Source organism: Neovison vison, chromosome 1 (assembly GCF_020171115.1).
Source record: "Neovison vison isolate M4711 chromosome 1, ASM_NN_V1, whole genome shotgun sequence".
Lineage (NCBI taxonomy): Eukaryota > Metazoa > Chordata > Mammalia > Carnivora > Mustelidae > Neogale > Neogale vison.
Genome location: NC_058091.1, coordinates 82,159,250 through 82,403,042, shown reverse-complemented (window position 1 = coordinate 82,403,042; position 243,793 = coordinate 82,159,250). Strand labels below are relative to the sequence as shown.

At 39.8% G+C, this 243,793-nt stretch overlaps 4 protein-coding genes and 3 pseudogenes across 7 annotated transcripts; 5 read left to right on the top strand and 2 right to left on the bottom strand.

Moving 5' to 3' along the window:
• The first annotated feature begins 4,716 nt into the window (after nucleotides 1–4,716).
• Nucleotides 4,717–72,296, top strand: DCBLD1 (discoidin, CUB and LCCL domain containing 1). Its single transcript, XM_044250029.1, is given in 16 exon segments — nucleotides 4,717–5,114; nucleotides 5,116–5,393; nucleotides 27,515–27,727; nucleotides 43,571–43,705; nucleotides 45,337–45,388; nucleotides 48,768–48,840; nucleotides 55,389–55,522; nucleotides 61,073–61,113; nucleotides 62,529–62,738; nucleotides 63,313–63,437; nucleotides 63,692–63,839; nucleotides 63,928–64,035; nucleotides 65,946–66,027; nucleotides 66,333–66,382; nucleotides 67,275–67,394; nucleotides 70,301–72,296. Coding segments are annotated over 16 exon segments (2,670 nt in total). The 3' UTR covers nucleotides 70,804–72,296.
• Nucleotides 72,297–83,098: 10,802 nt separating this feature from the next.
• Nucleotides 83,099–125,259, bottom strand: GOPC (golgi associated PDZ and coiled-coil motif containing). Of its 3 annotated transcripts, none has more exons than XM_044250004.1 (9): nucleotides 124,782–125,259; nucleotides 105,264–105,428; nucleotides 103,696–103,719; nucleotides 100,368–100,543; nucleotides 99,174–99,339; nucleotides 96,089–96,184; nucleotides 94,375–94,539; nucleotides 91,538–91,718; nucleotides 83,099–83,478 (listed from the first exon to the last, which is right to left on the bottom strand). In XM_044250004.1, the coding sequence occupies exons 1-9, from the start codon at nucleotides 125,067–125,069 to the stop codon at nucleotides 83,468–83,470; spliced, it is 1,272 nt and encodes a 423-aa protein (XP_044105939.1). In that variant the 5' UTR covers nucleotides 125,070–125,259; the 3' UTR covers nucleotides 83,099–83,467. The 3 variants fall into 3 exon arrangements, with proteins under 3 accessions (XP_044105939.1, XP_044105919.1, XP_044105929.1); XM_044249984.1 differs by lacking the exon at nucleotides 83,099–83,478 and adding an exon at nucleotides 85,086–88,116 and having other exon boundaries at nucleotides 124,782–125,257; XM_044249994.1 differs by lacking the exons at nucleotides 83,099–83,478; nucleotides 103,696–103,719 and adding an exon at nucleotides 85,086–88,116 and having other exon boundaries at nucleotides 124,782–125,256.
• On the top strand, nucleotides 111,023–111,983 carry LOC122907206 (annotated as a pseudogene).
• Nucleotides 125,260–134,860: 9,601 nt separating the features above from the next.
• On the top strand, nucleotides 134,861–155,524 carry LOC122899330 (nephrocan). Of its 2 annotated transcripts, none has more exons than XM_044236903.1 (3): nucleotides 134,861–135,101; nucleotides 144,421–145,322; nucleotides 154,660–155,524. In XM_044236903.1, exons 1-3 carry the CDS (start codon nucleotides 134,913–134,915, stop codon nucleotides 155,105–155,107), a joined length of 1,539 nt encoding a protein of 512 aa, XP_044092838.1. In that variant the 5' UTR covers nucleotides 134,861–134,912; the 3' UTR covers nucleotides 155,108–155,524. The 2 variants fall into 2 exon arrangements, with proteins under 2 accessions (XP_044092838.1, XP_044092847.1); XM_044236912.1 differs by lacking the exon at nucleotides 134,861–135,101 and adding an exon at nucleotides 142,147–142,226.
• Nucleotides 148,009–148,099, top strand: LOC122897669 (annotated as a pseudogene).
• A 9,364-nt stretch (nucleotides 155,525–164,888) lies between the features above and the next one.
• Nucleotides 164,889–193,816, top strand: NUS1 (NUS1 dehydrodolichyl diphosphate synthase subunit). The gene is made up of 5 exons (XM_044249971.1): nucleotides 164,889–165,394; nucleotides 179,440–179,565; nucleotides 180,506–180,655; nucleotides 187,043–187,142; nucleotides 190,998–193,816. Exons 1-5 carry the CDS (start codon nucleotides 164,980–164,982, stop codon nucleotides 191,086–191,088), a joined length of 882 nt encoding a protein of 293 aa, XP_044105906.1. The 5' UTR covers nucleotides 164,889–164,979; the 3' UTR covers nucleotides 191,089–193,816.
• A 37,054-nt stretch (nucleotides 193,817–230,870) lies between these two features.
• LOC122899322 lies at nucleotides 230,871–231,628 on the bottom strand (annotated as a pseudogene).
• Between the last annotated feature and the right edge of the window lie 12,165 nt (nucleotides 231,629–243,793).

The window sequence follows — 243,793 nt, the reverse complement described above, 5'->3', positions numbered from 1 at the left end:
TGTCCTAAAGCTGTCTTAAGAACTGATTCGAGGAAGTATGCAAACGTTCTTCAAGGACTACTTTTTTAAAACTATGCATGTGTATTGCAGGCAACTAGAACTTGAAAATAAGGTTGCCCCTTGAAACTTACACTATATCAATAAATAGGGAATTAGAAGCAGAATTAGGGAACATGGAGAAGGTCTGATTAAAACATTGGCATATCTAAAGAAGAAATGGAAATAAGAGCAAGGCCAATTTAGCAGGTAAGTGTGACCATAATCACACTTTATGTGGGATTATGACTAATAATATCTGCCACTGGAGGAGGGTGTTGCCTGCATAGTCCAGTTGTATGGTGCTGGTGGCAGAAATACCCACACGCAGGTGACAAAGTCTCTCTCCTTGACCCAACCGAAGTCAGGTCCTCCTTTTCCAAGGAGGTCTCATCCTCGGGCTCTCTACTGCCTGCTAAGTCAGTTTAGAGAGAACCCTATACCATATTGGAACATCATTTGATATGTGATCAAGTTTCTCATCCTCCACCTTTGATGTACAAGTCTTGACCTGTATTTAGCAGGAATCCTGTGGAGTGAACTTAGCAAGAATCCCCCTATCCTTGATGTCTCCTCTTAACAATTTTCCATCTGTTTGTTGACTGGAAATCCCCAGCTATCTTTGCTGTATTCAGAGTGAAGCCCGATCTCTCTCCCCAGTTACCATAGTCTTAACCCCTGTCGCAATATTCCCAAATAAAGTCTTCCTTACTGTTCAAATAAGTGTCAGAATATTTTGTTTTGTTTTGTTTTTACTTTAACAGGGGTGAAGGATGGGAAGGATCCAGTACTCCTACTTGCTGCCTTCAAACATTAGAACCAGTAAAAGGATCAATCAGCCTTGTTTTTCTTTTATGCTTGTCTAACTACCTCGGGTGGTCCCTACCTTCCAAAGTTGCTCTCAGGATGAAGAAAATTCCCATCACCATTTTATAGTTCTTGGTATTAATAAATGGGCATTGATGCTGGTTTATATATTTCTGTGATTAAGTTAAGCACAGAGCGGTATTTCCAAGTTCAAACACATTGACAAAAGTCAAGTTTCTAGGGCTGCAAAAGAGACAACCAGAAGGTGAGATCTGGCCACAGTGAGCTACAGCAGGAATCCATGCTAGAGCTGAGATGGCACAGCTACCTAATGAACACCAGCCACCAGAAGTCAATAGGGAGTTAGACAGGAAATAATGTGGATGATACCAACTATTTGGGCTGCTGCACTCAGAATTGAATCCTCCTTCTCACTCACCGCCTACATGCCAAGACTCCATTATATCTTGTGTTTCTAACCTCTATCTCTCAGATCTACCAATGGCTTTATCCTGACTTGGAAATCTTACTAAAATGCAGATTCTGTTCAGAGGTCCAAGCAGGGTTGGGGACAGGAGTCTGCATTTCTAGCAAGTTCGCAGGTGTTTTGATGCTGCTGGTCCACTGATTCCCCCGCCCCTTTGAGCACAAGAGGCAGGTGCCATCATCTTTAGTCTTGGAGTATTGCCACAAACTGCTAATTGGTTTTTCTGCCTCTTTCTAATCCATTCCCCACCCCACAGCCAGTGTGGTCTTCCAAAAATCAAATCTGAACAAGTTCCTCCACTTTTCCTTGTTTCCCATTGCCCTGGGCGCCCTCAGATCCTGCTTTCGCCTCCCACTGTTCCTTCAGGCTCCCACTCCTATCTCACGCTCACTGTTCCAACCCTGGTGAATTAGGCTCAGTTTCTGTGAGCACCGTGTGATCTGTGTTTCTGAACTTTCTCAGAAGTTCTTCTCATTTTACAAACATCATTTTCCTTCTAACTCCCATCTTCTTCCCTCCCAACCCCTCCAGGCTTTTGCAATCCAGTTATATACCCTTCTGTTGTGATTCTATAATACCCTGGACTTTCATCATTGTACTTATGAACCTATATAATTAAAGTTTCTATCATTAGATTATGAATGGAGGAAAGAAGTACCTGTATTTTTCCATTGTGTCTCCACCCCATTGTTTTGCAGTATAGACATGTTTAAAATATATTTGTTAATTTGAATTTATTGAATTGAACTGGGAAAAGGAGAGCATTCAGGAAATAGAAGCCTCCCTGGGTTTCACACCTATATCCCATTTGGTCTTCTTCATAGTCAGATCAAAGTTACTGCATGCTAAGGATCAAATTGATTAGGTTATCAAATTGAGCCACAGTCTAAAGCTTTCTAACTACTTTAGAATAAAACCAGTCTTGCGGTTCTGTTACCGCAAGCAATACAGAGTACATATTTTATATATAAAACAGGGCAGCTCTGACCAGCTGTTCTTTACTTTTACAGAGGAGATAGCAAATGTAAACAAAAATGCAGTAAGATAGGCAAAGTAAGGAAAGACTGGATGGCAAGTGGGGAGACAGGTTAAATGTGAGGTTGCTCTGTGAGGGGCCCTTCCAGAGAGGTTTCACATGATAGCTAAGCAGTTCTTTAATCTTAGTATCTGAGATGCTGTAAATGAGTCTTTCCTCATTTAATTATAATTTTTAACAAAATCTCCAAACTTTACATTATGTTCTGAAATCTCATAATGTATCATTTTAAAAATCATAATGGGGGGTGCCTGGGGACTCAGTCTTTAAGTGTCTGCCTTTGGCTCAAGTCATGATCTTAGGGTCCTGGGATAGAGCCCCGCATCGGGCTCCCTGCTCCATGGGAAGCCTGCTTCTCCCTTTCCCACTCCTCCTGCTTGTGTTCCCTCTCTCGCTGTGACTCTCTCTGTCAAATAAATAAATAAAATCTTTTTAAAAATTTTTTAAAATAAAAATTCATAATGGAATCTTCTCAAGAGTAAAACAGTAGCTCAATTGGTTAAGCATCTGCCTTCTGCTCGGGTCATGATCCCACGGTCATGGGATCTAACCCCCTGTCCGGCTCCCTGCTCATGGGGAGTCTGCTTCTCCCTCTTCTCCCTGCTCCTGCTCTCTCTCTCTCACTATCTCTGCCTCTCTCTCCAATAAATAAATAAAATTTTTTTTAAAAAGAGTAAAACAGATACACATGCTTACCATAAAAGTCTATGTTGTTGGAGTATAGCAATGCAATGAGGTTGATTTATATCATTATATACAAAAATGTAATTAGCAATCTGTTGTATTTTCATATTTTTTTTCACTATGCTTTGCTTTTATTTTTTAAAGGAAGGAATAGCATAATGAAAGCACTAGGATATAGCTTGCCTTCTTGTTTTCTCATTGTTACCAGATCCTAAATCTCGCCTCTGATATGGCTCGGGACTTTGGTGTAGAATATATTACTTCATTCCCACGAAGGTATTACCTGACATGGAAAAGGTCACCTCTGGGAGCCCACCTGGCTCACTGGGTGAATTCCTCACTAGTAAACAATACGCTCATTGTCTTTCCTTGGTCCTTGTTCCAGAGCCATGCCTACTGGAGGCCAGCAGCAGCTGCCCAAACTTACCTTCTTGGAAGGAATGAAAAGAAAGAAGAAACAGAGAAAGCCGGAGTTAGGGAGTAATTCAATGTATCAAAGTATCTTTCATGTTTTCTGTGTGAGAATATTGAACACTTTCACGGGTGTGAATTTACTTTTAACACAAATATGATAAACCTATTTATTGAGTACCTCGGACATGCCGAAATTTTAAATATGTATATTATTTTGTCTCTGTGACAGTCGGGACGATTAGGTATTATACGGCCCAACAAAACTGAGGCCCAGAGAGAATCAGTCATAGTCAGTGGCTGATCCGGGCAGGATTCAGCCTTGGATCAGCCTCATTTCTAAAGCCCTAGCTCTTTCCTCTAAGCTCTGCTGCCTTTGAGAAAGCAAATCACCAAAGACAAACGCATAGTTAAAAAATAAAGACAGAGCTAAACACGAATACGCAGGCATAAACAGAGTCTATCCGAGTATCCAAAGAGAACGTGAACCCCGGGCACTGGACCCCTGCAGGATTGCTGTCCTCACCCCCGGAGAGCTCCTCTCCGCACCTGCTGCTGTAACTGTGGCTGCGCGTTACTTACGAAAACTGCAGAGCGCCGAGCGGAGGGAGCGCGAGAGAACTGCAACCGGATTTAAGATGTCAGAGTCTGTAAAATATGTATTTAGTTTGTCCAGTTCATTTCCACTGCCACTTCCCCCGTTGTAACTCTCCACTCTTCCAGCTTGCCCTCCCCGCAGCCCTTCTCTACACCCCCAGGAAATCAGATCCTTCCTCCCAATCTTCTGTGGCTGCTCGCTGGCTCAAGGTTAAGCATCCTTGAACCTGGCGTCTCGGGCCCTCCACGTTCAGGCCCCTGCTCTGAGCACAGGCTTCCACTTCTTGCCATATAACCACCTGTGCTGCGCGCTCTGGACGCCCGGCCACTGGCCACTTCCTCCTTCTGCGTCTTCGCACACCGAGGTTGTTCTCCTGTCCCCCGCCTTTAGCTTTCCCAAGTCCCACTCACTCTCCCAGTCTCGGCTTAGAAGCCACTTTTTAAGGAAAGCCTTTCCTGGCCGATTCCTCCCCCGTGGTCTCCTCCCCCGCCATCTAATTAGATCTTCCAGACTGCTCCACCGGTACTTTTCATGTCACCAACCGCAGTACGCATTATACACTTGCCTGATTATTTTTAACGTCTGCAAGTGTCACAAGGGCTTAGCACGGTGCTTGGCTGCCACATTGCTGGACCTTAGTAACTTTTGAATGAATGAATGAATGAATGGAGAGACTTGAACTGGATTTTTATTGTCACCATCATCAACCTATCAGGCAATATTTCGCGTCCCCCGCTGCTGCTATCACTGGCATGCCTGCCCCTGTAGGGTTGGCAAAGCCCTGGTGGAGAGCAGCCCCCCCTCCCCCACCTCGCGCTCAGGAGCTCGGGGGAGGACCTGGACACAGCGGGGCTCGGGGTAGGTCTCAAGGCCAGGTGTCCTCCTGGCTTCCAGGTTCACATGCACTGGGGGAGGAGCGGCGGAAGAAAAAAGAGAGACCGAAATAGGGAACGCCCAGTACCTAGAGGGGACCGCGGGCGGCGCTTAATGCGCCTCGGGCCTCAAGGCCAGCAGCCGCCGGGGACCTCGACTTCCTCCTTTGGGGGCCGGCGCGCGGGGCTGGGCTGGGCGGGGCGGGCGACGCCTCCGCCGGGCTGGGCTCCCGGCCGCCCCAATGGGATTCTGTGCGGGGCCGCGGCTGCGCCCAGTCCCGGCGGCGCGCTCGGCCGCGGAGGAGGCTGCCCGGCCGGGGCAGCGGAGGCGCTGCGCTCCGCGAGGGGAGGCCGAGTGTGCCAAGCTGGCGCCCGGCGGGGCCATGGTGGCCGGCTCCCGAGGCCTCCTGGCCCTCCTGTTTGTGGTCTCCGCCCCGCGCCGGCTGCAGGCGGGCGAGCTGGGTGAGTGGAGGGCGGGCGGCGGGGCCGGGCGGGCTGGGCCTGGAGGGACCCGGCGCGGGAGGAAATGGGTCACCGCCTGCTCCCCGCGGGGTCCTGCTCTTTCTGGCGGACGGCGGCTCGAGTATAAAATAAGTTACAAAATTCTGATCGTTCCCCCATCCAACTCCTTCCTTCCCCGCTCGACCAGAGAAGCAACTTGACACCTCCCGCGTCCCCTCTGCTTTCCCCGCAGCCGGGCTCACTCTGCTTCCAGACTTCCTGACTCCGCCGGCCCCTCGAGAAGTGACATGGCCCGGGGGTCGCGCGCTGACGACCCCGGCCGCCTTAGGGGAGAGTCGTGAGCGGGGACGGTGATCGCAAGCCTCCTTTGACGGGGCTGCTCAGCAGCTGGGCGTCTGGGCCCTCCCGGTTCCCTGTCCTCCCTGCGCGGCTGCGACCCGAGGGTGTGTGTTTGCCGCTCGTAGGAATGGGGGGCGGGGGGGGGAGAGGTTCCCCCGAAGTTGGGGAGGAGGGCCGCCTCACCTGTGTGCTGCTTGCGCTCCAAGTTGTCATGTGGCTCGGCTCTTTCCTGCGTGTTTGAGCGAGTCGATTCCCGACCAGGCTGGTCTCTGTGGACCTGGTCCTTGGTTTCAGGTGGGACGTGATTAGCCCACGACCGACTTTACTTCTGCATAGCCACCTGATTAAAGCAATAAACCGTTTTACCACCCCAGCAAATCCTTGTTAATTAGTTCTTTACTGATAGGGCAGCTTTCTGCAATTTTTCAGTTCTTGTTTTTTTCCTTCCCTGCTTGTGCCCCTATACAACGGAGGGTATTGAATGGCACTATCCAGAGTATTTTGACAGCTCCCCCCACCCCTACCTTGTGTTTTCTAATGAATCCAAATGCTGGCATTTTCTTCACTGAACCAAGTACCCATTCCCAGTCCGAAACATGAATACTCAAGATGTCAGTAGTGGTTCTAAGTTTGCTTACATACCAATTTGTTTGTTTGGTTGGTTGGGGTTTTTTGTTTGTTTGTTTGTTTGTTTTTACGCTCAAGTTTAGGCAGAATATGTCTTGGCACTAACAATGCTACGCATATCGTAAAATTTTAATAAATAATGTGTATTTTTTATTAAATGTAGGATTTTGATCATAGGTGTTTTAAACATTTAAAAAATGTTTCTCACCTCACTGTTAGAAGATGGGACCTCTAAGAATGTGTCCAACAATGTGCCCCTGTCCTCGTCTTGCCACAACTGTCTTCTATTTTTCCAAACGAAGTTTGAGATGTTGGACCTTCATCTAGGCTGTTGAGTGGGTGCTTTGTGGAGAGAGCAGTTCTCTGGGAGCAAGGGTGATTGCTTAGATCTTACTGAGTTTCAAATCTGAGACTTGGTAGCAGCTGACTGGCAGAAGTAGATGTCATTTGAGTTTCTACAAAACATCCTATGTGTTTAGGATGTAAAAAGAGCCAATGAAGTCATAAGTATTCAATCACACAAAAAAGCAAATCTTAGATTTGGGACATTTTACTGAAAAAAAAAATTCTAGGAACTCTGATCTGAAACCTCTGGAGTGATAGTGATTTTTTTTTTTTTTAACTATTTCTCACATCTGTGGTTTTCTCAATCAGCCCTTGGTCACTTGTTTTGCAAGTTTCCATAAATTTAAACAGGCACTCCCATTTTAGGTCTTGAGATAGGCTACTGGCTACATAGTCGAAGGGTGGTCAGAAGTAATATCAGCAATCTTGATGCTTAGAAGAGGACAGCTCTAGAATAACTTTGGTGAGAAGTTGACCCCATTTATTACATTTTACCTTCATCATTCTCAGACTCAGCTTATTCTGTTCTTGTGTCCCAACCTGCCTCATCACCCTATCTCCGGAAGCTTTGTAAAGCCCCAACCCCATGCTATGAATCAGAATTGCAAGTGGGTTGGGCCTGGGAATAGGCACTTAAAAAAAAAAAGTTCTCCCAGGTAATTCTGATTCTAATCAGCCTTGAAATGGTGGAAACATTTTATAATTTTAGGATTATAAAATGCTACCATCAATGTCATAGACAATTTAATATTACACTTTTATTCACTGGACTATGTTTCAGGAAACAAATGTGATAATTTAATCTAAGTATTTATAAGCCTAGTCAATGAAATTATTCCAGTTTTTTATGTCAGGGTCTGGGGAAGCTATACTGGTTCCTTTGTAGGGCTACTGTTTACCTGAAGGTGCTTTTGCTCAGTTTATTTTTTAAAAAGGGGCCACCTCTTCTAGTATTTATTGCATGCCAGGCCCCAGGCCCCAGGACTAGATGAGCAAAATTTGGTCTGATTTCTGCTCCTTCTTATGCCCTTCCTCTGGACTGACTTAACTAAATTTAGATATGGTTTCACATGGTTTTTCATCTTATGTAACATTATGTATAAATTGATCTTTAGTATTAATGCAATTAGTATAAATTCATAGGTTTGGACTTAGATCTTCATACCTTGATTCTAAGTTTTGAGGACAAAATATCCTAATTTGTGTGATGAATTTGTGCTAACTAAAAATCCCTGATTCTCTCCTCAGGAAAATATTCGTAGATGTATATTAAAGATTTCCTCCATGTGATTTAAGTTTTAGTGAAGAATAAAAATAAACATTCAGTCTCTAAGGAAACTTTAAGCATAGAATTGGATACTTTAAAATTGCCTTAAAAATTCTGCCCAACTCTCATTTGTTACTATCAGAAGGTCTGATATATAAGATAGATATAAGATAGATAAGATCTCTCCTACATATTTGGTTAGATGTGGACAGTGGATGTCTGACGTTCTGGGTGAGTGACTTCTTAAAAAGTAAGCCCAAGCTTATTCTGGTACCTTCTGTATCAGTGTGTATACTTGCCCCAGCCTTTCCATCATCACCAGGGTCTGGGATTCTGTCTACCCTGTTGGACTGCCAGTTCCTGAGGGAGTGACTGGGATTGTCCTTCTCCTAGCGCCTGACAAATGTGCTTAATAAATGTTTCTTGGGTTAAACTGAACAATCTTTTCATGTTTAGGTGATATCTTCAAGTTATTTCCTAATTACTAGAAACTAAGTAATAGGGGTGCCTGGGTGGCTCAGTCACTTAAGTGTCTGCCTTCAGTTCAGGTCATGATCCTGGGGTCCTGGCATCGAGTCCTGCATCAGGCTCCCTGCTCAGCAGAGTCTGCTTCTACCTCTTCCTCTGCCTCTCTATCACTTGTGCTCTCTCTGTCTCTCTCTCAAATGAATAAATAAAATCTTAAAAAAAAAAAAAAAGAAACTAAGTAACAAAGAGTCTATTGAAGGTCTTTATGAAGTTTTCTCTGGTGCTTCCCTTAATTAATTGTGTTTAGTAAGCCTGCTCTCTTGGCATACTTATTTCTACATGTCTATATATATTTCAGATAAAAGAACAGCAAAAAGAAGGTAACGTGCCAGCAGACCAGAATATACCATATCTTTTGGCTGTAGTAGATGTAACACTCAGAAACACTAAGTTGTATCATATAGTTCAGGAAAAAAAGATGTTAAAATGCTAAAGGCTTCATTAAACAAACCAAAGGATGCATTAGGATTCGAACTCTGACTAGTGTCTGAACTGAAGTTATTAACTTTTTACTTTATAAGTTGAACTCTTTAACCTTGTGGCATTAAAATAGACATGAACAATCACATAGAAAACATAACTTGGAAATAACTTAGACATCTGACATTTACAAGGAATTATGGCTTTATTTTTAAGATGCATGGAGAGGTAAAACTAATTGCAGCATTTAACAAAGGTTTTAGTCATGTTAAGGCAGAAAAACAAAACAAAACAAAACTTGTTCAGGGAAATATTTCGTATTGAGTTCTGGGTTACTGCTCTGTGTCCTGAAGCACAGAGTCAGCACTCTACATGTTAGAGTAACCAGTTGTTTTGCATTTTTTAAGGAAATAATACACATAACCTATCTGGAATTGCACCTAACCCGTAGGAAAACCTCAATAAATGCCAGTCATCTTCCTGTTCATTACTGTTTATTACGACTTATTTGACAAGTTTGGGGACCCCTTGTTTCTGCCTTCCCCACTTCCTCTAGGACCTTGTTTTCTACCATGCTTCCCCATACTCCCAGCCATTCTGGCTTTCTTACTCTTTTTCAAAGATACCAGACACTCTTTTTACCTCAGAGCCTTTGCATGTGTTGTTCCCTCTGCCTGGAATATGCTTGTCTCAAATATCTACATGACTCCCTCCCCCTTCAATCTTCTTGGGGAAAATGGCCCTAACCACCTGTAACCCTCCTGCTATCCCTCAGGACTCCTTAATCCCCCTTCCCTGCCTTCGCTTTTCTCTGGAGCACTACCATCTTCCACCAGAGTGTATCAGTTACACTTTTATTTCATATGTCTGTCTTCCCCCTACAAGAATGTAAGGTCCAGGAGGAGCTTTGTGCTTTGAACAGTGGCCAGCCCATGGTGGGTGCTCAGTCGGGAATGTGTGCTCAGTGAGGATGGGTGAGAAGGCAGTGGAGACCTAGTTCCTGCCCTGTTGAAGACTCAGAGCTGACTCGAGCTGAGACTCAAAACCAGAGCAAGACAAAGTAATAAAATAGTATGTCTAGTCCGACTGTAATTTATAGACAAAAAGTCTGAAAAGATGGATTTAAACTAGAGCTATTCATTCTGATAAAGCTTGGTTTTGAAGATAAATGCAAAAATATTGCCAGACTCTCAAGTTTTTATTTTTCATTAGATTATGGTGTAATTTTGCCTTTTTGCAACTGGAAAGTCATGTTGGTGTCATTTTCCAGATGTTTATTCTCTGCTTTGTATATAGTTGTTTGCCTGGAAGGTGGGGGTGTGGGAGAGACTTAACTGATGGAAAAAAAAAAAAAACCCACATGGTGATTTCTAGCCCAGTGTAGAAATAAGTTCTCTCTGTGAGCCCCTGCATGCTGAATGCAGACCAGCTGTCAAACTTGACTTCCGGTGACAGCGAAGAAGAGAGGGTTTTGTTTTGTTTTCATTCTTGTTTTTGTTTTTTGCGGGGGAAGGGGAAGAAAATGAGGGAGACTAGAGATGAAATGAAGCCTTTTAGAGTCTACACCAGCACCTGGTACAGTGTCTGGAAGAGAAAGAGCTCCAGATAACTCTTTCCTGTGTCCGTACATGAGTGGTGTGGCTGAGGTTTGAGAGAATGAGGTGAAGGGTAATGTTCACTAAGTTGTTTTAAACAGAATTGCGTGCATGACTACCATGATGCCTTAGGAAACATTCTCCGTGTGTTTAAGAAAATAGCTAAATCCAGCTCTGAGAAGTTTGGGAATTTCTGAGACTCCTTTGCAGGCAACACCAGGAAAGCTGCCAGGAGTCAGGAGCTGGCAGTCTGGGGAATAATAGAGCAAGTAGTATCCTGATTTGGATCAGGTGAGTCAGTGTCCCCCAAGATCTCCAGCTGCTTGTACATTGAGTGTGTCAGGGACCCCAAAATCACTGGGGATAGTGTCCATCCATTTGTGACATTAACATGGCTTAATAGCCATATTGTCATCTATGCCTTGACTGTTCACTGACATTTCAATTTGATCTATCAGTCTGGTTTTTATGAACTGTCTTTCTGGGAGTTTTATGTTATATGAAATTATACCCAATACTTACAGAAATGTCTTATGTCTTCTCTGTGGTAATTTTAGCTTAGGTGGATTTTTTTTTTTTTTTTTTTTTGGTAGGAAAAGCTGCAAAGAAGAACATTGAAACAAGGTAATAGCTAAGTGATTTTGTTTCATCCATTTTTCCCTAATTTTTTATAAAGTTATACTGGAGTTTTTTGTTTTTTCTTTTTTTGTTTGTTTGTTTTTTTAAAGCTAAATTTCACTTAGGGCTTTCTTTTCTGACTGCTTTCACAAACATATTTCCTAATGCTTACAAGGCAGAACAGTTGTGGAACAAAGCAGAATATTGATAAATAATGTTGTACTGACATAGCATAATCCTGAAAGGAAGATGTTACATGGAGAACCACTAAGGACAAGCTTATGACACTCACACACACACACACACACACAAATACAAGTATATATCCCTACAGCACATACACTAATATACTGTCTACTGTTCGCTTTTACTAAGTATCAAGTAGACAAAATTACATATATAAAATATGTATAAAGGAGTAAAGAACAATAAAACTGATACCTGGATACTCCCTCTATGACCTAATCTCTATATGCTTTGATAATCCTCTTTTTTTCAACTTAACATTTTATTAAAAGCTTTCACCACACTAATTGGGGAAAAATTCTAAGTTTATATTTATTTTTAGGATTAGCCTTCAGATTTTAAACTGAAAACGCATTTTCTAGTCATTTATTGCTGCTGAGGAATATTGAGTCTTGTCGAGATTTTTGTCTTCTGTGTGATTCAGATAACCCTTCTTTGCTTTTGGAGTCAGAAGTAAGTTGCTTGTCCATACCGTATTTAAATGTACTAAGTGTCAGATGGTAAGGTAATTCCCTCTTACAAGGATGGTAAGTACATCTTACAAAGATAAAATGTATTTCTTGGTCCTTCTTGGATGAGATTCTTTTTTTTTCTTTTAAGGTTTTATTTATTTTTTATTTCTTTGACAGACAGAGATCTGAAGGCAGAGAGGCAGGCAGAGAGGGGCAGGGTAGTGGCGGTGAGCCAAGCAGAGAGCCCGATGTAGGGCTCGATCCCAGGACCCTGGGATCATGACCTGAGCCGAAGGCGGAGGCTTTAACTCAATGAGCCACTCAGGTGCCCCTTTGGATGAGATTCTTAATTTATACATATAGGTGTCTGCCTTGTCCATGATTAGACTACTTGGAGTTTATGTTTATTGGTAACTGCATTTGTTTTATATGGTTTTATAGTCATCATTTTCCAACTCAAATCATTGTAGCCTTTTAATGCAATGTCCAAAATATTTACATTTTACCAGAAGGGAAAAGAACAGTCTCTCTTTTGTTACAAAATTAAAATCCTTGGAAATTAGAACGAATCTGGCTCCATTTCATTATTGAGTGTGTTTAGTGGATGCGCCCAAAAGTTGTATATAAATGATTCTTCTTCTTCTTCTTCTTCTTCTTCTTTTTAGAGAGGGAGGGAGGAGGGGGAGTGGCAGAAGGAGAGGGAGAGAGACTCTAGCAGGATTCCCCACCCCCCCGCCCCTCCCTCCTCACCCAAGCACAGAGTCCAACTCAGGACTCTTCTCACAACCTTGAGATCATGACCAGAGCTGAAATCAGGAGTTGGACACTCAACTGACTGAGCCACTCAGGTGCTCCCAAATGATTGTTTATAGAACACTGTATTCTTGAAAAAAGGGAAAAAAACCTAAAACTTTATTTCACTATTATATCTGACAAAGAACAAGGCCAATGGGTATTAAAAGTTAAGAAGTTCAGTAAGTTTGAATTACCAGTGCGTAAAACTTCCCACAGGGAATATAGGTAAACATCTCTGTGGGTCTCACTTAATTTTTTAAATGGCTAAGTGGATTTAATTCAGCCTTTTTACAGCTTTTCACAAAAGCAAGTTTACCTCATATTGAAATGTAGTTGATTAAAGTCTAAAGGAGGAAACTTTTGAGACTAGCTAGTCCATAGGACCACTGAAACATGAAATCTGCTTATTGAATTGCTCCCACCCTGAAGAGTTTAGAACAGAAGCTCCTTATTCTGAGAATTACATGTACCGTGACTTGCCTTTTTCCCCCCTCAAAAAGCCCCTGCTTTACCAACAGATTAAAATTGAATAGAGTCCACAGATAGAGAAATGGGCCTGTACTGGCTGTTTCTGTGAGCTCCAAAAGGCCTAAAAATTTTGAAATCCTCTTGCCTTGTATGTAGGAAACTCTTTTTTCTTTCTGTTTTTCATCGTCTTTTTTCTTTTCCCTTTTTATCCTTTTTGCTACAGTTGCTGTGCTATGTGACCAAGATCTTTTTATTTATTTATGTATTTATTTTATTATGTTATGTTAGTCATCATACAGTACATCATTAGTTTTTGATGTCGTGTTCCATGATTCATTGTTTGCGTGTAACACCCAGTGCTCCGTGCAGTACATACCCTCCTTAATGCCCATCACCGAGCTAACCCATCCCCCACCCCTCCCTTCTAAAACCCTCAGATTGTTTCCCAGAGTCCATAGTCTCTCATGGTTTGTATCCCCCTCCGATTTCCTCCCCTTCATTTTTCCCTTCCTTCTCCTAATGTCCTCCATGCTATTCCTTACATTCCACAAATAAGTGAAACCATATGATGATTGACTTGCTCTGCTTGACTTATTTCTCTAAGTGTAATCTCCTGCAGTCCCATCCATGTTGATACAAAACCTGGGTATTCATCCTTTCTGTTGGCTGAATAATATTCCATTGTATATATGGGCCACATCTTCTTCATCCATTCGACCAAGATCTTCACAGAAACACTGTTTTCCCCCTGAGGTATTTAAAAATCTATTAAAGACTTAATGGCATTTCTCTCCTAAATATTTCATTTGTGTCTCTAAATATTCTCTTGCATTACCATGCCATGAGCACACCTGAAAATATTACTAGAACCATCTTAATATCATCTAATACTCAATTCAAAATTTAAATTTCCCCAGTTGACCTAAACGTATCTTTTTACTGCTGCTTTGTACAAAGAAAGATCCAAACAAGGTCCACATATTACAATTTGTTATTCTGTCTCTTAAGTCACCTGCAATGTACCATTAAGCCCTGCCCACATGGTTTTTATTTTTCCTGGAGGACATTAGTTATAGTGTGACACAGCTCACCCTTAAATTCGACTAAATGACCTCTCCATTTCTTATCTTTTCCTTGGGGCACTATCCACTGTATTTCTCTATAAACTTGAACTTAGACCTAAAGACTTGATTAGATTCAAGCTGAATTTTTTTTTTTTTCAAGTACCACAAAGGAGTCATATGCTGCTAACCGGATCTCAAGATGCATATATTATTGTTGCTATTTTTGGCCCACTTTTCACCACACTGAAAATGCTCAGTGAATTCAAGAAGTAACAACTCTACCTCTTCATTTTGAAGTTGCCTTTTTCCCTTATGACTTGAAAATAACCTATGAAATAGTAGCCGCTTACTCGGTAAAGCTACTCTTCCCCATCAAGTTTTCATTCAGTGGTTTAAGCATCCATGGAGTGTTGCTTGTCCACCCAGGTTTTTTTTTTATGTAAATAAAAATGGAAAACCCTACCCCTCATATGCTCATATGTATTTTGATTTAGCAAGTGTTTTTGCATCTAATTCAATCCCAAGAGTTCTGAGTGCTCTGAATAGAACTGAGATTCAGAAAGATTGAATCATTTACCCCAGGCGCACTCACCTTGAGTGTCCAGAGTCAAATACAGGCACATGCATGTCTTAAAATCCTAGATGCCTTCTAGGATGGTCTCCTGCCCTTCATCTTAGACAGGTGCTTGTGTCCAGGGGAGATCAAGTTAAAGAAAAAGAAGCCTTGGAGAAACATAATTTCAGGAGGTTATTTATGCAGTAAATTTTTAAATTAATAGTCTGATTTCTCTTAGAGGTCTTTTTCTCTTGGAGGTTTTTCTCTTTTTCTCTTAGAGGTTTCTTTTTCAAATCCCAATTAGTAGATAACCATGTGCTTTTGTCGCACTGTGATAAACTCAGTGATACCCGATGTGCCATGTGCCAAGGCAGTGTAATTTGGGGGACTATGCAGTGTGATAGGAGTTTTATAAGGTTTATTTCTTCCTCCATCAGCTCTTCTGTTTCATCCTTCAGTAAAAGCATGTTAAGATGCCATCTCTTTCCTAACTGAGATTTGCTTTTTTTCTGGTCAGTAAACATTGATTGCTTTTTCCTTGTATATGGGACATACATGTATGCTCCCAGAAACTTTCTCCTCCTATTTCTTCATATATTTTCCACTATATGCTCAAATAATTCCTAAATTGATACTTTTTTCCAAAGGTCAGAAATGTCACTGTGGCTTTAATGTAGGTCCTAAAATTTATTATTGCCTGTCCTAGACTTCTAAATGAACTGTAGATGAAAATCAGTGTCAAAGATTTGAGAATATAGACTTGTTCTAGTTTTAGGATTAGATATTAAAATAAAACCATATAAAAGTGGTATCTCAAAGGTTTGTCTTTTTTTAATTTTTTAAAAATTATTTATTTAAGTTCAATTTAGTTAACATGTGATGTATTGTTAGTTACCAGGGTAGAGCTTAGTGATTCATCAGTTGTATCTAACACCCAGCGCTCATTACATCAAGTGCCCTCCTTAATGCCCATCACCCATCTAGCTCATTGCCCTCTCCTCTCTTCTTTCTCGCAACCCTCAGTTTGTTGCTTAGAGTTCAGCATCTCTTACGGTTTTTCTCCCTCTGTATTTTCATCTTATTTTATTTTCCTTTCCTTCCCTTCTGTTCATCTGTTTTGTTTCTTAAATTCCACATATGAGTGAAATCATATGGTATTTGTCTTTCTCTGACTGACTTTGTTCAGCATAATGCCCTCTAGTTCCATCCACATCATTGCAAATGGCAATATTTCATTCTTTTTGATGGCTGAGTAATATTCTATATATAGCTGTCTGTGTGTGTGTGTGTGTGTGTGCGCACACCACATCTTTCTTACCCATTCATCTGTCAGTGGATATCTGGGCTCTTTCTATATTTTGGCTATTGTGGATGTGCTGTTATAAACATTTGGGTGCATGTACCCCCTCAAATCACTATGTTTATATCCTTTTTGATAAATACCTAGAGTGTAATTCCTGGGTCCTAGGGGAGCTCTATTTTTAACTTTTTGAAGAACCTCCATACTGTTTCCCAGAGTGGCTGCACCAGCTTGCATTCCCACCAACAATGTAAGAGAGTTCCCCTTTCTCTACATCTTCAACATCTATTGTTTCCTGAGTTGTTAATTTTAGGTATTCTGACTGGTGTAAGGTGGTATCTCCTTGCAGTTTGATTTGAATTTCCCTGATGGCAAGTGACGTTGAGCATTCGTCAGAATTTTAAAAAAGGATCTAATATTATCTGCCGAATATGATCATCTTAAGAAGATTAAATAAGAACATAAAATATGTTTTAATTTCTGAAACTCAGGTTAACTTTGTGTAAACTTGGTGATACTGGATTTTTTTTTTAATCCAGAGGGAAAAGTCAACATCCAGTTACACTTTATCTGAATATTGGCAATATGTTTATTTACTATGGAGCCGAGGTTAGACAGTATAGCACATTGTAGAGACAGGAAAGATTTCTTGCATTTGTCTTCACCTGTAGCAATGGCAGCCTGGACATTACATCAACATCCTGACATTATTAGTAAAGGTCAATGGCTGCTTTTCTCTGACTTCCTTATCCTGAGCATCTATTTGACAGAGATAAAATAGTCATCTTAGACGAGTTTTGCTGCACAAACACGTTTTCCCCCCTTTCATCTGTGAAATTAAGAAACTTCTCTGAAACAATGCATCTGATTTGTTGCCAGTTCCCCCAAAGCACTTGTAACCAAACAACAGTGGGAAGAGTCTTCCTTCTGAATATCAGATTCACATAGTATAATTTCAGTATTGTTCTTAGAACTCTCAAGGCCAATATCCACTTCTTTGCATCTGAGCCTTAGTCCCAGAAGCCCCATCACGGGATCTCCCTAGCCTGGGAGTTGGCTGGCCCAGAACCCTATACCCAGGAGACACCCACTGAGGAAGGGGTTCCCTAGGAATATGTGTCTCCTGTGAGAGCTTCACTGTGCACTGCAAGGGCTTCGAGATGTCCAACAGTAAAGAAGGTGAGATTCTGCGAGCTCATTTGGAGATGAGAGCTTGACTTCCTTTTAAGTCTCCCCAACACTCAAAAACACACAGTGCCCGCTTTGGGAGATGCTGACTCAGCTGTTAGTGGGCCCTAGATACATACTGGGGGCCAGGGACATGCTAGTTAGAGTTTCTGACAGTTTAGACTTTCTAGCGCTTAACACTGCCTCATTTGTCTTTACCATATCCAGTTGTAGTTGAGATTCTTAAAGATGAGGAAAACTGATACACATAAAATGGGTAATTTCTTATGATCATAGAGCCAGTGAGTGGGGGAATTTGGACAAGGTCAGCAAATCCAAAACAATATTCTTGGTGCTTTAATATATATAATAGTTTTAAGTAAAAATATGGCAGTTAAAATATTTTTTTAATTTATTTTTATTTTTATTTATTTATTTGACAGAGAGAGAGACCACAAGTAGGCAGAGAGGCAGGCAGAGAGAGAGAGAAGGAAGCAGGCTCACTGCTGAGCAGAGAGCCCGATGTGGGGCTCGATCCCGGGACCCTGAGACCATGACCTGAGCCAAAGGCAGAGGCCTAACCCACTGAACCACCCAGGTGACCCAGTTAAAATATTTTTAATTCTTACTGGATACTAGTCTCTATGCTTAATACTTTCCTAGCATTATCTCACTTAGTGCTCATGATAACACGTGAGTTGGGCACTACCGTTGTCTCTACATTATAGATGATGAATCGTAGCTTGGAGAGGTAAAGGGACTCACTCAAGGCTACACAGCCAGTTCTGGGCAAGAACTCAGTGTCATACCAGTGTGCTTTGTCACCTCCCAAGTATGTGGAAATAATTTATGAAATTAGAAAAGCAGTAAGTGTGCAAAGCCTCCTGTCAGTGATCTTTAACCCAGCCTCATACCCCTGTCAGTGATCTTTAACTTTACCTTAGGAGTCACAGGACTGGAGAGTGACCAAGAACCAAGAACCATGGTTTTACCTACAGCAGATTAAAGGGTAGCATTAAATTAGGCTTCAAGATTTTTTTTTTCTATTAGGTGTAAATGATGCTTCTTATGTGGACATTATAATTTTTTTATGTCTTTTTAAAGATTTATGTTTATTTGAGAGTGAGAGAGCACAAGCAAGGGAGGAGGGGCAGAGGGAGAGGGAGACGCAGACTCCCCGTTGAGCAGGGAGCCAACACAGGGCTTGATCCCAGGGTCTGAGCCAAAGGTACATGCCTAACCGACCGAGGTATTCAGGCGGCTGATTTTTGACATCTTTAAACCCTTATGGATACAGTCTCACATTACCTAAAAAGTCTTGGATAGGACCTCTTGAAATGACTTGTTTCGTTTTCATGCATTCAAATGGATTTATTTTAAGTGAATCTTTTAGTTGATAGGAAACACTATGTTGAGAGTTTACATGGAGAAACTTTTGACAATAAGTACCTTGTGTTTCCTTTTATTTTACTGCCAAATATCTTTCATCAGCTGTGCCAAAGGTATCATTTTCATTAGATTGTTAGTAATGTCATTAGCATCTATTTTATGCGTGGTGACAGGGTTTAAAGAGATTCTACGACAGTTTTGCCGAAAAATTGGTCCATGTGTTTTGAGGTTATCACTGTAATTTCTCTCAGCATAATATTATCCGTTTTCCTTTTGAGAATACTAAAGATTTTGAATAATTGGAGTTTCATCATTGTAACTTCCATTTTACTGGTTTTATTCTCACGTAACCACATAGACCCTACTGTCCTGGTTCTTCCATTCCTTTTCAGGCAACATACAGCATAAAAAAAATTAAGCACAATGGGAGAAAAGCAAAGTTTATGGGAGAGTATGACAGACAGTGAAATTAGTAATACCTTGAGAAATCTGTTCACATGAAACAGATTCATCAGACAAAGAAGTCTGTAATAATTGCAGGCTCTTCTTTGTGGCTGAAAAGATTGTAGTCATCAAGAGCTCACTTGATCTTAGACATGGGAATAAATTTTCTCACACCCACACGTGGATGATTGTATATGCGTTGAGACCTGTTGTAACTTGAATATTAGAAGAGCAAGGATCCAACTGTAATGAAATCATTCTTCAAGAAATGGTTTCACTCATGAGACATTTCAGAACACTCTTTCTCAAATTGCAGGTTGTGACCCATCAGTAGGCAGTAAAATCAATTCAGGTGACAAAACCAGCACGCTTTCAATTAAAAAGAAAAATGTAGTGGAATAGAAAATATCACAGCACATTACATACGATAGAATTTTAACATTAGACTTTTTTTTTCTGTACTGCATGTGTGTGCACGTGTGCTTACTTAGACTGCAATGAGAAACCTATGTTCTAACTATGGGCCATAATTTTTAAAAAAGTTTCCCATCTGTTGTTTTATTGTATGGATTAGTTAATAACTGAAGGAATTTTTGCATTATTTATTTCATGTCATCCAAACAATTTTCCACAAGTACAGTTCAGTTGGAAGTGTTCTTTGGAAGCCTCAGTCATGCTTTGTAGTGTTACAGAACCTAGTTCCTCCCAGGTGTATCTTGATTTCACTTTTCTATTAGTGGAACATGATTTCTTATCAAAAGGGAAATAGTCTTTTAAGGAAGTTATTGTTTTCCTTTCGAAGTGGGTGGAATTAGAGTAGACTAAATAAATGGTTGATGTGTGTAAAAAGCATCTAGGATTTGTTTTAAGTTTATTTAGAAAATACTGTGGATATCCATACTTCCGGAACAGCTGACATTAAAAGCATCAAGACATATGCTTTCAGGCATTTGGAGAACAGAGACTGAGCCCATAGTCTGTTTTGGACCTGTCACTTTAGTCTCAAGAATTCCCTGTTAACATACCCCTCTCCTCTTCCCTGTGAGCTTCTTTAAGTGGGAACTACACTGTACTTAGTTTCCAGCTGTTTGTTGAGTGAGTTTTTAATGACAGTTTGTGTTTACTGGCTCAAAGGGACTTTTTCCAGTCTATACCTTAAGGTTAATACTGAAAGTAAACTATGTTACCAAAACTATTAGGTAAATATGGTATTTTTAATTATATTGTTTTTCTGATTTATACATAATATTTTCATATTATAGAGAATTTAGAAAATAAATGTATAAATAAAATGAAAATCCCTTGTAATCCTGCATCATAGCACTTCAGACACTTTCCCTTTATATCTGTATGTGTACATCATTTCTGTTTTTAAATTAAATAGAACTCTAAAACATGACTTTAACTTTTCCTTAATAGCACATTGCTTAGAGATACTGTAGTTGGACCAGGCTTTTCTAATGTGGAGTGCTGGCAAATGTTCAGAGTTAAAATACTTAAATTTTGAGTAGAGATCACTTCAGGTGTAGTACCAAGTACCAAGTACCTATAGCTTTTTCCAAATTGTAACCTTCATCCAGTTTTGTTTGTGCAAGTTCTCTTGAGAAGGGTTCGGTCAATCTCACAAACCAGTTGGGGTTCCAAGAAGAGACCAGGATTTACGCCCATCATGGAGTGACACCCTTCACATACTCTGCTGAGGAGAGGAGCTTTCAGCCTAAGGAGAGAGGAAATGACGCATAGTTTAGTCATCACGTGCTTTGATGCTTTGGCTATTAAATTACTGTTCAAAGGAAGAAAAAGATAAACATTGCACTGTAGCCACTTTTGAGGAGTAGACAGGTTCCTTGTGGCAAAGCTTCCTCCTTCCCCCTTATATCCACGACCTCCGTAGGTAGGTGGCCATTGAAACTCACTGTCTCATGCCGCACCACTGTATCAGTGTGGCTCACTGCCCATCAGGGCTCCCAACACCATGTGGAGCTTAATCCTCCAAACCAAGGTTTTATTGTTTGCCCTAAAGACTGACCTTCGTTTCTTTTCATTTTGGTTTAAAAAATAAAAACAAAAACAAAAAAAAAAAACAAAACCTGTATGCCCTCGGGTAGCTCAATGGGTTAAGCGTCTCCCTTTGGCTCAGGTCCCCATCCCAGGGTCCTGGAATGGAGCCCCTCCTAGGGCTTCCTTCTCAGCTGGGAGTCTGCTTCTTCCTCTCCCTCTACTGCTCCCTCTGCTTGTGCTCTCTCTCTCCCTCTCTTCCTCTGTCAGTAAATAAATAAAATCTTTAAAAAATATATAAATAAAATAAAAATTTAAAAATGTGTACAGCCTCTTCAATCATAGTTTCAGTAACCATCAACCTCTCCCTGTCTCTTTTTTCTTATCTTGCTTCCTTCCTTTTCTTGCTCTCATATCTTAAGGCAAATCCCACACCTCATGTCATGTCATTTCAGCCCAAATATGTCATTAGGCCTCCCTAAAAAAAGACATTTCTTACATAACCTCAATACCATTATCATACCTAATAAAATGAATTAATACTTCCCTGATAGCAATAGCTCACTCACCTTCTTTAAGTTTTGTAAGGTTGGTTTTTCAAATCAGGATCCAAACAAAATTTACTTGGTTGCTGTTTATTTAACTTTCCTTTAATCTGACACAAATACTTTCTTTTATGCCTCTATACAGTTCATTGTTGAAGAATGTCCCAGCTTGGATGCGGCTAATGTCTTCCTTGTGGTGTCAGTAAACTTGCACATTTCCTATAGTGTCAGTAAACTTGTGCATTTCCTATAGCTCGGAAGTTAGACCTAAAGGCTTGATGAGATTTGGAGTTAATTATTGATTCACAGTTTGCTCTTTGGCAAGAGCGTTCATGGGTGTTGGTGCCTAGAGCACATTTTATCCTACCTGGAGACACATAGTATCTGACTACCTTACTCTTTGTCTTGCTAGGATCCATTAGTGAGTTTAGCTGGTAATACACCTGGTTCTTCGACTTTGACGTTCTTCCTCAACCTTCTACCCAGTGGTTTTCCATCTGTTTATGACCATTTCAGGAGTCACTTACCTTTCATCAGGGAACTGTTCATTTTAATAGGAGAATGTCGTGAAGATATCCAAAGGAATGTCTGATAGGGCAGCAGTTCAGATGTTTTTTGTTTGTTTTTAAGATTAAATACAAATATTTGTCATGAAATCGAATAAAGAGAGACAAAAATGTTTTTAAAATCCTAGAGCCATTTCTAAATCCCCACCATCAGTAAAGTAACCTAAAGGAAAGCCAATATAAATTGTATTTTCTCATCTGTAAACTGGACCATGTATGAGAGCCCCCCTCAGACATGCTACCCCATGCTCCTCAGACACATATGAGAAATTTGGGTAATGATTTTGGTGCAGAGAGATTTTTAGAATAAAAGTGGCCTCCTTTATTGATTGTCATTCAATATATACCTTTTCAATGCAAATGTGGATAATGTTTTATTTAAGCATAGTTTAAATAGTTTATACAGAATAACAAAATCCAGATAGTATAGCAAAGTATAAAACAGAATGAAAGCTTCTTCATTTTCACCCCCTGTCAGCCAAACTTAACCAGACTAACACTTTTTTAAATTAATCTTTTTCTGAGACAACTGTAGAATATATACAGTTGCAAGAAATAATAGAGAGGAAAGTTGTATACCCTTTACTTGGTTACCCTCAATGATAACATCTTGCTAGTCATAACCAGGAAATTGACATTGATATTCAAGAAATGGAACAGGAAGTGATAGATTTTTAAGCAACTTCTGTTGCCTTCCTTGTCAGTGATTCTTCACTAGAGCTAGGTGATGAGAGTAAGCTATCTAAGTGTTAGGGTAAGGTCCTGGGAATATTGCTTCCCTACTGTTGATCATTTGCATGCATCTGCCTTATCCAGTCCATGGTATGGTAGGCATTATCTCTGCTTCCCAGTTCTTCATTTTCCCCTCTGGCATATTTCTAGTCCTTTTTTTCCTCCAGCTTTATTGAGGTATAACTGACATATGATGTGTTAGTTTGTCTACAGTGTATTGATCTGATACACTTACATATTACATATTACATTATTACCTCCATGATGGTAGCTAACCTCCCGTAATCCCTGTTTCTTTTTTGTGGTGAGAACATTTGAGATCTACTCTCTTTAGCAACTTTCAAGAATCTATTACAGTATTATTAGTATATCTAGTTTTTTTAATTCATCAAGACCATGGAAGGACAAGAGGATGAAAATTCCTAATGTAGTTAATACCATGGAATCAATGTATTATATTAGTGCTTGCCACAGAAAACTCCCTAAATAGTCTCCTTGCACAGACAGGGGTGAAATTACAAACTTCTGATGACCGCTTGCTTTTTAATAAATTAGGACTCAGCAGTTCCTTTCAGGCTTTTTGGAATAACAAAGACTCCTAGAGTATCATTCTGATAGTTAATGGAAAAGAGAAATTTTTCCAAGGACGCACTGATCACCCAGGCAAAGTAATGATGGGAGAGTTGAAGCCAGACCTGCTTCCCTTCTGCTGGTATCACTGGGTGAAATTAGTTTCCTCTAGGGCTTTAGGGTAAAAGAAGTATAATTACAGGATTGAATAAATGTGATATCCAGGGATTTTCCTTTGTCATGACATGTCACTTAAGAATATAGTGATCAAATGAAAGTTGATTCACATATAATTACGCCTCATTTAATATTTAGCTGTGCTTTCCAGAAGGAGTTCACTTTTTCTTCTCTTATTAAAGGAGAGAATTTCCCCATAAGAAGAAAGGTGTTTAAATGTTTAAATGTTTGACCAGGTGATATCTTGGTGGGTTAGAGAGGGTAATGTGTGTATTAACACTCACGATTGTTTGTACACTAGTTACCCTAGTGTTGCCCTGTAGGTTGCTCAAAATCATAACCTCCCAAGTTGGGGCACGTCCTTGAATAGCTAGGATGGGGTGGGGACCTAGGACACTTTTCTCCTTTAAAAGGGCAGTGTCACTAGCTGGGTGAGATCACCTGCTGCCATTGTTTCCACATCTTCCAGTCTTCAAGAGAAACTATAAATTGGACTTTTTAATGAAAGACTTTATAAACAGGCAAATGATTCAAATTTTAAATCAAAGCCTTGTGCACTATGTACTTCTGCACCGTATGCTTCCCTCTGGTATAATTTTCATTTAACTTTCAACAGTTTTGTACTTACTGCCAAAGATGTCAGGAAAGATAGCTGTCACCTCAGCCTTAACCAGACTTACAACCTTTGCCCCCAAACCTGCTCTCTCTCTGGGCTTCTAATTCTGTCTATATTAGCCTTAGTGTTGCAATCATTTCTGGACTCAGAATCTCAGTGGGGTTTTGGTTTTTTTTTTCTTCTCTCATCTTCCCCATTAAACCAAAACCTAAGTCTGTTGATTTTTTTTTTTTTTAGATTTTCTTTAAATTCGAGTTAGTTAACATAGAGTATATTATTAGTTTCAGGGGGTAGAATTTAGTGATTCTTCAGTTGCATACACCACCCGGTGTTCATTACATCAAGTATCCTCTTTAATGCCCATCACCCAGTTACCCCATCCCCCCACCTGCCTCTCCTCCAGCAACCCTCAGTTTGTTTCCTAGAGCTGAGTCTCTTATGGTTTGCCCACCTTTCTGTTTTTACCTTACTTTATTTTTCCTTCCCTTCCCCTATGTTCATCTGTTTTGTTTCTTAAACTCCACATATGAATGAAATGATATGATATTTGTCTTTGACTGACTTATTTTGCTTAGCATAATACCCTCTAGTTCCATCCATGTCATTGAAAATGGCAAGGCTTCATTCTTTTTGATGGCTGAGTAATATTCCATTGTATATACATCTTTATCCATTTGTCAGTCGATGGACATCTGGGTTCTTTCTCTATTTTGGCTGTGGTAGTCACTTCTGCTATAAACATTGGGGTTCATGTACCCCTTCGAATCACTGTTTGTATCCTTCAGATAAATACCTATTAGTGCAATTATTAGGTCATTGGATAGTTTCTGGGTTTTTTGTTTGTTTTTTGTTTAAGGGTTATCTATTTATTCAAGAGAGAAGGAAGTAGAGAGTGAGAGTGCAAGCTGGGAGATGGGCAGAGGGAGAGAGAGAATCCTAAGCAAGTGCCATGCCCATTGTGGAGCCCAACTTGGGGCTCAGTCCCAGGACACCATGATTATGACCCCTGCTGAAATGAAGAGTCAGAGGCTACCCAAGCACCCTAGGGTAGCTCTATTTTTAACTTTTTGAGAAACTTTTTGAGAAACTTTAACTTTTTGAGAAACTTTCATACCATTTTCCAGAGTGGCTGCACCAGCTTGCATTCCCACCAACAGTGTAAGAGGGTTCTCTTTCTCCGCATCCTCACCAACACCTGTTGTTTTCTGAGCCTTTGATTTTTTTTTCTTGTGAATTTCCCTGTTTTTTTTTTTTTTTTTCCTTCCCCTTTCTAGCTGCTCCATTCCTAGCCCTTGTATGGCTCTTCTGATCCAGATTCTCCCCACATTCTAGGTCCTGTAGCATTGCCCTACCCGGTTGATCATCCTTTTTAAAACATTTCTTTCATTATCTCCCTTCTCAAAAATGTCTGTGGGTCTCTATAGTCTTCCATGTAAATTCCAAAGCTTCTCCCAGATGTGCAGGTGTCCAGTGGTTTTATCTTAATATCATCTACATTTCTGCTTGTGTTCTTGGTAAGTTAACTCTTATCCCCCATCCATCCATCTGGCCGGAAGGGTTGGGAATCTTGTGGCAGTTTCTGGATTATGGGTAGATTCTTCTTCTTAGACTTGTCTGCTGAGATAGGGTATTTCTGGAGTTCTGTGCCCTGCCTACCCGCCCCCCCCACCGCCAGGTTTTTTGTTTTTTTTTTTTAAGCCTCCATTATCATTTGGGCTATAAACCTCAGGGCCAGAGAAGAGTGGGATAAAGGAAAGCCCCCGGCCAATCCTTCTCCAGCTCAGGAAGAGGTTGGAGGAGGAAGAAGGCTGCCTTGGGCTTTAGATTCCCACTATGCCCAAATTGGGGCTTCTTTGTGGGAGACTTTGGGATGCAGAGGCCTTGTTTTATTACTGAGAGAATTCTTTCTCTAACCAATTTCTGCTTTGTCTCCCTCCAGTTAAGGACAGAAATTCTTGCTTTTATGTGAAGCCATACTGGCCACAAGAATTTTGTCATTTGAACGCAGTGCATGCTCATTTACCTTGCAACCCACCCAGCTATGCATGCCATTAGATATTTAAGTGAGGGACCAGTCACTTTAATCTACTGGGACAATGTGTCGGTCAATTGATGAACTTCTCTATTCAGAAAAGTCTTAAGGAAATGTCTTATTTTAGTGAAGTAGTGATAATTCACTGAAATAGTTCTTTTCCTGCCTTCCTCTGTGCTTTAAGCTCCCGGGATGACACACAGCACCCAGTATTAGTTAGCTGAGCATATGACTGTCTCCCATTTCACTGAGTTCTGCGAAGCTGCCATTGCTGCTTTTTTGTGTATCCATCTCTACCAGTTCTGGTATGCACCGAGCTCTCCATGCACTAGACCCTTGACACTCCCTAATGACACATCCTGGGGCTATCAGGATCCTTCCAGTCTGTGACTGTCGTTAACTGCGACATGAATGTCGAACAGTTGGAAACCTCCAGCTGTAAGGGGCTCTACCCTCCTCTCAGCCTACATCTCAAATTCTGCCAGCAGCACGAGGCCCACGCTGACTTGTTTGACTAAATGGTGACCCTCTGGAAGTTAGACGATTCTTTTCTCCACCACAAATTATGGCATGGCATTGCCTTGCTAATAGATGAAACCACAAATGGCAAATCTGTGAATGCCAAGGGCCTACTGTGTAAGTTTCCATGGTAGATAAATAGATGATTAGAAAAAGTGGTATGATCAAATGATGTGTTGGCTGAGGGCTTTCCATTCTAATATGTGAAACACTTTGGTCCAAAATAGTCAGAAGATTAAACTGGGAGACAAGATGAAATAACACAAAATTTAACCTCCTCGTTCTGCTGCTTCTTTTCTCCTCCTCCTCCTTCTTCTTCCTCTTCTTCCTTTCCCCTCTTCCTTCTTTCCTTTCCTCCTTCCTCTTCCTCCCTCTGCTCCTCCTCCCCTTCCTGCTCCTTCCCTTCCTCCTCCTTCTTCTTCTTCACATTTCCCTCTATGAAGGAATAACATACATGACTTGGAGATTGTACTAGACTCTCTCAATCCTCAGTAAGATTTTTTTTAAAGATTTTTATTTATTTATTTGATAGACAGAGAGAGATCACAAGTAGGCAGAAGGCAGGCAGAGAGAGGGGGGGAAGCAGGCTCACCGCTGAGCAGAGAGCCCGATGTGGGGCTCGATCCCAGGACCTCGAGATCATGACCTGAGCCGAAGGCAGAGGCTTTAACCCACTGAGCCACCCAGGCGCCCCAATCCTCAGTAAGAATTAAAGTCACTCCTCTCATTCTCTTTTTCTTTATCAGGTGATGGCTGTGGGCACATAGTGACCTATCAGGACAGTGGCACCATGACGTCCAAGAATTACCCAGGGACTTACCCCAATCACACGGTTTGTGAAAAGACCATCAGAGTACCAAAAGGGAAGAAACTGATCCTGAGGATAGGAGATTTGGATATTGAATCCCAGACCTGTGCTTCTGACTACCTTCTCTTCACCACCAATTCTGATCAGTATGGTAAGAAAAGAGGTCTAGGTTTCTGTGAGCATGAAGTAATTTGAAGCTTGGGAGGGAGGGCAAGTCTTGTGTTGATGAGTGTTATAGCCTGGGAAGATTCGAAGAGAAGCTTGCCTTTTGTCAACTCTTAGGGTAGCTCCCATGGATACACTTGCTTCCTAAGCTGTGGTAAAGACATCTGAGAGGATTCAGCATTGGCCTCGTGTGTGCCCCAGAAGCACTGTTTGAGTGTGTATCTCGCTGGGAAGAGAACTGGAGATGTATGGCACTTGACTAAAACATCTACAAGTCATTCATTCGTGTTACAGATGTTTATTGAATGGCAAGTGTGTATTCAGGAACTCTGTGGGATACAGCAGTGAAAAGAACTAAGTTCCTCCTTCATGGAGCTTGCTTTGGTGGGGAGGGGAAATGGGAAATCAAATGTATCTATCCTAGGAGAAGCAGTGAGAAAGAAGAATAAGAATAAGAAAAATAGGGCATCTGAAGGTTGTATAGAGCCTGTTTTTGAGTGGGTTTCTACTGCTTCAACTTGGATGGTCAGGAAGACTTCTCCAGTATGGGAGCATTTGAGCAAGAGACCTGAATGACTCGAGGGAATGGGCTGTGTACATATGTCTGACGTCGGAATTTTCTGGATAAGGGAACAGCAGGTGTAGAGGACAGTTTCCAAAATAATCTTTTGAAATCAAGCTTTTTTGTGCTTTGGGGTGTGCAGTTAGCACACCGGAGTCTGAAATCACTGCAACAGTGACCCCTTGATCCTGGGTCCAGGGAAAGAGCTTAGGTTTAGACAATCCAAAAATAAAGACAAAATCTTATATATAGGTTCTTTTGAGGTTAGAGGTTTATGGAAATACTCTATACATACAGCTCCAAAAATGATATAGGTTTTATCTGCCTACTAGCTCTGCAGGCAGCTTCTCAAACACAAATACTTTTCAATGTTGTCTTTAGCTTTGCATGCAGACATGTTTCCTCTCTCCTGGTGCCTCCCAGCATGGAGCCCCAGACTAGCCCGCAGACCATTCAGAGGTCTGTGCTTATCCAGCCCCCATGGGAAAAAAAAATCTAGAATTTTTTATCCCTGGGATTTTATGTCGTTTTAATGATGGCTGAATTACTCTGACAGACTGAAGACAGTTTATTTCATATAATTGGTTGCAACTTTTAAACTTGATTCAGATGGGAAAAATGAGCAGTGCCTGGGTGGCTCAGTTGATCAAGCATCTCACTTTGGTTCAGGTCGTGATCTTGGGGTCCTGGGATCAGCCCCGAGTGGGGCTCTGTGCTCAGTGGGGAGCCTGCTTCCCCCCCACACTCCCTCTGACCCTATTCCCACTCATGCTCTCTCTTTCTCAAGTAAATAAAATCGTTATAAAAAAAAAATGAGAAACATGAAAATTCGAGGGATGCTGGAAGCCCTGGGAATACTTACTGGTGATCACATGTATATTAATTTGTGGAAGCACTCTTCAGGGAATCACTCATCAGCCAGAAAATGTCATTCACATTCAGAAGGGAGGACTGTGGATCAGAGAGAGCCCTCCTGTAAGATGGGAGGAAAAACACTGAGGGGCCAGAAACAGCTTTCCCACACTGGTGTCTCCCAGGGACCATCACCTTTCCTGGAAGGGGAGCAGTTAATTCCGTCTGCTGACAGAGAAGCTGAATAGTCGGCTCTGTTGCCGTCAGCCTCTCTCAAATCAGAGGTGAGGTGAGAAGAACAAGAAAGGGGAGCAAATCATCCCAAAGCAGGACTGGAGAATGGATGTTGCCTTCCCACACCGTGAATTTACTTCCTCGTCTCCCATGTATATTCACAAATGTACAGAAAAGAGGAAACACATAGGATTAGTGACATGGTAGGAGCTAGGTTCTGAGGTGATTGTGTTTGGCTTCAGGGCACTGACCTCTCTATGTCTAGATTTCTCGAATTTTCAAGGCTTAGAACCTTCACTGGGAAATGGGTAATGAATTACAATTCACCTGTAGAAGTAAAGCCAAGTAAATTAATTTTTCTTTTTATAATTTTTTCTATATACCAGTTAGCTTTATCTTTTAAAAACAGAGTTTGTGCCCATTGTAGAAATAAACATGTTCAGTGTCTGTTTTTATGCCAGGCACATGGTTGACCCTTACATAGATTTTCTGGATCCTTATATCCACCTTGAAGGTAAATGTTATTAATTCCTTTCTACAAGCAGGAAAACTAGAGCACAATAAGTTGTTTTTTTTTTTTGTTTTTGAGTAATACGCCAAAGATCACACAACTAGTTAAGATATGAAAGGAGAATTTGTATCCATATCTTTGTGGCTCAGATACCTGTTTCCAGATGTCCGCTCCTCTGTCCCAGTCCCACAACTCAAAGAAAACCACAACACATTCTTAGCCCAGTATTATATTATACAGCAATTTTGTCTAAAATGTAGGCAGAACTAATAATACTTTTGGCTAGGGATGTTCTTAAGATAAAATATTTAATGATGCTCAGAATTTTTCTTTTGTGGCTACTTTAAAGATTTCCATGCCTAGACAAACCCAGCAGACAAGTGTAAGAGAAATAGCAATAAAAGAAATATCTGGAAGGAAAATTAGGGTATTTTAGTCCCATAAGAATATTTTTAAAAAATTAAATGCTGGGCGCCTGGGTGGCTCAGTGGGTTAAGCCTCTGCCTTCGGCTCAGGTCATGATCTCAGGATCCTGGGATCGAGTCCTGCATCGGGCTCTCTGCTCAGCAGGAAGCCTGCTTCCTCCTCTCTCTCTCTCTGCCTGCCTCTCTGCCTACTTGTGATCTCTCTCTGTCAAATAAATAAATAAAACCTTAAAAAAAATAAAATAAAAAATAAAAAAATAAAAATTAAATGCTTATTTTAAAAAATTAATTAAATAGTTCTTAAAATTAAAAATTAATTAAAAATTTAAAAGATTAAATTAAATTAATTTTTTAAAAATTAAATGCTTAAATATTTTTTTAAAAATTAAATACAAGGTATAGAGTGTATACTGTGTATGTTGTATGTGTTGCATATATATGTTTGTGTCTTTTGTTATTTTGAAGAGCATTCTGAAAGGACCCACTTACTCATATACATGTACTTATAATATTTAATCCAGTGGGGGTTTTTGTGTTTTTGTTTTTTTTAAAGATTTTATTTATTGATCTGACAGAGAGAGAGAGAGAGATCACAAGTAGGCAGAGAGGCAGGGGGAAGCAGGCTCGCTGAGCAGAGAGCCGGATGCGGGGCTCGATTCCAGGACCCTGAGATCACGACCAGAGCCGAAGGCAGTGGCCCAACCCACCGAGCCATTCAGGTGCCCCTGGTCCAGTGCTTTGAATGTCGTAGATCTACTCAGTGAATAAATGATTTTTTAATAAAGTGAATCAACAAGTTCAGTGACAAACCAGTTAACTAAAACATGTTACAATTACTTGGCATATGAAACATGTATTAGTTTAAAAGATTATTAAGATGGGAAGCTGCTTATGATATAGTGTTAGGTAAAATATGAATATATGCTAATGTTCTGACAATAGGAAAAAACCTTCCAATAAAATAAGACAATGTAGGGATGCCTGGGTGGCTCAGTTGGTTGGATGAATGCCTTCGGCTAAGGTCGTGATCCCGGAGTCCCAGGATCGAATCCCACATTGGGCTCCCAGCTCCATGGGGAGTCTGCTTCTCCCTCTGACCTTCTCCTCGCTCATGCTCTCTCTCATGTCTCTCTCTCTCAAATAAATAAGTAAAATCTTTAAAAAAAAAATAATAAGACAATGTAACTTCAGCAGAATCTTATAGTGAGGCTTTAGAAGTTTTAACTACTGGTATTGTTATGTCTTCTCTCTATTTTCTATTTTTTCCCTCACAAACATAAGTTGATATGTTGTTAATACAGGATGCCTGGGTGGCTCAGTCATTTAAGCATCTGCCTAGGGCTGGGGTCGTGATCCCCAGGGTCCTGGGATCCAGTCCCACATCAGGCTCCCTGCTCAGCAGGGAGTCTGATTCTCCCCCTGCTCCTAGGCTCTGCTCATGCTCGCTCTCTCGCTCTTTCGCTCTCTCTCCCTCTCTTGCAAAATCAAAGAAATAATAACTTTTTTAAAAACTTGAAAAAAGAAATGTTAATGCAGAATAGATTTCCTTTGTTAACTTAGTTAAAATAGTCCCCTGGTCAGTTTGAATTTCCCTAAGGAGCATGGGGGAGGTAGGAGTGTTTTGCCATCCTGTGCCCCAGCTCAGGGTGGGCGTTGCTGTGGGGCCGTTGCCCAGTTCCCGGGACAGTGGGAGGCCATTCTGCAGCCAGTGTAGCCACAGGACCCGGCTTGCCTGCGGAGGGGGAGCCCTAGTGTTCGTCCGAGGTCCCAGGGATCCACAACACTAGTCTGGGCTGGTGGGGGTGGCGGAAAATGCCCACAGCGGTGGGGAAAGAATGTTGTGGAATACCTCTCTGAAATTCCCATCTGTGATGGTTCTAATGATTACATGTGTGGCTGAAATAGCCGAATAGTTTTAGTTTATCCAACTCAATTTTTTTTATTAACCACTTAATCATTAAAACCCATGCCAAGAGATTTTAAGGCTCAATGCTATCACAATTTTGAATATGGAGTTAATGTTTTGAAAAAGAGTAATGTTTTTTGGCATTAGTGTTTGTAAGCTCTGCCAAGAATGGAAGTACTTGGAATGTGATTGCATTAACAATTGTGAATATGCTGGAGTTGTATGCTTTTAATCATCGTGCAGTTTGTGTATAATGGTTCATCCCGCCTGCCAGTTTTCTTTTAAATGTTTGGTTCGTATACTTTTGGGCACTATTCTAATCCACACTCTGGGTAGTAAAATGCACTGTAAACAAGTGTAAGCCATACCAGCTTTCCCAGTAATCAGGCAAAATATACACTTGATCTCATTGCTTTTAAAAGGCCTGATACAGACAAGGTGGGATTATTATTCTGTTTGTCAGGTATTATAATAATAGTTGATATTTCAGATTCAACATCAGGTAGAAGGATTACATATATATTTACTACTGAGTGAAGACATAGACTCTTCCTTTCAAAATACCCTTGAAACAGCCAGGAAGCAGCAAAGTTGACAAACAATATCAACCTTACTTTGGAAAATGGGGGGGGGGGGTTGTTTTTTGTTTTTTGTTTTTTAAGAACAAAATGAGTTTTAGGGGCACCTGGGTGGTCCAGTCAGTTAAGCGTCTGCCTTCGGCTGGGATCTTGATCTCAGGGTCTTGGGATCGAGCCCAGCATTGGGCTCCCTGCTCAACAGGGAGGCTGCTTCTCTCTCTCCCCCTGTCCCCTGCCACCCCTGCTTATGTTCTCTCTCACTCATTCTCTTTCAAATAAATAAATAAATAATATCTTGAAAAAAAAAAAAAAAGAACAAAATAAATTTTTAAAGATATTCTTAAACACAAATTTTACTTTTAACAAAACATTTTGAATCTAAAACACAGGTACCAACGTGTGTGCTTATATCCTGGCTAAAAAAAAGTCTGTAAGAAGTATCATAGTTTGCTTAGTAGAGGTTGTTTTTACTATAACTGAGGGAATTCTGGGCTTTTGTTTGTTTAGGAGACCAAAGAAGCTGAGACTACCTTCCAAAGAAACATTCATGTCTCTTTTATGTTCTAGGATTCAAGCTAGGGTCACAAGCATTTTGCTGTCATGACTCCTCATTCTGCTTTAACCTGGGAGAGTTCCTCCTCTTACTTTGTCTCTTTACATAGTTTTGAAGAGTTTCAACTGTTTCTTTTGTAGGATGCCTGTTCCTTTGGGTTAGTTCAGTGTTTCCTCATGATTAAATTCAGATTATGCATTTTTGGAAAATAGAACATGATCCCTTTTTAAAGTGATCTTTGAAAGGCTTGTTTGCAAAAATGTCCGGCATTAAAAATTGTGAGGTCCCTTGTCTCCTGAGGAATGCGAAGTAAGTCTGCATTGTTTTCTTTGGTTCCCTTTTCACGGCTTTCCTCAGGTGGACTTTTTTTGGCTTTCGAAACTACATTCATTCAAGTTACGTCGGGTGTCTTCCCCATACAGTTCTGCCTTGTTCAAAGAGGTCAGTGTAATATGAGACTGTGCAAAAATGTAAATTTAAGGTGCTAACTTCTTTACAGAGTTCATCTTATATTTGGACGCATGAGGCCAAAGAGACTTGACTGAGGATAGCCAACGCTATCCTGGATTGAACAAATTCATTTTAAGCCTGAATCTGAAGATTAAAACAAAGAATCTATTTACATGATATATCTTAAGATTTAAAATTGTTGTATAATACAATTCAGATAGCTGCTTTGGTACTGGTTCTTGATTTCTAGCCTTTTATAGTCATGATCTAAAATAATAATGGGTTAATTATATAAACGTTAAAATAACATTAAAATACCTTAAACTTGGGGGAAAAGCAGATGCTAATTTAGACACTGTGTCGTACCAAAATACTTACATTTCAAGTATAAAATATCTAACTTTTATTTATGACACTGAAGAGGGAGGGCTGTGAATTCATACTGAAGGTCATTATTCTCAACTCTAAAACTCTTATGACTCATCCTACAGTTAAGTTTCATTTCCAGTCATGCTAACCAGAAAGGGCCTGCTCTCAGGGACCCCAGAGGAATTGTCATTTCTGTTTTCCTGATATTTCAAGAAGATTGACTGGATTCCAGTTTCCCCTGAAAGTTGGCCTTCCCTTGATGTGTGGAGTTCAGGGTCGTCCCTGGGCCCCCTGAAGGACTTGCTGGAAGAATGTGGGTGGAACTAAATACTGGCTTCTCAGACTCCCCTACCTGGGTCACTGAGGATCCGTGAAAACAGGCTGGCCTTCAGCATGCATTGAGATTGGCACTGTCATTTCTGCCGGGATTCTTCACTTGTGCTGAAGAGTGCAGCCTCTGGAATTAGACTGCTTGCCTTCAGGTTGCTGCTGTGTGCTCAGTTATTAATTTCTTAACTGTGAGCAAATCATGTTATCTTTCCATATCTCCATTCCCCTATCTTTAAAATGGGCAAAATGGGGTGCTTGGGTGGCTCAGTCGGCTAAGCGTGTGCCTTCAGCTTGGGTCATGGTCCCAGAGTCCTGGGGTCAAGTCCTGCATTGGGCTCCCTGCTCAGCAGGCAGCCTGCTGCTCCCTCTCCCCTTGCTCCTCCCTGCTGCTCGTGCTCTCTCTCTCTGTGTCAAATAAATAAATAAATAATCTTTAAAAAATAATAAAATGGGCAAACTAGGACTCTCTACCATCTTTGGGTGATGGAGGCACATATGTGTAACTTAAAAGAATGATGCTGATGCCTGGCACAAAATAAGCACTCAGCAAATGTTGGCCATCATCACCCTCCCTCCTCTCCACCTCTCCTTCCTCCCGCTTTCCTTCCCTCTTCCATCCTCCCCCTGCCCCCCTGCTCCTCAGTGGCCTTGCACTCAGCTTATTCTTGGTCTAAGAGGTCTAAGAGTGTAGAAACACATTGGTCCCCTCAGTACCCTGAACACTTCCCTGCCACCGAGTAGAGGCTGAGCTGCAGCAGCACACCCTGCCCTCCCTGTGCATTCCTGGTCACCTGAGTTTGCCTGAATCATTCCAAGCACATGGCAGGGGTTCCCTGAGCTGGAAATAGCTCCCTGTACAGATCTTCTCCATCCAGCTTCGTGAGATGAGCAGAAAACACATCCTCTCCAAGCCCACAGGTCATTTTGCTCAGTTTGGCTTTTTTATTTCACTGCCAGCCCATGTCTTTGTATCTATTTCTTATGGAAAGAGCCTCCTGATGTTTCCCTCTCTTTTTTTGCCAGTCTGTGGTCCTGCCAGGCTGGCCAAGGTTATCTCGTTGAATATAATTATAATTTCTTTCTTTCCTTATTTCAAAAATTATTAATTGTACCCTCCTATCTGCAGAAACTTGTCAGCGTGGCATTCAAGGCTCCCTGACTCTTCTCCCCACCCCCATTTCCAGCCTCATTGCTGAGTCTCCCTGTATCTGTGCCTTTTCCTGGACATATTATACATACAGCTTCCTGCAATGGTATTTTTATTGACAGTGTTCCTCCCATAGGTCTCTTTTCCTTCCCCTGCATTTCCTGCCCCTTCTAACACAGACACACATACATACACACAAACCAGATCCATTGCTACTTACCCTGGAGCCCCAGAGCCTTCTTGGACGTCCAGCAGCATCAGTTACTCCCTCTCTGGCGCTTGTGTTGATTCTCTAAGCCTTTGCTACTGGAGACCAATCTCAGTTTGAGATCATTATGTTAGCTTCTCTACCAGATATAGGGTTCCCTGAGCAAGGAATTGCATTTTAGTCATTTTTTCACTATCTGGAGTATGCTTAGTATACTCTTGCATTTGTACATGCTCACTGAATTAATTCATTAATTCATACAATTCATTAATGAGTCTGATTGCATGTAGCTTGATTTTGGCAAACATATATTTTTAAAAATCTGCCTTTTGGGGGCGTGTGGATGGCTCAGTTAAGTGACTCTTGATTTTGCTCAGGTCATGATCTCAGGGTCATGAGATGGAACCTCATTTGGGGCTCCCTGCTGGGCATGGAGCCTGCTTAAGATTCTCTCTCCCCCTCTCCCTCTGCCCACCCTACCTCCACACCGGCATACACATTCTCTCTCTCTCTCTTAAAAAAAAAAATCTGGATTTTCACAAAAGATAAAGTATCGTTATTCACACTGTATTCCTTGATCTGTAAGTATCTCCTCTGATAGATTTGATAAAAGATTTGATTTACATAAAATTTTAGGATTCTACTTGTTCTGTAGAAAAGACCATGAAGAGCTGTAGAAGGCTCTTACACTTGAGCATTCAGTATATGCTCTACACTGGGTTTAGTTCTTGAGACTAACTAACCCATTCGACTGTCCTGATAGCCCTGAGGTTGGGCCTGTTTTAACATCCACAGCTAAGAACACCGAAGCTCAAATAGGTCAAGTAACTTGCTTATCACTTTCCTAGACCTGGGATGTGAGTGTGGGCATTTGATTCCAGCGACTCCGCTCTTGAACCCAGTAATGTCCTTGAAACCATCTGACCCAGCAGCTTGTGTATAAGAAGACCTCAGCTGTAGTTTTGTCTGTCATTTGCTGGAAGAGATGGAAACTTCTCCAGGCCTCCCCACGGGGGTATCCTGAGAATAAGATGGAGTTCTGAGAAATCACTTACATGACAAGTACTAGTATAAATATAAGCTTTCAAAGAAATGCTTTGTAGCCAAAATGCTTTAAGAGGTATTGTGGTCAGGGATAGGAAGAAACCAGCTTGCCACGGGAACCAAATGGTGAATTGGTTGAATTGGTTGAATTGATCTGCCGCATGATTTGAGATATAGAAAAAACCAGGAAGTTCAAGAATTGTTCTCTTCCACTTCCTGTCCTTCCACTTCCACTCCCAGTATTCTTTTAACCATTGTCAGTGATCTAGAAATAGAGCAGTGTGAAGCCAGCCATTACATTACATTATGCTGGGAACAAGAGAAATGGGGAAACGAGGGTAAGTGTTTTGATTACAACAAGTTTTCTGTGATAATTTTTGGAATGATACATATCGGGCACACTGCATTAATATCTAATCATTATGCCTTGTCTGTTGATTTTTAGAAAAATCCTAAATAGGGAAAAAACACAAGATCGGTAGCGTCTATTTTCTAAGTGGTTTATGTCTCCCAGACATATTATGAAGAATGCAAAATTTTCACAACTTTTAAAAATAATACTAAAAAACAGCCTTCAAAGAAATTCCTAGCTTGTGCAAAGTTGTTTTGGGCCTCAGAAGTACATTCATTCTCCTCCAATTGGGTCTACTTGAGAAGGACTGCTTTTTGTTTATTTGTTTTTGTTTTATTTTGTTTTGTCTTTTATGCCATGATAGAAGTCAGAAAGCATCCTAAACTTCTATCGGCCAGACCCTTCCACACAAGGTGTCTCATTGACATAATCATAAGCCTCAAGGAGAAAAAGCTATGGGCCTCCTCTCCCTCCTCCTTTCTGCCAGACCCTTCCCAGGAGACACTGTCATTTAGTGTCAGTTGCCATCTTTTGTTGGGAGAGGAGTAATGGCCTAGGTGGGTTCTGAGCTCTAGCCTTTTTTTGTTTTGTTTTTAAATATTAATTTATTTATTTGTCAGACAGAGATCACAGGTAGGCAGAGAGGCAGGCGGAGAGAGAGGAAGGGAAGCAGCCTCCCCGCAGAGCAGAGAGCCCAATGTGGGACTCGATCCTAGGACCCTGGGATCATGACCTGAGCCGAAGGCAGAGGCTTTAACCCACTGAGCCACCCAGGAGCCCCTCTGAGCTCCAGCTTTAAGGCATTTCTTGACCTGAGCCCCAGAGCCTCAAGGAAAGCCACACCTTTGTCTTGGAATCTGTCTGATTCATTTATCATCTGTCGCTGATTTTTGTCTGGGAACCAGAGACCAGAACTCTCCAGGGATGCCACTTACATTCTTACGTGACTATGGTTTTAATAGCACCATCCAGGAATATCCTTTTTTCATGCTAATTCCCCTCCTTTTCAAAGAAAATGGCCCTGAAAATTCTGTAATTTTGTATGATGACCCTATTTCAGTCTGCGAGCAAGGACAAACTGTGCCGTTTGACTGCAATGAAAAAGCAAGTGGGAAACGGATGCCAGTGTAAAGGCGTTTGCAGCTTCAGCATTTCTAGAGATTGCCTCATCAGCACGCCTCCCAGCACAAACGTGGGCCGTGACAGCGGCCACTTTCCTGGCCGCCGGTTGTGTGCTGTGTGGCTGGGACACTCATGGGACGGGTCACTTGGGTTCATCAGCAGGTTCTTATCTCTTGTGAGAAATTACATGTGTGCTGCAGAGGGTGTTCGTAAGGTTGATGAAAGTTTTTAGGACGTTTTCTTCTGGTTGTTTAATTTGATTTATGACATCTCTCAAGAGTCAGGTCTCTTGTTTCTCGCCACTGAGAGTATGCATCAGGATGGGGAGGCGGTCCCTGGGTTTGTGTTTATTTTTGCTTCTAAATGGCATGTACCCCAGTTTTTAAGCACATCCTTCTCGCAGACGAAACAATAACTTAGTGTCATCCGTTTCAAGATGAAAAGCACACAGCCGCCTGACATGGCTTGGAGCAGTCATTAACCAAACTGTTATTGCCTTGTAATGTGGCGTCTGCGACAGTCCACAGAGAATGTTGTTGTGGCATAAATTGTGGTATGGAATGGACTGTCAAGACTGCCAGAAGAACAAGAGGATTTGGGCTTGGCTCGGGGCAGACAGTTCATTCTTCCTTGTAGGACAGTTTTCTTTTATTCACACTTAGAAAGATGAAAGGTTTCCCCCACAGCTGCTCATGGAACAGTAGCTCCAAACAAGGGATGTGTTGAGAGGAACTGGCCTACTGTGCTCAGTGAAGGCAGCTCCTACGGTTCCTGGCCCTTTCTTCCTTTGTGCATGGAATCAGTGCATTGTCTGCTAGGTCTTGGTCTCACGTGCGGTGCCAAATGCCACAACACTATTCCATTCGGCATCACTGAGGGCTCTTCCCACAATCCAGGGCTACCAATTTTATTTCACAAAAGGTAGAGGTATTTATTTTTCCTGATTTGTCTGCCTGCTTGATGAACTGCCTTTCCCCAGTGCCCCAGTCTGATGGGAACTGGGGACAGCAGAGTGAGATGGAACCCACCTCCCTGACTGGGACCGAGGGGAGGGAAGATGGAAGTTAGCAAGTCCAAGTGCTGCAGAACACACAGCATGGCCAGGTGTGAAGCACACATGCATCCAGAACTGGGAGTCCTCTGCTCAGATCTGCTACTGTTCTTAAGACCCCTTCCAGAAAGACGGGGGCTTGGGACTAAGACCACAACCATGATCATCTTAGAAGTCACCAAGCCAATATTGGGTTTCCTCTGGAGTTGTCTTTGGGAATGTAGAAATACAAGCTAGCCCCTTTTTAAAAGCCTCGATGGAGAATACTAACAGAGAAATACATTGTATGGCCAGGCATGGGCGGAGGATGGCTTTGTCATAAGAAAAGCTATAATTCTCCATAGAGTTTGGCTGAAAAACTGAAAATGTTGATTGGGACAGACTGGTCGGTTCCTTCAGTGCCTTCCCATTCATTATTTTTCTCTCTTACCATCAGTTAGTCTCTTTTCCCTTGTAACTCGAAGAATGCAGTTATTAACTTCCATTCTGTGAGAAGGAATCTGTCTATCTGTCAGGCCTTCAGACAGGAAATAATGGATGTTTTGCCACAGGCAATACAACAGGCAGGATTGGACTTGGACTTTGAGCCTCCCTGCTAGCGTAATGCTGCCTCTGCCCCTCGTGATGGTTGAGCGGTGAGGACCCTAACAGAGTAGCTTATAATCTTGCGTTCATATGGAGAGGGTATATCCCATCCCATCTAGGGTTTACTTATAGTGGGAGAGAGATCGGTGCCTGAGGGGGTAAAAGTGATTGAAGGAGTGTGTGTGTTTACATTTTATCTTTGAACTTCTTCCAGGAATATTTACATTCCTATCATGACTGTGGGAGGATACAACCAAATTAGAGTTTTACTATAGTTTTGTGTTTTGGGTGGGTAGGAAGTTATATGTATTGTGTAACAACCTAGCATGATGACATGCACTCTTGTCTCTTTGTGGAAGATATATGCAGTGTTGCAAGCTTTCCTTTCAAATGTTCCATAAAAATCTAAAAAAGAAAAAAAATTCCAGTTATTTAGCCATGAGAAAGAAGGACATCCTGCCATTTACAACAATAGAAATGGACCTTGAGGGCACTATGCTAAGTGAGATAAGTCAGACAGAGAAAGATAAGTACTGCATGATATCAGTTATATGTGGAATCTTAAACAGCCAAGCTCATAAAAACAGAATAAAAGGGCGTAGTTACCGGGGGACCATGGTGTGCTGGGGTGGGCAGATTGATGTTATTTAAGGGTACGGGCTTGCAATGAGGAGTAAATATGCCTCAATCTAATTCACAGTATAGTGAAAATAGACCGCAGTATTGAAATTGACTGTTGAACAATGCAGGTTTGAATTATGTAGGTCACTTACACATGAATTTTTCTAATACAGTACTGTAAGTGTGTTTTCTCTACCTTATGATTTTCTTAATGCTTTCTTTTCTCTAGCTTACTTTATTATAAGAATGCAGTATATAATATATATCATATACAAAATATGTGTTAATTGACTGCGTCTCTTACTGGTAAGGCTTCTGGTCAACAGTAGGCTGTTAGTGGTAAGTTTTTGGAGAATCAAGAGGGACACCTGGGTGGCTCAGTCAGTGGGGTGAACAACTCTTGATTTTCTGTCAGGTCATGACTTTGGGGTCCTGGGATTGAAACCCCCATCCCCCACCCGCCATTGAGCCCCATCCTTGGGAGTCTGCCTGAGAGTTTCTCTTTCCTCTGCCCCTCCCCCACCTTCCTAATCCCTGCCCCCCCCCCACGTGGGCCTGTGCTCTCTCTAAAATGAATAAATTTCTTTAAGAAAAAAAAAAAGTTTTGGAAAGTCAAATGTTATCCATGGGTTTTCAGCTACACGGTCAGCTACGCGGGGGTTGGCATCCCTAACCACCACATTGTTTGAGGGTCAATTGTATGATTGCCAAACTTACTAAGAGACTAGACCTAATTATTCCAACTACAAAAAGAAATAATTATGTAACATGATGGACGTGCTAATTATCCTTATAATGACAATCATATTAAAGTATACCAGTGTATCAAATGAATATACAGTACACCTTAAAATTACATATATAATTTAGTACAAAATGTATTTGAACTAGAAAAATCCAAACAAGTTCTCACTGATCATCAGTTTAGATTTGCTTCCCTCACTGTTTATTAGGACTCATTGGAATGCTACAGAAACTGGAGGAGGGATTTGTATCATTATCACGGTTTGGAGAGGAGTATATACACTATTATTTCCTCCTGGGAAAGGAGGAAATTTGCTAAATTTGCCAAATCTGATTTACCGATAGCAACACGTTGCTTGTTATTTCATTTTTATTCTTAGATTTGCACTGATCTCTGCAGAGAACAAAGGAATTTCAAACATATGTAAAACAAAGTTGCAAAAGTCGAGTATAGTAACCTGACTCACTTTAATTGTGAAAAATGTTTATTTTACATAACTCTACCAAAAAATGGATTTAATATAAATTGCTTCTCTACCATGCTGCAAGCACTGTTCAAGTTTACAAACGGCCATATATTTATTACACTAATGGTTTTCTTTCCTTTCTTGCTTTTCCACATTTCTCTTCCTGACTTCTTCATGATTTTTTATAATGCCAGGATTAAATCTTTCATGCATCTTTATAATCAGGTTTGGCTTTTCAAAACTGTTACAAACAGAAGAACATTTAACTTTATTCCAATTCTAACAATATTTGAAAGGCCACCACATACCAGGTCTTGTATAAGCTGCCGGTGATAAAGTGATGGATAGAAAAGTTTCTCACCCCACGGAACACAGTCTAAAAGGAAAATAGAAATTATTTATTTGTCTCTCTTAATGTATTCATTCATTCATTTATTTATTTAACTACTTATACTAATTACTAAGTACGTCTGCAGCTCTCATTATATGCTAGGTGCTATTCTAAGCAGTTTGCTACTATTTCATGTAAACAATTGTATATGATGAGTAATCTCTAAAGAGGTAAGTCATCATTTTTAATTTGGATTTCACTATAACTTAATAATAGGGAACAACAGAGAGTTGAGGCATGAAGATAAACACATAACATTTCTCTTTTATTCAATTACATCTTCCAAATGTGAGACCTGGACAGGACAAAAGAGAAGTCCAGTCCCATATAGCAGGAGAGAGATGCTTAGTGGGGGGGTTCCTCATCCTCTTCCAAACCTTTTTCTTTCCCTCCTCCTTCCTTAACCTGTTGTCAACACTGCTGTCACTGTGGACTGGTAACCCGGTGTTGCTGTTGACTCCTTCCATACTGTTTTATTTGGGGAGAAGTTAATGAAGAACCCCTGTCTTCAAACTTCGCTTGTTAATCCCTATTTTCTTAGAATTACTATGTCCTACATACATGATTTTCAAGAGGACAGTTTACAAACTAAACTTAAACTTGAGTAGTTTGAGGAAGGTCTTTTTTTCTTTTTTAGTTCCAAATCTAATTTTGACTTTTAAAAGTTCATGGAGCTTCCTATTGCTTTTCAACTAACTTATTCTAGAAATGATGTACTGTACTCTTAATTGCATAATTTATACTACAGTATTTCAAAAGCCTTTAGAAATTTCTTCTGGTTTTTTTATAAACTTCATTTTGCAAATCAAAATAAATTATATGGGTTAACCAAAAGGTACTGTAAGAGAGAAATAAATGTGTAAACTGCATGAGAATAAGATTGTTACCTTGCATTGAACTGTCTTTTAATTCTGGAAAACTCCTTGAAAAAATATTTGTGAGTTTCTCCTAGCAAATTCAGGGGACCCCTAGAATATCGCCTCTGTGAAAACATTTTATTGACTACCTAATGTATTTGACCTTTGTTAGTCTTCTTTTACAAAAACTGAAACCTATCTCTTGGGTCGTTCACAATTAGCTAGTTCAGCCTATTGCTTATCTAGATTTAGCTACACCCCCACCCCTTGGCTTGTCAGTATCATCAAGTCCACATTTAGGCCCTAATTACAAGTTCTAATAATAAGCAAAATTTCAGTTGGGTAACAACTGCAATCTTAAATATGCATTGTCTTCTAAAATTCACCTTTAAGGGAAAAATAAATACCATATACCAATTCTTTGTGCTGGTCTAAGTTTTGAATGTGCCAAAAGTGTGCTTTGTTTTTAGGACCATATTGTGGAAGTTCGCCTGTCCCCAAAGAACTCCTATTGAACACGAACGAAGTCACTGTTCGCTTTGAGAGTGGATCCCACATTTCGGGGCGGGGATTTTTGCTGACCTATGCCAGCAGTGACCATCCAGGTATAGCAGAAGATCTGGTGGTACAGATCTAGGTGGCCAGATCTGTCAACTTGTGTCTGTCTAAGAATTCCTCTTGCTCCTTTTATCACCATCACGGGACAGAACTGTGACCCAATATAGAATATGTGAAGAAAGAGAAGGATGCAGTGCCTTTGTAAGCAGTTAGGTCTGAACTTGGAATGCTTTTATCAAGCATGTTAGATTGATCAGTTGACCTATGTGAGAGAGGTTGATCTCATTTTCTTAGAAACCTTGGGTGATGCATCTTTGGGACTTTAAGGACTGGTTATTCTCTGGAGCCCTCCCCAACATTTCTTAGCCTAGGGAACAAGCCTTTTAACCAGTGGCACCTCTACCCTCCATGCCCTGTGTCCGCTCACATACACCAGTGCACCAGCATGGAGGAAGCATGGGAGTGTGAGTCACATGTGAAGTCACTGTCACAGTGTGCCTTAACCTTGGAGCTGACACTTGAGCACGAGAGAAGGGAAGCATAAAAACTGATGAGGAAGGAAAGCATGACCTCTTGTCCAGACTGCTCCAGGGTGATTTCTGTATCCACACTCCATGGCTGCCCAGGGTCACAGACGTACCCAGAGTTTCTACTCTTGGTCCCTGCTGGCAGAAATGTCCTAGAAAGGGGGTGCACCTTCATTTCCCTCTAAGTCAATCAAATCTGGCCAATCCCAACAGACCCCAGCAGGTTGAGCGTTCACCATATGTTGCTCCTAAGAACTACTGAATATGTTAAGGAAAGAAAGAATTTTTGCAGCAAGTGTGGAATATTTTGGAAACTATCCTAGGTTGATCTAAATGCATTAAAATCCATTGCATTTTAACATGCCCATTGCTGGGTGTTTATTTAGTTCTGTTTTCCAAAGAGCATTCTCTTTTTTTAAGTCCTTGGTCCTGACTGATCAGAGTGGAAAGGTTGTATTCTCAATAAGCATGTGGCTCCATGGTCATTCAGATGCCTCTAGCTAAACTGCTGAGTTAAAATGTTCCCAACCTTCTCTATGAACTACATCAGGCTTTTGAAATTGTTTTCCTCTTGCCAAGGGAGGTTATTATACACATGATCTTTGTAGGCATGTGGTGGACAGTAATGAACCAGTGTTGGTTTTTCTGTTTGAAATAGTTCCTGTTACCATTCACTGGGAAATTGCTGAAAAACCATGGTTGGTGGTAGAAATGAGAAATGGAGGAAATCGGTTAAATCCTGAAGACAGTATTCTCAGTTTTAATTTATTTTTAAATGGACAAATTCAGATAATAAGTGGATAGTGAATAAATGCTTTTTAAAAATCCATATTTAAGGGTGCCTGAGTGGCTCAGTCAGTTAAGCTTCTGCCTTCTGCTCAGGTCATGATCTCAGGGTGCTGGGATCAAGTCCCACATTGGGTTCCCTGTTCAACAGGGAGTCTGCATCTCCCTCTCCCTCCACTTCTCCCCCGCCACCCCCACCTTGTGCTCTCTTACACCTCACTCTCTCTCAAATAAATAAAATCTTTAAAAAAAATTTTTTAAATCCTTTTTTTATTTAAAATTACTTAAAATTCTTTTTTTTTTTTTTTGAGCATGAGTATCCTTCCATTCAGTTTCCTTATTGCAATTATCTTTTTTTATGACAGATTTGATAACATGCTTGGAACGCGCTAACCATTACTTGAAGACAGAATACAGGTAAATACAGTGTCCAGGCTGTGCTGCAGGCGTATGTTGCTGGACATTATGTTTTCCTTCACATTAAACCAGATAAAGTAACTTATTTGTATTTAATGTTTTTAAAGTCATTTATTTTGTAAGTAATGAATACTTGAAATGCTTTCCTGTATAGCAGAGATCAGCAAACTTTATGTCCAGGGCCAGATAGTAAATATTTTCAATTTTGCAGGCAATGTTGTCTCTTTTGTATCTATTCATAGTTTCTGTTGCTGCTGTGATATGAAAGCAGTCATAGATAGTATGTATGTGTGGCAATGTTCCAATAAAACTTTATTTACAAAAACAAACAGCAGTGTGGATTTGGCCATGAGCTACAATTTGCTGACCCCTGAGTTCTACTATGAGTACCAATGAACCATAGTGGAGTCTAGAATGTGTTTTTTTTTTTTACTTGGCCAACATTTGGAAGTGACTTTTGGTAATTCCTTCATGTTCAGAAGGAGTTCATTTTGTCTTTCTCACAAAAGCAAAACTTACTGAGAAAAGGAGATGAAATTTTTGATTCCAGCTTTACTTTAAGTGGAAAAATTACTGAATCTTTTTGATGTACCTTTCCTGGTCTATAAAGTTAAGAGCAGTCTGGAGCAGAATTTCTCAGCCTTGCCACCATTGTTATTTTGGGTCAGATGATTCTTTGTTATGAAGAGCTGTGCTGTGCCTTGTTGGATATTCACCGTCACCAGTATCCCTGGCCTCTACCCTCTGTGTGCTGGTCTTGATAACCAAAAATGTCTCCAAATGTTGCCACATGTCTTCCAGGGCAGGCAAAATTCATACCCTGTTGAGAATCACTGGTCTAGAGGGCACTGTCAGTAACACCACTAACAACAGCTAGAGCTCCTTAGAGTGCTTTCTTCATGCCAGTCTCAGCTCCCTAGGCTTTGCGTGTAAATAACTCAAGTGAATGTTCCAGTGGGCCTGAAGGTAGGTTCTGTCAGACCCTGAAAACAGAAGCACAAAGCAGTTAAGTAGCTTTTCCAGGGATACACACTTCATGAGTATGCCCAGACAGTCAGGCACGAGAGTCCATGGTCCTGACCATCTCGGATATGCTAGTAAATGAGATTATTTTATATGCAGAATCAAGTCAAGTGTTAACTAATATTAAGTCTAGCAGATTAAAAAGAAAGTGGCCAATAATATAAATAATTAGACAATAATTAAAATGACCAATAATTTACATTTACCCTATAAACTTGCTGTTCATTCATCATGGACAAATGCCAGCCTTCTCTGAGATCTTTCCAGCCGTACCTATAGAGTCCCAATGGCAATACGGCCTCTGGACATCAGTGGTCCTTTCCTGTCCTACAGAAAAGAATATACTCAGGTCTGCGGGCTTATGCTGCCAGAACATATAGGCTACAGCCCAGCTGTTTTGTAATGTTTAGGTAAGATGAGGTGTGTGACTAGTATAGGTCCACATTCCCTCATCTGTGATTGTGAAATGTAGAAAGCTTTAAAAGTCAAAAGATTTTGGGGCACCTGGATGGTGCAGTCGGTTAAGCACCCAACTCTTGGTTTTTGCTCAGGTTATCATCGCCGGGTCATGAGATCAAGCTCTGCCCGGGTTCTGTGCTCAGTGTGAAGTCTGCTTGAGAGCCTCCCTCTCCTCTGCCCCTCCCACTCATGTTCTCTCGCTCTCTCAAATAAATAAATAAATCTTAAAAAAAAAAAAAATAAGTCCAGAGGTTTTTGTAACTCATTTGATGGCAATACCTGATTAGTGCAAACCTAAATTCATTTGACAGCAAAATTGAACTTAATTGAGTCTATATAGTCTTTATGCATTGGCCCTGATATGACTGGTCAAGTATCTGATACAGAGATATAAATATATGCAGCCATCAAGTGAATAAGGTCTGAAAATCTAATGTGCACCATGACTGTAGCAGATAACAATGATTTCTATACCTGAAATTTGCTGAGAGTAGAATTTAAATGTTCTTGCCAAAAATATATATGTTATGTGTGTGTGTATATTTAAATATATACATTTATATATTAATATATGTGAGGTGATGGATATATTAATTTACTAGTTGGGTAACATATACCAAATCATCATGATATACATTTAAAATATCTTACGGTTTGCAATTATATCACAGTAAACCTGAAAAATATATGTATACCTTTTATTCTGATTACACAAGTAATTTATACCTAATGTAGACCATCACTAGCCATGTGTGGCTATAAAAGACTTATAAACTGTGACTAGTCCAAATTCAGATATGTTATGGGTATAAAATAAACTACAGATTTTGTAGACTTAATACAGAATGAAAAGGCTGGAAATATCTTGTTGAAAAACTTTTGTTCATTACATGGAGAAATGGTAAAATTTGAATATATTGGGTTAGCTAGGATATTTTATTAGTTCTGCCTTTTTTCTTTACCTGATTAATGTGGCTACTACAATATTTAAATTCTCATATGTGGTTTCCATTAAGTTATTATTGGGGAGTGAGTGCTAGTAGACTGAATCAAGATATTACAGAGTCAAATGGCATAGAAAGTGAAAGTTTCTCAAAATACTGTTCTTGGAGAGAATCCAGAGATAATCTTCCTTGTCTTCTTTATATTCATGAAAAACACAAGTTGTTATTTTATATATTTTAAGCATATCTTTTTATAAAAACAAGATCATGCTATGTATAGTGTTTAGAATTTTCTTTTTAAAAATTATATCTTGGAGGGGTGCTTGGCTGGCTCAGTCCAAAGGGCATGCAACTCTGGATCTCTAGGTCATGAGTTCAAGCCCCATGTTGGGTGTGGAGATTACTAAAATAAATAAATAAATAAATAAATAAACTTTTAAAAAGTAAATAAATAAAAATAAAAAATATATCTTAGACACCTTTGAATCAGTTAAGATACATTAGGGAAGCTCGTTGTTTAATAGAATTAATAATGCAAACTTGTATAAAACAAATAGTTATTGTGTAAAACTTGCCTTCAGGTTTACATTTTAGATTAATCTGTGTTTTCACAAGTCAGTTTCTGATTTTTTATTAAAACAAAATATGCCTGAGGTGTCTGGGTGGCTCAGTTGGTTAAGGGGCTGACTCTTGATTTTGGCTCAGGTCATGATCTCAGGGTCCTGGAATCAAACCCATGTCAGGCTCTGCGCCCAGAGTCTGGGGAGTCTGCTTGAGGATTCTCTCTCTCTCAAATGAATGAATCTTTTAAAAAAAGTAAAAACTTAAAAAAAAAAAAACATATTTCCTCCTGCATATTCTATGGAGGAGAGAAAATACATTTAAGTATAATTTATACTTTTTAGTTTAAGTGTAATTTAATAAAATATCAATTCTTTATTTCCTTTTTCCAGCAAATTCTGCCCAGCTGGTTGTCGAGACATTGCAGGAGACATTTCAGGGAATCTGGTGGATGGATACAGAGATGTGAGTAATTGAGGGTAATTTTAGGGCAGGAAGGAAATTTTTAAAAAGTGTTTATTGCTCTGCCTAAATTCATCATAAAGTTATGTCAAATAAGATCTAAAACTCTGTAGGTAAATGCACAATTCTCTTTTTTTCTGAGAATAAATGAAATAATAAGTATAAAAAACAAGATTTATTAATGCATGCCTTCCTGTTTTTAGCATTTCCACTTAAGCATGGTAAGTGAAATGGTAAATAAAACCCTTTTCAAAACCTATGAGTATAATTCCATCTATTTTTTTATAAGAGGTCATCTGGGTTTTTTTGTAATTTATTTCTTTATTTTAATGCTTCCGTTGGTTCATGTAACAGCCAAGGACATGCCCGTTCACATCACAGAGTAACAACATCACGTCTGGGACCAGGAAAGCCAGCAGCCCTGCACTTCTGTATTAGTCCTTCCTTTCTCACACCCCCAGTTTCTTCTACAGAACAAGACTCTCCATTGTATATGTTATTCCAGAAAAAAATACATTCTTAAGAAGTCGTTTGTCTAAAGTATATATCCTGTCTCCAGATCATTTCTTACTATTTACAGATCTTAATCCTGGAAATTTGGTATCCAGTTTTTGAATATTAACATTGCTACTTAAACTAGTTGAGTTTCTAGCATAAGAGAATTGGCTTGAGTTATTAGAAATGTGAAAATCTGTGTAGTGATGGAATTTTTCTAAGAATTATTGACGTGTCTTCATGCATCGAAGAAAACATACATATTCCAGAAGATGGATAATTTCATCTCCAGTAGGCGGGAAACAGACCTGGCTTTAATTTTTGCTTTTAATAGATCCTGATTCTGGAAGTAGCGTACTTTGCTATTTTGCTCTGTTTTCTTTTTTATGTATTGTCTTTATTTGCAAGACTGACATAGGATATGCATTTGGCCTATAAATTGTTTGACTCTTAAAATGATTTCTCATACCTCAATTTGAGATATACTTGACAGAGGCTATTTCTAAATGACTTCAGAAAATTAAGGGAAATAAACAGTTGAAGTGTAGTATTCTCCTCAGCAACAGAAAGTCTCTTTGTTATTTTTGCATCCACACAAGAAACTTCAAAATTATGTGCAATATTCTTGCTTTAGTTGTTTATCTCGCTTGCTCTTGACAGAGCTCAGTGTTTGAGTACAGCGGGGAAATAAACGGCCTCCTGCATGGTAGACCTGAGTACATGATCCTTAAGTGCTAGCAAACAGGTTTCCTATTTGACTCTAGTTGGTTTTTCATATCATTTGCTTTCGGAATGACTTTACCTGGAGGGAAAATTTGTATTTTGAAAACCAATCTTTTCTAAGAAGCCTTATTGGTGCCTTTTCATATATGTTGATATTGTGGCTGTATGAGTTATCTGTTGCTACATGAAGTATGACTCCAGACTTCAATTAAAACAACCCATGTGTTATCTCTTATGTTCCATGGGTCAGGAGTTTGGGTACAGCTTAGCTGTGTTCTCTGTTTCAGGATCTCAAAAGGGTGCATCCAAGTTGTCAGCTGGGGCTGCATTTTATCTGAGGCTCCGCTTTGCCTCTCAGCTCACGTGGTGTGGGCAGCACTCCGTTACTAATGGATTGTCGAACAGAAGACCCCAGTTTCTTCCTGGATTTTGACTGGAGGCTATCCTTAGCTTCTTGCCATTTGGGCCTTCCTGACGTCCCTTCTTGCTTCTCACCCAGGGATACTCTCCTAACAAGGGAGCCTTCTAGTAAGACAGGTTATAGCCTTAGGTAATGTGATCCTGGGAGTGGCATCCCATCACCTTTGCTATGTGCAATTAGTAGAAGAAGGCAGCAGGACATGGATAGGGATTTCAACATGGACAGGGATTTCACGGTGGGAGAATGCCAGGAGGCGGGCATCCTGGAGGGTATCTTAGAGTCTGTCCTTCATGGTGCCTTCATCTTCGGAAATGTGTTCAGTGGTGGCATGTCCTTCCTGGAATCATCTTTGCAAAACCAAAGCATATTCTGTAGGTCAGGGTGACAGAATCTGTAAAACAAGTTACTAGAGAAGCTGTTAATGAAACAGGTGCTCCGTCTCAGGAAAGAAATACGTTGTCTTAAAGAACAATGACAGAAAAGGGATTGGTTCATTCTATGTTGTTCCAAAAGGTAGGACTAGGAACAGAGGATGAGAGTTATAGAGAAGCCAGATTCAGTTGCATACGAGGAAGAACTGAGCAGTGTAAGGTGGGATGAGATGTCTTGAGAAATGGTGAGCTCTAGTCCCTTGAAGTGTCAAGTGTGGGTGTTATAACCATTTGTCCGATATGGCCCGTATATGTCTGGGAAAGTGCTGTGGGGCGGAGAAATTAACTGTCAGGAATATCAGTAGAGAACTTTAACGGTCTTTTTGAATTCTTGAGGTTATGTGACTCTGCCTCCCTGACTTCTATATTAGTATGTGCTTCCCATGCCAATTACATAAAATGGGCTTCTCTTTGAGACCTGCCTCACCTGGAGACCAGAAATAACAAACCCCCAGGACAGTTTCTCTCTTGGCACCTTCTCCCAAGCCTGCTGACTATACCTGGTTTTAAGTGGAAGACATCCCTTAATAAGTGTTTTAGTAAATTCTCCATTCACCCCAAACATTCAAGAAGTACTTTAAAATAAAGGAAGACAGTGCACGGTGTGCTCCTGGCTTAGGAGGAGAAGAGGAGAAGCCAGGCCTGTTGTACACCCACAGAAAGCCAGAGGGAAATGTTATAATCGCACATGACTGTCTCCAGGTGAAGACCGTATGAGTGACTTTTTAAAAAAATATTTTCCAACATTTCTACAGTAAATGCATGTTACTTTTGTAAGAAAATGTTGCCAATATGGTAATTACAAAGACTATAGCAACATAGGAACAATTCATATGATAGAATGTGGAATTACGTTTTTATAATTTAACTTTTTTTTTTTAAAGATTTTATTTATTTATCTGTCAGAGAGAAAAAGAGAGAAAGCGCAAGCAGGGGGAGCAGCAGGCAAGGGAGAAGCAGACTCCCCGCTGAGCAAGGAGCCCAGTGCAGAACTTGATCTCAGGACCCTAGGATCATGACCTGAGCAGAAAGCAGATCCTTAAACGACAGAGCCATCTAGGTGTCCTATAATTTAACATTTTACCATCATTTTAAGATATGTGCCTTATTCATGTTTTATTAAATGCAAGCTAAATTATTTAGTCTTACATTAAACTTTATTTTAATACTGTGTTAATACTTTTTAGTATAAGCTGAGTTTCCTAAAGGAAGATAAGAAAATGCTCCAGTTTTGGGATGATTTGAAAACTTTTTTGAAAGTTGATGAGTCTTATTTCATGCTGATCTATTTGGCCATCTTTTATGGCTTAGTGAACTTCAGAAGTCATTCATACCATCAACCTGCAATTTCACGAGCCAGACAGGTATTCTTCTCAGTGTCTGTTGCGTTTCTTTTCCTACAGAATTACACTTAAATTATTTCATTTGAGCCCAATGCAGTTCACTAATTAAAACAGGCCAGTGATGTGGCTTTCCTATATTTACATATCAGCAAGGCTTAGACCTCGAAAATAGCCAGAAAATCAAAGTATAAATTCTGCCGTTCTTCAAAAGGGAATTTTTAAGGGTCAAGTTCAGTGAAAGTAAATTTTTAAGATTAATAACAAAAATCTCCAATTTAAGTGAACATCTATTTTATTTAAGTTGGTTGACTAAGAGAGGGATTTTTTTTTTTTTTAAAGGAAACAATCCCGGAAAGGGCTAATAATTTTATCATAATACTGTAAAAGCCAGATCTGGTGGTTAGTCTCTTGGAGTTGTATCCTATGGCCCACGTTTGATATTATGGAAAACATGAGCTGCAATTCAATAAATTCCATTAAAAGGGTATATACATATCATTGAGGTCGCTCAATAGTGGTCACTATGGAGAATGGGAATGTATGTTGGCCCATGATGCTTGTATTAGGTCCTATTGCTTAATGACCTGTAAACCTGACCTTTTGTAACCAAGGAGGCCGTGGACATGCCAAGTCCAGTGAGAGCTACCCACTAGGCAGGGCTCCTGGGATAAAGACCATCCCATCCTCAGAACAAATTCCAAGGAAGATAGATGATCCCAGGGACAGTGGGATTATCTGCCCAGTAACTGGACCAATTTGTTTTTCATTTTGGGGCTGAGAGAGCTGGGCAGGTGTGTGTGGACCTTATAGTCGGTATATAGGGGGCCCATTAGAATCACAAGATGACACCCACTAGAAAAGATACCAGACATCATGCAGTCCAGCCTTTTTATTATACAGAGGAATTGGGAAGCCAGGTCCAGAGTAGTGACATGACTTAGTCACACTTGGTAGAGTTAGAGGCAAAGCCAGGATAATGAGCTAAATTACCAAATTTAAATTCAGAGCTTTTCCATTACAATTGGCAGCTGCATTTTGTATCCCAAGAATCTAAAACAATGATAACAAACCTATTTAAGAAAAGAACATTCCAGATTGTTTTTCAGAGTCCATAGTCTCTCGTGGTTCACCTCCCCTTCCAATTTACCCAAATTCCCTACTCCTCTCTAACGCCCCTTGTCCTCCATGCTATTTGTTATGCTCCACAAATAAGTGAAACCATATGATAATTGACTCTCTCTGCTTGACTTAACAATCTGAGGGGTTTGAAGTGGCGGGGAGGGGGGGGAGTGGTGGGAGGTTGGGGTACCAGGTGATGGGTATTATAGAGGGCACGGCTTGCATGGAGCACTGGGTGTGGTGAAAAAATAATGAATAATGTTTTTCTGAAAATAAATAAATTGGAAAAAAAAAAAAAGAAAAGAACATTCCAGAAAAAAAACAAAAAACACCCACAAGCTGCCTATTTAGTTTAAAGATCATTATCTTTTTTGCATCTTCTAATTCTTTCTTTCTCCAAAATCAAGGAGGGTAGTGTCTGCATCTGTTTTTTAGCATTTTCATATTTCTTTTCTGTCAGGAACTCTTCCCCTCTTTTGGCTGTGATAGTCATTATTGCAAACCTGACTCGTTTTCCAGATTTAATCTAGTTTGGCAAATATATGCTCTCTCAGTCGAAGATCACAGAAATTTTCGATTTCATTGCAACCACGTTATTACAAAATACGGTTGGTCTCCTTCGTGCCCCAGATATTATAACCTTAATCCAAGAGAATTGTTCTGTGGCAAATTAAGTCAACAGTGTTATTGTTAACACAAAGAGAAATTCCCAAGTCCACTTAAAATTTCATGAGCTGCTTTTCTCAGTTTGGCATTAGCCATCATGGAGAAGTGAGACATTGCTAAAATTTATTTAGAAAATGCTGTTCCTCAGCTCCTCAGTCCTGGGCTGACTGCCTAATCACCTCCCCACACAGGTCTGTGCCCACAGGGACCTCGGGGCCTGGGCACCTCATGAACGAGTTTCAGTCCTACCCCAGCCCCACTGCCAGTGGGCCAGTTCCAGTCCCAGAGCCACCTGCTAACCGGCCAGTCAGGTGCTCCCGCTTGCTTGGTCACTCCAGGCAGCAGTGTTGGAGGACTGAGCAGATGCCAGCTGTTTGACCCTTCCAGAAGAGACTCAGGAAATGAGATGGAGGCTGTGGGCTTTGGGTTGCTCATTCTTATAGCTGTAAGACCTTTGTGAAGTTTTTGGTTCCATTTAATATTCTGTGGTTGACATCACTGTTTTGTTTTTTGGTGCCTTATTCAATCTCTGAATTAATTATAAAAGGAAACTGATATGGAAGGTTCACATTCTCAAATAATCTTGGTGTATCTGGGAAAGCAGATATAAGAAACTGATGAGTTATCTGTTCGTGCTTATCCAGCCACCCCAAAATTTCGTGGCTTAAAATTGTAGCCATGGGGGTGCCTAGATGGCTCAGTTGGTTGGATGCCTGCCCTTGGCTCAGGTCATGATCCCAGGGTCCTGGGATGGAGCCCAGCATGGGGCTCCCTGCTCGATGGGGAGCTGCTTCTCCCTCTCCCTCTCCCTCTGCTATTCTTTCCTTAGCCATGTTATTTGCTGATGAGTTTGTGGGTCAGCAATTTGGACTGGTCAGTTCTTAATCTCCCCTTGTTTACAAGAGCTCCTACAGTCATGTGGCACATCAGGTGGGACCAGAGGGTCAAAACTGGCCACGATGACGTGTGTGGCATTTGGTTGGGCTGTGTCATCTGCAGCAGAACCAAGCAAGTTATGAGGTCCATGCCATCAATTGGAGTACCTACACGGGGGCGTGATGGTTGGGAGGCGTTATTCCCTGGGGGGTCACCACGACTATAAATTAGCTACTTCCCTCTCTAGTGGATGTGTGCCCAAGCTGGTGTAAATGTGGGAACTCTGAAGTCACTTTGAGCTGGCTATACAATAATTTTTCCCCTCCTCTTTTACTTTTTATTTAAATGAATTATAATGTAGCAATGTCGTGGGTCAAATAAGGATCCTGACCACATGTTATAAGAAGATGAAAACCTCCCACCATATTTTAAATGTGTTCTTGAGTAGCCATGAGTGATGACGTTGCTGTATTTCAGACCTCATTATTGTGCAAAGCAGCCATCCATGCAGGAATCATTGCAGATGAGTTGGGCGGTCAAATCAGCGTGCTTCAGCGCAAAGGGCTAAGTCGATATGAAGGAATCCTGGCCAACGGTGTGCTCTCAAAAGAGTAAGTACTTTGTCTTTTGTTCTGAGTAGAAGGGGACCCCAAAGGCATAATTTATCAGCTCACAAGTTGGAAGGGACAGTGGGCTTATGATACCAAGGGTTTGTCAGCTGCAAAGAATGTGTGTGAGTGCTTCAAGCAGCATTTACGGTGTCTTTGTGGAAGATCAGCCCAACTGTAAAGACGCTCACTGGTTATGCAGACAAGTGAGTTGAAATGACACATCTCTGAAGGTCTGGGGCAAAGGAGTGTTTCTACTCTCAGGTTCTTTGGGAGGAGAAAATAAAGGCAATCCATTTTCAGTTTTCCCAGTTTTAATAAATTACTGATTATCTGCAATATTGCCAAAGGTACTGAAGGAGACGGGGAACTAAAATAAGCCTCCATAGAACTGCCAAGCTCCCCAGAAGATTCCCTGGAGACAAGCTCCTAGTGATGAGTAATAGTTGGGAAGTGAAAAAAAAGAGAGGACTTTTGTTAACATACACCTCTCTGCTTGCTGGTATTCTCTGCTCTTTCAGCTTCATGAGAAAAAAATATGTCAGTTGTTCAATTGTTCAGTTTTTCAACCTGAGCTTTTAATGCTTTTAGGTTTCCTCAGCTTCTGGAGTAAAAAACAAGAGCTGTTAGAACTAAATACAAGCCTACCTTGTAGTCCAGGTTGTCTGCCCATAGAAACAGGCAGCTTGGAATGGGCTAGAGGGAGGCTGTCCCTGGGAGCCTGGGAGAGAGGCTTGATCCTCAAGCCACGATGTTTCTCTCTCGCCCCCTCCCTGTCGGCCCCAGAAATGTCTTCCTGCTACCATGACCCTGTGTTTTTTGGACAGGTTGTCACATAGTGTTGGTCCCAAAAATATGGCACAAGAGAGACTACAGGCATTTCAGGATCCAGAATTAAGAAAAAGGAGGTCAGGGCCTGTATTCTCTACCACTCCCTAGACTATGTGCAGATCACCAACCATCCCCACTCTAAACCCCCACCCTGCCATTTTGCTGTGGTCCCTGCTTGTGTGCAGAAAGAACACATTCATGTTTCTCTGCTCTGTTCTCCAAGTGGGTGTGGACCATCTCAACTGGTGAAAAGAAATTATATAAGGGGGTTGATAGCTTCCCTGGTTAGGATAAATAGTGACTCTGATGTCATTTTGAGAAAGTTATACAGTAGGTTTTTTTTTCCTTTCCCTTCTGCCTTTTATTTAAATATATTACAGCTTAGTTTAGCAATATTGTAGTTCAAAGGGGATTCAGACTCTGAGTTATAATACCGTTTTTTGGGAAAATGTATCTTAAGTTCCAAAGAACCAGTTGATGAACTCATAAGTGAACTTAGGGACCAACACCCACTTCTGGATTGAGGTGTTGTCTTAAGTTCACAAGAGAGAGGATTTGGAAGTCATGGCTGAAGTTGGGGGAGAAACTGGTTAGGTCACCTTCACGAAAGAGGCAAGTCTTGGATTTGGCGGGAGGCAGGAACGGAGGCATATGGGGACACGAGAGCAGAGTCAAAGCCCAGAGAGGGACACAAAGGAGTTGTGGCAGTGAGTGCGCCAAGTGTGCGTCCAGGGCCCTGGCTGGCGGGTGGCTGAAGGAAAAGGCAGAGCTCCCATGGGCATTCCTGAGTCGGGGCTGCAGGTGGGGTAACGGGACAGGGTTTTCCAGTCCATGTCTTTCACAAGCTACGCAAGTGATGCTGTATATAATCTATAGAAGGCAGCCATCCACTAAGGACTGGGTACATGCGGTCTGCCCTCTGATGGGGAGGCTCACCGCTCTGTCTTTGTGTTCCTTGCTTACAATGGATAGGACTCCCCTCTCCTTCCCCCCTGGATTAGACTTTTAGCTTTGAGAGGTCCCAAAGTGTTCTTTTCCTATTGTGTGATCATTCAAAGACAAATCAGTCCCAAATTTAAGATCTAAAAGCTTAGTAACAGAGTACCTTTAGAAAGTAAAATTCTTACTCAAATAAATAAAATGTATATATGTGTGTATTATATTTAATTTTATGTATGCACACATGTATTTATACATACATGTATGCATGTACATGTATGTACTATATATAAATACATGCGTGTGTGTATTGTATACATATGTGCCACATATGTGCATACATATATTTTTTCACTTATGTATTTGCCTCGAGGTTTTTGGAACATAAATATTATATTCCGATTTATAATAAAAGTGATGACTTATACACACTAAGCTGTGTCAGCTTCATCTTGACTTTTGAGGATCTGTTTCTGTTTACATTTTTTATGGTCTGATATATTGACACCAGGACACTATTTCAGGAAGATGCCATGCTGTGGCCTGAATTTGTTGGGAACTGCATCTCCGGATAGGAGCAAAGAATTGCTCTGGTTTTAAAACTGTTTTTTGGGGACACCTGGGTGGCTCAGTTGGTTAAGCAGCTGCCTTCGGCTCAGGTCATGATCCCAGCGTCCTGGGATCGAGTCCCACATCGGGCTCCTTGCTCGGCAGGGAGCCTGCTTCTCCCTCTGCTTCTGCCTGCCTCTCTGTCTGCCTGTGCTCGCTCTCTCTCCCTCTCTCTCTGACAAATAAATAAATAAAATCTTTAAAAAAAAAATAAATAAAAAAAATAAAAAAAAAAAAATAAAACTGTTTTTTGTTTTTTTTTTTAATCTCTTGCCTATGTTTGTATACATTTCGATGCTTCCTTTGTAGAAAAATAGGATCATAAAAAGTTGAGCTTGTACTACTAGGATTTTATTTTACTTTTGAAAAAGCAATTATTTAAATCGTCAAAGAGAAGTTGACCTGTTCTTAATTACTTCTGGGCTTGATATAGATGAAGTCACTTTATGTAATTGGAAATTAAACGTTGGTGCAAAGAGAAGAGTCCAGAAGTGTCCACCTGGAATGAATGAGGAAGAGTATTACTTCACACTGCATGTGGTTTTTTTTTATTATAATTTTTTTTTTTAAAGATTTTATTTATTTATTTGACAGAGAGAGATCACAAGTAGGCAGAGAGGCAGGCAGAGAGAGAGAGGAGGAAGCAGGCTCCCTGCTGAGCAGAGAGCCCGATGTGGGACTCGATCCCAGGACCCTGAGATCATGACCTGAGCCGAAGGCAGCGGCTTAACCCACTGAGCCACCCAGGCGCCCATGCATGTGGTTTTTTTGAACAAATTGTTGGATTTTTGTTTTGGTGAGAAGAGAAAGTCCAGAATTATTTCAAGGTCCCTTCTTCCTTCTAGCTCCGATTTTGCTCTGGCTCTTTGTCCTGAGCAGAGAAGAGTAAATGACACATGAGCACATCTCTTGCTCTCATCCCAACTCCCAGGCTTTTGGGGGGGCAGCTGTTTTGATCTGTGCTGGTTCGCTGCCGGGGAAGCAGTGCTCCTGCGGTCATTGAACTTCTGTTCCCACACATGATTGTTTGGTGTTCAGGAAAAAACACAGAAGGAAGCGCTGCCGCTGAGGAAGAAGGAGTCCCTAAAGTAAATATCTAGGGTTCTTCTGGGATTCATCCGGGTCGGGTCACTTCCTTGATTTGAGGAGACCAGAATGGAATCAGGAAGAGAGTCTGACCTCAGCCCGAGGGTGAAGGCCCACACCACCAGCAGGGAAGGCCTTTCTTTTGGTTTACATCAGCCTCCTCCTGATTGCTTCTGGAGAGCCCTTGGGGAAGGCTGGCAACTCCAATAATCAGACTGAATTCATTCACCCTGATATGTGACTGTCTCAGGACCCCTTCGTTTCTAAAAGAGGAGGCTCATTTACCGATAGAATTCTCTCTGGGGTTGTATTTAGCTTACTAGAGGGCAATGGAAAAAACATATTCCAGCTGATCACAGAGAAGAGCCAGGCAGAGAGTTGTTCCGAGCAGAGCCTTCCTTGGCAGTGTCTTCCCAGGGCTAACTCCACAGTTATCCTTCTTTCCCTAACTTCTCTTTTTCAACAACAGCCAAATAAATATTTTAGTGTCCTGTGGCAGTGGGAGCAAGTTGAGGCCCTCCGAGTTACCCCAATATCAGGTGGCTTTATTTGGGCAAAATTTTAAGTGTAATACTTTGTGCAGGAACATGAGAAAAAAATGGAAAAAGCAGTCACATAGAGGCTCTAAATAAATTAATGAAACTTCGAATGTGAACAAGGTGCGCCTTTCTTTAAAACAGGAGAGCTGGATCTTCTCCCTGGCTTTGGTGCTATCGTGAATGGTGGCAAGTGCCGGGCCTCCCGTGGGTCCGCCTTTTCCTGGGAGAAGTGATGGGTGGCTGTGCTGTAGTCAGTGCAGAGGTTAGAAAAGAACCTTATTCGGAATGGCAGGGCTGTGGAGTCTCCACTGGAGAGTGGACAAGGAAGATGGACGAAAACATCCATTCCAGGGAGTTAGATTGCCTGGTACTTTGAAATGACAACAGCCACAAGAGCTTTGATGGGAAGGTTCTTAGACTCTTGTCTAGATGCTTTCTCGATTCTCCAAGGATTTTAACGTTCAGGACTCTTTCTGTCCATGGTTGCTGGATATAACTCAGAGTTAAACATTTAAAGAACAAGGAGCACTCTCAGATTGTAAAGTAATTGAGCACAGCAGTGACATCTACCTCTTGGGCTTTCTCTAGTATCAATATAGTGAGTACTATGCACGCAAGATTCATCTTGAGAACTCCGGATTTTCTACGTATTTTTATGCTGTTGAGTTGGTAAGGGATTTACAAAAAGGTAGATATGGTCTTGGGCCTTAGAATCTCTTCCCCACGGAAGGAGACAGTGGCAGAACAAGGCCAATAGGATGTTTGCCTGTGAGAGTACCACACACTGTAGAAATCTTAGAGTCCACAGGCCCAGGAATTAATGCCAGCTCAGCCATGGGACTGTCCCCCAGCGGCGAGGCCCAGCTCAGGCCAGGTCCGTGAGATGCTGTGCGTTTTCTCCCGTCGCACCTGTCATCCAGTATCGGGATGGCTCACGGCTGTGTGTCGCTTGCCACAGTAGGGAGCAGCGTGACTGGAGGGAGACGGGGCTGAGGCTGCCCCAGAGTGGCACCACTGGGGAAGGAGCAAAGTTTGTGGAGAAGGCAGCTAGCAAATGACATGGTCATTCTTCTAAAAATGGCCGGTCTTCTTCATTTCTCTCCGTGGTCCTTGACCATAGACCGCAGCTGGGGTGCGCCAGGGCGGCTACTGAAGCAAATGGGAGCATTCAGGGCTGTCATTCTTTCTGCCTCCATTGCCAGGGATTAATTAACTGGGTCTTAAGGTTGTTCCCGAGACTGTATGTATGCACTTCCCTTCCCCACACAATGTGGCAATGATGGAAACCACGCAAGATGTTGACTCTACAGCTGTGACTCACAGTCCTGGCCACTTGCCACCTGGGTGGCTTGAGGAACATTGCTTCCCTTCAGTGGTGCTGAGTTTCTCTCTAGAAGGCCAGGGACGAAGAAGCTAAGAGCCTTGCCAGAGTGTGGCGAGGATCCCATGAGGTGCGGGAAGGTTCTGTAGTGCCTGGGCTGTGGTGCTGTGTCCGTCATTGCGACCCAGCTGAGCACTCACCTCCTCCTGTTTGTGTTTATTGTTGCAGTGGTTCCCTGTCCGACAAGCGATTTCTCTTCACCTCCAATGGTAAGGATCCTGTTTCTCTTAAGAATTTGATATTTTAAAGTCTTCAGTGGTAGCATTTCCTCCAAGGCCACTCCGATGATAAAGTTTAAAGGATTTTATTTCTTTCCCACCACCCCCCACAGGTCACACAGCACCAAGTATGCTGTAACTTAAAAACACTGAGACAGGGGCACCTGGGTGGCTCAGTGGGTTAAAGCCTCTGCCTTTGGCTCAGGTCATGATCCCAGGGTCCTGGGATGGAGCCCCGCATCGGGCTCTCTGCTCAGTGGGGAGCCTACTTCCCCCTGCCTCTCTGCCTGCCTCTCTGCCTCCTTGTGATCTCTGTCAAATAAATAAATAAAATCTTTAAGAGAAAAAAAAAACCGACCGAGACAGTAACTCAATTAGCATGAAGTAGAACATATTTTTCTTTATAATCTAAGCTCTATCAAACTTTATGCCAAAAAAGTAAAAATTCAAAATGCCATTTATGTTAAGATAAATGCCTTTCTGTTAGATTTTAACAGGAAAAGCTTTTATTTATTTTTTTAAAAGATTTTATTTATTTATTTGACAGACGGAGATTACAAGCAGGCAGAGAGGCAGGCAGAGAGGAGGAAGCAGGCTCCCCAATGAGCAGAAAGCCCAATGCGGGGCTCAATCCCAGGACCCTGGGATCATGACCCGAGCCGAAGGCAGAGGCTTTAACCCACTGAGCCACCCAGGCACCCCAGGAAAAGTTTTTAAATATTACAGTTTGATTTATGTTTATCTTGAATAAAGTGATTGAACATGAGTGTGCAAAATAAAGGCTTTTTAGCCCCACCGTCACAAAATACATTCTGTGGAAATATTCTTTCAACATAAAGTAAAATGTTTCCAGGAGAACAATATGAATATGTCTTCTTTGTCCAGGAGAGGAGTGTTGCCTTTATTTGCTAACCTTCGCATTGTCTTGGACATGGTAAAAGTTAAGTCCTAAGGACAATGCTGAGTACGATTTACTGATCTTCAGAGCACCCGGATGTCCTTTCTCTTCAAGAACACAGACAATATGTCCCCTTTAATCAAATGAGAAGAAACTTGGTATTTTAAACCTTTAAGACACATTGTACTTTGCTGAAATGAGGGTGAATGTAGAGATCTCAAAAGGAAAATCTATAGTAGGAACAAAGAGATGTCATTTATAGGAGATGTGACTTCAGTGAGATCCATTAAAAAGAAAAGCAGCAAGTGGAAGGGACCACAGTACAAATGAGTCAGATGAAAAGTATAGGTTATTAAAAACTCGTAATTAAACAGTTGATTTGATACCAGAATGGAAATAAATCAACTAAATGATTCTTGATGAGTTGGAGTACTTTTTTTTTTTCTTTCATTTTGTGTTTATATCTGAAATACTTTCTTGGCTTTTTTTTTTTTTTTTTTTTTTTTAGGTTGCAGCAGATCATTGAGTTTGGAACCTGAAACACAGATCAGAGCTTCTTGGCAGTGGGTCAGTGAGATGGGAGAAGAGGTTCACTGGTCTCCTGGCCATGCCCAAGTTCAGGGCCAAGACCTGTCATGGGCTTCGAGGGACAGTGGCAAGAACCGCAAACAGCGCGAGTGGCTGGAGACTGATTTGGGAGAGAAAAAGAAAATAACAGGTACAGTTTCGCAAATGCAAAATGACGGGCAGTTGAAATTATATTTCTGAGCTACATAGGTAGGTACCTCTTTAGTTACATCAAAGTATTCTGTGTCTTTTCTAAAAGTAACAGGCCTTTACATTGTCTTGATGGGAAGAGCCTGTGTGCAGATTATTAAGTGTGGATATATGGATTAGATTAAGCTTTTTTTTTTTAAGATTTTATTTATTCATTTGACACAGAGAGGGAGAGCACAGGGGGAGCAGCAGAGGGAGAGGGAGAAGCAAGCTCCCTAATGCAGGGCTTGATCCCAGGATCCAGGGGTCATGACCTGAGCCAAAGGCAGATGCTTAACCAACTGAGCCACCCAGGTGCCCCTAGATGAAACCTTTTTATGGCATGTTGTCAATGTTGAAACACTCAGCTGTGGTCAGGTTTTAAAATGCAAATAAGAATAATTGGTCTGTAAAATGATTTAAGATTTCAAGGAGGAAACAAGAAAAAAAAAAAAAAGAGAAAAGAAACCTGGAATTGTACTACATGCTATATATATATTGTAAAATCTAACCTATCAGTAATATTTTCTTACAAGGAATTATGACCACAGGATCCACACAGTCAAATTTCAACTTTTACGTTAAGAGTTTCGTGATGAAGTTCAAAAACAACAACTCCAAGTGGAGGACCTATAAAGGAATTGCGAGTAATAAAGAAAAGGTAAGAGAAACTTTGGAGGAAAGAACTGAGTGGGAGAGCAGGTTGCCAAATGTTTTATCAGTGTTTCCAGAAAACAGATCTGCAGCACTGCCTTAGTTAGGTAACTCAGCCTTTGTTGGCAAAGCCTTGTAGCTCCACTACCAAGCGTGTCTGCGGAACTACAGCAGACCTGGGTTCCTGGCTAAGGTGTCGGGTGGGAAAGACAGAGGAGCTAACTACCAGCCTCTTCAGGTCAAAGTTATTTGATTCTACAGGTGTTTCAGGGCAACTCTAATTTTCGGGATCCAGTGAGGAATAATTTCATCCCTCCCATCGTGGCTAGATACGTGCGGGTTGTCCCCCAGACGTGGCACCAGAGGATAGCCTTGAAAGTGGAACTCTTTGGCTGCCAGATCACACAAGGCAAGTCAGCGAGTTACTTGGCTCTGCTCGTGCCCTCTCACAGATGGTTGTTACTCATGGGGTTCTTCCAACATCTCCTCTGCCTTAGGAAATGATTCATTGGTGTTGCACGAAGCAAGTCCAAACACTGTCAGTGCCACTGAAAGAGAAGATGAGATGATCACAAAATCCGTCCCGTCTCCAGAAGTACCCACAGGTAGAGCACTAACTGTTTTGTGGTTTCCTCAGGAGGATAACCGGACTCTATGTGATGATTACAGTAGCTTCAACAAAAACTTTTTTCTCTGTCGTATGAATGTCTGGAGTCAGAGGGTCCACAGGTAGCTGGGTATGTGTAAAGTGATGTATAACCACAACTCTTCCATGCAATACTGTAAGTAGAAAAAGTAGTATTTGCCCTTCAAACACCGGGTAAAGATTTTATGGAAAAATCATATCACCTCCATACAATGAAATACTCTGCTGTCATGAAAAATAAATGTTTAGTAATAGGGGAAGCTCTGGGGTAGAGACAAACTTAAGGAAATCTGCAAAGGAAAGAATAATCCATGTAGCACTCTACCAAGTATGCAAAATAGGAGATGAAGAGGGGTGCCTGGGTGGCTCCATCTGTTAAGTGTCTGCCTTCAGCTCAGGTCATGATCGCAGGATCCTGGGATTGAGCCCCACCCACACTGGGCTCTCTGCTCCACAGTGAGTCTGTTTCTCCCTCTTCCTCTGACCCTCTGTCTGCTTGTGCTCACTCTCTCTCTCTCAAATAAATAATTTTTTTAAAAAAAGGGAATAAAGAATGAATATATATACAGATAATCATTCCAATATCTCTGGAAGAATGTCAAGAAACATAATCTGGCTTCCTGTAAAGGAGAAACAGAAGTAGGAGGGAGACTTTCGTAAACTTTTTGAAGTTTAAATATGTAAACATATAACCTATTCAAGTAGTAAACATTAAAAGTACATTAATTTTTTTCAGAATATAAGATGATTTGTGTAATTTTATAAAATTTAGAAAGATTAGAGATCTAAATATGAGAGTAAAAATAAGCCATAAATTAACATCCACAGATAATCACCATATTCCACTGTATCCACTTCACCATATTTATCTATAACTTTGAGAAAAAATGGTAGCATACCACATATTTTGTCCTGTAGCATAGATTTTTTTGCTTAACCTTGTATCATGAGCATCTGCCAGTGTTATTAAGTAGTTAAAAAACACAGTTGCTAATACATATTATAGTATTTTTTCCTATGGACATACCATCACTTAGTTAACCATTCCCCTATTGTTGGAAGTTTAAGTTCTTAGATTTCTCCCAAATTTCCACTCTGGTAAATAATAACCCAGTTATTTATGACTTTTGTTCCTTTTGAAGGTCCTTATAACCCTCCTCCATCCCCACCTCCCCCCCACACATCATGAACCACACATTTCCACTCCTGATCATCCCTTTGTTGATGATCCCTTCTCAAAATCACAGATAAAGGGTGAAGAACAAATATTCCTCCTTTAGTTTGCATAGTGTGTACAAGGTTGGGGCCTGCTTTAGTAGCTGTTAAAGTGACTTCCTTTTTTAAAGTAGGAAGACATGGTGTTCTGTGAGCAGAGTGGAAATGCTCTATGAGGTCATCGGGCTGCATTTCCTCTTAGCCCCCTGCTCCAGAGTCCTGGTAACAGGAAGCCCAGGGCTCTACTCCCCTTTCCCCCAGCTACTGTTAGTGCACACGTGCAAAGCCTCCCACCATCTGGGGGAACTGGTTTCTTGAGCTGATAACCTCCCGACCAGCGGGGTGGGCCAGCGTGAAACCTTCCCCCTCAATTCTGATTGTGAAGCCTAATGTCGTCCCAACAAGTTCAGAGTAAATGTTAATCCACGAAGACCACCAAAAATTGCCGTTTGGAGAAAAAAAAATTATTTTCCTAAACTTGAGCCAGAATTTTGTATCCCCTGTTTGCTTTCTGATATCAGGAAATGCCTAGCACATATTCATTTACCCCGTATTAAACCGTTGAAGACCTTTCAAATCAATGTTGAGTTTTAGACTGTGAACTTGGGCTGCAGCTCATTTCTGTTGTAATATGGCGGCTTTCCCTCTTCCTAGGAATTAACATCACAGCTGTTACAATTCTGCCGGTGCTCCTTGCCCTGCTGCTTGGAATAGGAATCTTTGCAGCCTTTAGAAAGTATGTGCCTTGGCATTTTTAAGTTTCTTCTCTAATTATTCAATTAATCACAAAACCAAACTGTTTGCTTTTCTGATGTTCATGTGTAAAGAAGCAGCATTACTTTGGCCAAGATAAAATGTTAATACATGTTTTAAAAACAAGTTGGGTAGGGGTAGAAAGTATTCTTCTACTAAAGAATTTTTCTTCTAAAATTCTAAAAGAATTCTTCTACTAAATTATTCTTCTGAAGAATTCACGTATTCTTCTATAATAACACTTAACACTTAGGAAGCTTTTCAAATAAGATTCTTTTGTCTCTATAGGAAGAAGAAGAAAGGAAATCCATATGGATCAGCTAAGGCCCAGAAAACAGGTTGGTTTACAGAAAACTCTATCTATGGTTTTATTTTGTCTTAGAGAAGGGACAGGGTCTGCAAATTAAAAGCATGATTAGGTCTGTGGCCCACACTTAACATGGTTAAAAAAATAAGCTCTATAGTCTTTAAGTTAGCAAGCCTAAAAGGGATGGAATATCACATCATATCTCTTTATTTCAACTGGAAGTTTTCATGGCCAGTTACTTTTACTTTTTTTCAGCATTATCCCATCATTGATCAACATTCATTTTTTTTGGAGGGAAGATATTGGAGTTTAGGCCACCCCATTGCCTGTCACCCAGGAGAAGTTATAAAAGCCCCATTTTCACAAAGTACGTTGTCGGGCCCACATCTCCAGGCTTCCACGGTATTTCCCATCCTGGGAAAGCAAAGGAAGAACCAGGCAGGGTTCTGGTTCAGTTGCAGAGAATCCTTAATACTACAGGAAGCCCATGCAATGAGCCATCTACTAGAGTCCAGAAAGACAGCAACAGGGCAGGACACCTCGGAATCTTAGGAGCCCTTTGGGACACCACCTCTGCAGAGTCTCAAGAGCCAGAAGTGTTAGTTCCTGAGACACGAGTGTAACGTCTGTGCAGATCATGGGAAGCCATGCCACCATGTGTAACATAGGGATAATCTGGGACATGAGGGGTACACAAATACATCGTGAAGGCAGGTGGAAAGTGTGGTTGGAATGGTGTTTGCTGTTGTAATGACCGCAGTATGCTGTGTCTGCTACATATATCTGAGGAGCCATGGCCACTCTCTACATGTAAGGTCAGCCTGCAGGAGGTGGCCTGACCCCAACTCATCGAGAAACACATCATGGACAATGTGCATTATGCTTCTGAGATATTAGTTCGTTTCGTGTTATCTTTATTCCAGACTGTTGGAAGCAGATCAAATATCCCTTTGCCAGACATCAGTCCACTGAGTTCACCATCAGCTATGATAATGAAAAGGAAATGACGCAAAAGTTAGATCTCATCACAAGTGATATGGCAGGTAAGCAGCAACCCCTTGGGACGGTGCTCTCGGGTGGGAAGTGCTACTTCTGGGAGAAGGGAGACCAGGAGGGAAATAAGCCCATTCAGACGAGGCCGGTACACTGACAGGGGCTAGAAAAGACCTATAGCAGTGGCCCCAAGGTACCACGAAAATCTGGAAGCCCTGAATTAATCTATTGCTAAGGTTTTGGTGAAGACACTAAGAAAGAGGGACTGGAAAGATGAATTAAAGCACAGCTCCTGCCCTTATAGAAGATGAGCTGGGAGATGAAAGAAGCTGTCCAGTGTTAGAATGGCCTCTGTGTTGTGATAAGTCATCCCTGAAAGTCAAGCTTCTCAAACTTTCTTGGGGAAAGGATCCTTTTTTTTCTTCTTTTGCCTTTAAAAAAAATTATTTCTAATTCATCGAGAACTAATACTTTTGTAAAATACAATACAGTTGGCCCTTGAACAACAAGGGGGTTAGGGATGCTGGCCCCCCTGCACAGTCAAAAATCCATGTATAACTTCTGACTTCCCCAAAACTTAACTACTCATAGCTTATTGCAGACAAGAACAACCTGCTGTTGAATCCATCCTTAGAAATAACATAAACAGTCAGTTAACATATGTTTCATGCATTAGAGAATATTTTTTTTTAAAGATTTTATTTATTTATTTATTTGAAAGAGAGAGAGCATCAGCAGGGGGAGGGGCAGAAGGAGAGGGAGAAGCAGACTCCCCACTGAGCAGGAAGCCCAATGCGGGGCTCAACCCTAGGACCCTGGGATCATGACCCGAGCCAAAGGCAGCCGCTTAACTGACAGAGCCATCCAGGTACCTGTATATATTATATTCTTAGAAGAAAGTAAGTTAGAGAAAATAAAATGTTATTAAGAAAATCATAAAAACGAGGAAAACACACTTCCAGTACTATGCTGTATTGAAAAAAATATCTGCCTATAACTGCACATACATAGTTTAAACCCTTGTTGTTTGGGGTCAACTGTATAAATTAGGAGAAAACATTTTTTAAAAGACATACAAAATACAAAGCTCTAATTCTTTTATTAGAGCAATGGACGTAAAGTTAGTCTTGAATTGCTGTGAGTTCCTAAACACTTGCTCTCAATTTGTGTACTCTTTCTGCAGACCTGTCTTGGTTCTCAGATACGTAGGTATCACCAACAGCACTCTAGGAGCACTGCTTAGCTTCTCACCCCCCAAAGTTCATTCTGAGGGCCAGCTTGCTAGAAATGAGGGCCTTCAGGCCATACCCGGGCCCACTGGCCCAGAAGTTCCCAGGTGGTGCATGTGTGTATCAGTCAGAAGACTACCAGTGGAAAGGTTGCTTGAGCTGCTTCAGGGCAAAGAGAGCATCTCTCCACCCAAAATCCATCTTCTTATTTCTTACCCCTTGACCCCCACCAATTCTAGTACTATGTTGTAGATAAAACAAGAGAGGGAAGACCGCCTTGTCTGTCTTCTTCTTCCTTTCATTGTTCTTTAGCTTCTGGTGCAGCCTGTCCTCCTCCCCCACTGTGTGGTCCTTCTTGGGCACCTTGACTGTGAGAGCCCCCGGGTCCCACTCTTCCCCCCCACTTAGCCACAGTCTCTCTCCTCAACAGCTGCACCCCCCTGCTCCAGAGCTCCCAATAGAGAGCCCTTCCTTGTATTTTTGTCTGCTCAGCTGCTAAGCCCCTACTTCCCTCCCTGTCCCCCAAAAGTCAGTAATCTCACCTGCTAGACTACCTGCAAATGTCACCAGTTCCTCAGTGGGTCCAAAATTGAACCCATTGTTCCTAACTCTCCCCATGACTGCTGCTCCATTCATTCTCTTCTGAGTGGCTTCCCAACTGTCTGGGCTTAACATCGGGGAAGGGGCCTTGGCTCCCCTCTTTCCTCACTCCCCACATTGTTGGTAATACATATTGCCTGAGTCATGTCTCCAAGGGATAGCCTTCCCTAGACTGCTGCCAGACCTCTTGCGTGTGACTTACACTTTTTCCTTTTTTCTCATTTTTTTTTTTCTTTCCCTCTTTAGTCAGCTTCCTGGTTACATTTAACGCTGCCAGTCTCTTCTTTAGAATCCTCAGCAGGTTTCTTTTATGGAACTAAACCAAACTTGCTAGTAAGGCACTCAGTGTTCTTTATGTGGGAGTCTACCTTAACAGTGTGCACTTGGAATCTGAGCTCGACCTCTGGCTCCATTGGGTGCTTAACTTTGTGATCTTGGAGAAGTTACTTCATCTCAGCCTGCTTCTGTTTTCCGTTTGTCAGAGGGAGTAACAGTCAGTACTTCATTGTAATTTTTTTTTGAAGACTTCATTAATTGATACCTTAGTATCTTAGAATAGTGCCTGGCACAGAGTAAGGACTCAATAAATGGGAGCTTCATTGGTATCATCGCCATTGTCATTAGACCCCAACCTGTTCTTTTGGTCTTGGTTTTCCATTAAAGTACCCCATGTCCCTCATACTCTGACCACATCAAACTCTCTTTCCATGGTTTTTAATAGGTTGTTTAATCACTGGTCCCGTTCCTCATAGTATTTACTGCCTCCACCTCCAAAATCTGGCATCTCGAGAGCCATTTTGAGAGCTCCATGAGGTATTTCCCTCCCCTCCCCCAGGTGTGGGAAAGCGTCCTCTCTGCCTTTTCCAGGTTCCCACGACCCGCTGAGGCTTCCTATTTTAGTATATGTGCTGCCGAAGCGAGCACCCGCTGAGGCTTCCTAAAGCACGAGTTCGGTTGTGTAAGCCCGTGTGTGTGGCACCTCCGCCTTTTACACCTCAGGCTTTCTCATCCTGCCTGCTATGTGGTAGGCACTCAGGCGAGCTGGCTCCCCAGGGCGCCGCCTTCGCAAACAACCGGCTCGTCCGGGCGGCGCACACACGGTGTGTCTCCTGCGCTTCTAATTGCAGATTACCAGCCGCCGCTCCTGATCGGCACGGGGACCGTGACCAGGAAGGGCTCCACCTTCCGCCCGATGGACACCGAGGCAGACGAAGCCGCGCCGGGCGCCGAGGCCGGCAGCCACTACCACTGCCCCCTGTCGGCCGGCCGCCACGAGTACGCCCTGCCCTTGACCCACCCCGAGCCCGAGTACGCCACGCCCATCGTGGAGCGGCCGGCGGCGCGGGGGCTTACCTTCTCGGCGCAGGGCGGCTACCACGTGCCGGGCCCGGGACCGGCGCTCACGCCCTCGCCCTCAGCCGGCGGCGCGCCCTACCAGACGCCGCCCCACCCCGCGCCCTCCGCCGAGCGCCGGGGCTACGATCAGCCCACCACCGGCGGCCCGACGGCGGAGCGCGCCCACCCGGACTACCAGGAGCCGCGGGCGAAGCCGGCCGCCAGCGCCGCCTATGCGGCCCCCAGAGACTGCCTCCAACCCCAGAGCCCCACGGCCATGACCGCTCTCCTGTGAGCACACTGTGACAGCACCCTGCTGCGGTACAGACCGGCGGGCTGTGTGCGGCCCTGGCAGACAGGAGAGGGGGGCCAGGTGTGCGTGGGTGTGCGCGCGCGTGTGCCTGAGATTTCATAGGATCCTGCGGTGGAGTCCTAGGGCCCACCTCCTACTGTTTACAAAGTAGTGCGTCTGGTTTTGTTCTGACCCTTCAGGCAAGAGCCTGTTGGGTTCTGTTGGGCTAGGAAAATGACAATTTTCAGATGGCATTTTCATTTCTCTGTGACACTGAGCTGCTTTCCTATAAAATGTGCAATCTGTACAGAGTTGTATTTAACATGAATTAAAGTAACTTAAGTTCGCTCGATCAGCTTTTCTGCACAAAGGCTAAGTGGGAGAATGAAGCTGTTGCAGAAACGTGTGTAATAGTATGTTCGCCCGAAGTCTGTTTTATCTGATAGTGTGTTCGCAGCAGGTCTGTTTAAACTTAATCTTGTTGTTATTGTGGCTCATTTCCTTTCCTTTGATAACCAGAACTAAAAGCATTGCTAACATTCTTTTGGAAGGAATGAAATTACTTGAAGCAGGAGAAACACACCAGGGTGGTTGTTAGCAATTATGATTGTAGATTAAAACACAATAGCACACAACCACCTCAGCAGCTGCCTGTTCCTTGGACGCCACTTGGGATAGGTTCCTGCGGGCCGCCGGCGGCTTCCCTGCCTGACAGACCGGGGTCTCCGAGGTACCGGCCTTCATCCCACTTGGCTTTCCTCCTCACCTCCGCGGGCAGAGGCAGTCTGGCTTTCACATGCAAATCCACCTTTCCAAACTGTCTGCAAAGCCAAGTGCAGAGACCGCAGGGGCCACCAAAACTGCTCTCCCAACAAACTGAATGAAGGTGACGCAGTGATGACAGCCGAATTACTGTGACAGATGCTTTTGTACCTCAGATTAAAAATATTGCTGAGGTCAGACGCCCACACTTTATGTGACTTTCTTCAGAAATAACACATTGTCACTATGAAACAAAGTTATTTGAGGTGTGTTCTTGCAAAAGGGACAGCGGCCAAATCCACATCTAGCTTTTCTACTGAGATGGTGGGGAACTGAACTGATTTTGTTTCTTACAAAATCAGCGTTCTCTCTGAGTCCAGATTAGCCCAGACCTCAGCCGTACCTCGTGTTCAGTGCTTTTTATCTGTTTGCGTTGAATTCACTGTGCAGAATTTGCCCTCTTGCCAAAGAGGAAAATGTGTGTTTGTTTAACAAAATGTGGACCAAAAACAAACAAAAAAAAATCCTTTACCTAAAAAATATATTGTGATTCTATTTGTATAACTATGACTTTGTGTGAAACTATAAATCTTAAAATAGGGTGCTGGAAGTTCACAGCAGACTTTTTGGTTATTTTAGGGTATAAACTGTTTACTTTGTGGAGTTTACATGGTTTTATATGCATACTAATTGTAATAATAAACTATGCCAAATGGCAGTTCCCCTGCCTCTCACTGGTGTCTGCTAGCCAAGCTGTTGAAGGCGTCTGCGGCTCAGTCTTCCTCAAAGGGCAGGCAGTTACAGTGGAAAGAGCTGGGTTTGGAGTCAGGCAGGTCTTGGTTCCAGACCCTGATCAGCTGCACGACAGCTGAGGGATCTTGAGCCAGTTAGTCTGGAAATAAATGAAGACCCGCCAAGCAAGTAAAGTCTGCTCAAGCTTACTATAGCATGGGAGTCTGCCACCATCGCTTGCATTTTGGCAGAGAAGCCGAAGGGCAGCAGAGGGATGGAAAGCTTCATGTTGGAAAAAGAAGGGAGGGCTGCAGGTGTGCCTTGCTTGGAGGCTGTTGGCATGGGGAAGCTGTGGGATGGATTGATCAGATAATGGGTTAGGGATGTGTATTTGGCCTTCTCTGCTTGACCCTAGGTTGGAAATAAGTACAGAAAATGAGAGAGGCTATCAGTTAGTAATCACCATAGCAAACATTCTTGCTTTGCTTCCTGGTCTGACTGGCAAGCCTGACTTCTAGCGGGATCGCCTTCTGGGCTGGCTTCTGTGGATAATGGGTGGCTTTCCTGTGCTTATTGCTGTGGGGTGTAAATCAGAGTTCTGTTTTTAGGCATGGCCTGTGCGTTATCCATTTGTATATTCGGTCTGTCATATCTAACCCTTTGCCTCCGTTTCTTCTTGTATAAAAATGGCGTTAATGTGCCTTCCTTCTAGCCTTACAAGTAAGAATTAGTTGAAACAACATTTTTCAAAGTTTTTGTTCTGGAATTAGCTGTTTTTCTAATCCAGGCCCTCAGTGGGCTGCATGTAGCCTTCTAACATTAAAATATTAGTCCACAGGAATAGACTTGTTTACAGTGAATTAAAGTTATTTTCATCCACATTTCTTGCCCATACTCATGATCTAATCATGACAGAGAGAATAGGACTTGGTTTTGTAACAGCACTTCCCCAGGTGGACTTGCTGTGCAGATGGGGTGGTTGAGTGGAAAGGTCTGGTAAAACCCTACACTGCCTAAAGTAGAGGATAAGAGTGGAAATTGCTATGTCCTTTTTAGTGTTTTGCACCATCAGCAACTGTGATAAGGTGAGAATGAGATCATTCTAACTGTCTGGTGTCTTCCGTTATCAAATCCCATTGGGAGGCCAAGATGGCATTCTGTCACTTCTTACAGTTGTGACTGCAACATATCTTTCCTGACAAACAAAACTGCACTGACCACAGAAGCTGCTGAAATGGCACTGGGTTTTGTTCCTATTTAAAGTTTCCTTAATATTTCTAATCAGCCTAGAAAACATCTAGGAAGGATGCGATCTGTTTATTATGCTGGTTTTTGAATCTTAGCAGAAAATGAAATCACAGTTATGGACACAACTAGAGTCACCATGAATAGCCTTCCAAAAATATTTCCTGCATGGCCTTTTAGAAATACATCAGCTCAGTGGTCCCAGTGCAAGTACCAGGTTGGTCTCACTTTTCTCAAAATGCCCCTCTCTCTCTCTCTTTTTAAGCATTTCTTCTTCTTTTTTTTACATTTTTTATTTTTTATTAACATATAATGTATTATTAGCCCCAGGGGTACAGGTCTGTGAATCGCAGGTTTGCACACTTCACAACACTCACCATAGCACATACCCTCCCCAATGTCCATAACCCCACCCCCTCTCCCAAACCCTCTCCTCTCCTCTCCTCTCACCTTCTCCCTACCCGCCCCCCTCCAACCCTCAGTTTGTTTTGTGAGATTAAGAGTCTCTTATGGTTTGTCTCCCTCCGACCCCATCTTCTTTCATTTTTCAAAATACCTCTCTTTCATTCGCACACCAAATAGTTGCTCAAGTTCTGAGAGCAACGTGCACACTGTACTTACTTGAGAGAGCATGCCTAAGCCCGTTGGGATCTTGGAACAGCTGAGTCTTCGAAGAGAGGCTAGGGCTGAGGTACAGTCGTGCTAGTGGTCCTCCCCGCAAACAGTGCAGCCCAGCCCTGCCCAGCCTCTCTCCTGTGCTCTCCATGCAGCTAGCCCCACCACCGTGTGCACCGCCCAGAACTCTCCTCTCCCACCACGGGTCTTCCTCCCAGCTCTCCCTCTTCTAGGAATAAATTCACCTAGAGGTTTTGAAAGATGCCTGCTCTGCCTTTGGTGCGCTGCTGTTTCACTACTGTGTTGGACTATGAATTCTGTGAATTTATTTGTATTCATGTTACTTGGGACTCCTGCATCTTGAATCCTAGGATTCCCCTCTCTCCACCATGACAGATTCTCAGCCATCCGGTTTTACACTACTTGCCTCTGCTGTTTTTGTTACTTCCTCCTGGAATTTCTATTGGATGTTCTTTAGACCTCATTCCATTTCCATCCCCGTCTCTTGGTCCCTCTTACTTATCATCTCTTTATCTTCCTGTGCTGAGTTCTCTCCTGAGTGTCTCTCCCGAGAGACAATATGGCACAGTGGTTGGGTACACAGACTTGAGATTGCCTGGGGGAGAAGGCGTCACCTCTCTGCACCTGTTTCCTTGCTTGTTCTGTGGGGAGAAACAATACCATCCACCTGCCTACGCCTGATGTGAAGATGAGTGAAGCTTCTTGAGCATTGCCTAGCCCACATGAAATACCCCAGTTTACTAATTCCGTCTTCTATCTCATCTGCTTAATCGAGCCACTGAGGTTCTAATTTGTTTTTAAAAAATGTCTACGTCTGTGGTTTCTTTTTCAGATCTGCCCTTTTTTACACTGTCTTGGTATCTTCTAGGGCTTTGATGCCTTCTTTTAATCATTTGAAACATATTCTTTTTTTTAAAATTTTCTTAAAGATTTTATTTATTCATTTGACAGAGAACACAAGCAGGGGGAGCAGCAGACAGAGGGAGAAGAAGAAGCAGGCTCCCCACTGAGCAGGGAGCCCAATGCAGGGCTTAATCCCAGGACCCCAGCATCATAACCTGAGCCGAGGGCAGATGCTTAACGACTGAGCCACGCAAGCGCCCGAAACATATTCATTTTATATTCTCTTTCTGATTGTTCTGTTCATCTCACTTAGAGTAGGATCCGCGATGCAGTGATTTAGAAGGCTTTGGCCGCACTGTTCAGTCAAACTCTTGCAACAAGAGCCATTCTCGGAGTTGCACAGCATGGTACTCATTAATTACACGTGGCTGTCGAGCACTGGAATGTGGCTGGACTGACTGAGGAATTCTTTTTTATTTTACTGAAGGTCACTTATTTAAAAGTAACCAGCCACCTGTGGCTGCTGGCTCCTGTACCGGACTGGGCAAATCTGTGCTTTGTGCCCTCCATCACTATGTCACCCCTCAGACCTTTGTTCACCTGAATCCAGCCACATGAGCCTCTGCGCTGTCCCTTGAACCTGCTGGGGATACACCCCTCCTGAAACCTTTGGGCTTGCTGATCTCTCTTCCTGGAAAGTTCTTGCCCCAGATAATCTGTACAGCTCGTGCTCTCACTTACGCTCAGAATCTCCAGGAGGTCTTCCTCCCTTTCCCTGTCTGAAAACCAGCATTCTTCTTGACACATTTTCTCTCTCCTTTCCTGCTTTGCTTTTCTTCATAATGCTGATCACCATCTGACACGGCGCCTGTACTGCTATTTCTGGCTCTCCTGCTAGACCCCATCCCGTGAGGGAAAAGAGCTTTGTGTGTTTTGTTCCCTGCAGATCCCCAGCACCTTAAGCACTGCTCCATAAATATTTGCTCAGTGAATGAATGGGCAGAGTTCTTGAGGCTCCGTCCTGTGTGTTGTTTCTCCTGACTCTTGTTCAAGATGGTTTGTGTCTTTAGATGGTTTCCTATGTTAATCGTGAGCCCTTCTACTTAGCACGGCTTTTCCCTCCTTGTGAAGAACCTCATGATAATGGCCTTCCTGAGTGGTTTTAGCATTTGTATCTGTCATGTACATCAGGCGGGGTTGCCAGACAAAATACCGGATATCCAGTTAAGTTTGAATTACAGAGAAACAACAAATAATTTTTTTTAGTTTAAGTGTGTTCTATACAATATTTGGGACATATGCATTCATGTCCTGTATTTTTATTTGCTGGATCTGGCAGCACTAACACTAGGAATTGGTCAGCCCTGTACAAGTTTTGGTTTTTTTTTTTTTTAAAGATTTTATTTATTTATTTGACAGAGAGAAATCACAAGTAGATGGAGAGGCAGGCAGAGAGTGAGAGAGGGAAGCAGGCTCCCTGCCAAGCAGAGAGCCCGATGCGGGACTCGATCCCAGGACCCTGAGATCATGACCTGAACCGAAGGCAGCAGCTTAACCCACTGAGCCACCCAGGCGCCCCAGCCCTGTACAAGTTTTTGGTGTAACTTTTGAGTCAGTGGTTCCTAGACCCAGAGCTGTGTGAGGCAGAGCCCCTGGTTTTCATTTGTCAGGGGAGCCTTGGCTGATCATTCAGGGCCATTCATCTTTTGTTGTCTGTTTTATTAGGCAGATCTTTTTCTAGGGTCACCCTTTCACTGTTCTAACTCCCCCTCATGCTAAACCCCAAATCTCGTCTCCTGTCCTTTCCAGGAGGTTACATACCCAGCGTCTGAGTAGCCCAGCCCCCCCCCACCCCCAGGATGCTCAAGCTCCTGCTCCAGTGCTCGTCACTCTGCTTTAAAGTGCCGTCTTTAATTCCGATACCTCGGTATTTCCCTGTATTTGAGATTAGTGAGGCCTTTTAAAGAATTCTGATTTTATTTTACCTAACATCCCTAGGAACTTACAGACAGGTCTGCACCTCATCTTGCTGGAATGATGCCATCCCAGCAGGCAGGAGACAGCATATTTCTTACAAATAGCATAGGATTTAGAACCGTATAGAACTCGCATTTAACCTGGAATTTAATCTAACTACATGATTTCAAACGTATTATTGGCCTTCAGTCAATTTTTTTTTTTAAGATTCTATTTATTTATTTGACAGAGATCACAAGTAGGCAGAGAGGCAGGCAGAGAGAGAGAGAGGGAAGCAGGCCCCCCCACAAAGCGGTGAGCCAGATGCAGGGCTTGATCCCAGGATCCTAGGATCATGACCTGAGTTGAAGGCAGAGGCTTTAACCCACTGAGCCACCCAGGCACCCTGGTTTCAGTCAATTAAATAAGAACCACTAGCCTGAGGGGGTTCTAATGCCCAGACGGCCTGTGTAAGCAAACTAGAGTCTACCCCTCAAAGTGCCTCAAGATTTCAAAACTGAATGCTAAGGACAGCCAGTGACCAACAGTCAACTAGGATTTAAGCTGTAGCCAGTCAGATAATTTCCTTTCTTTGTTCCCACATGTTCTCGAAGTCTTTCTCCTGGCCTCCTTTGGTGGAGTGCTCCTAACCACTCCTGGTTTGGCACCCACGGATTAGAATCTATAGACACTCACATAAATTTAACATTTTTTATTTTATTTTGTTTTTTTAAAGACTTTATTTATTTGACAGGCAGAGATCACAAGTAGAGGCAGGTGGAGAGAGAGGAAGGGAAGCAGGCTCCCCACTGAGCATAGAGCCTGATGCGAGTCTCGATCCCAGGACCCCACGATCATGACCTGAGCTGAAGGCAGAGGCTTTAACCCACTGAGCCACTCAGGCGCCCCAAATTTTAACATTTTTTAAATGCCTCAGTTTATCTTTCAACATTGGTGATTCCGAAACCTATTTCTTAATCCCTAATATTAAGGATTATACAAGGGCTGCTTATAATAATTTCTGTCTTTTGCATACAGCAGGTGATCAATAAATATTAACTCTTCCCTTTCAGGCCAATCTGAAGTCTAAAACTGTCGTCCAGCACCACTTGCCTTCCTTTTCAAGTGGAGGTGGCCTTTTCTTTAACAGTTGCGCTGGCTGTGGCCAGCGGGCAAGGCACACCTTTCTCCCGACACCCACTTCTCACCCATTCTCTCTCTCCCTCTTGCAAAATCCTCTCCCTCTGTGATACTCCTGCCCTCCAGCTCTGCCCCCTTTTCTTCTCGCTGTGCACCTGATGTCCCCCAAGCCATGTTCCCCATTCACTGAGGACTTCTGCCTGGCTCAAGGTCTTCTCCATTCTTTCCCTGTGATCACACTGGAGAATTTGGTTTCCAGCATGGTTTTTTGACGCCTCCTCCAGGAACCTCCACTCTGCCGAAGCTACCTCCACAGATGTCCACAAGAACTATGTCCACAAGAACTTCAGCTCAGAGATCTTACTATTCTGTCTGCTCCAAACCTCCTGTTCTTCAGATTCTTCACCTTTCATCCTCCTTATACATTGACTTCATGAAGGTATTTGATGCCCAGATAGCCATTTTCCTCTGGTTGGTGAACTTCTTTAGTTGCGTTTCCTTTGCACCCAGCACGTGAACTGTTTTGCCTCAGCATTTCATGCTGCTGTCTTTCCAGGACCGCCAAACCTGGAGGGAAGGCCCCCCTCGGCAAACCACCTGCACCTGTCCACCATGGCAGCAGAACATGGTGTAACTATGTTCTCGCACTGGGGCTCTTACCAACTCCCAGTTTCCCCACTGACCAGGGGCCCATTATTCCTACTTTATCAAGCTGATCTTTGCCAACTGCCCCTCAGCAAAGTTCCAAAGCACCCTTCCTGTACTCGGAGGCCTTGCCTGTACCTGCCTGTTCATCCCTCTTCCCACAGAAAACCGCACCCATGCCCGTCCTTTCCTTCTCCCCTCCTGTGTCAACGGGAAAGGGGCTCAAAGCCTTCACTGGGGACCTAATCCCCGTGGGCTTCTCCTTCATCTCAGATTCTGCTCCAGAGATTCCCTTTTCCCTTGCCTTCACCTTCTCTCCCTCTAAGTGGTATCTACCTCCCTTTTGGCTTATAACCTTGTTTAAATCTCTCTCAAGTGCAAAGAATTCTCCGTTAATACCACAAGTCCATCTGCTTATGTGTCCCCTTTCTTCCCAGAGTGATCTAACCTGGCATGTTCATTTGCCTTGGCTCCCACCATCTGATGTAATCTTTGGTTACACGTGGTTATACACTGGCTATACACACAATGTAGTAACCTTTCCATTTGTTTGAGCCTTCTTTTGCATCCCGTTACAACATTTTATACAGTTGTCGTGCAAGTACTGCACATTTTTTGTTTAATTTATGCTTAGGTGTTTTCTTGTTGTTGCTGCCATTGGAAATGGTACCGCCCCTCTCCTCTTAATAGATCAAGAACTGGTATGGCCTTCTTGGAAAAAAGTATACATCCTGCAACTGTACTGCCTCTGTTCAAATTCTATCCCTGTATAAACAAGAAAGTATTAGTTTACCTCTCACTGACTCCATTTCCTTATTTCTAAGTGGAATTGTAGTAGACTATACTTCATGGGGTTGCAGTGAAGATTACAAGGGTTAATACATGTAAAATCCTTACAGCAGAGCCTGACCCATGGTGGGCATCATGTTGGTATTAGCTATTATAGACCTTTTTAATTTAAAAAAGTTTTAAATACTAAAACATATTTTTTCTTCCTCTTTGACTTCTGTTTATATTTTATTCCTTTACTAAGTTTCCCTGTTTCTAGTAGTTTCTAGTTGATTCTTCTAGTTTTTCTGGGAATGTGATCATGTCTGCCAATAGTGCTGTTGCAACCTCCTTTACAATATTTGTACGTACATTTAATTCCATTGGCAATACCTCCCCTACCAGATTAAATGCTTCTAGTATCTCCCTACCCAACATGATGCTGGCTTAGAGGTAGCAACAGATTATGTTTAGGTGTGTATTATTAAGAAAACATCCATTCATTCCTTTTTTTCCTCACCAAGAATTAGTGTTGGATTTTCACCAATGACTTTTCATCATCTATGGAACTAGAAGGAAATGATTTTTGGGGTCCCTGGGTGGCACAGTCACTTAACTAAGTGTCCAACTCTTGGTTTCAGCTCAGGTTGTAATCTCAGGGTCACAGGATCGAGCCCTGAACTGGGCTCCAGGCTCAGTATAGAGTCTCTTAAGTTTCTCTCTCCCACTGTCCCCCTTTCTGTACTCCATGTGTTCCTGCATGCACTCTCTCTCTCTCAAATAAGTAAGTCTTTAAAAAAAAAGGAAAGCAAATGGTTTTCTTGCCTAGGACCCACCCCTTTCTAGACCCAGCCATACGATTAATTATATCACTGTATGTCCTAATATTAAACATTTAGTTATAGTATGTGAGTCCATTAAACTGCTGAGCTCACATCGGTAACATTTTATTTAGGGTTTTTGCAATAATGTTTTTTCATGAGACAGGTCTTTTCATTTTTTTCTGTGTCAGTCTTCATCAGGTTTATTAGCTTGACAAAAACAATTTCATATTCTCCTTTGTTTTTTTCCATGGAAATATGTTTAGATTTTAAAACTTCATTCAGTTGTTTTTTTTGTTTTGTTTAATTTTATTTGAGAGTGAGCACACAAGCAGGAGTGGCAGAGGGAGAGGGAGAAGCAGACTACTCGCTGAGCAGGGAACCCAATGCTGGACTTGATCCCAGGACCATGGGACCATGACCTGAGCCAAAGGCGGACACTTAACCGACTGAGCCACCTAGGCACCCCAGCTTCATCCAGTTTGGGTAAATTACATTACCATAGAAAAGTTTTCAAATTTATTCATATAGAATTGAACAATAGTTTTTTTTTTAACATTGAGTTCCCTATTTTTATGATTATTTCTCCCTTCTTTTGTACATTTGTCCTTGCTTTTTTTTTTTTATTAGTTTAGCCAGTAGTTCATCTATTGTTTTTCCCTGTAGCCCTCAGCAGAGTTGTAAAAATGCCCTTACCAATAGTGAGACTGATACCTTCCCAAATGTCACAAATATCCTGCTGCAAGCTGGCTCCCTGAAGACTGTGAGAACTCTGTGCATGCGAAGAGCAAGGGAGGGAATGCTCCCATCTCAAGGGTCTGCATCTCTGCCATAGAATGTGAGGAGTTCCCACAATGCAACAGTCACCCAACTGCAGGAAATTTCTAGTGAAATTCAAATCCAGCTCAACTATCATTTTTAAAAATAAAAACTGAATCTATCCTAGGTTTCACAAAACCTTGCACCATTAAAAAAACAGAAATAATTATTGGGGGAGAAAGACTGAAAAGCTGAGTTTCATCTGTATTTCCCTTTCCCCTCCTTGTGACCCATAAAAGTAGAATCAAGAGAGGGTTTTAGTCCTGTCTGACACCTACTAGCTGTGTGACCCTGGACAAGGAATATAACTTTCTAGTTCTCAGTTTACTCAACATCCCAATAAGAAGTATTTTATTTGACAATCTTCATAAAACCGAGCTCTAGTAAGCGGAAGTAGAATACCATAGTTGGGAATCTGCTGCCCCCTGCTGGCATTTTGACAAATTGCAAATTTTACCATTCCCAAGCATAGACTCTTAGTTAAGTCTGTATATTTTACATTTTGTGGATCTAGTTTTCTTGCAAATAGTTCCATTCATCTATCTTCCTATTTGTAAGCCAGAAGTCTTTTACAATCAAATACCACCTTGACTTGAACTTTAAAACAAGATTGTTACTTTTGCTTTCGAATCTTCCTTCCTTCTCAAATTCTTTGAAAGTTTTGTTGCAACCTCCCAAACCTATGATGGTTTTTTTATAATTTTCTTGTGGTTCTGTTAATTTTTGCTTTATATAATTTGAGGCTATTTCAAATTAGTAAATAAAAGGTTAGAATTATTTTAATTTTGTAGTGAGCTGACTCTTTAAGGACTGAAGTAGCTTTCTCTATCCCTGGTAATGCTTTTTTTTTTTTTTTTTTTTGAAGCTTAGTTTCTCTGATACAAATAATTATCTCAGCTGGCCTTTAATATATGCCCAGTGTATCTTCTTTATCATGTCACTTTCCAATTTTCTTTGTCCTTATGTTTTAGGTATGAATTATTTTTTCCAATCTGAATATTGTTTTAATGAGAGAGTTTAGTTCTTGATCAAGCCCTCTCAAAATCCAATCCTAGTAGCACATTCTTGGCACCTGCCAGTATATGCTAGCTAATTCTTACACTTTTGAGGTCTCATCTCTTTTCTCCCTTGCCAAGCCTAACACATCCATACCCAGGCTGTGCTAGGATTTGAGCCTAGTTATTGGCCTGGCAACCAATAGAGGACCAAGGGGACAGTTATTGTCTGAGGCGGCGGGGGTGCTAGCGGGACCCACAGAACTAAGCACAGAGCTGCACTCACAACTCTGATATTACAGAGAAAGAACACCAAGCAAAATCAGCAAAGGGAAAAGGCATGTGAACGAAGTCCAGAGGAAACCATGCACAAGCTCCAAGAGTCTTCTAATTAAGTCACAGAAGATGAGCTGCATTCCTTCAGCCATGATGTGTGACATAAAAATACTGTCCACCAGGGAAGCCTGCCCGACCCTGGGCAAGCCTGGAGTCCAGGGTTTTTACTGGGTACAGTCATGGAGGCACTCTCTGCCTAGCATGTATCAAAATTCCAGATTCCCAGAAGGAAGGCAGGTGTTCCAACATAAATCTTACTGTTTGTACAAAGCCTTCAGGAGGCACAATAAACCACTCTTATCAGTAAGGGAATGGGAGGGGCGGGATACTCCTAAACTCCAAACTGCTACATTACTAGCCACAGGTGAACTTTGCAGGTAGGCCTTTCTAAGGGCCACAGTTCAGGCACACCATCTATGAAATATTTAATAAACTGAGCCATGACTTCATGCCACTCACCTAACCGATCAGATCATCCTCTTCAGCCTCTGGGTGGGAGATAAGCCAGTTCCTCATCTATTAACCTATCTCCTCACATCTCCTGGTCCACTTGTGTTAGCCTGGGTCTTCCAAGAAGCAGACACCAAGACCAAGAAGGGATCTGCTGTGTAACAGATTTATTGAGAGCAATGCTGGTGAGGAAATAGAGAGGAAGCTGGGTTTAGTGGGAAGCCAGAAGCACCCAGACCCCGATGCAGTATGAGCTCAGCTAAAGGAGGGAAGGTGGGGAGGAAGCCACTCAGATCAGAACATAATCCTGTGGGAGTCTGGCCAGACCGTCAGGAAGTCCTCAAGCCCAAGGCAAGGGGTCCTAGTACTCCCGTCATGATCAGTCACTGCGGGCAGCGGCTGGAGAAGCTGGGATAGATTTCAGAGTGCAGCAGCTGGGCGAGCCTGGAGTCAGTGTGCTCCTCCTGCTGGAGATCTGGGAGAGCATTCTCCTGGCCACCACCACAGGGGCTCCAGTGCTCAATATACATCTGAAAAAGATTCAGTATCAAACAAATATTTAGCACCAACAGCACAACGTAACTTGCAATATTTTTAGTTAAAAAAGATACAAAACCACCTAAACTAGAACACTGATTGCCTGGGTGGCTCAGTGGGTTAAGCCGCTGCCTTCGGCTCAGGTCATGATCTCAGGGTCCTGGGATCGAGTCCCGCATCGGGCTCTCTGCTCAGCGGGGAGCCTGCTTCCCTCTCTCTCTCTCTCTCTGCCTGCCTCTCCGTCTACTTGTGATTTCTCTCTGTCAAATAAATAAATAAAATCTTAAAAAAGAAAAGAAAATGTAGGGGCACCTGGGTGGCTCAATGGGTTAAGCCGCTGCCTTCGGCTCAGGTCATGATCTCAGGGTCCTGGGATCGAGTCCCACTCAGCAGGGAGCCTGCTTCCTCCTCTCTCTCTCTGCCTGCATCTCTGCCTGCTTGTCATCTCTCTCTGTCAAATAAATAAATAAAATCTTAAAAAAAAAAAAAACCCGAAAATGTAAAACACACACACACACACAAAACCCAAAATGTAAATAATCTTTTACATTTCATAGACTGAACAACATCCATGCAAATGAATTCTGGGAATTCATTCTTTGGAAAAGAAAAAGTCTTTTCCAAACTGCTTGGTGGGGTGGAAGCTTAAACTGCCATACAGACAGCATATTCTATGAGGTCTAAATCAAGGTTAATCAACGACAAAAAGTATTTCTGAATGTTGGTAACTCAAGTAATTTTCTGAAATGTGATTTGTATTCATCAATACTAAGAGTAAAATATCATTTGTAACTTTATCTTGATTGACCTCAAATACCCTAACAAAGCAAAGGCATTCCTACATATGTTACACCTAGTCCTTTGACATAAGTGACCATATCTAAAACTTCTGAAGCAATTAAACAGAATAATGTTTACATATGTTTCTAAAAATTATTTTACACCTATTTTGGAAACTTCTCAACTATATGGGCTCAGATGATAAAATGGAAGAATGTCTTCTTACATGGTATCTAACAGGATGTTTTTTAATTTGCTTCAGTTATCCTCTTAGAGAACACGGATATCAAAATCTGTAACACAAAACTAACCCAAGGAGACTAGTCTGCTAAGTTCTAACAAAACACTGGCCCCACAGTCGCTCTGACAGCTCCTTCCAACCACCATGTTTTTAACTGACCCAGAGTAAACAGTTCCTATGATCACACAGTTAATTCCTACCAAAAAAAAAAAAAAATTGTTCAACTATAGTAATTAGGTTTCAGCCTTTTCATGAACGTGATGGCCTGTTAGTACAAATGATAGGGGCTACCAGAAATAAACCAAAATATTTAATGGGAAACTTAAAATGTTTATTTTTTTAAAAAATGAGATCAATACAGGGGTGCCTGGGTGGCTCAGTTGTTAAGTATCTACCTTTGGCTCGGGTCATGATCCCAGGGTCCTGGGATCGAGTTCCGCATCGGGTTCCCTGCTCAGTGGGAGTCTGCTTCTCCCTCTCCCACTCCCCCAGCTTTTGTTCCCTCTCTCTCACTATCTCTTTCAAATAAGTATAATCTTAAAAAAAAAAAAAAAAAGAAAGAAAATGAGCTCAATACCATTTTAATGTAGAAGATGCCATCTTTATTTACAGGCTAATAAAAAAATATTAAACTCAACTTAACTAGATATAATACATTTGTCATAAATCCTATATATTTGAGGCCAACCCTATGTGGAAGACTGAGTAAGTATAACGGTGGAATACATAATAAAGATATCAGATAATGTGTGACTTACACATGAATCAATGCATTTTGTTTCTTAACATGAAAACAAAGTAAGTCCACTGTGTGGGGAGTAAAACCAGCACCAAGCACAAGCCGTGTTACCTTTTGACAGCTGTTGAGTTATAATTACCAAGACTCACAACCTTTCATTTCTCTTAAACCTGTTTTAACAAGCCTCATAAACCCAAATATTGTTGCTCCATCAGACTCCTAACAGATACTGCAGAAGAGAATTTTAGAGGCTAAAATGTAAATATACACACATACACATAACCCTCACATTGTTGAACATGTTCCCTCAGCTCTTCTGTTGTTTACTTGCAGATTTTTCTTTTACCTTTTTAACTGTGATGGTTAACTTTGCAACAGTTCTCTTCTTTGCTGTTTATTTGACTTTGTCTGAGAAACCTGAGTGTTAGGAATTTCTTCCCTATAAATGTGAAAATATAAAAACTGCTTCTCATTCCATCTGTTATCCTTAGCTCATCCCCTAGAGACCATTCTAAAATGAACTTCTAACTGGGTACTTTCTGACCTGCCAGGAAGCTACATCTGAACAACGGGGTTCTCATACAGACTTTGCAAACCAGGGTGAAGCAGGAATGAAAACAGAACTGACTTAGGCAATCTTAAACTACCTGTGAAATTCTTCCTTCTGCTCTTCAGCCCTTGAAAGGAGTTTATATCATAACCATCCCATATGATCCATGTTACACTGCGTCTCCACAGAAATGCTAATTCAAGGCTCTTAAAATACTCTTCATGGGCTTTTAGATTGTTCTCGAAAATCAAAAGGTCTAGCTAGTATCTCCTAAGGATTCTGTCTAGTAGATTAAGGATATTCTCTGAAAAAAACAAAAACAAAAATTGCCATGGTCATTCCATCCCAGGCTGTGTTTTAAAAAAAACAAGAACATGGTTTCAAGTCACAACAAAAGTGTTTTCAGATACACTGCAATGGAAATTTTTTTGGCTAAATGAATAAACTTGCTCATCTCCAGCTTGCAGTTCTCATGTCATGCCTGGGGTATGTGTTTGGTGTAGGGGGAATGCATAAAAAATTCTTTTTTCTTGTAAGAGGCCTAGCCTGTCAGGAGCAAACAATAACATGGAGCTTGCTAATTTGGTTGTACAATTAAATACTAGCTTTTGCTGGGAGGCAACATTACTCTAACAATGTATTTAATATCAGTAACAATATACACTATGAAGTGCATTTCTATTAAAAACTAATATGGTGATATACAGATGAACTGAACCACCCAAAACAAACCATAAATGAGCAACAGTTAAAACATAAAATTTATAAATAGCAAAACCACCAAAGAAAGTATATACATTGTACAGATTTACCTATGAACAAATATATAGTGCATCTAGGATAAACAACAACAAAAAAGTGTTATATATCACATAACATCTGAATATTAGACATGAAGATACTGGTAATACTCTAAAAGCCTTTGTAGGCTTGTCCCCCACTTAATATCCCCTTAAATGTATAGCCTTTAAAAAAATCAGTGATATTGGCAAAACTATCACCTCTTTAAATGCAATGTTTTCACTTTACCCAGCAGGGTACAGTAGCCTGCAAAGCAGTAAAAGCAGGCTCCCTCCCGGGCTTAATCCCAGGATAAGATAATTAACAGATCTGTAGTTTGTGAATGACAGCACTTTCCTCAAGCAAACACTGAGATGAAAAGCCAACCCGAACAATTACTGTATCAAAACGTTCTCGGCTTTTTAAATGATTGGCAAATAAGTTACTTTGAGAGAAAACTGCTGTGTAGACGCAATGTAATTTCACTGACAAATCTAAGTTTTTACTGCCAGGAGAATGTATCGTTAAGTACCAAGACTATCACAAGACAAACTTTATGAACAACTCAAAATGTATAAAACTGTCTTTTGTGGATCCCAGAAAAAAAAAAAAAAACCACTGGAGTCCAAACATTAATAATGTAATGCTCCAATACCATGCACACAGATAACATAATTGAGGACAGATATTTTACACTCATCTGCATTTCTTTCAAAAACCAGGAAAGTACAACGTACAATAACTTTTGAGAAAGTATTTCTAGTGCAGCATTGATTGATAAAGGATTCCTTAAAGAAAACTATTTTCTACTGCATTGAATAAAGCTGAAAGGCAAACTCATTACAATAAATGATCATTAAGAACTGATTTAGGTATCAGGATGCACAATAAATTAAATTAAAAAACTAAAACCATTCTTTTAATTGAAAAAAAATTAAGTCAAGCTTACATTTCTGCAATTCATTGAGTTAAGTTCTGTCTCTGAAATACCACACTTAACATTCTGGTATATATAATATGAATTCATTTATTCTCTTGTATTTAAAGGCTATTTCTTATAAAATTCTGGTTAGCACAGTCCTTCTACTAAATGGAAAAGGAGCCAAATAAAACAGTAGTGCTTCATTTGGTACTTAAGAGCCTAGTAATATCCCTTTGGGAAACACATGCTTTGGTGCTTTACAATTTTAAGAAAATCAAAGTCGCTTTACATGCAATAGCTAATTATGGTATACCACAGAAAACCGGGAGTTTTACGCATTTAGAATTGTTCACATGAAGCCCTGAGGTACCCGCCTGTCATTTAGGCTACAAGCCTCCCTTGATCTTGTATAGTCTTTGTCACCGTTTCCCTAGTGCCCCAAACTCAGAGGAGTCTGATCAACAATCTTGTCCGGAGATACAGTCAATTTAGTATGATTTTTTGTGATACAGACTGTGCAGATCGTCTAGTTTAGAAGCACTGTCTTCTACGGGAGTTTCACTTGAAGTTCCTAGGTCTCCATTTTCATGTCCATCAGCTACTGCCTTCTTATTAAACCCTGAAGGAAGGAGAAAAAAAGCAGATACTTTCTAGTCCAAAAAAAATCTTGTAGCTTTATTGAGCAAAGACAAAGGAATGCCCACTATAATTATTAATAGTAATGTGGCAAATAATGGGGCCCTAAATTAATCAAGTTAGTAATTTCTGACAAAGGGATTCTTCCTTCTTCTGGCAGACAGCAAACACTGTACATATTTTTTCATATTCTCTGTTGGACCTATCAAAAGATTATATGTAATTTCCTATCAGACTTTCCATGAAACTTTGAATATACACAATTATAAAATTCAGTTAAGTTCTACTTACACAAATATATAATAACCAACTACATGTTTCTTTTACATTTTGCTTTCAGATTACTTAACTGCAGTGCACTGAGGCAAAGACTAGCTTATTGCTAAAAATCAGAGTTGCTGGCAAGACAATGTCCAGATACAATCTAAAACAAATTTTGGTTAATCTAAAAAATAGACACTGGGCTTACAATAGATTAGAGTTGATTATGTCATCTATTTAGTAAGCTATGAAGTACAGACACGTATTCAACAGTAACCAATGGATACATTTTTTGTGATTTGAGTCCATTAATAGTAACAAATCATAAAAGCATACATTGTGGTTATATGAGTCATATTTTAAGTGGTCTGTAGTTTACATAGGTGACAGAGAAGTCTTTTAGCCTCAGCTGCAAAAAAAAAAAAAAAAAAAGAAAGAAAGGAAGGAAGAAGCCTTCTGATCCAGACAGAAAATAGCAGAAAGGCTGAAGGACAATGAAATCGTACGGAAAGCAGCCCAAGAGTGTACAGTTTTGACATACTGCCACAATAGTTGTGTTCAAGATGTATGGGGAGAACACAATTGCTATTGCTGTCTACGTGTAGATAATTAATAAACTCCAGGTTTACCACAAAAACATTAGTTCATCAGTTCACTATATAACTCTATGCCAGAAATTCTCATTTTTGGTTTTCAGGATGCCCTCACATTCTTAGTTAGTACTGTGGATTCCAAAGAGTTTTGTTCATGTGGTTTATTAATGTTGTGTGAGTTACTGATGTTTACCATATTAGTAATTAGAATTTCTGAGAGAGCTAAAAAAAAATATGACTTATTTTCAATTTTGCAAATATCCTTAAAGTCTGGCTTTAGGGCCACCTGGGTAGCTCAGCTGGTTAGGCATCTGCCTTCGGCTCAGGTCATGGTCCTAGGGTTCTGGGATTGAGCCCTGCATCAGGCACCCTGCTCGGCGGGGAGTCTGCTTCTCCCTTTCCTGCTCTCCCTGCTTATGCTCTCCCTCCCTCTGTGTCAAGAAAATAAACAAAATCTTTTAAAAAAATAAAGTCTGGTTTTTATCAAAGATAGCTGTTTGGTTTTTTTGTTTTTGTTTTTTTGCCTCTGCTCAATCTATTACAAGTATACAAAAAGCTCACCCTCATAAAGATACACAGTTGGAAGAGGGAAGAGTAGTTTTAATAGGCTTTTCAGCTAACTGTCAATTTTCTTCTTTGATATTATACCAAAATTGCTCGCCACAGAATTGAGCGGTTCACACTGTTATATTAAAATCCACTTGTCTATATTGCTATTTGAATGACTCTTAGCCATGCAGGATTTTGTAACATATTACACTGGTCTTTTGAATAATATTAGATCACTGAGTTATATAGCAATTCCAAAAGTTGAGATGTTTCATTTTTACTATATCAAAAAAAAAAATCACATTTATTAACATCACCACCAATCTTATTATATAAGTGTAGTGTTGGAAAGCTGTCAAGCTCATGGTGACTGATAAGTGTCTTACAAAATTCTCAATGTAACTTGAAAGCTGAAATTCAGTCATTGGCAATAAACACTATCAGTTGTTTCCCTGAAATGATAGACTCATCTTATTCCTTTCATTTTTATTATTTATTTATTTATTTTTAAAAAGATTTTATTTATTTATTTGACAGAGATCACAAGTAGGCAGAGAGGCAGGCAGGGCGGGGGGTGGGGGGAAGCAGGCTCCTGCTGTGCACAGAGCCCAATGTAGGGCTCAATCCCAGGACCTGAGATCATGACCTGAGCTGAAGGCAGAGGCCCAACCCACTGAATCACCCAGGTGCCCCATCTTGTTCCTTTTGAAGAGAATGGCTGCCAAAGAGTCTGAACAACATAATTTGTCAGTCATTCTTCAAGTCAGAATTGTCTTCCATGAAAAAAAATGGCCAGTTTAGCTAGCTACTTAACTACTTGAATGCTTTTCTTTGAGACCAGCATCTTGGTTCAGCTTGCAGACTCAGTGCTTTACGTATACTTCTCATCTCATAACACACAATACAAAAAAGATATGCATTCAAGGGTCAAGATTTAATAAAATGAACCGTTTTACTATTTCATGAAACTGGCATTTTATTCTTCTTTCTTTTTGTTTTTTACTCTGAGAAGATGGCAAGAAAGAAACAATGATTACTTTAAGAGTAGCACCACTGCCTTGATTCATACTAAGGAAAACAGGAATTTACCCCACAGCTTTTGCACCATCAGTGCAAATATCAACTCAGGAAAAAAAAAAAAAAAACCAGAAATAAGATTTTAGCATTATTATGAACAGTTTTGCAGAGGGAGTTATTTATCCATTTGAGAGAGAGCACGTGCACATGAGTCAGGGGGCAGGGGGAAGGGCAGAGGGAGAAGCAGAATCCTTGCTGAGCAGGGAGCTCAGAGAAGAAAGAAGGTCTCAGTCCCAGGATACTGAGATTATGACCTGAGCTGAAGGCAGAGGCTTATCGGAATAAGCCACCCAGATGCCCCTATTATAAAGTTTTTATCTCATGAATTCCCTTGAAGAGTCTTCAGGGACCTCCAGAGATTCACAGATCACAATTTAAGAACCACTGCTCTATGTAAAAGAAAGGACTAGAATTTCTCTGAACAATATGTGTAAATAATAGCAAAGGAACTAAACCAAAAATCCTCAAGATCACATATCCTGATTCTCATAATAATCCTAAGACAATGGTCTAATAACATATTCATATTAGTCTACAAATCATTGTATTATGAAAGAAGAATCTGCATTAACACAGCAAGATGACAGTAAGATATGTATCTACTCTAAAAGGCATATATATCAGTCTTTATTCCAGAATCCAGAACACTTGAATTTTTCTTTTTTTATTTTTCAAGGATCATTTGGAGTTCAGTTAACTGGTAATACACTTATCTTAAAGTCCAAGATGAACCAAGAAACTTCTATGTAAGTAACATTTTGGCACAGTGACCAGTATGCAATAAAACTATAAGCAAAGGAGAGCTTCAATTTGTTAATGATGATTTCCCATCATTAAAAGATTATTACTGAAGAAATCTAAAATTTTGTATTTTAAAAGTTTGCTAATGATAAATACATTAATAACTTCTAGAGTAATTCTTACCTTGCAACACTTTGATTTCCCCGCTTGTGTCTTTGCAGCTAGCACCGGGATTACTCCCTCCCTCTAACTCATCAAGGTATAAACGGTAGCGATGTCCACTCTCATCTTCATACTCCACATTTTCATCATCAGAATCCACTTCGGGAGCCACATAAACTACTTCAAATTCAATCTCTCCTCTCTAAAGTTAAGAAAGAAAATGAGGAAATCAAGTTACTATAATTATACTCAGAAAATGGTTTCCAAATTCTTTGGGATGTGTAACAGGCATGAGAAGTAGTACTTAAGACTTCAAATGTAGCTCCTTTCAAGATAACAAATAATTAAATTCTAGACTCTCAAAAGATAGAAAAATACACAAAGGCCATCACGTCCAGACCAACCCCATGAATCCTAACTTCCTTTTAATAATACAGTAGCTCTTTGTACCAGTCACAGTATTTTTGCTAACAGACCACTAAAAATAAATGCTTAACTACTCAACTTATAAAATTTTAGAACAAATGTTCAGTTTAGAAGTTATTCTGCCATTTTGTACTTGACATAGTGAGTCCACCCAAGTGGTCCTATTAAAGTTGCACTTAAGGGCATCACACAAACTTTTCCTTGACTAATTCAAGAAACCTCTACAAAATGATTTCTTGTTTCTTACTGAATAGGTCTTGAGCCTTTACTTAACTTTTACTGAGTAACATAATGTTAACAGCAATTATTATAATAGTTATTTTATTTATTGTGCGAAACTATATCCTTAAATCCTCAGAATAACCCTACTATAGTACAGTCTCTTTTACATGAATGAGAAACCTGAATGAGCTTTGGAAAGAGCAGATAATTTTTCCAACATAATGAGCAAGTAAACCAGAAAAACAAAAATTTGACTCTAAAATCCTTGTTCTTTCTACTGGACTACATGTATCATATTTGGGGGCGCCTGGCTGGCTCAGTCAGAAGAGGCACATGAAGCTTGATCTCAGGGTTGCAAGTACATGATGAGGATAGAGATTACTTAAATAAATAAATGTAGTATTTGTACTGCTATTCTTTCTTTCTTTTTTTTTTTTTAAGATTTATTTATTTTAGAGACAGAGAAAGTGCAGGCAAGGGGAAGTACAGAGGGAGAGGGAGAAAGAGAATCTCAAGCAGACTCCCCGCTGAGTGCAGAGCCTGATGTGGGGCGGGATCTCAGGACCCTGAAGATCATGACCTGAGCTGAAGCCAAGAGTCAGACTTTTAACTGACTGAGCCACCCAGGCGCCCCTGAACTGCTATTCTTTAAAAAAAAAACTTAGATTCAAGTAAAAAGTTACAGATTATTTTATGTTTAAAAAACATTCCAGGGAAGCCTGGGTGCCTCAGTGGGTTAAGCCTCTGCCTTCAGCTCAAGTCATAATCTCCGGGTCCTGGGATCCAGTCCCGCCTCAGGCTCTCTGCTCGGCGGGGAGCCTGCTTCCTCCTCTCTCTCTGTGCCTGCCTCTCTGCCAACTTGTGATCTCTCTCTGTCAAATAAATAAATAAAATCTTTTAAAAAAATAAAAATAAAAATAAAAAACATTCCAAGTCATTTAATAAGAGACTACAGTCACTACACACAAGTCTGGTATTTGCAACTCTGAAAATTATGGCCTGCCTTTGCTCCAAAGAAAGCATGCCATTTTTCACTGTCACTTGCTAAGTCAGTATCTTTGGTGCGCTGCTTTCCCGGATGTTTATCTTTCAAAATTTTAATACACGCTTAGCATTTCCTTAAAAGTTTGTGACCGCCTGTTTGTATTTCCTTTACCACAGCTCCCATTCATCTCACTCTTAATGCCACCGGATATGGCCAAGTTGGGTTGAGAAAACACCAACTAAAAGAGGTTACGGTTGCATTTTGAGATCTCTCTTAGCAGATAATGCTTACAAATACCACTTGGGGGAGAGAGATGGATTAATGCGGTAGTCTTCCATAAGTGAATTAGGTCCGTGGGTGGCAGTCATGCAGATAGATTTTAGGCTTAATATGAGGAAGAACTTCCTAAAAATCAGCAATGTACAGTAACAGAATGAACTACTTTATCAACAAGTCCCCCCTTTAATATAAATATTTAATTAGTGATATTGTAGAGATTTATACAATGTGTAGTTGAACCACATGACCTATAAATTTACTTTCAACTTTGAGATTCAATTCTACATTGATGATCCAACAAACATCTCAATGTATTATCAAAATCTAATTTCTTCAACCTTCTTTTTGAAGGAAAAAAGGAAAACAAAACAAAAAAACTTGGTAGCAAATAAGACTTGTGGGTATGAATCCCAACTCTAATTTATTTTCTCTGCAACCTTGACCAAATCATTTAATCCCTAAGAACTTCAGTTTACTCATTTTAAATAAGAGGGTTGGACTAAATGATTTCTAAGGACCCTTTCAGTTCTAACATTTACGTCTGTAAAACCAGTTGGCTTCTAGCATTACGTTTTCTATACCTTCTATTTGTAGTGTTTTAGTCATTAATGATGTTTTGCTTTCCAAGTACCAGGTCCTGTCCTGAGCACTTTATATGAATCAACATACATAACCCTTACAGTTCTCTGATAAGGACACTGTAGCAGAGCAGAGGAATTAAGTAACTTGCTTAAAGTTATACAGCTGTGGAAAAGGGCAAACAAAATCTTCTTCAGTAAATCTGGCTGAATGTCTTCTATAAAAGGCCCAAATCAAAGGGAACTAGTGTCTATATAAAAACACTTCACTACTTGAAAAGCCTTAAGTACAGGAAGTATAAAATATTCAGTAAATTCGAGAAGAAACAATTGATAGATCAAATTTTAACTGCAAAACAGAAACTTACCTGCTGGGAAAGAATGGTTACAGCTTCTTTATGCTTTGTGTCCCTTAGGTTAACTCCATTAACAGCCAGAATAGCATCTCCCACGTGCAGTCCTCCACATCTATCAGCAGGTTGCCCTGGGTGGATCTCAGAAATGAGAATTGGAACACCATGTTCTTTTCCACCCTAACCAATAAAAAAAAGAAAGAAAGAAAAAAAAGAAAAAAAAAAAAGTAGTCAATTTGTTTACTCTTTGTACAGTCACAGACTATTCTACTATTTTAACAATAAAACATCTTACAATAAAACATCTTAAAAATACATTTCAGTAAGCATCTATCCTGTATAAATACTGACTTAAGTATTATTTGCCACTTAGGTAATGGTAAATATATTATTACTAGTATCAAAGTTCTCTCTGAATAAAACGATAACATACATGTTTTCTAAACACATTCCAAATGTGCTTTCTAAAACACATTCCAAAGTCAAAAAAAAAAAAAAAAAAAAAAAAAAACCAAACAAACACCAAATGAAAAAACTACAGTCGGCTAAACTCTTTTAAACATAAATAAAAATATTTTACGTATTAATAGTCCTTAGCACTACTAGATTTTATCAAATCTAAATCACTATATGACTTAGCATTATTTTACGTACTACAAAAATCACTGAAAGAGTGTAAGAATCTGAATTTCAGAGATATTAAAATATGAAAAATATGCAACAAAGAATTGATGAAATGCAGTTATTTGGTACCTTTCACTTTTTAGCTTGTGTTATAATTATTTGTGTATTATTTGTGTATGCATACATATGTGTATTATTTGTGTGTATGTATACAAATATTGTATATGTACATATATATACATATTGCTTGTGCATGTGTGTGTATATATATATAACATATATATATTTGTTATTATTTCTTCTAAAATTTATGCTCTTTAATGGCAGTGCATTCAAAAAGACAGGTAGGTATTCAATAAATACCTATTTACTGGTATAAACTTGACAGATTTCTACCTGTCAAGGTATAAACTTGTACATAACTTGTATATAAACTTGACAGGTAAACTTCTTATGATAAAAAATATTTCTGTATTAAGCAGTACCAAAAAGCAAAAGAACTTAGGCAGTATCTAATTATTACCAAATGAAAAACAGGGTAACCCATCTTATTCATTCTTCTGGAAAAAAACATTCTAAGGACAGCAAAATGACTCCAAATATATGTACTTTATAATAGCTGATCTCAGAAATGCTGCCCAAGACAACTGTTTATAAAGGGACCAAATTTAGAAAGGAAGAATATTTGGACTCAACAGCCACTGAAATCTGACAACAAAGAAAGTAGTCAAGAGAAAGGTAACACATACTCTAGAGAAAAGAACAATATAATCTGGAGTCATTTAACATAGAAGAAAACAATCATACCCATTCTCAAAGGTCCTAGAGGCAATCAGAGTATATTGTATAAAACTATAACCCCAGTCATAATGAAAATGCTAAATTATGCTTAATAAAGTATTTATTTTACTGAGGTAATACTTAATAGTCATTAGGAAGATTTACATACAAAAAAAGTTTACACAAAAGTGGTATTGCCCAGGGGAATAAATTTAGTTATTTAGAGACTATATCCAGAATACTTTGCTTCCCAAGGATGTCCAACACAGGAGCACAATTATCCTAGTTAACTACAGAAGAGGAGACTGGAAGCACTACTTCTTACTGTAATTGAAATGCCAAGGCCTTCATGATCTTCCTTAAGGAGAAGAACTTTTCTAATTGGACCAACACCTTGGCTTTTCTTTAAAGAGTCTTGATCCTTAATGGGAGAAAAAAAGAAGAAAAATTAGTACTACTTAAATGATACATCAAATAGAGTAAACCCAAGCTATATAACTTGCTTTTAAAAATCTTCATTAATTTCCTGGAATGGATACACAGTAAAGTGGTAAGAAAAAAATTAACAGATAAAATGGTAAAATAAAAATAGTAGTTCTGTTAATTTAGTGAAACAGATAGATGATTTTCTCATGTTTTTGTTAGTTTCTTTTATACTGATTCATCTCCCTTTAAATTGTAGGACATTACAAAGGAAACTATTGCCAGGAATTAGCTGATAAGCAAGTATCTTCAAAAAATAAAAGTAGGGGACGCCTGGGTGGCTCAGTTGGTTAAGCAGCTACCTTCCGCTCAGGTCATGATCCCAGCGTTCTGGGATCGAGTCCCACATCGGGCTCCTTGCTCGGCAGGGAGCCTGCTTCTCCCTCTGCCTCTGCCTGCCTCTCTGTCTGCCTGTGCTCGCTCTCTCTCCCTCTCTCTCTGATAAATAAATAAATAAAAATCTTTAAAAAAATAAATAAATAAAAAATAAAAAAATAAAAGTAGTAAGATGTTTATTTTTACTAGAAAATATCATAAAGATCTACATCATTTTAACTAATTTGCAGAATTAAAAAAACAAATTGCCAATTGAATCATTAATTACTTTTCATTCTGTTGAGCTCTGGAGTCTACCTCTTAAATAAAAGACTTTGCTCCATAATTAACCTTTCTCTGGTACCTTTACTTTTTCCTTCTCTGCTAAGTTCCTCCCTGTCCAGCACATAAACAAATTCTAAGCCTCTTCCAGCTTTGAATACCAACCATGTGAAAACATAAAACAAAATAAAAACCTTTAATTATCTACTATCTTCTTTAGCTACCACCCTCCATCTTTCCTTAACCTTCACACAAAGTTAATCCCTATGATATCTACTTCCTTGCCTCCCACATTCATTATTTCAGTCACTGTAATTAGGGTTTTGTGCTGACCTGTTCTATTAAAACTGTCTTCTCTACAGTCACTGGCAACCAACATGACTATATCCAATGTATAAATTTTAGTCACTATCCTACTTAAACATTGTGGAAAGTTGATACTGTTCACTAACCCCTTCTGAAACCTTCTTTTCCTTGGTTTCTATTATATTACTTTAATAGATGGATTATATCTGACAGCTCCATTTCAGACTCCCTTCTTCGGTGATACATGACTTTCCCTCACTCCCTAGAAGTTTCTTTCCATCCCTGGCCTCCTATTTTTTTAATTTTCTATATACTTCCCTGGGTTATTTAATCAATTCCATAGTCTGGTTATAACAGATAGATGATTTACCTAATATTTCTTCAACTCAGACTTCTCCTAAATTCCAGAGTCATATAGTCAAATGGATATATTTTGTTTGTCCCAATGGCACCTCAAATTTACATGTCGAAAACAAATCTCGTATTTCTCCCCCAAATCTTCCTTTTCCTCTATTTGCTTTATCAGTGAATGCCATCATCTCACTCAACTGCCTGCACCAAAAGCCTATACTCTTCCTTCTCATTTACCCACATAACCAAAAGCAGTTAATCACCAAGTCTTCTTGATTCTTTTTTTTTTTTTAAATAGGCTCCACACCCAGTGTGGGGCTTGAATTCATGACCCTGAGTTTGAGAGTCATATGCTCTACTGACTGAGCCAACCAGGTGCCCCCAACTCTTCTTGATTCTAATTCTCTCAAAGCTACCCTTCCTCTCAAATATACTCCCCCTACATTCATCACTTTCTCCTCAGGTTACCAATGTGTCTTTCTCATGTAGGCCCTCTCCCAATATATTCTCTTCACTATGCCAAAGTAATCTGTCAAAATAATGTTAAATCTTGAGTGTACCATTTTATGAAAAATCCCATGATTATCAGGTAAAAGTTCATAATCCTTTAGGTAGCATGAAATACCTTTTGCTGTCTAGCCACTGCTTGGAATTTAATGGTCCACCATGTGCCAGAGAAGACAATGGCATAAATGCTTATTGTAATCCCCACTCTTCTCTCACCAACTTCATGTACATGTCAATTCTTCTCACAATAATCTTTATAGAGGCAACAAATACTTGAACTTGTTTGAGGCCATGGTTTATCTGGTACTAAGACATGTAAGCCACTGGGAAGGAGTCAGACATACTTTTATTATGGAAGGGCTTATATTTTCAGACAGGTGTAGTAATGAAATTTAATCAAGATTTATTCAGATAGAAAAGCCCTGTACACTGGTGGCTACAGATGCAGACAGTTGGACACAGATCTCAAATTCCATCTTAATTCAAGACCAAACAGGTGGAAAAAACTATAATAGAATCTAGATACCAAAAATTTCCTTTAAGAACTACCTCCCAAATACTTGCCAATCTATTAATCAATTTACTTAAAAATATTTATTAAAATTAATAATTTTAATTATTAGTGACAAATTACTAATGTTCTCTGCTAAGCTTTAAAAAACAATTTAAATATGCATAATCATGATCCAGGAAAATTCTGAAATTTGAGCCAAAGCATGAGCAATAGGTCTTTGCTAGCAACAGTTCAGTTTTCAGAAATATCACTTTCAGGGCATTTCAGGGTAAGTCAACCAAGAACTTTATGTATCTATTCAAAATACATTTAATTCTACTCTCCCTTTTAAAATAATGGCTTTAAATACCACTAGAATAAAAAAACATGGTAAGGACTTCTGACTAAAGGAAAAAGGAAGAGACTGAGTAAGAAAGAATAATGAAGTTGGGGCACCTGGGTGGCTCAGTGGGTTGGGCCACTGCCTTGGGCTCAGGTCATGATCTCAGAGTCCTGGGATCGAGCCCCACATCGGGCTCTCTGCTCGGCAGGGAGCCTGCTTCCTCCTCTCTCTGTGCCTGCCTCTCTGCCTGCTTGTGATCTCTGTCTGTCAAATAAATAAATAAAAAATCTTTAAAAAAAAAAAAAAGAAAGAGTAATGAAGCAAACATACATGGCCTGGAGGGGCTTGCATTGGTCGCTTCAGGTCATTACGTCCTCTACAGGCTCTGATCACAGTTTTGTGACGATGCAAATGTATTTCAGCTTCCAGCTGATTCCACAGCTTATCATGAGCTGGTCCCTTCATATCTCGTCCTAGTAACTGTATTTGTTGGACCCTTTATATTGAGAAAAGAGTTAATTCAGTTAGTTTTTCATTATTATAATTTTTATTACAGAGAGAATTCAGAAAAACTACTGAACACAAGTAGCTTTTGCATAAACCTGTTAGTAATAAAACTAATCCCTTTAGGAACCTCCTGAGGTCTCTCAGATTTATAAAATACCAAAGTCTGAAAAGAACAGATATCTTCAAGAGAGAACTAATTTCTCTAAAAAAGAATGAATGAGATCTTTTCTAATCATATACTTAATTCAAATACATCTCAAAACAATTTTTGAGACTAATGTCAATGACCATGTTTCACGTCTTGCATACAATCAGGGTAGGTCAATAAACTCAGATACTATTGAATATTAGGTCTTTATAAGAGTCTAACTGTACAAAAACATTTCTTTTAATGAGTTTTTTTTTTTTTTACAAAATCATTATTTTAAATATGGCAAAAGTCATAAAATGGTCACTTCAACATGATATAAATTACTTTTACTTGCTCCACATCAGTTCTTAATGTGGTATCAAAACAATGAGTAAAAAAGTATTTACCAAAAATAATAAATCACCAAAGTCTGTGAATAATTAACTTTAAAAAATTAATGCAAGCAGAACTCTGTATTATTATGATAAAGTCACTGCCATTCCAATGTGTTTGGAGGTTCAAAAAAGATAACATTTCAATAATCATAGAAAGAATTCTTTATGGAAGTCATGCTGTACATGTGAACATCATCTTTTATGGTTTCGAGGCAGGAAATGGCTGAAAAGTGCAGATCTAGAGTTTTTAGCGTTTCAAAATAAGTTCCTATCAGTGTGTGTGTGTGTGTGTGTGTAAACCAGAAATACTTATGTAGTATGGCTAAATAAATCTGCAATATATAATGCTATCAGTAAGAACAACAATAAGCTATACCCACTGTAAAATAACTCTTTAAAGATTAATGTTTCATTTACTACAAGAGGTAAGAATCAACGTCATTAAATATCCAATTTGTTACCTCAGAGTACAAGGTACTCATTTCTACACACCTTCCTGCCAGTTCTTTATCCAAGTACTTAGCAGCCAGTCTTGCCCCATAAACTTCAGCCTGGAGAACAGCTATGTGTCTTCGAAGAGCTTCATTCTCTCTTCTCAACAACTTCACCTCAGCTTCAAGTTGAGCTTCTTTCATTTTTTCTTTTTTGTTTGCTTCAAGCTCCCTCTCCTATTTTCATTAAAACAAAAACAAATACAAAAAAGTGCAATGTAATGAAAATACTCTTAAGGCTTTTTGGTAAAACAGACCATGTTCCTCAAAATACGTAAAAGCGCACACAGTCTATAATACCAACAATGAAAGCATGTAATAAAAGTTACTTCATTTCTATAAAATGGAACACAAAAACAAAGATGTGGATCCAATTCTTTTTAACTAGTACCAGAAGGTGTCGGGACCACTTCCACATAAGATAATTCCGTGCTTTAGGGTACTTTGACACTGAGGATACTAAGAGAATTAGTCTTCTCTAAGCTCACGTCATAATATACTAATAGGAGTGGCTTCAATGAATAATTACATCTGCTCTCTATTTCCTTTCTAAAAATGTCTCAAGAAACTAAAATAAAATAAAAATAATCATTCTGGTGGTTGCATCCAAACATTTAATTAACTTTAACGCAACAATTCTTTTTTGTTGCTGTTTTTGTTGATGTTGTTTTTAAACTTTTTTTATTTTTTAAAGATTTTATTTATTTATTAGGGAGATAGCACAAGCAGGGAGAATGGTAGGCAGAGGGAGAAGCACGCTTCCTGCTGAGCAAGGAGACTGATGGGGACACGATCCCAGGATCCTGGGATCATGACATGAGTCAAAGGCAGATACTTAACAGACTGAGCCACCCAGGCATTCCTAATGCAATAATTCTATAAACAAGTCAAAATCCTTCAATTACACAGATAGATTCTACAGCTGATTTACCTTAGAGGACTATAAGAAACTTACACTGCTTAAATTAGAACACTCTAATTTTTTAAAGAATGTTTGATGGTCATGGAAAAATGCTGGTAACAAATGCACTGAAACATTTACACATTAAAATTTTTTTTCTACTTAAGCATATCTGTGCTGAATTTAGGGATCTGATTCATCTATCTGTCCATATACCAAAGTGAATGAAGTTAAAATATGAAAATGTTTGCAGAGGAAAACAGGGCCTCACCTGCCTTCTATGAGGTAGGATGGACATTCAATTTTAGCTCTCATAAAAGGATCCCGTCCCATATTCCACTTGGTAGATAGTCCATATATGTGAATTAAAGGTGTTAGCCAGAGTATAAAACCTCAAGATCTTTGCCATCCAATTTTTATCACGAGCTTACACATGAGAAATAATGCTTCCTACATCTATTCCTATAAACCAGGGGTGACTAACATAAATGACTTCAGGGCCCAAGCACAAAACAGAGAGGCCAATACAAGACAAAGTAGAGTGGAAAATGGAAGGTACAAAATCCTGCCTAAAGGCAGTCAAATTCAAACACACACACAAAATGTGGCTAAATAAAACTCTTCTGAAAGTTGAGTAAGGGCCCTGCTAAATATTTTAAGTGTTATTTTTGGATCAAGAAAACTATCCAAACATTGTAAACTTCCATTTATCCTTTCACTACCTTACAAAACTGCTTTTACTCACTACCTTACAAAACTGCTTTTACTGACTCGCTGATACAGAGAATCTATAAATCTTGTGAAAATGTGGCTGTATTTGTTGACGAGATGTGGAAGAAAGACACTGTTCACTATGTCCCTTTTGTGAGACAAATAAAGATCTAGCTCAGCACCAGAAAAAATGTTTCTCTTGAGCAAATGGCAAGTGATACTGTTTCTATTGTATGGGTACTGATAATTATAATGATTCCCCTTTTTATTATGGATATTAAGAAGCTGAGAAACAAATTTAAACAAACTTCTAATAATTCTGGAATATATTTTGGCACTAATTTAACTGTCTGCTTTGGTCTACTGTTTTGACAACAGTATATCAATAAATGATACAGCTAAGCCTCAATATATGATACACTCAAATACAAGGCAGTGAGTATCAGTCTTAAACACACATATAAAATATACAAGCTAAAATGAATAATTACCAAATGGCAGATATATTTATCACCTCTTTGATTAAAAATAATTCATTATTATAAATAGAGGAAAACTAATTATCAGGCTTTTTCAACTTCTGTAAAAAAATATAACTATTAGACCATAATTTCTAGATACTGTTTTTCAAGATTTTGAATAATTTAGAATCCTGCTTTTACAACAACCTTGGAATTATTAAAATCACAATTTATTTCAGGACCTATTTCCTAAAAGGCAAGTATCAGTTCCAAAAAAAAAAAAAAAACCCACAGTTTAGATGACATGAACAAAAATCTTTTTTATGAAATTTACTTATGTTAATGCTATTTGTTTCAGAAAAAGAATTCCAGAAGAGCAAGTATTCTTTGGTTTATGGACTAAATAAACTTTATGTTGAGAAGTATCTACTTAAAATTACTTCGATGAGTTATTTATACAATATTAATGAAATCTAAGAAATGCATAAGTCACCATTTTGCTTTCATGATTCAAACCCCTAATGAATCTGACAAACTCTCAGGCCTGAAAATAACATTTGCAAGCACAAATAGGTCTAAGAAAACTGAAGTTAATAACTTTTAGTTTTAAAGAAAAAGTATGTATCTTTCGTTAACCTGTTTAATAGGTAATAAGCAAGAAGCTCATTTTCTACTCAGAGAACCACAAGAAATAAAGCCATAAGACAAAATGGAACTTGATTAGGTTAGGATAGTGAGAAAATATTAAGAATTTATATATTGATATTTTCTAAAATAAGTTCTAGTAAAGAGTTTCAAAAATCAGTTGTTTCAAAAGCCACACCATTATTCCAAGACTGCTAAAAAGTTATAATACATGCAGTGGGTGAATAAGAAACCAACATGCACATTCTTTCTCTGGGGATAAACTCAAATAGAAAAAGAGGAAAAACCTAGATCTGCTTAATGTAACTTCCAAACACTCAAGTGGGAAAACCAACTGCTCTTTTGAAGCAGAGGTCTGAGCAAGTTACAAGGCTCAGAAGTTGTCAATTATTAATGGGTTCTGCAAATAATGGTTACAAATCCCAAACAAAATAAAAATCTTTAACAACGTGCAGTGAGAAAAGAGCAAACTTTTCAGGTACTGGCAGATTAAGAAACTATCATCATGAATATCATTTCCAAATACAAAGTGACAACATGTAATATGCAAGTAAGACACCAAGAACACTTCAGCATGACATACTAACGCAAAACAGAAACAACATACTTACCAGCTCCTCCACAGAGGGGACAGACTTAAGATATAAGAAAAAAGTTTGATAATTAGAAAAATATCAAACAAATGAATGTATCTAGTGGTATAATCATTATAATGAAAATTTCTGTATGCTGAACATCATTGGGGTTCAAGTTCATTAGAACAAATATACTTGCAAATCCATAAGCAATAGTAACTCTATAGTGTTAGATTAAAACTGCTTGTTTCACCAAAATTCGTCAACTTAACTGCTTCAGTGCCTTTCCACTATAGCACCCTGTTTCAGATCTAATGTTAAAACTTCAAGTAAATGCTTTTCTAGTGAAAAAGTACACTGTTTCTCAACGTTACCATCAAACATCCCAAAGAAGCAGCGAGAAATCTGACTCATTTCAGTTAAACAGAACAAGGTTACTAACTTAAAATTCATAGAATTTCTAAATTTAAAATGTTTAAATAAATACTCAGTTAAATAAATTCTAACATCAGTATTAGAAACCCAATCAAATGAAATTAATGGAAATCAAGTAAAACTTAAAAATGTATGACTATCATCATCATCATTTCATCTCCTGGCTCTCCCAAACTGTACCTGTCTTATTGCTGTGTCCTCTAGAGACAAACAAGTGTCTGGCACACAGTACACACTTAATACATAGGAGATTAAGCTGAAATGAAACTTTCAAATTTTCTACTGAAACAACCTGTTTTAAGAGGGCAAAGGTTAATTATGGAAAATGTCTATAATGAGTATTATACAAACATTAAAGAATGTTCAGAAGCAGGAAAAATGCTTATAAGAGCAACAGAAAAAAATGTGCCACTGGTTCGCACCTAATTCCATTTTCCCCTTCTTCCTTATTAACAGGGCTCCAGATTGACTGGAGATGGCCATGTGACCAGCTAAGAGGCTGAAATGCAAGCTGGGGTTGCCAGTGAGATGGCTAACTGGACGGGCAAAAATCGCTGAGGAGGATTTCATGAAAAGTTCTTTAAAGAAGGTTAATGCAGCCTGGAAGCATCCTTTTGCCCTTAGATTCTTCCTTCTTCCTGCCTGGAATGAAGAAATCCTAAGGATGGAAACCATGAGCTAAAAATGGCAGACTACAAAACTACAAACTACAAAAAGCACCTGGATATACCTAGTTATCTATAGAGCTATTATACCAGCTCTAGACTACCTATATCAGACTCGGGAAGAAATAATTTGTACTACTCGAGAATAATCCCAATGTTATTTGGCTTTCTGTTACATGCAGCAGAACTTAATCCTAACCGATCCAATAGGGCAAAAATTATGTTTACAGGTTATAATCACAAATACCTTTAAAATATATTTACACAGATACTTTCAAATAGGAAAACAATCCTATTCTAAATATCAACTGCTTATTGGTATTATCCCTTTTCACCCTAGCTAATAAGACTGTGGATGATCGTAAAGATCTTTACATCTACTACGTTTTCTGAATTTCCCACAATAAGTATATATTACCCTCTATATTCAAAAGCCTCATTAAAAACTGTCCTCTTCACCTTCTAAAATACATGTTAGCATATGCCACCTACTAAACTACTTACCAGTTTTGCCTTAATGGTACCAGAGTCAACACTCTGACCAGTCTTAGCATGGAGCTGAAGCTGGATAGAGTGCAGCTGTAAAAGCTGATCGTGGACTTCTTTCTCCAACACGACTTTCTCTGCCTGGGTCTCTGTCAGCTCAGATTTCAGATCCACCAACTGTGCCTTATAAAAGAACAACAATAAAAACCATCAAGTAAGCTATTTTGACTCATAATTATTTGAAGATGACACAGAGAAACTACCTTTAAAATGAACAGATGAGCTGAGTTGTAAGACATCCAACTGAACAGTCATAAATTCAATAGCAGAGGTAAGATATCTGAGTGGCAAGAGAACCAACTCTACCATAAACAGTACCTTCTTTTTTTAAAATAAAGTCTGTTTGCTTGTTTATAATCTCTATACCCAATGTGGGGCTCACATTCAAAACCCCAAGATCAAGAGTCCCATGCTCTTCCAACTGAGCCAGCCAGGGACCCCCACCTCCTAATACCTCCTAATAGCACAGAATGCTACTTCCATTTTACTTTGCTTATTTGAAGAGGGCTTTTCACTGTCTTACCTTTACCTACAAAGCTTACAAAAATATAGAGATATGGGATGGTTCATCATCTTCAGGGATAACATGTGCCACAGTGGTCCATTAACATTAATGGTATAGTAAAGGAGAGGCAAGTGGCCACCCCAGAGAATATGAGCCCACATCAACTAACCCACTATCTAGTAATTACTTCAGGTGCTAAGTTGGGAGCCACTGAGGTCACAATGGGCCTAACTCAGAGTTAGGGGTAAGCTACAGTTCTGCTATAGCAGAACAACTCCTCAGAACCACTTACACATTCAAGTTGAAATTTTTACTTTTCACAACTGGTGTGTTTTACAATTGCACACACGGTATGTTTCTTGTGGGTCTGGTCTTCCCAACTGGCCAACAGATTAAAGCTCAAGGAAAGGTCTGAGTTTTCTATTTAAATGCAACATAATTGGCCTAAGCATCAAGGGGCTCAATGAGAAAAGAATTGTGGGAAATATCTTTAAAATTATAGATAATTATTTATGTCTTGGAGAAGCTTTCTTATCAACTTAGGTGATCTAAATGCAAGCCCACTAAAGAAAAATGTGGCAAGTTACAAATACATTTAGAATTGGTTATCCCAAGAAATTCAAAGCAAAGAAAGGTTTAAAGAGGAAAGAGTTCAGAAGTGCTTGAAAGTTAAGTGACAAGGACAAAACAGAAGTAGTAAAGCAGTCTAGAGATGGAAAGAAGACTAGTAGAGGCAGAGAGAAACCAGAAGCAACTTAGGTAAATTCTCTGGGTTCAGCGACCAAAGGACTAAAATACATCTCTGCATCCCAACTGCACCAATCAGTACCTAGTACACAAAAGATGTTCAGGAAGTATCTTTAATTTGAAATGAATGCTAAGACTAGCCCTGTGCTTCTAGATAAATCACTCTGTCCTCACTGGTTTCCCTAATTTTATTTTTTTTTTTAAGATTTTATTTATTTATTTGTCAGAGAGAGAGGGAGAGACAGAGAGAGAGAGCGAGCACAGGCAGAGAGAGAGGCAGGCAGAGGCAGAGGGAGAAGCAGGCTCCCTGCCGAGCAAGGAGCCCGATGTGGGACTCGATCCCAGGACGCTGGGATCATGACCTGAGCCGAAGGCAGCTGCTTAACCAACTGAGCCAGCCAGGCGTCCCTGGTTTCCCTAATTTTAAAACAGGGATAATATCCATCGCTTTGACTATTCTCATGAGATTATTAATCTTATACATGAAAGCACTTACTATAATACGAAGATGTTATTATCAAGGAGATTAGATTACTCAGAGAAGTTTCCTTCTCTGAGTAATGCTCAGACTGCCCAAGACTGGTTAGGAACATGAAGCTGGATAAATGACTAGTTCTGGATGAAAGACCAAAACTAAGATTTATTCCCAATGGAAATCATTACATGCTCTCAGTGACATTTTTGGTTTTGTTCCAATCACAGCTTTTTTGAGATATAATTGCTGTACCATAAAATGCACTTTAAACGTATACGATTGAGGGGCACCTGGTGGCTCAGTGGGTTAAAGGCTCTGCCTTCCGCTCAGGTCATGATCCCAGGGTCCTGGGATCGAGCCCCACATCGGGCTCTCTGCTAGGCAGGGAGCCTGCTTCCCTTCCTTTCTCTCTGCTTCTCTCTGCCTACTTGTGATCTCTCTCTCTGCCAAATAAATAAATAAATTCTTAAAAAAAAAAAAAAGCGTATACGATTGAGCAGTTTTTAGTATATTTCGTAGAGTTATACAACCATCATCACTGTATAACTTTGAAACATTTTTTTCCAATGCCATTTTAGCAACATGCTATTTGCAGGAAAAGTGAAGGCAGGGACTTCACCCTTTAGCAACACCCTATTGTAGCTTTTCAAATGATGTTATCATGGGAACACTGGAAATGGAAATAAAGCATTTCAGGATGCTGGAAGGAAATTGTTGGCAACAGATTGGATGTCCAGTGGAGAATTAGATCAACAATGACAAATACTTCAAGCTTAGAGAATACTGAAGCCATTGAAAGAAAGAGCAAAATCGGGATGGTAGCTTATTTAGACTTGAGGGAGTTAGATCTAAGTTTTAGACATGTTAGCCATGATATAATCAATAGAACTATCCCACAGAATGTTGGAAATTTAAAAAAAAAAAAAAGTGATAAATTGGGACTAGGAAGCATTAAGAAGCACAGAGATAGGAATTTATATCCTAAGACTGAATTAGAGGGAAAACAGATGGCCAAGGACTGGGGCTTGGGTAACAACCAGAGGGAGAAGAAAAGAGGTGGCATGCTATAAATAGAAACCATAATGTTTTATAATGTAAACACTACTGCATCTTGCCTGTGTTACTTCTTGGAGATCGCTCCCTATCAGAAGAACTTCCTCATTGCTTCTTACAATATTTTTATTCATGTATAACTTAACATCAGAGAAGTACACACACAATGAATTCCAGAAAAAAAAAAAACATGTCTACTGAACTACCATCCAGATGAAGAAACAGGGCAGTATTAGCACTCGAGGACTCTCCTTGTGGCTCCTTCCTAATAACTACCTCCACTTTCATCCACAGACAGAATTAGAGTAATACCCTGAATTCTAATACCATAACTAATTTTGCCTGTTTTGAACATTATATAAAGAGAATCATATAGTATGCATTCATTCATGCCTGGCTTTTGCCTTAAGCTTATGTTTATGAGATTCATGTTTTGTATAGCTGCAGCTCATTCATTTTCACTACTATATAGTATTCACTAAATGAAAACACCAAAACTTACCATTCTTTTTGATTATTTATGCTGTTTTCCAGTTTTTGACTATTAAATTGATATTTGTATAAACCTGTCTTTTGGTACATATGGAATACAGTTCTGTGCAGTATATATATAGGAGACAAAATGCTGGTTTACAATGTATGAGGACATTAAACCTTGGCAAATAAGGCCAGTTTTCCAAGTCCTCACGCAACTGACATGCCCATCATGTATGAGAACTCTGATGGCTTTACATCCTTGTCTTCACTTGGTATTGTCCATCTTTTTACTTTTAGCCATTCTGGTAGGAAAGCAGTAGAATTCCATCATGATTTTAACTAAACCTTCTTGATTACTACTAAGGCTAATCACCTTTTTCATATGTTTACTGGCCATCTGAATAGTCTGTTTTGTGAAATGCCTATCAAGTCTCTTGCCTATTTTTCTACAGGGTAATCTATTTTTTTCTTCTTCTTGCAAGCACACACTCTCTTTCCTCCTCCCTCCAAACACACACACACCATTATGAGTAGGGGAATGGGCAAAAAGGGGGATGAAGGAGAATGAAAGGTACAGGCCTTCAGTTATAGAATGAGCAAGTCACAGGATGAAAGGTACAGAATAGGAAATATAGTCAACGGTATTATAATAGCACCGCATGACAGATGGTAGCTACATCTATGCTGAGCAGAGCAGAGCATATAGTTGTACATCTGAAACTAATGTCACATTGTGTATCAACTACCCTTCAGTTTTTAAAAAAAGATTTAAATGCTAAAAGAAATAATTATGCTAGTAGTTGACTCTGTTCTTTGAATATAATAAACATACACAAGAGATTAAAGTAGAACATCATTTCCATTGTCTTCTAAAAGGGTATGTAACAGTTTTCACACAGTATCTTTCACAGATACTCCTACCTGAAAAACTTAGAAAAGAAAAAAAAAACTTACATGTATGATCAATGTCTTATAGATCTTCTTCCATTTAACAAAAATATGCCTACCAAAATAATTATAAACCTTTAAAATCACCTGTTACCAGACAATGTTCAGTATATCTTGAAGATTGCTCCTTTAAAATACAATTAAGTCTTGTGGCACCTGGGTGGCTCAGTCAGTTAAGCATCTGCCTTCGGCTCAGGTCATGAGCTCAGGGTTGTGGAATCGAGCCCCGCATCAGGCTCCCTGCTCAGCAGGGAGTCTGTTCATTCTTCTCCCTCTGCCTCTAATCTATCTCAAATAAATAAATAAAATCTTTAAAAATGTCTATCTAAAAAGTCCTTCTTAGTAAAAAAAAAAAAAAAAAAAAACTCAAAAACCTATAGGTTTTTATAGTCTTTGAAACAAAGTGATCACAAAAGGAAAATAAATATTTGAAAAATACACACTCTTTTTGAGCAATATGAAGATTATACTAAAGTGAACCTACACTTAGAAATAGTTTAAAATAAGCCATTTAATCTATCACAACCCTTACCTCTTTTTTCATTACAGTGACTTTCATTCTGCATGCCTTATTTCTTTATACTATTGTCTAATATATTCCTCTATGTAGATTGGGAATATATTCCTGTACGTAGATCTGTTAACTGGACGTTAGATCTAAAGGTTTAATTAGGGTGCCTGGCTTGCTCAGTCAGTAGAGCATATGACTCCTGATCTTGTGGTTGTGTGAGTTTGAGCCCCATGCTAGGTATAGCAATAACTTACAAATTAAAAAACAACAAAGACCAAAAAAAACTACTTCAAAGGTTTAATTAGATTTACTTAATTAAATCTTTGTGATAGGGGGTATATTTTGTATTTCAAAAGGCATATAGTGCTGGTAGTCCCAATATGATTTATCTTTCAAACCAAGAACCTCATGAGTTATTAATAACTGAGCAAAACTCCTAGAGTTAAGAAAGAAGTTAAAGGAGCGCCTGAGTGGCTCAGCCATTAAGCGTCTGCCTTTGGCTCAGGTCAAAATCTCGGGTCCTGGGATCAAGCTCCACATCGGGCTCCCTGCTCAGCAGGAAGCCTGTTTCTCCCTGCTGGTGTTCCCTCTCTCACTGTCTCTCTGTCAAATAAATAAATTAAATATTTTAAAAAGAAAGAAAGGAAGGAAGGAAGAAAGGAAGGAATAAGTTAAAGAGGCATAAGTGTTATTCATTAATTAATTTGGCACACTAATATTTAAGTCAGAAATTATTATAAAAGGGCAAGGAAAACAGAGTAGTACATGGGCCTTTTGAGTGCGGCATATTACAAACATGGACCTAAGTCAAATAATTTCTCAAGAGCTGCCCTACTTAAAAAATAAATAAAATTTCTTTACAGAGAGAAGATGCAGATATTAAAATTTGAAGCCCAGGCTCTCTATCTGTCCTTGTTCAACAAATAGATGCATCTTCTCGTGCAGTGCCGGCTGGGATTTGGATTTGGCCATCCTGGGCACCTGGGCACCTGGGCACCAAGACTGCTTTTAACCCTGGCAAAGTTGAAATTGTTACCATCAATGACCCTTTTACTAACCTCAACTACATGGGCTGTGTGTTCCAGTATGACTTCATCCATGGCAAATTCAATGGCACAGTCAAGGCTGAGAACAGAAAACCTGTCATCAATGGAAAGCCCATCTCCATCTTCCCAGAGGGAAATCCCTCCAGCATCAAATACAGTGATGCTGACACTGAGTATGTTGTAGAATCCACTGGTGTCTTTACTACCACTTTACTATGACCACTGGTGTCTTTACTACCAAGGCTCAGGCTAATTTGAGGGGTATGGCCAAGATGGTCATCACTTCTGCCCCTTCCAATGATGGCCCATGTTTGTGATGGACATGAACCATGAAAAGTATTACAACTCCCTCGAAACTGTTAGCAATGCCTCCTGTACCAAAAACTGCCTGGGCCCTCTGTCCAAGATCATTCATGACAACTTGGGCAACATGAAAAGACTAATGACACAGTCCACGCCATCAATGCCACAAGAAGACTGTGGATGGCGCCACTGAGAAGCTGTGGCATGATGGCTGAGGGGATGCCCAGAACATCATCCTTGCTTCTACAGCCAAGGATGGAGGCAAGGTTATCCGGAAGCTGAATGGGAAGCTCCCCGGTTAGGCTTTCCATGTCCTCACCCCCAACGCACCAGTCATGGATCTCACCTGCTGCCTAAAGCAAGCTGCCAATTATGATAATATCAAGAAGATGGTGAAGCAGGCATTGGAGGACCCCCTCAAGGCAACCTGGGTTCCAGTGAGGACCAGGCTGTCCAATGCAACTATAATAATAGCACCCACTCTTCCACCTTCAGTGCTGGGAGTGACACTGCCCTCAATGACCACTGTGTCAAGCCCATTTCCTGGTATGATAATGAATTTGGCTACAGCAACCAGGTGGTAGATCTGGTCCACATGGACTCTAAGGAGTAAGAGCTCCCTGGACCACCAGCCCCAGTGAGAGCACAAGAGGAAGACAGAAGCCCTCAGCTGCTGGAAAATCCTTGTCCCAAATCATCCCCTAATACAATGAGAATCTCTTGATCTTTAACAAGTTTCCATCCTAGACCCTTTGAAGAAAGAGAGAGCTTAGGGAGCCCTACTTTATCATGTACACCAATGAACTACACTGTAGATACAGTGAGAAAAAAAATAAAATAAAATAAAAGTCAAAACCCAATTTTATTTTTCAAACTTTCAAAAGTATTTCAGATTTACTCTAAATTTAGTAATATTTAAGTAATTTATGTCTTATCCATGATAAAAGCATTTTAGCTGCCAAAGAAAATAGTCACTGATATATTTTATGTCAAGATTAGAAATTTCCATATTTTATTTAATGTTTAACTTCCTAATATCACCAAATTTTAGAATTTAAAGAGATCTCAGAGAACATAAAGACTATGATTAAGACAGTTACTATTTACATAATAAAACCAAGGCCAATCAAAATTGACTTTATATCCAGGGCTCCCCAACTGGTCAGCAGCAGAACAGCACTTTGAACCCAATTACTCACAGGCCAAGGCAGTGGGAGTGTTATCAAGCAGCTGGCCACAGGGAAAAAAAAAATGTGTTTCTATAGCTATAATACATATGTTTAACTTACTAACAATATTCACAGTTACCACAAAGCAAGCATCTATACACCATATGGCAGGCATATACACACCATATGTTATCTATAATTCTTACTCTCCAACTTTTTTCTTAGTAGTTAAGGAAACTGGAAGTCAGAGTTTAAATGATTTGCCCAAAATCACATAGCTAATAAGTAACAGACTCAAAATCAGTCTGACCATAAAAAAGCCTGAGTATTTTTCACCTGTCCTACTTTGGCAACATTAGAACAAGAATGAAAGTTTAAAGGAAACAGCTGATTTCAACCTTCAACTCTTACTTAAATTTTCAAGCGATAGCCCAAAAATGCTTTAATAAGCAAAGCCCAAAACAGTAAAAACTATGTTAAATACAGTCTTAATCTGGGAAACAAACTTATCACTTTTCCTACATTTGATCTTGAAGATTAATGTACAGAAAAATAAAATAAAACTGACCATCAAGACATTCTTTCCGTAGACAGTAAGGATAAAATGATCTTCTAGGAGAGTCCCAGGGCCTTACTCAGGACCATGACCTTCACTATACCCAAGTAATTAAATCAATCACTGGTGGGATTTCCTAAAGCAGCAATTCTCAGCATGTGGTCCAGGTGGAATGGAGTGTGGAAACATGAAAATCAAGTAATTCACAAAGTAGGAATAAAATATTCCCCAAAAAGAAAAAGAGAAGCAGTCTATCTAAACAACATCAGTGCATTATCATCACCACTTATCTGTATTTAATGGAGCTGTTACTTTTCTATTTCTCATCTCATACTCTTTCAAACACCCAAACTTTTCCAAAGTGATAATTCCTTTCTAAAATAATCCATCACTACTGGATTCCACCGTGCGGCACCAAAATCAAAGGAATTTTTTATTTTGAGTTTCCTATTTCTCCACTTTGTCTAGATCCTAATACTCTGTCCATGTTATCTTCTGAAAATACAAAACAGTTGTACTTTTTTCTTTCTAAACATAACCTAGTTTTTATTTTACAGGCTTATGGATAAAACTGCCAATTAGTTTCCCTTAAGCACCCCTCAAAAACCTCTAGTCCAGGAGAGGATCAAACTAAGAAAAGAAACTAGCAAACATCATCAGTCATTAGTTTCCACAAGTCATTCAGCTCTCTCAGTAACACATTTTAGAGGGCCCAACCTAAGAACCAAAACAAATCAGGTAAAGCATCTTTATTTTGCATATGAAGAAACTAAAACCCAAAGAGATTAGGTGAGTTGTCCCAAATTAAAAATGGCATTAAAACACAGACTTCCTGACATCCTGTGTAATCCTGGCAGTAACAGAGAATTGGTGGTGAAGCGGCCCATGAGCTCCAAATGAGATCACATCCCCAAATCTCAGACAGAAAGGGCTTTAAGCAAGAGACTCAGAACATTCCTCATCTGGCCCACCACTGCCCCCACCCCCACACACACAGGGACTCCTATGTATGCACAGAAAGACACATAAGCAAGCACAGACATGCATGCACGCAAAAGCATACATTCCCAAAGTTGTTTAAGAATTACAAAGAGTTGACTCCCAATAGCAGTTTAATTATAATGAACAATAGCATAGAAAGCTGCTGATAAAGAAGTAAATACATTTATTTCACATTTACCTATGAATGTTTCTATACCTTCTGTTTTAAAGTATGTGTACAAAAGGTAATCACTAAAAGGAAACAAGTATGTTTTTAAATATATATTTTTTAATGTTTGAAAATGCAGTTTACAATGGAAGTGGATTAAAATTTACATCTCTAGCAATTATACCATTTAATACCAATTTCTAAAATTGATCATCTTCTCCCACCTACTTCCCAAATGGCTTTAAAGCTCTTAAGATAAATAAATGTAAAAAATAAACATACAGAGATGGCAAGATATCACTATAAAAATATCCTAATAGTGTTTATTTTGTATCAAATTTAATACAAGTTTCCTAGAAGTAACTCTTTGTCTCATTAAAAGAAGCAATGTCGTTTTATCTGGTGCGACTCTCTTTCTTTCCTGGAACTAAACCTTTAAAAAGAAGTATCACAGAAATTACTGTATAAAGGATCCTGACCGACAGCAGAAACAGAACGAACCATATTCTTCACGTGGCCTTTTCTCCTGTGACAAAAGTCAATGGGATGATGTAACTAACAAAGTATTCTGATCTATTCCCTGGCTTTTCTTCTACTTCTTCCACATAGCAGAACAAAGTCTTACAGTTAATTTGAGTTAACACACACCTTTTATAAAGAATCTCCCTCTATTTTCTCTTTTCCCATATGCCCCAAGTGGTCAGCTTTTCTCCTACTACCCAAGATTTCTCCTACTACCCAAGAAAGCCAAAAAGTCCTATTCTAAAACAAAGACTGACCAAACAGAAAGTATATTCACGGGTCAAATATAAAAAACTCTGCTGTACCTTGAGATAGAAAATAACAGTCCTCTTTATTTTAAGTCGGCTGCTGAAACAGTCTGCTCATTTGGCTTACCGAAGTTCTGTGAGAAAACTCTACCTGTAAACTCCAATTTCCTCTTGATCCAAGCATAAGGACTACTATTGTCATCTGTCATCATTTCTCCCCAAACTGCTCTGCAGCTTAAGAAAAGCAAACTTTTTTTTATTTTTCAAATACATTCATTCAAAAAGTATTTGTCAACCCCCAACCATAGGCCAAGCACTTGGCTGGGTTTTGGGGATACGCTGGTAGATGAAATATACGTGGGTCCTGCCCTGCAAAGTTTATGGAGGCCTTCTGCAGGAGGTGGCACATAAAGAAAATGAATGGCATATGTAACAACAGCGTTAACTAGGTGCCAGGCGCTGCTGTGAATATATGCATATTTTAATTGCCTTAGTCCTCATGCTATGCCTCGAGAGATACAATTTTCTGTACAGAGAAGGAAACTGGAACGCAGAGAGGTTAGGTGATTTGTCCAAGATCATTACAAGCAAGTATTATAATATATAATTACAAAGCATAAGCTGTCCAAAAGAAACAAAAAGAAGGGAATTAGTGGAATGGGAGAGTATGGTTTCTTCTGGGAAGTGTTCCTGTTACTATCAAAGCAGCAGTTCTCATAGGTCTGTGGGAACTTTTCAGAGCATCCACAAGGTCAAAACTCTTTTAATAATAATAAAATATTATTTGGCTTTTTCACCATGCTGATATTTGTACTACAGGTGCAAAAGCAATGATGAGTAAATGACAGCATTTTAGTACAAATCAGTGCAGTGTACTCTTCACCACTATGTGCTCATGGTTAAAAAAAAAAAAGTTCATTTAAGAATGCCCATGACACAGCAGTAAAAATTACTAATTTTTAAAATCTCAACCCTTGAGTACGTATTTTTAATATTCTGTGTGATGAAATGGGAAGTGTGCATAAAGTGTATATGCTGCATATCAAACCATGTTGTCCAAAGAAAAAGCACAACATTTTTTTCATGGAACATCACTTTTACTTGGAAAAAGAGCAAATACAGTTATTAAGGTTAATGTATTTGGTAGACTTAATCTTGAGAATAATTAAGCAAATCTGTTACTTCAAGGCAAACAACTGGCACCATTTATTGCCAATGATAAAAATCTGTGTTTTCAAATGTAAATTAGAATTTTGGAAAAACTGAATCCATCATGATGATCTTAACAGCTTCCAAACAGTTCAAGATTTTTCTGAGACCGGTAATAGTACAAATGTGATTTTTTTTTTTAAGATTTTATTTATTTGACAGAGAGAGAAAGAATACAAGCAGGGGGAGCAGCTGGGAGAGGGAGAAGCAGGCTCCCCATTAAGCAGAAAGCCCAACATGGGGTTCAATCCTAGGATTGTGGGATCGTGACCGGAGCCCAAGGCAGATGCCTAACTGACTGAGCCACCCAACCACCCCCACATGTGATTTTAAAAAGACTGTATAATGAGATGTGCTCAGATTTAGAAAATCTGCATAACTCAGCAAACCAGTATTTTCAAAATGACCAATCCATAAAGTCAATATCATGACTCAGTAAAAGATTCACTCAATGACTACACATTATTGTATTCTAACAGTGGATGAAAACTACACTGATAAGAATTTTAGACTCTACACTGTAACTAACCTTTAAAAGATTTTATTTATTTATTGTGAGAGAGCATGCGTGAGCAGGAGTGCAGAGGGAGAGAGAGAATCTTAAGCAGACTCCCCACGAAGCGCAGAGCCTAACTCAGGGCCAGATCTCATGACCCTGAGCCAAAATCAAGAGCTGGACGCTTAACCAACTGAGCCACCCGGACACCCCACGAAATTACCTTTTTATATTATAGAAAAATATCCACGACTATCTGAAAAGGTTATTAAATACTTCTCCCTTATCCAACTATTTATTTCTGTGAGAGCAAACTTTCTTCCTAGGCTATAACCCAAACCTTAAATCACAACTATTTGAATGCAGAAGCAGATCAAAGAATCCAGCTATCTTCTAGTAAGCCAGATATCTAACTGACATTTTTAAATGTAAAACAATGCACTTTATTTTGAAAATAGTTATTTTCTCATTCAAAATGATATTTACATTAACATCTAATAGGCTTACTGTTGCAATAAATATTTAAAGTTTTCTCAGTGTTAATTTCTAATACTGTAAACACCAACAGATATAACTCACATTAGAAAAAAACCTTTTTAGGGACCTCATAATTTGTACAGCATAAGTGGGTCCTGAGACCAAAATGTTTGAGAACTCTTGTCTTAGAGTCTGAAGAAAGGCCCATGTGGCTGGAACATACAGAATAAGAGAAAAGAGTAATAAGATAGGTCATCAAAGACATATGCACAGGTCAAATCATACAGAGCTTGCCAGCCATAATAAGAAGTTTGAATTTTATTCATAGTATAATTGAGGACTTTTAAGCAGAAAGATATGATTAAATTTATGTTTTAAAAAAGGCAGCTGTGTGTAATACAGGAGACAAACTGAATGAACTAGGATGGGGGGGGTGGGATTTGAAAATAGAAGCAAGAAGATAAATCCGTGATGTACGTTTGACAGTTAAATTACTTTGATGTTAACCCACAAAATGAAGTCCCAAAAAACATAAAATGTTTGTTTCCATTTTAATGTTAAACAACTCAGTTGCTTTATGATCCAACTGGATGTAGAGTGAGGAGAACCAACTCACCCAATATTTTAGAAATGTCACAAGCACACAATCCATACATAATACACTCATTTAACGAGGTTTAATGTTATTTTAGTCATAGTTCCAAATTTTTCTTAAAGTGGAATACCACGAAATATTAACTCACAAATCATATCCTTGTGAATTACATACCAGGGAAATAAATGAACCTGCAGATTCAGTCATTCAACAGTATAGTTGACACTGTGTTAGACACTATGGATGTTATCAGAAAGACACCAGCCCAGCTCTCATGAAACCTGTATTACAGAATGATTATTGGTAATCTTGGAAGGATTCATGGCAGAACACTAAAAGTGTTTCAAATAATTTATTCATTCAAATAAACATGTATTGAGTACATGCTGTGTGCCAGGATCTGGAGACAAAAAGATGAGTAAGACATGGATTCTGCCCTTCAGAATTTCACTGTCTGGTAAAGAGATAAAATGACATTTCCAATTATGATGGAGAGTATCAAAAACACTATTATAATAGAGGCATGTGTGATGTACTAATTCAGAAAAAAAAAAAAAGGAAGTGAAAGTCTGGGTGATATATACAAGTGTTGAATCACTATATTGTACTCCTGAAATGAATATTATATTGTATGTCAGCTAAATGGAATTTCAATAAAAACTTTAAAAAAAGAAGATAAAAGAAGAAGTGAAAGGGTCAGAGAGGAGAAATTTACCCAAGTACTGAACGGAAATCAGCTAATACATGGATGGTGCAGGGAAAGGTCTGAGAAATGAAAACTCCTCACAAGTGAGATACTGATGTAAATAGGTCAGAAAGGTTGGTATTTAATGTGTGAGTTTTAAATTGCCAATTTTAAAAAGGGGCCAGCAAAACACCAATTCTGTAATCCACATGTAAGTCAACCAGATACCACACTCAGAGGAATTACTACTCAATAAGGCTTGAAAGCACTATAGGGGAAAAAAAACCACCAACCAACTCTTAGAAACCAAAAGGGGTTCACAAAGAGAAAATGTTCCCACCTAAAGTCAGCTTTCACAAAGCATATGATACTGAGATTATTTCACCCAAGCCATCGTCCTGACCCTCAAAGAGCTTACCTTCTAGAGGTAAAGAGCTGTGGCAATCACTAATGACAGGACAAGGAAACCAACTTAACAGTCCAAGTGAATTAAAGGTGTTGATAGCCTCTGCCCGCAGAGAGCAGAGATAAATGGGAGTGAGAACAGCCTTCAGAAATAGTGATGTAAGTGGTACCTTGAAAGATGAGTGGGTGTGCGATACTGTAGACAAAGGGGACAGAGAAGGCATTATACACTAAAGCCTATGCCAAAGTGGCAAAGGCATGCAAGAGCAAGGCCTATTCAGAGAACGGCCCACAGACCAGTTTTATTGAGAGGCAACAGCAGCCACGAAGGGGTGACAAGCAATACGGACAGACACATTGGGTGGGCACTGATCACCAAGCTAGAGTATGAATTTTATCCAATGAATAAAAGGGAAGTATAAAAAGAAGAGCAACCACAATCAGAGTTGCCTTTTTTTCATATGAACCATTAAAATGAAACATTTTAGAATTATGTTGACAATGAAAGGATGGTTTCGAGTGGGTAAGAAGCAACTAGGAGACTATGTTAGGAATATACAAGAAAGGGTAAGAACCTTAACTATGCACAATCTCCTAAACGCAACTCATTATTTTTCCTGCCAGACCTATTCCTTCCCCTGGATTCCTTACATGGTCTAAGTCTCATAGAGCTCTCACAACAAATCACCACAAAGTTGGTGGCTTAAAAGAACAAAAATTTATTCTTTCACAGTTCAGGATGCCAGGAGCTCAAAATCAAGAATTGGTTCCTTCTGGATACCCTGAAGAAGAAACTGTTCCATGCCTGTCTCGCAGTGTTTGGTGGTTGACAGTAATCCTTGGCATTTCCTGGCTTGTAGAAAGGTCATCCCAGTCTCTGATTCTTTCTTCAGATAGCCTTCTTCTCAGTGTCTTTCTGTGTCTTGAGTGTCTCTTATCAGGACAATCTCACTGTATTTAGGGTCCAGTCTAATCGGCTATGATCTTATCTCTTACCCTTACACTAATTACGTCTGCAAAGACTCTATTTCCAAATAAGGTCACATTCTGAGGTTCTGGGTAGACATGAATTTGGGGGGAGACTATGAAACAGCTATCAACTAATCCATCTGTCAGACAGAACTGTGGTGGCATCCTCCTCCTCACCCTCCACATATACATAATTATCAAATCCTGTTTCTACTTTGGTTGATTATCTCCTTTTCTTCATCCCCATTACCATTTTCATTTCAGTAACACTCTTGTCTACATAGCAAACTCTGTGCTATGGCACTGGATTATTACTATCATCACTGAGCCTGTTAGTAACCATGTAAGCACTGCTGGAGAAAGTCACGTAACAGGGCAGACTGGTTGTACCATGAATTTATGATAACTAGCTCCAAGTAAGTCTCCAACGTTGCCTGACAGTCCTTCTATTGCTCTGGCTAGTTGGCTCTCCCACTCTTCCCTATTTCAAAGCTCTTTTTACTCTCACCCACTTTCAGCAGTTGTCCCAGGCTCCAAGTTTACAAAAAAGAAACCATCAGACAGAATCCTCTCAACCTCCCACCTTCTGCTCTCACCGCTTCCCTCTCCCTCAAAACTGTCTCCCTCTGCCTCAAAGTACAACAGCTGTCCTTTCAATGTAAGGCCATTCTCTCTACATCTATCTTTGATCTCCTCTTCATTCAGAAACCTTATCAATCCTAATTATCCCTCTCTTTCGCTGGAATATTGAGCTTTCCTCTCAAGTAGATGCATCTCATTGGCTTATAAATGTGTCTAATTTTTATAACAATACCTCCTGGGAACCCCACACTCCTTCTTACAATCTAACCAGCCACATTCACTCTTTCTACCTGCTTTTCTCTCCACCTCCTCTTTCCCCATAACAGGCATAAATGCATGTGTTTTTGGAGAAACTGGCTTCTCTAATTTTAGAGCCTTGGGCCACTTACTTAATCCTGAGCAAAATGGGAATAATAAGAATACTAAACCTATCACACAGGACTGTCATGAGAATTAGATGAACCAATATTTGCAAAACTAAGTGAGTCTGACCATTAGTAATTGATCAGTAAGGTTAGCAATACAGCTATTGTTAATAATAATGCTTATCCATCTATCTATCCAACCAACTGACATCTTGGAGTCATCCTGAATTCCCTCATCCCTCCATTCCAATCCATTTCTAAACTGTTTACTGTTACCTCTCCAGTCTCTCCTGTTCTGAACACTTACCTCCATCTCACTATCCTACCCTGCACTATCCTACCCTCACTATCCTCTCATATGGATCAGAATAAGAACCTCCTAAATGATTTCCTGCATTCATTCTGTGCACTGTCCCAAAGCCTCTCCTTACCCTAGCTTGAGTGAGCTATTCTAATCTCCTATCTAAGGTTACCATCTAGTTTAAAACATTTCCCACTGCTATAATACCGGCCCCTAAATCTACCCCATGGCCAGTAAAATCAAGTAGATATGTCCCTACCCACCTGTTCAAACTTATCTTACATCTCATTTCTTTGGCCCTTTGCTCTTACAACACATACCAACTTTCTTTCAGTTCTACAAGTGCATTACACACTTTCCTGTCACAGTTGCGTTCCACTTTCTATTCTCTCTACTGTAAGACTGACTGATATTCCTATTTATTGTGGCCTAATTAATTCCTACTTATCCTTTATGTCGTAACTCAATAGTCACTTCCAAAAGGAAACTTTCCTAATCCCCCAGAACAGGCTCTCAGTATTCTACATAACTATCATAACATGCAACAAAGTTGGAATTTCACACTTGTGTGATAATTATCCCAATTAACTATGCAACAGAATCCAAGCTTTGAAAAAGAAACAACTCTGTCCATTTTTGCTCTCCATTATATCCCAAATACCCAACAGAGCAACTGGCACATAATTAGTGCTCAGTAAATACATACAGACCCAATAGTAACCTTCAAGTTCAACGCTACAACATTGCTTCACTGCTTGTTTAAAAACAGGACAGCTTTTTAAAGCAGTAAAGAACAGTACCTCATTAGTTCATTATAAACATGTCTCTAGACCAAAGTTAAGTTTCTCCACTGATGGTTGCAAAGTAAATTACTTGAAAAGATATACTGATTCAGGAACTGTTGACAAAAGGAGGATGTGACAGATGGATTGTTCTGCTGTTATTTTAAAGAAGGGGTAAAGAGGCAGAAAACTCATTTCCAGGTAGAGAGATGGGTTTATCTAAAGTACCGGTTCTTCAATCTTTGTCCTACTCTAACACACTAATATTACTAATACTACTACTACTCTTACTACTGTCCCAATCGGTACTATGACTCCAGCACCAACGGTCACCAAGTAGCTTACCATAGCAGGAATTCTCAAGCAGGTGGGTAGGGTAAATAAGAGAGATGTGAGTAATTTGAAATGGCACTATCTCAATATATTCTGATACTCTTTGCTCTCCCCTTCCCCTTATAAATAGCCCTATCCCCAAATATAACTTATAGTAAGCAACAGTCACGTAGACGTCATTTACATTTTATTTTAAAATGTAACCTATGATTTTTTGCAGCTAAAATTATTTTCCTAAACTGCATGTTAATGTTAAACATGGTGTTACCTCAAGACACAACAAATGGGCAGAAGGAACAATCTCCAAAGATACTCAAGGCCAATTTAAATATAAGTTACCCATACTGGAGGTTATCTGTGTTTTGATTATAAAAATATTCAATACTGGCAATATGGTTTAAGGTATCAACCTCTAAAACCTGAAATTCAGTACCCACCTTCTATATCAAGCCACAAATGGCCTCAAAGGTTGTATTTTAATGTCCATAACCTTAAAACAATATAACTAATTCAGCCCACTTACTAAGAAAATAAAACAGGGCTAGGACGTATGGAAATCTTTTCTAAGATTTCAAGATCTCAGGTGATTGATAACAGTATATGAAGTAACCTCTGAAAATCTGCAGATAATCCAACAGTAGATCTACCTTGAAAAACACTACTGACAATGAGGCTCTCTCCTCACCAGTACATACCGATTCCACAAAGAATGTAAAACCTGCTAAATGGAGAAAGATTAACCCCACAAACAAATAAAATGTAAGTGAAAAAATACAAAAACAAAATGTCCCCTCCCCTTTTTCTAAGATCTTTTAAGTCAAAGGTTTCAAGCATGTTGAAAAAACATGCTCACATCATGACAGACTAGCATTTCTTATTTTGAGAAATAAGGCCACCTCCTAAGCCAGGATGTGGAGTCAGAATATGTAATTACAATTTCTGAGAAAAAGAATACACATAATTTATTATAGCTCTGAATACTCATTTAAAATATTTAAAGATGGAAAAAAAAAAAAAAAAACCAAGCACCATCTCCTACTCACAGAATAAACCTTTCTCCAAAATTAGATTTTATATCTGACATCAAAATACCACTGTTGAAAGTGTCCTTCAGTCATTTAAAAAAATCAGATAGATATTGTTTCATTTTTAAAAAGCTATTTATCCTCAGTAGACACTTGCAGTTGTAAATGATAGGAAAGTTCTCACGTAGTATTTAAGTAATTCCTGCTCTGTTATTTAAAGCTTTTACTATTTCCAAAAAGCACCATTAAATGCATTTTCGCCACCTGAAAAATAAACTATCTTCTAGAAATAATCACTAATCAAGAAATCAAGAAACATTTTCATATAGCTAGAACAAGAAGTGATTAGCTTCCTATGAGCACTTCCATTCCAACCTTTTCAAAAAGTATGGAAGAAATGAACAGTTCTTTCAACAAAATCTCTGTTTTGCATCTATGCTAATCACAGATGAATTATACCACCTTTTTCATGGCTAACTAACAGGGAAGTGAAAGAACGCTAACCATTAATTATAAACAGGATCTATCTGATAATCACACTGATTTGAATCCAATGGGTATTCTTAATCATTGTAACTGATAGAAATGATGATTTCTTAGGAAACCTAACGTTCAAAGAGCTTTGCACATTAGTAATTGTTCAATTTTTATCTACTTTAAAATGATTCATTCTCTTAAATTATCTACTAGAAAATGGTCTTTAAGTAATAACGTTAATCTCCCATGTTCCTAAATACTGTAACAATGCATTAATTTAACTTTCTGCACAATGTGGTAGGTTGTTTTTTTGGTTTTTGCTTTTTTTGTTTTTTTTTTTTTGGAACTACCACCACTCCACCCACACAACCAAGATTAGAGACTTAAGCAAATGACAATTCTTCACACACTCTCCCAAATGAATCCAGACTTTGGAAAAACGTCCATGTTACAAGTCATTTGAAAAACTGGAGAGTACTCTGGTGGTTATCTGCCTGTAATTTAAAGACCAACTGTAAACTGAGAAGAACACTGATACTATGCCGTTTATCCCACTAAATTTTCCTAAGAGCTCGATAGAATTCCCCTAAATTGTTCATGCATGCAAGGAATAGTATGTCTGTGTGCAACAACAGACGTTGATCTGAAATGGTTAAAAACAATCAACACTATCAGTCTGATGATACATACACCTAGTTTATCAATGTGAAAATCCATATAAGAACTCAAATGTTGCAAGGTGGGCTAAGATATTTTTCGGACAGAGAATTTCTGGTTTGCTAATGTTGTATGTACAGGAGGCTGGTGTAATCAGTTCCTGCTTCCTCCTGATAGAGATACTAGGAAGGTGGATGAAAGGACGCCGGGACACCCACAGGTCCATCCACATCCCTTTTTCTACCTCTTCTCACTCTTTTCCTTTACATATACATACACACACACTCCCCTGTCACACTAAAGCTCAGGTGCCCCAGTGGGCAATTTTCTAGGGTGGTTTCACCGGTGCGTTAAATGGGATCTGACAACTGGGGTTGAATGCCACCTCCTCCAGGGCCCACAGCTCACCTCTAGCTTGTGATTGATCTGGGACACGGTCTGGGCTTTATGGCAAAGCTGCGCAAAGCAGGAACTCAGGCTGGTCATCTTCTGTCTCCCCTCGTAAGTGATGTCCGCCTGGTCCGGATCGATTTCACCCAGGAGCAGATCCACATCCACGAAGGCCTTGTCGAACTCCTTCTCTAGCACCTCCAGCCATCGGAACATGGATACCCCGCCGGGGGAGACCCCCACGGCGCAGGAGGCGCCTCCTGGGCCCCCTCCGGCTCCTGCCGGGCACGGGCCGCCCGCCGACATGGCGCCGTCTAGGGCCTCCCCCGACTGCTACTGACCCCCGCCGCCCACCCCGCACGAGAGGAACTGCTGGGACTACGGGGACCCCCGCGCACGCACGCTCCGTCGGTCCCCTCCCTTCCCCTCGTGCGGCTAACGCCGGCAATGCAGCCCCAGAGCGGCAAGAGCAGCGAAGCTAAGGCGGCGGCGGTGGCACACGGAAGAATCGAGCCGTCCCACCTCCCGGCCCGCCCCCGCTGCGCATGCGTAGCGAAGATTTAGGCGGACGCAGCCCGGGGGGCTGAAATGGGCGGGGCTAGGATGCGACCTTGGCCTATGAAAAGCCTCTGCTTGGGACCAGCCTGTCAGCGGCCATATTAACAACTGGCAAACTCCCGCTTGAATCCCCGAGAAACGGGAACGCATCGTATTTGCTTCCAAGCTGTAAAGGCCCGAGGAAGAGGAGGGTGTCCACGTCGCAGACATGAACGGCTTCCGCCCATTTGACTTCACAGTGGGCGGGAGCCATTCTAAAGTCCTCCAGGAGAGTTGCTGCGGCGACTTCCAGGGGCAGGGAAAGGAATGCGGGGAAAGGCGATGTGAGCATGCGCAATAGCCACGTTTTACCTTTCCATTACAGTGCCTGTGAAGGATGAGGTGGGTGGACGTACGGGCTTTTTTTGCTAAACCAGGCCCTAAATTCCGGGTGGAAACTGCCTGGGGCTGCACGTTGAAGGACAGCAGCCGACCAGGTTTTGCAGAATTCATGCGAGACCTTTTGTCGTGTGATTAAGAGTCAGGCTGACCTGGGTTCAAGTTTTACACCCTGGCACATACTACCGTTCCCATTTAGTTGTATTCTTCAACCTCAAAGCTTCATTTTCTAAAATTTACTTCCCTCAGTAGTAAGGTGAAATGCTTAACTTCAGTACTTGGTACTCCTTAATATTACACCACAGTTCATAGGTTTCCCAAGGAACTGTTTTTTAAAAGTGTACTTATTTCAACAACGGAAGTGTTCCCACAGTGACTTTTCATAAAAACAAAACTGTGAAGATTCATATATTGATAAATATATTGCATGCAGAGCCCCGTTGAGGCACTGGAGACACACAAGTGAGATATGAACCTCGGTCAAGCAGAGCTCTTAGGCTAGTGGGTCTAACACTCAGCTACAACTTTATTTGAATTTTGCAGTACTTGGGAATGTTTACAAACTGCTCATTAGCCCTGTTCACTGTCAAACCCCTTCCACTTCTAGAGCAGTCCATTCTTAGGGAAGGAGAAATCAGACTTCAAAGTAGGCTGGTGAGAACTGTCCCTCTTGCATTGTCTAAGAAAATATTGTACTAGCCCACTATAGGCTCCTGTGATCTGGAACACTCTTCCAGTTGCTCACCACCAAAGCCTGCATTGTGTGTCTCTCGCCAACGCAATGACATTGAGGAATAAGAAATCATAGCTCTAGTTTGCTCTCTGGGTATTGCAGGGCACACTAGTTAGCACTGGTCAATAAAATCCTTTGGCTTCAGCAAACTTAGCAAAGCGAAACTAACTGTGAGGTCTTTGCCTTGAGCTTAAACAGGTGCCTTCACGTAGGTTTTAATACACGATAAATAATATAAAACTAAAATATGCATCTTTTCTCTTTCCATACCAAATTAATTTTCTTTTCATCTGCAATATTTGCAAGAACATCATTACTCCAGCTACGAAGTTTCCAGCCACTTTCTCTGTACATATGGTTAGCCATGCATTTTCAGGAATTTGAAGTAAATTATTTAAAAGTGGAGGGGAGAACATACATAGAATCACATTAAGAACAGCTTTCAGTTATTGAAAACATACTATGTATAGACCATTACGTTATTTGCTTTAATTCTTTGACACAAAATCATATGAGGTGGCTATTATTCACTTTTTTATTAGATGATTTAGCAGATGAGAGCTTAAGTATCTTGGTACAGTCATACAGCTAATAATCAAGTGAGGTGAGATTTCAATCTAGTTGTCTTTTTCTCCAAAGTCTTAGCCACTAACCATGGAATATAGAGGGATGAGGGATTCCAATTCTTTTTGTATAAGTTACCAGCATAATAAATTGGCAAATCAGTCCAAAAGTTTTTCTTTTCTTTCTTTCTCTCCCTCTCTCTCTCTTTTTTTTTTTTTTTTGAGAAGGGGAGGAGCAGAAGGGGAGAGAATCTTAAGCAGACTCCACCCCAGCACAGAGCCCTAGTGGGGCTTGATCCCAGCACCCCGAAATCATGACCTGAGCCAAAGTCAAGAGTCGGTGCTTAACTGAGTCACCCAGGTACCCCTGTCCAAAAGTTTTCTTAAAAAAATAAAAAATAAAAATTATTCCCACTTATAAACCATATACAAATCTATTAATATGTAAGAAATATTACCAAAAAAGTAATTCTAATACTCATTTTCTATCATCACTCTCTTTAATTTGTATGGCCTATACTTGGAAATAAATCTAATTTCTTTAGAAAGAAACACCATTCAATTTCCTATCATACCATGTGGGTATGGCCAAAATGCGTTAAAATGTTTTAAATGTTTATGCTGGGGCGCCTGGGTGGCTCAGTGGGTTAAAGCCTCTGCCTTTGGCTCAGTCATGATCCCAGAGTCCTGGGATCAAGCCCCACATTGGGCTCTCTGCTCAGTGGGGAGTGGGGAGCCTGCTTCCCTGTCTCTCTCTGCCTGCCTTTCTGCAGACTTGTGCTCTCTATCAAATAAATAAATAAAATCTTAAAAAAAAAAATGTTTATGCTTCCAGTGCTCTGATGGGCAGTGAAAACCCCATTTTCATGATTGTAGAACCAAGTTCCAGTTCTGTTTACAACCTTTACATTTTCAACAAATCACGCTCTCAGTGTCTCAGAATACTTTATCTCGCGCTGTCCCTTCTCACGATCCCACTCTGTAGCAGCTGCCACATCTCTGTGTGCTTGCTATCTTGGTACTATGTGACTAGTTCAAATGTTTCTGAGATGCCCTCTGTGTAGACATTATCCTTGGCCCCACTTTACCAGGGATTTGGATTTCTGCAAGTCACAACCTAATATGGAAGTTTTGGAAGAGCAGGGTTTGATACTCAAGTGCTGCCATCTGTCGTCAGAGTGTTTTGCCTACATTTATTGCCATCCCCTCCCCCGCACTGGTAAATGTATTTATTTATCTATCTATTTTATTTTTGATTGCCTTATCTTGACCTCCCCCAGAATTTGGAATTGTGTGTAATCTCAATCCCTGTGAGATTTGTTTTCCTAGAGATAATAAAACGTTGATACTTCTATTTGCAATTGCATTGGCAGAAACTTTCAATAACTATTCCATGAATCAGGTTTATGTGATTAAAATTTTCTGATAGAACTTAAATGTGACAGTTTTGTTTTAGGAACTTATCCCTCTGGGGTTTTGCCACGAGGTATTTCTAAGAATAAATAGGGTGGGAACTGAGGAAACTGGGCAAAAGGGAAGGTGCTAAGGATTTCTTAGGTGAGTACTGGTGCTTAAGCTGTGAGGTTAGTGTAGAGTTCAAACATGTATTGGAGCCTCCTCGATCACAAAGGCACTGTATTCAATGGCTGTAGAAGATCCACTCTGGACTGGAGAGGGAGACTACCATTTATTAAACTCTACTGTGTGCCAGGCCTTGTACTAAGCTTCGCAGATTTCATTTAGTTTCTAGTAACCCCACCAGGAAAAAAGAAAAGGTAAAGTAAATGATGTTAGTCACTATAAACAGTTGTATGATGAATCAAGCCAAGGAAAATCCACTACCATTTTATTTGAGCAATGTGGATAAAGTCTTAGAATATCATGTTCATACATATTATTTAAATTATATTTATTCACATTTACTAACAATATGAAATTTTGAGATAGGCATAGTGAAGAAGAAATCTGGGCATCCCAAAGTGATTTATGAGCCTCATTCTCCTTCTGATAATTTCTTTTATATAGACATATAGAAAAATTTTTCCCAATTATTAAAACTTGAGAATTTTGGTGCAGTGGCTTAGGATTAGCTCAGACACCTCTTTCAGAAAACCTTCCTTTTTTCTTCTCATGTGGAGCTATAGATAACATCACCATTTAGTTTCCTGCAAACACCTGCTACAGCACTCATCATATTTTTTTTGGAGCCCCTTAGACTGTGAGCTCCTTGCAGCAGTAACTATATGTTACTTAATCTTTGAATTCCAGGTTCTAAAACAGAACATAGAATATGGTCAGAATGTTGTAAGTATTTGTGGAATCAGCTTAATAATTGAAACAGTACAACAGTCTACTTAGGAATCTAAAAGCTGTCACTTTTCAAGACATACCTTTGATACCTGCCAGAAAGCATAGTTAAACATTTTTATATTGGCACAGGAGTTAGGAATATCTACAAAATACATGTTTTCCTCTAAAATTCAAAGAGTGTTTTTTCTTAACCAAAAGAGAAAGGTTTATTTAACAATGACCTGGTTGATTTGACTAAAAATGCACCTTGTATAATGCAAGCTTTGGGAATTATTTTATCTATTCCGTACTTAAAATTTATGAACTACTACATTTTTGTGTGGTATACCCAAACCGAAAGACAAAACATAACAAAAACAGTTTTCGAAATGTCTATTACTATGTTTTTTCCTTACTCAGGTCCAACCTCAACTGCTTTCTTCCTGTTACTTGATTTACATTCTTTATCTACCATTTCCCACAACTCCAGGTTTGATTCAGCATTATCTAAAACCCCCATTTATCAACAATGGTATCAGAGTTTACTCGTCATTGATTCTTCCTCTTTCATCCACTGTCAAGTCACTGGTTTTTTCTTGGACTGTCAGACTTTACAGATCAATCATAGACTCCCCCTCATCAGCCCCTGTCATTTATGTTTCTTATAGATTAATTCTACAGGGTCCCCAAACAATTGCATTCTGAACGCTGTTTAACATTAGTTATCTTTTTTTTTTTTTGCATTTTGATTTAAAAGTACAAGAATATCTTAAATTATCTCCTTAGAATTTTTATAGTCTTCCAAATGAACCTGTCAGGAAACTGGGGGGAAACAATTATACAGAAGCCATGTCACAAGAGCTGTTGGAACTGGAATTTGTTTGGTCTCAGTTGGCTGTAACTCAATCAAAACTCATTTGGTTTTTGTGGCCATGGTAAGCAGAGGGGGTAAAGTTGAAAAGAATTTTATAGTGGATATTCATCACTATAAGTGGTTTTTGTGGCCATGGTAAGCAGAGGGGGTAAAGTTGAAAAGAATTTTATAGTGGATATTCATCACTTCCTCTGTTTAGGGAATTCCTTACCTTTTATAACTTAAATACAGTAAACAGAGTCTTCTTCCCATAATGAACTGAAATTGTCAGACAAGCACAGTCTCCCGGCTCTGTGACAGCTGGAGCAAAGGTATATGATCTGGAGTCAGCAAACCAAAATAACCAACCTGGGATTTTTACCCTGGAAACAAGTGAGGCAAGGATTGGGACAGTTCTCGGAAAGGAAGAGAGATGGGACTGGAAATAGTAACGTCCTTTTTCAGTAGCCTTGGGGGCCAGCGTGGCACACAATTTTTTATTCAGTGGTGGAGGCCAGGGCATCCATGTTCTTTGGTAAAACTAGACTGAAGTGTGATTTTTGCCTATGATTCTGGCTATATAGGCTTCCTTTTATTCTTGCCATTTCCAAATCTGGTTCCCGGGTTTTCACAACTCTGTGTGTCACCCAATCTTCAATAATTCCCTCTTCTGCTTAAATTAGCCAGAACTGTTTTTCATTGTTTATAACTAATAGCCTGAACCAATACAACTATCCTATACTGAGATTTCCTTTTCACGCATGGACTTGACATGCCTTTGCTCACTTCATCTATTCCTTTCTGTAGAATGGAATTATTTCCCTTCATTTTATCTTCACTTACATAAGAAAAATTAAGATTTAGAGAGGTTAATAGTAGAAAAAAATTTTTTATCTTACCTTGAACAGACTTTTTCTGCAACATTCTCAAGAAGGAATTAATAAGCTTGCTTATTAATGTATTGTAAGATTTATTGATTGATTTGAGAGAGACAAAGCAAGGGTGGGAGACAGAGGGAGAGAGAAAATCCCAAGCAGTCTCCCCGCTGAACACAGAACCAACACAGCTAGACTTGATCTCAGGAACCTGAGATCATGACCTGAAATGAAATCAAGAGTCGAACACTCAACTGACCGAGACAGCCAGGCACCCCAAGAAGGAAACAAGTTTAAAAAGAATCATGCTCATAATTTTTGATTCTTTAAAATTTCTTTTCTTTTACATCAGAGGGAGAGTTTCATAAATTAAAGGCTTCTGTTTAGCTCTTGGTTGATCAGTTTTATAACAGGAATCACAAGCCAGTGCTTACAGACCCATGTCAAGGAAAATTTGGGTTAGTCAGTTTCTTCTCTGGAATTCCGTTTCCTGTCTATAATGGGAACTAGCACTTTGCTTTTAAAAAGTCAAAGAAGACCAATACCCATTGCATTGTATTTATTGCAGGGTTTCTTATCAACAGCACTGACATTTTGGACTTCTTAGTTCTTGGTTGTGGGGCTGTCCTATACATTGTACAGTCTTTAGTATCATCCCTGGCCATTACTCTCTAGATGCCGGTAATACTGCCTATCTTCTCCCCATCACAACCACCTTTTATTGTCATAAAAAAAAAAAAAAAAAAGTCTCCAGACATTGCCCAATTGCCCCTGGCTGAGAACCCTTGGGTTCTAGAAAGGAACAAATGAAGGGAAGCAAGGAGGTGTGATAAAGATCAAAAAACATAAGAAAGCAAATGAGGGAGGATCCTAGCTTGAGAATCTAAACAAAAGACATAAATCTAATTCAATCCAAATTCAAATGCAAATTCAAATTCAATCCAAATTCTTTAAGATTGCAATCTTTCTAGTGCTGAAAGATTTAACATAGATTCTGGACTATATTCTGAACAGTTGCTAGGTGAATCATTTGAGTTTCCATTCTTGAGAAAGACGAGCATGTTTCTTTTTTTTTTTTTTTTTAAGATTTTACTTATTTATTTGACAGAAAGAGATCACAAGTAGGCAGAGAGGCAGGCAGAGAGAGAGGAAGGGAAGCAGGCCCACTGCCGAGCAGAGAGCCCTATGCAGGACTCAATCCCAGAACCCTGAGACCATGACCTGAGCCAAAGGCAGCGGCTTAACCCACTGAGCCACCCAGGAGCCCTTCATGTTTTTTTATTAGGTTTCTCCTTGCCCCGAGAAGACAAGCAATAATGATTAGAGAAGGTGTTGTTCAGTCTTCTCAGAGAAAAGAACAGTATGCCTCACACTTAGTCTTAGGGATCCATAAACCCAAGACCTAAAAACACAAGCTAAAAGTAGGGAATTTTACCCCTGTGGCCCTGCATTAGCACAGGAAGACTCCGAAAGTCTGCAGAAAGCATGCCAGGGGCTGAGCAGGGTGGTAGTTTTGTGGCTGCTTCTTAGCACAACCTAACTGCAGAAGAGCTTGTCATCTCCAGAGCAGGTACAACAAAACAGGTATGTTCTTCAAACACCCAGGCTGTACATTTGTACTCTACTTTCTCCATAGATTGTGGTCTTAATAAGACTTTGCCTTCTACCTAATAAATAAATAAATAAAAGAATTTTCAGCTTCTCTCTAAATAAATAAGCATGGTCTGGGGGAACAAATGGAGCTTTTATTCTTCAAAACATTTTAAAACATTTTATGATCCAAATATTTGTATTTGTAATGTTCAAATCATGAAACAACGTAAAAATCTATCATTTAGTAGTTAATCAAACTGGGACAATACTCTTTTTTAAAAAATATTTATTTATTCATTTATCAGACAGAGATCACAAGTAGGCAGAGAAGCAGGCAGAGAGAGAGGGGAGGAAACAGGTTCCCTGCTGAGCAGAGAGCCCAATGCAGGGCTCGATCCCAGGACCCTGGGATCATGACCTGAGCTGAGGGCAGAGGCTCTAATCCACTGAGCCACCCAGGCGCCCCAGGGACAATACTCTTGATGGGCTATTAGGCATTTAAATTTATATTTATGGAAACTATAAATTCACATGAAAAATATAATAGTGAAAGTGTAGAATATAAAGTTGTATATGAGTATGTTTACAACCTGATAAAATAAAACTGTTTACATTATAAAATAGTAACAGAGATGATGCCAGAATTGCAGGAAAGCTATAGAAATAACATGGAAGAAGAAAATGGTATACAGTGTAATTTCAGGGCTCCTTCAAAGCAAAGCTCATCCTGCGGTGACCAACAGAGGATGCAAAATGGACCTCATCTCTGTGCTGCAAAACAGAAAAATTAGCTGTTGCTGATGGCAGATGATGGCATAGGGTTTGGTAGGCATTTCCTTTTAAGAAACCATGAATTCACTCTTAGTAAGACAGAAGAAAAAAAGATTTTCCATGAGTATTTCTTTTTGTTTTTTTTTAAATTCTAGGCAGAGAAAAGAAACTGGAAAAATGTTTGATTGGCGCACAGGACTAACATTTTTTTTTCCCTTCCTTGCTTCTTTTTTCCCAAATTTTCTTTTATTGAGCATGACTTTCCAATTTGAAGATTCTAAAATCTAAAAAAAAAAAAAATTCTATCACTAGACAAGAAAAATAAATGATCAAGTTTGTTGAAAATCAGGATATTGGTAGAAAAGAAATCCCTTATCATTCCCTATCTCAGATAGTAAAAGAAAACAGAGCTTAAAAAAAAAAATCAGGAAAGAGGAGCAGACAAGTCTTTTGAGAAAAGCACACAGAAATCCTTACTCTGGAAATAGAATGAACTGATTTTTAGAGTAAAGAAACTTTTTTGGCTTCACAATGAAAACTGTAGCAAAGAGAGGTGGGTTGAAGAGCACATCACAAAAGCTTTTCAATATGAGAAAATTTGGAGCAATCCACTCAGGCCAAAAAGCATGGGGAAATTCAGGTCTTCCACCTGGCGGGAGAAAGCTTTGCTATATAATCTTTTGCTTGAAATGCTTTTAAATTCCTCAGCAGGGATGAGCCCAGCAAGTAAAAGAGTCTCAACAAAGGCGTGCCTGGGGCAAATGAAGCCTTCCTTCTGCAGCTGGATTTCAGAACACACAAGTTCCTCTGAAGAAACTAGAGGCCTTTTCTTCCATTACAGATAGATGAAGGTAAGGGACCCATTTTGATGTTTCATTCTCATCTGAGTCAACCATATTTTTGCCATTCAAATTCTTGAATTTGAATTTTGAATGGCAAAAATATTGTCCAAATATGTTAGTTGGGTGGGTAGAATGATAGATGAACCGAACCAGTTCTGTGTGCCTCTAAATCTCTCTTCTTGGTGGCACATTGTTTCCCATAGCAATAAAATGTTACTGGAACAACAATAATAAAGAAAATACCTGCCCATTTCCCCATACTGGTTAATGGGAGTAGAAAACACCTGCCTGTTGCAGGTCTACAAAAATGGTTTTAATACAGGGTCACAGAAAATTCAAAGGTTTACAGCCCACTATAAAACAGCTCTTTGTCTTTTCCCACTAATTCCCTAGTGTCACATTTAACAAAACAAGGAAACTACAGATAGTAGAGGTGTTTGCAGATTAGCCTCCCAAGCCATAAATAACAGAGGGTTTTGCTCACCTACAAATATTAAGGCAGCTTATCAATGTTTAAGCCCTTTGTGATGGTTGCTAACATTTTAACCCAGGCGAATTGAGAATTTTTTTCTTTCCTGTCTTCTTACATTGACAGAGTACACATTCATAAGATTCTATTATCAGATTTCATGGTATAAAGAGTGGGACATCCCCTAAACACTCGCCTGCTGCCTGGGAGGCCTCGTTTGGGAAGATGCATCTGCTTTATGCTTTCCTTGTTTTGCTTTCTCTTAGTGATGGTTTCCATCCCACCTGTCCCAGCAGATGTAGCTGTGATTCCCTGCAGTCAGTGCAATGCTACAGGATAATGGAGGTGCCGTCGGCTCTTCCTTCCACCACCAAGAAGCTCTACATTAGCCACAGCAAAATTCCACACCTTCAGGTAACCATTCCATGCTCAAGTTGCCGCAGTCTTATTTTTTGAGGCAGGGTGAGGGGGGACGGTGGGGCTGGGAGGCTTGATTTAAATGATCAACCCTTAAAAGTGGTGGTTATCAAGTTGGGATCCTTGGACTAACTATCTGCTTGCCCTTTACTCCTGAAAGGGGTATAAGCCTCTGGGTATTTCTTTTTAGAGACTCGATCAAAAACCATCAGAATCTATCATTCATGATGTTTTATTTCCGTTTTTACGTTTGTGAAAGTGTAATTATGTTGTTGCAAAGTACAAGTAAAGAAGTGGCTCTTTCTTAACAAAGAGAGCTTGAGAGCCAATGGCTACTCGCTATCCTTGGAATTGACAATGAGTGCTTTCGGGGGATAAAAAAGGAGTTTTGTTTGTGCCATAGAAAGCAGGTATTCCTGAGAGCATTGTAAGACTATCCAGATGAACCCCAGCATGTGAGAATTATTTGTAGCAGAACTTACACATGTGCCAGACATCAGGGGCTTTGTGGAAACATCTACGGAGGAAATACATGTTTTTGATTTGGCGTGTTATTGCAGTACTTGTTCTATGAACTTTTTTTTTTTTTTTTTAAGATTTTTATTTATTTATTTGACACGGAGAGAGTGAGCGAGACAGAGAGTAAGGGCAAGCAGGAGGAACAGCAGGCAGGGAGAAGCAGGCTCCCTGCTGAGCAGGGAGCCAGATGTGGGGCTTGATCCCAGCATCCTGGGACCATGACCTGAGCTGAAGGGAGATGCTTAACCCACTGAGCCACCCAGGCGCCCCTGTTCTATGAACTTCTAATTTTGACTTTTACATTTATGCCAAGCTAGTCAGAGTGCAAAGAGTGCTATAGATTTTATAATCTATTATAAATCTATTTATAATATAAATATATAAATATTATATATTTATTATATATTATATTATATAATATATAAATCTATAATCTATTATAAAATCTGGCTTTTATAATACAAAGGAATTTGGGTTTTGGCCTTTGATATTTTGGAAGCTATAGAAAGACAAGGGTCCTTATCCTAGCTTTCCCCCTAGCCAGAGATATAATCATCTTAAGCAAACACTTAAAAAAAAAAAAAAAAAAAATCCCTGGGCCTCACTTTCTACCTTTTTGAAGTAAGGAGTTTGGGTTAGATTGGTGATCCCTGACTCTTTTTACCTGGAAAAGTCAATCTGATTTTGTCTTTACCAGTCACTGTTCTTGCCTCCTTGAACCAAATCCCAAAAGAAGGAAATACATCTCTGTGGGACAGGTGCAGAGAGTCCACAGGTGGCTGTAATTTCCCTCCACATAGAGACACCATCCCTTTTCGTCTGCTTAAGAAATTCGAATGTAGATGCACCTAAACACGGAGAGTTTAAAGTATGTGGTATGGTATTGATTTCAAGGCTCAATAAGCAAAATTGCCTACTGGACATGTGGACTCTTCTCCTGTAATCCAGTAGTAAGATGCTTAAATATTTGTTTTGGAGGCCTGAGATGCCCAGAGCTGAAGTGTGAGCTAAGCCCGGTAATGATCCTACACTGCTGCTTCGCAGCCAGGAAGACGAAATTACACCTCTCATCAGATTCATTTACTGAATGAGCGCATTGGTTTATGTTCACTGAATGGCAATACTGCCACTTCCCTGACTTCAACCCAGTTCATGGTCTCTTGGAAGGACAGTTTCAGCAGAGAGGTTGATGAAAGACAGGATTGTTTGGGGAAGGAAATAAAAAGCTCTAAGCAATAAGACATCTCTTTTAGCTGTCATTGGTGAATATGATATATGTTCTACAGAATCAGGTGCCTGTATTCCAAGAAATAAACCTTAGAATATCTTCAGATTAAAGCAATAGAAATTACACACATATGTACACACACATATACATATATATGCACACATACATATACGCACATGCCACATACAAACACACGTGTACACCCTACACATATACATGCAAACGCCTCACAATTTAAAAAGTTTCTATTACTTCTTTATCTAATTTGTGTTTGGGACTACAAATGCTGTGTTTGAGACTGGGGATAAAAGACAAAAAATTCACAGTTCCTGCCCTTGAGACATGACGGCCTTCATTATCCGTTCATCGGTAAAGCTGCCTGCTTGTTGGAGGTGCATGCCATCGGACCGTAGCACTCCTTGTTTCTTCTTCCTTTGTTTCGTACTGTGCCTCAGCCCCTTCCTCCTGGCTTCTGGTCTTCCTTTGCATCCTGAGCCCTGCATCTCCTTGGTGCCACCAGGGTGCAGTGTCCTAGCTCATAAGAATTCCCTGAGCTGATAATAAAGTATCCATCTACATTTCCACTTCACTACAGCCATCTACTTGGTGATATCATAATCATTATACCGAAACTCCTCCACTCAGAAATCTCCATTTCCCCCATTCTCTGATCATTATCTTCCTTGCTTTCAGCTGCCATATTCTGTACTTCTCTTGTCACCTTGTGGAGACTTCTAACCCTACATCAACCCGTTTTTCTCAGATCATTAGTTTACTTCCTATCATCTTCTTTCCCATCCCCTCCTTTTTTTTTTTTGCATCCCCCAAATAAATTATCTCAACACTTATCCCGCAAAGTCTTAGTCTTAAATAATGGTGATCATTTTCTCTTGTTTCTCTTATACCTAGATAGCCTGATGCTGCTGGAGAGGATCACACCACCTCTCTACACATGTGTATGTGTAAGTGTGTGGTTTGGAACATTCACAGATTTGTAGAAATACTGCAAATTTAAGGTCTCTGACCTCATCTGGGTCTTCAGTGTCATCAATCCTTTCAATTCTTCTTGGTCAGGCTTTCCTACCTTCCATCAACATCTTCCAAAACTTCAGTAGAGTTTGGGTTATGTTCTCAATCTCTACTATCCTCATTCTCACCCATGGCTGGCCTGCCATTTTATTGACTAATCCTAACAAAACTCAACTTCTGCTCATTGTGGACTAACTTGTCTCCATTCAGTTCTGCAAACTCTTTCCTCCAGAAAGAGAGGATGAGATCTTCCTTCTTCTGCTCAAGGCAGCGTCCCACTCATCCCCTGGAGTCCATCTTCTTTGCCACCCCCTGAAGCTTGCTTCATCATTCTCCCCACACCCATATCTTCAGTTTCTCTTTCCTTACTAGGGCCTTATTATAGCTTATAAATAGATAGGCCCCTCTCGTTACAATAAAAATAAAATTATTTGGGGGCACCTGAGTGGCTCAGCTGGTTGCATGTTGGACTCTTGATTTTATCTCATGTCATGATCTCAGGATTGTGGGATAAGCCTTGCATTTGGCTCCACATTCAGTGGGGAATCTGCTTGATATTCTCTCTTTCCCTCTCCCTCTCCCCACCACTTAAATAAATAAATAAATCTCAAATAAATAAATAAATGTTTAAAATAAAACAAAATAAAATAATTTTAACTCTCTTTGTCTCTTCCTGCTACTGTCTCTCTTTACTTGCAAAACTCCATAAAAGGATACTCTGTACTTACTGTCTCTAGTTTACCTCCTATTTATTCTTTAATTCACCACTGTCCAAACAGTTAAACAACTATTCCTTCTAAGACATTGGGTCATTCATATTTCTTGAAATTCTTACTCTCTTGCCTTCCATGGCACCACACTTTTATGTCCTCATGATTCCTTTCTGATAGTTCTTTTCTGCCATTTTTGTAGGGTTCTTTTCCTCCCCTGCCCCTTATTTTTTTGGCTTCTCCGGGGAGTCTCGGTCCTCAGCCATGCCATTTCTTACTATGTACAGTCTACTTAGGTGACTTCACTTTATGTAAGTAATGATGGCTCCCATAATTGAATTTCTAATTCATGCCTTCCTCCCATGTTTCAGACTTATCCAGCTCCCTATTGGACCTCTTCATATATGTATATCATCTCAAAATAACATGCCCAAAACTGAAGTCAATCTTTCCCCCTAAACCTGTGGTCTCTTGTCGCTGGCTTCTTTCACTTAAAATAATGCCCTCAAGGTTCATCCATGTTGTAGCATATTTCAGAATTTCCTTCCTTTTAAAGACTAAGTAATATTCCACGTTATGTATATACTACATTTTGTTTATCCATTTGTCAGTTGGTGGACATTTGGGTTGTTTCCTCTTTTTAGATATTATGCTCCAAAGAATATTCATGTACAAGTTTTTGTGTGGACATATATTTTCATCTGCCTTGGGTATATATCTAAAAGTGGGATCTCCGGGTAATATGGTAATTCTGTTTCACATTCTGAGGAACTGCCAGATTGTTTTTCCAAAGTGGCTCCATTGTTTTGTATTCCTAGAGTAATGTATGATGGTTCTGGTTTCTCCACATTCCTGCCAACACTTCTTATCGGTTTTTTTTTGGATCATAACCATCCTAGTGAGTGTCTGTTAGACTCTCACTGTGGTTTGATTGTCTATCACTAGAGATTAATGATGTTGAGCATCTTTTTGTGCACTAAATGACCACTTGATATCTTTTATTGGGAAAATGTCTCTATGAATCCTTTGCCCATTTTTTGGAAATTGGGTTCTTTGTCTTTTCATTTTTGAGTTGTAAGAGTCCTTTGTATTTTCTAAATACAAATCTCCTATCAGATCTATTATTTGAGAAAACGTTCTCCCATTCTATGGTTGTTTGCTGTTGCTGTTGTTAATTTTCTTAATGGCATCCTTTGAAGCACAGGTTTTTAATTTCCAGTAAGTCTCATTGACTATTCTTTGTGTATGTCACTTTAGCTTTTGGTGTCATATCTAAGATAGCTTTTATCAAACCCAAGGTCATGAAAATTTATGGCTATATTTTCTAGTAACAGTTTTACAGTTTTGGCTCCTACCTTTAGAGAACAAATAGGAATGCCTTTAGGGGGTGCCTGGGTGGCTCAGTGGGTTAAGCCGCTGCCTTCGGCTCAGGTCATGATCTCAGGGTCCTGGGATCGAGTCCCGCATCGGGCTCTCTGCTCAGCAGGGAGCCTGCTTCCTCCTCTCTCTCTCTCTGCCTGCCTCTCTGCCTACTTGTGATCTCTCTCTCTGTCAAATAAATAAATAAAAAATCTTAAAAAAAAAAAAAAAAGGAATGCCTTTAGGACGGCAGTCAATTAAAATGATTGTTCTTTACATCTTCAGTAGAAGGAGAAAAGCTACTTCAGATTCCTCCTGGGTAGGAAACATAAACAGACTTGATAACCAAGTGGGAGGATTATGGGCTATTTTTATATTCTCTCCATACTTGCCAGAATTTTAAAATTATTTACAGAGAACAAGTATATTGATGATCAGAAAAAAAGTTCCAATATTGTTTTACTTACTGGCCTGGTGCACACACGTCTGAGCCTCTAACTACAGGGGTATTTCGGTTATCATGTGGACATTGAACCTATAAGCAACCCAAGAAAGGTTTGTGGCCCTCTAATGCTTGTAGCAGGACCCACCCAGAAGAAACTGGAAACAAAGCCTTTCATGAGGAAGCCAGCAGCCCTTGCTTCTCTGGTCTACCTCATTTTACTTTTCTTGCTTCTTTTTCATTTTTTGAATTTTATTATAACTTTTATCTACATATATCTTAGGTTCACTAAACTGTAAAAATGTGTGGCAGGAATTATACTTAGTTAAACTTCCTACACTTAATCATTAACACCAAGCTCTACTTGCCTTGCTTTGTAAGCAACATTGAAAAAACTCACATAGCCTCAAGGTTAGCTCGAGGGCAAAAGCATCTCTTTTTTACATCTCCTGAGCACAGTTTAACTTAGTCCAGGGAAATGGAAAAACTGGTCTAGCAGAATTATTTTCCTTTTTCTGCTCTGTAAATTCAACTGAAAAGTTGAAAATAAGTATCTTCCCCACTGTTTGTGGTGTCAGAATTCTATATTCTTCTGCTAAATGCATGTCATAGGAGTGAGGTTAAAATAAAAATATGTGTGTTGGGATGAGATAAATCTGGGTTGGAGGCTCAATTTTTCCACTTGCTAGCAAGATACACTAAGCCCAGATATTTTATCTCCTCAAGGCTCAGTTTCCCTTTCCGAAAAAGGAATAATCATGCTTACACACAGGACTTTACAAAGATAACCATAGTAAATACTTAGAAAATGGTAGCCATTTTTAAAAGGTTTTATTTTTAAGTAATGTCTACACCCAATGTGGGGCTCCAACTCAAAACCCTGAGATCAAGAGTCGCATGTTCCTCTGACTGAGCCAGCCAGGTGTCCCAAGAAGATGGTAACCATTTTGATTAGTAATAACCCAAAGTAATCTGCATTGACTGACAGAAAGAAAAAAGAAAGGTCTCTATGCTTACTAAAAGAAAATTCCGTTAAGAACATGAACTATGTCAATGGTTTACGCCAGTCTGTACACTTGACGAGTAGAAATGAAGACAAATTGAACCTCTGATACAACACTTTGTCTGGTCCCCAGATAAACAGCCCATTTGGATCCATGTTACCCCTCATACTTGCTGCATACTCAGCAATCTTTTAGGGTTTGTAGTCACTCAGACAAAAGTGGAACTATTAATAGCACCAAGTTCTTATGGAAGAATAGCAGTCTTAGAAGTGAAGATCTATGTCTAGAGTCTTTTCTAACTTTATATGCAAGAAAGGTTAGAAAGGGCACTTAGAAATGAAAAGTATATTAAAGAACAGTCTTGGGCAGGTCTTTTCATTTTTGGTGGGGAGGCTGAAATTCTTCATCCCTTTAATGGGATATTTGAATTAGATAATCTCCAAAATTTCTGCTTTTCTAAATCTCTATGATTTATGTCTAGATTTTGTCTTTTTTGAAAAACATTAATTGTAGACCAGATGCAAGAGAAAATGGTAAGTTGAGGAAGAAAGAGTTTAGCGTTAAGAGTTCAGTCTGTTTAGAGTTCAGCAGACCTTGTTGAAATTCTCAACTCTTTTAAGTTTGATGTTAGCAAACTTGGCAGGGTTATTAGAAGAATTAATGATAGTGTACTGTTAATAAACAAAATTCAACTGAGTACCTTGGAAGATCTAATAAGTAAGCTATTCATGAATCAGGCAACATCTCCTCTAGCAGACAGAGCTATGGTCCCAGAAGCTGTTATCCAATGGGAGGATTTTAGGGTAGAGCAAGGGAGTTACTGAGAAAACAGTAAGTAAGGATGGTTTCAGGTCGGGTCAAGCTCCTTTTGAGAATAAGGGAAGGGCAGGGTTTTTATAATGATGATTATGTCACTAATGCTGATCAGGAAATTTCAGGTTGACTGTTAAAGTTCACATTCTTAAGAGAGGTTAAAACTGTAATTAAGTCTTTGCTGTCATGGGTGGGGAGAAATGACTCCATTTGGGATTTGTGTGTGGGGGGGGTTGATTTGTTTTGTTTTGTTTTTAACAAAAAGCACTTGGCACCTGTAGATAGTCAACAAATGCAAGGAAAAAATACTATTAATATTGGGACTAGGACTAACTAACACATTTGACTAATCATTAAGAGAAGATCATGTGTTAGCAGCAATGTACAAATCAAGGCAGCTGCCAAAGCTTTTATGATTAAAAACATCTGTTTAAGGAAATTTTAACATGAGATTCTTCCAATGGAGTATCATCTTAGGAGAAGCTTTAAAATATACCATAATTCACATCACATGTCCTCCTAGGATATAAGTACCTTGAATAAATATGTGGTGCAAAATTAACCTGCCTTGAATGTGATAATCATGCATTGGTATTACAGAAGGGCTCAACTGCATAATTAAGTCAAACATTCAAAAACTGGATAGTAAGACATAAAACTGTGCATTGGAAAAAAAATGTTTAAAGACTTTATTTATTTATTTATTTGTTTATTTGAGAGAGAGAGAGAATGAGAGAGAGCACACAAGCAGGGGGAGTGGCAGAGAAAGAGGGAGAAGAAAGGTCTCTGGGGAGCAGGGAGCCCAAGTTGGCTGGATGCTCGGACCCTGGTATCATGACCTGAGCTGAAGGCAGACGCTAAACCGTCTGAGCCGCCCAGGCACACTGTGCATTGAAAATTTTAGCTCAGTTGAATTCTAAACCAGACTGAAAATTTTGAGAATCTTTATCAAGCTGAAGAAAACCTGGAACAATTCCTCTTTCTGCCTAGAGATGATCTTACTCTAAGAACTAAATACCAAGGATTACGTCATCCTGGAGAAGACCTAGATGGCAAGTAGGAGGTTGACAGATATGCGGAAGGATAGGAGTGCTTGAACTTGCAACCCATGGAGAAAGTATATCAGATTTGATCATTTCTAAAATCTAAGAGAAGAGTAGATTAGGTCTGGGATATATGCCAAATGGAATCTTTGCTCTCAGACATGGAGACACGTGTATCCTGTTTGTTTCTTCCTGGATCTTTTTCATCGGTGAAGTGCAAATTGAGGGGTAGGGAAGAGGGAGGCTAGGCTAGTTTTACTAACTATAATATAGTTGAGAATGTTTCTCTGATAGGCCCATCTTAGTGATAGCAGTGTCTAGGATACTTAAAATTTTTACTTTTAATGCTTAAAAAAATTTTTAATGTAATTTATAACATTAAAAAATCATCTAAACAATGAAAAATGAAGACAGCAATTTCCAGATCATTCCCATTCTGGGCTATTGTAAGATGATGCCACAAAGAGCATCCTATTGTACAAATCACTGTGCAACTTGTAAGCACTTCTGGCTAGAAATAAACTTGCTGGGTCAGAGACTACATAGCAAAATCTGGCTAATATTATGTCTACCAATACTGTATGAATGTCCTAATGTATATTTGATATTTTAGACTGTTAGCAAGCATAAATAAAAAATAGTCGGGACCTGGGGCGCCAGGCTGGCTCAGTCAGTGGATCATACAACTCTTGATCTCAGGATTGTGAGTTGGAGCCCCAGGTTGGGTGTAAAGACTACTTAAAAATAAAATCTTAAAAAAAAATAGTTATGGGGCACCTTGCTGGCTCAGTCAGTTAAGCAGCTGCCTTCAGCTTAGGTCATGATCCAGGGTCCTAGGATTGAGCCCCGTATCATGTTCACTGCTCAGCAGGGAATCTGCTTCTCCCTCTTCTTCCCCCACTGCCACTTCCCCTGCTCATGCTCTCAATCTCTCTCAATCTCTCTCTCTCTTTCTCTGAAATAAACTTTAAAAAGTCAGGACCTGAGTTTCCATCCTTTTCCAAGAGATTTTTTAAATTTAAAATTTTATTTAAATTTTAAACAGATCTTGAAGAGAAATCTGAAACATCATTAGTATTAAATGATAATGTGTAGAGTATTCCCCCCACACACAATAATCTTAATTTACTGCTTTTTCTCTTTGTGACCTATCCCTGACTTTTTTGCAGATGTCCAGCTTCACCCGAATGTTGGCTTTGGAAGATTTTATTCTGTTGGCTAGTGGAACAGAGTCAGTAGAAAACGACACTTTCAAAACTCTGAGTAACTTGAAGACCTTGGAACTCTGGAAAAATAAGTTAAGACAAGTCCCCAGGATTCTCCCTGTCAGTCTTGAAGTGTTAAAACTAAATGATAATTCAATATATGTCCTACATGGATCCGATTTTGAAGGACTGAAGAAATTAAAAATCCTTGAACTTAAAAACAATCTGATCTCTTCTCTGTCTCCCACCACACTCTCCTCTCTTGTCAGTTTGCAGAGTTTGGTGTTAGATGACAACAATATTGAATCTGTAGCTGGACCGCTGGCACTTCCCCACCTGAAACGCATGAGCATGGAGAATAACAGACTCCATCTTATACCAGCCAACTTCTTCATGTCTCTCCAGTCTTTGCAATTTCTCAGCTTCAGTGGTAACTTTCTGACTGAAATTCCTATTAATCTGCCCAAATCTCTGCTTTCTTTAAAAATGGAGAGGAACCAGCTCAAAGTGGTAAGTTTTCGAGATATGAAACACTTGGAGCATCTCTCCCATCTTTATCTGTCAGAAAATTCACTCTCCTCCATTGACGGGGCACAGATACTTGCCAATTTAACTACTCTTGAGCTGTCCCAAAATCAGGTTCGAATGTTGCCCCTCAGACTACCAGCAAAACTACAAAAACTTGACATTAGCAATAATCTGATTCAGAGAGTTACAGCGCAAGACTTCCAGGACCTGCGAGACTTGAAACACTTGTTTCTGGACAACAACATTGTTAGCTTGTTCGAAGCTGGAGCCCTGCAGATGTGTTCCCAGCTCTCCAACCTGGCCTTGGAGCAGAACCTGCTGTTGTCTATACCTCTGAGGTGAGTGGGAGTTATTATTTGTGGTGACTACTTTAAATGTTTTCTGAAAATCGGGGCAATGAAGCACATTAGACAAGCAAGAAAAAAAAACTAGAACAAACATAAATTTGCTCAAGGGTGCCCGAGAGCTCAAAGGTAGAGACTGTAGACAGAGTTTTGGAATCTCCAGCTCTCTAACTAAATCCTGCACCCACTTAATTTTTCTTGCCTGTTGGATAAGACACCGGCAAGTGAGATCTATGTTGAAAATAGGCAATGCTGCTTTGGCGAAGTATGCTATTACACGTAATATGGGGATCTTCCTTATAAAAGATCTTGGTTTTAAAATATGTGTTTTTAAGTATGTGGCCTGGGACCAGCAACAGGGAGACTGGGTGCTTTGCCACTAGCAAAACAAGGTTATGAGAAAGAAACAAAGGGGATATGTAGTAAGATATTTACATTTTTAACAGCATTGAAATAGCAATTACGAAAAAAAAAATCACAAGTGAATAATCTAATCTTGTATTTATTTTGAATTATATATTTGGAGGCCTCATATGCTTCTCAGCACTGAGATCTTTAAAGGACTTAAATGTGGCTCTGCTTATTTCTCTGTCTACCTGTGGGTATGCAAGCCCATTTGTGTTGGTCTCACCTTGCGTTTTTGGTTGTCTCTCTCATAAACACATGTGCACATACACACCCTCATACTCTGACACTTAATTTCTCTTTCCAAATATCCCTCCCTCTGTGCCCAACCTCCTGTCCTGTTTCCTCACCCAGTCATAACTGATAATTAATGTACATGTTGACATTAACTTATCCTTTTTTAGGTAAACTTTATTCCATGTTCTACATGTATGAAATAGGTAAATTTAAAAATGGTAGAAGGAGAAAGCTCTATTATTCTCCTAGAAAAAGAATATGGTTAATTATACATGATTATCAGTGGATTCATTTTCCTTTGGGTGCTTTATAGGAAAAAAAAAGTCCCCTTGCTCTGTTGATTATCATTATCAAATTGCTCATAAATAACATACCAACTTCTGGCTTCTTTAGAGTCCTGTGGCACTCGATTTACTTATTTTCATTTTGTTATCAATGAGAAAGGGAAAAATTATCTTTGCTATGCACAGATGTTCATTTTTTCTAGTTGAAAAAAAAAAGATATTTTATTATACAGCATGGTAACTGTAACCCAATGCAAAACACCAGAAAGTAATTTTTATAATGGAAATTAGTATTTTAAAATATATATTGAGGGTTATTTGAAATTAATCAATTTTTAATGCATAATCATGTGCGTACAAATAATGCATTTTACTAGGCCCTTGGGATACATCAGTGCAGTAAAAAATAAAACTTCTTGTTCTATACAGCTTAAATTCCAGCAGGGAAGTAGTAATAAGAAACAGAATGTATAAGTATATAACACTGAGATGATGTTTGGAGTTATAGTTAGCAACAACAAAAAAGGGCAGGCTTACAGGTTCAGGAGCGTGGGCATGGCTGGTTGCAATTTTAAATAGGGTAAGCATGGTAACTCTCATGAAAATGTAAACTTTGAGCAAAAACTGGAAGGAGGTGAGAGATTTAGCTGTGAAGCTGTTTGGCGGGGGAAGTGTTCTAGACAGAACAGCCAATACAAAGACCCTAAGGCAAAAAACATGCAGTGTATTAGGATTCTAATACTTGATATTTCAATAATTTCTCTATTATGTTTCAAGTCTTATTTTCTATCACTATATACCCCCACTCCAAGAAAAAAAAATCATGTATAGAATAAAAACTCCTAAAACAGGTTGGGAAGTGACTGTTGTCATCAAGGATTCTCAGTGGGCTGTGAGAGCCTTGGCAAAATTGTGAAGGCAGGGGACTGCTCTATTCAGATGGCTTTTAGAAAGCATTTGGTTGAGTAATCCTGCTAAGTTTAATGAGTGAAAAGTAGCTTAATTATTTACTCCTGCCAGGGCATTTGTGTGTTTTAATAAGTGACTACAGAAAGCACAATGCTTTTGCCCAATGGACTGTATAATAGAATTGCAAGCCTGAGCTAGCCATGATTCTCAAATCTGACTCCATGTTACAATTATCTGGAGAACTCTGAAAGGAGCATACTTATGCCCAGGCCTCACTTCAAACTAATTAAAGCAGACACTCCAGGATTTGTGCCCAGGCATCAGTATTTCTGAAAAGCTCCCGGATGAATTTAATGCGCAGCTGGTTTAGAGAAGTAATGAGCAAGAACAATGAGCGAGGGACAGGAGATGAGTGTGGGCTTTTCCTATGAGGCTTAAATTAAGCAACACAACTGTCTGTTCAGTCAAAGAACTTGGCCAGCTATGAGAGCAATGTGTTCTTTGTAGAAAGTGATTTTTAAATTCCTCATCAAACCCCCCTCCCACGTCCCAGCTTTTCTTTGACTTGGAAAATGGGAATGGCCCAGAAAGGTTTTTCCTTGATTTTCCTCCCAAAGAGCATTAAAACTCAATACTGTTTTTAAATTTTTGATTGGTAGAACTTTTATTTATGAACTTAAAACAATATACTCTTATTTGCACGGGTCTTATTCATGCACAAAATTGTACTTTAAAATACAGATTCCTATTAAGAAACTATAAACACAGGCAACCTATCCATTGCCAGTTGCTTACCTAACTTGTTTCTAGTTGCTGTGTATCCTACCACAAATCACAAATCCCTTGTGCTCGCTTCGGCAGCACATATACTAAAATTGGAACGATACAGAGAAGATTAGCATGGCCCCTGCGCAAGGATGACAAATCCCTTTTTCTGCCTACCGTCCTCCAGTTTAGATTTCACAAAGGAAATAATAGTAGATGGTTGTAGGTACACATACATTCAAATATCTACTACATTTGCCTCAATATATGAATTGAGATAGAAAATAATACCTAGTATTAAGTACTGACTAACCCAACAGTGAATTTATATCCGTGTGTTATTCCCCATTACTTCTTACAACAATCCTGTGAAAGTAGGTACACTTCTTAACTACTATTTTATGGACTAGAACATTTAAGTATCAAGGAGGTATCAAGAGACTTCTCATAATCAGATCATCAGTAAGTAGGAGAGTCCAGATTAAACACAACAGCTTAACTGCAGAGCCAGGGAATTTTTAAAAAATTAATTTCTTTTTTTATTAACATAGAATATATTATTTATTTCAGGGGTACAGGTCTGTGATTCATCGGTCTTACACAATTCACAGCACTCCCCGAAGCACACACCCTCCCCAATGTCCACCCCATCCCTCCCACACCCCTCCACTCCTGTAACACATATATTGTTGAAAGAAACTAATGGGCTGGAGGAGATTATGCTGAGTGAAATAAGTCAGGCAGAGAGTCAATTATCATATGGTTTCACTTACTTGTGGAGCATAAGGAATAATGTGGAGGACATTAGGAGAAGGAAAGGAGAAGTGAATTGGGGAAAATCAGAGGGGGAGACCAAGCATGAGAGACTGTGGACTCTGAGGGTTTTGGAGGGGAAGGGGTGGGGTTTGGGTGAACCTAGGGGTGGGTATTAAGGAGGGCACGTATTGCATGGAGCACTGGGTGTGGTGCGTAAACCATAAATCTTAGAACACTGAAAAAATAAAATTAAAAAAAAAAAAAAAGAAAAGAAACTAACAGAGCCAGGGAATTTTAGCCACCACATGATCACCTGCCCCTGAGATGTACTCTGCTATAAACAATACACTAGACCCACTTAAAAACTTAGAACACCTAAGACCTGGGTCTCACTTTTGCTGTTTCATTCTTATTTTACCAATCTGCAATTCGGCGAACAAGATAAGTTACATCATCTTATCTTTATTCACAATTTGGATAATTCAAATCCAGAATAGCTTTCTACAACCTACCGCAGGCATAACATTTTATCTTACTTACGCTCCCATGCCATCTACTGGTAACATTGGATACCTCTTTTTACACTAAAAAGCGACAGACTCAAAGAAAAAATAGCATTTTTAGAAGCTGGTTTGTCTTAAAATCAGGGATACCTTTCTCTATAAATCACTCAAAAGACAAATTATGTCAAAGCCATAAGTGACTGCCCTAATTTCACAAAACCAGGATATTAGTGATTTCGCTTACAGTGTCATTTTGGTTATAATGCTCATCAAAACACAAAAGAAAAAAAAACACAAAAGAAAAATAAAAGGAAGAACAGGTACACATTTTGACTCTGCAGCCTAGAACTGATCATCATATTTGTTTAAAAGGAAACTTGGCTTTCTCATTTTCATTAGCTAACGTTTATTATGTGATTTCTGTGTACTGGGCACCTTCATCTATAAGGTGGACAATCAGAAGCTTTAAGCTAAATAACTTACCTGAAGTCGCGTGGCCAAAGTTAGATCTCGAGTTTTAATTAGTAGACAACTCTTGGTTTACTTTACCATATCTTTTTTCTGTTGTTCTCCCTTAACTTTCAAGGGTGACAGAAACTTGCTTCCCGCCACATCATCTGTAAACAGTCCATCTTTCCTTGGGAAAAAAAAAAAAAAAAAGAAGCTATACGTAAGATTTTTCTGTATAACTTTTAGGGATTTACCTTATATCAGTTGGTACGTGCACAAAATTACATTTTCCTGGGGACTGACTTCAAACTAAATTTAGCAGATTATTAAAATGTATGAAGTGATTTGCCCTGGTAAATTAATCCACTTTTTAAAAAATATTTTTAAAGATTTTATTTATTTATTTGACAGAGATCACAAGTAGGCAGAGAGGCAGGTAGAGAGAGTGAGAGGGAAGCAGGATCCCCGCTGAGCAGAGAGCCCAATGCGGGACTCGATCCCAGGACCTTGAGATCATGACCTGAGCCGAAGGCAGCGGCTTAAACCACTGAGCCACCCAGGTGCCCCAATTAATCCACTTTTTAAGGTAAATTTTATTCCAACCAAGAAGAAGTCACTTTAAATAAATAAGACTATAGAATACTCCAAAGCATAGGGGCTACTGGGTGACTCTGTGGGTTAAGCCTCTGCCTTCAGCTCGGGTCATGATCCCAGGGTCCTGGGACTGAGCCCTGCATTGGGCTTTCTGCTCAGCAGGGAGCCTGCTTTCTCCACTCTCTCCCTCTGCCTGCCTCTCTGCCTACTTGTGATCTCTGTCAAGTAAATAAATAAAATCTTTAAAAAAATACTCAAAAGCATAAATACATACATATGTATATGTGGTGTATAGCTTAGGATACACTGTAAAGTATGACTGGGACAACAACAATAAATTTCACTAACTGCCGAAAGACATCAGTGCATTCACACTCTATGAAAATAGCATCCAGATGGTATTTCAAGGGCCCTTTTTTTTTTTTTCTATAAAACTTTTCCCCTTCTTGGGACGCCTGGGTGGCTCAGTTGGTTAAGCAGCTGCCTTCGGCTCAGGTCATGATCCTAGCGTCCTTGGATCGAGTCCCACATCGGGCTCCTTGCTCGGCAGGGAGCCTGCCTCTCCCTCTGCCTCTGCCTGCCTCTCTGTCTGCCTGTGCTCGCTCTCTCTCCCTCTCTCTCTGACAAATAAATAGAGAAAATCTTTAAAAAAAAAAAAAAAAAAACTTTTCCCCTTCTTATCTTCAGAAACAGAATGACACTTAATATGGGGTTGTTGAGTAGCAGGAAAATGTTCAGGTTCACAATTGTGATTCTTTTTAAATTTTTATCAATAGGCATTAGCATGACATTTTTCAAATTGGTATCCACAGGTAAAAAAAAACAAAGTTTTTTCCTAATTATAAAGCAGTGCCCATTCAAGGTTGAAAACTTTGGGTGCTGACAAATGAGAAAGCATCGATAATTGCTCAACTACAGCTCATGTCTAGATATAATTTGTTTTCATATTCTTGGGATCATTCAGTTTTGTTTTCTATTTAACACCATAGAGGATTGTTCTTTCCCTTTCCCACTTTTTCCAAGTATTACAATGGACCCAAGGGATCTTACTTTATTCAGTGTGTTACAGTCACTTAAAGTTGCTAGTCTCTTTTGATTCTCAAGTTGTTCCAGATTTGTCTATTGAGATCCCTTCTAAGCTGGTCCCTCTGTTCATGAGACACGAATTTATTAGTTCTCTTTTTTAAAAATTGTCATAAAATGTACATAAAATTTACTTAACTGTTTTTAACCGTACAATGCCATATTGTTAAATCCCTTCATATTGTTGTGCAATTGTTCTCTGGGACTTTTTTCATTTTGCAAAACTGAAACTCCACATTCATTAAACAACTCCTCATTTCCTCCTCCCACAGCCCCTGACAACAACTATTATACTTTCTGTTTCTATGAATTTGACTATTCTAGATATGTCATGTAAGTGGAATTATAGTAGTTGTCTTTTTTTGTGACAGCTTTTTTCACTTAGCACAATGTCTCCAAGGTTTATTCATATTGTAGCATGTACCAGAATTTCCTTCCTTTTTAAAGCTAAATATTGCATGGTACATACATATTTTATCTTGCTTATCCATTCACCCATCAATGGACACTCAGATTGCTTCCACATTTCAGCTCTTGTGAATTCAATATGGGTATACAACATGTAAATATTGTATAATATTATTTAATACATAAATAGCTCTTTGAGACCAATCATGCTTCCAGTTCTTCTATGTATATACTCAGAATGGAATCGCTAGATCATGTGGTCATTCTATATTTAATTTTGGGGGGAAGCACCTCATATTGTTTTCCATAGTGCTGGCGCCATTTTACATTCCCATTGACGGCACACCAGGCTTCCAATTTCTCCACATCGTCCTCAACACTTTTTATTTTCTGGATTTTTAATAGCAGCTATCCTGATGGATGTCCCATTAATCTTTGAACATGCTATTGCATTCTGGTTCAGACGTTCTGGCTTACCTTGCCCCAGACATGGAATCAGTCATTTCTCTAAGAAGCCTTGCTTCTTTTAAGTGGGAACTGGAATCCTGAAATTAAGATCTGGGTGCTCAGTGTGCTTAGGCTATTGGAATAGCATTGGTATCAGGGTGTAATATTACTTCGAGATCCTTCCAGTATGCACAACTAGAAAATATATTTTTAAAGTGATGAATTCACATTAATACCTCTAGTTCATATTTAACATTAGAGGGTTTTTCTTATTTTATATTTGTATCTTTTCTTTTACAATGAAATCTTGGTTCTTAATGATATGAATATATTTACTTGCTTCATTAAAAAAAGGTTTCAAAACTTCATTACTAACAGCAGTATGAATAATAAACACGGTAAGAGAAATTTCCTTGCAGATCCTTTTGTCCTTAATGTCTAAGGCTTAGATATATCCATGAAGGATATTCAGTCCGAGTACTTTTTCTTTCTTTTATGTGGTTATATACCAACATCATCATTTGATTGATTAATTAGATATGCTTGTTTCTGTTTGTGCTCAATTTTAGGGCTTGATTCTGTTTTACCGTTTTCATTTTGTGAACATGTAAAACATTAACGTGATTCAAAATTAAAACCATATGCATACACTTCCTATAAGTAACCATTTTTATTCACTTCTGGGTTATCGTTCTTTTTTTTAATCCAACATAAGCAAATATGTGTACGTATATTCTCATTTCCCTCTTACACAAAAACCGATAGACTATACATCCTATTGCACTTCCTACTTTTTTCCCTTTAACAATACTTTCTGGAAATAATTTTATGACAGTTCTTAGGGATGAGTCCCTTTCTTTTTTAGGACTGCATAGTAGCTTTTTAACTTTGTACTGGGTTGTTTCCAGTCTTTTGCTATTATAAATAATACCATAATAATTGCCCATATGCAATTTTATATTTATTGAGTCATATCTTCAGAGTATAGTCTTCGAAGTGAAATGGTTGGGTGGTAGGGTAAATGCACTAGTTATTTCATTAGGCTTTGCTAAATTCTCCTCCATAGGAGCTATGCCATTTTAGTGTCTGACCAAGTGATGTATGAGAATGCCTGTCTCTTCACAGCATTGTCCACAGAATGTATAGCTAAGGATTAAGTTTTGTTTTTTTTTTTAAATTTTTTAACCAGTCTGGTAGGTGAGAAATGGCATCTCTGTGTGGTTTTATTTTTTCATTTCTCTATTCTGAGTATGTTTGAAGACTTAAGGGCTTTGCTTTCCTGTTTATGTGGACTTCCATTCATGCCTTTTGCCCATTTTTAAGTCTCATTTTAAAACCTTTTCTTCTCACCTTTTTTTTTAAGATTGTATTTATTTATTTATTTGAGAGAGAGAATGAGAGATAGAGCATGAGAAGGGGGAGGATCAGAGAGAGAAGCAGATTCCCCATGGGGTTGGGAGCCTGATGTGGGACTTGATCCGGGGACTCCGGGATCATGACCTGAGCTGAAGGCAGTCGCTCAACCAACTGACCCACCCAGGTGCCCCCTCTTCTCACCTTTTAAGAGTCCTTTACATATTAGGGAGATTAGCTTTTTGGGTTATAAGTTGCATATATTTCCCCCAGTTTATCATTTATCTTTTGACTTTTCTTATGTCTTTTGCCATACACAATTTTTTGTGTGTGAAAAAAGATCATTTGATTCACTGATCTTTTATAGCTTCTGGATTTTCAAGTCATAGTTAGAAAAGCTTTCTCCTAGAATTAGGATTTTAAAAAATTTTTAAATACATGATTTTTGTTGTCACATAATAATCTATTATCTCTTAATATCCAAATTAGTGGGCATTAGTCTTTATCCTTTTTTCTGGTGTAAATATAATTAAATATGTGACAAACATATTTGTAAATAACTCTTTGTTTGCTTCTACTATTTCCTAGGTTGAAAGGCATGATGTTATTTAGATTTGATATGTGTTACTAAATTATTTCCAAGGTGGTACCAAGTTACACTTCCAGCAACAGAGTTTAAGTTCTTACCTCCAACACCTTCAGGAGCAATACATTTTAAAATTTAAAACCAAAACCATGTTCTAATTTCATACATAAAACATTGCATCATTTTTTTCGTTGCTTTTATATTCATGAAGAACCATACCTTTTCGTGTTTTTATTCCATACTTTTACTTCTCCTATACGTTACGGACTCATGGTCTTTGCCACATAAAAATTGGCAATGTTTTTTCTTATCGATTTGTTTACCTGATCCTGTTTGACAAGACAAGAAATGAGAGAGTCTTATGGCTAGGAACAAGAACACTCTGAGGATTAGAAGACAAGACCTATGAGAAAGGTTAAAGACCTATACAGAAGACTTAATTTTTCAAAACGTAGCTTGTTTTCTAGCTTCCACCAGGACACAACGGTACAGAAAAGGCTGGTGTTGCTTATTCTGAGTTCCTCTCCCCTCCTGTTTCCATGCTTTTGCAGGCTTCCGGGGACCTTAGCCAGGCTGGACCTAAAAGGCAATGCCATCCAGGATATTGCTGAGAGGGAGCTCAAGGATCTGAAGAAACTTCAGGTTCTAAACCTTAGGAACAACAGGATTTCTGCCTTAGACCTCAAAGTCTTGGAGGGGTTGCCTCGCCTCAGACACCTGTATCTGGATGGAAATCCGTGGAATTGCACCTGCAGTCTCATAAGAGCGAGGGAGATCCTGAAGGCCAAGGGCACAGATGTGAGGGGAGGACAATGTGCTGCACCAGCTGAACGACAAGGGGAGAGCTGGATGTCCTCCAAAAAGATCATGAGACAGTGTGAGCATCACTTACATCTGACGGAGAAAAACAAAGAGACCAAAAAGAAACCAAAACCAGAAGAGCACTCCAGCATCAGAATCAACATTGATGATGATGATGATGATTATGAAATAGATTAAGTATGAGCTTTGTTTACAGTTTAGAAAAAGGTTTTCTTAAAATAGACTTCATTTTAGAGCAGTTTTAGGTTCACAGCAAAACTGAGAGCACGATATAAAAATTTCCCATATGTCTCCTACTTCCACACATGCATGACCTCCCTGATCTCTGCATTCCCCTTCAGAGCAGGACATTTATTACAATTGAAGAACCCGCATGGACACATCATCACCACCTAAAGTCCATAGTTGGCACCTGGGTTCGCTCCTGGTGGTGTGCATTCTGGGAATTTGGACAAATGTATGATGACATATATCTATGACTGTATTATCACACAAAGTAGTTTCACTGCTTTAAAAATGCTCTGCATTCCAGGAAAAGTTTTATAGTGTTCCGTCTCTTAAGCAGAAATAGTCAATAAATTTAGATATGTAGGACTCTTTTTGTAAGTTGCTGTTTTGTTTTTTTCTAAAAATGAACTGAGAGTTAAGGTAAGTTGAGGTGGGGAAGGAAAGGGAAAGGGACAGTGGTAAAAAGATGTGAGATTCCTTCCACTTAAAAAGTCATTTGTATTCTATACTGAAATCTACACAAATAACGATGCCACATAAAACTGCCACCTGGTTAACTTCCTGCAAATAGAGTAGTTCATGTTATCACATAAGGTGATGACTTCTGGGTACGAAGCTGGTGCTTGCGGTCCTACACTACAGGCTTTTGACTAAGCAATAGAAACAGACTCCAGGTTAAGCAGGAAAGAAAGTGTTGGAAAGATTTGGTCTAGCTCCCAAAATCAAAGGAAAAGCTGAAGAATCTGGAGAGAACAGGGATCAGAAGTACTCCAGGGCCCTAAGCAGAAGGACATAATGGAGAGGCCCTCAGCTTCTTCCAGGTTCTCTGTGTAGAATGAAGAGGTCCCGCTATCATCAGTGTTGTCTTCTCCACATTCATATCTTCAGAAGGAGAGGCCAGTTGGCCTAACTCCGATCTCATATTCACCCTTGGCTGGGAGAGTAGGTCCGGCCTGACAGTCCTAGCAAGACTAAGGGAAAACCAAAAAAGGAATTGTAAACTTTCCCCTTATATAAGGTGGATGTTCCTATCTGAGTTACATTTGGGGTTCCCTGCGTGGACCACAATCCCCACACCCCCTTCCCTTTGATGAACTGCATTCTTTTGAGAGTTGCCTGCCTAGGGATAGAGTTGTGACTGTAGAAAATTTTTTTTCTATCCCTCAACTTATAAATATGATCTATTAGGGTATAAACCTAAAACCCCATCTAAATTGGCTCCTTTTCTAAATGGTAGGAGTCATCTGTTTATTTATTTATTTTTAAACAATTTATTTATTTATTTGACAGAGATCACAAGTAGGCAGAGAGGCAGGCAGAGAGTGGGGGAAGCAGGCTTCCCACTGAGCAGAGCACCCCATGTGGGGCTCCATCCCAGGACCCCGGGATCATGACCTGAGATGAAGGCAGAGGCTTAACCTACTGAGCCACCCAGGTGCCCCCGTTGTATTTATTTTTGAGAGTTTTCCACCAAAATGCTCCTAAAGGCAGAGAAAGTAAATAGTAGAGATTGAACGGATGAGTAATAGGCCTACCAGAAACTTGAACTTTCTCTACAGTGTCATGTTTTCAAATTTTATGGAGAATCTGTATTGCTTTATGTCCACATTTTCTTCTCCCAAAATCTTTATGAAATGGACATTCCTTGAAAAGGAGCTTGATTTTCACTGTGGCTGTTAGTATTCCTTGACACACTGACAGGTATCCCAACTACATAAAGCCCAGAAATACAGAAATAAAGGAACTCATAGATCACTTTTCTTGTTATTGTATGGGTTTCAACTCTTGTAATGTGTCAGACCTACCATTCTGAGAAAAACCAATGATTTGTGATATATAATAATTTTTGCTCACTGTCATTGCCTGGGTATTAATAGTCAGAATTCCCAAGGTATGAGGGCCTTGAGAAAGAATCTAGTCTTTTACAAACTAGATTCAGTCTGAGAATGCAGTCTTAGAGGGGTGAAGTCAAGGTCAAGTTCATAAACATAGAAAATGGCAGAACTAGTACTTGACTGCATCTGTTTTTTGTTTTTGTTTTTTTTTATTTCATCCAGTACTCCTACTACAGAATTTGCTGTTAAGATTCACTTAGGACACTCTCCTCACAAACAATGTCCAGAATACTAGAATGTTCCATTAGATATGTGAATTCATCTGCTTTGGTGATCATAACAAAATATCACAGGCTGGTATTTTCTCACAGTTCTAGAGGCTAGGAAGCCCAAGATTAAGATGTCATCAGCGTTGGTTTCTGGTGAGGCCCCTCTTCCTGGCTTGTAGACCACTGTCTTCTTGCTCACAAGGTCTTTTCTCATGTGCATGTGGGCATGTGCACACTGGGAAAAAGTGAGATATATGGTGTCTCTTCTTCTTTTTTTTAAAGATCTTATTTATTTATTTGACAGAGATCACAAGTAGGCAGAGAGACAGGCAGAGAGAGAAGGAAGCAGACTCTCTGCTGAGCAGACAGCCCAATGTGGGGCTCAATCTCAGGACCCTGGGATCATGACCGGAGCCCAAGGCAGAGGCTTTAACCCACTGAGCCACCCAGGCACCCCATTGTGTCTCTTCTTCTTATGAGGATACCAGTCCTATTGGATTAAGATCCCACACTTATGACCTCATTTAATGTTAATTGCTTCCCTAAAAGTCTTATCTCCAAATACAATCACACTGGGGGTTAGGGCTTAACATAAGAAATGTGGGGGACACAATTCCGTCCATAACAGTATGTATATGTATCTACCCACCTACTTACGCTATCTCAGTTTTGGGCTCTTGATTAAGTTTATTGATAAACTTACAAAAAAAGAAATAAGAAAAAGGTAAAGGCGGGGGAGGACAAAGTAGAAAAGGATTAGGAAACTTTAAAGCCTCGCTATCACACATTTACACTTACCTAGAGCTTTTTAAAGATCAGGTATTTAGCTACTACTCTGAGAAGGCCGCTAGAGGGCAACATTGAGCTACAGGGCAGGTAAAACTCAGAAGAAGGATGACCTATAGACTGAGATGATGCTTCGTGATCTCAGAAGGCCGGTGTAGGTTGAGTGTCACTGGAGTAGGAAAACGGGCCATCATCTTGGGCACAAGGGTCCATTTAATGCCTGAAAAGGGGGATTCTTTGGTGGTAGATAAGGAAAAGAGGAGATAAACTTCCTGAGACTAGGTTTTCCTGTGTTACCTTTTAGTGCCACTACGCCCTTATTCGTAAAGTGGGGACTGTAATACTAGCTCCTTGTGCCAATTCTTCCAAATTGAACCCATCTGAAAGAAAAACATTTTCTTAATTGCCCCCATAATTTGCAAATCTTCCACCCTCTCCAAATGGAGACATTCATTGTTCTATACCCCAGATGCCAATCATGCAGTGGCATAGGTAAATGACGCTTCCTGGGATTACACAGTGGATAGCATGTGTCTCTTCTGAAAGTCTTTTTATTCTCTCACTGCTTTCCTTCTCTGGTTTCAAATTATGTCTGCTTAGACCTGCCAAAAGTCAGAACCGAACCACTGCCTGGTCATAACCCTCCCAGTGGCTGCTCCCTTGGTGATACAAATCCTGGTTGAAGTCTTTAAACTGCCCACTGTAAGGGCTTGATTTTTCTTAGATGAAAGACTATTCTTCCACTCTGCCTTGGGAAAGGGAGTGAGAATAGCCAAAATGAATGAGTAACTGAAACGAATGATCTGAATAGAAGGCACGGATGCTCCTTTCTGGCACACACAGGGTCAAACATAAAAGTACTACTTTTATCAGGGTGGAGAGTCTCATTCAGGAGAATTCTTAGTTTCTACTTGGAAATGCTCAGAATGTATATAAACTTTAAAGAGTTTTTCCCTCACAGACTTTACAACTTTCTGTTATCCCTTTTTTAAAAAAGATTTTATTTATTTATTTGACAGAGAGAGAGGGATCACAAGTAGGCTGAGAGGCAGGCAGAGAGACAGAAGGGGAAGCAGGCTCCCTGCTGAGCAAAGAGCCCAATGCAGGGCTCAATCCCAAGACCCTGAGCCAAAGGCAGAGGCTTAACCCACTGAGCCACCCAGGAGCCCCACGTTCTGTTACCCAGCATATGCAATAGCAGGAACTCTGGACTTGCCTTCTTGAGATGTGTAGGCTTTCTGCTAATGCCTTTGCAAAGGGGCTCACAAGTCTCAAATTCTCTGCTTTGTTGCATCTCTGAATCTCCTCCCCAATTTCATGTGGTTCAAGGACACCCTGGTTTTAGATGGAAAAGTTGTCTCTAAGGCTAATGTTCAAGGACTCTCCTTTCTCTAAAAAAGTCCTTAAAAAAAAAAAAAAGAAGAAGTCCTTTTTCTCCAGTTGATCATTATGTCCCCTCATCAAATAATGTGCTGGTATTGAGGCTGTAACCAAAAATGCTGGTCTCCTCATTATAAAACAACCATGTTGGGGGAGGGGGAGGTCAGTTGATACTTAATGCTTTCATGCCTTTTAAATACAGGCTGTATGGTTTTCACCAGGCCCTAATATCATTATTCTTTTAAAGCCCTGCTGTACCAGAGGTCACTGCTCAGTTCTATCACCATTATTTAGTCAATTAGATATTTTGCTCTTAGCCCAGAGTGCTTAAACAAATGTCCTCATAAATGAGAATCTACCATCTTTACAAGTCAACCAGAAATTCAATGGTTTTCCATCGTATAATGGTGTAGTGAATGTTAAAAATTTGATTCTTACCAGCTTATCAGCCTGAAACTTCAGGGTATGGTAAAAGTGTCCCAAAGCACCGTTTTTAAAGAATGAACTTTGTGGAACTGGTATCATTCTAGTAATAATAAAGGATTATCTTAACAGTGTGATTTAGTAACATTACTAAGATTGTCTCTGAATTCTAAGATTGCCTTTATTCTATATGGTATCTGTTTTTGACAGGGAAGAGCTAGTATGATGGATTTCCCTATCTTTTTTTAAGGTAGAATATTGTTCTCATATTCCTACAGGCTTTCATAAAACACTGTTTTTAAGAATCCAATGCAGAGGATTTTATTTAATAGCCACTATTCAACTTTTAAAACAGTCACTGACAGTTGCCCCTAGAGTGTTCTTATTCTAATTTATCTTGTTTTTGGAAGGATACCTAGGATATAGTTATTCCTTCCCACTTATTCTCTTTCCACAACACAAACCACCCACAAACTGCTACCCTGTGTTGGGTCATTCTTATTGATATTTACAGTTCTCATTTCTGTTTTAGTATTAATTTACCAAGCCCCTTTCTAAAAAAGATTTCACAAATGCCACTGAAAACAACACTGTCTGATAGACAATAAATGTCCATGTATTATATGAAAAGTAGCTCATGATAATTGTTCACTTGGAAATGTAACGAAATTTCAAAATGGATCCCTGTGTTACAGGCTATGTGTATGTTAATTATAATCTATTCTACCAGATCATTTTACAAAGATTACCTTCTCCAAAGGTATCAAGTCAACAGCAATGTTTGTAGAGACCCATTTCTACATGGTCATCAGAATTTACCCTTGGTCTTTACTTTTTGCCAGTCTGGTGAGTGAAAAAACAGTATCTCATTGTTTTGGTTTTCACTCTACGGACTACTTGGGAGGTCGAGCACGTTTTTATATGTTTGTTAGCCTTTGCATTTCCTCTTCTGCTAATGACCTATTCATCCACTTTACCCATTTAAAAAAAAATTCAGGTCTTTGTCTTTTCAAAAAAGCAATTGTAGGATTTCTTCATTTAGTAGGGATATTACCTCTATTTTGCCGGTTATATTATTAACGTTTTCTCCAGGATCATTGCTTTTGTTTTGACTTGGTTTATGATGTTTTTTGTCTTATAAAAAAATTAACCTTTAGATAGTCAAATCAGCTCATCTTCTTTTTTAAAAGATTTTATTTATTTGTTTATTTATTTGAGAGGGAGAGCGAGATTTCAGATCAGGTTGCTCTGGAGAGCAAGAGCACAAGGGGGATGAGGGGCCGAGGGAGAAGCAGACTCCCTGCCGAGCAGGTGGGAGTTTGATCCTGAGATCATGACTTGAGCCAAAGGCACATTTTATATATATATATATGTATATATATACATATATACACATATATACATATATACACACACACACATATATATACATATATATAAAATATGTATATACACTAAGATACATTTTAGTGTATATATGTGTGTTTATACAGTATGTGTATATGTGCATATATATAGCATACACATAAGATATATATCTACTCTGTGGATAGCTATATAACCTGGTGACATATGTGACATATGTTTCTGTATTCTATGTTACTTAGAAGTTTTCTGTGTAACTCATAACAATTAATCAAGTAACCTGATCTAATATTATTTCCAACTGTAAAAGTTAACAAAGGATCTTGGAAATTCTGTTTAAAATGACATACTACAGATCATAGTTAGTGTTGACATACAAAGTTTGTCAGAATTTATGTAGTGCTAAATTGTTGAACATATAATTTTGCATTTTTCTTAATTTTAAACATTATGTAGGAGTAAATGTATCTGATCAATAACACAGAGCAAGAACTCAGCAAGTTCATGTTAACCAGCCTCTTTATGAGAAGACAAGTCTAGGGAATAATCTTACAGACTTTTTAAAAACCCGTACTATGAGACAAGTATGATTTACCTAAACATTTTGGGTACTTTTTTTGGATTTTGGACCTAGCAGTTTCTGTGAGAGAGGAACTTTTTTTCCCTTTAAGAACCTAGTACATAGTGTTGTTTTGTTTTGTTTTCTGGGAATTTAAGGAAGATTAGACTTATGTATTTTATAGCCTCTAGAGACCAATCAGAATAAGGTTCCTTTTGTTTAAGTAATTTTGTAATCTAAGCCAAATTGGCTAATTTCTAATTTAAATGACCTAAGAGTACATATATGAGACGTCATGGGACTTAAATCTCTGTTGTAACTACTCAACTCTGCCATAGACAAGTCATAAAAAAAATGGGTATGGTTGTGTTCTAATAAAACGTTTTAAAACCTGGTAGCGGGTGTTTGGTTTATGACCCATCATGTAAGGAGCTTGGAAGTTGTCAGTCTGTTGTAACAGCAAATAAAAAACCTGAACAAAGTAAAAAATCAACGTTTTTTGATCTGTAAGAGGAGTGAGGTCACAAGGCAGACTGCTGCTCCCCACATTAGAGAGACGGGTAAATGCAGAGAATCGCAGTTCACCGGAGCCAAAAGTCTGGAGCAGACACCTCGGCAGGAACCAGTGCTATGGCAGAAAAACCCACACTGTAATTGATAAATTGCTGGAGGCTCAAAATGGACAAGTCTGAGAATTAGAAACTCTGGAGAGTGGGGTTGAGAAGGGCAGGGACGGGAGGTCTCCCACACTTATGTACCTTTTACCTTCAGGAAGTCAAGTTTCAACAAGTCAACAAGGAAGGGACAAGGTTCTCAAGTAAATAGTAGAGGCAAAAATCACCTTGTGCTTCTGGCAACAGATGGCAGATAGGAACTTTTGAAATATGCCGCAACATTTTGTTCTTCTTAACAAGGTGTGCTCCGAAGAGAAACTATTTCACCACAGTCTAAATTATTGGGATTTGTATCTGGTCTAGGGGAAGGGACATACCCAACTCCAGCCCTGTCTAGCCATCCTGGCCCACAGAAGAGGGAGTGAGTTAGGGAACTGTAAACATTGGTGGGTTCACAGATGACAGACACAGCCTCACTAAGAGTTTGAGTCCTGATCATAGGATTACAGACAGAACTCTTCCTGCTTCCCGTCCTCTGCAACTCATTCACCACATTACTAAAGGACAGTTCACAAAAGTTGCTTTTCCCCAGTATATAATGTCCTATCCTCAAATAAAAATTACAGTGCATTCTAAAAGGCAAAAACAATGAATAGAACAAAACAAAACCAGTTTGAAGACAGAGAGAGGAGGCATCAGAACCAGACTGATATACAAGGAATGTTGATAAATGACATATCAAGAACGTCATACACTTGGAATCACGCAGTATGTACGTCCCCATGATGTTGGGGACTTACTATCTTTCTGAGGCTGTGAAATTCTTCCAGCATTTTTCTGTCCCTGGTAGGACTTGGTGTTGGGAATTATGCTTAAGAAGTCCAAAATGTGTATTATATTTATATAAACCCCTAAAATTCCTAGAAGTCTCACATTTACTACTTTTTTGGAAAATGACAAAATAAGAAATTCTTTAGAAAAGAGAGAAGTGCATAAACTTTGGATTGAATGGATATTCAATACCTAACAGGATATTATGTTTTCCTGTTATCCCAGAATTGTGGCAGAAAACAAAAGGCCTCAAACCTAACTCCTTTTTAAAAATTTTTATTTTATTTAAATTCAATTAATTAACATAGAGTGTATTATTAGTTTCAGAGATAGAGTTCAGGGATTCATCAGTTGCATATTACACCCAGTACTCATTACATCACATACTCTCCTTAATGTCCATCACCCAGTTACCCCATCCCCCCACCAACCTCAGTTTGTTTCCTACAGTTAAATGTTCCTACGGTTATTTCATTTTTCTGGGCTGAATAATATTCCATGGTATGTATATACCACATCTGCCTTATCCATTCGTCTGTCGGTACACATCTGGGCTCTTTCCATAGTTTGGCTATTGTGGACATCACTGTTAGAAACATTGGGGTACAGGAAAACTACCTCCTTCTAAGCACAGAGAAGTAGCCAGAATTTGAGAACCACCACCAGACACTACCATCCCCACCTCACTGAAAGATGCCAAAGAAGAAAAGTGGGAGCCCCCTCCCTACTCCCTTGTAGAGGTTGAACATTTATTTATTTATTTGAGAGAGAGTATGGGGCTCAACGTGAGGCTCCATGCAGAGCTTGATTCCATGACCCTGAGATCATGACCTGAGCTGAAATCAAGAGTCAGATGTTTAACCAACTGAGCCACCCAAGCACCTGGGGAGGCTGGTCATTTTTAAGCCAGGAGACCTGTTAACCTACCTCTGGTTACTCTTGGAGGAAAAAACCAAACACTTGAGGAGAGGAACCAGGATCTGCATGTTGGGGGCCGTGGTGGATACTATCAGAGAGAGATGGGGCCAGAACCCCTTTGCTTAAGTCTGCAGCTCAAGGAAGTACAAAAGTTGTAGCCCACACGTGCCTGCAGACCTGGGAGTTGGCCATGGGGAGATGAGATTGATGGCTTTAATCTTGTCTGAAGTGGCAAACACTGGGGCTAGAGTAAGTCAGAGAATGTAGCAGTGCTGACAGCAGGCTTCCTTCTATTCCTAGATTGTTTCTGGCGTTTGTAATTTCTAATCCAGTTGGGTCACTTCTACTCCTCAGAAACCGTTTCTGGCCGGGCCATGAAAGTAGGCAGTATAAGACTCCTAATTCCCCCAGACACGCCGAGTCCCTGAAACCGCCAGATCCAACCTCTAAGATGTGTACATTTCTGGGATCCTGCCAGCAAGGGTTGGCGGCGTCTGCAGCTCGCCCTCCACACACTAGGGGGTGTGCTTGGTCCCGGGCCGCTTAGTTCGTAGGTGCTCGCCCTTCCTTGCCGCGCCGGGTTAGGCCACATCCTCGGACCCAGAGGCCGCGTCACAGTTTCGCACCAGCCAATCAGCACTGTCCATGTACTAGCGGGGGCGGGGCTGCCGAGGCAGGAGGAAGATGGCGGCGGGGGCGAGGTGAGGTGTTGGCAGCAGAAAGGGGTTCGGGCGTGGGGGGCGGGGGAACGTGGAGCGATGGCCCGCGCCGGCCGCAGGGCTGGATAAAAGCCGTCGCGCCGCGGGTGTAGGAGGGAGGGAGGTGAGGGCGCCACGAGAGTATGACGGGGCTGTACGAGTTGGTGTGGCGGGTGCTGCACGCTCTGCTCTGTCTGCACCGCACGCTCACCTCCTGGCTCCGCGTTCGGTTCGGCACCTGGAACTGGATCTGGCGGCGCTGCTGTCGCGCCGCCTCCGCCGCGGTCCTAGCGCCGCTCGGCTTCACGCTCCGCAAGCCCCCGGCTGCCGGCAGGAACCGCCGTCACCACCCGCACCCGCGCGGGAGGCCGGGCCTGACCGCCTCCCACCTCCGGCTGCGCTGGCGCGCGGACGGCCGTTCCCTGGAGAAGCTGCCAGTGCATATGGGCTTGGTGGTCACCGAAGAGGAGCAGGAGCCCAGCTTCTCGGACATCGCGAGTCTCGTGGTGTGGTGTATGGCTGTGGGCATCTCCTACATTAGCGTCTACGACCACCAAGGTGAGGTCCGGCGCGGGCAGGGGGACCGGGGCATCTTCGACCGCCGGCACCGCACATCCGGCAGATGTATCCGGGGCGTGCCGCTCACCGCGGCGTTCCAGGCTCTTCCACTTGCCAAGTCCCGAGGTCCTTGAGTGCATATTACGGTGCCAGCGCTTTCGAGGAAGGGAGAGAGGATTTACTAACACCTCCTAAGTCCCTCTATTCGATTCAGTCGTTTTCTATGCGTCTAAAAACATTTCTTGTTCTTTACAATGCCCCGGTAAGGTAGATGGTATCTGTATACCCTTGTTTCACAAAAGAGGAGACCTGAGGATCGCCAGCATCTGTGCTTCTCCACGTACTTGCCCTTTTGTTGCACCGCAGTGTTTCTTCAGATTCCAGGAACCGCTCTTAAGTCACTGTCAGGCTGTGAAGGGTAAGAGGCGTAAGGTGAGGGGTTGGGGCCAGGTAGCAGTTGAACTGGGCCTGCGAGAAGTCTGAGAGGCTGGATAGGCAAAAATGAAACTAACCACTTAGTCTTCAGAGTTCTGGGGTGGTGTGCAGTCCTTGGGAGAATAGTTCCCTTCGTTAGTTCTGATGAAGGGAATGCATTTCACCGTGGGGGATTTTGTTAAGTCCGAGAATTTAACCCTTACTGGGTAGCGACAAACCTTCAGCACTGTGCTGAGCACATTCCTTGGGATTTTGCATTTGACTCCGTGGACTGTCAAGCTTATGGGGAGTAGACAAATACCTAAGTGACCGAGTTAATAACAAGAACTGTTGAGAGTAAGTAAACACTATGAGACTGGGGGAGAGAAATTTCGAATGGAGGAACTTGAGATGTTCAGGCAGAGGAAATGGGCTTTCAGTGGGACATTATGAGTTGGAGATAAGGTTGATGAAGGCTCTAAGTGTCAGGCTCAAGTTCAGTTAGATCTTGAAAGCAGTGGAATATTTTTTTAGAGACACAGGTGTCGTAACAATGATTTAGATGTGCTGGTATGAAGGAAAGGAAACTAATATTTTATTCTCTGTTCAGTAATGTAGATTACTTGTATGCGCCACGGAAGCTACAGTTTGATTTTTTTCCTTAGAATCTTTCTCAGATAGGTGGGTGTCATTTGTGGGTTTTTTTTCAGAAAGGTAGTGTGAGGTCAGACGTAACTCTTAGAGGGTATTAATCTTTAACCTGGCATCTTTCTTGCAGTCAGCAAGGAATAGGGTGACTCAGCCTGTCATCATCAAATGATTTAACCTGTAGGATAAAGTTTAATGGGGACTGACATTTTATGGAACTTCCCAAAGTAATCAGCAGACCAATAGAAATCACAAGACTGTTAGAAGGGACACTATCGTTGCTTGAACCAGGGCAACACAAATACTGCCTGGGGAAAGAAGTGAAGCAGAAATGGAAATTAGTTGAAGCCATTAAACAATGTGGTGAATTGACTTATAAGTGAATCCCGTACATACAGTTGATTCTTTTCAAGCAAGTACCTTTATATTCCAGAAGGGAAGGCAGATGTATAGCTAACAGCTTAACTTGGTTATTGTACCTACAAGATTGTAATATTGCCACACTTCCTTGTTCCAGCAGTTCCTGTTAACGAATTGCTGATGTAGTTCAGAAATATCTTGTGTTACATTTGCTAAAAGAAAAATAATTGTTATGAAAAGGAAGAAGTCAAGCTAACCAGGTATTGACAAAAAAACAGAAAGGAGGTTTTGTTTTGTTTTTGGATTTTATTTGTTTGAGAGAGAGAATGAGCCAGAGAGCATTGGCAGGGGGAGGAGCAGAGGGAGAGGGAAAGGCAGACTCCCCATTGAGCAGGGAGCTCAAGGAACAGGACCTGTGTAAAGAGATTTGCCTAACTTGTCTCCATGATTATAACTAAAGAAATGACCATAATTGGGGTGGCAAAAAAACTGGAGTTTAGGGGCTTTTGGGTGCTATGCTTGCCTGGGTCTCACTTGAAGTATGCTTAACTCCACGTTACCTGGGTATGTATTATTATCTTCAGTGATGGGACCTGTTCTTACTGCCCAGCTCTATTGGTGTCATGCGGAGACCTTGCTATAGGGCAGTACTTTTCAAAATGTGGCCAGGGGACCATCTGAGAATGAGTCATTGGGGATACTTATAAGAAACAGAGATTCAGGGACCCCTGGGCGACTCATTCGGTTAAGTGGCTGCCTTCAGCTCAGGTCATGCTGGAATGGAGCCTCACATCAGGCTCCCTGTTCGGTGGGGAAGTCTGCTTCTTTCTCTCCCTCTGCCTGCCCTTCCCTCTATACTTGTGCTGTTTCTGTCAAATAAATAAATAAAATCTTAAAAAATAGAGATTGAACAGTTAGATCAGACTGAATTAGGGGAGTGGGACCTGAGCATCTTTGTTTTTATCAGACTGTCTATACATCGCCTCTGTGCACTGAAGTTTGAGGCTAGCACAAATTGAGGGATACTTTGCAACTTACCTTACTTCAGATTATTCATTCTTCATGTTCCTTTTCATGAGGGAGGCAATCTGGGTAGGGGCTTAATATTAGCCCCTAAAATACTAGCATAAATTAGCCCCTAAAATTAGCCCCTAAAATATTAGCATAAATTGTTCCAGAATTGTTCCAGAATTGTTCCAAAATATTAGCATAAAGTGTTCCAGAATTGTCTTCTAATGTGAAGATTCAGCAACAGGAGAACAGATTTCTTTTGTGTTGCTCTTTCTGGAGTTAACTTCCATAGTTGTAAAGTTGTAAATCTGGACTAGGTATCTTCTGAAATTGTTTTTGGGTACAGATTTCTCACATTGGCATTAAAAATGCCTGTCCAGTGTACTCCCAGCCTCCCCAAACTACTTCTCACTATCTTATATACCTTTTGCTGCATCCATGTTTAGGTTACTTGATGTTCCCTTTCACTGTCTATTGGCTGTCTACTAGTCAGAAGCTCTCATTTATCCTTGTAAGTCCATCCCTACTCACTATGATCTCTTACGTAGCCTGTCTTGACTCTTCCATTCTTTTATCTTGCTTTATCCTTGGATATCCGCAGAACTTTGTACATCTCTAAAGGTATTTCTTTTCTAAAGTAGTAGTCATGTCTGTGGGCCTGAATCATCTTACTAGATTGTAAGCTCCACAGATTATCTATCCTTTTCATTTTTGCTTCTCCTACAATGTGTAGTTTGGTGTTGTACATGTAATTTGTTTCCCAGCATGAATACCCAGGACCCCTAAAATAATGGAGGGAAATGAACATGGTTTGTCCGAGTTGTATTTGGCACAGTGACACAGATGCTGTTGGGTGGTATGGTTTTACTAAGTACTTCTTGTTCTCCTCATATTGAAATACAGAGTTGGAAGAAGTGTTGAAAATCCAGTTGTATTGTGATTATATCATGTTATAATGAGCAATACAAACTGGGGTGCTTGTCTTCCTTCATGGGGAAACTCATGTATGGGAGCATCTGTTCCCAGTCTTCACCTTTGTGTACTTTTTGTCCTGTACAGAATTTCACATGTACCTTAGCATCCTGGAATGTCCTCTCTTTGTGCCACAAAGTTAGGTACCCAGCGAAAGGCTACCATCAATCCTTATAATGTACGCTCTGTTACTTTTAGTTAAGGTCTTGGTTATTCAATCCCCAATTTTGCTGACTTTGGAAAGCCTTACTCTGCTTTTGTTAACTTTTGAAATGACCTCATTCTCTTGAGTACCCTTCTGTTTAGCCACAGTACTGGACCCGTGTATGAAAATAAACTTTGGGGCGCCTGGGTGGCTCAGTGGGTTAAAGCCTCTGCCTTTGGCTCAGGTCAGAGTCTCAGGGTCCTGGGATCGAGCCCTGCATCGAGCCTGCTTCCCCTCCTCTCACTGCCTGCCTCTCTACCTACTTGTGATCTCTGTCAAATAAATAAATAAATAAAATTAAAAAAAATAAACCTTTACTTAATAGGAATAATTAGTCTCTGTTGAATTCTTACTATGTACTAGATACTATGCAAAGAAGTGCATTAAATCCTTAGCAGTTTTACACATCAAGAAACTGTAAGCCAACTTAGAAACTTAGAAAGCCAAGCACCCGTATCTAGTAAGGAGCAGCTCTAGAATTTGAACTAGATTTTCTTGTAGAGGTTTTGTACTTAATTGTTTTGCTATACTGACCTCCACTGGTAAGAGAATAGGACTATAATATAGTCACTTTTAGTATTATTCCTAATTATGTTGGGTCAACTTAAAGCCTTGATTAAAGTGGTACTTATCTACAGGTAATAGAAATAATTTGTAACGTATTTGAAGGCAAATAGAATTTTCTTCATACCACTAATACAGAGGTTAATCCTATAAATTATAGGACATACTTTCTTAATCAACCAAATTTGATTTTATGGGACTTCTGCTCTGTGTTGAATTATGTCTTTGTCAGGTAAGCAGAGTATGTGAAGACATTCTTCTCATTTTTAAGATGTGCACCCAGAGGCTGAGAAATCTTGTGCGGTTTGTTAATCACGCATGTCTCTCCTGCTGAAGAGCTGGGTTGGGAAGCACAGCACTTGTCACATTTGCTGTGCCGCAGTCACAGGTCTCTTCCCTTGCTACAGTGTGCTCATTCCAATGAAGTATCCTGGGGCTCTCCCTTAAAGTAAAATTGTTTAATGGCATATAAGATTTATTTTGTTATGACTGCTTTAGTCATGTAAAATTTTAATGGTAGTTTTTAAAAATTTTAAATAATTGCTTCATAAGTATATGTTTTTTTCTCTGAAGATTGCTTCTGATAGGGTAATTGGGTTGTTAGAGAAATTAAATGAGGGTAACCCCTAGGTCACTTACGTTTCTAGTTTAAAAGGATAAAAGGCCACTTTGAAGGATGGACACTTATTAATTCCATAGCCGGTTATGCTTTATAATTAGGAGAGATTATTTTAGTGTTTATCCCACTTTTCTCTCTTCCCTTCCCTTGTCTTTTTTTTAAGATTTTATTTATTTATTTGACAGAGCACAAGCAGAGGGAGCCAAGCAAGGAGCCCCATGTGGGACTTGATCCCAGGACCCTGCCTTGTAAATACCTGCTGTAGATGTTTCTTGAAATCTGTTTCTAGAGAACGGAGGGGATAACCATGATAAAAATTCAGATTTCAGATTTAAAAGAAGATACATTAAATAGGTGCTTTAAAAGTCTCATTTTATGGAATTGATTATTCATTTCATATAAATTTTAAAAAAGAAGCAGTGTTTAAGGAATACAGATAAGATTTGCTGAGTGAATACTTGTCTAATGAAACTCCTTCTTAGGGGCGCCTGGATGGCTCAGTGGGTTAAAGCCTCTACCTTCAGCTCAGGTCATGATCCCAGGGATCTGGGATTGAGCCCCACATCGGGCTCTCTGCCCTGTGGAGAGCCTGCTTCCTCTTCTCTCTCTGCCTGCCTCTCTGCCTACTTGTGATCTCTGTCTGTCAAATAAATAAATAAAATCTTAAAAAAAAACAAAAACAAAACTCCTTCTTACTTGGTTACCTTAATTTGAAAAAAAGTACGTATGTCATGGTTGTATTACCCAGTTAATGTATGCATGCTTGAGTGAAAGCGTAGACTAAATATTGAGCTCTATAATTCTAAAATGTCATTTTAATTAATATAGTAGAGATTTCAGGAAAACTACAGTAAGGGTCCTGAATACAGTATATACTCTAATAGGTAGTTAGAGCATGTAGAGCATACTTAATTCTACTCTCTTTGAAATATTTCTGTCTTGGCTTTGATGCTATCATATATGCTTGGATTTCTTCCTGTCTTGCTCTGTTCCTTCTGAGCCTTCTGGCTTCTCTTCATTTGTTCCACTTCTGAATGTTGGGGTGTCCTAGAGTTTTGTGCTGCTTATATGTATATATGCCTTGTCTTTCTCTCATTCATGCCATCTTCTAGGTCAACCAGCTTTTTCTTGAAGGGTCAGCTAGTAAATCTTTTTAGGCGTAGTGGGTTAGAGGTCTCTGTTACAACTACTCAATTCTGCAAGTGAGTCCAAAACTCAGTCGTAAGTGAGTGGTGGAGGCGGTGTTCCCAATAGCAGTTAGTTTGTTGACCCCTATACCAGATGATTTCTCCATTCTTATCACTTTAGATAACCTTTAAATGCTCATACCCAGATTTGTATCTCCAGTCTTGATCTCTCCCATAACTCCAGCTCCTATATCCAACTCACTGCCTAACAGGTTCACTTTTATTCAACATCTCAGATACATAACATTTCCAAAACAGTACTCTTGAATTTCCCCCCTACCCCAGACCTGTCTCTCTCACAGTTTTTCTTATCTTAAAACATATTAGCACCTTCCAACTAATTGCTCAACTAAAAATTTAGATGTCTTCTGTGAATCTCTTACATTATATTCCACCTGTAATTCATCAACGGACCTCCTTGGCCTTACTTCTAGAATATGTTTCAAATTGGACACTACTTTTGGTTGTCCATTGCAGCCACCCACTTTGAGTTATTATTTTTCACCTGGATTATTGCTGTAGCCACCTTATAGATCTTCATTGATATTCAGGCCCCTATATAATCCATTCTTCACTCACCAGCAAGGTGATCTTTTTTGTTAACATCATTTGAAACCTGAATAAAACCTTCCAGCAGTTTCCTGTTGTACTTGGAATGTTTTCTCAGCTCATTACTAAGGCCCACAGATCCTTTTGTATGACCCTTTTGCCTACATCTGTCTGACCTCATATAATGTTTTTTGTTCCACTTAATTTCTATGTTCACCAGTTATAGTGGCATTTTTCTTTTCCTTGAATATGATGAAAACCTAAATGCTGAGAGAATATGCAGTAGCTGTAATGGTAACGATCTCAGTTTTGAAAGTATTGATTTTTGTATTTTGAGAGCTGAATAAAATCAGCAAAGACTTTTTTGTTAAATAATGCAATTGTTACAATAATCACGAGATTAGCACCGAGGAAGAATACATGTTACACAAGTGAAAAAAAAATTGTATGATCCTATAAACCAGGATTACACATGCATGGGAACAAAGACTAAGAAATAGTAAAAACTGGAAGTGTTATGATGTAAGGTTGGGGGCATTCAGTTCAGGGTGGACGGTTAGGTGACATTACCTTACCTTGTTTTCTATACTTTGAGCATTGTAAGTAGATTTGAATACTAGAATTTAAAATAGATATTTCTTAAGACTAAAAAGTTTACATTTGGCCCCCAAAGTGCACAGCTAATGTTTATCAAGAAATACCAAAAACAGTGTAGCCTTTCTGAGGTCCAGTTTTCTTAGCATAATATTTTATTTCTTATTGAAATTATAAATGTTCATGGGTGTGTGTACATGTGAATCTGTGTATTTTTAAAAATAGTTCTTCCACATATCTTTTCTGTCTATTTACAGGTAGTTTACACTTAGGAAGTTGAGAGTACATGAGATATACTTGTAGAGCAACAAAACATAATACAAAATTCTTTAAATAACTGTTAGCCCTGGGAAACCTTCTTAAAAACCTTTTAAAAAAGAGTTCTAGTCTTAGTTTTTTTCAAAAGATGTGACTTATTTGTGAAAAGGCTAATTGTATATATTTAATAGAGTTCAACTTTGGGGGAGGGGAATTCAGAATGTAATGGGTCTTTAGTAAAGTGGGTTTAACATTGTGTGTTTATCAGTGTTAGAAATAGTTATTGAACTGAGTAAGTAGAATCCGAGAGACCTGGATTTCAGGCCATCGTTTTAAAGACTCTTAACCAACAAGGACAATTGCTTAACCTTTTTAGCTCTATTTCCTCATCTGTAAAAAGATGGGATAAAACAATTATTTCATTTTATTACTGTATGATTCTGTAAAGTGTGATTTTTCTCAAAAATGTATTTGCAGTTGTTTTCCCCTTAGGTAATCCTTATGTTAGTTATTTCTGAGTGATTATGGTCCCAACTTCTTTTACATAAAATGACTTTTGTGATAGTTTCTTTTATTACATGTTTGCTTTCTTTTCTTTTCTTTTCTCTTTTAAATTATGTTGTTAGTCACCATACAGTACATCAGTAGTTTTTGATGTAGTGTTGCATGATTCACTGTTTGCGTGTAACATCCAGTGCTCGATGCAATACATACCCTCTTAATACCCATCACGGGACCAACCCATCCTCCCACCCCCTTCTCCTCTAAAACCCTCAGTTTGTTTATCAGAGTCCATGGTCTTTCATGGTTTCTCTCCCCCTCCAATTCCCCCCCTTCGTTTTTCCCTTCCTTCTCCCAATATCCTCCATGCTATATCCTATGTTCCACAAATAAGTGAACCCATATGATAAGTGACTTTCTCTGCTTGACTTATTTCACAACATTTTGGCTTCCATTGAGAGCCTATGAAGGCAAAAAAGATGAATTATGATATGAGAAAAAGAACTCCATAAGTATAAATACTTACATAATATCATACTATGCTATTACCAGAGGAATTGCCTGTCTTAGTCAAAGGCAGTCTTACATCTTGTTGCATTTCTTGTGTATCATGTGAAATATGTGTGGGTACACATTGAATCCTGAAGTAAATTTTAAGTTGATAGTATGCTTATAGGAAAGTGAGATGGGTGTGGTATATAATCAGGATTTCTGGAGGGGGCAAGCTATGAGGTATCAGGAATCATTTTGCTGATACTGTGCTTTGTCTGTATTTAGCACTTCTCAGAAGCAATACCTATATATTTAATTTCTCCATCCAAATCAGCCAAGACAAAGGTTGTGTTTAAAATAACTTTATGAGCATTCTTATAAAAGATACTTTGTAACCGTGCCTCTGTATTCTTCCCTTTTAACAGAATTTCTGCCTGTGTGCATTAAGGAAGTGCCTGCTTTTATTGTGAGAGGTTCCTGGAAACTTCTTAAAAATTCCATTCAGAGACCTGTCCAGTTAGGTTTTGTTGTTGGTGGCACTTTGTGCACTGATAATTCAGTTTATTAAACAAACATTGAACTCATGCTATGTGGAAGGTGCCTTAGGGGAAAAGAGATGAATAAGACACAAGTTCATAAGTAAGACTGCAATTCAGTAGGGGGATTAAGCTATAATTAGAATAAAAAGTAGAATATTTTCTATTACAGAGTTTGAACAAAGTGTGTATTTGGTGAGGGTGAGTCCAAGGAAGAATGGGGCATATCTGGCTGGGGAGTTGGAAAGGGCTTCTTGAGGGTAAGTGATATTTTAACTAGCTTATGTAGAGTTTTAGTAGGTGTTGGGCTGGGAAGGTCACAAAGGATGGACGTTGGACTTACATCATATGTTTGGCGGGGGCATAAGGCAATTCTGATTTGCTGGGAGTAGCATACTACAGAGAAATAGTCATTTGTTTCATAAACATTATTTCTCCCTACCATGTGTGGTAACATTGGCTGCAATCTTTTTGTTTGTTTGTTTGTTTGTTTTTAAGATTTTATTTATTTGTCAGAGCGAGAGGGCAAGCATAGTACCAGGGTGAGCAGCAGGCGGTGGGAGCAGCAGGCGGGCAAGGAGCCGGATGCAGGACTTGATCCCAGGACATCAGGATCATGACCTGAGCTGAAGGCAGATGCTTAACTGACTGAGCCACCCAGGCGTCCCTAGGCACAACTTAATGCTGATCTGAGCAGTATGTTCTTAATACATTAAGCATTTGGGGGACATTCAGAGATAATAAAATTGGAATATGTCAGAGTTGAAGATGAATCCAACAATTAATCTAGTTGCCAGCCTAGTAATACATGTTAGAAGGGGCAGGAAAACCCATTGATTATATTTTAAAGAAGAGAATTGCTTGAAATAATTGGGGACAAGGAACAAATGGAAATGGATATAGGAAATACTGCTGTAGGAGAGATAATGGGTTTAGCATATTAGTAGGGCATTGGAGGTGATAGTGAAAATACTAGAGAGTAGAGAAGATGCCTGGGTGACTGGGTAGGTAGTGATGCCTTTATTAGAAATAGACCAACAAAAAGGGCTATGGCTTTTTTTTTTTAATCTTTTAATTATATAAATAGCTTAACAACAGTGACAATTTTAAATCACCCGTTGTCCTATCATCCTTATACATTCTCTGTTCTTACATTGCCTATTCCCTTCAGGCCGTGTCCCTAAGTGCATGTAAGTTTTACATTTATGGTACTGTTCCATTAAAGAAACAAACAAACTTGATATAAGTATTTGAGATCTAGCTTTAAAAGATAAACTGCCAGGTTTTAGGTTTGTTCATTTTCAGATGTTTACAGGACTTCTAGGTAGAATTAGATATTTGAAAGAACTGGAATTGTTAACCAAATGCTAATCCTGTTTTTTCTTAAAATTTTAATGTTTTGTTCATCGTGGATGTTTTTGCATTAAGTTGTTAAAGATACTGCATTAAGTTATTATTTATCGTAATAACTGAGTTTTTTGGCGCCCCCTTAAGTCTTGCCTCACTCATCTTACCCTTGTCCTGGTCCTGAGTGGTTGTAAAGTGCTGTGGGTGACTAGACTTAGAGAGCAAGAAGCACATGGACAGAAAGAGAAAGTGGAGATAGGAATTCTAGGAGTAATCTCCAGTTACAGGGGGGAAGAGGGACCGGATGCAGTGAAAAGGGAGAAGGTGCCATTCAAGAAACAGGTTGGGAGTAGAGCTAAGAAAGGGCATTCAGACAAGCTGGGGTAAGGATAGAATTTTGAGAAGGAAGCAGGGTAGTCATTAATGGTAACACTTTAGAAAGATTGAGAAGGAAAGGTATAGATTGAGAAGAGATGGTGATATTTTGGTAATAAAGAATATCACCCATTGATTTGGAGAGAGCTGGAGTTCCTGTAGCGTGCTACCACTCTCATCTGGAAGCTAAGGCAAATTGAATTGGATTGGCACATTGAATTGGTGAGAACTGAAGCATAGATCTTCAGAGTATCAAAGGAAGGGACCAGTGTGGTGAAAATAGACAAAAGCAAGGTTCCTAGTGGTAGCTTACTGTTGAAATGAATAATCTTAGCTCATGTGAGAAATAGATTTAACATTTTAATAAGTTCCATATGTCCTGGCAGGAGTGTTGTGATTTTGCAGTTTTTAAAATTCATATGTCTTCCATAATTTATACCTATGATATAGACCAAAGTGTGGTCTAAATTATCTTTTATTTGCATAAATAATTGGAAATCTTATAACATTACTAAATCTGTATTATATAGTTGTTTTGAAGTATATGCCTTTGTGTCATTCATGTGAATTTTGTTATTTACTCAAAGATGTTCATATCCTACACATCTCTGTTGTTGCATAAGTAGTATTATACTAAACATTGTTTTTCAAATAGCTTCTGATATTAATCACCTGCCTTTAAAAATTTTGGTTGTATTTGGGACTATATTTTTTTTGTTTAATTTCACTCCGGGTATGGATACTACTACACAATGTTTGCATTTATATTTCTTGGCTTTTGATCTTGTGATTGTGGGCTTTTGTAAAGGAGCCACAACCTTAGCCCCTGCTCTCCCCCATGTATGTTTCCTTACCTTTGGAAATCTTACTTCTCATTTCTTGTATGTACCCCTGAAGAATTCTCCTAATTCTTCATGGGCCAGTTGAAACGACATTTACCCTAAACAGGTTTTTTGAAGTCCCCCGGCCAGTCTCTGACCTGTTGTCTTCTTTCAGCAGACGTTTATTTGTTGTCTTCTCTGTGCCAGGCACTGTGCTGGACCCCTTTGAGCAAAACAGTCAAGATCTAGATCTACCCTCATGGTACTTACAGGACCTCTTTTGAATGTCATTTCCTCATGTGTCTTAATCACTTTTTTGGTATCCCCTGCCTAAATATTCTGTCATTAGCTCTCTAAAACTAAGCTTATTCTCCTTCAAACCACTTTTCTGCTAGAATTTCCCCACTTTAAAAAAAAGTTACTATTTTCTGTTCGCTAGGATTAAAGTCATGGAATTTTTGTGTTCACCTCTAATTAAGTCACGCTTTTCCTTGTGTCAGTTCTTCAGGTTATGAGTGGGCTATTAGAATACTCTCCTGCCTGCCTTTCTCTATAGTGTTGTCAGGTTAATTTTCCTGAAGATCTAAATTTCCACCATTACCACATTGCTTTGGAATTGTTGGTTACCTGTTCGGTAGACACCATGAAGTGAAAATTAGGTCTGTCTCCTTTTCTCAGATCCTTTGCTCCAGCAACATTTGTCTGTCTTTTGAATTCAGGCGTTGGGGGTTTTGTTTTGTTTTGTTTTTTTCCCCCTGAAAAACAGTATTCTCATTTTTTTAAGTTTCTCAAGTCAGCGTAGCTCAAGTCTTGCTTATTTTACAAACCCTTTCTTTTAAAATAAAGGAAACTGCTTTTTTATCTTTGAATTGCTGTAACACATACACCACCAAGTTGACATGTGTATACAGCAGATTCTGTGTAATTTTATTTATATTTACAGTGTTCTCTCTCCCAGTTAATCTTTGAAGTGCTTTAAAGTCAAATCTGACTGAGAGTACAGAGTAGGAACACTTTAGATATAAAGTAAAAAACCCACTGGCCATTGGAGAAATGCCCCCTCTGAAAACAGCTAAAAACTTGTCACTTGTTTTTAGAGCTCTCTTTATTAGTTTTATATTAAACATATGTCACATAGTTCTTCATTCCTTTCAGTGACCTAATAGTAATTAAAAGTTTTAACTTTTCTGTGCATGGTTGAAGGATCAAACACACTTTTGTTTTTGTTTTTAAAAATTTTATTTATTTATTTGTTGGAGAGAGATCACAAGTAGGCAGAGAGGCAGACAGAGAGAAAAAGAGGAGGAAGCAGACTCCCTGCTGAGCAGAGAGCCCGATGGGGGACTTGATCCCAGGACCCTGGGATCATGACCTGAGCTGAAGGCAGAGGCTTTAACCCACTGAGCCACCCAGGTGCCCCAAACACAGTTTTATGTAGTGCATTTTCCATGCTTTGTTTTAATTTACTAAATTCTGATTCTGTTACTTTGTGTATTCTTTCTGCTTTTTACATAATTCATACTAGTTCGTCTTATCATTAAAAAAACAAATAAAGGGGCGCCTGTGTGGCTTAGTTGATTAAGCATCTCAGCAGGGATCCTGCTTCTCCCTCTCCCCCTGCCTGACACTGTGCCTACTTGGATCTCTCTCTCTCTGTCAGATAAATAAATAAAATTTTTATTAAAAAAAAAAAAATGAATCAAGGGGCTCCTGGGTGGCGCAGTTGGTTGGGCGTCAGCTCTTGGTTTCAGCTCAGTTTGGGATCTTGGGTGTAGATCAAGCCCACTGGAGCTTCATGCTCCGCTCAGAGCCTGCTTGAGACTCTCTTTCTTTCTTCTCCCTCTAACCCCTCCCCCTGAGTGCGCTCATGCTCTCTCTCTCAAATAAATAAATAAAAATCTTTTAAATTAAGGTAATAGTACTGAATGTACATAGTGGATCTGCAAGGAAAATTCTTTGGACTGGGAATCAGGAAGACAAGGGCTCTCTCCAGATCACTGCTATAGTTTTTAAATTCTAGGACAAGTCTCTAAAGGATTTTGTGTCTCAGTTTCTTAATCTGTAAGTAAAGGTTTAAAGTAAATGAACTCTTAAAATGTCTTTCTCAGGGGTGCCTGGGTGGCTCAGTGGGTTAAGTCTCTGCCTTTCGCTCAGGCCATGATCTCAGGGTCCTGCATCGGGCTCTCTGCTTAGCTGGGAGTCGGCTTCCCCCTTCTCTCTGCCTGCTTCTCTGCCTACTTGTGATCTTTCTCTCTCTCTCTCTCTCTCTCTCAAATAAATAACTAAATAAAATATTTTTTAAAAAAGTAAAATGCTTTTCTCAGTCTAATTTTATCATATTCATACTGACTCCCAAGTAATCACCCTGTCTTTTTTTTTTTTTTTTTTTTTTGTAAATTAGCCTGACTCTAGACTCTTATATTAACAAAATTTTGTTGTGTTTTTCTTTTAGATTCTAGTTAGGTTCAGTCAGTCACTTGTTTCATTTGGGATTTGTCCAATTCTGGGAGCAGTGTTGTTTTCACAACAAACATCCATTAATTGTTGATAAATTAACCTAGTTGGGGTTTACTTGCTTTTTTTCTTTTTAAGGTATTTTCAAAAGAAATAATTCCAGATTGATGGATGAAATTTTAAAACAACAGCAGGAACTTCTGGGCTTAGATTGTTCAAAATACTCACCAGAGTTTGCAAATAGTAATGACAAAGATGATCAAGGTAAGCATGAGTATAAAATTGAGTATCTAATTTACGTAGATATGTTTTGTGTTTCAAGGTAAATTCTGTCACTTTATTGTCACCATCTTTAATCATCATATTTAGACTTTTCTTTCTTCATCTTGTTCAAAGATAATTTTCAGAAAAGGATAAAATTATGATTTTTGTAGATACTAAAAAATAAATACATGTTAAAGATTTCATTTAATTCATAGACCAGGAATCAGGCAGATTTTGTAACCAGTTCAAAAGAGAGTCCAGAGAATGGACATACAGGTCAGAAATACTGAAATGAATATGTAAATGGAGGCAAAACTGGTTTGTCTGTTGGGTTACAGAGAAGATAATTGATCCTCTACTGGACAAGAAAGAATTTGCATGTCAATAGATAAGAATTTGGCATTGCTAGACTTTACTGGACAAAAAAGAATTTTGCATATCAGTAGAAAGAATTACATATCAATAGATAAGATAGAATCCCAGCAATTATAAAATAGGTCCAATAGAATCAGAGTCTGATAAGGTAGACAATACCTATTCCATTGAAACACATTTTTTTCCTTACAGTCTTCATTTTGATCTTCTCTCATGTTATTGCTAATTGTACTGTGATTGTAGATGACATTTTAGGTGAGTGAAGATTGTAAACTAGCCTATAATTCCTGTTTTCTAGAGGATTCATTCAGAGATACAAGGTCTCTGAGCACTCTAAAAGGAAGGCGATATATAAATACATATACACAAATGTGATGTGTGAGTCTTTTTAGAGGAGAGTAAATAGGTATGTTTTGATATTGAATTTGAAGGACCTAAATGATTCTTGTTTACTAGAACAACTGTACTTTTATTTTAGTCTGAACTTAATATTTCTTGAAACAGATTTTGAAATAATGTCTAGAGCAGGATGTTTTATTTAATAACTTTGGTTTTTCTCCTCCAGTTTTAAATTGCCGATCGGCAGTGAAGGTGCTCTCCCCAGAAGATGGAAAAGCAGATATTGTGAGAGCTGCTCAGGAATTTTGCCAATTAGTAGCCCAGCAGCAAAAGAGATCCACAGATTTGGATGTAGACATGTTCGACCGTTTACTTAGTAAGTCATACATACATATATATACACATATATATATATATGTATGTTTTTAGTTTTGTCCCACAAGTGTACAGTATGAAGGAGAACATCTAGGTTCCACTTTCATGATAACACCTGATTTTGTTGTTTTTACACTTGCGATGTTTCTGAAATTTTAAAGACCCACATGTGAAAATGGTTTTGAGATATGAAATTTGTAGTCAACCCACTTGCATGAGGACTAACTGGTAAGGAGAGGATATGAGAGGATTTTGGGGGGCAGTGATGAATATTCTTGAATACGTTGTCACCAGCCTTCTTCTGGGATATTTTCCAGTACCAACAGTGGTTCTCTAGTTCTTCAGACACCACAGGAGTGTCTAGCAATTCAGTTCACTTCTGATGCTAACCACCTGGAGTCCGTGTTTGATTCTCCGGGTTTAAAGGCTCAGTCACACAAGACTGTCCCCACTTCAGATGCCAGTTACAGTTCTCAGCCACCTGGACTGGCTACCTGATCAACTGCTTATAAATGGGGGGTTCCCATGATTGTCGCCTAAGGTTTGCTAGTTTGTTAGAGTGGCTCACAGAACTTAGGTGGGACCTTCACTTCTGTTTACCTGTTGATTATAAAGGCTACAACTCAGGAGCAGCCCAGTGTAAGAGTCTAGGACAAGGTCTTGGCAGGGGAGGGTGCAGTCATTTTCTGTGCCTTCTCTGGGTGAATCACCCTCTCAGCACCTCATTGTGTTCACCAACCTGGAAGCTTTAAGAACCCTGTCTTTTAGGGGTTTTTAATGGTGGTTTATTTATGTTAGCATGATTAATTAAATCAGTGCCTCTTTGGATTTAAACTCTGTCTCCTGCCTCTCTTCCCCTCCATACCTGGAGGTTGGAAGGGAAGACGGAAAGTTTCAGCCTTCTAATCACATGATTGGTTTCTTTGGCATCTAGCTCCCTTCCTAAAGTTATCTAGAGGTCTAGAGGCTCACCAAGAGTCATAATTAACATAAACTCAGGTATGGTGGAAGGATGCTTATTATAAATAACAAAAAATACTCCTCTCCTATCATTCAGGAAATTGCAAGGATTTTAGGAGCTCTGTGCCAAGAACCTTGACAGAGACCAAGTATATATACTTTATTATATTATAATATCACACTCTTCTCGCTGTGTCTTTTTAGTTTGACCTATCTGATAAGTTTGAATTTAACAGCTCTTTAGGAGGCATTCCAAAGAATATAATCTTATCATAAATCATCGCTCTATTTTTAGGACTTTCTATTACATGATACCAAATATACTTACTATATTTGTCATGTTGTACCAAGTATAACATTATACTTTTTTTTTCCCTGTAACTATTTATAAAAAAAGCCTTTAATTTGCTAATTCTCTTTAGAGCCCCCTGGGAACTTTTTACATTAACTTTATGGTTCTTCTGCTTACTGGCATTATCCTTGATCCTTTTGAATAAAGGCAGCGCTTCTAACAAGTTCATGTCCGTTGATAGCGTCTCTAGCCATACAATTGCAGACATACTTTTTTTTGTTCATTCACATAGAGTTTCCACTTAACCTTACTCATTAATCATGCGTTTTCTGTCTAACTCAGTCATTTGTTTGACTCTGCATTCTTGTTTCTTCTACTTTGACACATGTTCATCCCAGTGCATAGTCGCTCTCTGGCCACGTGGCCTCACTAAGTCCCAACTTACATTGACTACTCACCTCTTCCCCGACTCTCCTGTTCTTTTCTCATTGCCTGTTGTATTCAGTATTCAAGCTGAGTGAACAGACTTAAAGTAGACTGTTGCAGGAGCTCAGTGTAGGTTACTGGAGAGTTGACTGTTTCCTGGATTCTGTAAGGCCTCAGCCAGAGAGTAATTCATGAGGGTATCCTGAAAGTGATGCAGGGACCAAAGGTAGCCTATGGAGAAGTGCTGAAGTGTTGAGCCCAGGTGCTATCTTCAGGGTAGTAAACCCACAAGTGAAAATGTACACAATCCATACGTTAACTTACTGATCAGACGGAAGCAAACCCCCTGAATACAGTCACCCCCAAAAGTTCTCTTGTGACTGCAGTTAATCACCATTCCTACTCCCACGCAAGGCAACTGCGTATCTGCTTTTTGACTATACTTTTGTCTTTTCTATAAGTTATATATAAATGGAATCATATATAGTCTTTAATGTCTTGCTTTGTTTCCTTGGCATATTATTAAGGTTCATCCATGTTGCATGTATTAATAGCTCATTACTTTTTGTTGAACAGTTTTCAGTTGTATGGATGTATATTTTGTTGATTCATTCATCAGTTGATGTGCATTAGGTTTGTTTGCATGCTGCTGCTGTGACCATTCACATACAGTCTCAGTGCAGACATGTTGTCCTTTCCTTGGTACATAGCTAATAGTGGAATTGCTGGATTGCGTGATGAATCAGTGTTTAAGAAACTGCCAAACTATTTTCCAAAGAAGCTATACTGATTTTTATATTCCACCAACAATGTAGAAGAGTCTAGATTCTTCACAGCCTCGCCAAGGCTTAGTATTGTGTGTGTGTGTGTGTGTGTGTTTAATTTTCACTGTTCTGGTGGGTGTGTAGTATCTTATTATGGTTTTAGTTCACATTTTCCTAATGACTACTGACATTGAGCTTTTTTCATGTGCTTATTTGTCATCTGTATCTTCTTGGTGAAGAATCTATTCAAAACATTCTGCCTGTCTTTAATGGGTAGTTTGTCTTGTTACTGAGTTTTCAGAAATCTGTGTATTTTGGGTGCATATCTTTTTTCAATCGTAAGGTATGATTTATGAATGAATACTTTCTCACAATCCATGGCTTTTTTTTCTTAACAATTTCTTTTAAAGTGTTTACTCTTTAAGAAGTCCAGTTTATCATTTTTTTCTTTCTGTGAATCACACATTTGGTGTCATATTTAAGAAATCTTTGCCTAACTCTTAATCTTAGGAAGCAAACTGAGGGTTGCTGGAGTGGAGGAGGGTGGGAAGGATGGGGATGGACATTGGGGAGGGTATGTGTTGTGGTGAGCACCGTGTATTGTGTAAGACTGATGAATCACAGACCTGTACCCCTGAAACAAATAATACATTATATGTTAATAATAATAAAATATTTTTAAAAAGAGAAATCTTGGGTGCCTGGGTGGCTCAGCGGTTAAGCGACTGCCTTCAGCTCAGATCATGATCCTGGAGTCCTGGGATCGAGTCCCACATCCGGCTCCCTGCTCCATGGAGAGTCTGCTCTGACCCTCTGACCCTGATCCTCTCACCTCTTGTGCTCTCTCTCATTCTCTCTTTTTCAAATAAATAAAATCTTTTTTTTTTTTTTAAGATTTTATTTATTTATTTGACAGAGAGAGATCACAAGTAGACAGAGAGGCAGGCAGAGAGAGAGGAAGGGAAGCAGACCCCCTGCTGAGCAGAGAGCCCGACGCGGGACTCGATCCCAGGACCTGAGATCATGACCCGAGCGGCTTAACCCACTGAGCCACCCAGGCGCCCTAAATAAAATCTTTTAAAAATAAAAATAAATAAATAAAATAAATAATAAAAAGAGAAATCTTTGCCTAACCCAGAGTCACAGTTCTTGTTTTCTAGATTTTTATCACTTTGGCTGTTAATGTTTAAATCTATAATCCATTTCGACCTAATTTTTGTGAATGGTGTGGGATAAACAAAATCAGTTGTTCTTTTTCCACCATTTTACCACCATTTTTTTCTCCTTGAATTACTCTGACTCCTCTCTTGAAACTCCGTTTACCATAAATCCTTGAATTTATTTCTGTACTTCTTATTCTGTTCCATTGTTCTATATTGTCTGTCCTTCAAATACCACATTGTCTTGATGACTGTAGCATCTGCTGTGGTAAACTGTGAAATCATGTAGGGTAAGTCTTTCAACTTTGATTTTCTTTTTCAAAGTTAAACAACTTTGGCTACACTCAGGGCCCTTTCATTTTCATGTAAGTTTTAGAATAGGTTTGTCAGTTTCACAGAGACACCCTGTTTTCATAGGGATTGAGTTGAATCTCGCTCAGTTAGGGGAGAATTGCCATCTTAACAATATTGAACGTTCCAATCCATGAACATGGCATATCTCTCCACTTATTTGGGTCCTAATTTTTCTTTTAACAATGTTTTGTAATTTCGGGATTTGGGTTTGTGCTTATTTTGTTAATTTTATTCCCAAGTATTCTTTTGGTTGCTATTATTAATGGGATTGTTTTCTCGATTTGTTTTTGGATTGTTTTTTGGTAATATGTGGAAATATAGTTGCTTTTTAAATATTGATTTTGTATCTTGCCACCTTACTAAAATTCATTTAATAGTTCTGGTAGTTCATTTTTCAGAGTCTTAAGATTTTTTAAGCACAAGATGATGTTGTGTATATATAAAGATGCCAACTGCTATCTGTGCTCAAATTTTCTATTTTTTATTTTATTTTTTAGTCTGACTGCCTGTGTCTGTCTAGTTTTATGTGTCAGACTATGATATGCCCACTGGTTGTGCTCAAACACCTTAAGTTTATAAGGCTTCCCTGATCTCTGTGTGATGTAAGAGTGCATTCAGAGTTGCCACAGTTCTCAAGTCTTCTTGGCTGTTTGTTTTCACTGGCTTTCTTGATGCCCTCTTCCCCTGCCCTCTTTCCTCCTTTGCATGTATGCAGTTTCCTGATCAGCTGTGGGTGTGTGGAGAGCTTATCTGAGCCCTTGTTTCTGGGATCTTCCTGGTAAATTTCTTTCTTTTTTTTTTTTTAAGATTTTATTTATTTATTTGACAGAAATCACAAGTAGACTGAGAGGCAGGCAGAGAGAGAGAGGGAAGCAGGCTCCCTGCTGAGCAGAGAGCCCGATGCGGGACTTGATCCCAGGACCCTGAGATCATGACCTGAGCCGAAGGCAGTGGCTTAACCCACTAAGCCACCCAGGCGCCCCTTCCTGGTAAATTTCTGACCATTATACTGTTTGCCCCCATTGGGGCTACAACATCAGGCCAGCAGGCTGTGGCTTTTCCTCATTTGTTCACTTCTGAGTTTTCCACCTACAGCTGGCAAAACCCTAGGTTTTCATCATCATCCCTCCCACCCCCTCCAAACTCCAGTTCCAAACTGAGTGTATACCTTTTGTCTACAAGCACCAAATCTGCTAGTTTTACTCTGAGCCCCATGCTGGTAAAAATGTGGTGCTCGCCATTTGACTGAGGGTAGAGGCATGGGGAGTTAGGACCGTTCCCAGGCAGGAGACAAAGACCCTTACCACTGCTCGTACCTGATGCTCTGGCTCGTGTGTTTTGTTTTCTTTTCTTGTTATTAAAAGAATAATTGTCTGCTTCTGGACAGTACCCAGTCCCCTTAAATGTTTGGCTTTGTCCAGTTTTATATGTGTTTTTTATGGGGGAGGATTCATCGCCTTTACACTACCATTCGTGAGAAGTTCCTTCTTGCCATTTTTTATTTAATTTGGGTTTTTTTTAAAACTAAAGAGAATTTGCTTTTTACCAGGTCGAGGAATAGATATTCTTCTTAGTCCACTTACTTTACTAATATGGACTTGAAAGAAACTTCCTTACGGAAATAATTCTTTATTACTGCCGGATGAGCCTGTCTTATCTACTCTCCTCACTTAACAGATGAAACAGCTAAGCTCTGGGGTGGTTATGGGACCAAAAGTTAGTGGCAAAACTGAAGTTATTCGAAACTGGTAGAGCCTGGGTCTCTTGGATTATATCTTTTCTACCAGTGACTACTTTAATTTTTTAAGCACTTGTGCTATCCTTATCCCCTCTTTTTCTCAAACCGGGTCTTATATGGAAACCGGGTTGTGAGACCAAGTGGCCATGCCTTTGTTGAGGCAGGTGTATAGTGTTTTCCCTCCCCAGGGCAGGGGCTCTGGAAAAAACATTTATGCTGGATATCTGGGAGCTGATCTTTGTGGGTCCTTAGCTATAAAATGGGAATAGGGGAAGGAAGGATAGTAGTTACTTTTATAGTTCCTTTTCATATCTGAAGTTATGTGAGTCTATGAACTTACATGATTCTATAAGCATTTGTGCCCCCAAAACAGTGTGGTTCCCAGAATGCCAGGAGAACTCTTATGTTGAAAGATGGATGGGATTTGGGGGCTACCTGTAGGGTTTAGAATGGGAGTGGGGTTACCCCTTCTTATCAGGTAATCAGTTCAGTTAAATGGTCTTTAGAGAAAACTTTGACATATGGAAATAGCATAGTTATTAAAGTATATGTTGGGCAGTGTGGTGGGGATTGGATAAACCCTCTAAAGGAAACACCGTCAGAGCATAAAAAGCCAATTTGATTAACAGATTTTGCCTTCAGTCATTTTATTTGTAAGCAATGCATGTTAAATTCCTGTTTATTTCTTTTTAAGGTTCAACTGGTTTTCCTGATCCTGATTTAGTATTGAAGTTTGGTCCTGTGGACAGCACGTTAGGCTTTCTTCCCTGGCACATCAGATTGACTGAGATTATGTAAGTAATTAAAATGTGCTGACTTTGGTTCAATCCAGCAAGTGTTTCTCGAGCCTAGCACTGTACTAGGTATCGTGATAATTCCCAGAGACAGTACTGCTCCTTTCCCTCAGGTATCTCACGGTATCAGTGGTAAGATAAAGACATATGTAGAGGACTCAGACACAACAGAGTATGTTTGTGTAAGTATTTGGTACTGATATACATTGTCATGAGAAACTAGGAGGGAGAGATACCTCTGTGGGCCAGAGTTGTTGGTTTTATAAAAAAAAAGATGTAACTTGCTCTGGGGTATGTATGTAAAATGGATAGCATTTCTATAATTAGAAAAAAGGGTGAGAAGTGTAGCGGATGATGGTAGGAAAAAGTAGAAAACCTGGCAGGTGAGCAATGAACATCTTATTTTCAAGAAATAGGGAACTGGCTGTACCAGAATGGAGACTTAGCACTATAGCATTAGATGGTAGAATAATTGATCCTTGAACAATGTGAGTGTTATGGGGGCCCCCATATGCAGTCAAAAATCTGCATGTAACTTGACCCCCTAAAAACTTAACTATTAATAGCCTACTTTTGACTGGAAGCCCAACTGAATAACACCAATTAACACAATTATTGTGTTCTTACAATAAAGTTAGCTAGAGAAAAGAAAATGTTTTTTAAATTATAGGGAAGAGAAAATAAATTAATAGTACTGTACTGCATTTATCAAAAAATACCTTTGTGTGGGACACCTGGGTGGCTCAGTTGGTTAAGCAGCTGCCTTCGGCTCAGGTCATGATCCCAGCGTCCTGGGATCGAGTCCCACATCGGGCTCCTTGCTCGGCAGGGAGCCTGCTTCTCCCTCTGCCTCTGCCTGCCTCTCTGCCTGTGCTCGCTCTCTCTCCCTCTCTCTCTGATAAATAAAAAACAAACAAACAAACAAAACCTTTGTGTAAGTGGACTTGTGCAGTTTAAACCCATGTTGGTCAGGGGTCACCTCTGTAAGGTGTAAACACATAATTTGGGGGTATCATTGCTAGGAAGGCTTTAAATACCAGCACAAAGAATATGTATAACAGTTTTGACAGGAAGTAGGAAGCCACTGAGTCTGTGGATAGCATGAAGTGTCTGATTTTAAAAGATTTGTTTGGCACTGTGTACTAGAGTAGATTCAATCTGGGAAAGGATGAGGTAGAGAGATGAGTGGAAGTCCATAACTATGATTTAGGAGATCATACAGTGATGAGAATGAAATTGCTTGTTTAGAAGAGAGTTGGCCAAACTTTTTGTATAAAGGACTAGGTGGTAAATATTTCAGGTAAGTATGTGGGCCATACAGTCTCGAGCTATTCCTCTCTGTTGCAGCTGCTCAACATTCGTAGTGTAGCTAAGCAGCCATGGATAGTACATAAACAAATATGTGTGACTTTCAAAGCAAAACAGTATTCACAAAAACAGGTGGCAGGCTCTTGGGCTACATTTGCTCACCCCTGATTTGATTTATTTTGTTTTAAAGATTTTATTTATTTATTTGACAGAAAATGCCAGTGCACAACAGAGGGAGCAGCACAGGGAGAGGGAGAAGCAGACTCCCCACTTAATAGACTAGAAAGTCAAGGGAACATTGATTTTTGAAGAGAAAATGTTGAATTCAAGGATAAGTTGATTTTGAGGCTATAGACTATTTAGTGGAAGCACTTAGGAGAGCAGATGAAGATGTAGAATTGGTCCATGGATGAGAACTCAAGGCAAAAAAAGGGTATTTGAAGACTGACAGTACCTAGGAAGTAGTAGTAGTTGAACCAGTGAGAATAAAGGAACTTTCTCAGGTGTATATAGAAGAGCACAGTATGGAGGGATCTTTTGGTCTATTAAGAAATGCTTCAAGTTCAGGGGCAGGACAAGGAAATGGTTTGTGGACCCAGAAGGCAGAAAAGAACGCATAGCATGCCAGGCAGAAAGAGCTATAGACCATGTGGTCCTACCTCCTTATTTTATAGGTGAGGAGAAGGGGGAAGAGACATTGCTATTATTATTGCTTGTAATAAAGTGGAATTAGAACCTACATCTCCAAACTCTGGGTTTCCTTGTGATAGGTGTCTATTTCTCTTATTTCTTTTTCTGAGTTTGGGTTTTCTGAGTTTGATTTCAGGTACCTTTGGGTTGGGCTTCAAGAAAGCTAGCAGTGATTTCTTGTGAAGTTGAGCATGGTTTGGAGGGAAGCGTGTGTTGTAGAACAGATATATCTCCTTTCGAATCTTAGCAATGCAATTCAGTAACATGACTTTGGATAGTTGTGTAAGCTTCTCTGTATTTGTCAAATGGGTATTTTAATAAGAAGTTGAGGATTTAAGTCTGATAATGGATATCAGATACCTAACACGTAACAAACTTTCTCATGGATTTTTGTACATATTTCTGTCTTAGCTCTGTGTCACATTATATTGAGGTCTGCTGCCCATCCGACTGGAAGCACTGTTATGTCTTAATGTCTTAATTATAATATGGAGAAGGGGATGGAGGAGAATGGCAAGGCCACTTTGGAGGCACTGAGGGGTAGTGGCGCTGAGAGCTTTTTGAGGAATGAAAGGAGAGGAAGCCATTGATAGGATAAAAGAGAAAGACTGAGGAAAGTGGGTTGTTTGAAGAGGATGTCTGAAGGATGCTTCAGCAAGAGGAGGGTCGCTGACTTTGTCCTTTGAGGAAATCTTGTGAGCTTATTTCTGAAGTACAGTGAATAAGATAAAAGTTTGAGGGCAGAGATTATTAAGAGATAAGGAAATGGAGGGAAAGGAGACATCTCTCAGAATTTTGGGCAGTTAAAGGAAGGGACAAGATTGTAAGTCGATTGTATTTCAGTAAAGCCAGGGAAGGGAAAAGGAAGGATGAAGAAAGCATAGCTATGAGCACCACTCGGTCAGGCCAGCAGTTCGTTCATGGTAGTTTGCCCAATGGTGCATGTGACTGGAACTCTGTGGCTTGTAATCTGACCTGGTGTTTGGCTCTGGTACAGTTTGGAATTTCCAAAGCCTCACAATAAAGCTGTATAAATTAGAGAATTGTTTATGTTAATTATTGAAAATTATATTAAGTATTTAAAATACTTAAAGGGGAACCCTCTGGCTGTATGTTCAGTCTGCCTTTAAAGTGTTTGCCTTTACAGTACACTCTAATTACCTCCTTGAGCAATTAGAAATGGTAGAGATAAAAACTTACTGGTTGCTCACCGCATGGTTTTAACATACAGTCATAGAAGGATTTGTGCTGTTCTGCCAGTGTTAATCCTGGCTTTCATAAACTGTTCAAGTAGTACTGGCTATACTCTTAACAGAAAGGAGTTCTTTTTCTTTTTTTTTAAGATTTTATTTATGTATTTGTTTATTTGAGAAAGAGAATGAAAGAGAGAGAGCGCGTGCAAGCTTGCATGAGCAGGGGGAGGGGCAGAGAGAGAAGCAGACTCCCTGCTGAGCTCAGTGTGGGGCTCAGTGCAGGGCTTGATCTCAGTACCCCAGGATCATGACCTGAGCCACTACCCTGCTTCAGGAAGGAGTTCTTAAAGTGAATTTGAATGAGATTCTTTATAAATAGGTCTCCAGTTTTACATTAATTTAGACTTAGGCTTTACTATACGTTCTGAATCACTATCTCAAAATACAAGTTGCTCTTCTTATGGAAAGAAGGAGAGAAAGTTTTTTACTTGGACTGTTTCACAGTGAGTTTAGCAGTCATTTAGTAGAAAAGGTTTGACATACCCTACACTTAGAATTTACTTTCTTCTGTCCTTAACTTCCTTTGGGTCATTATCCTTCTGGTTCCCCCTCCAAATTACAGTGTATCATTTAATTGCTTTTTTCCCCTGTGCTTTCTTTTCAGCTCTTTGCCTTCCCATCTGAACATCAGTTATGAGGACTTTTTCTCTGCCCTTCGTCAATATGCAGCCTGTGAACAGCGTCTGGGAAAGTAGTGATCCCTGGCTGTGTAATTTGATTTCAGGCTTTTGGAGAAAAGGACCCAAGTGACTCTGATGTTTACAAAGCACCTATGAAACCCTGTACACACCTAGTTCATAATCCTCATAATTTATCAACAAACACAAAAAAGTGTCTTACTTGAGAGTAAGAGTATGTGTGTGAGTGTGAGTGCGTGTGTGTGTGTGTGTGTGTGTGTGTGTAAATAAATTTATAAATGGGGGAAGTATTGGAGAAGGAAAGACGTAGACCTGCAGTTTGAGCAAATAGCCGCAGTGTTTTAGGAGCTGAAATTTCAGATTTAAAGGTTTCAGCCTCCACTACTTCCCCATTTTTGTGGGGAGCAGAGGGGGTGACTAAAGCTATTTGGTTGTTGTGTTGAGGGGAGGGGAATAATTTTTGTTCAGTCTTTCCTAGTGACCAAACTTAATTTTTAAGAATAATATATTGACTTATTAAATGGAACTGTTTTGAGCTTGACGAATCTCCAGAAGAGTGGAGTTGTGTGTTGGTCACGTGTTAAAAGCGCTTGCTCAGCTTTGGAGCAGAGGGCGTACCTACTTCAGCTATCCGTCCATCTTCATCTCATTGTAGTTGAACAGTGTGACTTCTGAGGGTTGCTCTGGTGTCTGTGTTCTGGGTTGTGAAGATCATCTGAAAAAGAACTCTCACTACATTGAAATGCAAAATTTTAAAAATCTATACACTGTATTAGAAAGTCAAAAATTGAAAAAGTTATAATCTTAAAAGTAAAGTTGGAAAATTTCCTAAAATAGGGAAGAAAGTAATTTCCTTTTTCATTTGGTGGGCAGTGTGTGCCCAAAGTTGGTTTAAAAAATATTTCCATTAACTATTTTTATTTAAAATAAGCATTTGAGGGAAGTTATCAAGGCAGCTCTTTTCTTCAAAAGTAGTAACCTGTTCCTCTTTGGAATAGCACATTTCGGGCCGTGTTAGTACCCAGGATTTTTACTCATTTTACTCTAAATCCTGATGGTGACTTTGCCTAAAAGAACTTTAAGTAAGATTGAGGTCTGTGTAGGTAATAAAAGATTACCAAAGTCCACAAAAGTAATTTAAATTAATTTTACATGTTCTCTTTCATGACAGAGAATAGCACTGATTCTGTTATTTTTTAAATGAATAAGTGATTTTTTGATAGGTGTTTAGTATTTCTTCCCTCACTGCTGATCCTTGGACAGAAACCAGTCTTTTTATTTGATGGACTATTTTCAGTAAAATCTTAAGTGTACAATAGTTGTCTAAAACTGTACGTTTGGAATGGAGCAGCTTAAATACTAGGTCTCAGAAGTCTGAAAAATAGCAAAGAAGACTGGGTTTGGAAAGCAAGATCTGAAGTTGCTTGTCATATTCTGAAGCTATGAAGAATAATTGTTTCCACTTTGGATTACAAAACCCCATTTATGATTTTAAAAATTATACTTGAAATAAAATGATTAAACTAAATTTTGGTCCAGTGACATTACTTTGCACTTCATAGTCCTTTGTACATTATAAGACTTTTTTTTTAAGTCTTAATTTATTGCTGAAAGTTTTTATGTGAAACTGTAGCCTGTCTCTGAACTTTACTAGACAATTTCTGATTTCTGTCCCACTGTACTGTGATCCATGTTCTATTGAGGCTTTTTTGCCTTAGTTTGAGACTGAATTTATGTTTTTTATAAACACGATAGGTGTCTTTTGTAAACATTCTGGAAAATGTATGGCTTTAATGAATTAAATTTAATGGGCCTGATTGAAGGGAAGAGATTGATTTGTTAAAATGAAGTTAGTTAAAAAAAAAAAAAAAATTACCCACTGGGATATAGCCCAAGCTGCTAAAAGTTTAATGGTTGAGTCTTTGTACTTTCCTCTTTCCGTTTCATAACAGTGTAGTATTTAGTATTACACATCACAATGAACCTATAATCTGTTACCTGAGTCTATTCTAGTCCTAGGAAGAGACCCTTAAAATAAGTTGCTAAAGATTCTGAATTCAGATAACAGGCATTCCAGATCCTTCTCCTCAGGAGTTTAATATCAGTTTCCACAACTTGAATGGCGTTGGTCATTCTGTAATTCCTGCCAAGATCATTACAAGTTATGTATCATCAGGGCTCCCTTTGCACTCCCAAGAAGAACTGATAACCTTAAAGAAAACTGTTGTTTGTCTTTGTGTGTACTCAAGGTTTTTGTCTTTACATTGTTTCTTCTTGACACTCCCCACAATGGAAAAATCACATTAAACCGACTTTAAGGATGGCAGCTTGGAGCATAGCAAAAACGTGGAGTGTTTGAATTCCATTCCCAATTCTGGTTGTATTTTGTATCTTAAACCTGATTACTGTTATAACAAAGTTTGAAAGCTGCTTTTGATGTGAATAGCAAAATTCTGGCATATTGGGGCTAAGGCTTAAGAATACCTATCTCTGAGAGGAAGGTGTTACAATGTTAATGAACAGTGCCAAATAACACTGTGCGTATCTACAATTTAATCTTTGAATGTATGTTACTTGATTAGCTCCCTCCTCCTGTGTGATGGTACCATGCATTGAGTCAAATCCTTGTGGTGTTTTGTATGACTGTAGACTTTGGCAACATGTAAATAATGTGTAAAGCAAGTTTTTATGATTGAGGAATCAAATTTATTGAATTTTATTATTGAAAGTTGAAACTTAACATGTATGAACAAAAACAATAAAAGAATATACTCTTTTCATGGACTATAGTAGTATGTGAATGCTACATTTATTCTAAACATTTAGGGCCTGCAGAAATTTACTGAGAAACTCATGACTAGATAGCAATACCTTTTTTTTTTTTTGGATGGTACGTTCTTGATTGAACTGTATTCTCAGGTTAAACATTTTTTACCAGATTAAACATTTGCAGCCTTAATGGTATTTGCTTCTTGCTAGATAACAGCAAGATAAAATTCAGCTTTGCCATTGTTAGAGTTCTCAAAATTCCAGAATAATTAAAATCTAAATTGATTTTTATTGACTATGGAATGCCAAATTAAAAACATATATGTGTATTCTTTTAAGAAATTTGACAGTCCTTGTTAAGCTAGAAAATAGAACGGTAAGAACTCTGATTTGTCTTGCTTTGCATAGAATATTCACTTGACTTCTAATGCATAATTTTTATCTGTAATCGGGATTTTCAAAGAGTACATTTTAACTTTGATTAATAGGAAATGCATTTAACAAAAATTAGGAGGAGTTCAGTATAGTTTGAAATAAAACCCAGGAAACAAGATTAATGTCCAGTTGTCCAAGAATCCTACTCGATAGGCCATAAACTGATAAAATTGATGAGAAAAGGGAGTACAAAAAATTTTCATATGGTTTTAGAAATACACACTAATTGTAGAAAAATAGAAAATTCAGAAAAGCAAAAATAAAGGAAAATAATCTCTAATGCCATCACTCATTGGTTACATTTTTGGTGACAATCCTAGAAATTTTTTGTACTTATATTTGAAAAAAAATGAATTCTACTGTAAGAGGCTTAATAAAGAGATTCTTTTTAAGCCACAAACTATAAACTGAGAGTCTTGCCTTCTGTTTTGTATTTCATTATTGTGTCTGGAAATAAACAGTCACATGAGCACATGAAAAAATGTTTGGAAGAAATTAAAGTCATATTCAGTTACCCTTAATTAGTATTTAGCCTTGGTCTAAGTTCTTGTTTACACTCCTCTTTTTTACCCTCCATTTGCTTATAGAGATTCGGGACCTAAAAATAAATTTTAGCATCCAGATTCATACATCCTGATGAATGCAAAAAATAAAAATTAGATATACTCCCAGATCAGACTATTTGGGTTATCTGCCACTGACCATGTTTATACTTTGCCATCAGTAATAGTAACAATTTAAGTTGATTTAATGAGGACAAGGAAAAAAAGACATTTGGCTCAAAGAATTTGGAAAGCCTGAGCTAATGAAAAGATCTGAATGTCGGTTAGTCATTAACAACATAGTTACACTTGTATAGAGTATCTGATATTTCCATTCTGAAGTTAACTTCAACTGCTACATCCTATGGATTTGGATTGATGCCCCCCTCCTTTTTTAATGTGTATTTTGCAGTATTATTCCTCAGTAACTGTTAACGCATAACTGCCTTAGATTTCTTACTTTTACAAAATGAAGTGGAGAAATAAATAGGGGTAATAATAATCAACTGTTTTCACCAGAGAGGGACCAATATTTTAATTAGATTTCAGATAATTAGAAAATGGGATGTAAGAAAAACCTGGAAGTTACCTAACTGGAGATGTTTGACAGCATTGTCCAGTGCTGAGTTCTCAGCTGGAGTGATTACACCCCCCGGGGAACATCTGACAACACCTGGAGACATTTTTGTTTGTCACGAGTCAGGGAATACTAGTATCAAGTGGAAAGAGGCCAAGCTAGGGGTGGTGATGGATGGTGTCCAAAATATGCTATAGCACAATTTTAAATAATTTGAGTTTGTTTAGATTTGAATATATAGATGAAATAAATGCTCACTTTTATATACATAGTTTCATTATGTGAAATATATAAACTTTTTTCTACTCATGAGTTCTAGTCATTATTTTCACATTTTCTCTTGACGTTTTGAGACACCAGTTTTCTAAAGCATGCCAGCTTGTTGTCTAAGCTTAATTGAAAGAAAGCAGTGTTTTCGGAAAATGGTAAAAGTTTTACCCATATATGATGTTATAAGAAATCCCATGCTTCAGATCACCCACTGTATAAACATCAAGGTAGCAATTTCTTCCCTTCATCCTGCAGGTAGTGATTTCCACATTACAACCACTTATACTGTTCCAAAAAATGCTTGTACTATATCCTATGCTTGTTTTTGAGATCATATTCCCAAGAATAATGACTAAACATTGTTAATTTTTTTTAATTTTTCACCCTTTCTAGTATTCTGAAAGTAATAGTGAAGTGGCTTCAGTCTAATGTGATTTTCTTAAATATTACCTGTGATTCAAATACGTAATTAGAGTGCTTCTCACAAAGAGATTTTGGTTGGCCTGGAGAAAGATGTCTTTTCTGAGGGATAATTACAGAGAACTAAACCTGCTGACATGGGATAGATATGTGTCTGTGAAACAGTCCTGACAAGTCTGTCACTTTCTTCAGAGTTTGAGATGCAACACCAAATATAAAGCATTCAGGAGATTAACAGGAATGCACAAAACATCCCCAGGCAAATGATTTCATTAAATATTAATTTATGAGTTCCTTGGAAGCAGAAACTCATCTATCCATAAATATGCAGAATACCTAATTTCTTGCAAAATCAGACCCTATCAGCTGTACTCTGAGGTCCTCAGCTTATCAGATGGGTAAGGCCAGCCACGATGCTCACAGCATATCAACTGGTGATACTTCTAATTAATTTAAAAGAAAACCCTGACTTTTCTGATGCTACTCCTGGGGACCCAGGAAAAGAAAAGCGCAGTTAACCAAAGGAGCATGTGTGTTTTGGAATGTGAGGTTTTTTTTTTTTAAAGATTTTATTTTATTTATTTGAGAGAGAGAGACAGTGAGAGAGAGCATGAGCGAGGAGAAGGTCAGAGAGCGAAGCAGACTCCCCATGGAGCTGGGAGCCTGATGTGGGACTCGATCCCGGGACTCCAGGATCACGCCCTGAGCCGGAGGCAGTCGTCCAACCAACTGCGCCACCCAGGCGTCCCTGGAATGTGAGTTTTGTCACTATAAGAAGAAACAGGTAATGCACATAAACTGGCACTACTACTTGATTCCTGAACTGATGATTATATCCAAGAATTCTCTGTATTTTTGTGACCTAGCAGGTTGTCCCAAAAGATGGACCTAAAATTTTGTAGGTAGGCCTAGCATGGGGAGGGCTTCTGCAATCTAGGTGTCAACATCACTCCTTTTTCCCTCAAAATCTCCTTCTTCACCCCATGTGAAGAAAAGACATTTCTTGTCCAGTTCACAACTAATACCCACGCTGTGTCTCTGATACCATCTTTTCCTCTCTTTGGGACTTTTTTACTTTTCCTTCTCATTTCCAGTCTCTGCTAAACACAGGGGATTCTCGTCCTGAGTTCCAAATGCGCCGAGCTTTTCCAATCCCTCAAGTTATGGCCACTCTCCAACCTCTACTGCTTACCCTCTTGAGAGCCGGTGACTGCGCATCTCCTTACTTCCTTGGAATTCCTCATCCCTTTACCCCACTCACATTCCACTTAAGAGCATCTGACTCACTTTATGATTTACTTAACGTTTATTTTTCATAGACTGCCTCCCTGGAGAGTGTAAGTTCAATCCAGGCAGGAATTTTTGTTAGATTTTTATTCACATACCAAGTGTTCAACAAATATTTATTGAATGAATGAATACCTACTTTTTAAAATATTAACATATAATGTATTATTTTCCCCCGGGGGTACAGGTCTGTGAATCATCAGGTTTATACATTTCACAGCACTCACCATAACACATACCCTCCCCAGTGTCCATAACCCAGCCACCCTATCCCTCCCCCACACCCCTCCAGCAACCCTCAGTTTGTTTCATGAGATTAAGTCTCTTACGGTTTGTCTCCTACCCTGGTCCCATTCTTGTTTCATTTTTCCCTCCCTTCCCCTTGTAAACCCTCTGTCCTGCGTCTCAAATTCCCCATATCAGAGAGATCATACAATAATTGTCTTTCTCTGATTGACTTATTTCACTTAGCACAATACACTCTAGTTCCATCCACATCATTGCAAACGGCAAGATTTTGGGATTTGGATGGCTGCATAGTATTTCATTGTATATATATACCACATCTTCTTTATCCATTCATCGTTGATGGACATCTGGACTTTTTCCATAGTTTGGCTATTGTAGACATTGCTGCTATAAACATTTGGGTGCACGTGCCCCTTCGGATCACTACATTTGTATCTTAGGGTAAATACCCAGTAATGCAATTGCTGGGTTGTAGGGTAGCTCTATTTTCAACTTTTTGAGGAACCTCCACACTGTTTTCCGGAGTGGTTGCCCCAGCCTGCATTCCCACCAACAGGGTAGGAGGGTTCCCCTTTCTCCAAATCCTTGTCAACATCTGTCGTTTCCTGACTTGTTAATTTTAGCCATTCTGATTCATGTGAGGTATATCTCACTGTGGTTTTGATTTGTATTTCCCTGATGCCGAGTGATATTGAGCACTTTTCATGTGTCTGTTGGCCATCTGGATGTCTACTTTACAGACATGTCTGTTCATGTTTTCTGTCCATTTCTTGATTGGATTATTTGTTCTTTGGGTGTTGAGTTTGATAAGTTCCTTATAGATTTTGGATACTAGCCTTTTTTCTGATATGTCGTTTGTGAATATCCTCTCCCATTCTGTCAGTTGTCTTTGGTTTTGTTGACTGTTTCCTTTGCTGTGCAAAAGCTTTTGATCCTGATGAAGTCCCAATAGTTCATTTTTTCCTTTGCTTCCCTTGCCTTTGGTGATGTTTCTAGGAAGAACTTGTGGCAGCTGAGATTGAAGAGGTTGCTGCCTGTGTTCTCCTCAAGGATTTGGATGGATTCCTGTCTCACATTGATGTCTTTCATCCATTTTGAGTCTATTTTTGCGTGTGGTATAAGGAAATGGTCTCGTTTCATTCTTCTGCATGTGACTGTCCAATTTTCCCAACACCATTTGTTGAAGAGACTGTCTTTTCTTCATTGGATATTCTTTCCTGCTTTGTAGAAGATTAGTTGACCATAGAGTTGAGGATCCATTTCTGGGTTCTCTATTCTGTTCCATTGATATATGTGTCTGTTTTTGTTCCTGTACCATACTGTCTTTATGATTACAGCTTTGTGATAGAGCTTGAAAGAATTGTGATGCCACCAACTTCTTTTTCAACATTCCTCTGGCTCTTTGAGGTCTTTTCTGGTTCCATATAAATTTTAGGATTATTTGTTCCTTTTCTTTGAAAAAGATTGATGATACTTTGATAGGGATTGCATTAAATGTGTAGATTGCTTTTAGGTAGCAAATACATTTTCACAATATTTGTTCTTCCAATCCATGAGCATGGAACCTTTGTCCATTCCTTTGTGTCCTCCTCAATTTCTTTCACGAGTACTTTATAGTTTTCTGAGTACAGATTATTCACCTCTTTGGTTAGGTTTATTCCTAGGTATCTTATGGTTTGGGGTGCAATTATAAGTTGAATCGACTCCTTAATTTCTCTTTCTTCTGTCTTGCTGTTGGTATTTAGAAATGCAACTGATTTCTGTACATTGATTTTATATCCTGACACTTTACTGAAATCCTGGATGAGTTCTAGCAGTTTTAGAGTGGAGACTTTTGGGTTTTCCACATAAAGTATCAAATCATCTGCAAAGAGTGAGAGTTTAATTTCTTCTTTGCCAATTCAGATGCCTTTTATTTCTTTTTCTTGTCTGTTTGCTGAGGCTAGGACTTCTAGTACTATGTTTTTTGTTGTTGTTGTTGTTGTTGCTGTTGTTTTTTAAGATTTTATTTATTTATTTGACAGAGATCACAAGTAGGCAGAGTGGGGGGGAAGTAGGCTCCCGGCTGAGCAGATCGAATCGGGGCTCTATCTCAGGACACTGAGATCATGACCTGAGCCGAAGGCAGAGGCTTAACCCACTGAGCCACCCAGATACCCCTTCTAGTACTATGTTGAATAACATTGGTGATAGTGGACATCCCTGTTGTGTTCCCGACCTTAGGGGGAAAACTCTCAGCTTTGCTTTTCTTTTTCTTTCTTTCTTTCTAGAATGATATTCACTGTGGGTTTTTCATAGATGGCTTTGATAATACTGAGGTATGTACCCTCTATCCCTACACTTTGAAGAGTTTTGGTGGAGAAAGATGCTGTACTTTGTCAAATGCTTTTTCAGCATCTATTGAGAGTATCATATGGTTCTTGTTCTTTTATTAATGTATTGTATAATATTGATTGACTTGCAGATGTTGAACCAACCTTGCAGCCCAGGAATAAATGCCACTTGGTAGTGGTGGATAATCTTTTTAATGTACTGTTGGATCATATTGGCTAGTATTTTGGTGAGAATTTTTGCATCCATGTTCATCAAGGATGTTCATCTCTAATTCTTCTTTTTGATGGGTCTTTATCTTGTTTTAGGATCAAGGAAATATTGGCCTCATATAATGCGTTTGGAAGTTTTCCTTCCATTTCTATTTTTTGGAACAGTTTCAAGAGAATAGGTATTAATTCTTCTTTAAATGCTTGGTAGAATTCCCCTGGGAAGCCATCTGGTCATGGACTCTTGTTTGTTGGGAGATTTTTGATGACTGCTTCAGTTTCCTTACTGGTTTTGGGTCTGTTCAGGTTTTCTATTTCTTCTTGGTTCAGTTTTGGTAGTTTATACATCTCTAGGAATGCATCCATTTCTTCCAGATTATCAAATTTGCTGGCATATAGTTGCTCATAATATATTCTTATAATAGTTTGTATTTCTTTGGTGTTGGTTGTGATCCCTCCTCTTTCATTCTTGTTTTTATTAATTTGGGTCCTTTCTCTTTTTTTTTTGATAAGTCCAGTCAGGGGTTTATCAATCTTATTAATTCTTTCAAAGAACTGACTCCTAGTTTCATTGATTTGTTCTACTGTTGTTTTGGTTTCTATTTCATTGATTTCTGCTCTGATCTCTATTATTTTTCTTCTGCTGGGTTTAGACTTTCTTTGCTGTTCTTTCTTCAGGTCCTTTAGGTGTACGGTTACGTTGTATATTTAAGACCTTTCTTGTTTCTTGAGAAAGGCTTTTATTGCTATATACTTTCCTCTCAGGATCACCTTTGCTGTGTCCCAAAGATTTTGAGTAGTTGTGTTTTCATTTTCATTTGTTTCCATGAATTTTTAAAATTATTCTTTAATTTTCTGGTTGACCCATTCATTCTTTAGTAGGATGCTCTTTACCTTCATGTATTTGAGTTCTTTCCAACTTTCCTCTTGTGATTGTGTTCTAGTTTCAAAGCATTGTTGTCTGAAAATATTCAGGAAAGTATCCCTATCTTTTGGTACCAGTTGAGACCTGATCTGTGACCCAGGATGTGATCTGTTCTGCAGAATGTCCCATGTGGACTAGAGAAGAATGTGTATTCTGTTGTTTTGGGATGGAATCTTCTGAATATATCTGTGATGTCCATCTATTCCAGTGTGTCATTTAAGGCCTTTATTTTCTTGTTGATCTTTTGCTTGGATGATCTGTCCATTTCAGTGAGGGGGTTGTTAAAGTCCTGTACTATTATTATATTCCCGATGTGTTTCTTTGGTTTTGTTATTAATTGGTTTCTATAATTGGCAGCTCCCATGTTAGGGACATAAATATTTAAAAATGTTAGATCTTGTTGGACAGACCCTTTAAGTATGATATGGTGTCCTTCCTCACCTCTTATTAGAGTCTTTGGCTTAAAATCTAATTTCTCTGATATAAGGATTGCCACCCCAGCTTTCTTTTGATGTCCATTAGCATGGTAAATGGTTTTCCACCCCCTCACTTTAAATCTGGAGGTGTCTCCTGGGTATTTACCCCAAAGACACAGATGTCATGAAAAGAAGAGCCATCTGTACCCCAATGTTTATAGCAGCAATGGCCACGGTCGCCAAACTATGGAAAGAACCAAGATGTCCTTCAACGGATGAATGGATAAGGAAGATGTGGTCCATATACACTATGGAGTATTATGCCCCCATCAGAAAGGATGAATACCCAACTTTTGTAGCAACATGGACGGGACTGGAAGATATTATGCTGAGTGAAATAAGTCAAGCAGAGAGAGTTAATTATCTTATCATATGGTTTCACTTATTTGTGGAGCATAACAAATAGCATGGAGGACAAGGGGCGTTAGAGAGGAGAAGGGAATTTGGGTAAATTGGAAGGGGAGGTGAACCATGAGAGACTATGGACTCTGAAAAACAATCTGAGGGGTTTGAAGTGGCGGGGGGGTGGGAGGTTGGGGTACCAGGTGGTGGGTATTATAGAGGGCACGGCTTGCATGGAGCACTGGCTGTGGTGAAAAAAAATAATGAATAATGTTTTTCTGAAAATAAATAAATTAAAAAAAAATCTGGAGGTGTCTTTGGGTCTAAAATGAGTTTCTTGTAGACAGCGTATCGGTGGGTCTTGTTTTTTTTTTTTTTAATCCATTCTGATACTGTGTCTTTTGATTGGGTCATTTAGCCCATTTACGTTTAGGGTAACTATTGGAAGATAGGAATTTAGTGCCATTGTATTGCCTGTAAGGTGACTATTATTGTATATTGTCTCTGTTCCTTTCTGGTCTGTTACTTTTAGACTCTCTCTTTGCTTAAAGGACCCTTTCAATATTTCCTGCAGGGCTGGTTTGGTGTTTGCAAATTCTTTAAGTTTTGTTTGTTTTGGAAGTTTTTTTTAATCTTTCCTCCTATTTTCAATAACAGCCTAGCTGGATATAGTATTCTTAGCTGCATATTTTTCTTGTTTAGTGCTCTGAATATATCATACCAGTCCTTTCTGGCCTGCCAGGTCTCTGTGGATAGGTCTGTTGCCATTCTAATATTTCTACTGTTGTAGGCTACAGAACTCTTGTCCCAAAGTGCTTTCAGGATTTTCTCTTTGCCACTGAGACTTGTAAGTTTTACTATTAGATGGCAAGGTGTGGACCTATTTTTATTGATTTTGAGGGGGATGCTGTACCTCCTGGCTTTTGATGCTTATTCCCTTTGCCAAATTAGGGACATTCTCTGCTATAATTTACTCCAATACAACTTCTGCCTCTCTCTCTCTTTCTTCTATTTCTGGGATCCCAATTATTCTAATATTGTTTGTCTTATGGTATCACTTATCTCTCAAATTCTCCTCTTGCGGTCCAGTAATTGTTTGCCTCTCTTTTTCTCAGCTCCTTTAGTCTTCATCATTTGGTCTTCTATATCACTAGTTTTCTCTTCTGCCTCATTTATCCTAGAAGTAAGAGCCTCCATTTTTTATTGCACCTCATTAGTAGCTCTTTTGATTTCAACTTGGTTAGATTTTAGTTCTTTTATTTCTCTAGAAAGAGATTTATTTCTCCAAAATGGTATTCTCTAATATCTCCCATGCTTTTTTTGAGCCCAGCTAGCATGTTTATAATCAAGTTCTGAACTCTAGTTCTGACATATGATTAATGTCCATATTGATTAGGTCCCTAGCCATTGATACTGCCACTTGTTCTTTTTATTGTGTTGAGTTTTTCCACCTTGTTATTTTATTCAGATAAGAATAGATGAATGAGAGAACAAAATACTAGAAGGGTAGCAAAATCAGAAGAGACCCCAAACCTGGGGGAGAAGAAAGGGGAAAAGAAGAAAGAAAAAATAAATATGTGTATATATTAGACTGGTGAATTGAAGAGAGCCACACACTTGATTTTGTGTGTATTTTGTTCTGTTAGAGGAAACTACGTCCCAAAATTTTAAAGAAAGAAAACATATATATATATATATATATATATATATATATATATATATGTAAACACAATGAAGGGATGGAATATGATTGTAAAGATGAAAATTAAGAAACATTTTAAAAAAGGAATGATAAAATAACTTGGTTAAGAAAAGAAAAGAAAAGAGGAAAGAATGTGATCAGGCTGAAGACTAGAACAAAGGCATGTACTAGATTTAGGGTATATTTTGATCTATTAGAAGAAATTGTATCCCAAAATTTTAAAGAAAAAAGAAACCATATATATATATATACATATATATATGTATATATGTACACATATATATATACATATATATAGGTTAAATACATGAAGGGATAAAATATGACTATAACAATGAAAATCTAAAAAGATTTTTAAAGGTATTAATAAGCTAAAGTAGTTTAAAAAAGTTAAAATAGGAAAAGGAAATTTTTTTAAAAAATAGAATAAGAAAAAAAAATTAAATTTAACTTTGAAAGAATAAAGGATCATGGGGAAAAAGCCATGAATTCTATGTGTTGCTTTCCCCTAGCTCTGGAGTTTTGCCATTCTCATTAATCAGTGCATTTGGTCTTGGCTCGATGTTCTTGCTGATCTTCTGGGAGAGGGGCCTGTTGCACTGATTCTCAAATCCGTTTGCCCAAGGTGGACTTGCACCACCCCTGCCAGGGGCTGGGCTAAGTAATTTGCTTGGGTTTGCTCTTAGGAGCTATTGTTCCCTGGCCACTTTCTATAGAGCTTTGGAGGATGAAAATGAAAATGGTGGCCTCCCAGTCTCTGGCCTGGAGGAGGCAAGAGCTCAGGGCCCACTTCTCAGTGTGCCCTCAGAGAAAATCAGTCAATCCCTCCCATCTCTCTGGTCTCCAGCTGCACTCTGTGCTTACCCGGCTTGTGACCGAGTCTTTCTATCTCTGGTGCCTGATCCCACTGGAGTCTCCAAACCCAGCTGATTCCCGCAGTGCGCTCCTGCACCACTCCTCTTGGAGGAGAAGGATCTGCCACTTTTTGGGTCCCTGCCTGAAGAGCAGTGGTCCAACTGTGCCTCGGATCACAGTTTAAGGTAACCTCGAGCTGAGAGCCCAGTCCACAGCTCCGTCTCTGTAGCTGGCTTCCCTGCTCTGATACCTAGAAGGTCTGCCACACTCAAACACCCCTGGTCTTTCTGTGACCCTGTGGGTCCTGAAATCACACTGTCCCCATGAGGGCTTCACTCCCACCACTCTTCACCCCCCTTTCCCCACTTAGCCTCTGGAGTGACGTCCCTCAGTGGAGCAGACTTCTAAAACTTCCGATTTTGTGCTCTGCTGCTCTCTCACTTGCTGGGAGCTGGCCCGTCCCCCCTGCAGTCTATCTTCCCATCGCTTTGGATCCACTTCTCCACATGTCCTACCTTCCAGAAAGTGGTCAATTTTCTGTTCCTAGAATTGCTGCTCTTCTCTTTTCTCTCCTGTTGAGTTTGTAGCTGTTCAGAATAGTTTGATAACCATCCAGCTGAACTCCTGGAACCTGATGATATTTAGGCCTCCTACTCCTCCACCATCGTGCTCCTTTCCTCATGAATATCTACTTAAAAAAAATGTTTTAAGTAGGCTCCCCACCCAACAAGGGGCTTGAACATATGACACTGAGATTAAGAGTCACTTGCTATACTGACATAGCCTCTCTACTATTTTTTAAATCTAACTTTTGCCAACCTGCTCTGTTAAACCAATTATCCTGAAAGGTAACTAATGCCAAATCTTATAACTTACTGTTGTATTTTATAATTTTACATTTAGGCTTTTTTGTTTTGTTTTGTTCTTTACATTTCTAGTTTCTAAAATTCTGCATTCTCCCACTTACTTGGGGCTCACTTGTTGAATGAATCCCACTTTAGGATTCATTTGTTTAAGTTTTGTGCGGTGGCAAGATTGTGGTCAATAAGGTTTATCCGAGGCACAATTATTAAATAAAAACTTCTCATTTGTTTTCTTAAAAAGGAATCTTAGAAAGATTTAGTATTACTTCCTCAACCTGTTTTTGCTGTTCAGTTAAAAAATCTGCAGACCATCATGGCCATCTCTTCTATTCCGGGCACTATGCTAGATAACTGGGGTGTCAGGATGAATGACAAAAGGCCCCACCTTAACACATACAGTGTGAGATTACTCTTGACAAGGAGAACATTTTTATCCCAGAGACAGGTCAAGATATGCTGAGGTTTAGGTAAATGGATACCTACAGTGTGATAAGCAAAATCACGGTTGCTGGGGCACCTGGGTGGCTCAGTGGATTAAGCCGCTGCCTTCGGCTCAAGTCATGATCTCAGAGCTCTGGGATCGAGTCCCGCATCAGGCTCTCTGCTCAGCAGGGAGCCTGCTTCCTCCTCTCTCTCTCTCTGCCTCCCTCTCTGCCTACTTGTGATCTCTCTCTGTCAAATAAATAAATAAAATCTTTAAAAAAAAAAATCACGGCTGCTGTACTATTTTGGAGTAAGACTACCTACTCCAGTGGGTGGTTGGAAGGACAGGAAAGGATTCCAAAAGGTGGTGTCTGAGCTGCATTAAGAATTCCTTATTGAAGATGAAGGCAGCTGGGGCAAGTACAATGTCTCAAGAAGAACAAAAAGAAGTAAGCATGGGAGCTTACAGTTGATACTGGAATAGAAAGCGTGAGGCAGGGGACGCCTGGGTGGCTCAGTTGGTTGGAGGACTGCCTTCGGCTCAGGGCGTGATCCTGGAGTCCCGGGATCGAGTCCCGCATCGGGCTCCCAGATCCATGGGGAGTCTGCTTCGCTCTCTGACCTTCTCCTCGCTCGTGCTCTCTCTCACTGTCTCTCTCTCTCTCAAATAAATAAAAATAAAATCTTAAAAAAAAAAAAAAAAAAAGCGTGAGGCAGAAGGTAATAGTAAGAAGGCTCCAGATGGACCTAATCCTGAATGCTGAGTTTCAAAGCTTGAACCTCACCTTTCATAAGTGATAGGTTAGGGAGTGAAATGGTCAGAATCGCACCTTGTATCATTCAGGCATTGTGGGATGGAGAGACCTAGGAGGGACCATACAGAGAGATAGCACACTCTGGGGCAAGGAAACTAGTCTTTGAGCCCCCCTCATGTCCTATATGTGTTTTGTGGACCATCTCACCCATTCTCATGGCTTCCACTACCACTTTAAATAAATGATTCAGTCTGTATTTCTACCCACAGTGTCTACTGTGTCCCAGGTGCCTAATTCAACCACATTTTGAACATCTCCATGTGAGGTTTTCCAGACACCTTACCCATCTCACCCATCATCACTTATATACCCCTTACCCCGCACACTCTGATGTCTGTCCCCATAGTTCATATTAAATCCATCCAGTCATCCCCTGTTCAGCATCTCAGAGTCACATTTCTAATAACTATTCTTTTTTTTTAAGACTTTATTTGGGAGAGAGAGAGAATGAGTGGGGAGAGGGAGAGAGAGAAGCAAACTCCCCACTGAGCAGGGAACCCAGTGAGGGACTCGACTCCAGGACCTGGGATCATGATCTGAGGCAAAGGCAGACACTTGACCAACTGAGCCACCCTGGCACCCCTGTGATAACTATTTCTTTGTCTCCAAATTCACTTAATTTTGATCAATTCTTCATTTCCCAAACTTCTGGTTTTCAGTTTCCATGCTCAAGACTTTTGCTAAATCATTATGTCTTCTTACTAAACCATTACACTTAACTCCCAATAATTATCCAGCCTTACATCTCCCTTCCTATGTCTTCTACAGACTAGTATCAGAAGAATTTCCTAAATCATCATTTTGCTTTCTTTGTTCCCTAACTTAAGGCCTCCTATTTTCTACTCAGTAAGTTCATCTGCTATACCACCATTTGAGATTCCTTCATGTGACTCCTAGAAGAATTTAGGCTTGTGTCTAGCTATATTCCCTTATCTTCTTTAAAAATACCCAATAGTCCCACCATGAGGTACCTCTTTCTATCTCCTAACGACCTTTAATGACTCCTACTTTCTTGCATTTGCTCAAATTGTTTCTTTTAATTGGAATGCTCCCCTTCTGTTTCTGCTATCACAGTTTTTTCTCTTTCAAAACCCATCTCATCAGTGCTACTTCCTCCATGATGTCTTGTCCACTTCTTCAAACTAGGTACAATCTTGTCCTCATCTGATCACCCCCCCCAGAACATTTTGTCCTTTTTTCCTGTACTTACTTTACAATGATAAAATAATTTAATCTTTATCCCATATAAATAAAAGCTTCATGAGAGCTGGAACATTATCTTGCTTAACCTCATCTGGCACATACTGGGTTCTCAATAAATATTTCTAATGAATTATAAGTGTTTTACGAACAGAGATTTAATGTTATTTTTCTATTTCCTGCCATATATAACATGGTGCTGGGCATACAGTAAGAGATCAGTAAACTTTAAAATAACTTGATGCCGGGGCGCCTGGGTGGCTCAGTGTGTTAAAGCCTCTGCCTTCAGCTCGGGTCATGGTCTCAGGGTCCTGGGATCGAGCCCCACATTGGGCTCTCTGCTCAGCAGGGAGCTTGCTTCCTCCTCTCTCTCTGCCTGCCTCTCTGCCTACTTGTGATCTCTGTCTATCAAATACATAAATAAAATCTTAAAAAAAATAACTTGATGCCTTGGGATCTCCTATGTATATAGTGCCATATTCATCTTTATAAAATGTTCTTTTCATCTCACCTTCCTACCCAAAGTCCTTCCTCTAATCTACAACATAAAGGCAAGCTCCTAAAACAGGTATTCAAAATTCTGGATACCTAAGTCCAAGTTCTCTAACTCTTCTGAAAAGTTAATGTATTCATTGATGACACCATCACTGCCTATTGTTCCTTGTTACCTTGCTACCTGAGTAAGTTATGGCCAACTTCATGACTGGGATGTCACAACATCTTCTATGCCCATACCTTTTCAAATTCTATTCATCTCCAAAGTTGGGTCCAGTTCAACCTTTATCTCAGTTACATTGTCTTGCCTGACCATTTTAGGCCACTTTTTCTCCTCCTCAGCATGGTCTAATAGAAATAGCAGGGACTCTGGACCCTATTAAACCAAAGTTTAAAAACCAACTTTACTGTATGCTTGTGGGCAAGTTACCCAGTCTCTATGAGACTCTCTTTTCTTATCTGTACAGTAACAATGTAGTGGTCACAAAGCATGGCTATGGGTTTAAGTGAAACTGTATACCTGATTCATCTAGGTACTTAATACATGCTGGTTTATCCCCCTTCTTTTTCCAATCTTTCTTGAGAATGAACATTATTGCACTATCAATCATCCTTCTTTCTTTCCTTTTTTTTTGAGAGCAAAAACTTTTCCCCAAATACTTTCAATAAAAATTTTCAAACTTTAAAAACATCGAAAGAATGGTACAATGACCAGCTGTATATTCTCCATTTAGATCCAGAAATTTTTAAATACTTTCCATTATATGATTTATCTATGTATCCATCCTGGGTGTAGATAAATAGATGTATGTATACATGCCAACACTGTGTGTGTGTGTGTGTGTGTATGTGTGTGTGTGTGTCCACTTCCATGTGTATGTATATGGTAGTAAGTCCCCCTTATCTGTGGAGGATACATTCTAAAACTCCCAGCAGATCACTGAAACTGTGAATAGAACTGAACCCTTATATATACTATGTGCTTTTCTATACATACAAACCCATGATAAAGTTTAATTATAAATTGACACAGAGATTAACAATAATAATTAATAATAAAATAGAACAGTTATGACAATAATCTGTAATAAGTTATGTGAATGTGGTCTCTCTCTCAAAATACCTATAGATCAACCTTCTTCTTGTGATGATGTAAGATGATAAAATGCCTATGTGATGAGATGAAGTGAGGTGAATGACATAGGCATTGCAATGTAGTGTTAGGCTATGACTAAGTAGTACAACTATTAAGTAGTACTAAGTACTTTGTGACCATATGTCAGAATGATTACCAGCTTCCAGACCATGGTTAACTGCCAGTAACTGAAACTGTGATAAAATACCACCACAGATAGAAAGGGACTACTGTACTTCCTTTTGATGAATAATTTGAGAGGAACTTGCAGACATAAGACACTATACACATAAATTCTTCAGCAAGGATCTCCTAAGAATAGAAGCATTCTTTACAAAACTATAATATTATTCTTATGATTCCCTCACCCAGACCCAGAATGTCCTAACTTTTAGTGGACCTGGTATTTAAAAACCAAGAAACAGACAAGAGATATGCTTATTATTGCTGTCATTACTTCTAGGTCCTTTCAATAAACAGAGCGAGGAAAGGAGTTTGATTTTTTTTGTTGTTTAAATACCAGACAAAATTGATATTTCCAATATCAGTGGAATTTTTTCTGCACCTTGCTCTTTTGACTTCTGGAAATATTTCTTTGCTATTACATAGAAATCTTCCTAATTATGGCTAAATGGCTTTGTGTGGTTCCAGAGTTTATTCCAGTGGCCCCCAGTGATAGATATTTGGGTTGTCTAGTTCTTTGCTATTACAAATAATACCACCTACATTCTTGGGTGCATATTCTACTCATGGAGGTAGAAGTAGGGTTGTGGTTGCTGTGTCAAAGTGTAATGATTGCCAAATTCCTCTTCTTGGGACCTTTCACCCGAAATATATAGGAGTGCCTATTTCTTCAAAGACAGTTGCCAACTTGTAGATTTTTGCCAATTTGATGAGTGGGAATTTTTTTTGTAGTTTTAATTTCCATTAAATGGTCAATTATATTTCCAAGGATGGTTGTAATAATAGTCCCTGCTTACATGCTTTTTTTTTTCTTTAAATAATGTTCTCCTGCCAATTTTCCATAAGGTAGTAGAGACTGTTTCCCCTTTCCTTGAAACTGGGCTGACCCTATGACTGACTCTGATGAAACAGCAGTATGCTGGAAGTGACGCCCTGCAACTTTTAAGACTGCGCCTTAAAGATCTTGCTTCCTTTTCCTTGGTCTTGGAGTCCTGAGCTATCGCATACTGAGATTTAGCCTCCTGGAGAGGGCACAGCAGGGAGAGGGAAGAGAATAGAGCATAATAACAAAATAAGTATTAATGCCAATTAATGAATTAAAAAATAAAAACTTGCAGCAAGGGGTGCCTGGGTGCCTCAGTGGGTTAAGCCTCTGCCTTCGGCTCAGGTCATAATCTCAGGGTTCTGGAATCAAGCCCTGCATCGGGCTCTCTGATCAGCAGGGACCATGCTTCCCCCTGCCCCTCTGCCTGCCTCTTTGCCTACTTGTGATCTCTTTCTCTCTGTCAAATAAATCAATAAAATCTTAAGAAAAAAAAAAAGAACTTGCAGCAAACAAGGAATAGAAGGTGCTCTCTTAATCTGATAAACAGCCAGCATCATACTCCATGGTGAAATATTGCAATATTTCCATTAAGACTGGAGAAAAAAAGGATGTGAGCTCTGTCTAACATGGTGCTGGAAGCCCTAGCTAGTTTGATAAAGCAAGCAAAAGAAATAAGAAGCACAAATATGGGAGAGAAAGAAGTAAAACTATCCTTAATCACAAGTGGCATAATTGTGTATAAAGAAAACACAACAGCATCTACAAAACAATTAGTAAACTAATAATTGAACTTAGCAATATCACAGGATATCAAAAGAACATCAATTATCTAGAAATAAACCTATTAGATGTACAAACATATACACTTAAAACATAGCAGACAGAAATTACTGAAAATCTGCATAAATAGATATCCCATGTACATAGATTGGTTGTCTCCCAAACTTTAAGATTTGAATTCTTCCCAAATTGATCTGTAGATTCAATGAAATTCCAATCACAATTTGAGGAAACTTTTTTTTTAAATATTTTTTAAAATTTATTTGACAGAGAGCCAGCAAGAGAAGGAACACAAGCAGGGGAGTGGGAGAGGAAGAAGCAGGCTTTCTGCTGAGCAGGGAGCCCAATATGGGGTTTGATCCCAGGACCCTGGGATCATAACCTGAGCCAAAGGCAGAAGCTTAAGGACTGAGCCACACAGGTAACCCTCCAGGAAACTTTTTTTAGAAATTGAAGAACTAATTCTAAACTTCATATGAAAAAGAAAAAGGTCTAGAATGGCCAAAACAAACTTGAAAAAAGTTGGGGGAATTACACTTTTTGATTTTAAACTTAATATAAAGTACGTTTATCATGACAGTGTGACACTGGAATAAGCTTAAATAGATCAGTGACACCGAACAATGAAAATGGAAAACAATCCACCTATATATAGACAATAATTCTGATCAAAGTGCCAAGGTAAATCAATGGGGGAAGTATAACAGTCTTTTTAAAAAACATGCCTGGGGCAACTGGATATTTATATGTTAAAAAATGGACCTCAGCCCTTATCTCACACAATATTATTTCAAAATGGAAGTACAAAAATTAGTCCAAATGGAAATTGACCTATATAAAAGCTTAAAGCATAGAGTATCTAGCCAAAAGCTTGGAAAATACCTTTTGTGACCTCAGATTATTGAAATATTTTAGAAAAGATAGAAAAACACTAACCATAACATCAAAAATTTATACTTAGGTTTAACCAAATTCAACATTTTTTATCATCCAAAGATAGCATTAACGAAAGAACAGGCATGTCAAAGACTGAGGATAAAAATAATTTTAACACATAGAGCTTGTAACAGAATATATAAAGAGCTATAAAAATGGGAAAACACCTTAAAAATACTTGACAAAAGAAAGGATACAAATGACCAATAATTACATAAAATGGTGTCTGACATATTTAGTCATAAGAAAATGCAAAAATAAAATTAATGTTAAAAAGACTGACAACAACAAATGTTGGTGATAATATGAAGTAATTAAAAATACCTCTCATCATTACTGCTGGGATTATGCCATCACTTTGCAGAACTCCCGGCAGTTGATTGTAAATTAGCATACATTGACTCTTGGATTCAGCAAGTGTGTGTATGTGTGTAAGAGAAAGGGAGGAGAGGGGCAAAGGTACAAGAATGTGTGTAGCTTCCTTATTTACAGTAGTCAGAACTGGAAACAACACAAATGTCTATCAGTTCAATAGCAGCATGGACAAACAAAATGTGACATCTTCATGAATGGAAACGTACTCCTTAATAAAGGAACAAATAATAAAGGAACCAGCTACTCAGACGCCGACGAAACAGAGGCATTTTGAAACATCCGAGAGTAAACTCTAATCACAAAAGGTGGCAAAATCTATGCCATTTACATGAAATTCAGGCACCAGCGAAACTAACGTCCCGTAATATAACTGAGAACAATTGCTACTTTTGTGTAACAGTCGCTCACTGGAAAGGGGCATGAGAACCCGTTCTGTGGTGACAGAAATGATTTATGTCTTGTCTTACGTAGTGTTTACATACATGGATGAAACTGTCAAAACTCAGGATCTGTATATCGTGTTTATGTTAATTCCACCTTAAATTATATTACATAAACCATACTTTAAGAATGATGGCTTAATAACGTTGGATCCACAGGACTTACCTATTTCTTTTCTTTGAAATTTATTCTCACTTTGTTCTGATCTGTCTTTTATTTTAAAGATAAAGCACAGCTCGTTGTCCTAAATTCTGCCTTGACCTCTGACCAACGTTATGACAAATTGGACCTAGGCCAAAGAAAGAATAATAGCATGATACAAATGGCATATGAATTTCTTATTTTTGCATCTGTGCAGAGATCATTAAATACGGATCTCAACTTTTGTCAAATGTTCGGATGTACATGCACATAATGGTTGGCCCCAAAGGCAGCTGAAATGTTCCCATTACACCACTGGTGCACTTTGGGGCGTTTCCTTTGGTGACTGCCAAAGGAGTCCTTGTGTAATCTCCTTCTTTTGAATCTGAGCCAAGCCAGACACCTGCTTTCACCAAAAGGGCAGCAGCCCTAGCGGCTATTGCTTTCGTAGCCCGGGGAGCCCTGAGCTGCCATGTAAGAAGTCTGGCTACCCCTGCTGGAGAAATCTCGTAGACTGACCCTATGGAGACACTATTTGGAGAGGAAAGGTCGTGAGAGTACATGGAGAAGAACTGGGAGCACAGCCAGCAAGAAGCACAAGGCACTAAACATGACCCCAGTGGAATCATAAAGGGCCTCACCATTGACGACTTCCAGGTAGAGGCGTGAGACATGCCAAGTCAGGAAACCACTGGCAACACTGCAGCTCCAGGAGATAAGTCCTCTCTGCTTTCCCTGTCTGAATTCCTGCTCCGCAGAATGGGGAGAGATAATCAAACGGTTCTCGTTTTCCACCAGTAAATTTGGGGGTGCCTCACTATGTAACACACCTCGTGGGATAAGCTGTAGAGGGAAAGTTGGGGCCAGGAGGAGAAGGAGGTAAGAGACAATTGGAGAATGAATAGAAAGTGAAAGGACAAAGAAACCGAAGCAAATGGATGATGCTGAGGGAGCAGGAGGTGCCGGGATATTAGCCTGATGTTTCACACAATCCACCCTACCGATGTGAGAATCCTCGAGCCCCCCACAATAACGAGGTGAACGATCGTTGGGCCAAACTATGGGACAAGGACAGAACAGCCTAAAAAGCCCACTGTGTCTGCCACTTTGACCATGGAACGTGAGCCAGGCAGACTTTAAACATTAGTGTTAGTCTGCATCTCTGTATCGAGATTCTCCATATGGTTTTCAGCGGAGCCACAAAATGGAGATTGCCTTAAGCAATCCCAAGCAATTTTCTAGATGAAGGTGTTTCTTAAAAAGAAAACACAATACTTTAAAATAACACACTATGATTCCTTCTAAATAACCGTTAATAGCTGTAGCAAGTTAGACTACAGATTCATTTAATTGAAATTCTTCAGATGCCTTCAGTCCACATCCGCTAGGCCGGCCATACCATCTCTGTGTGCTGCTGTTCTGAGAGCACTGGAGTGGTGGATAAAGGACACATAAAGTCTTGCAGTGCCCGAATTGTCCAGACCTGGTTGCATCCTGAGAAGTCAGAAAGCCTTCCAGAACTGACCTAGGAATCTGGTCAAAGCTGTGAGTGCTGGGGAATAACAGAACTGTTGACTGCTCTCCTCACTGCCCCCTCCCCCATTCTACCTTTCCCCAGTGTCTCTCTATTCCCTTGGAGAATCGGAATTTGAAGGGTACCTCCCTCCTAAGATTACTATGAGGATTCAATAAGATAATATGTCTATACTCCTTCAGATAATGACTGGTACAAAGTATGCATTATTTGTCAACAAATTTAGTCCATTATAGTGTTTTGTTAATCAACAAAAATACCTCATCACCACTATCTTATGCAGATTATGTGTCAGGTAGAATTCTAATTATCCCGAGGGGTAATAAGGATACTAAAGCCCTTGCCAGCTTGTCACAAAGACCTGTGTAGATATTTCCATTACCTTACTCACTTCGGTATATCTTGAAAGGATAATCAACATTTATCATTTGAAGGCTGCGTTTGCACTGTCTCCGAGTTGGGAATGCCACTGGATTAAGGAAGTCTCACTGCTAAAATAATACCGGGATACGAAGAGAGATACGAAAATACTAAGACCATTACATCTGTTAGGAACCTCCAAACTGGAAATAACAGAACTGACAGTAGTTTTCTTGAGTAAAAAGGGAATTTATCAGGAGGATACTGGGAGTTCATGTTATTAGTTGGATTCTGGAAGACCGAACTTGGAATCTGGGTGGACACCAGTGCACTGATGAAGGGCAGAAACCGGAAGCTTTGGGCAGAGGTAGTTGTCCCTGCGGCTCTGAATCATGCCTCAGCATCCCTGTGCAGGACATTCAGTCAGAGTCCTGGGTGGGAGTGTTTGACTTACTAAGCCTGGGTAATATGACCACATCCTATCTCCTGGGGAAAGAGGAGAATCAGGCCATTTTTGGTTCCTAGAACGGAGGTAGGACCCTGTGCTCCTTCGAGACCGTTGGTGAGTTATCCCAAACAGGAGCAGATGTTTGGAAGGTGAGCAGCCATGGAAATGTTGACTATTTACAACGCCTTTGAATTGTTAGAGCAACAAGAGCCTGGCATCCACGTCAAAACTAGTTGCTCAAAGGTAATTTTTTCCAGCTGCTTGTCTATGACCTTTGACGGCAAGCCATGCGTATCTAACCGACAAAGCCACAGTCTCCATGGAATCTCAAGACCTTTAGAATGACAGAATCCATGAGAATGCTAAAAAGACTGACCACACCAAATGTTGGTGATACCATAAAGTAACTAAAAATGCCTCTCGTCATAACTGTTGGGATTATGCCATCACTTTTTAGAACTCCCGGCAGTTGATTGTAAATTAACATACATTGACTCTTGGACTCAGCAAGTGTGTGTATGTGTGTAAGAGAAAGGGAGGAGAGGGGCAAAGGTACAAGAATGCGTGTAGCTTCCTTGTTTACAGTAGTCAGAACTGGAAACAACACAAATGTCTATCAGTTCAATAGCAGCATGGACAAACAAAATGTGACATCTTCATGAATGGAAACGTACTCCTTAATAAAGGAACAAATAATAAAGGAACCAGCTACTCAGACGCCGATGAAACAGAGGCATTTTGAAACATCTGAGAGTAAACTCTAATCACAAAAGGTGGCAAAATCTATGCCATTTACATGAAATTCAGGCACCAGCGAAACTAACGTCCCGTAATATAACTGAGAACAATTGCTACTTTTGTGTAACAGTCGCTCACTGGAAAGGGGCATGAGAACCCGTTCTGTGGTGACAGAAATGATTTATGTCTTGTCTTACGTAGTGTTTACATACATGGATGAAACTGTCAAAACTCAGGATCTGTGTATCGTGTTTATGTTAATTCCACCTTAAATTATATTACATAAACCGTACTTTAAGAATGGTGGCTTAATAACGTTGGATCCGTAGGACTTACCTATTTCTTTTCTTTGAAATTTATTCTCACTTTGTTCTGATCTGTCTTTTATTTTAAAGATAAAGCACAGCTCGTTGTCCTAAATTCTGCCTTGACCTCTGACCAACGTTATGACAAATTGGACCTAGGCCAAAGAAAGAATAATAGCATGATACAAATGGCATATGAATTTCTTATTTTTGCATCTGTGCAGAGATCATTAAATACGGATCTCAACTTTTGTCAAATGTTCGGATGTACATGCACATAATGGTTGGCCCCAAAGGCAGCTGAAATGTTCCCATTACACCACTGGTGCACTTTGGGGCGTTTCCTTTGGTGACTGCCAAAGGAGTCCTTGTGTAATCTCCTTCTTTTGAATCTGAGTCAAGCCAGACACCTGCTTTCACCAAAAGGGCAGCAGCCCTAGGGGCCCGGGGAGCCCTGAGCTGCCATGTAAGAAGTCTGGCTACCCCTGCTGGAGAAATCTCGTAGACTGACCCTATGGAGACACTATTTGGAGAGGAAAGGTCGTGAGAGTACATGGAGAAGAACTGGGAGCACAGCCAGCAAGAAGCACAAGGCACTAAACATGACCCCAGTGGAATCATAAAGGGCCTCACCATTGACGACTTCCAGGTAGAGGCGTGAGACATGCCAAGTCAGGAAACCACTGGCAACACTGCAGCTCCAGGAGATAAGTCCTCTCTGCTTTCCCTGTCTGAATTCCTGCTCCGCAGAATGGGGAGAGATAATCAAACGGTTCTCGTTTTCCACCAGTAAATTTGGGGGTGCCTCACTATGTAACACACCTCGTGGGATAAGCTGTAGAGGGAAAGTTGGGGCCAGGAGGAGAAGGAGGTAAGAGACAATTGGAGAATGAATAGAAAGTGAAAGGACAAAGAAACCGAAGCAAATGGATGATGCTGAGGGAGCAGGAGGTGCCGGGATATTAGCCTGATGTTTCACACAATCCACCCTACCGATGTGAGAATCCTCGAGCCCCCCACAATAACGAGGTGAACGATCGTTGGGCCAAACTATGGGACAAGGACAGAACAGCCTAAAAAGCCCACTGTGTCTGCCACTTTGACCATGGAACGTGAGCCAGGCAGACTTTAAACATTAGTGTTAGTCTGCATCTCTGTATCGAGATTCTCCATATGGTTTTCAGCGGAGCCACAAAATGGAGATTGCCTTAAGCAATCCCAAGCAATTTTCTAGATGAAGGTGTTTCTTAAAAAGAAAACACAATACTTTAAAATAACACACTATGATTCCTTCTAAATAACCGTTAATAGCTGTAGCAAGTTAGACTACAGATTCATTTAATTGAAATTCTTCAGATGCCTTCAGTCCACATCCGCTAGGCCGGCCATACCATCTCTGTGTGCTGCTGTTCTGAGAGCACTGGAGTGGTGGATAAAGGACACATAAAGTCTTGCAGTGCCCGAATTGTCCAGACCTGGTTGCATCCTGAGAAGTCAGAAAGCCTTCCAGAACTGACCTAGGAATCTGGTCAAAGCTGTGAGTGCTGGGGAATAACAGAACTGTTGACTGCTCTCCTCACTGCCCCCTCCCCCATTCTACCTTTCCCCAGTGTCTCTCTATTCCCTTGGAGAATCGGAATTTGAAGGGTACCTCCCTCCTAAGATTACTATGAGGATTCAATAAGATAATATGTCTATACTCCTTCAGATAATGACTGGTACAAAGTATGCATTATTTGTCAACAAATTTAGTCCATTATAGTGTTTTGTTAATCAACAAAAATACCTCATCACCACTATCTTATGCAGATTATGTGTCAGGTAGAATTCTAATTATCCCGAGGGGTAATAAGGATACTAAAGCCCTTGCCAGCTTGTCACAAAGACCTGTGTAGATATTTCCATTACCTTACTCACTTCGGTATATCTTGAAAGGATAATCAACATTTATCATTTGAAGGCTGCGTTTGCACTGTCTCCGAGTTGGGAATGCCACTGGATTAAGGAAGTCTCACTGCTAAAATAATACCGGGATACGAAGAGAGATACGAAAATACTAAGACCATTACATCTGTTAGGAACCTCCAAACTGGAAATAACAGAACTGACAGTAGTTTTCTCGAGTAAAAAGGGAATTTATCAGGAGGATACTGGGAGTTCATGTTATTAGTTGGATTCTGGAAGACCGAACTTGGAATCTGGGTGGACACCAGTGCACTGATGAAGGGCAGAAACCGGAAGCTTTGGGCAGAGGTAGTTGTCCCTGCGGCTCTGAATCATGCCTCAGCGTCCCTGTGCAGGACATTCAGTCAGAGTCCTGGGTGGGAGTGTTTGACTAACTAAGCCTGGGTAATATGACCACATCCTATCTCCTGGGGAAAGAGGAGAATCAGGCCATTTTTGGTTCCTAGAACGGAGGTAGGACCCTGTGTTTCTTGAGACCGTTGGTGAGTTATCCCAAACAGGAGCGGATGTTTGGAAGGTGAGCATCCATGGAAATGCTGATTATTTACAATGCCTTTGAATTGTTAGACAGAGCAACATGAGCCTGGCATCCATCTTATAACTAGTTGCTCAAAGGTAATTTTTTCCAGCCTCTTGTCAATGACCTTTGACGGCAAGCCATGCGTATCTAACTGAGAAAGCCAAAGTCACATTTCCTTTAGCATTAAATGAACTCTGCCTTTTAAGCAATTTGTCTTAAAAACTTTGTCTATATTAGCATAATAGTTTGAACCAATTCAGCGATGGTAGAGTCACATATTATATAAATTTTTTAATGTTCATTACACATTAAGATAATGGGTTCTTTGTAAATTTGTTCAACACACCCACATCAGTTGACATACCTACATTGACCATGTCAGGGTATTCCCTCCCACTATGATTGTTTTGAGGATTACTGTAGTAACTTTTCCCTCGTTTTCCCCATCTGTATTTGTTTCCTCTGACTGTTGCAGTAAATTCCAAGTTTGGTAGCTTAAAACAAGAGAAATTTGTTCTTTTGTAATCAGTGAAAATATCAAACACCTTTCATTTTTTTAACTGCCAATCATAGAAAACTGCAAAATCATGTAGAACATTTTAAAATAAAAAATACATAAACTTTATATAAGTAAAATAAAATATATACCGTACACAGAAAATATCAAACCCTGGCTCTTTTAATATAAAATACATTTACTATATTTTTGTTTTTTAAATTTATTTTTATTAAAAAAATACATATTATTGAAAACTTAGGAAGTATGAAACAAAGAGGATTACCAAAATTTCATTTTTTCATTTATATTTTCCTTTCAAGTACATGAAGAAATTAACTAAAAAACTGTCCTCACCAGATGCCCAAAGTGTCTTCCTTTCTGAATTCCTATCCTGAATCAGTTTATAGCTTACTAATTTGTCAAAATTGTTTTACCTACTACTGTTCGTTAGATCAATTGAATTGCAATAAAATCTAAATTTAGCAACCTTAAAGAAGCATGTTTTTTGTAGAAAATTAGTTGCAGTAAGCAAACTATGTTTTGCCCACACAGAAGCAGATTGGCTATCTAAAGCTTTCTTTACAAGAGAACTTGTATTTTTCTCCTTTTCCATAGTAAAAACATCTAAATTTAAGTCTTCCTATCAAAAATAATTTTCTCACATTGATTGGATTCAAATCACAAGATGGTGACTTATCATTGGAAATCAAATATTTAAGAATTTTATTTAGACATACATTGAAATAATTATTAAATGATAACATAATGGTCTTTGTTAGTTTTTCTAGCATTTATTTCCTAGAAACCTGCTCCCAGAGAGGGAATTGGAACATGAAAAATTCCACAGACACTGGCTATGCCTTGTACTTAAGGCAACCATTCCCAGTCAACCCCAAACCTTGGACCCCTGTGTTCTGGTTTCATCAAGAGAGAGACAGGTCAATCTTGCTATTAGCTTACGACATAGGACTTGGACTCAGTCCTTGAATATAAAAGAGGAGAAATACTTCAACCCACACCCTCATACACACAACTGGACTCAAGCCTGACATCTTGGGATGGAACTGATATTAATGTTCCCCTTGGCCCTGATCACACCAATAGAAAGCATAGTATTTTGTTACTCATCTCACCTGGAAACAAAGTGAACTAACTGACCTTTTCTGGGAATACAATTTGGCAATCATTACACTTTGACACAGCAATCACAACCCTACTTCTACCTCCATGAGTAGAATATGCACCCAAGAATGTAGGCGGTATTATTTAATAGCAAGGAACTAGACAACCCACTATCTATCACTGGAGGCTACTGGAATAAACTCTGGAACATCCAAACCACACAGAAAATTTAGCAGAACCATTTAGCCGTAATTAGGAAGATTTCTATGTAATAGCAAAGAAATATTTCCAGGAGAAGTCAAAAGAGCAAGGTGCAGAACAAACCCACCGATACTGGAAATACGAATTTTGCCTTATAATTTTAAAAAAAGTGAACTTCTTTTCTTGCTCTGTTTACTGAAAGGACCTAAAAGTAATGACATCAAATAATAAACACATCTCTTGTCCATTTCTTGGATTTTAAAAACCAGACCCACTGAAAGTTAGGGCATTTGGGTCTGGTTCAGGGAATCATAAGACTAACATGGTTATGTGGAGAATGTTTCTATTTTTAGAAGACCCTTGCCAAAGTATTTATGTGTATGGTTTCTTATGTCTGCTGGCTCCTCTCAAATTAATCATCAAAAGAAAGCACCGTAGTTCCTATTTATTCCTGTTTAACCTGTATTTTACCACAGTTCCAGTTACTAGCATTTAACCATGATCTGGAAGCCAGTCATTGTTCTGATACATGGTCACAAAGTCAGTAGTAGCTTAACAATACCTATAGAGGAATTCATCTATTTTCTTCTGGTCTTTCTATAGTTTCTCACCCTCCCTCCTTGCCTCTTTTTCCAAATGGCTAACCAATTGTTACATTTTGTTGGGCCCTTTTTTTGTCCAATGATTTAAGATGCCATCTTAATGGGGATGAACACTGGAAACTCCTACCTTACCATTTTGCTGATATCACTCCAAACTATTTTAAGACAGGACAAAACAAAGGCCAATTTTTAATGCAGTATTCTTATTGCTATCCAGGGCTTATTGTTGGAAATCCCATTTCTGAAAAAGAGTTGCCTCATCAACAAATTTTGACAAATTAGTTATTAAGTATATTGGCTCTGATGAAGGTAGATTTCATTCCCGATGATTTATATCAGACTGAACCCAGCAAATCTTGAGTATGTTAGTCTGATGCAGTGAATATTAATTTTCCTTTATTTCCCTAGTGTTATAGTATCAATAGTATAGTATAGCTTTAGACAAAATCAGTCAATTAAAACAAAATTCTGAGGTCTCATTATGTCCATTTATTTTGCTATCCATTGTGTTCACTTTTCTTCATTTGTTTTCATGGTTAGACAAATAATTTAAGGGAAATTTATTTGGAGAAATCATATTTCTATTACATATGCTACATGAAATTGGAAGGAGTGAATTCTTCCATCAGAGTATAGGAATTGGTTTTATATATATTATATATATATTTCATTGGAGAGAAAAGATTCTTCTGGTGTCTCCTGAGAACATTCAGGTATGGGGCTTCTGGAAAGAATTTGTTATACTTCTAAGTTATTAGTTACTATTTCTCCTATCAACACTGTACATCTTCATACAATAGATCTTGTTTCTTCCTTTGCATCAGCTACTAGGATGCTCAGCATCAAAATGCGTGTTCCCATTTTATAGAGTATTATTATTAACTCCACCTTCATATTATAGTTTTTGGCTTTATTTTTTATGAAGCCCAATTTTCTCATTTGCTTATTTTAGTTTCTGAAATGTTTAAGCTGCCACATATAGGTTGTACTAAAAAAGTGGGTCTAACTCTGCCTACATTAAATCAAAGAGTATTGGAGATGGGGTGAAGGTGTTACCCAAGCTTCAGGAACTTGAGCAACTATTCCCACCCACAAGGATAGCTCAGGTCTCTCTGGCTCTTGCCCTTGACTTCTCTCCACTGGGCTCTGATACCTGTGGACTAGAGTGCCCTCTCCTTCCTACTCTCTCTCCTTTGTACCAGAGCACAAACTTCTCTAAGTACAAGTTCTCCACCCACTCTCTCTCCTATTCAAAGCATCTCCTTGTAAATAGGTAGCACAGGCTTGCAAATGCACTACTCCGTTAAAATTCCTGAATTCCTTTAGCTCAACCCAGAAGCACACTACAGTTTATCCAACCTGGGAAGCCAAGAAATGTACCACAGAGCCCAGGAGAATGACCTGACTTAATCTATTCCTCCCCCACTGCTTTGTTTCTTTTGAGCCCCAGGGCTGTATCCCATTCCAGGTAGTCCAGAGATGCACTGCTCTCTCTCTCTCTCCTACCCTTACCAGGTCATAGTATCTACCCCAGGATGTACCCATGCTGGTGATGACCTCTCACAGAGTTTTCCTCTCCGTGATTTTTTTTATTTTTAAACCTCTGACTTACATACAACTGGGTATAGTTGGAAACTAATTTCTGGACACTTGGGTGAATATATGTTTCTTGAGAAAATGGTGTGTGCTGATAATTCATTGCGACAACTACGAGGGTCCTATACCTTTTATGGTTAAAGAAAAGAGCATTAATAAAGGAAATTATTCCCCTTTTTAAATTTGAGTCCTTCCAAGTTATGTTTCTTCCATTCATGAATTATTCTCTCTAGCTATTTGATTCCAGTTAGTTCAATTAAATATTGAACTATATGTAAGGTTGAGTTACAAGCTATAAAACAAATAAGACACTATTCCTACTCGTATGAGATTTTAGAATAATACGTTTTTGTCTTACCTCTGTCTGCATAGAAGTTTCACTTGGAGAGGACTTCAAAACACTGATGTCAGCAGTCTGTTTGCAGGAACTCTGACTTAAATGGTTTGGTGTGGCGTCTAGGACATTTTTTTAAAAGTCTTAATTAAATTAATTTATTTGAGAGACAGAGAGAGAGGGCAAGTGGGAGAAGGGACAGAGGGTGAGGGAGAGGGACAAGCAGACTCCAAGCTGAGCTCCACACAGGGCTCTAGCTCATGATCCTGAGATCGTGACCTGAACCAAAACCAAGAGTCAGATGCCATCGGAGCCACCCAGGGGCCCCAAGGACATTTTGGTCAGGTGATCCACATGTGTAGCCAGAGCTGAGGCCCACTAAGGCAAGACTGTGGGCTCTGCACCAAAGAGCTGTGCTACAGGGCTGCCTGGGTGGCTCAGTGGGTTAAGCCTCTGCCTTCAGCTCAGGTCATGATCTCAGGGTCCTGGGATCAAGTCCCACATCAGGCTCTCTGCTAGGCAGGGACCCTGCTTCCTCCTCCTCTCTCTCTCTCTCTACACTTGTGATCTCTCGCTGTCAAATAAATAAAATCTTAAAAAAAAAAAGAGCTGTGCTAAAAAGCAGAATATAATTGAACACTTTTGAGACAGGCACCGCGGCTGAGATGAGGTCCCCATTCCCCAGGGCTTCCTCATAAGCACCTGGCCCCCTTCCCTACTGCATTCTGGGTTAGCTGTTCACCAATCTTGTTTCATAAATCCCTACACTTACTGCAGATAACATTTATCACTAACTTTTCTTTTTCTTTTTCCTTTCTTCATTCGATATAACCAGTGTTTTTGCTGCTGGAGTAGGTTCCCTCAGGTCAGGGACCAAGGTCTGCAGTCAGATTAAAGTGATTTCTCTTCTGGCAACTCATGGTACAAGTAAATTACTTAACTTCTATGCATCCTAGTTATTTATCTGTAAGATGTCAATAATAATAGTGCCTAACTGAGAGGGCTGACATGAAGATGTAATAAAATATTGCCTGTAAAGCATTTTGTTCAGTGCTGTGAGCCAGGAATGTGAGCTATTGTTATTACTAGTCCCTCTAGCCCCAGAATCTGGCATTATTGATTCGTACCTGCTAAGTACTTAATAAATAAAAATACTTGACTTCCCAGGCCAGATTTATTGAACCCTAATGAGCAGGGAAGCACTTCTTTAACAAAAGGCAAACTGCTGAGGGTCCAAACTGTGCCTCCATGCAACTTAGGGAAAGGACACTGTGCTGGTTTAGCTCTGTTTTTTTCCCCACTGGGACCAATGTGCCATGGTCAGTGCCTCCGGAGGCTGAGCGCTCCTGACTGTATCACATGGGCTCCCTTGCCAATAGACTTGGGTTCTGCTCCTGGGAGACCGAGAAGGAGAGTGAACTGGCAGAAGGAGAGGTGGGACCTGTATTGCTGCTCCCTCCCTGCTTGGGGCTGCACCTCTGGCTGGGGCTGCAGCTGTCCACACCGCCACCTCCCGTTGGGAAGGAGGCTAGAGCTCCAGGCGTTACAGGATTCCGTAAGCTCCATTTCTTTCTGGGCTCTGGGGTCTAGGAAAGGTACTGGCTTCCTGCTTTTGCCAGTGCCCAGGTCCAATATCTTTCATTGCTCTCCTTAGCCTTGTCCACACACGGGAAGGGTGGGGAGGTCAGCTTTTCATCAAAGTCTTTTGAACTGAGTTGGACTCAGTTTCCTATTAGGTGCTCGTCTAATACCTGTGTTTCCCTCAGTGACATTTTACTGCCCTCTGCTGGAAACTTGTGGTAAGCAAAATACATTTATTAGGTCTCCAAAGGGAATGCGACCCTTTAGACGTGGGTTAAACAACTCAAAGAACAGTGAAGTTACCGGCACAGCGTTAATGAATTAATGAACTTATAAGCCATAGTTGCCTCAGAAAGGAACCCCAAAGCCTCTTCACTTAGTTATTCGGGGTGTCACCTGTGAGCGCTTCTGTATTCTGTTTTTCTCTTCAGTCTCTTTCAAGTCCCCTTATCAAGTAGTCTGCCCTCCCTTTGGGAACGCCAGTCTTTCCCACCAAGTAAATCATCGGAATTTGGGGGGTGGGCATATGTATATGAGAAAATGTTCATTGTTTATCTGAAGTTTAAAATGCAATTGGTCATCCTGTATTTTTATATGCTTCATCTGGCCACAATTTCTGGGACCGTTAGCAGTAGTAGCCGCACAGATGTTGTAGAACAATGGAATCAAAAACATGAGAACAATGTGGTTGATTCAGGGTCACACTTCTACAGGCCTGATTTGCCCTAAAAAGTATAGTCTTTCTCATTGCTTGTCACTTGAGGAAATTTCTCTCTGTCGGTGCTGGTAAGTTTGTTCCAAGTGCTGCTTGGCCCTTCCTGGGATGTGAAAACAAATAATACCATTTACAGTATTGCTTTTTAAAAAATTAATTAATTAACTAATTAATGAGAGGGCTGACATTAGTTAATATAATTAACTAATTAATTAATTTTAGAGAGAGAGAGAGACAGAGAGTGCACAAGCGGAGAGATAGGGGAGAAGGAGAAGCAGGCTTCCTGCCAAGCAGGCAGCCTGATGTGGACTCAATCCCAGCACCCCAGGATCATGACCTGAGTGAGGGCAGATGCTTAACTGACTGAGGCACCCAGGCATCCACTATTCACAGTTGGAAAGTAATTTTATTTGTTTCTATAAGATCCAGATTATAAGCACTAATAGAAAGTAAAGGGCTGGGGCTCCTGGTTGCCTCAGCTGGTTGGGCATCCAATTCTTGGTTTCTGCTCATGCTTCCTGCTCCGTGCTCACTGAGGAGTCTGCTTGAAGATTCTCTCCTGTTGCTCCTCCCCTCACTCTCTCTCTTTCTCAAATAAATAAATGGATCTTAAAAAAAAAAAAAAGAAGGGACACCTGGGTGGCTCAGTCAATTAAGCAGCTGCCATCAGCTCGGGTATGAACTAAGGTCCTGGAATAGAGTTCCGCATCCGGCTCCTTGCTCAGCAGGGAGCCTGCTTCTCCCTCTGCCTGTTGCTCCTCCTGCTTGTGCTCTTACGCTCTGTCTCTCTTTCTCTGAGAAGTAGATAAATAAATAAAATCTTTTAAAAAAAAAAGGAAAGGGGAAATTTTTAAAATTATTTGCATAATTTTCAGTCTCAACTTTTCTGTCTTAATATTATTTATTGATGATTAATAATAAATATTTAATCACTTCACCTTTAATTAATTTGATGTACTCCTTATACCCTTGTGTAAATTTTCATCTATCATCATTTACCTCAAAGACTTTATTAAAACACTGCAAGTTATTCAGTTTTTTGACCAGATCATAAAATTATAAAAATACCCAAAACACCCTTACTCAAAGTCTTTGTCTATGATGTAGCTGTCTCTTTGTTATGTTTCCATTCACTCTTCATTCACTAACAAATATTTCTAATACATATAATGAAAATGACACAGCGTAAGACACCCTCACTGACTCTCAACTTCATACTCTCACAAGGGCACCACAAATGCTTGGTGGTTTATGTTAGTTACTTCTATATAGCCAACTAATCCAAGTCTTATTGGTTTGAAACAACAGCATTCATATCTCACAGTTTCTGTAAAAATGATTCAAATATGTAGTATTCCCTTTTTTTCCCCTTCTGCCCTGAGCCTCTTAAGTATCTCTCCTTTCCCACTATTGCCATCCCGGTTGGAGACCGCTGTTTCTCTCTGCTGGATTCTCATCAGATCCTCCCAACAGCTCCAGGCTTGGTCACTCTTGCCCCTTAAACACATTCTCTACACAACAGGAGAGTGATCTTAAAACCCAGCCAGATCATACCACTGCTTTCTCAGGACCTACTCCAAGAAGTTGCGTGCGTTTATAGCTCCTGAATCTGGGTACAGCTTCGCCGGGTCCTTTGTTCCAGAGTCTCAGCGTTGGCCAGGGCTGTAGTCACAACTCAAGGCTTGCATGGGGAAGGAGCCACTCTCGGCCCCTTCATGGGCTTGTTGGTGGATTCAGTGCCTCAAGGGCTGTGGGTAGAGGCCCTTAGTTCCTCACTGGCTGTTGGCTGGAGGCTGGTGTCAGTTTCTTTTCACGTAGGTCTGTCCATACCGTAGCTCAGAACATGGGAGCCAGTTTCTATCAGAGCGAGCAAGAAAGAGGGCCAGGCGGGCTCCCTGCTAGGCAGGAAACCTGCTTCTCCTTCTCCCATTCCCTTTGCTTGTGTTCCCTCTCTCGCTGTGTTTCTCTCTGTCAAATAAATAATATCTTTAAAAAGAAAGAAAGAACAAACAAACGGCACAGGGAAGGCAAGCAACAAGCTGCAATCTTTTGTAACTTCATCATAAGAGTTACACCCTAACAGTTTCGCTATATTCTTTTTGTTAAAAGGAAACCTTTAAGTCCAGGAGAAATTAATTTTAGGAGCAAAACTGAAGGCACCTTTACTATAATTTCTGGCTTTGTTTTCTAGAAAGTCTGACATCATTGAAGTGACTGCTTTGACCGAAGAAGATGGGGGGGGTGATTTTTAAGTGAAGGGGAGGGTGGGGGTGGGCAGGAGATATTTCCCAAGTAAAGAAGTTGGCAGCCAAGGAAGCTGGTGAGCGCTGCTGCCTTCTCGTTGAGTCGGGTGATGGATCAGAGTTGGTTTTAGCTGGAATTAAAGACAATAGTGGCTATTTCTTACACACTCATGTACATTTGTGTGTTGAGAATCATGGTTACTTCTGATATTTGTTAATGTTTCCTCACTGTAAGAGCAGACACATAATGAAGAGGGTACTGACACCAAGGCTTTCAATGAACCAGATGGTTAGTTTATGGATTTACATCTTGGTGTGTCTAATTTAAATTGGTTGTTTGTAGAATTCTGTAAAACCTATTAAATCATGTTAGGTAGAATTAGTTCCAGAACAATTATTGATGTTTGCACAGACTTAATATTCCTTTTCATAATTATTTTCCAATGCATGAAATGCTGGGGTGAGGGAGGGAAGGCCAGAACAAATGAGTTTTTGCTAATTTCACTTTCTATTTTTAGTTATCAGAATATAGTATGTATTGGACTTGGGAGATAAAAATGTTACAAACATTTTTGAGCTTGAAATAAAATCTTCGCAAAATGAATAAAAATAATGATACATTCCACGCCTCATTCTTAATTCTATTGCTTCTTCCATTTGCAGGAAGGAAGAGGCATTGGCAAAAGCATACACTTTAGTGAAAGAATCAAGAATTCATATAATGACTGCCACTCTTTATCACTGGAGTTTCAATGTAAAAATGTCCCCCTACCCACAAAACAGAAAGCTGTTTCAGACAAAAGTATAGTTAAAAAAATATATAGTATTGTATTGGTCTCTTTTGGACAAGAAAGCCACAAGAATAAATGATATACTGTGCTTCAGCTTCATTCCTTAGTTAATCGCAATACCATGTAAAAATGATGATAATAAACATTGTTGTTCAAGAGCAAAAACAAGAAGAAATTCGTCTGCCTGGCACCTCGAGAGTCAGATCACACGACTCCTTTCTCAAGACCCACCCAAAGCTTCCATCCAGCTTTGAACAAAGCACAAATGATTTAGATCTCCCAGGGCAGCCTCCCTAACATCAACCCCTCTCTCCTCTCACTCTCCTAAATCCTTTGTTCCGGACCTCACACTTAATTCAGAGGAGCCAAGCACAGTGAAAAACAAACAAATGAATAAACAAAAAGCAAATCTGCTAGAGGTAGTCTCAGTATGCACACTGATTCTTTTCAATAGACAAGTTTCCCATTAGCTTTTGCCTGCATCCATTTAGGCTCTGTCTCGTGTTGGAGTCTCTGGTTCATTCTGTCAAATGACTGAATAGAATTGAGGACTTAATGTGGGAAGCAGATTCACACAGCCTTCTCTGCCATTACTCTCCAAGGTGAGAGAAAATGACCTGTTTGGCTGTTCAGCTAATCCTCTGAGGAGAATTAAAAGGTTCATAATGTATCTGTGTGATGAAGTTTAGCAGTAATATCTGTGGGCAAGATAGTTCATGGTATTTAGAGATCAGCCAGTGGGTTGTGAGCTTGTGGCAAATTTATTTGTTATTGAATTCTCTCTCTTACGGCTCATCCATCCTCATGAGCAGACATGTAGTTTTCAAAAAATAGCCTGTCAACAACTTTGGAATCCCCCAGTTAGTGAGGTCCTTAGAGAGGAGATACATTTTCTTGATTAAACAATACACTGTCACACTGGGCAGACTTGAAACGGATGGGAAAAAATGGAGTTATTAATCATTCTCAATGCTCTTTGGAAAATGCAATTTCTATTTCAGCAAAGCAAATCATTTCTCTTTGGTTAACTAACAAAAGTGGGCTGCAAAGTCTCCTTACCTTTGGGTCATGCCTGAGAACTCAGGTCTGTGAAGATTCCACAGGACCCACTTCCTTCTCTCAGTTGTCTGTGCGCGGTGGGCAGGGCTGGGGCCAAGCTAAGGTCACTTTTCCTGGACGCTCTATGTTATGACTCCCTAGAGCTCTCCCAGAGCACATCCTGCCTCCTGGGCTTCAAGTTCCCTAAAGAAAATACAAAACAATGTGTAAACCACAGAAATATATATTAATGAGATGATGAAAAGGGACACCAGATGGTACATTAAAAGCTTTTGTCGTTTCCTCCAGAGATTCACAGAAATGCCTATCAGGCACCTACAGGGTGCTTAGCGCTTGGTTAGGATGAACAAGCCACTTATTGGGCATTCAGTAATGACATAGATACAACAATGAGTAATGTGAGTCAAATATAGCATGATAGAAGACAAAATCGGACATCATAGGAACAAAAAGGATGGCGATTAAGAGACATGAGATAATCAGCAAAACCTTTAATAGTCTTCAGTGATGAGAATGATTTGCCTAGCAGCCAAAGCCTTCATTGTTCTCCTTATGGAGCTTGCTGGATCACTTCCTAGCTGTTTTTGTCAGCTGACATTCGATGTCCTCGGAAATGTGATCATTTCAGCAAGAGCAGGCTCCTCCTACAGACACCTAGGTCCTCCTGAGTTCTTTTATTTACCTGGGCACTCCAGAAATTTGCAGTGTATGGTCAGGCTTATGAACCATCCAGTGTCATGTTTGCCTTCAAATCTAGACTCATGTTTCTTTGAAAGCAACATGATCTTTCTTACCAACACTCTGCTTGCAGTCTGGAAAGGACTGGTTGCCCCAGCATCTCAGGATGGGGGCAGAAGGGCATTCTCCCAATCCCCAGCACTCCTAGTAAACCAGTACTCCTGCTTGCTCCTGCAAAAGCCTTTCTCTGAGGGGTTGGCCCTTTCAGCTCTCTCTGCTACACAGCTGTCATAGCTCGTCGCTCTTCACACTCAGTAACGGCTGCGTATCACTGCCTCTCTCTTTCTCTTTCTTTTCTTTTTTTTTTTTTGTCTTTTTTTCCCTTTTGTTTTGTTTTGTTTCCATTTCTTTTCTTTCCTTCCTTCCCTCCCTTGCTTTCCTTTCCTTCCCTCTATCCTTTCTTCCTCCCTTCCTCCTTCCCTCCCTCTCTCTCTCTCTCTTTCTTGCTTGCTTGCTTGTTTGTTTGCTTTCTTCTCTCTCCCTCCCTCCTTCTCTCCTGCCTTCTCTCTTCCTTCCTCCCTCCCTTCTTTCCTTCCTTCCTTCCTTTTTCAAAAAGCTTTATTGTTTCCATTTGGTTCGAGGCTTGGGAGAGGGTTCTCAGGTGGTTAAAAGGTGCCTGGTGGCTGTAGGGAAGGTTCACCCACAAGCCTGGCAACGGGGGGATCCCAGAGTGGCCCCTAAAGTCTGCTGGGCTTCAGGGGCTCCCAGTCATGCTTGGGTGAGCTTTTGGAAGAGAGATACTTGTCCAGGCCAGCCTGGGAACCAGCCAGCCTGTGGGGGTTAGTCAGGTGGTCATTCATCTCCTTAGTAAGTTTCACCTCCTCATCCAGGAAGTGCTTCTCCAGGAAGTCACAGCGCTGGGGATCTTCCCAGGCAGAACCCAGGGCACGCAGATCCAAAAGGGCCTGGTTCAGGTTCTTCTCCAGAACCAGGCAGCTTCTGTGGCATCCAGGGTCTTACCCACTCATTCTGGGACAACCTCTGCACATCCTGGAAGAGGGTATGGCTGCTGCACTGGTTTTGCATCTTCAAGAGAAGCTCAGTACCCTCACACTTCTCAGCCAGCAGGTGGAAGAAGTGGCCAACAGCCTCCAGAGTCACATCCTTGCTGCAGAAATACATGCCCAGAGAGAGGTAGGTGCAGGAGGCCCGCAGATGCCTGCTGACCAGGCAGCTGATCGCGCCTTCACCTGGGTGGAATAATACTGCCGAATCCGGGAGCTCATGGTCGATCGGTAATGAGGAGCTAAGCCTGGAGTAAGGTGTTGGCTGGTCTCGGGGGCAGAGGGTGACAAAGAATATGGCTCTGAAGGTTGTGACTAGAAAAAGTTTGGAGGGTTGTCAGAGGCTGAAAGAAGGACATCCCTGGGTCTGTTCAGTCCACACACTGTTCAAACAAGAGACAGATCTGTGGGACTTCTGGGTGTACTGGCTCACTGTCTCCCTCTTCAACTCAAACCCCACTATTACTGAAGGAGCCTAGGCTTTGGAATCAAAGAGAACTGGGTTTGAAACACAGCTTGATCTACCACCAGTTGTGTGACCAGAGGCAAGTGGCCTAACTTTTGGATCCCTAGTTTGTCACACGTAACACACAGTAATGGTGCTTTCTTGAAGAAGGCTGTGAGACTCTGCATGTAAATTGCACACCCCCATGGGAAACTCACAGAAAAGGATAAGTGTTGCTTCGGAGGATTGCTATGACGTGGAGAGCATAGCCAACACCCTCTCTCCTCAGTTTTCCCATCTCTGCTGCTCCATCAAGCTCCGCAGCATGTAGTCCCTTTCAGCTTTGGACTATCTCACAGCATTCAGAACAGCTCCTCGACCAAAATCTTAAAGATCTACATTTTCCCCATTACCTTTTCCTATTATTCTAGCCCTCTTCCTTTTATGCTCATGTTGTACCTCTTCTCCAATTTTTTTTTTGATCCTCCGTTCCTCCTTGCTCTCCTTCATCTCTTTTCCTGTCTCAAAGCGTAGACGTCACATTGATGTCATTGATAATCAGCAAAACCTTTAATAGTCTTCAATGATGAGAATGATTTGCCTAGCAGCCAAAGCCTTCATTGTTCTCCTTATGGAGCTCGCTGGATCACTTCCTAGCTGTTTTTGTCAGCTGACATTCGATGTGATGTCATCACATCACATCGAATGTCAAATGTGATCATTTCTTGCTTCCTCATCTTTCCAGCAAAATTCCACTGCTACGCCAAACCAGGGGGTTGCCTCTCCTGTTTTTATACCCAGTCTCTAGAGAGCTATTAGGAAAACAAGATTAAACTTTGGTGAGCATCTGTAAGTATACATTCTCCAACTAGTTCTAGCGAGTTTCTTCTACACTCTTCACATTTCGACTTAGGACATTCTCTTTGAGTTTCCTACACATCAACTTTCTGAAAGCTCCTCGCTGAAGTTCTAGCCACAAGCATCCCATGAGAGGAACTTCCCTAACTGTCTGCTAATCCCCTCTCTCAATCCTTCCCCATGTCCTCCTCCTATAATTACAAAGATCCACATGTTAGAAGGCTCTGTACCTCATCTTCTCCTATTTCTTTAACAACATCATTCTCTTCATCATCTCTGCTCTCTTCGGTCGCATTGCCCTTCCTCTACCTACTTAATCTGTCTCTCAAAATATGAATGTGTTCAGTGACTTCTCTTCTTCATATGCTTCCCTTCCCCAGACACTACTGATTCTCAGTTTGAAACATTCCTCCTGGTGTTCACTCTTATAAATCTTCAACCTCTCCTTCTTTCTCCTCGCTCCCTCCACCACCACCCCCTTTCATCTCGGGTCCTCTCCTAAACACATGAACATTTCCTAGGGTTCCACCCTCAACCCTTCTCTGTTGTCATTCTGGATTCTCTCCTGCCGGGGTGATAGTCACCACATTTAGCACCTGGCATGGGTGGACACTGACAAATCAGGACAGATCCTGGCCATAAGTGTCTGACAGAGCTATGCTAGCGCATAACAGCTGAGCACTAGCCCTGACTCCATGGCACCCACAGTCACCAGGGTCCTAGATCTGTACCATCAGCCAAACCGCTTTCATAAATCAAAGTGGACACATTTCCTCGGATGTAGCACAGGCACCATAAATTTAACATTTGCTAAACTGAGATTTTCCTTTCCTCTTTTCTTCAAACGTTTCTTCTCCGGCACTGTACATTTAGGGAGCTAGAGAGGGTGACAGCACCGTATTCTGTCTTGAGTAAAACTGTTTCACCACTGTGATCTTGGCATTTTCCACCTCGGCTGCAGGGAGAAGAGCACAAATCTTAAACTGTGAACTTCCCTGCTAAAATCCTATGACTTCGTACTGCTTTTAGGATAAAATTCACACTCCTTAGGGCATATCTTCAGATGTGGCTTCTGCTGGTCCCTTTAACCTGGCTGACTTCTCGGCACTTCTCTCACCATCCTTAACCCTTTGTGCCCTCCACTCCGTACTAGATGGAACCCTAAACATCAGCTCCCAAAGGCTGTGGTAGTTTTTGCCTTGAGCCTTTCCACAGCATCTCTTGGCTACCTGGGCCATCATTATCCCCACTAACTTGCCCTGATCTATTTGTTAAAACAGTTCCTGCTTCCTTTTAAAAACCTAGCACTACCCCCCCAAAAGACAAAACAACCCCTAGTCAGAGAGATGTTGAGTCTTTTGTTGTTGTTGTTTTTAAATACTTTATTTATTTGTCAGACAGAGATTACAAGTTGGCAGAGAGGCAGGCAGAGAGAGAAGGGGGAAGCAGGCTCCCTCCTGGGCAGAGAGCCTGATGCGGGGCTGGATCCCAGGACCCTGGGATCATGACCTGAGCCAAAGGCAGAGGCTTAACCCACTGAGCCACCCAGGTGCCACACTTTCTTTTAGGAAGACTTCTTGAACTCCCCACTGTCCAGTTGAGGTTAAACATAGTCCTCCTGCTCTCATTACGCCTCCTGGTTACCTCTTCCATTTCGCTGATCAGAAACTACCACATCTCTCTACTTACCTGTTTAGCTCTTCCTTGCAAGGGGAAGTCTTTGAAAGCAGTCAGATCAGCAGCTGGAGCACAGAAGGAGCTCAAGAGTTTATGGATTGAGGGGCTGATGGCACCAAGCAGGAAGAGCGTCAATGAACACCAGCACATCGTGTCTGTTCATTGTTGGTATATAGGTTTGCTTATCATTTGAAAAGGCTTGAAATTAGTGAAGCAGATAATACTGCCTGGTCTTTGTTCGGCATTTGGAGAAACTATCAAGACACACGAAGCATCCCTCAGGAGTTTCTGAGAATCTAACATTGATGAGAGGGCTCTGTGAGCACCTGCTGCCTCCCTGTAGACATGGTGATTGCCTAATGAATCTTGACTAATTCCACCTCTCTCGGTGCTTTGCCAAAACAGACCCATAACACTTTAGGTTAGTTTCGTTTGCCACCATCCTCCTTTCCAGATTTTTCTTTCATAGAGTAAAAATGGACATGCCAAATGGACACATGTAACATTCTCAAATCACCTTGTTTTGTATTTTGGGTGCTCTCCCAAATCCTGCCTCTATTTTAATCATTTCAGTAAAACTACATAATTTATCTTTTAATGTTTCTCTGTTGCCCTGTAATTTTGTGACATCAAACTGTATTCCAGACACAAATTATGATTTAGCTTCTGTTGTTCTGGATTTTGTACAGCCTCCAGCCATTTGATTTAAAAGTTTGAGAGAGAAGTGTTGCACTTACTAGGAGTTGAGTGACTGTGTCTGGGGGAAAATGCAAATCTGCAAACGGTGAAGGAAGAGGTCACCTTTAGTTATTGGAGCATACAAAGTAGTTGGGAGCAGATTAACTGCACAGTAGTAAAGGACTCTTTCTTTAGAACGAACTTTTAAATTATTGTCCAAATTTTGGTTAAAACATTCCCTCACTTGCCCTTCCCATTCACATTTCCTACTGCCTCCCAAAGGAGATTAGCAAAAAGTAGACAAAATTAATTTCTCAAATTCTTTTTTAAAGAAGATTTTATTTTCTTATTTGACAGACAGAGATCACAAGTAGGCAAAGAGGCAGGCAGAGAGAGAGGGAAGGAAGCCTGCTCTCTGCTGAATAGAGAGCCCGATGTGGAACTCGATCCCAGGACCCTGAGATCACGACCTGAGCTGAAGCTAGAGGCCTAACCCACTGAGTTACCCAGATGCCCAATTTCTCAAATTCTTTTTTTTTTTTAAGATTTTATTTATTTATTTGACAGAGAGAGATCACAAGTAGATGAGAGGCAGGCAGAGAGAGAGAGAGAGGAAGGGAAGCAGGCTCCCTGCTGAGCAGAGAGCCCAATACGGGACTTGATCCCAGGACCCTGAGATCATGACCTGAGCTGAAGGCAGGGGCTTAACCCACTGAGCCACCCAGGCGCCCCCCAATTTCTCAAATTCTTAAGAAGAAAAAAGTTCAGGCCTATTATATTAGAGCATTTTATCCTTCTTGTGCCAATGCTGTTGATGATAATTTGAATTTTGCTTATGATTGAAATACAAAGTAACTCCTTCCATCATGTGACCCTTGCTGGGGCTTCCTCATCTTCTTGTCTATCTCAGACCATTCTCAGTATCTTTCTTTCCAAGGCTTACCACCACTGGGCCTTGTGCTATGTTGTGAATGTCCAAATGGCAAGCCTGGTGTTTATTAATTCCACATCAGCATTAGGGAATATAAGGGTATTATCATTTATTGATCACACATGATGTGCTAGAACAGTGCTGGGTGTTCACACATGCTATCTCATTTAATACCATATTTCTAGTGATGAAGAGATTATTCTCATCCTGTTAGATAAGTACATTGGGTTCAGAGAGCTTAAGCAATTTGATTTGACCAACAGAGCACAGAATGTAGGGAATCCAATTATGGTTGATTGTGAAAGCTCATTATCGTTCTTTTATACAGGCTACATCCTGCTATGACTAGGGAATATCACAGATTTAGCATTTAATTTCCCTGTTATGAAGTTTTTCTCTTAAAAATTTCATTGTGGTTCCTAATGAATTCTCCATGCCCCTTATAAAGTCTTCTGAGGATACCGTGTGCACACATACACATACATGGGTATGTGCTGGAAATTAGAAATAGTTCTGTTGATACATTAGGGTATTTAGCCAATAGCATTTATACCAAGAATTCTTCCCTTTTCTATACTTCCCAATTTGAGAGTTTTATAAAATGGTCTATAACTTATAAAATCAAGATGTAGATCAGCAAATGGTTTGCACAAACTTTGGAGTAGTTGACACAGTCCAGATTCCCTTTGCTCTTCTTCATCTATTCTCCGTCCTCATCTGTCCTCATCTGTCCTTCATCTGTCCTCATCACCTTCTGACCTCATTTTCGTCTACTTGCATTGTATTCCTTTGTGACTTGGTCTCAGTTGATATCAATTCGTGGCAGCCTACTCCAACCCTTTCTTCCCTTCTCTTCCCTGGGTTGGTTTGTATCCTTTTCAATTAACACTTTCGCTGTCTACTCTCGTCTTTGATATCTTCTTCGTCAGAACCACCTTGTTGAAACAGTGAGAGAAAGGGTAAGTGACTGTTAGCAGTATTTCTACAACTAAATTAAAAAAGTAAGGACATTGGTTTATGATTTCTTTTTTTCTTTTTAAAACTTATCCTCCGTAGTTGGACAATGCTGGTATATGGTGAGCCCTCAACAAATATTTCCAGGTTGTTTTGTTGGTCAGGGCTATGTATGAGGTGATGCAAACATGAAGGCTACACAAAATGGCCATATATATATATATATTTTTTTTTTTTTTTTGAAAGAAAGGGAGAGACATTGAGGAAGAGCAGAGGCAGATGGAGAGAGAGAATCTCCAGCAAACTATGCCTGAGTGCAGAGCCCAGTGAAGGGCTGGATCTCTGAACCCCGAGATCATGACCTGAACTAAAATCAAGAGTCAGATGCTTAACAGAATGAGCCACTCACATCCCCCTAAATGGCGTATTTTAACTATTGTTAGTTTCCATGTCACACGCTTTGAAAGTGAGTGGGGCGAGGCCTACTATCTGCCAGCTACATCTAGAGTAAAAATCTTTAGTGAGGAAAGTCTCCTTAATAAAAGGAATACTTTGGCATTATTTAAGTGCCAAATTAATTAGATGATGTGGTATAAGTCATCAATAGGGGATCACATTACCCAATCTTCCCAGCCTTGTTGTTCTTCTAACGCAATGCTTTGGACTCCTAATACCTGCTTTGCTCCATCAGCCCCAAATCAGTCTTTTCTCCATTTTCACTTGCTGAATTACCTTAAGACCTATGTGTGCTCCCAGAGCAACCCATACTTCTACTGGCAAAGCACGCACAACAGTTTAAATGATGTGTGTAGCTGGGTAATATATCATAACCTCCCTGTGAGGCTATAATACTCTCATTGCTTCAGAGAAACAACGTGGAGAACAGAAAACAAAAGACTCCTTCAACATTTTGGAGGAAGAAGGGCTTCCCCCATGGCAGAATTTGCTACTGTGCTCACCAAAACCTGTTTCTTTTTCTTTTTGGACACACAGCTAGCTGACACTTTTCAGATTCCCTTGCAGTCAGGTGAGACAATAACTAAGTGTGACCCATGGACAGACCTATGGATTGTTGATAAAAATGATCTCTGCTCTTCCTTACCTGGACCCAGAGACCCCCAATCACTCCCCCATGCTTCATCTTCTCCACAGCTGACTGCATGGAGAGGATGCTAAGGACACAGAGGACAGTGAAGCCACAAAATGGAAGGAAAGTGGATCTCCGCATTGCCATAAGAAAGGTTTCAGGCTAGAGACTTTTAGCAAACTGTTTAGTGACAGAATGAGGATGGGTGACAGAATGAGGTTTGTGGAATCTGAGCACAAATATGGAGAACCAGGTTGGTAGCAGAACTCTAGCAGATTAACAGGTATGGAGTGAGTCTAGGGTCTCAGAACACCACGTGGCAGAGTAATTCCTATCCCTACAAGCACAGCTTAGGCACAGAATACAAAACTGCTGGACATAAAAGTCTGCAGAGATGGGTCAGTGGTCACCTCTAAGTGGTGACTGTGTAGGCTGGAAGATGGAATGCATCAGATGGAATGCATCCATAGCTGGATGTCTCAGCAGATGCATGTGCTCAGGTAGCCTCAAGTGGCCTCAGGAGACAGTGTCACCTTCCTAATTTAACCTCATGAACTCCTCAATACTTTCTATGACCCATCTCCAAAATTATATGCAACCCATGAAAAGAGGAAGTCTCTAATGGGCTGAGATGAAGTTACTCTGGGGGAATGGGAGCTTGAATTGGAAAGTAGGTTGGGTTATTTTTCACCACTGAATATGAGGAGCAAGATTCATTCCCACTCCCTCCTTTGTTTGTCTCTTTGCTGCTGTACTGTGAGCTCTGTGAGTTAGGGCCTGTCCAGTTCACCAGGTTGTCACCAATGCCTGCACACAGTAGTCACTCAATGACTATTTATGAACGTGTGAGCAAATGAAGAGTCTGTGAACAAAAGAGTGATTCCATTTCTGTCTATCAATGGTGTGTGTGGGAAATAACTTCAGGGCAGCAAGAGCAGAGAACTAAGTTGGGAGAGTCTTCTGTTGGGGATTTTGTTCTTTTCTTCTAAAGGTGGAAAAACTAAATGTTACTGAATCTATTTCCTGAGAGACAATATTAGCTGTTGGTCTTAAAATAATAATTACCAATGGCAGGACACTACCACCTTTGTGAAGGCTTACTCATTCATGTGAGGGTTTGAATCTCAGAAGAAAATAAACAGATATTCAATAGCAGGCTTCCACAGTGACATTTATTTTTATTTTTATTTATTATTATTTTTTTAAATTTTATTTATTTATTTGACAGAGAGAGATCACAAGTAGGCAGAGAGGCAGGCAGAGAGAGAGAGGAGGAAGCAGGCTCCCCGCTGAGCAGAGAGCCTGATGTGGGGCTCGATCCCAGGACTCCGAGATCATGACCTGAGCTGAAGGCAGAGGCTTTAACCCACTGAGCCACCCAGGCGCCCCTAGTGACATTTATTTTTATAAAACACAGGCTTATACATCTCATATATTGTGTCTTCATAACTTTGATGTCAATCATAATGAGTACAAGCAGGTATCAATAGTGTTTTTATATAAACTAGAAATACTACTACATTTGTTCATAACTTGAGAGTGGTTATGAAATCATTAAGATGATTTCAATTCTGGGTTTTCATTTTATGTGATAATTATGATCACAATAATAATTATCAACATTGTCACAATGGGGACCATTTGTTGAGTGCTTACTTGGAATATTGGTTGCTTCAAAATTAATTTTGAACCTATAGTTTAACTGGTTTTCAACCAATGCCTAGAGAAGAAGAAGGTGTCCTTCTCCTGTCCCTCTTGAGATCACATCTTGAGAGGCATTATGGGAGCAACAGAAAGTCTCAGAGAGATCTAGAGGAATCAAAGTATTGGAGGCTGGAGTCTCACCTTTCTGAACATAGCCTGGGAGGATGCCAAGATGAAGAGAAGCTTTGAGTTCCGCATGGTAGACGGTTGAATTTTGGGCTCCAAGGGATATGTCTACCCAAAACTTCAGAATGTGACCTTATTTGGAATAAAATTCTTTCTGATGTAATTAAGGTAAGGGTCTTGAGATTATATCATCCAGGATTAGGTTGGGCCTTAAATCAAATGATGAGCATCCTTATTAGAGACAGAAAGAGAGAGATGGGGAGAAGAAGGCCTATGAAGAGGGGAGTAGGAATTAGAGTTCTGCAGCTGTAAGCCAAAGAATACCAAGCATTGCCAGTGGCCACTAGAAGCTTTGAGAGAGTCCTGGAACAGAACAAATTCTTCCTTCAATCCCCCAGCAGGAATCAAGCCTGCAACACCTTGATTTCAGATTTCTGGCCTCCAGGGATATGAAAGGATAAATTTCTGTTGTTAAAAGCTACCCAGCTTGTGAGAATTTGTCATGGCAGCTCTGGGAAACTAGTACTCGAGCAGCAATAGCCAGGCATGGGCCTGTGGGCAGTCTTCCAGTCACATCTTGCAAATCAGTGCACACACGGCCCCCTGAGTGTCCCAGCCCAAAAGGGTGGTTCTCCAGCAGAGAGCTGGAGCAGACAAGAAGAAGCCTGAGGCCAGGATAAGGGAGGATAAGAGTGTGGAGCCCAGTGTAGCAGGTGACTGCCCAGCTGTCAGGAAGACTGAAGACCATCATGGAGGAAATGCTCAGGAAATGCTCAGGACCTTGGAGGAAATACATAGTCCAGGAACTTCTCTGTCCACTTCCAGGGTGTGGTATGAGCTGCCTTTGGTTTTTGTTACCCTGGAAGAAGAGAAGAGATGAGAGAGAAAAGAAAGCCTGAGAACTGAATACAGTTGACTTTTGAACAACATGGGTTTCAACTGTATAGGTCCACTTATGCATGGATTTTTTTTCCCCAAAAATACTGTACTGTACTGATAATGTATTTTCTCTTCTTTGTGATTTTCTTAATATTTTCTTTCCTCTGGCTTACTTCATAGTAAGAATACTATGTTTAGTACATATAACATACAAAATATGTGTTAATTGACTGTTTATGTTATCAGTATGTTAACAGAAGTCTATTATTGGTAGTTAAGTTTTGGGAGAGTCAAAAGTTATATATAGATTTTCAGCTGTGTGGGTATCAGTACCCCCAACACCTGTGTTGTTGTGTTCAAGGGTCAACGGCATTTATCCAAAAGAGATGAAGTGTTCACCTGAAAGACACTATTTTATACTGGAAAGGAAAATTACCTTTAACTGACATGTTTAACTTTTCCCCCTGGTGTTTGTCACATAGGAAGCTCAAAGAATAGGTAAGTTACAGAAAACAGTTAACGTTTTTTGCACATCTGAGTTGTTTGTGTGAATTCAAGCGTGGAACACTTCATCTCTGTCTTATTTGGGATGAAGTCTTCCTCACCAGACCCCTGTGCTTCTCTTGCAAGAATGTGGTGGTTCCAACCCCACCCCCAAAAGGCTTCCAGATGACTCAGCATGGGATCCTAGCAGGAGCCCAGCATAAACTCCAGATGAGATCTTGCCTAATGTATAGTGTGCTCAACAGGTGTGAGTTCTTTTCTTTTTTTTCCCCCTCCCCAACTGTTTATCATGAAAAGTTTCAAATACACAAAGTAGTTGAGAATAGTTTAATGAACACTCTCATACTCACCACTGTCTTAGATTCAACAACTGCTAAGGTTTCCTCATTCTCTTCTTATATATGTGTGTATGCACATTATACATGCATATTCATAATAGACTTTTTTGAAGTATAATTGGCAAATAATAAACATTTTTTTATTCTTTTATTTTAAGAGATTTATTTATTTGTTTGAGAGCATGAATAGGGGGTAGGGCAGAGAGAGAGAGAGAGAGAGAGAGAGAATCCCAAACAGACTCCATGCTGAGGGCTGGTGGAATTGATGCTGGGCTCAATCCCACAATCCTGAGATCATGACCTAAGCTCAAATCAAGAGTCAGACACCTGGGGCATCTGGGTAGCTTGGTCATGAGATGTCTGCCCTTGGTTCAAGTCATGATCCCGGAGTCCTGGAATCAGGTCTTGCGTCAAGCTCCCTGCTCTGCTGGAAGCCTGCTTCTCCCTCTCCCACTCCTCCTGCTTGTGTTCCCTCTCTCACTGTGTTTCTCTCTGTCAAATGAATCAATAAAATCTTAAAAAAAAAAAAAAAAGAGTGAGACACTTAACTGACTGAACCACCTCAGTGCCCTTAGGATATATTTAAAGTTTACAATTTGCTTAAGTTTTGCCGTCTGTATATACCTACGAAACCATCATCACAACTGAGATAACAAACAAGACCATAACCTTCACCCAAAAGTTTCTTTCTGCTTCTTTCTGATATCTCCCTCCAGACCCACACATCTCACCATTGATCCCCAGGCAGCCTTTGATCAACTTCTGTCACTGTATATTAACTTAAATTTTCTAGAATTTCATATTAATAGACTCATGCAATATATACCCCTCACTGCAGGGGCTTCTTTCACCCAGCATAACTATTTTGAGGTTCATCCAGGTTGCCGCATGTAGAGTAGTTTATTTCTTCTATTCCTAATGTCCTATTGTATGTAAACCAAAATCCATTTATCCATTCATCTGTTGATGAAAAATTTCATTGTTTCCATCAGATAAAGCCACTAGGAGCATTCGTATTGGAATCTTCATGTGGACATATGCTTTCATTTTTGGGTGCATATCTGGGAGTGGAATACTAGGTCATATTGCTATATGTGTATGTTTAACATTTAAAGAAACTACCAAGTTGTTTTCCAAAGTGGTAATGCCAAGTTACATACCCACCAGTAGTGTATGAGAGTTTCAATTACTTCTAATCCTTGCCAACATTTGTTATGTTTAAGTTTTATAATACTAGCCATGCTAATAGGTGCATAGAAGATTCTCCTCATGAGTTTAATTTGGATTTCTCTGGTGTCTAATGACCTTGAATATCTTTTCATGTTCTTTACCTTTTCATACATTTTCTTTGGTGAAGTGTCTATTCAAATCTTATGTGGTCTTTAAAAATTGGGTTGATTGTCTAATTACTAAGTTGTAGAAGTTCTTTATCTATTCTGGAAAAAAAAACCCTTGTTTTGGAAATATTTTCTTGTATGGCTTGCCTTTTCATTTTTCATAACTGTGTCTTCAGAAGAACAGAGTATATAATTTTAATGATGGTGAGACATTGCAACTTTTGCCTGTACAGATCTAGGAGGTGCACTCTGACTCCAGATCCAGCAGTTGTAGAGGCGGTGGTTTCTTGATCCTTGCATAAGACCTAAGAAAGGAGATTCCTGGAGCTAAGGGCTGCAGCAGCCGTGCTCCAATTCCATAATGTGCTGGCCATTTACCTCTTTGCTTCCACTCCCCCCTGACTTTCTGTGCTTTGTGTATAGGTAAGTTTCCTTTGCAGATATCCTCCCCCACAGGTGCCTTGTTATGTTTGATCAATGGGTGACAACGTCAGGAGACTGGTGAGGTAGAAATGGAGAAGTGACTTCTATCCTTCCTTCAGTATTGTGGGGACTGCAGTGGCTGAGACTGAGCTAGCAGAAGCAGTAGGTGGAGTACACCCTCTGGTGTCTGCACAGGCAACTCAGGTTCAACAGGAATCTTGGCAGCACATTGATTCTGTGCTAGGGAATGCTGTTTTCCCTTTTGGATCTTCAGCTATAGCCAGTTATGGCTTCCCACAGTTACCCTTCTCTGGGGAACATTATTTTTCTTCTTTTGTCTTTCTAGTTGTTCCAACACCCTTGCAACCAACGTCTATATTAAATTTCCTCTGTTTGAAGGGTGCCTGGGTGCCTCAGTTCATTAAGCACCTGCCCTCCACTCAGGTCATGATCCTGGAGTCCTA

Bases quoted from the DNA above. Each gene is read 5' to 3' on its own strand.
- GOPC (XM_044249984.1), bottom strand. From the start codon at position 125,069: ATGTCGGCGGGCGGCCCGTGCCCGGCAGGAGCCGGAGGGGGCCCAGGA. The intron at 100,544-103,695 runs GTAAGTATGTTG...TAATGAAAATAG, and splicing joins TCCCCTCTGTGGAGGAGCTG to GAGAGGGAGCTTGAAGCAAA. The intron at 99,340-100,367 runs GTGTGTAGAAAT...CTCAATATAAAG, and splicing joins GATAAAGAACTGGCAGGAAG to GGTCCAACAAATACAGTTAC.
- LOC122899330 (XM_044236903.1), top strand. From the start codon at position 134,913: ATGCATCTGCTTTATGCTTTCCTTGTTTTGCTTTCTCTTAGTGATGGT. The intron at 135,102-144,420 runs GTAACCATTCCA...ACTTTTTTGCAG, and splicing joins GCAAAATTCCACACCTTCAG to ATGTCCAGCTTCACCCGAAT. The intron at 145,323-154,659 runs GTGAGTGGGAGT...ATGCTTTTGCAG, and splicing joins CTGTTGTCTATACCTCTGAG to GCTTCCGGGGACCTTAGCCA.
- NUS1 (XM_044249971.1), top strand. From the start codon at position 164,980: ATGACGGGGCTGTACGAGTTGGTGTGGCGGGTGCTGCACGCTCTGCTC. The intron at 165,395-179,439 runs GTGAGGTCCGGC...TTTCTTTTTAAG, and splicing joins TAGCGTCTACGACCACCAAG to GTATTTTCAAAAGAAATAAT. The intron at 180,656-187,042 runs GTAAGTCATACA...TTTCTTTTTAAG, and splicing joins CATGTTCGACCGTTTACTTA to GTTCAACTGGTTTTCCTGAT.